Source organism: Lytechinus variegatus, chromosome 1 (genome assembly GCF_018143015.1).
Source record: "Lytechinus variegatus isolate NC3 chromosome 1, Lvar_3.0, whole genome shotgun sequence".
Lineage (NCBI taxonomy): Eukaryota > Metazoa > Echinodermata > Echinoidea > Temnopleuroida > Toxopneustidae > Lytechinus > Lytechinus variegatus.
The window spans coordinates 53074285-53318189 of NC_054740.1; the positions used below are offsets into that span (position 1 = coordinate 53074285).

General features: G+C 36.1%; 4 protein-coding genes and 2 long non-coding RNA genes across 23 annotated transcripts; 3 read left to right on the plus strand and 3 right to left on the minus strand.

Annotated features, from left to right (window-relative positions):
• Positions 1 to 3352: 3352 nt before the first annotated feature.
• Positions 3353 to 165025, minus strand: LOC121416499 (protein scribble homolog). 16 transcript variants are annotated; one of them, XM_041610030.1, is made up of 41 exons: positions 164657 to 165025; positions 139195 to 139312; positions 116567 to 116645; positions 103465 to 103554; positions 89260 to 89455; positions 87852 to 87996; positions 79693 to 79765; positions 78542 to 78587; positions 75061 to 75144; positions 72163 to 72345; positions 69263 to 69365; positions 68231 to 68352; positions 64422 to 64535; positions 63500 to 63748; positions 62427 to 62588; positions 58441 to 58530; positions 56458 to 56535; positions 55427 to 55603; positions 50158 to 50271; positions 45851 to 45943; positions 45058 to 45138; positions 44056 to 44182; positions 43168 to 43349; positions 42625 to 42801; positions 41567 to 41683; positions 40807 to 40869; positions 37794 to 38042; positions 36262 to 36318; positions 33834 to 33845; positions 31464 to 31520; positions 27976 to 28176; positions 25346 to 25420; positions 22542 to 22670; positions 13811 to 13834; positions 12306 to 12408; positions 11791 to 11935; positions 11006 to 11113; positions 8666 to 8754; positions 7500 to 7543; positions 5850 to 5922; positions 3353 to 4624 (listed from the first exon to the last, which is right to left on the minus strand). In XM_041610030.1, exons 1-41 carry the CDS (start codon positions 164816 to 164818, stop codon positions 4620 to 4622), a joined length of 4596 nt encoding a protein of 1531 aa, XP_041465964.1. In that variant the 5' UTR covers positions 164819 to 165025; the 3' UTR covers positions 3353 to 4619. The 16 variants fall into 16 exon arrangements, with proteins under 16 accessions (XP_041465964.1, XP_041465927.1, XP_041465935.1 ...); XM_041609993.1 differs by having other exon boundaries at positions 62373 to 62588; XM_041610001.1 differs by having other exon boundaries at positions 5862 to 5922; positions 62373 to 62588; positions 164657 to 165024.
• On the minus strand, positions 151892 to 154199 carry LOC121416611. Its single transcript, XR_005970216.1, has 2 exons — positions 152680 to 154199; positions 151892 to 152070 (listed from the first exon to the last, which is right to left on the minus strand). It is a non-coding gene; the product is annotated as an uncharacterized LOC121416611 (long non-coding RNA).
• On the plus strand, positions 155480 to 156976 carry LOC121416620. Its single transcript, XR_005970221.1, has 2 exons — positions 155480 to 156188; positions 156798 to 156976. It is a non-coding gene; the product is annotated as an uncharacterized LOC121416620 (long non-coding RNA).
• Positions 165026 to 173447: 8422 nt separating the features above from the next.
• On the plus strand, positions 173448 to 184762 carry LOC121416629 (sialin-like). The gene is made up of 10 exons (XM_041610113.1): positions 173448 to 173638; positions 174565 to 174752; positions 175589 to 175822; positions 176475 to 176562; positions 177406 to 177501; positions 179883 to 180007; positions 181387 to 181536; positions 182270 to 182402; positions 183145 to 183386; positions 184301 to 184762. Exons 1-10 carry the CDS (start codon positions 173527 to 173529, stop codon positions 184550 to 184552), a joined length of 1620 nt encoding a protein of 539 aa, XP_041466047.1. The 5' UTR covers positions 173448 to 173526; the 3' UTR covers positions 184553 to 184762.
• Positions 184763 to 196031: 11269 nt separating this feature from the next.
• On the minus strand, positions 196032 to 228724 carry LOC121416641. Its single transcript, XM_041610122.1, is given in 21 exon segments — positions 196032 to 199915; positions 200445 to 200634; positions 200989 to 203467; positions 203873 to 204068; positions 204511 to 204610; positions 205255 to 205433; positions 205973 to 207187; positions 207596 to 207802; positions 210998 to 211042; positions 211277 to 211378; positions 212899 to 212937; positions 212940 to 212978; positions 215139 to 215213; positions 216119 to 216320; positions 217342 to 218012; positions 218532 to 218643; positions 219629 to 219802; positions 220493 to 220661; positions 221375 to 221526; positions 222536 to 223757; positions 228615 to 228724. Coding segments are annotated over 20 exon segments (7704 nt in total). The 5' UTR covers positions 223751 to 223757; positions 228615 to 228724; the 3' UTR covers positions 196032 to 199772.
• A 275-nt stretch (positions 228725 to 228999) lies between these two features.
• On the plus strand, positions 229000 to 237204 carry LOC121416651. 3 transcript variants are annotated; one of them, XM_041610141.1, is made up of 3 exons: positions 229000 to 229259; positions 231228 to 231231; positions 235222 to 237204. In XM_041610141.1, the coding sequence occupies exon 3, from the start codon at positions 235267 to 235269 to the stop codon at positions 235942 to 235944; it is 678 nt and encodes a 225-aa protein (XP_041466075.1). In that variant the 5' UTR covers positions 229000 to 229259; positions 231228 to 231231; positions 235222 to 235266; the 3' UTR covers positions 235945 to 237204. The 3 variants fall into 3 exon arrangements, with proteins under 3 accessions (XP_041466075.1, XP_041466079.1, XP_041466068.1); XM_041610145.1 differs by lacking the exon at positions 231228 to 231231 and adding an exon at positions 234705 to 234708; XM_041610134.1 differs by lacking the exon at positions 231228 to 231231 and having other exon boundaries at positions 235224 to 237204.
• Positions 237205 to 243905: the final 6701 nt, after the last annotated feature.

A 243905-nucleotide genomic window follows, 5' to 3' on the forward strand; every position in this document is an offset into this window, starting at 1 on the left:
TTAAATAACGTGATTAGCATGCGTCATTGAGATATCCCACGACTCTTTTTTCCTTCGATTTCACAGCCCTCCACTGTTACACTCACCAACTTGCAGCATAACCCATTACCCAACGTGACCAATGAGACAAAACTCGAGCCAAGAATTTGGTAATATTTCATATTTAATACTTCACAGATTTTGCATTTTCAGAATAAAATACAAAATATCGGCACACGCAGGAGGCTCATATTCTCCTCCGTCGCCCGTTAGAACTCTCTTTGTAAGTATGGAACACTATTATCACAACAATGTTAAAATACTCCATTCATAATATTCAAAATGCTTCTGTGGTGTTCACATACTACATGTAAATATAAAACAATAGCGGTTGGGCTAATAAATACAAGTGCAAATTACATGTGTACATAAAAATGGTCCTAATCTAATATATACTCTGGCTATAACTTAAATTTCCAATATTTATGCGATCACTAAAATGTCTTTCCAGGAACGAGGAGAGAATGAGAGTGTGGTCCTTCAAATGTTTGGATATAAGATGGGGGAATTGATCTCCAGCTTGCTTGAATGAAAATAAAATTTTAAAATGTGATGAAGCTGTATAAAGCTTGGCAAAATAAGCCACAGAAAATATTACTGCTCCAAATTAAAATCTAAAAATAGAAATATTCATAATTTGAAATAGCGTATAACTTATAGTGATAGTGATCGTGGATGATAAATGTGATTTGTCCATTAAGTTAAGGCTTTCTATGCTTAACATTAATCATGTGATCTATTAGAATGAAATGATCATAAGGAATGCCGAGTAGTGCCTATAGGTCATAAATGTCATATATGTAATATTAGAAAAGCCCAATATTCTGGGAATCCAGTTAAAACCATATACTGGCATTAAATGAACATAAATTAACTTGCATAATAATAGATCAAGCTCTTGTTCAGAGGTACATAACAAATGGAATATCATACATCAATATATTACATTCTCTGTTCCAAGAAAAACACAGGGAGAAGTTGTCATCTCAAGCAATGTATGATACAAAATAATATACATAAGTTGAAACTATTGGTTAACAAACTGTATAAGAGGTTAATACAATATCAATTACAACACAGAAGATGATTTGGGTATTATCATTGGAAGAGGGGGTATTGGGGAAAATGGAAACAGAAATAGTAGAAATCATAAAAAGCACAAAGTTAAAATAAATGAAAAAGAATATACTACATGAGCACCATAATGGTCTACAAATGTACATATCGTGAGAATACAAGATAGTTATGGAAAGAGGGAAAGTATGATAATAAATCTACAGAGAGAGAGAAATGGGATTTTACAGCATGTAAAGACATCTAAAGGAAATGTTTATTTACTTTAAAAAATGAATTCAGAGTATAAGGGGTAATAGAATTGTAAATAAAAATAATATTGTGTAATTTTAAATTCAGGTGCAAAAGAAAAGTGATGATAGATTATGCAAGCACTTATTAACATAAGCGGGAATTAGAGAGTAAAAAAGAAAAATTTGATTTAAAAACTTTGACTGCTGATGTAGGGCAGTTGTTTTTCTTAGATAACTGGATTGGCAAGTAAAAAAAAACAATAGCAAAAGGATATAAACATCCAAATTATACACTGTACAACACAAAAATACACATTACAGTTATCTCATAACATAAGGTTATGTCTTTCATTAGCTAGCATAATTTGGAGATCTTAAATATGTTACCTGTTTTATCATAAATATGCAAGTTAAAAGGAAAATGAATAGAGCGGTTCACATTGAACCATTTGACATATGCCCTGGTTAATTCTATTCTTTTCCTAATTATGTTATTATCATTATGGGGTAAAATCTGGATGTAAAAAGGCAAGCACTGTGAATGTAAATATCATGATCAAAGCTCATACTACGTTCAACATAAATTCATAACATCAAATAGTATGGTACGGAGTATTTTAATTATTGATTGAAAATTTGAAATGCTTGATCAATGTTTCTTATTGAATACTGTAAATTATGATACTCAAGCAGTCTATATGGTATCCAAATGCATCTTGAAAATAGAACATTTTTTTGTCATTATTTTAAGTACCCAAGATGATGAATGCGAGTGTGACATTCTATGCCATTATAAAACCCTAACAGCATGGTACGAGCACTATGAAAATGAGATGTTATGCACTGGTGTAAATGACACTTTTGACATCTTTGTGCAATGAATGTTTCTTGAAAGAATGGAATGGTTCACACTAAGCCATTCTCTCCTGAATGATCTCTAATACATGTAGGTGTTGCAAGTGTATGAGTTAAAATGGAGTCATCTATCGGTGAGAAAATAACCTGATAAAACAATACAATAACATGAGGAAGTACAAGCTAAAAATGGCAAAACCTTTTCTGTACAGATATACTATAAATTCTTAAAATGCCAAAGTTGCCAGTGGGCCCCTCATAATACACAAGCCCCACACAGCTGCGCTTTTTCTGGCATGTTAAGAATTCATTGACAATATGAATAAGGAGACCTCTTCCAATTAAGAATAATTCCTTCCTGTTAAAATATGAAATTCATTTCTTCCATCAATAGGCTAGTGTAAATATATATGCATTCCATTCATCAACACCTACCGGTACAGTTATGTAGGTTTCAAACATTCTTTGTTGATATACAAAAATATCTTCACAATCTGTACAGGAATCTAGTATGCGATATTAAAAACAATTTTACACCTACATGGCATCTACAAGACATTTGTAAAATTCTGGCTAAAAATTCAAAGTAAAAGCACAATGCATCTTATTGAGACATCGGCAACAGTGATTTGTTTGTACAATAAAATCAGTACATGTTTTTCTTTAAATATGAAAAGGCATCAGGTTCAAAAGATTTTAGAGATACAACAACATCAAAACGTCAGTTAGTATTCCCATGGAAAATTACTGTTTACTAAGATCAAAAGAAATAAATGATATTCTTTATAGAATTGCAAAAAGTATTACAATACATGACACATTATCAATCAATCACATTCAAGCTCTCTCCTTCAATTCATTTTACCTGACAATTCCTTCTCCTTTTTTCCCCAAATGCAGTTACATAATCAAAACAAGATATCAATATTGTTTTTTTTTGTTCACTGACATAAAATGTCACAATTCTGGTTAGGTGAGAGATTATGACACTTTTTTTTACTGCTTCACAATCACTGTCAACTTTGATTAAGTTTTAAGTAGTTTGACCGTTGAAGAAATGAAAACACAATATGTGACCACAGCATTGATTGAATAAATCTTTGTCCTTAAAAGCAATTCTGACTGGGAGTGAATACTTTTTTTTCGGGGGGGGGGGGGGGGAAGCTTCTTTATAATCATCCTCAAGATATACTTTATAAGAATCTTTTTTTTTACTGTCATATTTTCTGATCAAAGGCGGACGTCAATCGTGTATTTTCATACAATCACTGGGAGTATAAATGCGTTGTAGTTTCACCACTACTAGTCTTCTTCCAACTAATACATTTGATCAAATCATTAATTACATGCACACGAATTCCCCTCTAAATTCCAAAGACGATGAATTGGTCCCAAAATTTCACCCTCCCTGATCTTTGGAATTCAAAATACAGATCAGAGTTTACCACACTTGACCTGAGCACGCTCATCTTAACTTTTCGAGTGGAAAAAAGGAATAAATAATAATGAAAATGCATAATTCTTTTTTGTATATAAGAGTCTACACATAATATACATAAATCATCATTTTATAGGTGAATATCACTTCAAAATATCACTTAATTTAATAGAAAAGAAAACGAAATATGATCTCTTGGCAGTAATATTGGTGAATATTGTTTTCCATTTCAGAATTATTTACAACATTGTCATTATTAACGTCCGACTGGTGATCACATGGCAGGCAGTTTCAGTGACAAAAAATTAAGGTTTTTGGTTGTTTTTTCTTTCTTCATAGCTTCATTTTCTTGAAAGAAACCAAACCAATCAAAATCAGTCAGCAGTTGTACCTCGGCAATCTTGCAGACTGTGACAAAACACTCCCACAGTTGATCTCTGCTGATAAGAAATTTTGCAGATACACACAATATGGAGATCCATTCCATTAAAAAGTTGCTTAAAATATTTCAAATTGTTTAAAATAAATCCAGCAGATGAGATTAAAACGGCATATTGACGAAAATCGTTAAAAGCTTGGTGACGGTGAGCAACACTTCTGGCTTTCGTCTTGTCCAAGTTGATTGCCCATCATAGCACCAAGCAGAGAATTATCTCCTTTACTAGCACGCGACTTCTGCACGTCACAACCACGAGGGGGGCGCTCTCCATCCCAGCACCTTTGCAAGGCAATGTTTGCAATAAAAATGTTTTGTTGGGGAAAGATAAAAAGAGAGGCATTGGCCGATCACTGGCACCGATCCTAACACACACTTTCTTTCGACCAATCACAAAGGTTGTAAAATCGCTGTTTATATCGTAATGACAAGCTTTGACTTCTCACGGCCTCCGTTGTAATGATCAAGGTCCCGCTGAATCAGTGTCCATTTCACGACGTGTGAGACATATACAGATCACAGTAATCCCTGCATGAACTTCTCCCTAATCTGTTACCAAAAAAAAATAGTAACAATAATAAATAATGAAAGCATGCTTACATGAAATTCTACTTCAAACTACACCATGAGAGTACCTTGCTTTTTCGTAGCACTATCAAATCAAATTATCACAAAACGACCAGATAATCAAATTCACAACACTGAACATGCAGCACAACATAAAACAAAACAGCAAAAATACAATGAATGCACAAAATGCGGCACTTTTTGCTAAAATAGCCTTATTGAAAGTGGATACGAAGTTGAAAAATGTTGACGATTTTCGCTTTTTTTTTAAATTCTATAATCAAGACGAGTAACCATCCTCTCACAAATTACAAGAAATTTATCATGCATATCTGAAAGGTATTGTAATAACGTTAATTATTAAATATTTGATAGTTTTAAATTCATTCTTGTAATATCAATTCAAATTCTTTGCTAAAAACAAATGTTCTTGTAAAGAGACTCTAATACATTAACTACAATTAATTACAGTAGAATACATTTAGAGTTGTAAAAACCATGGTATCGGTTTTATTTCCAGGTCAGATCATGTTAACTCTTTGCATGCAAGGAGGGATTTATTCTACCATTGGGAAATCTTTGGCCTTTCTAGATAACATGCTTCTTAGCAGTTAGAAATACATCTCTGTTCAGTTAAGGATGCTAAATTTCCGTAAGAATTATTCTCCTCTCCTTTTTCATTCTATTTTTCCCCCCTTTTCTCCAAAACATTTTTTCCCCTCTGTAAATGAAACTTGTTTCAAGTGATTGGTAAAAAAAGATCTTAATACCGCAAGACCGAAAAAAAAGAATATTCCTTCAAAACGAATGATCACACACAAATCGATACAAAAACATGCAAAAATCAGAAAAAGATTTCTGGGGGTAAAATCTGAACAATTCTCGTGCCTGTATCATGCAAAAGGAAACTGGCCCGTCAAAACATGCATAATCACCATCAAGAAATTATCTCAAACCAGTGTTTGAGAAGGTGTGGTCTGGGAGTTGACACTCAAATGCAGACAAAATGCAGGATTTGGGGTGTTTTGTTTCGACATTTTTTTTCTTTGAGGGGGGGTCTAGTTTGGGGGTCGGATGGGGGTGTTAGTGTGTTCATTTAATCTAAAAGGGAGGCAGAAATGTCAGTAAATTGCTGGGGGTGGCGAGGGGGTGGGGGGCAAAGTTAAGAGTTGGCCTGGATCAAACCCACATCATGGTTTCTACGTACACACTGCTGTACCTTCGTCGCCTTCATCCATAAACTGGATCTCGTCGAGGCTATTAAGACCACCGGCCGATATCTGTGATTGGGGGAAGGGTGACGACGGGAGAAGACTTGAGGTCAAAGGTCAGAGGTCAATCGGTTAATATTGACTGGAGCAAGGAAAGCTCCAATGATGTTAGTGGAAGTGATTATTTTGATGACGGAGTTATGGTTAGGGCTGATGACGGTGACATGTTGTCAGTGAAGGGCAATGGAAATGTAAGTATTGTATCCTTTTCTAATTCACATAAACTTGTATCTGTTTGGTTCACCTTTTAAAAGCAATGCAGCCAGAGAGATCAAGAAGTGGGTCAATATGGAAGGAGAAACTTTAGCGGTGGCTTTGCTGAATAAAAGTTAAGCTTACAGGGACAAGAAATTATTTCTGAGGTAGTTTCTTTTTGTAGTAGTGTTCAAAGGGGGAAATGGTTAACTAGCTGTATACATGTATCATTTTCACGCTAACCAATTAGCAAAATAAAATAATTATATTTTATAATTATATTACTTTTCTTGTTGTGGGGAGGTTGTAATTTCATGCCAAATTCAAGGACGTATTTTTCCAATGCAAGAAAGGTGATGAGGGACATAAAAATTAAATGAAAGAAAATGTTTTGAGCAATGCATACTGAAAGAACTGAAAGTAAACCAAAAGATACCTTAGCAGGAAAGATGATGAAAATGAATAAATTTGCAAATTATCTTCAAAATAATTTAGCATAGTTAGCAAGCATGCTTAATGTCTGAAATATGTAAATATTATACAGATTTATAAATCAAATGAATGTGACAGTGGATAGATCTATCAATTAAAGAAAAATAAAATTATGAGCATGCAAAATGAAAAAAAAGCAAACATTTATTTTTATATAAAATTTACCAACAGTGCTTGAATGATAATAAAAAATAAAAGGAACACAAAAATCTTGTCTAATTCCAGTTATCTATATAAAAGGATGTGATTTTCCCATTTAATTAACAAAGAATTACTGAAATTGCATAACACATTTCTGGTACACATATGTGTGCCAAATTTCTGTGCAGGTTCATATGGTGTGCCCAATATCGACCTAAATTTGCTCCATATTTTTTTTTTTCTTGTATTGTGATTCCCTCTATCTTAAAAAAATAAACATCTACATTTTCAAACACTGTTGGTGTTTATTTATTAACTGAAATATTAGTGATAAGAAAAGGCTTGAATAATTGACATAGAACAGAAAACAGTAATACAAAAAATATACAAAATATCGATAACCAACGAAAATTCTGATAATAGAGTATTGACTCTACATTCACAGAAATCATATCATTACTAATCATAACTATATTGTACATAACAAAGACAACTTGACAAACGTTATAACCAACTGACAAAGTTTGTAATTACTTTTATTCTAACTCTTAAAGGGTCAAATCATTGTTGTTTTTTTTCTCTCTCTCTTTGTGTACATGTACATTAATACATCAACTAGATATGTCTCCATTCACTCATCACAGTACGATGCCTATATCCACACTTCCATCTTAAAATCATCAGATGTTTACATGAAATTCTCATTGCACATCATATTTACAGTTAAGGGATTGTAAATCGAAATAGTGTATTCCTACCGTTAACCCTGACTTGTTTTCACCATTTTCCTTAGGTTTTGATTCTGTAAAATATACATAGAGAGGGAGAAAGGAATTGATTCAGAATGCAAAATAAAATGAGCAAGATGAAAAACATAAAATACATAATAATAATCTATGTTCATCAATGAATACACCTTTTCATATTTAAGGGATGCTCCGGGCCGAGAATATTTATATCGTAATATATAGAGTAAAATTCACAGAGCAAAATGCTGAAATCTAATCAAAATTGGATAATAAAATTATTGGATTTCAAAGTTAAGCAATATTTTGTGAAAACAGTTATATTCACATTGTCAAGATTATTTATTAGGTGGGCTGATGTCACATCCCCACATTCCTTTTTCTTATGTTAGTGCATGAAATCATAATTGGTTTTTTTTTCATACATGTGTAAATGAAGTCTCCACTATGATGAAATAAGTTGCAGCAATAAATAACTAATGCATTTGATCAGTTGTCAATCCAATTGTTTTAGTTCTTGGTTGAACAATTTTGAATGAACATAATTTCACACATTAAAATGCAAAAGAACAAGTGGGGATATTGCATCATCAGCATCTAATGAATATTCATGCCTAGAACTGTTTCACCGGAAAAATGCAAATCTGTAGAATTCAGTAACTTCATTATTTGTCATCCGATTTCGATCAAATTTTCAGCATTTTGTTCTGCGGATAATCGTCATGGCAACCGCACAAACCCCCTCCAATGCGGTTGCGTTGGAAAAGGGTGACCTTGTGACCGCACCATGGCAATTATCTGCATTACTTTCGAAATGCGTTCATAAAGTCAAAATCTGGTCCCGATGCTGCTACTATGCGGATAATTGCAGCATCAAAATAATGCAGATAACTCTGGTCCTCCGATTTTACGACCAAATCATGCTGCTATTAGCCGCATAATTGGGTTTGTGAAAGGGATATAAAGTGCAGGAGATCCGACTCCTGGTAGAGATAAAAAGGTGATTTTATTTCAAACTGATAGTGATATAACCAGCAATAAGGTAATTTTAATTGGCTTATTAAAGGACATTGCTTAATCAGGATGCCGTTATATCAAGTATGTACTGCTCTAGAACAAACAAAAAACAAACAAACAAAACTAAAACTACTTGCAGAACGAACAGGAATTTTGCGTACCTGATTCTGGGGATTTCAGTTTGTTGATTTCTTGTGTTTTATGAAGCACCCTTTCAGCTTGTAATGCATCGTCTTCTAGCGCTTTTATCCTAGGGAAAATCAGACAGAGATAAGTAAAATAAAATGAAAAGTAGGGAAAAATGAGATGAGAAATTTGAACATGATCGGGGGGGGGATAAGACTTCTATGGAATGCTAAGATTCATGACCCATTTTCAATATTCATGTCAAAGATATTGGACCAAATAACCCATTGAAATATATGAATAACTGTTTATTCATTTTTTTTCTCTCTTTAAACCTCTTTCAAGGGACTTTATTTACATCTCTATAATACAATTTACAAATCACAAAGTATATACAGTAATCAAATTAATCAATCAATAAATGAGTTCCAGCAATATGTCAATTTCCTTTGTATTCTTATTTTTGGTAACATATTTTGAACTTAAATACCATCTTAGTTTCATTTTCAAATTCATCCATAATCTATTTACGTTAACAAAGTAATAGCCTTTTTTCATACTCGTTTCAATATAATTTCTGTAAATGGTGTATTGAGTAAAATTCAAAATGATATTAATTAACCAGTATTTCGGTTCCTGTATATTCCAACCTAAAATCACTATATTTTCATTAACACAGAGCTGTACTTTAGAAACAGAAAGAATTGTATCTTCTACCATTTTCCATAGAGGTTTCATATTCTCACATTTTATCAACAAATGCATAATTGTTCCCTTAAGTAAACAGAGATTACATTTATCATCATTTTTTAAACTCCATTTAAATAAATTTGATTGGGACAGAAGTATTTTATGCAGAAGCTTAAAATTAAATTCTCTAACCTCGTTATCTTTTATTTGTCTAAGTTTAAAATACAGGACTTTGTCCCAATTAATTTCTATCTGAAGTCCTAAATAATTTTCCCAAAACATAAAGAAAGATGCTTCTGTTTTGTTATGTTCTAAATAATAATGATAATAATGTCTAGCTTTCAAGATATTTACATCAATTATATCACCATTTGATATTTCAATAAGGTTAGGTATAATCGTTATTTCCTTTTGTTGTGCATTTGATCTATTTTCCAGCCATGTGTTGGGAAATGCTTTCTTCAACTTTTGTAGTTCAAAATTGTATAATAGTTTTCTGTTTTCAAAATCATCAAATACCGTATTGAGGTTTTTCCATTTCCCTTCTGTAACATGATTTACCAGCAATACACCAGATTTCCTCCATTTATTAAAACTTAGCGTTTCATTTTGTATTTTTATATTACTGTTATTCCATAAAACTTGTTTTGGAATATCAGTTATTTTAAAAAAATTCTGGTACCTCAAATTTGCCCAAACATATAGAAAATCGATATAAAAGGAGGGTAGATTATACCTTTTCCCTAAATTAACAATGTCTACACTATTACAATTATAATGTAAACATAATGGAAAACCACCGATCTTATTTGTCCAATAGGTAAAGAGTTTTCCATGCTCCCTTTATTTCATCCATATATTTATAAATCCATGCTAATCGGAGTGATGAAAATTTGGCTTTCATATCAACCATGTTTAACCCACCATCAATTTCTTTGTTTAAACATACATTTCTCTTAACTTTATTTTTTTTTTAATTCCATAAAAATGTATATAATTTTTTATTCAATTCCTTTGCAATATAATCTGGCACAGGAACTGCCGAAGCAACATAAACAAATTGTGATGCAATTAAAATCTTAATGACAGATATTTTCCCAAAGTAAGTCAGATTTCTCATTTTCCATAAATTAAGTATATTTTCGACTTTTCCAAGTCTCCCTTCCCAATTTCTTTTTTCTACATCAACATGGTTTTTACCAACATATATTCCAAGACATTTTACTGGATCGGCTGTGCGTTCTAGGTCATTTAACTTTATATTTTCATCTAACTTCATTATCTTAGATTTAGACGAGTTAACTCTCGGCCCTGCTATATTTCCAAATCTATTAATCTCAGTCATTATATTTTGTACAGAATTTGTTCCATTGGCGAATACTATAGTATCATCGGCGTACTGGGCTAGAGATATTTCTTTAGTTGGTACAGCTATACCTGTAATAAATGGATTTTGTTTAATTTTTTGAGCTAATTTTTCAGAAATTACCAAGAACAATAGAGCCGACAACGGGCATGTTTATTCATATCATCACTTCCTATCAATTTCATTAGAAAATTAAGCTTTGGACCAACTTTTCACACCAGGATTACAATCATTTTTACACAATTGATGTGAAAGCAACTGGCACCCCATAAAAGTGTGGTCAAGTTAATCCAGGATTAAGTTTGTTTCTTCAACTGACCTTGCAGCTCTTAACTTTGCTTTCTCGTCAGCTTCCCTTGACCTGAGCTCCGATGCTGATAATTCAGAGTTGTTATCTTTCTTTGCACCAATAGGACTAATTGATATACTGTATAGGAGAAAAGATTCATTCTATGATTATCATCATAAAAACACGATAAAAACACGATAACGATGGTCACCATCATCAGCTTTACCACCACCAAATGATCTTAATAACATTTGCCAACATCGTTATGACCATTGTCAACTTGGTTATCACTATCATCTTCCTCACCATCATCTCCATCTCCATCCCCATCATCATCATCATCTATTCATCACCATCAACATCACAATCACCATCATCACCATCATCATCATCATCAAATCATCACCATCACCATCATCATCAACATCACCATCACCATCAGCATCATCATCATCATCATCATCATCATCATCACCATCATCATCACCATAACCATTACCATCATCACCATCATCATCTATTCATCACCATCAGCATCATCACAATCATCATCATCACCATAACCATTATCATCACCATCATCATCATCACCATCACCATAACCATTACCATCATCACCATCATCATAATCATCATCATCACCACCACCACAGATCTCATCATCATCATCATCCATTCATCATCACCACCACCAACACCATCACCATCCCCATCACAAAAATCAACACCAAAGCATACACCAATGAATACACAATCATATAGATATAAAGAAAACACCTGATAATACACCTTGATACACCAATGGAAGCACCTACCTGGCATTGAATGTATTATTCTCATCTAAGCCACCCTGTGAGTAGTTGAGAAGATCATCAGGTGACATCGTTGACACCTTCTTCTGTTCATCTTCTTTGATCTTCTGAAGGTCTTGATCACTGACAAGAGATACTTTCTTTGTATCTGGATAAAAACAAGGCAACAATCATAAAGAAAGGTCACAATTAGAGATATCCCTGGAGATGAATAATACCCTCAATGCATCAGAACAGACACATGAGGTATTCAATTTATTTCTGCCATCCCATGACAAAAGGAAGCAACCCTGATTTTTTTTTAATTCTGTATATATTTCCACTTAATACAATGACACATTTTCCTCATTTACTAAGAAACTAATTCCACAAAAAATGTGTTGATGACATCTTCAAAGTCAAACTTTCGCCTCCATCTAATAAAATTGTGTGGTCCCAAGAAATTTTGACTCCAGCAGAGTCATCTGTAGACATCAACTCTGTGATGAGGAATGAATTCAGACTCTCGTTGAACTTACTTGTCTTAGGTGTAGAATGTGACTGCTCATCGATCTGTTGTTCAAACCGTTTCCACTTGTCTTTGAAGGCTAATTTTGAGGGCTCTGGACCATCCGACGCAAGCTATCAAGGGGAAATAAAAATGTGAAACAAAGCGTTACTCACTGTAAAGTTTTCATACTGATTCATATGATCGGGGGGGGGGGGCTAGCTGGCATGCATGAGTCCCAGTACTCTATGGCCGACATCGCTTTGATAAATCATGTACTCCCCAACTTTGGTTTACCAGTGTATTTAAGAGAACTTCAACTACTTCAAGTGAAAATCCAGATAACGGCATATAAGAAAGAAGTACATCAATTAATGAATAAGATGTACTGAGATATTTTACACAGCTCACGTTGAAGGTCCCACAAGCACAGTGCAGTGCCATTCAAAACCAAAGCTTGCATGTTTGTTGTGCCATATTATGCACACAGAATCTATGCAATATTACGATGAAGGCTATTGCATACGAGTAACTTACATTAATAATATACAATCAAAGAAAAGTTTAACTTGATGGCTCTTTGCATGAACCCTCCTTGCATTTTTATCATGATGCCAAATGATACATTTTAAATGCAGAGCAAATGCATATGGTGATTCATTCCTATCTTGATGCATGTAACAGCCGCTCTGAATAAGTGTGCACATCATACAAGTGAACCGCCAAGGCACTGCAGTTGTAATAACAGACTAGTACATGTAATTTGTGAAAAGATGATTGTGAAGATGATATTGGCAAGAGCATTGTGATGTGTGAGTGTCAACTACTATACATACATACGTACCACTCGTACAATTCAAAATGGTATGCAAGTGATTGTTTGTAACAATGTGAGGCTTTCTTAGTTCTAGGTGCATTCGATGAGAAAATCTTGCTTATAAATGCTCAGAGTAGCAGGACATGTGTAGCTATCAAATAATAAACTGGGCTCCGTATCATAATGCTTAGTGATTGATCGTAGTGCTGACTTTATGATTGAATGTATGCAATCAATTGTACAAATCAACTCTCACAAACAATCACTAAGCTTCCTGTTACAGAGATATGGTGACTCATGTGTAACTAGTTCTAAAGTGTAATAACGCATTTCTTGGGTTCTATTCTAGCCTCGACATACTCCTAAAATTCTCATGTCATACTGGTTCATCATTAAAAAAAATCCTTGCATGCAAAATGTTATTGAATTCAATGGTGAAAATAATGACAAAAAGATCTTTCACCTGTTTTATGTGTTGGATATAAATCAACTAGATGGACAGATTCAATAAGTTCTAAAAGGTAGTAACTCCAATATGCAAAATCATACTGGACTTCAGCAAATAGGGTAATAAAATACAAACTTTATTGACTCTTCTGCTCATACAAATTCTGGACAATTTTCTTACCCAATACATCTTTTTCAACTGAATAATTCCTTTTCCCAACAAACAAGTGAAAACCTGATTTTTTTTTTATATTTCTAAATGGCCATAGTACCTTTTCATCTTCTGGAGGTGTGGGCTTGTAAATCAAATTTTGACAAAGAAAGATCAATTCATTTCAAATGAAAATAAACAAAAGAAGTCACATGCTATACATCAAATGTAGCATACACTAACACACACAAAAGAATGTGATTTTTTAATGTATATATATTTTTTTTTATAGATATCAGGTTGAAATTATAGTTAAAGTCAAAATTATACAATTTAAATGATGTTGAATATTCACAAAAAAATTGAATACAAATAAAACCAGAATGTGTAATTTTTGAAAATACACCCTATTATAAAAAGACAAAAGTAGGATGAAGATATACAGTGCATATAAAAAGGGACAGATTTGAAAAGTCTATAAAATTTTTGATTCAAATTATGATCTCTATATTTTGGTGTCAATAGGTGCTCTGAAGTCTTGTCCTTCAAATGCCATTAAAATAATTCAAGTTTTGTTCATGCTTGAGTGAACAAGGGATGTTTTTGTCTGGGGTTTAAAAGGAGGCTTGCGCCAAAATGGCATGAAATGATAAATATGATGGTCGACTTCTTGCTAATCAGCAGACTTCCTCTTAACCTTTTCATTATCTTTGCCACAATTTTCTAATTATGCGGTCAAAATTCATTTCCAAATCCACTTATTTACTTGAATTGTTCTGTTGTTCCTTTAAATATGTACTCTTTAGCTTTAAATATTCCTACTCCAGGCAAGAACAATTTTTGTAACTGAAGTATGGGAGAGCGTGATTTTTCTTCAAATCCTTCATTGTGTGCTACAAAGGTTATGGTGCCTTTGAACAGTGGCATACTGATGGGTGGGGGCTTGGGGTGCTCCCCTCCCCCCATGAGAAAAAAAATCGTGACCAAGAAAAAAAGTGGAAAGGAAAATAACAGAAAAACATAGAAAGTGAAATATGACATCATTTCCTGAATATTATGTCGAAATCACAATATTTGATATTTTAATTTTAAAAAGTGGAAATTTTTGCTTGATGGCTTCACAACTTTTTAATACATTTAACCCGATCTGCCATATCTTGCTCCTTCAAAATTGACTCAATACACCATTGCCATTGAAAGACATGAATCCTTTCCTATTTGTCCTGTCAAGCACATAACTTAGTTAAGGAATCAATAACCCGTTGAAATTAGGATTCATGTCTTTTATAAAAGGTACCATAACATAATTTGTTTCACATAATAAAAGGATTTGAATAATTAAGAATTGTCCCGATTAATAATGCAAATCTTCTTATTTGGGTTGACAAAAAGTCTTCTTTTCTTACTTATGAGGGAAAATCCAAAGGTAAAAGAAGTTTAAATGAAAAAAAAATAATTCATGTAAATTAATAAATTTGTGAATGTAATTTGACAGCCTAATTAAAAAATTATGGCAAAGACAATGAAAAGATTAAGAGGAAGTCTGCTGATTAGCCAAAAGTCTAATCATCAATTTTCTCATTGCTGCCATTTTGGCGCAATCCTCTTTTTGACCCCCCCCCTTACAAAAACGTCCTGTGTTCACTCCAGCATGAGTTTAAAATATAGATATAATAATTTGAAACAAATTCTTTAATAGACTTTTCAAAACTGTCCCTTTTTTATACGCACTGTATTTCCGTATGTAACTAAAATCATGCTATCGCAATTCCACAATTCCACTTTCAAATATCCAGTGAAGAAGAGATTTGCTATACAATGACTTACAAATCAACAAGCTTTGATCAATTTCATGAATATTCATTCATCCTAGGAATTCAAAAGGAAGGTACATAGGTATCAAATAAAGGTAAAGATATGAACACAATTGACTGGATAGTACATTGTCACAGGAAAAAAATAATGAAAAGACTGTAGAAGTAAAACTTGGTATAAATGAACACAAGGATTAACACAAAAAGACTTTATATTACAAAGTCAAACTTAGTTCCATACACATCAAAAATTTTAGCAATCAATAAGCCAAGTTTGCACAAAGGAGATACAAGTGTATTGAAGAAAAATGCATTTAATTTTAATGAAATGTGTGTGATAAAACGTAAAGTACAATAAAATGAGAATTGATTGCATCATACTATGATACAACTGGTAATGCTCTCATCTATTTCAGCAAGCCGATAGCTATTATAGGATGCAAAATTGGGCAAATTCGAATTTTAAATCAGTCATGATTTTATAGTAAGGCTCACTGTAATCTCTTTTTTGGGTGGGGGGGTTAAAGTGACCTCTGTTGTGCAAATAAGGCCACTGCATCAAAAGAATTGGAAAGATGTAGAGGTAAAAGCCTAGAATATTACTTGTCACAAAATTCACTATGATTTATACTCAAATGAAATATCACATCAATTTGTGGGGAAAAAAGAAGAGACAAAGTTTGAGGTGCATACTAAAAAGTGAAAAGAGGGTTATTGAGAGGAGATACTGTCAAATCACTGGTAAAATATTCCATAGGTGTCATATTGGGTTTAATATAACAGTCTTCTTTATTAGAGTTACATATAATCACAAGTGTTCTGGGTTAAACCATACTGGGGTTTTAAAACCAGTGTCTTAGCGATCTGTAGCCAAAATGTCGTAAATTTGCCATTGTTTCTGGAATTCTGTAACAGACACAACCATTTATTTATATCCCAATTTGTTTTCATACTTTGAGCTTACAGGAACAATGATGAATTGAATAATACTGTAAGAAAATGATTTTGCCACATTTGGCTTTCCATAATTAAACCACTCATTTTTGAACCACGATGTGTCTTGAAATACCTTTGTGAATATAAGGTAGGGATGATATCATCACAGTTGTGCAGTTACTCCAGGGAAATTATGTGAAATGTGGCTTGTTCAACATAACCCTTGTCCCTTAATTTCATTTCAAAAGTAACAACAAATTCTTAGTAAAAAGCCACTAGATAAGGATCAGAATAACACCAACCAGTAAAAATTAATTTGCAATGTTCATCTTAATCTTGGATCACACAAATTTATTTCCTTAAATAAATTGTTGAACAGAACAAATTTCACTTAATTGCCCTTCGGAAAACTATGCAACACAATAAGGAATGAACAGAAAGGTGAAAAATGAAAAATGATGAAGGTGATGATAATGATGATAGGAATAGGGGTTATGATGATACAATGAAGGCTATCAACTAGTAATGAATAGAAATTAAAGTAATTCAATGAAACGGGAATGACACAATCTTGTCAAACAGGGGTGAGGTAGTAGTTACACTGAAGGTTATGAATGAACTAGTAATAAATAAAAATTTAAGATAATTCTGACAATGAAACAGAAATTACACAATCTTGTCAAACAAGGGTTAGGTAGAATTACTGCGATTGACAAATGTGATAAGGTAACTCAAGATCAGGTGCAGTCTACTAGCAATAAAGAAAGATAACTTAAATGAGTGAACTTGACATCAAAAGAGTGTGCTGGTATGACTTAAGAGGGAACTATCTTAGAAAAGTGAAAGAAAACTAAGAGGCAGTATGTGCTCATGATAACAAAAGTGCTGGTATAGAGTAAAAGGTCAGGGTATCATCTAATTGAAGTAGAAAGGCTTCCAGATATGTAATTTTCAAACAGAGTCAAAACCCTTTCAACTTCCAATATATGATTTAAAAATTAATTGCAGAAAACATATCAAAATGAAAATGAAATATCAATTGCTTTTGTGGAACCAAAACACCTCATTCAAAATGATTTGCACAAAAATGAAGGATGCCAAGGAAGGATTGTTAATTTTATGGATAATATCCAAGAATTTGAGTACTTGAAGATATCCCTGGTGTTGAGAGAACTTTCCATACATTGACTGAGGCATATTTGTTATCCACAGAAGCAGGAAATGAAAAGAACTGAACTATCAGAAGGGAAAGGTACTGCTTTGTTCACAAGGTCAAAATAATTTAACCAATTACATTCACATGTCACAACGAGATAGAAGATCAAATCATACAAGTTCAGACTATATGGTTCTATGGAAGAATGAAAAATAAAATGACAAATCTGTGAATGGGTGAACTGAAGATGTGGAGGAACTGAGCTGGGCCCATGGCTTGAGCACAAGAGCTACATAGAAGAGTCTGGATGATGATATCAAAAGCAAGCAAATACTGAGGATGAATAAAGGAGTCGGAGTGTAGGGTTACACTGAGAAGAGGAAAGGCATGATGCTGTCGAGACAAGACAAATACACACTGATGATGTCAATGTGGTCTCTGGATAGAAATAGGATACCTCAGGTGAGAGGGGAGACTTTACAGGGCTGAAGGAAGGCGGTGAGCTCGAGACGGGTGGCGGAGGTGATGTAACTTTGGCCTTTGAAACAACCTTCTGGGAAGACAGCAGCTGTGTCAGTGTTTTTGTCTTCACTTCAGGAGCAGTTGGCTTTTGCTGCTGCTGCTGCTGCTGAAAGAATGGATTGGCTTGGAAGCGGCTGGTGTCGCGACCCTTAACCCTATTAAATTTGAGGACTTCTGACCGGGCTTCTAAACTTGCTTTAGCCCTTGCTATTTCTTCATCATCTGAAGAATGTTCCGAACTAGGGGATTTCGGGGAAAGTGGACGAAGCTTGGGAGGAATGTCAGGGTACTGCTTCTGTTTTGGAGAAGTAACAGGACTTTTAATTGGAGAAGTGATTGGTTTGTACTTAGGTCGCGTGTCTGTATAGGAGACAGGACTAGTAGATTCCTTGAAAGGATTAGGCTTTTCAGAAGGATTAAGGAATGGGTTGGGCTTGTCAAAGGGGCCTGGTGATTTCACATGGTGAGGACTGGAACTTGCTTGTGTTTCCTCTTCTTTTGGATGAGGTTTTTCTATTCCTTGTGACTTAGGACCATGGTCTTTGGGATTTCCAGGATTGTGGTCTTTAGGGCTTCCAGGGCTGTGGCCTTTAGGGCTTCCGGGATTGTGGCCTTTGGGACTTCCGGGATTGTGGTCTTTGGGATTTCCAGGATTGTGGACTGTGGGACTTCCAGGATTGTGTTTCATCGGATTGTCAGGATTTTCAGGATTATGGCCAACTGGAGTTTGAGGAAGGTTGTCTTTAGGACTTCCAGGATTGTGACAGCTAGAATTTCCAGGATTATGTCTACTGGGATTGCCAGGGTTGTGGCCATCAGGGTTTCCAGGATTATGACTACTGGGATTTCCAGGGTTATGACCATCAGGATTTCCAGGATTATGACTGCTAGGATTTCTAGGACTATGGCCACTGGGATTTCCAGGATTGTGGCCACTGGGATTTCCAGGATTGTGGCCACTGGGATTTTCAGGATTGTGGCCACTGGGATTTCCAGGATTGTGGCCACTGGGATTTCCAGGATTGTGGCCACTGGGATTTCCAGGATTGTGGTCAGTGGGATTTCCAGGATTGTGGCCACTGGGATTTCCAGGATTGTGGTCACTGGGATTTCTAGGATTATGGCCACTGGGATTTTCAGGATTGTGGCCACTGGGATTTTCAGGATTGCAATCTTCATGACTGACTGGGTTATGCTGGACTTGGGGCAAAGGGTTCTGTTGCGGATGGGGATTTTCTTTTCCTGTCAAAGATCCTGACCCTTGAAGGAGATGCTCTGGACTGTCCTCAGGGGTACCAGGGTTTTGTCGACTTGGATTCTTAAGAGAAGGCCCAGGATTGTGGTAGGAAGGATGAGGGTTTCCTCCTATTTTCACAAGAGAGTTATCACTTTCATCCTCTTGATGCAACTTCTCTCTAAAAGGATTCGTTGCAAATGTTTCCAAAAGGGAATGATCATCACTAGTTCCTTTAGACATAGGACTACAGCTGACACCCTCTGTGAGTGTCTGAGAAATCCGAAATCTGCTTGTAATATAAGAACTTGGCTCCTTCTACAAGGAACCAGAAGGGGAGTTACAGGAAGCATTGTAAAGAGATGAGGTACCGGGGTTAAATGGAGATTGTCCATGGTAAAACCACCAGGTGGCAGATTTTACAAAAAGTTGTCAACATCATAAGATTAAGAGTCGGCCATTGAACCGGTTCAAGGGATGAAAAAATGGAGCCAAAAAGGGATGAAGAAAGGGAAGGAAAAGGGGAGAGAGGGAGAGAAATTAATCCATGAAATGTATTAGTGATGTTAAAAAATGATTCTACATACTTTAAGTTAATGCATAGAAAACCATGGTAACCAGTGACTCTAGTAAAGGAGAGTGTTATGCCAAAATGATAAAATATGAAATCTCTGGAGTTGAAAATTGTTAAAATGCAAAATGGACTTTCCAAAAGACAAATTCAGTTTTGAATTATGTCATTATTAAACAAACATCTAAAAATTTGATGTATATGCAGGAACATCTTAACAATGGCTGGTGAAGACATTGCATACATAAATATCCTTGGTTCATTTCAAAAAGTAATATCTAATGCTGGTAAAAATACATAACACTGACAGACATACGATACTGGGTACATGATACAACATCTCTCTTGATATTGTTAAAAAAAATTGTAGTTGCGACATAAAACTGCCACAACTCATTTCAAAACAAGGTATGACATCTAAAAAACATATTCTCACCCATCTCGGGTGATCCAGGTAAAGGGCCATAAACATGTTTAACAAACACTTCCCCACTGTCTATTGTAAATGATATAAACTGAGGAACCGGTCACGAGGATGATATATTGTCTTAATGTGACATTACAGCAGATGTTACAAGTAATTCAATACCTAAAAATGATATATTGTACAGCCCTGGGGGAGGGGGTGTTTCACAAAGATTTAAGTTTGACTTAAGTCACGCTTAAATGCCGACGCGTACATGATATGCAACGCGCGATCTTATTGATAGATTCACAGTAGTCCGCGTTCTCATGACACGAGCATCTGACGAATACAGTCAAGCCTCTCATACCATACCCAACTCGGTAATTAAGTGCGACTCTAAGTCAAACATAAATCTTTGTGAAACACCCCCCTGGTCATATCAACTATACAAATACACATCATTTGTAATAAGTTATAACTAAAAGATAAATAATCATAAAAAATATGGAAGAGGTTTACAGTTATTTATCCCCCCCCCCCCCCCTCTCTCTCTCTCTCTGTGCAGAAAATATAGAAAACAGCATTATTATACAGAATTAATATAAACTTTTAAATAGTTTTTGCCAAAACATTAAAAAAAAACCATTAGGCAGAAGTGGTTTGTGGTACACCATGTGCAAAGTCTTGGAAAAGAACAAAGAGAAAGTGAATTGAGGTAGAATTGAAATGGATAGGAAAGAAAGTGGAGTTTAGAAAGGAAAGTATCTTTTGGAATGGAATGTGGTCCTAAACCAGAAAGTGTAGTAAAGCTTGGGGAGTAAAAAAACCCCACTTGTTATGAAAACAAGGAACAACATCTATTCATTATGGGTGTAAATATTTCCAGTGTGTGTCCATGCAATGATGAAAATCAAATGCATTATTCATCATAAAAAAATTGAAAAAGTAGAAGGCAAACAGTGCATAAACTCAGTAATTATAATGATGTGTAATGATTATTACAGATTCTATTTATTTACATGATGATAACAACATTCTCAACTTTGTCATTCGACAGACTTTCATCAAACCTTCATAAATTTCTTTTCACTAATTTTTCTGGGTTTTTTTTTAAATGAAAACCAACTCTTTTTATTCTGATGAATTTCCACCAAACCTTCACCAATATTTTTCTTCCCCTCCCCGATTTTGAAATCGATAGGAGAAGATGAAAAAGGCATACAAATTCATGAATCACTCACTATCAGGAACATTAATATGCAAAGTGAAATTGCAAAAGTGTAGGGCAGGGTGCATGTAGGTTGGTCATTACCACAATGCAGGCAGGCAACATTCATGTATCCCAGCAAAATATTATGCAAACAGTGAAATGGATATCAAAAGAAACATGTTTCTACATATACCTAATTGATGACACATTACCCAATAAAGAAAATATTATTTTAGAAAATAATCTGGCAAATTTTGAATGTTTATACAAATTACAAAGGGAGGGAACCCATACTGGTACTTAAAGTGTGGGAGGATAACCATGCCAAATAATTTAATTCCACATTATCAGAATCATAAATCATATTTATTTAGTTTTATATAATTTTTGTAGTCTTTCAAGTTATAGATCGTATTAAAAATGAGAGAATTACATCATACTGAGTATTTCTTACATTTTTATTAGATGGTTCTAATTTAGAAAGGCTAGAAACTGCAAACATTAAAATTGACTACAAAGCTTTAAAAAAACATTTTAATAAAAATAAAGGTTAGCACCTCTAGAAAGTTTCAAACAAGGCCTAAAAACAAGTTAAACGTTTATGACTGCCATAGCTAAAAACCTCAATGTTAGAATATTACTGTGCGATTTCAAAATTTATTTACAAATATTTTCATTGTTATAGTTTAATTGGGCAATTCCACAGAAAATGACATTCAAATACATTTTAAGATTAATGTTAAAACTAATAGGAACATCAACAGATTTGTAAGGGCGAATATATGTTTCTGTTTCAATACAGTGAATAAGCTATAGGTTGCTATTAAGGTTAAATGCTCAACAAGCGCAATGACATGCAACATTCTGTGTTGAAATACAAAGTCAGGCATTTGAAATACACCACACAAAACAAAACACACGGGACCATGCCAGACAGAGTGTGGTGTACAGAGGGTGAAACTCAAGCTGCAAGGTTTAGAGGGGTGGGGGCGGGGTACTCTACCTCAGGAGACCCGGGCGGGGTTGAAACACTGGAGGATCGGGAGGCCGTGCTGCTCGTACTCGAGTTTCGAATGCCACGGAAGGCGTTTCGGGGCCTTGGGGCCACCGGGGGCGGCGCCTTTTTCCTTGGCTGCTTGGGAGATCGGTGGCAAGTTAAATGAGGAGGTTATCAGGGAGGCAGAATTCAAAGTAATTACGGGGAAGAAAAGGGGGTGGGGCTTCATCTATATTTATGCATGAATATATTTCTGTTCTAAGTTTGATGGGTAGTAACAGTTTGATTTGTTTACATGTATATTCATGCAGACACTGATTTAACAGCATGGCTTCATTGATTATAATAAGATATTTTAGATGTTCATTAAAGCTGATTTAGTTCATGTCTGATTATCTATTGAGAAAATTGAATGTCATTGGTCTGCAAAAAGTCATTCCCAATATATTATCTAAATATAAACATTGCTTTTGTTCTCTTTTTTAATCATCCTCCTTTTAACTTTCCTTTTCCAGTCTTTGTTTCTATAATGATCCTTTTCTAGAAAAATGATAATATCAACCTTATATTCCATACTTAAAAAAAAAAATTCTGTGACAAGGAATCTGAAAGCTGTTTTGATGGGGGTAGTTATAATTTACTTCATGCCAATTTAATTGGTTTCAAGAATTTGTTCATAATTAATATCCATGCAAATAATAGCTTGTTATAGCAAGAACACATTAAATATAGGATAATATCTAATATCTCGCAGCTATTCACTAAAAAGCACAGCAAAATTAAGAGATGAGAGCAAAGTAATGGCTAATTTTCATTCAATCAGCTGGACATGCACTACATGTAAATAGATGGGACATGCAAGTGTGAATATAAACATGACTATTCAAAACCAGTTTTAATGGTTGCTATTTTTATTTCAACCCCAAGTCTATTGTTATATATAATAACAATAACAATACTCCATTTATATAGCGCATTTTCTATGTGCATGTACTCAACTGCGCTTTGATACTTGGTATCATATTATTACCACGGTTGTAGCTAAGCCGCCATATTAATAGGCGCTAAAGCGTTCAAGGAATAAATCCTACCGGGTCTTTCAACATTTTTCAATCTTAATATTTTTCTCCATAAATAGGAAATACATGGGTCTCTATTGAATCTATGCCAAATATTTTGAATGAATGAGATGGGAAAAAACAGAAATGTGCTACCTCTGACAAATGACTAGATTTGTAGAAACGCAAACACATTCAAAATTCTACTGTGAAAACTTCAGCAGGAATCCAGAAAAGAAGCTCAAAATTTTGCTTGTTTAAAGGACAAGTCTACCCCAACAAAAAAGTTGATTTGAATAAAAAGAGAAAAATCCAACAAACATAACACTGAAAATTTCATCAAAATTGGATGTAAAATAAAAAAAGTTTAGACATATCAATGTTTTGCTTTATTTCGTAAAACAGTTATATGCACATCCTGGTCAGTATGCAAATGAGGAAACTGATGATGTAATCCACTCACTATTTCTTTTGTATTTTATTATATGAAATATTCTATTTTTCTCCTAATTGTCAGGTGAAACAACCATTAATTCTTCCCTAAACATGTGGAATTATCACTGTTTGATACTATATGGTTCAGTCAATTATGTCCTTATTGTCAAATCTGAAAAAAAGAAATATTGTATAATTCAAACAATAAAAAAACCCAAAAGAAATAGTGAGGGACATTATCGACTGTCTCATTTGCATGATACTGAGTTGAGCATATAATTGTGAAAAATAGCAAAACTTATAAATGTCATAACTTTCTTGTTTCACATCCGATTTTGATGAAAATTTCAGCATTATGCTAGTTTCGTTTTTCCCTATTTTATTCGAATCAACATATTTTTTCTGGGGTGGACTTGACCTTTAATACTGATGAACATACTTGAACTAAATAGGCAATGTATATGCAAAATGCTGTGAGATGAAAAGGGAAATCCTTTTTGCAATTAGGGATTTAAACTACACTACGAAAATGCTCAGCTCCCATTTTTCTCTAAAAAGCTTCAGATGTCTTTTTTTTATTTTCTTTATACTTATGCTCAAAATAAAATTGAAACTTGTGTGATGTGCTATGCCAAATTATAATAATAAATCCAGCTCGAAAGTGTTCATTGCAAACTAAATGACTTGATAGACTTTAGAGCAGAAAATAAAATTGATGGCTTGAATTTTCAGTCCAAATAAAAATAGAATGGCTGCGGCTGCTAATTTCTTACAAATGCATGTTGATATAGTGTACTGCCATTCTAGAAAATACTTTATCTATTCTAGGGCTTATCGTACCCATAAGGTGAACATAATTATACAATCATATAATCAAAAAGGTCACTTTATTATTCATTGAGTTGTAATCAGGATTCATGAATCAGTTTAAAACCAAAGCAGTAAACCTACGTACATAGGGTTCCATGTATCTACATGTACATGTAAACATATGCCTTAGAAAGTAGGGCTATGTCACTTACAAACTACATACATGTATGTGTTTGGGACTAAAAGGACCCCTTTTCACCAAACTTGTTACCAATGGCAACTGCTCAAATCTGCCCTAAGCCAGTCAACAAGTCTGTTTTCAACAGATCACAGTAAAAGCATATAACCTGTCTTTATCAAACACGACAGAGGGGACCCAAGAAAAACTTGTTGAAAATAAAAATTATAATTCATCTCCAAATATTTTCCCTCTAAAAGAGTGTATACTTTTGAAGATATATCTCAATCCACCTGGGAATGAGGGAACCCTTTTGGAGAATGTCCTACCTTTGCTTGTGGGAGAGGAAGATCATCATCATCATCTGCCGTTCCATTTTCTGTTGTTTGGGTTTGTTGCTTGGACTAAAATGAAGCAGGGCAAATATAAAAATATGAGTAAAAGCATGAAAAACAAAGGTTTGACAAAACTGAGGCATTAACAGAATTCTGTCAGTGAATACATTGTATAGAATGATGTAATAATTCACAAGCTAGCATCAATTGAAATTAGCATTAACTTAGTAAGAATTAATAATGCTAAATAATTCATTATATAAAAGAAGTAATTATGCCAATGTTCTGTCGAAATATATCAAAGAAAAGTTCCGCTAAATCAAAACAGGAATAGTGTAATGTTTAATTGCAAGGTATTTGTGCAAAACTCTAAATAGGAGTGTTCCAATAGTTGACCAACTTTCAAAAACAAAATTGATCGGGTGATGTATGAGTGGGCACACATTAAAGGCAAAATGGCAATTTTTAATCAAATTACCAAAATACATTAATCTCATTTTCTTTTTTTTTAATGGTGGATGTTGAATTGCTGTAGTAGCTTATCATTAATCCATAGATCCATCATATTTACTGACACTTTTTGATTTTTCAACGGGTTGATGAACTCAATTTTAGGGGGGAATCACTAATTTCTTTTTTTCTTCTTTTTTTTTTGACTGCTAAATATTTTCAACCTGTACTAAAACACACACTACCAGAGGTGCAGTCAAAGTGCTGCCAATCGTTGGATAAACGCGAAAGAGTAATTAATTGAGTGTACAGATGATAACAATTGCCCCAAAATGCTATAATTCACTCTTAACATGGTTTAAAAATATCTGCGATTATTGTGAAGTAATATTTTTGCCTCTATTGTGTGCGCATTCTTCCATGAATGGATCAATCATTTCAATTTTCATACAGAATTTACTAAAGAAGTGTAAGAACCACCATATTATTTTGCTCAAACATTTCCAAAATAAATTTACAATATTTTGATTTAGCAGGAACTTTCTTTAGTGTAATATTATGTTATTGTCATACGCTGTCTCTCACTTGTTGACCTATAATCCAGGACCCTGTTTCATAAAGAATTACAATTGTTGTAACTTTGCCATAATGGCAACTACCATGGTAACAGGGCTCAGCAGCCAATCAAAATCAAGGTTACCATAGTAGTTGCCTTAATGGCAAAGTTACAACAGTTGTAACTCTTCATGAAATGGGCCCCAGATCGATGACCTTTTTGTTCACAGTCTATTCTCATGATTGACATCAAACATTGACTCAACTTGGTCATTTGATTTATGTGCAGAGGACATGAAGAATTACATACTGGGTGCTGTAACACAAAGAGTAGTGACTGATCATATAACTGATATTTATGATTGATTGTACATTGTTGTCAATGCAAACAATCATAAAAATTTGTACTACAATCAATGGCTAAGTTTTATGTTAAAAGATACGGATGTGGATCAAGATTCCACTCACTGATACAGAAAAACACAAACAAGATCAGGGCCCCGTCTTACAAAGAGTTATGATTTATCCAATTAATCGTAACCCACAAGGGTCATAATTTTTTCTACAGGAAATTTGCACAATGTCCTTGGTAACCAAAGAGAAGCACTGTGAATTTTTCAAGAAAACAATGAATGCATGAATATTACATCATAGCTAGAAAATATTTTGAACAAACATGCATAATAGTTGCGATTGATCAGATCAATTGCAATGCTTTATAAGACGGGGCCCAGGTGGGTATTTCATAAAGCTGTAAACTACGAGCGACTTTATGAACGACTGGTGATCCTTTCTTGCAGTAACCTGATACACACCAGATTTATATGGGTAATTATTTCGTTCCAAAGAAAGGCTCACCAGTCGAATGTAAAGTTGCTCCTAGTTTACAAAAAGCTTAATGAAACACCCACCAGAATTCTAAACTAGATTGGTAGTGAGACCATGACGATCGAACAAGTATGTTTTGGTTCATATGGCAGAACACGAATGATAGAGCTAACATGTACAACACAGTATCTGACTAGATATTAGATTGAAAATGTGTTAAAGATGTTATAAAGTGAGAGTCAGTTCACATGCTATCCACACTCTAAACTCTATGAGACCATTCTATTAGATGAAGAATGAAGTTTGTTAGAAAGAGAGATTAAAAAGGGGTAAGTGATGTTTAATGGGAGATGAGAGTTAATTGTGATAATACACCAGGATAAATCTTATTTTTTGAAATATATATATCTCTTTTTTTAAGAAAACTTATCACCACAGAAAGACTATAATTATGCCACATCATTAAAAGAAATGTGAGTACTTCCCATTCCAACAAAAAGCATTATAAGAGATACAGAGATCAAAGGTAAGCATTCAAAATCTATTCATTTATCAATCTACTTTCCAGAAACATTAAACAGTTAACAATTTGTATTAAAGGTAAAGTGTTTGTAAACTCTATTAGTTGGAGAAAAACAGTATTGCACAAAGGAATCTTTGGGGAAATATTGTGGTTAATTTAGAGGAAAGGAATGTCACTGCAAACTGATGTCTCAAATTGAGCAAATTCTCTCTCTTGTTTTGGGTGGATTTTTGTCCCCCTCATTATTTTGTTTTCATATAAAACTCACACTGATTTCAATCTCTGTATCGACCCGCAGGGGAATCAACTCTTCTTTTATCAAATCTTCTTCCGAGTCCGGACTCCTGAGACGCGGCAAGGGCGTGTCCACCTCCTCGTCATCGGTCTCTTCTTCTTCCTGCTCCTGGGCAAAGGTTTTTTGCCGGGCAGGAGGGGTAACGTTTCTCCTAATTATCTTTTGGAAGTTTTCCTGATGACCGCGGGGACGGGGTAGTGTGGGGGGGAGAGGGGAGGGAGAGAGATGAAATGAAGATCTAAAGAGCAGGCAACATGCAAATGTAAAATGCCAGCGTGATGTCTGCTATTGACTATTTGAATTTCATAAATAGAAATACACTAAAAAAAATTCCCAATTTAAATTCTTATAGACATTTCTTTGTAATTATTTTCAGGGGGAGAGAAAGGGATTCAATTGCAATAAAAAAAGTTTATTTATGTCTCTAAATACCTAAAATATAAGCTTCCCAGACAGTCATAATTCTTCCCGCTGCTAATACAATCAAGCACAATTCAAACCAATTCTCACCTGTATAACTGATGGGTCAATGTTCATAAATTTGATTTTAAAAATAATCTTCTCACTGTACGTTAAAGGACTTGTATGTGTACCTGATATTTGTTGAATTTTGCCTCTTGAATTTTGAATATTTTCATAAAATCTGTTTTAACATAATCGTTTTCAGTTTGAATGAAGTCTTCTTCGCAAAGCTATTTCACTCAAAACGTGAACCCAAAAGTCAAGTATCAAAATTACTTCACACACTGCACACAATGTAATCTCATATAAACCCTTTTTAATAACTTATCTGATCTCATACACTCGTAATACACAATATTGTGATAGCAAGAAGTGGAAGCAGTACACTATAAAGTTCATTTTGAATCAAGCAAGTATTAGCCTCAAAGCCTGTAGCATACACATCACACTGGCATCATGATCATAAAAGTGCACAAATTCCACTGATACCGTAACCCCGTTCACACTTCAAAGATAATAGCATTTATAATTTGAAGGAAAAGGCAAATACTGCATTTACACTGACACTGAGAACCAACTAATGCTCAATTGCCGATTTGAGACTTTGATAAACTTTTAACTAGCCCCCCACCCAAAAAGAAAAAAAAAATATATATATATATATATATATAGGCCAAACATTACATTTGTAACAAATTTCCTTGAAGTTCTGAGCGGATGGGCATATTTTATTGGGAGACTTGAAAATTGAATTTTGTGATAGATTTTGACACACACAAAAAAAAACTATAAAAAAAAAATCACATTTCACCCACTTTTCTTGGCTATTCTTTTTTTTTTTTTTATTTCCCTTGGTCATAGAACTTTTTTAGCAGGGGCCAGGCAAAAATATATATTATTCATTACCAGGGGCTACTTTTCACAACTTACTGCCCCCTCTGTAACGTAAGACTAGCTTTATCATTGTAATGAATGGGGATTTTCACGGCTCCTTTTTTTTTAATTTCCAGGGCCCTTTTGAGCATTTCAGGGGCTAATTGGCCCCCAGCCCCCGTTTATTTTTTTTTTCGAGGTGGGGGCCCTCTCCCAAGTCCCCTTCCCCTTCTCTGTACACCAGTGACTTGAACTTGAACTTTGTTCCTTCTCCCGTGAATTCCGTTCAAGCTATGAGTGCTCTTTTACAGTGTGAAAGAGGTCTGTGACAAAGTACTTAAAGGTCAAGTCCACCCCAGAAAAATGTTGATTTGAATAAAGGAAAATCAAACTAGCATTACGCTGAAGATTTCATTCAAAATCGAATGTAAAATAAGAAATGACACTTTGAAGTTTCATTTATTTTTCACAAAAGAGCTATATGTATAACTCAGTGACATGCAAATGAGACAGTTGATGATGTCCCTTACTCATTACGGTATTTCTTTGGTTATTTTTATTGTTTACATGGTACAATGTTTCATTTCTTTACATATTTGACAATAAGGATCAACTTGAATGAACCATCTAGTATCAAAACAATGCTAATTCCACAGGTCAGGGAGGAATTAATCTTTGTTTCACTTAACAATGAGGAAAAATTTGAATATTTCATATAATTAAATACGAAAGAAAAAGTGAGTGGATGACGTCATAGGTCTCCTCATTTGCATACCGATCAGGATGTGCATATAACTGTTTTGTTAAGTTAAGCAAAATTTTAAATGTCATAACTTTCTTAGTTTACATCCGATTTTGATGAAATTTTCAATGTTATGCTTGTTGGATTTTTCTCTTTTTACTGAAATAAATTTTTTTATCCATTAAAACAGAAATCTTGATAAAAATTTAAATAAATGACAGACCACTCCAACATCTTGTATAATAATAATAAACAAAGCATTTTATGATATGTGCCATCTATCAGGTATTCCTGTTCCGAGACATATGTAAACATTTTTTTCTATATTCTATTTTTGTTTACAAATAGTATATTCAGATTTTGAAAATAAATATAAATGAAGGCAGTTCAATTGGATTATACAAATGTGTGTATATAATGGCAAATAACAATTGATGAATGATGAGATGTGGTTTAAAAGAATCATTAAGCATCAAATATAATGTTAGTTAATCCCATATAATATTCAATAACTGTAAATGTATCACTGTCATGAAATATATTCACCTCCACACAGCATTCAACCCCCTTTTTTTACATGAATACATAAAACTGTCTGTGGAACCCATTCTCAATAATGAAAATAGGACAGATGCGTATATGTAGTGCGCACTATATAATACAAGTTTGACTGGAATAAACATGCAGAGAAAGAGGTTAGTACACAAGCAATGGAAACAGGAACAAAAATATGCATATGAATCCATAACAAAAAAACAATATTCAGGTCTGAACATATTAAATAGATTACAAATTTTCTTGAATTTCATAAATAACATCTAAGATACACAAAACCTTTTTTTTACTGTAGGTGTACATGTACTTCTTATGAAATAATTGGGGGGGGCAATATGTAAAGATGTCTGTAGATTATGCAATAGTTTACGCCAGAATGGTGACCCTTTCCTGGGGTCACCATTTAATTCAAATTCTTCATAATTTGGATTCCCATCCACTAGCTACGGATGAAATTCCCTAACTGTTACATAGTTAAACTGAAGTGCCTATTCATGTGACGTCGGGAGATGGCGATATTCAGCAAAATGCTGGGTAGTAATTATAGGGGGAGCAGGTTATTAGACAAGAACTAGCACATCAAGTGGATGTATCTAGTTATTGACGTACATATTTGATTGGGATTTGAAGAAAATGTACACCCATTATACTAGAACAGGGAAACTTAAAGGTATTTTATATACAAGAAAGGGTCACAAGGAAACAGTAACGCTGTGCATAACGTACAAATAGCTTCATAAAACAGCCTCATGGCAATTTTTTTTTTCAGGTAGGTATAATCCTTTTAAAACTATCCATTAGACTTTTTTTCAGGTGGTTAGTTTCTTACCTCATTTTCCTCCGTTAATCTCCTTGTTTCTTCTTCTCGTTGTCTCCTCATCTCTTCCTAACAATGACAAATTCAAAATGGAAGAGATACATATGAGGAGGAATGGGGGAAGGGAGTAAAAAAAGGAAACAAATATGAAAGGAAAAAATTATAACAAGGTTATAGAAATATGGGTGCGACTGGTTAGAGAGAAAACACTAAGAACAGCACCAATATTGAAAACATACACTCAAAGAGACAGACAATATATCACGACTATTGCGTTAATGTACTCATGAACATTTCTAGAATATTTCAAACTTAATTAGTGTTCTTTTAATAATATTAATTCTAAAATTTTCTCCTCTCATCTTGTCATTCTACACACTTCTCATTGATATACTTCAATTTTGTTTAAAGTATTAGTCATATTTTCTTATCAGTCACTTTCAACTATGTTATCAAAATGTAAATACATGTATTCATTTATCTTTAATATTTCCTCTCATTTATTTAATGACAGAAATATTGTGGTAAGTCATCAAAAATATCAAATATGTGATTAATCTTAGTTGAATATTTTTACTAGCATTGCAAATGATATAGTGCTTTTCCTTTTCATTTTGCGGTCAGTATAAAAGTGTGAAGGTGATTGATTAAACACAGTGCTCCATAAAATAGTGACAGATTAGACAGGGATAGACACATTTGTAAAGAGTCATTAACGAAAATGAACACAACAAAGAGTAGGAAGTGGATGTGAACAAAATTATAAACAAAACACAAAGCAATTCAATGAGAAAACAAAGGTGTGGACTGTGGTATTAAAATTAAAGAATGAATAAACAAATAATTATAAGGTCATGGAGATATTTGGAGATGGTTTTCCCACATTGCCATTGAGTGAAATAAAAGCAAGTCTTAAAAACAAGTTTATACCTTGTCTAATGGATTTTAGCTAGTACGTGAATGATATTAAGCTTGGTGGATATAAATGATTTCAGATTACATAATTTAGGAATTATATTATCAATATGCAAAATTACAGAGCCTTGAACATAGCCTACATTGTATCTGTATATGTTTGAATGAAAAAAAAACAATGTTTAAAATATGCACCAATACAGTTTATTAATGTTCCCTTCCAATTCCCTTTTATTATCACCACCCCCCCCCCCCTAAAAATGATGTTTATAGAAAACAGGATTTGATTGTAAACCCTTCAATATACATTCCCATCAGGAGTGAAAAATATCAAAAAGATATTTTTCTCTTTTTGTTTTAGTTTGCACTATATAAAAATTGAGTATACATTGTTATCATTATTCTAACCCATATAGGAATCACCATTTTGTGCAATGTGCCATTTTACAGGAATAATTCTTAGTGCACTCTAAAGACAACAAAATATCAGACAGTTGTTTGTTGTATTTTTCCAAGTAAAATTTTCCTTCAGCAAGAAATTTATCGATACTGTGCTGTGCTGCACTCAACCCAGGTTATTGAGGAGCACAAGGTCCCTGTTTGAAATGCTTAATTGTGTAATAGCTCTTCTGCTACAGCCAGGGTAAATAAACTGCATTTATTTATTTACAGTGCATAAAATAAGTGATAAGGTATATGATAAGCAAGTAAAATAATGATCATCATTATTTCAAAGATGTCATTTTCATAATTGTTGATGTAGGTTCATGTAGGTCTTAGTTTGTTTTTTTTTGTTCAGAGGGTAAAATTGGTGCTGAATTTTGTGCTAATTTATAATTCTCTCTATACAAAATAATAAAATGATGATTAGATCAAAACCAAATTTAAATTATTCTTTTAACTTATATCATTATTTGAGTATGAATAGTGGTTGAAATTATATTTCATTAAAAATATTGCAGAGTAATGTTATAGTAAGAAATATGAAACTAAATGCATTTATTTACATTCTTATTCTTTTTAACACTGCCCAAACATAAAAAATTATTTATCTGTCTTAAATGACTCTATCTAAAGGTTTTTGTAATTTGATAATTACTGAAAAGTGTTCAGGATAGCAACATACTGTTATTTTAGAGGTTTATCTCGCTATAAGCAAATAACAAAATGGTTCCAGTATTACACAAAATACAAACCAGTAATAAACAGGGCAATTTCAATCCAATACTTTGTTACATCATACAAAAGTACATTATGGAGGAATAACAATGAATTAGCTGTCTAAAATACTTAGTTTCAATGGATTTTGATAATTAAAGATATTTTACGATGGCAACATACTACTGAAGTATAAAATACCTGTTGTAAGCAATAAACAAAATGTTTTAGTATTAAACAAAATCAAAACCAGTGAATAACATGACAATGTCAATCCAAGCTAATCTATGTGCTCTGATTGTGTTTTACCTCTCTTTGATCCTACAGAGGGAAGGGATGTAATAAAAATGAAAGTAAAATGAACAACAGATAAATAAAATGGTAAAATGATTGTTGATACATTGAGACGCTGAGGGAGGGGTGTGGTAGGTGAGTAAGGGGGAGGGGGTGAGAAGGTAATGGAGAAGGGGGAGTGGGGATGGGTGAGAAGGGGGAGGGGAGGCAGAGGGGAGGGGATAAGGGAGAATACATACATGTAAGTGCATGGGAAGGGGAAAGGGTGAGAAGGGGGTGGGTGAGAAGGAGTGGGGAGGGGTAAAACAGAGAATGGGAAGGGGAGAGAAGGGGAGGGGAATACACATAAATGGGGGTGGGGGAGAGGAAAATGGTAGCACTAATATTGGGCATGGGTATGAAGAATGGAAAGTATAATTTTCACTCTGCTAAACTGCTACATATATCAATTCACAATATAATATTGTAGTTTCTTTTAAAAGCACTTGTTACATCTGTTTAATTTTTGCTTCCTAACATTTTCTCACAGCATATTTTGAGCATATCCATCAAACCTCTTGAAAAAGTATGAGAAGATATATATATTTGTTATCACTCTGTATGTATACATTAAAAACACGAGTACTGAAAAGTAATTCAAGAAACTATATTTGGAAATTAAATGCACATGAATACAATAATAATACACAAGATAGAGATGCTTTTTTTTAATAGATCAATAGACTTAAATATCAGTAATATAATTAGCTGCTTCTGCTTCATACAGAAAGTAAATTATCAATGACTTGAAAATAACTCTTCATGGAATGAAGAATTTTAAAAACATTTTTCACTTTCCACATGCTGGAAGGCCCTCTTCAGCAGTACAACTGTTTGAATAATTTCTATGAAACCCTTAATATCAAACAGTAGCATTCTCTCTGAATGCATCATACATATCTCAAAATATATATTTCTTTCTGCTCTCATATGAAAGGAAATACTTGAAAAGTTACATTCAAAATCAGAATGGAACATTATGAAATGTAATGAACACAATGACAGGAAGTGGGACATTTTGGTGAAGGAAAGGACAAATGCTCATGCTCAAATATGCTCATAAGGCAGAATGCACCAATCATCATTTACATTTAAACAACAATGGTGCTGAAACCGCACCAGACAACCCGTGTCTACAGAGGACCACACGTACACTAAGCATTCTACACCCATGTTGGATTCATGGTGTTGTGTACTTTACACCCGTGGGTGTTAAACACATTATGTTTGTTATTTTAACACAGTGGTGTTATGTCCATATCCCATGGTGCATTTTTAACACTGAAATGTGTGGTCCTCCATGAACATTGACTGGTGTTGATTTTAACACCATAGCTTTTAAAGTGTAATTCTCATTACTTTGTCACAGGCATGCAATAAATCCATGCATACAGTCATTTAAGAAAAATATACCAGCATTTAACCCATTGAATACTACATTCTGTGTATTCTATAGGCTTTACACATACATGTGGACTAACCGGCTCTAAAAGGCAACGGCTTCATTATGTTAAAATTGGGGGAGAGTATATTACATCTATGTGATGAAAGGTGGGTTTCATAATATTATATATATGCTTTTAAACGTATTGAATTCAATGACAAGATTGACAATATTTGCACTGTTTTCTTGGGAATGTGAAATGTAGTCTATATGTTGCCCTATTCTAAAATATATATATATGAAATGTCTACTTGCGATTGATTTATTAAATTGATAGCAAGTTCTCAAATCCAGTGCAAATTTGTATTTAAAAAAAAAAAAGAAAAAAAATTGCACTGGATTTGAGAACTTGCCATCAATTCAATAAATCAATCGCAAGTAGACATTCCATATCCCCAAGCTGAGTAATTTGGTTTTGAATAACACATTTTAGAATAGGGTGAGATATAAATTAAATTCCACATTCCCAAGAAAACAAGGAAGTGAGAATCAACTCCAACAAGTTAACTTCATACACAAACTGGACACTTTTTTAATGAAGGGTATCAGCAATTTAGTTGATATGAGCACTGCAAGACAATCTTTTTTATGTAAGTAATATAGCAATCTTTTCTCTATTTTTTTTCTGTACAATTCACAAATATACATGTAGACATGAATGAACATGACAAACATTGACAATATACAAGCATGTGCTGTGTGAATACATATCACACAGGATGCTAAAAAAGGGTCCCAATATTCAATGATTTAGTGCAAAAATAGAAGATTTGTAAAAAGAAACAGAAAACACACTTATTATGATATGCTTTATTTCAAGTGTCACATGTCTCTGGGCATGATTGTTTTGGCAAAGGTTACAAATGATTTTGATCTTTGAGTTGGATAAGAGTTGTTTTTCTTGGGACACCCTGTATGGGATGTGAGACTACAATGTATTGGAATGGCGTAAAGGCTCACCAGTTTGGCTAATTCCTCTTCCTCAAATTCCTGGGCTTCTAACTGAAACTCAGCTTCCTAGAAGCCCACGGTGGAGTAAGGAGATAACACGCACACACAGACAGTGGAGAGTGGAGAGGAGGAAAGAAAAAGGTAAAGGGTGAAAACATACCAGAAAAAAAGGAGAATAAGAGGTGGTATTACTCCGAATCGTTTTTACTCTATAGGACTTTACAATTTTAGCACTACCAGCACTGCTGTGCAATCACATTAAAGAAGCTACCTCGAAATGTACTAGCATACCAGAATGATCAGAATTCTATATATGACTTGGATAAATCATACAAAAAAAAATAATAATTATCATGGCCATGAACATACATTTACTTAATTTCTTGGTTTTATAAACATCACACAAAATATTCAATGCACTAAATTAAAGGGTGTCATTTAAAATCAAGGAAACAAATCTATAAAATTCTGACAAAAGGTAACTTGTATAGGAGTTAAGTAATTATAATTCTGTTTATTATACATTCTAGACAGGAGTGTCAAAGAAATCGTCATATGTTTTCCTACCCTTTCCTCCAAAAATAATCATAATAAAACCAACTAAAATGGATAAAGAAAACAGAAGACTAAGCATATAATCTCTACAAATTTTACCATTTCCAAAACCAATAGTGTTTAATAAATTCTTTCTACTCTATATTTTCATACACCTAAATTCAACTTACGTTGTCTACTTTATATTATATGAACTTTTTCTTCTATTTCCTTTTTTTTTATTTCAGTTTCTAATTTCACATCTCCCTAAGATCAACTAAAGGGGAAAAATTACAATATGAATTACAATAATATTAATCAAATTTTGATGAAGAAATGGTAATAAGTGTTATCAGTGCAACTTCAGACAGAAAAGATTGTGCCTTTACTTGGATGGTTAGTATTCCCACACAACTCCTTAAAGATCACATCACAATTCATGGATATAATCATATAATTATCATCATTACTATCACTATTATCATCATCATCATAATATATGAATTTACTTCAAAGACTTCTGAACAATTCAACCAATAAGGAAGATTATCATCCAATGATCGAGGGGGGGGACCTAAAGGTAATCATTCGTGAGGTCTCTCTACCTTGCCTTCAGGGGCAGGGAGGGGAATTGTCTTTTGTACCAAATTATCAATTCAAATCAAATCTGCCATAAGAGTAAAGTTTTGAGGATTCTTGCAATCATGACATAATGATCATGTAACATGAAGGAGTTGCAACTGTTGTAACTTTGCCATTATGGCAACTACAATGGTAACTGGGGTCAGCAGCTAATCAAAATCAAGGTTTCCATGGTAGTTGCCATAATGGCAAACTTACAACAGTTGCAAGTCCTTTATGAAATGGGCCCCAGCTTATCTTTCGCGCCAAAAGGGGGTTATCTCTGCATAAAGTGTATCATTAACACCCTTCTGGCTTCCAACAAATGACATCCTCTACAAACTTTCAAATAGAGCATGCAGAGAGAGAGAGAGAGAGGTTCTTACCTGATTTAACCTGTTGAGCTCCTCGGTGGTCATGTCCCTATCGATGGAGGAGATGCTCTCCTGGCTGTTCCTCTTGCTGAGGTCCACCTGGGATAGGGGGTTGCCGGCGCACCCTGGCCTGGACTGCCAGTAGGCTACCTCACTGGGATCAAAGCCATCACATACTAGGATGCTGAGCATGTCTCCGCATCCCCGGAGGGCCATCACAGCCTCTCGGTGCCGGGAACCCAACATGCTCTGGCCGTTCACCTGGTGGTGGTGGTGGTAATGATGGTGATAATAATGGTGGTGGTGGTAGTGGTGGTGATGATGGTGGTGGTGGTGATGGTAGTAATGGTGGTGGTGATGATGGTAGTAATGGTGGTGGTGGCAGTGGTGGTGATGGTGGTAGTAATGATGGTGGTAATGGTGGTGATGGTGGTAGTAATGGTGGTGGTGGTAATGGTGGTGATGGTGGTGGTGGTGATGGTGGTAGTGGTGGTGGCAGTGATAGTGGTGGTCGTCGTCGTTATGGTGGAAGTAATAATTAGTGGGAGTGATGGTGGTGGTGGTGTTGAGGATGATGATGGTAGTGGTAGTGGTGATGGTGGTGGTTGTAGTAATTAGCGGCAGTGGTGAATGTGGTGGGGATGATGGAGATAGAGGTTTCATGTCAGTAGTGATTATGGTGGTAGGTAGTAGTAGGGGTAGTGGTGATGATGGTAGTAATGAATGGTAGTGGTTGTGATTGTTGTTGTGGTGGTGGTAATAAAGTGGGTGGTTGGTAATGTGATGATAATGAGAGGATGAGGTAGAAATAGTAGGGAATGGTTGCATTTGTTGTAGTTGTAGAAGTGGTGGTGTTAGTGGTGTCGGGGGTGGTGGTGGTGGACAAAAAAGGAATAAATGAAAATAAGGAAGGGTAAAGATGGCAGTGGAGGGGAAAATAAAAACAGATAAATGGATGTTGGAAGAGATAGATTTGAAGTACAGGGGGGGAGATATTTAGAGATGCGGGGGTTGGGTAAAGGCCAAGAGAACCAGAGTAGGCAAGACAGAATATTGAAAGGAAAAAGATCAAAGGAAATAGATCCAAGCAAAGAAATTGAAGGCAATGAGGGTTTTGTACATGAGAGTATTAGAATGCAGAAATGGTAATAATGAAGGAGCAAGACATTTATGTTAAGATAGACAAAGAAGAATCGTATGGAGGTCGGTTTCATTAAGGGATATAATCAAGGGTTCGTGACAGCGTGTGATGTAAGAATTAGACGGGTATTAAAAGGGAGGAGTTGAGAGAAGTAAAAGGAAGGAATAAGTGGATGTATTAGAATAAACATGGAAACATTTGAAATATGATATGAAAATGGAAACGCAAGGATACAGGGATATTCAGAAGATTGAAAAGATACGTTAAACAAAAAGACCAGAAGAAATGGAAAAGATTATACAGGTACAGCAAAACAAATAAAGAAGAGAAATACAAAAAAAGAGAAAGAAAACAAAAATTAAGATTGATAAACAAAAATAAATAGATAAAGAAACACAATCAAAGTTACTGTAGATAATGTCCATTTGGTTTGTGTTGACGAAGGAGAGGTAATGCATATCTTATATCTGCCAAAATCTTAACAGATCATGTAATCTGGGGATTCTGAAGCATACTATATTATTCATGTCAAACATGAAAATGCCCCAAAAATTAAAAGTGAAAGGGATTTAGTCAACACAAACCACTTGAAAATATCACATTAAAAAGGGGGAGAAATTAAAAAAAGAGATAATCGTATTTAACATGCAAGAAGCCAAAGAATGTCTATCCTGTCATGCTCAACCTGCATTGAATAAATTCTAGTTCCTCTCGTTAAAAGCAATTCAAATTTAAAAAGCAAAATATTCCAGCCACTTCTAATCAAGCAATACACTCGGAAATAAAAACTAAGTTGAAGCATATAAAAACCCAAGGAGAGTTTCAAAATCAAATTGAATGTGTATTCCATGGAAGCATCAAGTGCAACAAGCACAGATCCAAGATGCCCATTCACTAAATCTACTGACATGGTTGGACTGAAATGCATCGTCATGACGATGAGGTGGGGGGTCATGGGAATCTAAATGACCTTTGGATGATGGTCTATGAACACAGGAATACTGAAGGTCAAAGGTCGAGTGACAATTATGAGCACGGTGGATTTTTGTAGGTCAAAGGTCATTTTCAAATGGCTATGGGTACGGAAACGTTTTTATGTCAAAGGTCACTAGATGTCTCTCCAAGAGAATGAGGTAGGGGTTATGGAATATCAATGACCTCGAATGATAAATGAATATGGAGAATTTGGATAGGTCAAAGGTCATTTCCTGACCGATGGGTTGGGGAATGCTATGCGAGATTTTGTACAATACAAGAATGACAAGTGCTTGATGTAATGATAATGAAGTAGCTATATCTAGAGAACATTAACTATTTGAAACCAAACGTTCATTAATATGTGAATAATCATATTAATATTATATAGATATCTGAGTATTCATTAAAAATATCAACTTCATTGTAAAAAAAATCAAACAAACAACCCAACCACAAATTGATGCTAGTCACTCAAATCACACAAAAATTAGAAAATTGCCCCCTTTCCCCTTTTTTTCTACATCTATACCCAGAAAAAGATAATAAGATTGATTTAACTCTATGGGTGAAAATGCACACAAAAAAACATTAAAATATAGTATACAAAATTCTCTAAAATATTTATTTCATACAAGAGCATGATGGCATTTCTTTTAAACATCATCAAAAGAGTATGGTCATGCATTTAATCTGTGTATAAAATTTGAGTTTTATACACCTATTGCCAAATAAAAATTGTAGGAATGTGAGAGGAAGTGAGAGCTTCTGTTGGAGACTTTCACTAAATTATTTACTTGCAGCCAATCAGATGCAAGGATTTTCAGTAGCATATAACATCTGTCGGTAAAAATAAGTGACATTTATTTCATTTTTTATTCATGAAATGCTCCCATGTTTTCTCCTTACCTCTAATATCCTCTGTCCCACTCTTAACCTCCCGTCACGAGCTGCTGCACCAACTTCGTTGACCTGTGAATAAAAGACATCAAAATGAGCATAGAATTTGATGGAAATGAGGCTTTTTATGAAAATGAACTGATAAATGTAATGAATGGTGAAAAAAGTAATAATGATGATGCTAATGAAAATTTTCATTCATTTAAAAAACTTCATCACCATCTTCAAATTCCCTTTTTCATTCATCCATTTCTGACAGAAAAAATACAAAATTTAATACATAATTTATGTGTGACAGTATAGCAGAGAGTTAAGAGATAAACAAATTGTACATAGAGTAACAGCTTTTTTCTATAATTAAAAAGGTAATAATACTACTACTAATAAAAGAGAGATATGCAATATAACTAACACTATCATTATGAACTAAGCTATTGCTAGTCCCCAAGGTAATTGTCATCATCAAGAACATTCTTACTTCTAACATTAATATCTTCTTAATCATCATCATGATCTCAATCAGCATCATCATTGTTGTCGTCGTCATCATCTTCATTATCGTTGTCGTGGTCATCATCATCTTAACAACAATCATCATCCCCATCGTCATTGTCATCATCATCATCATAATCATAATCATCATCACCATCATCATCATGATTATCATCATCATCATGGTCATCGCCATCGTCATCATCATCGTCATCCCCATCATAAAAAACACCAACAAGAAACTATCATCATACTAGGATTACATGCAGAACTTTACCTTTGAGATGAAAATTCCCTCATCATTTCGATCGAGGGGGTTGCCTGGATGACCCTTGTTCCCTCCCCTAATGCTGATACCTAACTTTTCACCAGGAGCTTTGGGAACTTTGATTTCCTGAGAGAGAAAGATAAGACGACTCAACGTTAGAACATTTTGTCAATATCAGCCAACCATCAAGAGTATTCATCAAGAGTAAATTGTTATCAGTGTTGAAGGTGAGAAGTCTCACTTCCCACTGAAGTAATACGAACACAGTATACAAATTCATATTCCCTGGAAGTGAAAGTACATCCCATTGCCTAAAATTGATCATCACTATCATTAATTACTATCACTTTTTTCACACATAATTTTATGACTGTTACCTAATTATTCATACGTGTGTTCCTCCTTCCTTCCTCCTTGTATTTTTTCTTGTCATTCTTCTTTCACATCTTCTTTCACATCTCCTTCCTCTTCTTCCCCCTCTTCCTCATATTTTTTTCCTTTTCCTCTCCATTCCCCTCTCCCTTTTCTTCATCTTCTTTTCCTTTCTTTTATCCTTTTCCACTTGCTCTTCCCTCCTTACACTTATGTCTTACTCTTTTCCCTCCTTCTCCTTCACTTCAACATTGTGAAAATCATATTTTTCTTAATCATCATCATCCCCATCATCATCATCATCATCATCACCACCATCACTACTACTGCTATCACTGCTAACACCATATTTTATTATTTCAGCAACAAAACCTACATACTCTCTTTGTTCTGCAGCTGCTCCTTCCTACGTCATTCCAAAATCCAGAAAACAGGCCACTTTCAACTCTTTTTCAATCTCTTGCCCCCCCCCCCCCCCCCCGGTCGTCTTTGGAATAGACTCCCTCCATCTCTCCGAAACCTTTCTCCTCTTGACCTCTTCAAAGAAATAGCTCAAAACACGCTTATATAACCATAAACCTTAGCTTGTCTTATGCCATCAACAGCGCGTTGTATCCTCTGAAAAAAGCGCTATATAAATCCAATATTATCATTATTATTTTATTATCACTTTTGATAAGACTCCAAATACTTACTATGAGTCCCTTGGGAGGAGGATCATGCCTGACTACTAAGTGAATGTGTTGTGAGTTTGAGAGGAGTGTATTGACAGCATACTGGTGGGTAGCATCCTTCATCTCCTTGCCGTTTACCATGAGAAGACGATCACCCACCCTCAGATTGGTACTGGCCGCTGAACCATTCGGGACAATCTGTACAGCGATTACGGGATACACGTAACAGTATTACTCTGATAAGCAGATAAATAAGCCAAATCTACATCTTTACGCTCCCAAAACTCAGCATTTCTCTACATGGGCGAAAGAGCTTTTGTTCATGCGGGCCTTCACTCTGGAATTCAAGTCCTTCCCGGGACAAATTTTTGATATCAACTCCATTGAAAATTTAAAAATGGTTATCAATAACAATGTACAAGCTCTTGCACAAAGCAAATAAAATCATGCTATCTTGTTGGCTCAGAGCAAATTTGCCATAGAATTTTGGGCACTGTGACTGAAATCCAGCTCCATGAAAAAGTACTCTACTATATTTCTTTTGAAGTCAAAATTCCATCTCACCTTTGAGATGAAGATGCCCGGCTCGTCGCCTCCAAACGGATGACTTGAGTGATCTATACCACCGACTATACTAAGACCGAGAGGGCCCCGCGTCCTCTTGAGTAAGACCTCCTCCGTCTCAAGCTCCTCTGCAGGTCCGTTGGGACCGTTCATGCGGTATCTGAATTCTGGAGGATCATGTTCTAGGAAGAGATAGCAAAAAGAAGTCAGAAAGTGTTGGGACTGCTTGGTCAAATTGGTAAATATTATTACACTAATCTACAAACGTGGGAATAGAACTATATTGCCCATGGGGAAATTCCCAACTGCCATGTATATTTTTCTCCCCACATCTTATGATCTGCTTATTAATACCACCATCTAACAATTACGTGACATCTGACAATTAAAAGTGGAAAAAAAATAAAAAACAAGGTTCATTTCCACTATAAATTTCATACACTGGGTATTCATTTGAAAAAAATATTTTCTACAGGATTTTTGACATCAATATCTAATGCATTAAATCAGTTGTCAATCCAATTTTTTTTAATCCATGATGAACAAAATTTTAATAAATATGATTTCATAAAATAATTTAGAAAAGAATAAGTTAGGAAATTACATCATCAGATTGCTCATAGCATATTAACGAAGACATGCATGGAATTTTTTCAAAGTAATGACAAACTTTTTAATACGTCATGACTTTGCCATTCCATGTCAGATTTTGATGGAATTTTCAGAGTTTTATTGCCTGATTTTACTTCATCTGTTCATTCAATATCATTTTCAGCTTGGAGTAACCCTCTAAGCATGACTCTAAGTCTATGTGAACCCCCCCCCCCCATCCCTGGAGTTGGTTTCACAAATGAACAGTGATGCTAAATAAAGATACCATTGACTTACTGACTAATGGTTCATGATGCTCAATCTCCATGGTTTCCCTTAGAACAACCAGGTCAATCTCTTTGCTCTTTGTTAACAGTGCTACTGCCATCTCGTGTCTTGCCTCTGCCATTTCTACATTGTTTATCTGTCAATAAAAACACAAGAAATATTCTGAGCATGAATTTAGAAAAGTGGTTTCTAAAACTCATCAATCAGGCAAAAAGAGTTATTGAAATTGGTCATTCATTCCCATTCCTAGTTTTTAAAACTTGATTAAGAGGCTGAGTACTTATACATCTGTTTGAAGATGTCTTTGACAGAGCCTTGGGACTTGTTCTTGAAACATCATATTCTTCTTCCTATTCTTCATCATCATCATTGTCATAACCAACATCACCATCATCACAATCATCATTATGATATGATCATTAACGTTGGAGCGTTGTGGCCCAGTGGATTAGTCTCCGGACTTTGAAACAGAGGGTCGTGGGTTCAAATCCCAGCCATGGCGTAGTTTCCTTCAGCAAGAAATTTATCCACATTGTGCTGCACTCAACCCAGGTGAGGTAAATGGGTACCTGGCAGGAATTTATTCCTTGAAATGCCAGCACGCTGTAAAAGGCTGCGAGGCTAAAGCCAGGGTAATAATATCCAAGTCCTTTGGAAGCGCATAGAGACGTTATTTATAATGTGTTATGCGCTATACAAGAACTGTCTATTATTATTATTATTATTATCATCACCATCATCATCATCGTCAAAACTAACACCATCATCATCATCATCATTTCCAACAGCACCACCACCACCATCCTCCTCATTATAATCAATATCACCATCATTGCCACCTTCATCATAATTAACACCATCATCATCTTCATCATCGTCAAATCATCATTATCATCTTATTCTTCAATTCTTCATCATCCTTCTAATCTCAATCATCATCGATGCTCTCATCACCACATTCATCATCTACAAAAAGATCCTACATTTGCACATCAAGATGTTGAATAATACCTTTAAGACCTTGTCACCAACTTGCAAGGCACCCGTCCTGTCGGCAGCACCACCTTCTGATATCCTGGAGATGAATATTGACTGAAAAGAAAAACAGCAATAGAGGGAAACTTAAAATCAGTTGATAAATACACAGGGGCTGTGGGTAATTTCACCCCAACAGTGCTAAAAGAGCCCTGAAAAATTCCAACTCACTACAATGTCAAAACTTATCCCATGTTGCAGATTTAGGCAGGGTAAGTAGTTAAAAATCCTGCTTACAATCACTCACTTTACGTTTAGTATGATTGCTTGATAGAGCACAATAAACCAATTGAATACAAATCTGCTGTCAATCAAGGCCTCTGAATTTTGAAATAACTTCCAATATTTTCTTTCCATCGATATGGTTGTTGATATAGGACCAGACTAGGAGTCAAAATTTTTTCGATCTGAAGAGTCTCTAAGTCTGTATATGCTTCTCATTTTCAGGTTAAAATCATTGTCAGGCTTTTCTTTATGCTTAGTTCAAAACTAGGTTGCAACGTCCTTTCTCATTCTAATTCTGACACCAATATTTAATGCCAACCGCAAACATAATAAAAAGGTGTGTTTACGATAGGCAATTCTCCGTAGAGACGGCTTCAGGGAATGCATGAAAGGAGCATAAATTCTAAGCAAGTTTAAATGATGTCACGATTATGAACATGTTTTCGCCTCTCGTATAAACGGTGCTTTGAAACATTGGTCGAAAGTGCTTGATACATGTAGGTAAAATAGAATTCTCTTATCAAAAGACAAGTCCAATACTTACATCGTCAGTTCCTTTAAAGGGAGGTGAACCTTTTCCCCCTGCGATGCTGAAGCCAAGACCATTGCTATCCTTCACTAACCGAAGGGTTATTCTCTGCAGATGAGATAATCAAAATGGTTACATAAATAATAGTCATTCTTTTATTTTAGACATTACAGCCCATATTGTGAATTTAAAAAAAAAATGTAAACCATGAATGAAATGTGTGGTGTAACAATCAGATGAGTAGTCTAAAATGTATTTGTTTTTAAGGTTATGTATTATCCATGCTCTCACAGTTGGGGGAGGGGGAGGGGTTCAACAAGATTTAAGTTTGACTTCTCATTTGCATTTGATGTTGACAATGGTTTGATCAAGATTGCATCAAAACTACATTTTTTTACTAAATAGGTTCATTATTGCGGATTGAAATAATCGCTAGAGGGTATTCATTTGTCTCGCAATCTACTATGGTCAACAAGGAAATTCGTGATCACTCTCGCCAAAAGTGTTCACTAGCTTACAAGTTCACGAGCTTTCGAGTGCTGCTGCAACTCTTTATCAAGTCACTTGATAAAGAGTTGCAGCAGCACTCGAAAGCTCGTGAACTTGTAAGCTAGTGAACACTTTTGGCGAGAGTGATCACGAATTTCCTTGTTGACCATAGTAGATTGCGAGACAAATGAATACCCTCTAGCGATTACATTTTTTTTTTATGTTGACGAAGGGGGGGGGTGCATTTCATTGAGATTTTAGTTTGACTTAAGATCCCAGCATTGTCATCTGGAAGGTATGGCCATTTAACAGAGTAGATGTTGATAAAAGTTGTAGTCAAATTTTTAAAAAATGCGATAAAATCATACAAGTTGGCAGATCTGGTAGCCCCCTCCAGATACTTATTTTGGCTTCCAAAATTTTAAATTGCTGTTCAAAACATGAGGTAACAAACCTATACAAAGTGAACAGTATGTTATTGAATAAGGTCAAGGATAATACAGTATAATTCAACAGCTTCATTATTTTTAAGTTTTCAATTGGCAAGAACTGTCACATTAAGAATATGCACGTACTAGAAATGAAAAAGTAAGGATTGTGTTCAACAAGCACCTGTCCAATACTTTTTTTTATCTTTAACAGAAAATAATCGAGAGTCACCATTTGTGACTCAAAACATGCATTATTTTCATTTTCTACATTCATGCGTCCATCTTCAACAAGAGAGTCACTGCCTTTTATGTTCTTTCATGCTTTAGCGAAACCAACTATATTCAAATACAGATGTATGAAAACCATGCAACAGTAAGTGAAGGTGAGCAAAGAAGAAGAAATAAAAACATGCCGCTGTCCATGAAACAAAACAATTATAAGTAACTTTGCCAATAATGGATATTATGTTGCCAACACTACTAATGAGTCATGAAGCCAATGATGATATCTACTAATGGTTCACTGTTGAGAAATTACATATTTCAACAATTTTTTTTTTTTTCCGTATAGGATGAATAATATATGTAGGTTGGTTTATATCATAAGACACGTGAAAGTAAAAAAATTCTTATTCACTCTCAAGAAATATGTTCAAGATTAGGGGATTCTTTCAATAGGCTTATGCAATATTGGGGAGCCTTTCGTGAGAGTGACTTTTCACATACAATCTGTTATAAGCTAATAAAACCCTTGCATCTGATTGGCTCAGAGGAAATTTGTCTGTGAGAATTGCTGAAACACTCCCCTGGTATTCTTCCCATGGCTCAGAAACATGGAGCACATTTTACAACACATGTAATGAGAATGGAATACCAACAACCAACATGCACACATATCACATGCATTACACATATTTTAACCCCCCCCCCCCCCTTTCATCGATACACTAGTCATGTGTGAAAATCCTGCTCTAGAATTTGTCATCATTACAATGTCATCAGGAATGTAAGAAAATTTATAGATTTTAATTTCAAAAAACAAAGTCGGGCTTGTGGTATCATAGACACAACATATTTTCACTGCTTTTCTTACCCCCCCCCCATTTCTTTCACTTCTTTTTCATGAATACCATAGTATAATAATATTAACAACAATTCCAGGGTTTAGCTTTATCTGACATGAGACTATCAGAAAAGTAGACCAACTGCTTGTAACAATAGAACTAATAATTTAATTCAAAGTTTAATATGATCATCGGCAGTATTTTTTCCGGGGGGGGGGGGAACTTGACAGCAATGTCAGGAGGCATATTTGCATTTTCTAAAGCAAAATTGAAGGATTTTGTGCACACTATTTGTGAATTTTGTAGAAAATTTTCAACCAAAAAATTAAGTTTTCAAAATGTTGGCGGGGGGGGGGGGTAACTGAACTTGCTCCCGCCCTGGATACGGCCATGTATTTAGGCAGGAGATGACTTTTTGACCACGAGAGCATGAACATCACGTGCTAAAGTGATCTATTTCATGAAGTCTTGCACGCTTGTACTACAAAAAAAATGCTGCATTAGTTTACTTCTTGCATTGGAACCATAAAATTGTTAAATCTAAAGATGAAATATTAATGAATGTGGAAAATGAATAAGCTTATGACTAGCAATGAATGTCATCAAATGAAATGGTCAATTAGTACGATGAAAGGTTTATTAGTACACATATTAATCTGAATTTAACTCTGTAGGTATATGTCAAGGGATAACCTACAATGTATTTGGCCATTTCAACAACTCTAGTATACAAAATAATCTTATAGAATTATATTTATGATTTTTTTTAAGAAACACTGGCAAATCTACAACAAAGATATTGATATGACAAATATCAAATTGACTGGAAAACATCGAAAGAGATAGATTAGATTAGATAGATAGATAGATAGATGGAGAGAGAATAAATGAGTGACAAAAAGGCATACGGTCGCATGAATCTATTTTCAGATAAATAAGTCACTTAAAAGTCACAAAATTGTTTAGTACAAAGTCTGTAAACTTGTACAAATTACTGGATAAACTTTGCCCAAAGCATGCATACCAGACATACCACTGGTTTATCAATAACTAACTTTTGTATGAAAATACAGAAAAGGGGACAAATCTAAGAAATTTAAAACAGAGGGAAAAGAAAAGGTAAAGGAAAAGTAAAAGATTAACAAGGGAATATTGACATAAAATTGAGCAATATGAAATTAATAAAAGATATTTACTAAGAAAGGGGAGAGAGACATATGAGTAAGAAAAAGATAGTGAGATATAGAATGAGAGAGCTCAATGGAATCTGAAGGACAAATATACAGAATATGTAGAGACATTAAAGATAGAAAATGGAAGAGGAAAAATACAGATATTCAATTGGTCAGTGAGATCAGAATGTGTTACAGGTCACTTTTCTGGAACAAAACAAAAACTAAACATACAGAAAATTACTACACAATTACATTAAGAACCAATTTTTTTTTACTGACAGCAATCAAAGATGCACGACTTCGACATACAACCATATCACACTTTATTCATAATACAGACAAGCAGTACACACGTGAGCAGCAGAGATGTTAAGAGCATCTATTTCTTCTTTTCTTTTTTACACTCATAACAGCATATCTTGGTGTTCTATCAGCACAAACATTTAAATTTATGACTGAATTTCAAAAGGTGACACAGTGATGATCAATGTTTATTGTAAAATACAGTCAAACAGCTTTAATTTTAGGTTATTTAACTTTCTTTATTTTGTGAGGTATATTATTCTTTCTAATATTTTCAATAATTCAAAATTTTAGTGGCATCATTTGATCCTCAATATGCAAACTGCTGGGGTTGTATGATGAAATAATGTAGTTTTGAAGATATTACATAAATAAAGCAAAAACCAGTCTTGTAAAATAACACACCCCAATAACCAATCTATTAATTTGGTACCACCCTATATGCTTTTTTTTAAATGTCAGTAGATATACAGTTCATCCCAATGTTCTAGTAAATATGTGGTATTATCTCCCATATCGACTGTATTATACATTGTGCGTTGAATCACCATGGGTGCAGAGAGAAACAACGAAAGCACAGCGAGACAAAAATCGGGGGCCTGTTTCATAAAAAGTTACTGTATAACTGTTGTAACTTTGCTATTATGACAACTACCATGGTAACCTTGATTTTGATTGGCTGCTGAGCCCTGTTGCCATGGTATTTGCCATAATGGCAAAGTTACAACAGTTGTAAGACAATTATGAAACGGGCCCCAGGACACAAAAACCAACAATGGCAAAACACCGAAGAGACAAGAAGAAAAGGACAGGTATTAGAAGAAGAAGAATGCTGACTTGGCATCCAACGGCCAACTGACCTCTGTAAGATGATGGAATTTAGGCTCAGGGGCAAACTTGACTCCCGAGCGCTCGGCAGCTGAGTCATCGCTGGGATTCTCCTGGGTAGAGGGCGGCTGTGTCGATGTATTCAGCTGGTAAGTACATGGGAGGGGGGACATGGAATAGATGGTAACCACTCATTACTTACAATACGAATACCAGTTGTAGAAACAATCTAAAAATGGGTGGTTTCAAGTTGAGTGTTGACCTTTTGTGTGGGTGTTAGATCAATATTTACATGATTACAACACCAAACATAAAATAGAGATGGTCCCAAAAAGTCATTAACTAGTTGTTGAGATGTCAACAATGTGATCTGGATCAGTTTTACAAACTCTAAAAAAGTTTTGGAGCTAGGGGAGGCAATCCAAATTTCAACACTAACACCAAGGCCAACACTGGACTTGAAGTCCCCAGATAAGTGTGAATAGAACCTAATAAAATAACAAGGAAACCGTTCACATAAATCAATAAAAAATTAACAATATGTGCCAAGTGATTCGGGGAGAAAATGTGTATTTGCTGAGCAATGGTCTCCTACATAGAGTTACCAAGTGTAAATTTGAAAAGTATATCCAGTCTATCTGCATACTTGTACATGTAGCAAAAAATGAACCCTGGCAATACATACCCTAATTATTGTCATTAAGTAATGAAGGAAACTTGTTAAAAGGCTGTTTCATGCTGTGATATACCAGATGGGATAATATAATTTACACAGAAGCAAGCATACACGAATGAATTATATACAGGTTAAAGGATATACAAGTTACCAATGCATGAAGACCGAATGTGTAAAGAGTGAATGATTAGATGCGTTTTGATACAGATGCGAATTGCGAAAAGAGAAAAAATGTATATGAAAACTCTGTGAGCCCACAAAATAAGTGTAGAAATCATTCTTTATGGATATTCAAATGGGCATTATAATATTATCACAGTAATCCCTGACTTTTCAGAATCTAGATAAAAGCAATGACTGTACATCAAAAACAAGATCAAACAAATGATTGACCATTGTGTAACCCTGATATCCTTTGTTTATCACATAGGGGATAGTGAAAGGATCATGCCTTATAACAACCCCAGCTTGTATAGTTGGTATACACAAGTATTTATTAACAAAATAAATAAACCCCTCAAAAAAAGTTTGGAAATCTGACTTTGATCGATAATCCCTCCTCGGTTGTAGTGAATATTAATGTGTGATTGATACCAATGAATATATCATTTAATTCTCTTTAAAACGATACCCTACATGATATGAATATAGCTCACATGGAGGTGCAGTGCCAGGAAACATGGTGCAAGGTCAAAATTCAAAAGTTGCAAAATGACACTATTGAAAGTCGCTGTTCTTTTCGTTTGTGTTGATAAGTGAGTTTCTCAGCAGTTTCTTTTGTTTTCATGAACCTTAACATCAACATTAACATGGAGATCTGTGAGATGATATAGATAACATAATTTGAGTCATGGTCTGAAATACCCATGCATGTTTGTTTGTTTGTTATGTGTTTGCATGTGCAGAGGTGTGTTTGATTCCATGTTAATGTTGATGTTAACATGCATAAAAACAAAAGAAACCGCTGAGAAACTCACTCATCACCACCGGAAAAATAACAATGACTTTCAATATTGCAACTTTTGAATTTTGACCTTGCCCCACATTTCAAGGCCCTGCACCTCCATGTGAACCATAACTACATCATGTAGAATATCATTTTAAAGACAATTAAATTATTTGCGAATGATATCAAATATTCATTGCGTAAAATTGGGATTCGGGAAAAATCAATGGCCAAACTAAGATTTCCAAAAAAAATTGAGGAGTGTATATACACAATATATGGTGTAACTGAATATTCTACTACCTAGCAACTTACACTTTGATCAATCGTTAAGATTTGCATTACATATCCTTACATTAAACCTATGATATGCATGAGATGTTGTCGCTGATAACTTTGTATAATTGAGCAAGCATATAGGCCCATATTTCAAATTCTGGTCCAATTGTGGTTTGATTATGGATGGCCAATTGTGACATAAATCTCTCAGAGTGCAGGTATGATTTATCAGCTCACCTGTCACCCAGATCATTCATAACTGCCTGGGAATAACAACTAAATTGATTTTCTCCGCCATGACAGCATGCGCACAGAGAACATTAGATACAATGGCCCGTATTCTGAAGTCAGGTTTAATTTAAACTCTAGTTTAAAGTTTTGGTTTAACTACGGATAGCCAATAGTCGCATAAATCTCTAACAGTATAATTTCAATTGTTTTGGAAGGACAAATAAGATTTCTTCACCATTCATGAGTTAGGAGAGAGCACAGTAGACGTACGAAACATACATTGCAAAGACACTTTTAACATTTTTGGCTTTCCATAGTTTTAGCACAGAGTTATACCATAAACCTGACTTTGGAATATGGGCCCATGTTTGCACATTTTCAGCTTCCAATGATTTTGTCACAGACTTTATGGACCATTATCTCAGACTTAAGAATACGGGCCAAAGTGTGCAGGAAAATTAGAAATTAAATAGAGGAATTACCGACACATCACACAGACAAGGGAAATACGCCACAGCATAAGAGAGACAATTACAACACCAACATAAATCTCACACAATCCAATGAAAAACAAGCATCCTGAAAACTGGTTTTCATTTTGTCCAATGCAACATAAAAAGAACAATTACAAGAAAAACATTGCTCGTTGTGTAAGAATTTTTTTTTTACTCACAGGCTATCCCCATTCAAAAAAAAATAGTTCACACTTCATTTCAATTTTTTAAACCCCATCAAATATATCAGGACCCCGTCTTACAAAGAGTTACGATTGATCCGATCAAACACAACTATGGATGGCCAGCAACATCAACACCTAAAATGCATGTTTGTTCAAAATACATTCTAGATGTGATGCATAATCATACAATCATTGTTTTCTTGAAAATTCACTGTGCTTCTCTTTGTTTACAAAGGTCAATTTCCTAGAGGAAAAAAAAATATGCCACTGTTGGATTTCCATATAGTTTAAGATGATCATAAAGGAATTGCAACTGTTGTAACTGTGCCGTTATGGCAACTACCATCGTAATCTTGATTCTGATTGACTGCTGAGCCCTGTTACCATGGTAGTTGCCATAATGGCAAAGTTACAACAGTTGGAAGTCCTTTATGAAACGGGTCCCAGATCAATCACAACTCTTTGTAAGACAGGGCCCTGATTTTTTTTTAATAGAAGGTAAAATTGCACATTTTTTTCCTATTTTCTTGAAGATTCTATTTGGTTTTATATATTTTGGAGAAAGATCAATAAATGAAAATAAATAAGTGAGCCTTCTCTCCGTTACTTTCTCTCACAGATAACCCCTATTGATTTGCGATATATGTTTCTGTAACATAGTCCCAATAAAAAAAGTCAACTGTTATCAGTGGTTTCTCTGACAGAAGATAATTTCCAAATGGCTGTTGTCGGATTTGCACGCTATTTCACAGACAAGAGGTGTGAGCCAAGCATCTAGAAGTGACACATCATGCCCTAAAAGTCCATGCGTATTGCACTGCGTACAACACCAAACCATGCATTTCAGGCTGAGAACAATGAAGAGTTTCTTGTTCTTAATGTAAAGGTGTAAAGAAATGGGATAGAATAACCCAGGCTGACTCCCCATTTTTATACAGAATTTGTTTGTCTCATACTTGTTGTTTTACCCCCAGTTATTTCACATTCTGTTTAGATTTTGATACTCATATTTCCACCTCTCCCTATATCTTAGAACAGGTTGTATTCATTTTAAAAAAATCCTGCCTTTAAATCAAGTGTAAGTATAAAACATCCTCCTAAAATACTAACTTATTTAAAACCTCTCGAAACCAAGGTGCACAATTGATCATTTATCATGCAAAACCAATCCAAGGACTTTCCATGAGTTTGACCGCATACAAAGCACTAAACTGGGTTGCACATGCAGACAAAATATTCATTCAAAGTATTACTTTCATCAATCATTCCTTTTCTTCATTTGTCTTCTGACAAAATGTATGTTACAATTATTGTCTTGCCAAACTATTTTTGCTTCTGTTCACCTAAAATGTAATCACCCAAGAAGGCTGTTTCATGGGTGATCTTTTATGTATGTCTTTTATGTATGTCTTTTATGACATACATGCACCAAAATTGACCCTGGCGATCTACAAAGATTACATAAATTCTCAATCCTTATAAAAAGTTTAGAAAAAAATTCAATATTTCCAGATACTATTTATTTTAACCTTTAGCTTCTGCCATCAGTTTTGCTTTTTAAAGCTGCAAGAGGAATTATATCATCAAGTATCAAGTATCAGTGAGGTACAAAAAGTATGGTTCCTACCAAAAGTGGCGATAACATGTGAAGAACATGATCACCACCGGTAATTGATAGCGCAATCCATGACCAGCTATCAAACAGTCTGAAGTCTTGCCTATAAAGTCTGATGCCTTGCCTAACATATCTTCTAGCATGATATAGTCATGCCTAAAATGTGGCTTAAAATACAAGCAAAAAGTCGTAAAAATGGGAAGTATACTTAAAGGTCAAGTCCACCTCAGAAAAATGTTGATTTGAATCAATAGAGAAAAATTCAACAAGCATACCACTGAAAATTTCAGCAAAATCGGATTTAAAATAAGAAAGTTATGACATTTCAAAATTTCGCTTCATTTCACAAAACAGTTATATGAACGAGCCAGCTACATCCAAATGAGAGAGTCGATGATGTCATTCACTCACTATTTTTTTTGTTTTTTATTGTTTGAAATATGAAATATTTTTATTTTCTCGTCATTGTCATGTGAAATGAAGTTTCATACCTCCCTGAACATGTGGAATTCCATTATTTTAACATTTTGTGCTTCAGGCAAGGAGGTCCTAATCGTCAAATTCGTAAAAATTGAAATATTGTATAATTCAAACAATAAAAAACAAAAGAAATAGTGAGTGAATGACATCATCGACTCTCTCATTTGGATGTAGCTGGCTCATTCATATAACTATTTTGTGAAATGAAGCGAAATTTTGAAATGTCATAACTTTCTTATTTTACATCCGATTTTGATGAAATTTTCAGTGTTATGCTTGTTGAATTTTTCTCTTTTTATTAAAATCAAGGTTTTGTTGGGGTGGACTTGTCCTTTAAAGTTGAATGCACTGACACTTGCGCACTTTTGCGATTGAAAGGCAGTGCACATACTCACCCCGTGTTCATCTAAGGAAGGTTCCATTGTCTGAGAGGAGGGTTGTTTTTCCTGAGCTTTGTTTTCAGAGGATACGAGCACCTCCCTGGTGACCACCATGTGGATGCTGTTACCTGCAGCCTTCAGCGCTTCTACCGCTTCCAGATGATCTGCGTTCTCCAAGTTGGTGCTATTTACCTGAAATAGGTCAAATATTAAACGCAGATTATTGGGGGAAATTTGACATCGTTCGGATATGTATCACCCAGAGTAGATTGACACCTTGAAATGAATGGATCAAGAATATCATTTTTCGCTAACAATCCTAGTCGGAGTTTCACAGAGATGTTGTTAATAAGTCACATCAAGTAAAGTCAAGGCATTAATCCAAACTTTGCCACTCTAGACCCAGGTGCTAAATGGGTACCCAGTAGGATGCGAAAGATATTGTATGTTTGAATTTGCCAGTGCCATAATGATAAGGCTGCGATGAATGCAAGCAATGCTCCCCAGGGAGTGGAAATTGTGCACTTTTCGTGCGGGATTGAAATGAATCCGATGACCGGGGTAATAAAAATGCTGTAAAGCGCTTTGAGCCATTCTGGGGAAATGAGCTATATAAAAATTGGCTATTATTATTATTATCATTACAAAATCAACCATACAAGTGACTGGAACATGTTCTGAGGTGCAAAGTTAGCTACATAGGGACACATCATTTGCCACGAGATAGGGTCACCTGTCCTATGTTAGGTCATGGTATGAATTGCTTTATGAGACGGCCCCCGCATGTATACTATTTCATTTTTTAAATTTTTCTATTATTTGTTTGGCATCACCTGTGTCTGGGAGGCAAAAAGTAAAATGAATCACATTGACCCACAGTTCTCTCCTCCGGATATAACTGATTGGGGGAGTGCAGGTGGACCACTTACCCAGGGGGTTCCCCCTACTTTTATATGAAAAGTGCAGTGGGATTTTAATATGCAAAGGTGTGCAAAGGGGCACAATGGCAAAATAAATGGCTTTAACAAATTAAGAAAATTACTCACTGCTAGAATTTTGTCGCCTAGTGCGAGACCATTTTTGGCTGCTACTCCTCCTTCTACTACCCTGGAAATGAAGATACCCTGCAAAATAAATAAAAGAAGAAAACAAAATCAGGAACAATATTAGGCACAAATGAACATCGGTGATTTTAAATATCATACCAATATATTAGCAAATTATAATTTAATGTATGCCATCCTCCACTCCCTGGAGAATAAAAAAAAAACATTTACATTGTAAATTTCTAATGTTAAATATGCTCATTCATCATCCTTAAATAGTGAAGAAAACTGTGTAAGATACTTCTTCCAGAAAGTTCTCAATCATTTGAGTGTCAATTGAGATGAAGCACCATGGTGTAGCGATTCTGACTCTCGCCTTATAATCAGAGGGCCGTGTGTTCGAATCCCACCATGGCCTAGCGTCCTTTGGCAAGGCGTCAATCCACACTTTGCCACTCTCACCCAGGTGCTAATTGGGTACCGGTAGGAAACAACCGTCATTGTAGTTGGTTTAGCAAGTGTGCGCCTTACAGACTGCTTGAAATGCTATGAATCCAGTGACTGGGTAATGATTATTGTGAAGCGCTTTGAGCAGTTGTAAATAGATCAAGGGCTATACAAATGCCAATTATTATTATCGTCATAAATTGACCTGTACCATTCTAGATTTATCGCAATAGACCAGTTCGTAGTAACTTATGGACAATTTTTGGTCAAATGACCTTTTATTTCTTTCATTATGATAGGCAGATTTCAAAGCAAGATATTACGGAAGCTTGCCTTACATAGCAGGATGAAGAAATTGAATAGACCCGTGACTAGAATAGCACACCAATGAACACTTATGAAGGTATTTGTTGAATTCCTACTTTGAATGCATATCATAGCATATTACACAATGTACTTGGCAAACAGTGAAATACCAGTCGTTCGTGAACGCATTGTTGTTTTTTATTGATGTAAATGAATATCACTATTCAAAAGAATATATGGATAATCAAGACATATGAATAATCAAGAATATATGAATAATCAAGACAAAGTTGGTGCTTATCTCATTAGATTTTAACCCTAAAAAGACTGGGGGGGCTGATTCAGCCCCCCCTCTCGACATTTTTCGCGATAAATCTGCCGTGCAAATTTTTTTGACCGCGTCGCTCGCTGACTTTTTACTTTCAAGTCTCGCGCAACTTTTGAGACCACAATTGTGACCCCTGGGTACGCAGTTCCAAAATTACGCAACATTTCGTAAGCGCGTGCAGACCCAAAATTACTCAAAAACGTGAATTTGTATACAAATCCAATGTAAATAGTGTTCTTAGCCAAAATTCATAAATGTATCATTATTTTTCCTTTTACTGCTTGAAATCAATTAATTTTTTCTTTTTTTTGGTCATAATAAAGTCCCCGACAATTTCCATTGAAAAAACAATAAAAAACAAAAAGTCGAAAAACAAGGAAATACATAAGAAATTTAGAAAACAATAGATACATAAGAAAATAAATGCGATTTTGAATTTTTTTAAAATCAATTTGATCAGATGCCTATCTAGAGTATGTGAAACAAGAATTAGCATTTCAGGGGCATTATTTTATTAATTAGAGCAAACTTATGATTTTACGCATAAATTAGCATAATTAATGAGACATGAGATTTTTTGCAGAATTTGATGTGATAGTTTTGTAGATAATGCCATGGATAACGCGTGTGCCAATTTTTGTCGCAATCGCGCGATCGACGGCCAAGATCATAAGGGGGGGGCTGAATCAGCCCCCTCCCGCCAGTCTTCTTAGGCGTTGAAATAGCCCAGTCTATTTAGGGTTAAACCACCATGTCACTTTAGTACAAACGACCTTCCTCTGATCATGCGTAGAATCTTTTGATCATGCGCAGAAAGGAACTACGAACTGGCTTATTTGGCTGTCCATAGTCATAAACTTGACATCAGAATACAGGCCAGTGGTTAACAATTCTTTCTTTACCTCATCATTTCCCTTGTAAGGTGTGGAGCCTTTCCCACCAGCTATACTAATACCAAGACCACTGCCATCACGGTTGAAGTTTATCACCATCTGAAAATAAAGCAAATAATCACACATGATTACATAGGCATTCTACCCTCAAACATGAAAAAAAAGAGACAATTGAACATCAAGCATGGCATATTGAAAGTGGTAGTCTAAGCCAAGCCTTTCCAAAAGATCCTCACATAATAAGGAGTCCAAAAGAACCTAATTTTTCTCTTCCTTGTTTTGCTCCTCCAAGAAAAAACAGGTCTACATGTATAAATGAAAACGAAACCAATCTTGGTGTTGTTGTGACCGGCTAATTTACACTCTTGTTTTACAATTGTTTTTAGTTTCTTATTGATCAATACGAAAGCTGTAATGCACAGACTTCAAGGGACAGGTACTGTACATGCACATGGTAAACTGCGCTGACTAAATTAGCCCAACAAAATTTCTATGGCATAGATTGCAAATAGAAGTAGCCTCAATCATGCACAATAAAATATGCAGTTTTCTCGTCAAATTGCCCCGGCAGTATAACTAGTACAATAAATTTATATTCATTTAATTCATGTGACTACTTTTGTAAAGTTAACAGACTGTATCAATATTTTATTTTCATTTAATTCTGATTTTTTTTTATGTAGGCCTACATAATCTTTTCATAAAAATGAATGATTGCATAAGTTAATAGCTGTACACGCCATCCATTCTAGGCATTCAAGAAAATACGATGTTGTGAGTTTGGTGCATTGTTTGCATAAAGTGCTTTCATGCAGCCCACTTTCTTGACTAAGGACAAGTTCACAAAACAATTGATCAGTACCATGTCATGCACTCTTCTAATCCTGATTGGGATTTGTAAAGGGATATACTGAATAATTACCTGAATGAGGCATTTTGGAGACATGATATAAACGCGTATTTTGTCTGTCTAACTGATTAACTCAACATAAACTACGTCACAATGGCTCGGTCAGCGATCAGCTGAATGACGAGTGACCATAATATTCGTACACCCCTCCTCCCTGAAAAGAGTAATTTTCCTACTGCACCTACGTACAATAATTAGCGGTCCATAATATCCGTATTCCGAGCTCATCAATCCCCAGCGCATTTGTGGATGCGTATAAAGAGATACGCTTCATAAGGATCCGCGCACCAACAATATACGTCATAATAAAGACAACGCTGGATCCGAGCGCTTGTAAGTACGTCATAATGGTAAAGTGCAGAATTGACACTAGAGGCTTGACCAAGGTAAGTCCAACAATTTAGTTATATAATCTATCAATATGTTAATTTAATGTACCAGAAAGAGTTGAACAGGTAATAATAATAATATTGACTGGCGTTACTTTCGGGAGATACCAAAAATATTTCCCTCACTAGACCCATATTGCCCTCGTCTTCGACTCGGGGCAATATGAGACTAGTTTGGGAAATATATTTGGTATCTCCCTCAAGGCCAGTCAATATTATATAAATATCATGAAACTGGATTGTGAGACAAAGTGAGAAAGTGAAAGAGTGTGTGTAATAAGAATTCTGAGTAAAAAATACAAGTAATCATACAATTGTTTGTTTCGCCTCCTAAGGATAAGGGGGGGTCAGAGCAAATTTGCCTCCAAAATATTCAATAATTCCCTGGAAAACTCAATTAAAAAAAATATGGATGAAATTCACATATGGTCCAATGCAGCCTGTACTACAGTATAGCAAATTTTGGTTGGTGAGCTAAAAAGTATCCCTTTTCACTTTTGTTCATCAGTAACAATGAGTAACTACAATCCCTGTTTTGTAATGTACCAGATACCACACATCTTTGCAAAATATTGCAACATATGCATATCTTATCTAATTCACCAATTATTTTTTTTTTAAGTTTTAATGAGGAAGAAATTTCATGCAACATTGCTTTGGGAGGGAGTAACTGATTTTTTCAATTCAAATATAAAGCATAATACCCAGGCGAACAATAAACTAACTATTGACTATGAAGTTCTTTCATTCATTAAATGAAAACCATTTGTATAACTGCGTAAAAATATTTCAAATGTGTAAGCTTGAAAAGTTTTGACTTGAATTATTCTGAAGGATACATGAAAGTCCCACAAAAAAATTACATTTTTTCTTCTCAAAATGATTTCAGGTATTGTGAGCATGCTTGAGAATTTCTGACCACCAACAACGAGTGAAATACACCTAGGTTGTGAAATACACAAAGGCCCCTTAACAAAAAGCATAGCTATTGATCGTAGGTCTGATTTACTAATTGTTAACATTGGTCATTATATGCAATCATTCACACAAATCATCTTTAAGAGCAATCACTAGCCATCGTGTCACGATATCCAGGAAGCCTCTTTCAACTGATGATAAAAAGGAGGAAATTCATTTCAAAAGGGGCTCTGCTGGACACAACAAGTTATTTTTAAGGCCCGAAATTTATTTTAAAAAGGCAGAATTCTTTCATTTATCTCAAAAGTGGGATCCTTGATTCTATTGCCCTGTGACACCAAGCTTTGCGATGAATTGTGAGGTTGAATTCTATGATTGATTGCATTGATTGTGTATGATCGATCACAAAAAAAGCCCCACGATCGATCGCTAAGTTTTATGTAATGGGGCCCCATGTGTTTGTTCCCCTGTTGGTGCAGCACAATAAACATGAATCTACCTCTCTCATGCTTCTACTACCAAACTTTAATCTGGTTCTGTTGGTACGCTGAGCGGCTATGTAACGTTTGGAATGTTTTAAAATAGAGATTGGCTACGGAAACGTGATGCATGAAAAAGAAGTAAACAAAAAATCATAAAGCACATTACGTAAATAAGCATCATTAAACAGGTTGATAGTTACAACATTAAACAATCATACATACGAAGTAGGAAGGCAACTGAAACAAATGTAAGCAGAAAAGCAAAGCGTGCATGTATTTCATCACATCTTACTATTTCAAATCTTCAATTTTGATGTTAAAGGAAGAAACCATATGTTCAAATTGGGAAGTTTAAGAGCATAAATAGGTGTTTTCATTTCACAGTCACCTTCTAATCTTCACATCTTCGGCATCCATGCCCAACGGTCAAATGAATTCCCTATACCCTCCCTTAGATATTCTTGAGATGCGATGATTTCAATCATCTCAAGTTTTTACATTCTACAATTTTCTTACCTCCAAGTTGTATATTTCCTTCTTTTTATTGTCGATGAATCCATCTTTCATCCCTCCTATTGAGTGGCCATGCCTACACAAGTTCTCAGAGTTCCTACCTATTACATTCTCTTGCCATAATCCTTTTTCTATTCCTCTTTCCATCACCTCTAATGTTTCTCCATTTATCCTTCCATCTTTCATTCTCCTATTTGCAAAACTTTTCTTCTTGTTTATCCGTGCCCAAACGAGACCACAGAATTCCTATCCATGACTTTCCCTGGCCATAAGAATCTCTCTCCATCCTCACTCATTCGCCTCTATCACCAACTCCCTCAATTTATATTCCCATATTTCAACCCCCTTCCTTCCAAACTTCTTGCATATCCATACCAAACAAATCTACTGAATTCCTACTTATAACATAATAATAATTATAATAATGTAGGTATTTACCCAGGGAAGCGGCTTCAGTTCTGAAAACCGTTCTCATTGCGGGCCCTGCTATTATTATTATCCCGGCTTTCTCAGCCATCACAATTTCTCTCCTTCCTCACTCATTCATCTCCATCCTCACCTCCTCCATTATCTTTCCATCTTTCATTCTACAACCTTCTAACCTTTATTCTTTGATGTCCATGCCAAACATGTCTACTCGATTCCTACTTACGACATTCCCTCCTTCCTTCCTCACTCATCCATCCCAATCATAAACTCCCTCCTTCGATCTTCCACCCATCTTCTCACCTTCTCTTCCTGGGTGTCCATGCCCACCGAACTCACTGAATTCCTAGCAATCACCTTCTCTAACAGCGCCGTTGTCTCCGCGTCGGGCTCCCCGACCATGTCTACCCGTTTGTTCTTGAGATAGTGCGGCGTGTCTCGCCGATGTAACCTGATGTCTTCCGACGTCAGCTGGTCTTCTACGTCACTCGCAAACCCCACGTGCCTGTCCCCATCGTTCTACAAGATAAAAAATTGCGAGTGACATCTTGAAACTACCTTTTCTCATCATTGTACACTGCAAATTGTACATGAAGACTACCTTTAGGAGGAGGCGCTTTATTCGCAGGCTGATTACATTTTTCCATAGAGATAATTATCAAAATGTGTGGTCCTTTTAAAGATGGGTGGTGAAAAGTACAGGGAAGCGTTTCATGAAAGGACTTGTTGGACATTTATCTGACAAGTCCTGTTTTATGCCACAGTTACCACAATATTAGTGCATTTCAGCCAATCAAAATCTATGAAAGTTGTCAGATCTGACTTGTTGGACAAAAATGTTGATGAGAGGCTCTCCAGGTGTCTGAATGTTACTGCGGTAAATGTCGGATAATGACAACTTGTCACTCCTGATAACTTTTGTGAAAGTGCTCCAAGTTCTTCATTCATGTTTATTTCCATTAGATTCTCCCTGTTTTAATATTCCAGCTAAGTTTATTGATATCAAGCTTTTCAGAATGGGTTAATTCACTAACAACTCAAACTTCATGATCCATGGTGGGTGTTTCGTAAGTTAAGAGGGACTTTAAGAACAACTGGTGGATGTAGTGTCTCAGAAAGGTTCGCCAATCATTCGTAAAGTCGCTCATGAAATAAAATAGCTTTAAGGCAATTCTATAAAATGTGTACATCCGATCCCCTGTATGTGGGGCCTTCAGGAAATTTTCTGTCTCTGATATCTTGTTCTTTTGACAGTCAGTAATGTTCTCAAGGGTCCATGACTTGGTCAGTTTATGAAGTGAAGTAAGACTTGAGAAAAATGGGGGTCGGACGTAAAATTATTTTTTTGGAATTGCCCTTTATGAAACACCCATTAGTTCATAAGCTATGGGAATTGAAACACTGAGGAATGGATTTGCAATGTTACTTACATCTGAGTCTTCGGGTGTGAGACCTCCTGTCCTACCATCCACAGAGAGCTTATCCTCTAGCCCATCTACCAGATCTGACCTGCCTCCTGTCTCCGCATCAGGGGCAGAGCACGTCGTCACGGCGATGGTGGGTGCAACGTTGCTGTCGAACGAGACCCCCCTGCCCTCGGCGACAGGCGAGACGTACTGCTGCTGGACCTCGACGTGGGGGCTCACTGTGTGTCCATTCTCTAAGACTACCCCACCATTCTGTCCCGATGAATAATAAAGAAAGGAAGTGCTCAAATTAATCCACCTTCACATAAACATCTAGGAATGGAGTGGGACATCTTTACGAAAAACAAATATCTGTCGGGCGTTGTGATTTAGTGGTTATGACTCCTTGGTTTATGTAGATCTCCTGTATAAACTCCGCTTATTTTACCACGTATATTAAATAGCGTCCAATGCTGATGTGCGCTATTGTCGCACACAATGCGCCAAATTGACGCCTGTTGCCATGGTTAAGTACACTATTTTATTCATGAGTCCACTGTTTTGAATTAATGAGTCCACTCTTCAAACAGTGGACTCATGAATAAAATAGCGTATCTAACCATGGTAACAGGTGTCAATTTGGCGCACTGTGACATAAGTGCGCATCAGCATTGGAAATTTGTTTATACATGTGCCCTATACGCATAATTTACACAGGAAATCTGCATAAACCATGGATTCAACAGTGGGTTTTCAAAACCGCCTTTGTGAATTCAATCTCAGAGGGCAAAAGGTTAGAGTTATGATTGCAATAGAGCTTTTAGTTCAGCACAATTTAAATATAAAGGATGGAGTTTATTCGGTTTTGGAGGTTGGCTTTTATGTTTGGCTTAAAATGTGGATTTTCCATCGGAACCAATGTCCTGGAGCCCTGTAATCTACATACCTCTGTCGGTTCGGCTTCATCTTCTGACTTGCCACCCTCTTTAACCTGGAAGTACTTGGGATGTCTGGACTTGAGATCCTTGGGGTGGGGTGTGTCTTGTCTTGAGAACGGGGTCTGTAGAAAATAACATGTGAAAAGTGATTACATAGTCTACAAGAACAGACCGTAATTGGAATTGATCAACACATGGTTGATTACTTAAACAGATGACACTTTTTGTCCCGGTGCTCCCCCCAAAAAAAAAAAAAAAATCATAAACTTGTTATAATAACATATTTGCAATACTAGTTTAAAGCTACTGAAATCCTTCAATTTGATTGGCTGATGGTAAACTTGTCACAGAAATTGTGCATTTGTTATTACAAGACTTAAGTTTACAGGATACTAATTTGACATACTACCCAATACATCCATCAGTCTCTGGTACAGCTAGGTTTGAATTTCAGACAATGTTAAATGTTTTTGACATCGTTATTTACTCCTTAAAGGTTAAGTCCACCCGAGTAAAATGTTGTTTTGAATAAATAGTGAAAAATCAAACTAGCATAACGCTGAAAATTTCATCAAAATCAGATGTAAAATAGGAAAGTTATGACATTTCAAAGTTCCGTTAATTTTCACAAAACAGTGATATACACAACTCGGTATCATGAAAATGAGAAGGGCGATGATGTCCCTCACTCAATTTTTCTTTTGTTTTCTATTGTTTGAATTAAACAATATTTCGTTTTTTACATATTTAAGAATAAGGACCAACTTGACTGAAGCATACAGTATTAAACAATGCTAATTCCAAATGTTCAAGGAGGAAATACCAGTTGTTTCACTTGACAATAAGGAAGAAAATTAGAATATTTCATTTAATAAAATACAAAAGAAAGAGTGAGTGGATGACATCATCAGTCTCCTCATTTGCATACCAACCAGGATGTGAACTATTTCATGAAATTAAGTGAAACTTTAAAATGTTTCTTATTTAACATCTGATTTTGATAAAATTTTCAGTGTTATGCTGGTTGGATTTTTCTCATTTTATTCAAATCAACTTTTTATTGGGGTGGACTTGTCCTTTAAGAAATGAACGTGCAAATAAAATTGAAGTTGAATAATATATAAATACACACTCGAAGCAACAACAAAAAGCAAAACTGGTTTAAATTACTTTTTACAAATTGTCCACAAATTGCATAATATTAGCATAAACTGTTGATGACAATTCCATTATGATTGTGGATGTATTACAGAATAAACCACTATCTGTTGTGAGTCAATATATAAGTAATATCAATTTATTTTGTTTCGTACACACCCATTTGCATGTTCATTTCTTAAGGAATTGTATCTCATCCGTTTCTTAGCTTAATTCCCAAATGATACTTTGGGAAGCATTCAAAATAATATGTAAACATGTCTGATAAGTAATATCCTTTAGTCTATATTTTATTCCATAATTTCATTGCCTATTTCCAGCTTTGCTCAAATAATCAGACATCAAAACTACTATATTTGTACAGCTGGGAATGGAAAACAGTACAGCCATGACCTATATCATACCCTCATAAACAAAGAGACACAAATAGCTTGCATCTATGACATCACCATAATGGGTACGACAATACTAAATCGCTTTACATCAGCAAATTGACTCAACCTAGTGTACGTGTGTGTGTACACAAAGCCAGACACAGTAAATCAGGACTTTCATTTGAGGAAGAGGGGGGTTTTAATGATTATCTTCCACGTCAAACAACTTGTTGCTTGGAATTTATAGGAGGCATGTGGCGGACATCGTCAATCAGTATCCTGTGAGTCACAGGCGAACGTCGGTCGTGTACACACAGGGATCATTCGTCTGCTGATCAAACTCTCTCTCTCTCAGCTATAACACCACACATAAAGTAAAATTCTTCCCTCCCTATGTATTCCCCTCTACCTCGTCCTACTCTTTCTTTACTTCACTTCTACCAATTCTTTCGTTTTCTTTTTCTGTCTCTCTGTGTTGCTCTTTCTGTCTTTCTATCTATCTACATGTATCTATCTATCTAAGAATATTTCTCCTACATGTATATCGCTCCATCTATCTCACTCTCAGCTTTACTACACATGAAGTGAAGTTCTTCCCTCATGTAATTCCCTCTACAACGTTATGCTCCTCTTTCTTTTTCACTTGACAACTTCTTTCTTTCTTTCTCTCTCTCTCTCGTCTTTCTGTCCATTTGTCTCTCTTTCATTCTAATTCCCACTCTCACACTATGTCTCTAACTCTCAGCTTTACTACACACAAAGTAAAATTCCCCCTTCCCATGTATTCAACCCCCCCCCCCCCCCTCCTCCTCATCCTCCTTCTACTACTTTTTTTGCACTTTTCCTCCTCTTCTTTCTGTCTTTAAACAAAATAATATACACCCTTTGCATATCGTTTCATAACTGGATTACAGGAAGAAGAAGTACATGTATTATAGCAAACCACAAAGAACGTTTCTCTTTCTATATCACTCTCACTCTATTTCATTCTCTCTTGTTTCTATATCTATCTACCTCTCTTTGTCTCTGTCATGCTCTTTACACTTTCATCCTTCTCTTCTTCTCCTTTGACCTATCACTCACTCTCTCTCTCTCTCTCTTCTCATTCGTCCTCCTCCTCCCCTTCTGTCTCATTCTCTTTCTATGTTCCTTCAACTTCACTCAAGGGTGTGTGTCTGCTTATGCGCTTCTCCACCTGATACTGCAATAAAGTATGGATTCTAAAAATAGGTCCCAACAACAAAGAGCTGACTGTGTATATCACAAAATATAGCATGCATTGGCAACAAACCTATTTACTACAGGTATGAATCATTTGAAAAATATGAATCATTCTTGTTCTTTTTGTACCATAATATATTTTCTCTTGGTATTAAAAGTAATGAAAATTGAACAAATTTGGAAATAATGACATCTACTATCATAGTATCTTCTAAAATATCTTGAGGAGGTTATCAAAAAGTTTAAAATGAATTGTCTAATTTAGCAATCCATCAACACACTACATACATTGGTCAAATACTACAAAGAAATTCCCTTTTTTAGCTCTCTCAAATAATTCAACACTAAGAAATAAAATAAGAGGGCAAAACATATATTTTCAACATTAATTACAATTTCAGGTGAGCATTTCATGAAAGGATTTGTTAGATGTCTTATTTGACAGTTACTACAATAGGATTGCTCCTCAACCAATTTCGTTCAAGAAAATCTGACAACTTGTCGAATGGGACACTCCCCTGGAGACCATATCATCAACGTTATCATCTGACAAGCTGTCAGATCTGTAACATTTCCTTGAATATGATTGGTTGAGAAGCACTCTTACTACAGTGACTGTCAGACAAAACAGGACTTGTCAGATCAAACGTCTGACAAGTCATTTCATGAAATCCTACCCTGGTCGATGATGTATGTAAAACCACATATTTCAAATCATTTCCTCCTGACCTTGACATATGTGAATTATATTTTCCCATGACATATGTTATGCCCAGATGGAGGCAAGAAGCAATTTGAAAGATAATGGGGAAAATCTGAAAAACTGTGTACAAAACAAATGGAGAGTTGTCCACAAAATCAGCCATTTTGAAGCATGTTTGCCAATTTGAGGATAGAAAGTACAAGACCTTTTAAACGTCCATATCTGGCTTATTTCACAACCAATTTTCATGAAACTTGTTTTAAATTGTTCCTCTTGTTTTACTCTTTCCAATAAGATCGTTTCTCTTCTTGGGTTTTGGTTTCCTTTAATTCCATGAATATTCCTATTTTTTTTCACTTACTGATTTTCCTTCGTTATCGACGACTCCGTCAGCAAACATGGCCATCCTGGCTCTACCCTCTAGGTTGACTGCATCTGTGTCCAGGGCACCGATGTTCAAGTTGTCATAATCTGTCAAAACATCTGAGTTTAAAGGACAAGAAAATGATCATTATACTAGCCTGTTTTTATACAGTGCACATCGCATAAATATTGCTACATGTACATTCACATGCACTTAAGAATACAAAGAGAAGATTTGTTACTGAGTTCATTTTGTTGAATAGAGATACATTTTGGATAAGAAAGTTTGAACAGCAGCTTTGAATCTGTCTACTGTATCAATAGTTTCAAGGAAATTTGTTCCATAAAACAGGGGTTGCATAAGCAACTGGACATTCACCAAATATTTTAGTTGATATTAGAGAATTGATTGATAAATTCTTATTGTGTGAACGAAGATAATAGGTTGGCTTATAGACATTTAACTAAAGCATTTTAAGTTTGAAGGAGCTCGTCCGTAAAAACAATGCTATACTAGTAACGATATCTCAAATTAGATTCATAACTGTGATAGTGATAGTGGATCCCATCAATATATTTTTTAAAAGGGGAAATAAATATGCATGCTTACCGGCAAAGCCTGATCACTTTACATGTACAATGTACGATGTCTTATCTTGGTTGATTACTATTACACGCAAGTTTTATAAAATAGGAACTTACACTTTCAAAATTATCTTGAAAGTTCTAAATCTTTTAAATTTTGGTCTATTTCACTCCTGGGTTAGGAGAGCAGAGCTGCCAACCTCCGATGACCAAAACACATACTGATCCATAATTGAAATTATGTTTTGAAGGGGGAAAAAATATATTTTGGTACAAAAATGATAAAGTACACGTATGAAGCATGCCAATCAAATTTAACAAAAACATATTTTGCAATGAAAAATAATATTTTTTATCACTATTGATTATGAAAAAACATATTAAATATTGTTAAAACATATTCGTTGGCAGCTTTGGGAGAGGCATGATGAGATAGAATGCTTACCCATTCCCTCTGATGGTCCCTTCTGTGGTAGAAGAAAACATGTTAAGACTTTCAGCCTCTGTGGTCCTATTTCTTCTGTCTGGAAATTCAGCATAGGTTGGGACTACAACACCAAAGACAACAAAAATGTTTTAAAGAAAATGAAAAAGGGACGAGGTACATAAAAATCGACATTCCTCGGATAAATTTTGCTGCTAAGATTGCATTGAAAGTAAAAGAAATCTTGTTGGATTTGAAATTTTCATTCAGTTCTTTAATACAGAACAAAGATTTGTGATTCGTACCTTAATCATTTGGAGGTTTGGGAAGATAGAAAATGACAGAAAAGATGAACATATTTTGTTTTTCAATAGAATGGGTGAGATACAAGAAAAACAATGTTCCTCAGATAAATTTTGCTGTTACAATTAAATTGAGAGTAAAAAAATCTTGGTAAATTTCTACAAAATTTCTGCATTTCTAACATGACCCCTAAAAGAGATATATCTATTAAATAATAGTTATGTAATATGATGAAATCACAAAAATGAATGTGGTACAGAAAAAAACCCACTTAGCCCATTGACATGACTTTATAAGAAAAGGCTAATAAAAATTGAATATGATAACAAAAATAGAAAAGAATTAGTTATACAGTATGTGTAGAAAGATATTGTCAGTTATCAATTTTGTTAAATCACTGTTTTTATCCAATCACCATTTGGTCTAATGACCAATTGGACCAGCTGTCATATTTTCTAATGACTGACTGGATTTTGACCAGTTTGTTTACTCAGATAGCATAACTGGAAATAGGTCGCAATTAGACCAAATGGCAATATATATACCGGTATATATGAACTTGTTGTACACGCAACTGCATATTAAAGACCAAATGGCACAAGGCATTGGGCAAAGCGTGATATTAAAGACCAAGTGACATTTCACATTGCCTGCCACCGTCGCAGACTAATCATGACAGTAATTAATCTCAGGTCATTCTGTGGTGGCAACCCAGGAAATGAGAGTTAATTAAAAGGATTTATATTTCACAGGATGCAATGGTAGTAGTAATACCCCTTACACATACACAGACATGTATGCAGACGGTCAGGTATATACATGGTGTGTTTGTTTCGGTCATGCAAATGCACTATAGATGACCTTCTGAGTGATTAGCATAGCTTTGAGAAGATAACAAACAGACAAACATGTACATATTGAAAGGTACATAATACACATTGAAATGTACATTTAACAACCACATAATTGAAAATTATTGTTCATTGAGGTATACTGAGGAATATTTAGAACTGGTAATTCTTAGTTTGCATTTTCAATGGCTTGCCAATGGTCTAGTTACGCTCAATCAAGATTTTTTTCTTTGTTTTTTGTAGAGAAGTGAAACATCCCTGGCAGATGCGTCTGCATTATGCAATGCAATATAGCAGAAATGTTAACATTGTGAAATTTGCATATTGATTTTCTTGTTCTCTTTTGTTTTTAATTCACCCTTTGGATAAACAAGTCAATAATCCAAGGCCATGAAGGGGCAATGTTATTGGAGCTCTCTTGATTGCCCTTGAGCCCCCTTATATTGTGCCCCTTTTTAAATTTTTGGCGGCTTTTTATTTTCCCTGTTTGTGTTGTAATATAAAAAAATGTGTCCTACAGCAAAATGGTACTGTGGCCAGGAAATACTGAAATTTTCAATAATTATTCTTGTGAAAACAAGCACCTAACATCATACACATACAGTCACCTTATCATCATACACATGCATTATGAGTTTTAGGGGTAAAAAAGTTATTAATAATTGATTTTGTCTGTTTATGTACTGTTTTCTACATTGTTATGATATATTGTGTTCTTCATCTGTACACTGTATGTACATGTATACTTGTTTGAAACCAAATTTCTTTGTAGGTATACATTGACCATCAAAGAAACTTGAACCTTGAACATACTTAACCCTATCTAGGCCGGGGGGGGGGGCCTCGGAGGCCCCCCCCCTCTACGAATCGCGCGATATTTTCGCCGTGCGAATTTTTTTGACCGCGCCGCTCGCTGAATTTTTACTTTCAAGTCTTGCGCAACTTTTGAGACCAATTTTGCGTCACCCGGGTACGTGGTTCCGAAATTACGCAACATTATGTAAGTGCATGTCAGACCGAAAATTGCTCAAAAACGTGATTTTGTGTACAAAGTCAATGCAAATTGTGTTTTCAAACAAAATTCATAAATGTATGATTATTTTTAGTTTTGCTGGTCTAAATGTATTCATTTTATGTTTTTTATGATCACAGAAGAGTCCCAAACAAATTTCATTGAAAAAACAATGAAAACAAAAGGTCTAAAAAACAAAAAAATACATAAGAAATTGCAAAAAACAATATAATACATAAGAAAATGATTTGATATCACAATTTTTTTCATGTGCACTTGCTAAGGACACCACAAAGAGTTTCTATACCAAAAATTAGTATGTTTGGAGCATTATTTAGGGAGTTAGAGGAAATAGTATGATTTCGCATACTAATTATGCACAAATTAGCATAATCACTTAATAGCGATTTGCATGAAATAAATTACTATACAATCTTGTAGATTATGTCCCAGGCAACCCGCGTGCCAATTTTCGGCGCGATCACGCGGTCGACGGCCGAGATCTTAGGGGGGGGCCTGGGAGGCCCCCCCCCGGCCCCCCCCCCCCCCCGGCCATAGGAACTCCCAAAATACCCCGGCCTAGATAGGGTTAAAGCATTTTTTTTTGGGGGGGGGGGGAGAAATTGCCTTAGAACCAATGAAGTCTGATGCAAATAGAGAATTTTGAGGGCAGCATGGCAGTCGAGGTGGGCAACGAGGGCAATCAACTTCACTACTTCATGTGAACGAAAGCCCTGCAAATAAGCGGAACCTACCTGGTTTTCTGAGAGCCAGAGAGCTTTTAGGTTGCAATTTGCCAGCTGGATGGGTAACCAGTCCAGCCGATTACCACATACATCCAGAACGTGAAGCTCTCGTAGTTGACCCAGCTCGGGCGGGAGACGAAGAAGTCTGTTGTCTCGGAGGGATAGGACGCCGAGACGTGTGCATTTCCCGATCTGGGTTACGAGAAATATATACAGTATATTATATATAATTTCATTGCAAAGCACTTTGAAACAAAGTATTAATATCAGTATCATAAAAATATAAATGCAACTATTATTATCATAGGTATATTAATTTCAAAGATCTCTCGAAAAATGTTATATTTTTCTTCCTATAATCTGACAATACATCTCTTTTTATTTATTCATCTATTCATTCTTTTGTCAAGTCTCAAATGGAGAGGACACCAAGTCATGTGCATTTCCCAATCTGGAGTATCAGAAATATATAGGTATTGCTTGTTAATCAAAGAGGTTATACATGTATTCCCTCTCTAATCTGATTACATGTATGTATCTATTCATCTATTCATTCTTTTGTCAAGTCTTTTATCTTGGAGGGAGAGAACACCAAGAAATGTGCATTTTCCAATCTGGGGAGGTGGTGAAACAAAGTGATATACATACTACAGAGATGCCAACTTTTGGAAATCAGAATTAGGGAGGATTTGCAACCGCCACCAAATTATGTGCGCGTAGCGCACATCTCGAGCGCGGAGCGCTCGACCCTTGTGGCCGGGGTCCAGGGCCCGCCTTAGGGCCCTGGAAGCTCTGGGTTTCTAGATGCTCTCTGGTGCAATCTGACCCTTATTTTGGGGCATTTCACATGTTTTGAAATAAACATTGTTCCCACTTTTTTAACATTAAAAATATCAAATATGCATTTTCACATGAAAATAAAAAATGAGGGGACAAAAGAAGTACCTGTTCACCAACAATAATAAGGATGAATTATCACTATCAGCTATAGGCAGGTTATGTTCCACTATAAATCCAGTAAAGAAAAGCTCAGCACTGGTCCCTTGCTTGGTGAAATAAAGACAACAGGGTACTAGTGGAGCTCGAAGATCTTGTCATCGCAATGTCCGTAGGCCTACATGTATGCCGTTTGCTCCCGAACGAAAATGCTTCCGAATTATCATCACGACCTCCCTGCTAAACTGAAATGTCCACGCTGCAAATTGCGCAAAATGCATGGTAAATTCCTCTTTCCGACTTCCGAACACACAGGTACTGGAGACTGTATTCAGTCTTATACTTCTGAGACCATTTCTTGGTCTTTTGTTGATTTTCCGCCATTTCGTGTCAATATCAACCCATCAATACGCCGAAATCACACACCGATACTCCACCGCACGACTCGACAAATCCAGTGGCCGCGAGCGCACACGCCTCGCGAAGCTAGCCGGGCCTACCGGCCTGGTGCACAGTGGATTCCTGTTGGGCATATCACATGCACCAGCTTTTCGCTGCTCCTTATTTGTCTACTTTTCACACACAATTTAGTAGCAGCGAACGTAATGGAGTTACTACATGCTAAAGTTAGCAGACGATACATGTCCTTCCAATCCAATTTGATCAATGGAAAAAAATCGTAATTTCGGGAGGATAAGGATGGTAATCGTAAGGGCGGGAGTTGGGATGAATTTTCGGGAGCCTCCCGATGAAATCGGGAGGGTTGGCATCTCTGATACTATTATTAATTGATTATGTTTTTACTAAAAGGTTTACCAATGACTTATAATTATTCGACTTATGTTAAATTCAAAAATCAATTTTAACTTTTATGTTACAGGACCCTACAGAATGGTAAATATAGGTACTGCCAGTTAATTATCTCTCTATTAAGGAAATGCTATTCCTTCTCAAATCTGACAAATGATCTCTTTATTCAATTTATCGAGTGAATTAATTCAATTATAGCCTTAAAGGCATTAATATTGATAATGAACATTGATTTGAGCTGCAAGGTAGCATTAGTTCCCTGTGTCTGTGATATTAACCCCTGAAAACAATACACCCATATATCATTATTCAGTAATTCAAAAAAAGTGAAAAGAAATATGACCGGAAACATCAACTCAATCTAGTACATAAACTAACTGGTGTCACATTAATCTCCCTGGGATTTAATTTAAATCATATTTTCAGTCACGGATAACTTGAAAATATCTTTACAATTTATTTTTATTTTTTGTGTATCCATATGAATATTAAATACAACACACATCAAAGTTCAAGAGTTTAAAAGACCTTTTTACTGATAAAGATTGTCTTAAAGTAATCGCTTCATACATATATTCATTCTTTCTCTTTCCTTTCAACTTCACTTTAATACATGTAATCTTGCATCTAAATATCAATACTTTGTGTGTATAATTTCTCTGTAATAACCCTGGCATTATTGTTTTTCAGACGGAAAATGAGGTTATCACATAGATCTCCTATCCAACAAGAGAATATACCAATGTAAATCCCAAATGAGATCCATTTGTATGAAATTTCCTCCCTGGAAGTAAGTTTGGGTCATTCCTTCCTTTGTGTGTATATATATGACAGCACGTCACAATAGAAGGAAGCTGCCTCAAAAATGTCAAATGGAAACAATTTAAAGAGAAATCCCAATAAAACTAATGATATATGATTGCTGATGTACCTAGCAAGCATTAGCTTTTTGGATGAATAACTTTAAAAACGTTATTTATTATGATAATCATATATGTGCCAACATTTCTGTTAACATGGGTTCATTTTTTATTCATTTGCGATAATGTACGATCATCAATGCATACCATGTTTTAATTGAATTGAATTGAATATATTTCTATAATATTACTGCCAACCAACTTTATATTGTCGGAATGAACTTCCCCTTTAAGTACTAACCTGAGCTGGGAGCTGGGTTAATCTGTTTCGGTCTACGTTGAAGTTGTTAAGATGTCTCAAGGAACCGACCGTTGGTGGAACTTCCTGCAGGGGTCAAACAAGGTCACAGAAAAGACAAATTAAATGACAGAAACAATATTGGCATGCAGGCAAACAAATATTTATTTTTTTTTTGGGGGGTGGCTACTTTTCTTAACTTACTGCCTAAATATGCAACATTGGATAAGCTTTAACAATGCAGTGGATAGAAATATTCTGGGCTTCTTAAAATTTAATTACCAGGCATATTCTGGGGGAGAGGGAATGTCCCAAAACCCCTGTGTCATTTTATTCCCTGCCATGATGCAGGCAAAGTGTTTTTAAAAAATGGGGAGGGGGCTAGCTTTTGAGCTCATCAGCAAAAATTTGCTTCATTATACTAGTTTTTATTATTGGTGGAATTTTCAGGGTTCTTTTTTGTTGTTGTTGTTTTCAAGGGCTCTTGTGGGCATTATTATGGGGGCAAAATTGCCCCCAAGCCCTGTTATATTTTGATGGATTTGAAGGGAAAGAATTATCTATAAAATCTATTTAACTACTGGTAAACATGCATTAGACAGACGTCTGTGTCTAGATTCTTAGATAAGTGCCTCCCAGCTACATGCTTTGGTATTCAATAGACAAAAATAGATGATAATTGAAGAACATCACAATTACAGCCCCCTCCCCCTTCTGTAAAAGGGAAAGAAAATAATGAAAGTTTATTTCATTTCATATCAAAACAATCTGTACAGTAGGATAAGAGAGCATACATGTACCTTGCCCTTACTACATACAGTGTAATTTACTAAAAAAATGGATAATATCAACACTGAACCTGACATCTTTAAATGTAACATAATGAAATGTTTAGCAGCAAGTGGAGTAGTTTTCTTTTGTTGTTGTTTTTTTTATTTGATATTTTTTTACATGTACGTATGAGGCAATGATACAGTCTTTTTTTTCTGCCATAGCTGTGCACATAAACACTTGCCTTTTATCCACTGCGATATGTGTGTATGTGCGTGTTTTTCCTCATCAGTAATCTATCAAACAATTGGGCTTAGGTAATACATGTATATTAACACAACCAGGGGAGCTTTTCATGAAAGAAATAGTGCTTTTGATGGAAACTGTTATATGCTACTGAAATCCTTTCATCTGATTGGCTCAGAGCAAGTTAATCATTGAAAAATAACTGACAATTTGCTTCATGTCACACTCCCCAGGTGACGATAGAATGTCACCTCCACCTAAAAAGACAATGTACAAGTCAACTCAAGGGTGAATGAAGATTTACGGGCAAATGAGTGACTGAAGGCTCTCGTAAAATTGCAATAAAGTTCAATTTCCACAGAGAGGGAGAAATCAAAATGAGAATTTCAAATGTCGGAGTTCAAGGCAAGAACTCTGGAGGTAACAACCTTGAGATCTTTCATCAATGCTAACAATGAAGAAATGGTTTATAAACCACTTTGGATCAACACATTTTTTCTATTGTTCATTCCAGAAGGGATTTCCTGTTGAGAGATGCCTTTTTAATGATCACTTTCTTCTTCATCCAATATCAAGCCTGTTTTTGTCATAGCTAGTGGTAAATGCTTACACTTAAAACATAAGAAAACTTCAAGAGAGGGGGGGGGCCGATTACACAAAAGGGTCCTTCCAAAAACTGCCTTTCGTATCACCGATTTATTATTATGCACTGTACAAGGTACCTTTTACAATCTCTGCTTCTATCTGGTCCCAAACCTTTAATGCTCATCATTTTTCTGTTAAACTATGTAATATGTCTCTTGTTTGATTGGTTTAAATAAACTTGAACTTGAAATAACCTGCAAACATATTCTATTTGTCAATTAAAGTGAACATAAGTCGTTTTTAATAAATGATTTTGTACGGAGATGAAATTTATGTAAAACTCAGTTTAAATGTGAGCAAAATAATATCAATAGAGAAAAACAAATAACGAATTAGTATTAAAAATGTACCTCATAGCATAATAATAATAAAAAAAGCTGGATTTATAAAGCGCTTTTTGCCAGAGGATACAAAGCGCTGCTATTATTACCCCGGCTTTAGCTCGAGCTACCATCACCGGCGCTCAGTGCATGCAAGGAATTACTCATACCGGGTACCCTTTCACCTCACCTGGGTCGAGTGCAGCACAGTGTGGATAAATTTTTCTTTCTAGAGACCTGTAGGTGTTATGCGTATGAAGAACTGTACTATTATTATTATTATCATTATTATCAATTGGGGGTATTGCTAGGATATAATTTCATTGAAAGCGGGTGTATGACATGTTTTCTCTTGTTTTGCTACTTGGTAACATAATTAGTGCGATCTGAATGTATTGAGTAATGAATTAGTATATTATCATTCAAGTGAGCCTATAATGCAAGACTACACAGCTCAGAATGCTGCATTATGCTGGGCCGGGGATGTGTTTCATGAAAGGACTTGTCAGACGTTTCATCCGACAAGTCCCATTTTATCCGACAGTTACCATAGTAACAGTGCTTCTCAGCCAATAAACATCAAGGAAAGTTGTCAGATCCGACAACCTGTCAGACGAAAATGTTGATAAAACGCTCCCCAGGGGCCCGTCTTACAAAGAGTTGCGATTGATCCAATCAATCACATCTATGGAAAACCAGCAAAGTCAACATATAAAATACATGTTTGTTCAAAAAAAAAATTCTAGATATGAATGTATATCCATAAATTCCTTTATTTCTTGACAATTTGGTGTGTTCTCCTTTGTTTACAGAGGACTTTTTGCAAATTTCCTGTAGAATTTTTTTTTATGAGACTGATGGATTTCAATAGAGTTACTATTGATTGGATCAATCGTAACTCTTTGTAAGACGGGGCCCTGATGTGAGTAGTTTAAGACTTGAGGTGGCGTTATTAAGGCTGCCGGTTTCTTTTCTCTTTTGAAAGCAACCTGTTTATAAAGACTGATTTTCTTGTCTCCCTTGGGGGTCTTTATGTACAGGTATACTTGAATTATCCACTGAAACCTCATATCTCATTCCTGTAATTGCAATCAATGTCAATGATAACATCATATGGCTTTCAGATAGTCCTATCGGCCTAGACACCCTTTCCTGTGTCGGCCAAAGTATCACCAAAGACACGTGAAGTGATTTAAAAGCAGAAACAGCTGCTCTTTGTTTTGTCCTCTTTGACAGTGAATGTCATGACCCTCAATACAGACTTTGGACTCCCAAAAAGCTAGATATGTCAGACCATATTGGAATTACTTATAGGTATACCTGGGCCTCCTAACAAAAACTAAGCATTTGATTGTAAACTTGTTTTTTATGATTGATTGTATTAGCTATAATGCACAATAAATAACAAAAGTGTAATATTCAGCCACTGACATCAAAATAAGGGTGAAATATACGCGCATGTATTTTGCAACACACAAATTGATATTGTGTAATAAACTCACCTGTAATAAGTTTTCTGTCAGGATAAGCTCTTGCATGTTTTCACAGCTGTAAAGTAATGAATAAAACAATACTGACATGATCTTAGAAAAAAAAGAAACACCACCATTATGACTACTTTAGAGCAATATAGATACCAAGAATGAAGAAAAATTCTTGTATAATCATTGTAGCTTGTCCAGCAAACAGAAGCGCTGGAATACTCCCCCGGAATGAAGTCCTGATTGAATATGATGACCAGGCTAATAATAAATCCATAAGGCCTTAGATATCTATATTGTATGCCTTAAGTCCTTTACAAACACAGAGATTATCACTATATTCAATAACATATCAGAGTTGAACTACATTCAACTATGAGATATGTTTTCTGCATGCAATATCAATCACACACTGTGGTCTATTTTTATAACCCTTATAGAACCAGTTTATTTGGACACATCTCGTAAGACTATGCAATCCTGTATTAATATCAGTGAATTTTTTTTTTTAATGTAACTAGAAGTGATAGATTGAAATTAAGAATGATAAAAAGATAGGGTTTTACATTACAAAGACTTCATTAAATCAATGCTATCTAGATAGCGAACCACTGAAATGTATCCAGATGTTTACAAGAGCTTATTTACAAGTGAATCCACTGTAACCTTTCAAATATTTTTCATGTCACGCATGGAAATCGCAAAGATGAAATACTAGCACATTAGGAGATAAGCTGGAGAACATAAGAGTATTTGTGGTGAAATTTTTTTTCAACAAAATATTTCAATTTTCTATTTCAGGGATTAAGTAGGACAAACCTTGGACACAACATGATTTATAAAAAAAGAGACAGAAACATTTCTTTGTATATAAAACAAACTTCAGATTGTTATCATTATTATCATTCATATTAACATTATTTATCATTATCTTATTTATCATCATTATCATTATAAATAAATGAATTAAGTACTAAGTAGGTACATAATACATGAAATAAAATATATGAAAATATAAAAGTGATTTCATTTTATTTAAATATAGAATCAAATAGAAGGAAAATAACATATCTGTTTCAAACATGCAACATTATAAGCCAAATTATGATGGAAAAAAACCCATTTTGAACAATACAAGTCTCACTTTTTAAAATAATCTTTATAAGACTTACCTCCCAATTGCTGGTGTAAGGGTAATTAGTCTATTCTGGTCTATTTTGAGGATGCTCAGCTCTTTCAATTTACCTATAGGGGGGGATGTAAATACAGATATGGAATGTTGGGTCAATGTACTATCACAGAAAGATTCTACTGGCACATTATTCATTACTAGTCTGAAGGCACAGACCCTGATTGAAACTTTGATCAACAAGTGTGCCTCCACGAGGGCCTTCAGTGCAACAAGGCATGAGTAGGCTGCCATTCAGACCCTTTACTCGAGTGAAGGGTTTGCACAGCAGTCTAATTCATTACATACACAGTAGCAGTAAACACTTGACAAACTCTGTAAAATCAAGGTTCATTGTCACTTTATCATCCTACATGTAGATCTAGCTCTGGTACTTTCAGTTGCTTAAATTGAATTTGAAATCATGAAATCTATGGTGAAATACAAATGCATGATCACACTGAATACATGTATGTGGGACAGTGTATTGTTATTGTTTGGAAAAAGACCAGACATTGCAACGGGATGTCATGCTAATTTTGCTAATTCCTCAGCAATTAACACAATTTCTTCCTGAATCCTTTGGCACATATTTTTCTTTATTTATACATGTATACAGACACTTACTTGGATTCTGTTTAAATCAAAATTTATCTTGAACAAATGATTCATAATTTATTCATGCTTGAACAGTTGGCACGAATGCAATTCATTGCCCTTCCTGTACTTTCTACAGGCAGCTTGAAAAAGAGGGTGGAGAATATTACAAATTTTTGTAGTATTAATGTGATACATGTAAGTATGCGACTATTGACAGATGCCTTAGAATGTTTTCTCTACACATAAAAAGTGATAGAAAATGCACTTCTTCATTATTAACAATTTAACATCATCCTCATAACCACCATCAACAACAAAAACATCATCATCGTCATTAATATCATCAACATTATCATCATTCTCCTCCTCCTCCTTATCATCTTCATCATCATGAGCAACAGCAGCACCATCATCATTAGCATCATCAACAGTAAAATCACTGTCAAAATCATCACCACAAGCAATCGTTATCTATTGGGTCAATTACAAAGACAAAATTTGAGAGGCAATGCAATTCAATTTGAATAAACAAATTAACAACAACTCCCAAGTTAACAGATTGTAATGCAATATCAGGTCAATGTCTACCATTTCATAAAAAATAATTGCTTTTGATTTCATAAATAGGGAAATACACTCTATGTGTGATTTCTATTAACAGAATATAACCATTCATTTTCACTCCGAGAATCACTTTCCATTTCTATATTTATCTACAGCATGAAACCAGGTGTAGAATATTACAATGCATTGATGACCAAAGACAAATTTTATTTCCAAATAAACTAGCACCATGCAACAAAAGCATACAACTCTTTCTCAAAACATGCGCTGAATTATGATTTATGCATGAAATCTGCATAAACAATTACTTCAGCTGACAGAATCTAATCCACATTTGTGAATTCAGACCAGCGTCATCAATAACTCAAGACAATAATGATTTTATTCAATCTTAGGGCTACTGGGAGTATAACAATACAAGAAGGGAAAAAATGGAAACTTCCGCAGATATGATTACCAAGTTCAAAACAAGGAAATACAAACATTCTGTCCATAAAAAGAAAGAAATAATCCTAGCACGATCCATACATGTACTTCAACCATTCCCTGATTGCCTGAAGCTCTCGTTCTTTATTCACTATTCACAGAAGAAAAGCTTAAGCCGCCTTCTTAGTATTCTTCTAAATCTCAGAGGTATTTTCATATCTTCGATGTCGAGGTACATCTCAATATTCTACTTGGTATTTGATGAGTATGTCCCAATTTCACACTTTATTTCTCCCCAATACTCTGCTGATCCCTTTCCAGGAGATGTAATGCCAAATGCAGCCTGGGGTGTTATCGAAATAAACAAACCACCAGGCCTTACTGAATGGAGAAAGGTAGGGGGATTGATTTTGATAATACTGCCTCGGAGTATTTTCACATGTAGCAAGGAGATATTTAAAATTAGGCATACCTGCCATAGCAGCCATTTTATATTTCTTGTGTCTTTATAACAACATGTTTGTACAAAGACTCTATTTTAATTTTTCAAATATTTTTTTTTATTACATGTATACAAATTAATTCTAAATGTGTATAAATACTGTATTGAGTTGCCTTCCTACATTCAGCGATAAATCTAAATGATAAAATTCTACATTCCCATGGAATTATTTGTGTCTATATTTTTCCCAAATATAAAGTTCTATTAGAGAAAAGGTCACTTATTCAATTCTCTATTTTATATTAAAAAAATGACCAAAACAAGCTGTTTTTAAATAAACTTTCAGTAACTATTTCAAGCAATTTTGATTTGTTGTGCCATTCACATACAAAGGTAAAGTTCACCTTGATATAAAGTTAGATTTAACTTTTAAAAAAGCAGGAAAAAATTTGGTGAAGGTTTGATGCAATTAAAAAGACAATGACAATGTGGATTATAAAAATTTTATTTTAATTTTTGATGTCATAAGTGAGCAGCTCCACAAAATAGCATTTAATACAAATTCTATAAAATCCACTCTTTGAATGAAACATTTTTTTTTCAAAAGGGTATGAAATGATTTGTCTGACAATGTATCCCTTGTCCAAACAAATTACTTTTGTTTGAAGAAAATTGCATTTTGAGGAATCTATACGATATGACAAAGAATATGGAGGAGCTGCTCCTGTGACAAAAAAATCAACAAAAAAATATTGACAAACTTTTGTCAAATCCTTACAAATATTTTTCTCAATTTTTTTACCGCTTTTATCAAATACAAATTACTGTCAGGGTGAATTTTCCTTTCAAAGCCAGCTTTTCATGCGGTGGGACACAACCTATAGAGCTTTCCAGGAAATATAAAATGCCTACCTGATTAGGGAATCCCTATGGCACATTATTAATAACATTTTAAGGCCAACTCTCTCCCTAATGAAGCTCTCAGACAAAAAAAAAGACATGAAAGAATATGGATAATTGATATGGCAATGGTCATTGTAGACTTAAGACACATCAACAGGTCTACAAATATTTATTGCAAAATATAGACAGCGTACTCATTTCTGTATTAAAAAAAATATATGAAAAGACAATCTTTGGCTGTATGTCCAATTTAAAGGGGAATGAAACCCTTGGAACAAGTAGGCTTGTGTCAAAACAAAAAAATAAAAAAATAAGAACAAAGAAAGTTTGAGAAAAATCAGCCAAATAATGAGAAAGTTATGAGCATTGAATATTGCAATCACTAATGCAATAGATACCCTCCCATTGGCAATGCAACAAGAATGTGTGATGTCACATGCGATCAACTTTCCCTTTGATGGACTAGAAACTACACCCAAAATGTCTCATTAGGTGGTCTGTCTACGACAGATCACCTATTGATTTCGTCAGAATTTTCTTTATTTCTTTCTTTCTTTATTTCTTTATTCTTGGCACCTATGTTTGTCGCCAACTTTTCTCGAAATTGGCTGAATCAATTTTGCTGATTTTTTCGTCATATATAGAATCTATCATAGAGACGGCAAACTAAGCTTTTCAAGGTCATATGGTAATGATGACGTCATCTATGCGCCATTTTGTAAAATTCTTCATTTGATCATATCTTCACTATCAATTATCAAAAATTAACAATATTTACATGACATTAACTTCATGTCAAGGGTCAACTGTCAATGTCATCAAAGGTCATGTAAAGGTCATGACGCGCGCGTACGCGCGCGTCAAAGGTAAAAAAATCGTCCAAATGACCTATAAAGATTTTTGGGTACGGTTCAGGTCATTTTAAGCATTTCAAAAATTTGCGCGCGCGCGTTTCCGCGCGTTACACCTTAACGCAACGCAGAAAAACCGTTTCTTTTAATATCATTGCATTGCTAATAAAATTCTGAGCAATTTGATACCTTGATCAACCTTCTACAACCATTAATATAGAAATTAACACCCATTAAAGTTTGCAGCACGTGTGCGCGCGAGCTCTCACTATAGGCCATATATGGGCAAAAACATGCCTATTGTAAATTCACTGTAGCTCTTTAAAAAGTCCGTTGACCCCCAATTTTTTTTTCATATATCGATAGAGTATTAGTTGTAGATTTGATTTCATGTCACCATTGTCCCTAAATTATATCGTGACGTCATCAAATAGGCGCCCAAACTAAAAATTTCATTTTTTTCAAAAATGACGTCATCAAATTTATGCAAATTTGGCTGTAACTTCTCGAATATAGATCATTTTTCGCCCAGATTTCAATATGTTGTAGTTTATAATGTACTCTTTCTCCTCAGTTAACATGAATCTTCGTTTTGAGAAACGCATCATTGCGTAAAACAGCGATGAAAAGAGGCCTGTCATTTTTCCTCATTTTGCGTGTAATCTCTATGGGACATGATTTTTTCTCAAAACTAGATTCGACATTCCTCTATTTCGTGAGCCATATCTCCATTTTTTCTTGTCAGCTTTCCTTGAGCTTTTTCCATGTTGTAGCTGAGATTCTGGGCTATCGGAAGTGTGCCCTTCATTTTTTGATCAGATGCCGGGATCATGCCCGTATTTCACTTGCAAAATTGGAATTGTAATTCTCAAAATTGCTTACGTGTAATCTCTATGGGGAATATCGTGGCTCAATGGATAACGCATTTGACTTGCTTTCTCGAGGGCGGAGGTTCGATTCCTGGGGTAGAAAAGATGATTTTTTTTCATTTTTTTTTTCTTTTTGCCACCTCTTACATGATCCTTTATGATAATTAAAAGGTATGAAAGTTAAAATTTAGCAAGATAAAACAGATTATAATTGGTTTTTTTCATATCACATGTATTTTGTGTGTAATCTCTATGGGGCATGACTTTTTCTCAAAGCTAGATTCGACATTCCTCTATTTCGTGAGCCATATCTCCATTTCTTCTTGTCAGTTTTGCCGGAGCTTTTAATATGTTATAGCTGAGATTCTGGGCTTTCGGCAATGTGCCCTCCACTTTTTGATCAGATGCCGGGATCATGCCCGTTTTTCACTTGCAATATTGGAATTGTAATTCTCAAAATTGCTTACGTGCAAAGTCTATGGGAAACATTAATAATCACATTGAGCAATGGTCAAAATTTATTCTTAGGATGTCTAGAATCAAGATTATCAATCATATCTAAATTATTCATTTTATACATTAGCCGACTCTGAATGAAAAATCATGACAGACCACCTAATTCGTCCGCATGACGAATTAAATTCTAGTTTTGCTTTTTCTTATGGTGATTCAAACTCTTTATCCATGATGTATTCTTTAAAAATCTGTATTACACGCCCTCCTATAGAAAGAACACATGATCTACTGATAGATGTGATAACAGAGGCAATTTAAGTGAAATATGTACTAAAGTAATGGGGAGAGTTGTTCACAAGTGACATCACACATCTTTGTTGCATTGCCAATATGAGGATCTCCATAGCATTAGTGATCGCAATATTCAAATGCTCATAACTTTCTCATTATTTGTTCGATTTTTCTCAAACTTTTGTTGATCTGTTTCTTTGATTTTTCTGTTTTCACACAAGCTATCTTGTTCCAAATGTTTCATTCTCGTTTAAGTGTTGTTTTAGTTTTTTATCTCAATGGTGTTAATCAATTGGAAAATGATTATGTCCCATGTATTTTTTTAAATTTTATATGTAGTCTCTTGAGTAATAATTTATCTGAAAGTGCTCGATAAAAATACTTTTCTTATTATCATTATCATAACATACATTATTATTATAGTGCCATTTCATATGCAAAAAACTATATATCTATATTGCAAAATTCAAATTTTTGTTTTGTTTTTCCTTCTTAAATGTGCATTTTGTAATATTGTGGGGCCAGGCTCGATTAGCACTTGTGCTATTTTCTGGTCCCATTTACCATCATATTTTTATACATGTGTAACTGTTATGCAATTTGCTTCATAACCTGTAAACATGTGAATATTGTTGGTAAATAAAGAAATCAAATCAAATAATTATGATTAAAATTCTACAAATCTGTCAAGATAAAATTTGTTCTTTGCATATGAAATGGCACTATTTTAGGAGAAGTTCACCTGCCATTGATATGCTATTTTATGAAACAGGAACCAGGATCCTGTAACACAGAACTTAGCAATTGATTATAGGGCTAATTTCTACGATTGATGTCATTGATTATTGTGTGTAAATCAAACATAAAAATGAGCCCAACAATCAAATGCTAAACTTTGTGTTACAGGAACCCGGTTAATTTTATCAAAAGATCTGTGTCTTTACCTAAAACTGAATAGGTGTACCATGCACCAACATGGATTGTTTAGGAGAGTTTGATATGTTGTGAAAGGAAATGGCGAGTCCGTAAAACTTTCAATTGCGTACAGAAAGCTCTGTGTATATCTATCATCAACCTTACAATCACTGGTTCACAAGAGGAGTGGGTGCTTTGAAATCTTGGTGTTGCTAAACTTAATGCTTCCCAGCAGGAAATTTTGAAGGTAGTTCTGAGAGATAAAGTCATCCTCAATTCCTGGACAGTTCCTCTAAGCAATTCCAATGCAAGCATTTATTGGCAATTCTATTTGTATTGGATCCTTTAAAATTGTCTGTGCATCTGACATCCATCTTAAGGCGCTGTCACACCTTGGCGTTTTAGACAGCGTATGCCCGACGTATCTAAATTTCTCTAAAACGTCGGCATACGCTGAACTTTGTTGTTGTTTTTTTCAACTCTGGGCGTATACTTAGCGTATTCATAACGAGTTGGACGTATACATAACGTATTAGTAACTTATATCGAACGCTTCGTTAACTTATAAGTAACGTATTCCAACGAATGCTTAGCGTATTGCTGGCGTACACAACTTATGCCCTACGATAGCCTAACTTACGCATAGCGCGGCAGCGTATCGCTGACGAACACGTGTCGTAGCCTATAAAAAGGCTGCCGCTCGACTATTCAAATCATAACCGCACGATACATCACCGTATCAACACCACCGCCATGCCAAAGAAAACTCCTGTGAACCCCACCTTTATATACCAATTCCTATAAACGTTGTCAATACGCCATTATACGGTAGCTGTAAGTTATAAACACGTTCAGTAAGTTTTGTGGTCGTCCGAGCACGTCTTCATACGTCAATATACGTTGGAGTTAAGTTACACATACGTTCAAAGCACGTTACTCATAGGTTAGAAGTTTTAGGGTACGCTGGACATTATCTCGACGTACATCGACTTATGAGTAACTTACGAGTAACGTGTGTCAACGATCGCGTAACTTGCCTACAACTTATGACCCGCGTATGCGGGACGTATGAGCCATACGCTGGCATACGTCGAAAAATTTTGTGCTTGCACAAAATTTTTCGACGACCTCGCCGTATGACGACGTATACCAGCGTGTTTTAGCGTACTCTTAACGTATGCAAAACTTACCCGTAACGTATTCGACGTACGCCAGCGTATTCGCCAAATTCCTCATACGTCGGGCATACGCTGTCTAAAACGCCAAGGTGTGACAGCGCCTTTAGAACTCCTCTGAGTTATTTTTATACCTGAATTCTTTTTTTCATGATATTGAGATTCTTTGCCTTCCAGGTTTAGATATTTCCTAGATAAAGCTACATCTTGGTAAATCCAGGAAAAATATATTGAAAGATGTTCATTGAAAGAATAAACAAAAATATAGTTCCCTTGAAATATGCCTAAAGTCCGACCTCTCTTATCTGGCTTCCCCTTATCTGGATCTCTTTATTATCCAGACGCACACTTGCCAAGAATTTTTTTTTTAGGACTAGATCAAATTCATCTTCCTTGCTGCTTGCCAAATCCTTCAGGCAACTTTTCTAGGCAGTTCTATGACAAGGTTAGGTCTGTGAGACTCTAGGCCCATTTCATAAAGGACTTGCAACTGTTGTAACTTTGCCGCTGCCATGGTAGTTGCCATAATGGCAAAGTTACAATAGTTGTAACTCTTTATGGAAACGTGCCCCTGAAGACCTCCTGTTTATCTAGTAAACACTGCAGGTTGTTCTCTGATACATTTAAACATGTGTGAGGTAACCTAGGCTTCCAATCTCCTTGTTACTTACCAATTCCTTCAGGTAACTTTTCTAGGCAGTTCTGTGACAAGGTGAGATCTGTGAGACTCTGAAGACCTCCTATTTCATCTGGTAAACACTGCAGGTTGTTCTCTGATACATCTAAACATGTGAGGTTACCTAGGTTTCCGATCTCCTGCAAGATGAACCAAGGGATAAGGGAATCATCAGAACATGAAGAGGTGTTGTGGCTAGGAGGATAAATCTCTGGACTTTGAACCACAGGGTTCAAGGTTCAAATCCCATGACAGCACTCACATCTTTTGGCAAGGCATTTATCAACATTTATCACCCCAAGTCCAGGTGCTGTGTTGTGATAAATATCAGAACATGATCTGTATAACATCTTTGTTTTCATTATTTCAATCATAAAGAATTGAGCCATATCACCACACAACACACAAAAGAGTTGCACGAGGATAGTTACTTGATACTTGAAAAAGGGTAAAGCAAGTAACTTATGTTCAATCGAAAATCAAGCTTAAGTTTAAAATTCAGACAAGATTGGCTGTTGCATGAAAGTTGTGTTGCGATTGAATGCAACTCAACCAGCAAATATGAGTTAAATAAAAGGAATAGGCCTAATTGCGCTTGATTTGATATTGAAGTTGAGTTTCTTGCTTTTTCTTCCTTCTATTACACAATGCCCTGCAGTTTGAAAATAATAATAATAATCCGCTTTACATAGCGCTTAATACATCGGAATGACATGCCTAAGTGCTTTACAGATACATGTATATCATTACCCTGGTCATCGGATTCAATCAGTCATTCCCGGACACAATGTGTGCACATCCTCCACTACCTTGGGAGTATTTCAGTCAGTCGCCGGTGAGGCGCACACAATACTGGACAAGCTACAATGACTTTCACATCCCACCTGGCACCTGGGTCGAGAGCGGCAAAGTGTAGATTAACGCCTTGCCAAAGGATGCCAGACCGTGGTGGGATTGGAACACAAGACCCTCTGTTTACAAGGCAAGAGTCAGAACCCCTCCACCATGGCTCCCCCACGATACCCTCCAATTGATCATGAGAATGACTGTAAACATTTTAAGTCACAGGGCACTGGTAAAAATCCCAATCCTCATCAAAATTCTCATCCTATCATTAAATCCCAATCTAACATATCATTGGGCTGTAAAAACTACCTGAATCAAAATCAAAATTTGTTGAGAACCACTCAGAAAAAGTTCTGTTTCAGAGCATGACACAAGCGGCAACCTTCTTTTGCTTACAAAGGTTTCAATACCTGAATAAGGAAACATAATTGTCATTCTTCTGAAATACTTTTTTTTCTGAGATATCCTTATCATATTTTTTAGATACAAGGTATTAACAGTGCAGCGACAATCAATATTTTGCATGAATGATATCTAGGATTGGTTCAAGAACTCACCGGTGGGAGGATGGTGAGTTGATTGCAGTCCAGCCAGAGCTCTGAGAGGTTAGGTAGAGCTCCGAGGGTCTCTGGGAGTTCCTCCAGCTCGTTGCTTCCTAGATCCAGCGTCTCCAGCTTGACCAGGAACGAGAGGGAGTCAGGGAGCACCTTCAGCAGGTTCTCCCTCAGCTCCATGGCTACCAGGTTGGACATACTGAAAAGAGACAAGCAGAAGGTCTGTTAAAATATTGCTGGTTGTGGTTTCGACTTCAAAATGTGTTCACAATTGGCTATCCATACTTAAAACACAACTTTGAACCCGAGTTGAAGTTAAACCCGACTTCAGAATATGGGCTATAGAATCCAATGAAATGACCATCCTAGTGCCATGTTTGCATTTATCATGTGCCAAAAGATTCTGAATAGAAAAGAAGATTAATTGCTGAGAAATTAGCACAATAGGCATGGGAGTCAAATGTCTGGTATCTTTTAAAGCAATTATAATACACTGTTCCACATGCGCTCATCTGTGTTGGTGGCAATGTAAAGGGTAATCGTTTTTTGCTTAGATTTTAGAATTTCACAAAGTTCAGTTTATGTAACTCTACCAGATCTAGATCATATAGTGACAAGTAATCTTAGTTTCATTGACCTTCTCGTGAAAATTGGTGTTTACTGCAACTGCTATCAATTATCTTTCAGTAAAACTGCTTTGGAAATGATAAAGAAATTCTTTCACAATATGATCAATTCTGTCTATTTTTTGTTCTGTCTGTTACTGCTTGCAGTTTGTTTGTAATTGACTCATTGTAGATTTGACTGTTAGTTTTCATTTAATGATTCACTATGTTTGTATATTTTCACTGCTTGGCAAGCCATAGGTTTTTAATGTGATGGCCCAACCACATTGTATCGTATTAATTTCATAAAATACAAGTTTTATGAAATGAATAAATTCTTAAAGACCACCGAAGGGAAACAAGAAAAGTGGTCTTATTCGAGCAGGTGGTCCTTATGAACAAGTACCATTATTGCATGTTTCTCTGCGGAAAATTATATATAGTATAAGGAATACCAACTAGTGGTCTTTACAGAGAGGTGGTCCTTCTAAATGTATATGCAGGTGGTTAAAAAGTAGTCTGCAGGCACAGGCCCTGATTGAAACTTTGATCAACAAGTGTGTCTCCACGCAAAAACTAGCACATACAGAACTTGCTGTTTCGATTCAATTCCTGAGCGAGCGGCCTTCAGTACACAAGGCATGAGTAGGCTGCACATTCAGACCCTTAACTCCAGTGACGGGTTTGCACAGCAGACTAGTCACAAAGCAGATTTCACTGTGTATTTATATGCTAGGAGAAATCCCTCTGGAACTACTTTTCAAATTGTTAAAAGTTGGTCAAATGAACAATGCCGATTGACTTTTAAGTTTAAACAGGTTTGATGTATGCAAGGCTAAAAAATATTTGTCCACCCTGATACAATACAACAAAAAGTCACTAGTTAGATAGTTCAGAATAAAAAAGAGTAAAATAGCAAACTTGTGGTGAGGTACTGTATCCGATGAAAACATCAAGAATGTACATTCTCACCAGAAAACACTTTCTGTCACACTGATCAAATCCCTATTTCTCTTGATCTATTCCTTTTTGCCACCCCCACATCCCACCACTCTCTTCTTCACATTTCTGTCATGTGTCTTTGCATCTTCCTTCACTGTTCCCAAATAAGAAGAAAATTCTCTGCACCTCTTCCCCGGCCAAAACCACTCCACACTCCCTCTCAATCAAATCCAACCCGAAAGACTAGACTGATTGCAGGAGAATGAAGCATTTCCCATCGTTCTCTGTCACTTCTAAAACCCAATTGGCACCGTCTTTCTCCTTCCACCATGCTTTTCTCCCATCAGGTGTCTTCTCCCTCTGACAAAGCACAGTAATTAATGTGACATTCAACGCAAGGATTAGAATGTCACCGCTATATATTTTTTTTCTGACAAATATGTGATTTCAGTGTCATCCAGGAGCTCTTTAATCCCTGGGAAATGGGGAAAGCCTGGTGACTTAAGCCTAATGTGGCAAGCTCTTTAAAAACATGCTCTGGAAAATTGACAACCAGGAAAACATTGCAATGGAAAATGGCGATATACTAGCACATAAATTAGGCTGCAGCAAGTGTACACAACAGGCCTTGAAGCTTACATCTACATAGTTATGAAATACTTCAAATGTCTTATTATTGCTGCATCGTTTTCAACACATGGATTTTCATTATATTATATTCTCCATTGCTTTGAAACTCAAATATCCAGTGTTATCTGAAAAACAAGTAAAAACACCCAACTGGTGTGTTGGTTCAGTTGGTCCGTCTCGTAACTGGGAGGTCGGTAGTTCAAGCCTTGGCCACGTCAGACCAAAAGAGGTTGAAAAATTAGGCCTGCACGGTTGTTTCAGGGCCCATGATCAATTGGGCAAAATGAATTTTTCACAGTAACTCTTTTTCATATTTCTATTTCGAACAATGAAATATGGATTTCCATTTATATTCTAATCATGGAGGTTTACCTTCATGGAATTCAATGGAATAGCGAAGCAGCAACTTGATCAATAATATTTGCCTCGTCATACGAAGACCAGGGCCCTAGGATTACTGCATTGATTATTGTGAATGATCAATCGTAAAAATTAACGCTAAAATCAATCGCTACGCTTCAGGGCCCTGGTGCAAACCAGGAAATAATTAACAATCAGGGTCCCGTTACACAAAGCTTTAGCGATTAATGGTATGCTTGATTTTCACAATTGATTGTACATTGTAGTCTATGCAATCAATCATAGAAAAATGTTCTATGATCATTGCTAACCTTTGTGTTACGGGCCCCTGAACAGGTATGACACTCGTACTTGGAGTGAAGACATGTTCTATGATTTCTGTGACGTGTATATATTATGAAATTATGTCCTTGTTGTGAAAAAATCATAAGTTAAATAATTCCACATAATTTTGCTTGTAGAAGATGAAAATAGAATACACTGAAGCAGCATAAATGCATCATCAAAAGACTGTTTCAAACTGTTTTGTAGAATGATAATGTGAAATGGTTGAATTTACTGTGGAACTGAAATATCAGATCTAATCATGTACTGCATGAGCCCTGAAAAACATGAATGGCAATACTAACCTTATTGAAAATAAAATAAAGTGAGCAAATTCCAGTGATTGTGATTCAGAATCCAATTCACAATTACACTTTTTTCTCCCCTTTTTTTAATGAGTTAAAACAATTTAAAAACATAACTTTCTTTTTTCTAAACTGAATTTGAGAATGAAGTATTCCATGAATAAGTGACTTCTTGGCGTAAAGGCCTACTAAGCTCTGACCATTCCTGCCTGACCAAAAGGATTACAATATTAATCGTATTATCAGCAGAAGCAGTTATTTTTTATTTTGAATCCTGGAAAAAGTTGCTAGCCCCTTCATCATAATAATAATAATAATATATAGCATTTATGAGGCGCCGATCTATCTAGTTGCCTATTCAGTGGCGCACTATATATTACCCTGGCTGTAGCTCCAGCTGCTAAAGGCGCTTGGTGCATTCAAGGAATTAATCCTGCTGGGTACCCATTTACCTCACCTGGGTCGAGTGCAGCACAGTGTGGATAAATTTCTTGCTGAAGGAAAACACGCCATGGCTAGGATTCGAACACACGACCCTCTGTTTGAAAGGCGAGAGTCAGAACCACTAGACCACGATGCGCCACTTTAACTTATTAACATTAACTTATTAATCTTTTAATCAAATCCATAAATAAATCTATGCAAAATGCTCCTCAATAATCAAACTCCCATCTGAGTTTTATTTTTACAACAAAATAAAAAGCCTCAGTGTTCATCCATGCTTATCATTCTCACTTGCATGAAAAATACTTCTTTAATTGAATTTTCCAGTGTACCAGACTTGTGAGGGAATTTCCCATATTTATATGTACCTTACAGAAAGATATTCCAGAAGGAATACTTAAATCAGCAATCTGAAACTAAAAATTGCTTCTAAAAATACAGCAATTACTCCCACAGCAACATGGCAACATTTGCTCTGCTTAAGCAACCTACGCAGAGCCGACATTTGCTTCTATCAAGCGACAATTGCTACACCGACTTTTCCTCCATTGACATTTGCTACACTGATAAAGAATTGTATTCTAAAGGCCATATGACAACAAGACTTGATGGGTATTAGACCAACTGGCCATGATAGCAGTGGACTAAATGACACTTTGTTGAATTATATTGATATATTACACAAACTGAAAACAGCATGGGCCTGTAATAAAGACGTAACCCATTAATGTTTCATTTAGATTTTGTAATTTTCCACAGCGCAAAACAGACTGGCTTTGTTCAAAACTCGGGCTGATGAAGCCAGGTCTGACGGTGTGCATGTACGTGTGCATTGCATAAAACAAAACTAATAGACATTCATTAATGCATCTCCCAAGGGTCTGTTTCGGCTACACATCACAGATCCTTCTCATTATAGGGATGATTGATGAATACGTGACCAGACTTTAAATCCAGAGAGAGAGATTGTCATTCTGACATGTATCCATCTTTTGACCAGTGCTACATAAAAAAGTCAGATGTAATGAGATGATCTACCAGATGACTGCATTTAAAGAAAACAAATAGTTGTTGAACCTTTTTACAATGACCTTCTTTCTCAGGGACACTTGTCTCTGTAATACAGTTTCCTTTACCTTGGGTGGCAAAACTTTCAGTTCCTGGTTTCAACATAGATCTTTATATGGGAAAATTATATTTTGCACATACATCTGAATATAAAAAAAATCATGATTCAAAGTTTAATATTATGTTGATTGTTAAGAGGCTTTCATCCTTAAAGGACAAGTCCACCCCAACAAAAACTTGATTTGAATAAAAAGAGAAAAATCCAACAAGCATAACACTGAAAATTTCATCAAAATCGGATGTAAAATAAGAAAGTTATGGCATTTTAAAGTTTCGCTTATTTTCAACAAAACAGTTATATGAACGAGCCAGTTACATCCAAATGAGAGAGTTGACATCACTCACTCACTATTTCTTTTGTATTTTATTATATGAAATATGAAATATTTTTATTTTCTCGTCATTGTCATGTGAAATGAAGTTTTATTCCTCCCTGAACACATGGAATTCCATTATTTTAACATTTTGTGCTTCAGGCAAGGAGGTCCTAATCGTCAATTTCGTAAAAATTGAAATATTGCATAATTCAAACAATAAAAAACAAAAGAAATAGTGAGTGAGTGACATCATCGAAACTCTCATTTGGATGTAACTGGCTCGTTCATATAACTATTTTGTTGAAAATAAGCGAAAGTTTGAAATGTCTTAACTTTCTTATTTTACATCCGATTTTGATGAAATTTTCAGCATTGTGCTTGTCTGATTTTTCTCTCTTTATTTAAATCAACATTTTTCTGAGGTGGACTTGACCTTTAAAGAGAAAAAAAGTATATTGACAATGAGGGTCTACGACCTGGAAAACCCAACCAGATGTACATGTAGATGTACATGTAGTACCACCTCCCAATTTCTATGTTATCATGAACCTGAATTTGGAATGCTGTGAAATGTGTGATGAGTTAATGAGGGAAATGACCCAGAAATATACCAGTCAGCCATATGGTGTGTTACTCAAAATTATACCACACAGACAGACCATCAACCATTGCAATAGATATCTACACTGCCACTTCAAAGTCAAATATCAGTATTTTATTTTATTTTCTGTTTAAATTGGCCATAAGTGTAAGTGTAGGCTTACATGTATATTACCAGATGAATTATACTTCTTAAGAAAATATTTTGGACAAAGTTATTTTAAAGAGAGAGGTAAATTAACATAACAAATAGCATGGATTACAAAGAAAGCCCCCGCCCCCTTTACTGAATAAAGTAGATGAATCTCGTATTGCCTTCAATTAAACAAAAAAAAAAGTTTCCTGATTGTTTAATCATCACCAGTCCATTGGCCCAGACATCAAATAATATCCACTTACTATAAATAAACGGGGCAGAAACTTTTTCTGGTTTAAAAGTGCATTCACCCCATTAGGGTTCAAGGAACTGTTGATGGTGACAACAACACAGGAGGAAGAGATACATTTTGCAAGCTGCCATGACCTGATATCTTGACAGGCTGCTAATTAGGTTAGCACTTTCCTGACCTTTTGACCTCCGGGAGTTTAAAAGCGGAATTCAGTGCCTTTGACATCGAGCTATGTCGGAAGTGGATAGGGATAATTCTACCAGCGCTCCATCAATTCATATTATCGTATTGAACATGTCTGTGGATTTCCGAGAGCTCTTCAATTATGCATTGTCATTATAGTGACATTACTGAAATATATTCACCAGTCCCAGGGATTAGAGCTTTAGAGTAATGTGGAGTTGAGTGTTACTCACTTTCTAATTTGCACATACTTTTCAAAACAGCCACTGGTAAAATTCTTCCTCTGTTTTCTGGTGTTTTTTTTTTTACATCAACATTACTTTATATCTAAGGTGAGCTTTAGGTTTTTCACAAAAATCCTAGGACCTGTGAATTGACGAAAACTTGTTATTCCTACATCTATGCTGAGACATCTTCTCTAAATATTTCCAGTGTCTATTCATTTTCAATTATAGTTTGGCTAATTCACTGTCTTCTCAAATCTACAACACCCCCAGCACTTTCCCTGTATACATAGGCCTATATTACAGGTAGGAATACATATTTATAGGTTTCTAAATTACTTTTTTTCTTCATGAGGTCATGGGAATATTCAACAAGTCTTTTCATCATCAATAGAGGTTATACTTAAAATACGGAGGGATATTGTTATGCCATGAAAAATATGTGGGCAAAACTTTCATTTTTGTATCTATTGTCTGAATATACAGTGCGTATCAAAAAAAAGTTTACACTTTGAAAAAGCCCTGGGAATTAATAAATATACAACATGTGGGTAATTTTTTCACATATAATTATGGGTTTGGGTCTCATCTATCCAATGAAGGTAAAAGTTTTGACAGAATGTTACACTTGAGTGAGCACTGTCCATTTTTGTAAAGCTCGCAGAAATCTGTTTGCGCAGAAATGCTTGTTTTCACGCTGTGTCAAGGGGAAAGGGCGAAATCAAACTTACCCTGCGAAGCATTTCTAATAAATTTCCCTAGCACTTTTAGCCAATTGAAATAAAACGGATACATTCAAGCATTTTGTAACAATTTTGCCTCCCAAATTTGAAATTTCAACACTTAGTAAGCACAACCTTTACCCTTTTTGTGCCAGCTGGATCTGAGGACATAACTGAATCTGAACAAAAGTTTATATCAGACATCTCCAGCATTTTCCACTAATTTTTTATCATTTAAAGTTGGTTTACATTTCATTTTCATTTAATACTTGTTTCTCCACACTTTTCCCAAGCTTGGCAATGATTAACAAAATGAAAATCAAGCCTAGGCCATTTCATGTAAATCACAGCTCAGTGTAAAGCAAATATCGTCACGATGGACTCGGTGTGTGGGGGAGTGAGATGAGGCGCAATGCACTCTTCGAAGTGTTTTGGGCAAGGAAACAAGTTTAAAAAGGTAAAAGATATCTTCATATCAATTTTACTTGCTAATTTCCACGTGTTCTTCATGATTAAGGTCTACTTTTATTCGCATAACTATTCCAAAGTTCTGCGCAAATCATTTTTCACCAACTTTTCAAAAGTAAGTGGTGCTCACTCAAGCGGAAATATTTTTCGACAGTTATATCGTCATTTGCTTAAATGGATCTGTACCAATGCTAAAATGTGGAAAAATCGTCAGGATATTACAAATATATAATTTTACAGGATCTTTTCTAAGTGTAAACTTTTTTTTGATACGCACTGTAGAAGATAAAAAAATTGAAATAATTGACAAATAGAGAATAATAAGTACTTAAAAAATGCAATTATAAAACACTCAAGTATTATGCAATGACATGCACATTAATTTTTATTTGAATTATTTTCACCAACAAAGAAAAGGAGAAATGAATAGACTATGACTGTACACACAGTACAGTTCAAACCAGTTGAAACAAGAAACCTCAACAAACATCATGAATAATAATCTGCATTCATCCATGAAGTATTGTAAAGCATTTTAAGAGCCTGACTGAATATCATTATTATGCATTTCCTCGGAAACTGGAAATTTCAAGTAATACATTTTCATTTTCAATTAATCACTGGGTAAATAAATAAAACATTCCTACATAATAGCACACATGCCAGTCATTCATATTGACCTACAAATGTAATTCAATTTTCTACCAAATTAACAATCAACATTTCAGTAACTTTCAAAAGATTAGCCATTATCATCTAGAAGTTCATGTACATGTACAGGATGAATGAAAGGGAAAAGAAATATAGTCACATACGTGTGTATTCTGAAGTCGGGTTTAACTTAAACTCAGGTTTACAGTTGTGCTTTAAGTATGAATAGCCAATTGTTACATAAATCACTAACAGTAGAGATATCATATTTCAGCACATTTGGCTCTTAAATCATTCATAATTGTATAAATAGATGATTGTCATCACCACTGAAGAATCAGGAAAGAGCACAGTAAATATAATAAACATACAACTTAAAAATGTTGACACTTTTAGCTTCCCATAATTTTAGCACAGAGTTAGACCATGGTCTAAGTTAAACCTGACTTCAGAATAGGGGCAATAGTATTGCAAGAAAACCACTTATACCCCTTTCATAAACCCATCCTCCAATTATCCGCCTAAGAGTAATGCAGATAATTCGATATAAATTGCATTCACATACTCCGAAAATAATTCACACTATTTTGTTATGAGCGCCCGACCTGAAAAATGTGGATAATTGTCATGGCAACTGCACACGCCCCCTCCGATGGGGTTGTGTTGCAAAAGGGTGACCTTGTGACCACACCATGGCAATTACACGCATTACTTTGGAAATGCGTTCATAAAGTAAAAATCTGGTCCCGATGCTGCTATTATGCGGATAATTGCAGCATCGAAATAATGCGGATAACTCTGGTCCTCCTCCGATTCTACGACCAAATTATGCTGCTATTATCCACGTAATTGGGTTTATGAAAGGGGTATCAATTTCAAACAAAGCCTGACAGTGTTTCAGCAAGAGAACAGATCAATATCAGACTGAGAATACATAATTCCCCCCAAAAAAAAAAAACATAACCCTATCATTGCAAAGGAATATTTAGTGACCCCTGTATCCTAAATATGATGTGAATTATGAATAACTCCTAAGCTTTTATCTGAATTCAATCAACAACAATATTTGTAATTATGAGAAAATTGTGAGGAATAAGTCAATTTATAGATCAAATCACGAGTAGAAAAGCTAGAAATCTGCATCAAAATCATTGGGGACTCTCTTTCATAAAACTTCAGTACTAATGGCAAGTAGAGAAATTATTGTAACAATGAATGCCTTTTATGCTAATGAAAGTTTGCCATTTTGTAAGCTGCTTACAGCACATTTTTCACAAAATTCTTGCATTTCTTATTGGAAGCAAGTCTTACTAGTCCCTAGTGAAGACATTTTCCAACGGTCTTTCAGGCAACAAATGTAATTGCAGTCACTCTAGGACTGACATGAATTTTCAAATTTACCTAAATGGTTTCACTCCCTAACTGGAATTGGAGTAAAAAAAGGGACAGTGTTACAAGAAAGACAAACTGAATGCTCAAACAAACTCTCACTAATTGGACGCCGGTGGAAGCTCTTTGACTGAAGGGGAAAATGAGGAGGAAGAAAAAAGTCAAATCACTTGGTTCAATGAGTGTCAATACACTTGAAATTATTGCTGTGTCTTTATGCTGCTGTGGGCATGTAGACATTAATTTATTGAAATCAAAAGGAATAAACAACAGCGGCATTAACTCTACAAACTAAAAAGAACAGAGAACTAAAAGTCAAGAAAATCTACACTATCAAAGTTGTAATTGAAGCAGATTTAGCAGATAATTTTACACTACCTTTAATCATTTTGCAGATAAATATATCTTATGCTGCTAATCATTGACATGGGCTTTACATGTACATGTAAAAAAAAATATGAAATTTAAGAAAGAACTTTTATGATGATAAATATACAAATGATCAATCATACTTTCTAGCAGCACAACCTGGTTTTCATTCACTTCTAGATAAATTAGAAATTCCTGCATAAAATGAGGATGACCTTTTCAACAAATTTCCATTTTGTTGTTATCTATTTCAACTCACCATCCACCTCACAAATCCAATGCACTTAGACCTGGAATTTCATCTTCCTTCTCATGTTTCGACACACTTCTACCCTCTTTTCATCTCTCCTAGAGCTTTCTTTCACATTGGACAGGTCCGCATTCATTGTTTCCCTATCCCTTAGTAACTTGCCTCGTTTCGAACATTTTCAAAACGGTGCACCATCATTATCCTTTTAGAAAAATTAGTTTGTTTATCAAATTATTAAAGCTGTGTGCACCGGAATCAGTAGACTAGGAGAGCCTTGAGTATCTAACAAGGTGGATCTCACACGTGCTATACAAATCTTTTATCATTCATATTACTTTATTTATAACAATAATGATGATAATAATATGCAAAATTATATAGCACTTAAAAGCACTGCATATTATTTAGCATGGCTACCTCATCAGGCACTGGAACATTTAAGGAATTTCTTTCTATACTAGATACCCATTTACTTCACCTGGGTGGAGATCGGCAAATGTACAGAGAAATGACTTGCCTAAGGATTTGAGCACTGCAGTGGGGTTTGAACCCCAGACCTACAGTCATTCATTCATCCGTATTAAAATGCAAAAGTTGTAATTAACCAAAGCTCAAATTTTCTCTACATGTGTGTACTTCTAATAATGTTTTGCTCAGGCGCGGATCCAGGGGGGGGTGGCGGAAGGTGCAGTCACACCCTGTAAAATAAGTGATGAACTTTCTTTTCTTCTTTTTTATTTGCTTTTTGAGAGAAGAAATATAGGTCATTTTGGACTGATGACCTTTTTTCTCTCGTCAACTTTCTCAGACAAATTTGCACCCTGTAAAAGTCAGAATCTGCGCCTGTTGCCGTCAGGTATTATTCTTTCCTCACACATTGGTATGCTTCTACTACAAGTACAATTCAAGATTTGGAGGCAGACTCTTTACATGAACATTGTTTGGTTGGCACACATCAAGTTTGACTTCCCTGACCTAGGGCTTGGCTGACATGTCACATCTACTGAGTTTGATGGAGTCACGTTACCGTGTCATCTCCATGATATTATCATAAGGATGCATTAATATGATTTCAGCATGTATCACATCAAGGGGTGTAACACAGAAAGATAAATAGATATTGATCATAACTTGTGTACATGGTTCGCTATGGATATGCAAGTTGTGCTTGATTGTACGATTGATTCCTTTATTTCGTGAAACAGGGTCCCCATGCTCCTGGATGTCTGGAAGAGCTTGAAGAAGATCAAGACGATACTTCCAATGTGGTGTCAAATCCCCTCCCATGAATACTGCCCACCGACATGTATATCCCATCCTGGTATGCATTTGTATGTATCACTTGTATATCTCACTAACTCAATATAGGACACAAATATGACCTTCACATATCGTTCGAACTAGGCAACCAAAGTGTTGCATTGCTTCTTATTCATTGGCTCAAGTAAATTTTAATATTTATTCTCTTTCATTCATCCTTTTCTATTTTTGACCCATCGCACCAATTTCGCCTCTGACAAATGCATTTTTTTTTTCTTTTAAGTGGATCTCTTAAAAGATATTAAGTAGTGGGAGAAGTGGCACTGAATAATATCAAAGTTTGATCATTAATTACTTCATAGCATAACTTATTAATGATTCCCTGGAGCAATTACATTGCTTCGGAATTGGCTAAAATATGTATAGAGTCTAAAGTGGGTCAGGAACAAAGCCAAACCTATGAAGAACCCATGAGATTTCTCTTCCTGCAAGTAATATGTGACTGCAATCCCAGTGCTTATTACGCGCAGAAAGTTCCTAACAGAAACGATTGGAACATTGCATGGAGCTGTGACAGTAGATTATGTGAAATTTGAAATTTTGAATTATCTGACTTAAAAGTCACCCAAATACTGATACTGAGAGGGATGTTATATGATGTCTAACATGGATGAGCCATAGAATTCTGATAATATGAGACCACCTTTTTTGTCATAACCTTCAACAATCATCACTTCAGTATTTACTACAATAAACATCAAATACTGATTTGTTTTTCTGATGTAGGAGAAAACAAAATGGAAGGCAGAAAAGCTTGTGCAAAATTTAAGCTAGCCTATTACAACCAAACAGCAGAAGAAATAGAAGCTTCCAGTTCCAAATGTGAAAGATCCCAAGGCTATTTGCGATATGCAGCCAGTCATGAATTTTGATGGGATGGTTATAAAAATAACGCCAAGTTCAGGCAGTACGAACCAGTTTCCCATAACAATGTGCCACTGCCTGGTCAGACATGAAATCATATCAATTCCAATTCATTACATTCTGTAAGTTATCTTTTGGTATGAATAAATATCGAGCATTAGAAGAACCCTTTCTCCACGTTTCGCTAACATTTACCATAGCAGGGCTCCGTTACACAAAGATTAGCCATCAATCGCTAAATCTACTGACCAATCAAGATCGATGTTACATGCGCATTTGGTTCAAAACATTGACCAGGAACCAATCAGACGTGTTCTTTCATATTTGCAATTCATCTCTTAGCTTTGTGTTTCATCCAGTCCTCTCATCTTTCAGCTGTGTTATTGTGTTGTTATTGTTTGGTATATGCGTGTGTTTGTTTTGTCTCATTTTTGTTTTGTTTTGTTTGTGGAGTAGTATTTCTTCTTTCCACTATGAGTACATTTTGGTACATATACACATATTTTGAATGTAAATTCATTAATTTTTCAATTACATACTGCAAACTTTGCATAAAATCTCACAATTTTATTTTCAATACATAATGTTAGCCCATCCACATCTAATACAATTCCACCTGGATTCTATAAGCAGGAAATTATACATGAAATTATGTGTGAACTTAACCTACTGTGAATATGGATATCACAGCCGGCGGAGTGCAATAGGAATTATGCATGGAACAATCAATTCTCGCCTGCATGAAAAGGGGGGGAGAAACTACATGATACAGCAGTAAATAATGTATGATTGGTATCTCAATCGAAGGGGTCAGTTTCACAAATAAATCATCATCAACGTTTCATATTATTCCTGGCAAAGCCATAAACACTGACGTTAATGTATTTTACACACTTTTAGGGATGTCCAATCATGAACTTGGTGATATGACTGTGCTTTTGTTTTTCTCTGTTTATTTAACAGCCCCCCCCCCCACACACACACATTGATATCATCTCAAAACCAGTAGGCCTATTCCATATAGGAGACCGATGGTTTATGTTTTGTAAATGATTGATACTTATGCCATCACTGTTTCTAGTTAATCTAGATAATTCCACGAACACGTCGGCAAGACCAAATCCAGACCAACCAAATTTGTAACAGTTTTATTCTCATGACATGATACCATCCGCCATTTTGAAGTCGGTTTGACAGTAGTATAACTGAACTTAAAGGAGAATGAAACCTTTGGAACAAGATAGCTTGTGTGAAAACAGACAAATTAAAGAATCAGATCAACAAAAATTTGAAAAAAATAAGACAAATGAGAAAGTTATGAGCATTTGAATATTGCAATCACTAATGCTATGGAGATCCTCCTGTTGGCAATGCGACGAAGATGTGTAATGTCACTTGTGAACAACTCTCCCCATTACCTTAGTATATATTTCACTTAAACTGCCTCTTTTATCACATCAATCAGGAGATCATGTGTTCTTTCTATAGGAGAGCATGTAATGCAGATTCATACAGAATACATCACAGATGAAGAGTTTGTATTACCATAAAAAAAAGTAAGAGACATTTTTGGGGTATTTTATAGTCGATCAAAGGGAAAGTTGTTCGTACGAACCTGTGCCCATTTCTTCTCTTCAAATAATTCTTCTCAGAAGCAACTGATACTTTATATTCAAGATTCTTTTTCATGTCTTTTTTCATTAAGAATTATAGATGCGTGTTACCTTCCGATATCCTGTGGTAGACTCTCCAGGGAGACATCATTCAGTGTGAGGTGTCTGAGATCGTGGAGTTGTGTGAAGCCGGGTGGTAGTCTGAGAATAGAAGAACAACATATCGGAACTTATTAGAGAAAATATGGGAGAGGAATGGAAAGAGATTTAAATGGGATGATTATTTTATTTCCATGCAACAATTGAACATAAAACCAATTTATTATAATATTTCAAGGTAGAATAGTAAATGCGGAGTGGAGCATTGTGGCCCAGTGGATTAGTCTTCGGACTTTGAAACAGAGGGTTGTGGGTTCGAATCCAACCCATGGCATAATTTCCTTCAGCAATAAATTTATCCATATTGTGCTGCACTCAACCCAGGTGAGGTGAATGGGTACCCGGCAGAATTAATTCCTTGAATGCATGAGCGCTGAAAGGCAGCTTAAGCTAAGGCCGGGGTAATAATAATAACGCGCCTCGGAATAGAATATTTCTAGATAGATGGCGCTATGTAAATGCCTATTATTATTATCATCATTAATGCCATTGCATGAGAGGGGAGTCATAAGCATGATAGCTTGAACAAGGACGCCCATCAAAAAAGACTATAACCCCAAATGGTGGAAAAGATGGATATCAAACTACTTTATAGTCAAAAGGAATAAAAAAGGTTGACCAGAAAAAAAATAATAATTGCATTACCTACAAACACGTTTCCTCAAGAAGGATTGCACTTTCTGCATCAATTTCATGTCTCCAGATAGTGTATATTTTTGTCATTCATTTCGTACATTAGACTGTAAATATTCTCCCTGATTCCATCACTGATAGTATCGACAAACACCATTATTTCTATTGCTATTTCATTAAGATTTGAAAATAATATCTTTCTACGTCATGATCAAATGTACACAAAACATTTCATCAATGCCATGTGTGCTTACGTATAGGGAACATATCCCCTGTGAGGAAGGATATACAGAGAGGGAAGGAGTGAGAGAGAAAAAAAAGAGAGAAGGAAAGAGACAGAAAAAGAAGGAAAAAGGCAGAGAGAAAAGGAGAGAGAGGGGGGGAGCAGCGAGAAGATCTTGAGAGATATAAAGGGGAAACAGAGACAAAATACAGTGAGAGAGAGAGAAAACAGGGATCTAACATTGATCAATATCTTTGAGGAGGAAATTAGAGTTTGCGTCAGAACAGGTTTTCAGATACGCATGCACCTATTGCCAATGGAAATATCCTTCAATACACATATGTATGTCATCCCACAGTCACTGTGCAGAAATTGATATTCTAGCCAGATCTATACGCCTTGCACAGCAAGCGACTGCTTACTAATACACAAGCTCTATGAACGCTAATGAATGGCCTGCCTTTTGCAATTTAGGCCTAATTTAAAAGCAAGGATAAAATGGGGGCATCATCTCCTAATGAAGCCAACGTTACAAGAATCAGAGTATGTTCAGAAAACATGTACAAGTAGAATTTCAACAGCAAAACTGAATATTGGATTTGTGATTATAATCAACATACTGATATTTACTTTTGTTTATGAGTGTCATGGTATTCCTGGAAATGAAATCAAATAAAGTAAATATAGCTCTATAAAAACTACATATACTCAGCGCACGGCATTGGCACTGGTCCGACAGTCCCAGACCAGTAAAAATTGCTGTCGGGCCAGTAACTTATTAGAAATAGCTAGATTTACTGGTCCGACATGACCAGTAAAAAATATCAAACTGATACAAATGACAAAGGGATTTTCTCCTCTTTTGTGATCTAAAAAATGGCTCTGTTATCTTAAAGAATGTTAAAGAATGGCTCTCCACAACTGAATAATGGCACTTGTGAAATATATCGTGTGAGTGTACTTTTGTTGCATTTTTTTTTTGGGGGGGGGAATAAAATTAGGACAGCAAAACAAACTCAAGTGTTTTTATGTTTTTCTTTATTTTGGGGGACCAGTAGGCCTATATTTTAGGTTTGGACCAGTAAAAATGGAAAAACTGGGTATCTACTGGTCCAGTATGAACTGGTTGGACCAGTAGACAGAAAAGGATTAGTGTGGAGCCCTGATTACAGACATGTTATTAGATATGCAAATAAATTCACATATATATTGTCATTGAACACTCATAATTCATTAACAGGGTAAATCAAACCACTATGCAACATAATGAAGAACAAGAAGGCCAATTTGTATCTACTGATCCAGTTCTAAATTATTTGAAAGGGTTGGGGGAGGGGATGAGAAGGAGGAATCCAAGCACATTCTTGTTTTATTGAAAAAAGCATTTCGTAGATTTGTTATCTTTTCTACACATCTCAATTTTGCAGTATTGATATCATTATCACAATAGATATCATCTGCCCCTGACAAGCATATTAATCATTCATGACTTGATATTCACTACAAATATCCTAGAAGTTTCAATATGACCAATACGACGAGGAAAGGAATTATCAATTCAATTTCTAGAGTGAGGTCCCAAAGAACTTGCAGTAGCAATCAAGTTCAGATTTTTGTAACAAGCTCCACTTCAAATGCGTCAATAATAATTGTAAACCCTTCTGGGAATTTATTCCAAATATCACAGCAAGATTTACATCAGTACATGTACACCTATATACAGTACCTGAGTTTTTTTTTTATAAATCATAAAGGCATTTTCTATTCAACAGGCATCTTCATAAGATAAATGCGTGTACATTTCTTATCCCATTTGACTATTTCCAAACATTTGGGTAGAAATGATCTAAAATGGGAATGCTTCTCCCACTCAGGCTCAATACAAAATGAAAGTATATTAAATATATATTTCATACTTCACAACTTATACTCTCACTAAATACATGACTAATACGCTCCATGTTAATCAATTGGAATCTCACAAAACAGTACCTACATGTACTACCTTTTACCCCTTCACGAAACATATTTTAAAGAATGTACTATTTTAGCGTGACACCGTTCTCACTACTGTCCTAAAACTAGTTTACTGGAATCTAGTTCCAACGTGTAATAAGAACGGTCGAAGCGGTCTTGGAAGCCATCTTCCAAACTGGTTCAGAAAACCACCTCGCGATGTAGTTTTGAAGATCGCTTTGCCTAGTTAAAGTGGTTTTTAGTGGGTTTTTTTCTTCGGGAAGCGATCTTCACACATTTCGTGTGCGCTACTCCACACACTGTACATTGAATGCCTATGCTGCGGTTTCAAATTTTACGCAAAACATGTAACCCCACTGAGAGTTTTCACACAGCAACAAGACCGCTTTACGTGAAGTGGTTTTGAAAACGACTTTCAAGTGATCAAATGGGAACGCTGGCAAAGCAATCTTGGTTTGATATAAGAATGGAACAGGTATTGCTATTTTAACATTAAAAAAAAATTGTTTAGCAATGTTCAGTAACTAACATTACATATATATACATTCATTTTGGGTATAAAGACTGTAATGCAAAAATAGCATTCTTCATGTACTATCAGTACACACACACACACAAACAAATTTAAGCATTTGTCTCTTCAAGATGCAGCATATAAAGCTTCCAAATGCTATCAGTGTATTCCTTCGCTCCAGGTGATTTGTTCATTTATTCGCTATTTAAATTCTCTTTCTTTTCAATAAGATGGATGGCTTCCGAGGTCAGTAGAAATTGAATTTGTTGTCTCCCTCCACCGACAAAATTTGATTATTTCTTGAAAATTATCAAGCATGAGCAACAGCAAAGTGGCCCACTAGAGATCTGCAGAATTAAATTCCAAATTATATATCAATCAGTTTTAAGATTGTTTGTTTAAAAAACATGTATCTGTATCAGTCAAAGAGAAATAACTACAATACATTCACATTACAATAAGATTTATGAATTTAACAATTTCATCCATTGTTAACAAAACAAAATCCTAAAGAAACTCAATTTCAACCTCCTCTCCATTTCCCCCTTTAGTGTTGTTCAATAAATACAGTGCGTCCCAGAAAAAAAAGGAAAATTGGTTTCCAAAATCTTTTTTCTTCAAAGGTAAAATTAATTATGATCACTTTAATTCAATTATCCTCTACATTTTAATACCTAATATGTGACAAATACTTTATGCATTAATGAACAAGACAAGCTTGAAATTTTAATGTCAAAACCAGGTTGCACAAAAAATGGACAAGATTCGTTTGTGATATGACAACCATGCTTATTCGACGATTGGCTCATTAGCATTTCTTTTGTATTTTTGTTAGGTTTCTCTCACTGACAGATTAACACATGAGTTCTGCGCAAATTTTTTCTGATAGACCACAATATTTATTCTATGTTATCTGCCATACGTGAACAATTTCCTACGCTGTTAGTCTCAAATTAAAGATGAGAGTCCACTCTTTAGTATCAAATTCACAGTAAAATAAAAATAATTTTGAAATATATCTCTAAAAACTGGTTTTCTTTTTTGTGGGGCGCACTGTATATCAATATGCATCAAAAACATATCACTGACTGATATCCATAAGACCACAACCAAGGCTCGACATTAGCGTTGGCCCGGGGCCACCAGAAATTTACCTCGGGCAACCATTATTGAAACAAGTGGAATGCCTCTGGCCGTCTCACCTGCATCACGCGGTTCAATATAGCAGCAGTGCTGACTTTGAATACTACTCTAACTCGCACAAGATGTTCAGTGATACATGGTTACTCTTATGTCCACTTTTTATGAACTAGACCAATAAACTTACAGAGATATGATGGTTATTCACCAAAAAACCCCAACATGGCCAAAGTTCATTGACCTTACATGACCTTTGACCATGATCATGTGACGTGAAACTCAAACAGGATATTCAGTGATACTTGATTACTCTTATGTACAAGTTTCATGAATCAGATCCATAAACTTTCAAAGTTATGATGGTAATTCAACAGATACACCCAATTCGGCCAAAGTTCATTGACCTTTGACCTTGGTCATGTGACCTGAAATGTGCACAGGATGTTCAGTGATACTTGATTACTCTAATGTCCAAGTTTAATGAACTAGCCCAATAAACTTCCAAAGTTATGATGGTAATTCAACAGATACCCCCGATTCGGCCAAAGTTCATTGACCCTAATGACCTTTGACCTTAATCATGAGACCTGAAACTTGCACAAAATTTTCAGTGATGCTTGATTACTATTATGTCCAAGTTTCATGAATCAGATCCATAAATTTTCAAAGTTATGATGGGAATTCAACAGATATCTCCAATTCGGCCAAAGTTCATTGACCCTAAATGACCTTTGACCTTGGTCATGTGACGTGAAACTCATGCAGGATGTTCAGTGATACTTGATTAACCTTATGTCCAAGTTTCATGAACTAGGTCCATATATTTTCTAAGTTATGATGACATTTCAAAAACTTAACCACAGGTTAAGATTTCGATGTTGATTCCTCCAACATGGTCTAAGTTCATTGACCCTAAATGACCTTTGACCTTGGTCATGTGACATGAAACTCTAATAGGATGTTCAGTAATACTTGATTAACCTTATGGCCAAGTTTCATGAACTAGGTCCATATACTTTCTAAGTTATGATGTCATTTCAAAAACTTAACCTCAGGTTAAGATTTGATGTTGACGCCGCCGCCGCCGCCGCCGCCGCCGCCGTCGCCGCCGCCGTCGGAAAAGCGGCGCCTATAGTCTCACTTTGCTTCGCAGGTGAGACAAAAATGATAAGTTTTGGTTGCCCGAATCAGACAACCAATAATTTTCAAAGTAGCGCAAATTTTCTCCTAATTTTGCACGCATTTATCAATTTTTCTACAATTCAATTTCAAGCAAATTTGTCATTTGCCCTTTTTGTTAATCTTCACACAAATATTGCATAGTCATGAGGCCTACCGCTATAGCATACAGTAACTATTATCCAGCCGGCCGTCTGGCGTGAGCTTTGCATGCATGAAACCACTGTAACTAGCTGTGATGTGCGCTAGCAGACTTTTCAGACCTTGGGAGCTGCGATACGAAATGTTGCTGCTAAGAAATCTTCCACATAACTTTGAAAATCTATGTCAAAGTCACATTTTACACCAATGAAATGCCCTTCTACAGTTCATATTACTAAAATTTGGTGTAACCTGTTTATTTGCAAACCTTAAAAGAAGAATTATTACCTCTCTTTTGACTCGAAAGAACCGATTTCCAAATGCATTAATACACATAAAACACATAGGCAAGTACATCACAGTCCCGCGTGTGCATTTGTATGTATGTTGATACTTGGTTTCTTTCGAAGCTGTGTCTTTTCTAGCCAAAAATATACAGACAGTTTCTTTCTTTCTTGTTTAAAAATGACTTCTTAAACCACTCTTGAGGAAGTAAATACTTTGGGAAGGCATTTCAATGGTATGAAATTTTTCCAGCATTTTGGCAAATATAGGGAAGGACTTTTCTCAAACTATTTTTCCATATATAACTTTTGCCGTTTTTTTTTCTTTCATTTTTTTTATAGTGGTTAACCATTTATACCCCTTCCCATTGAATATTCCTGACTAAAGAATATATTTCTACTGAAAAATAATAGTAATAATAATAATAATTTTCCCCATTTTTTTCATTTTTTTTAATTCAATTTTCTTTCATTTTCTTTTTTTTTCTCGACAATTTTTCTTTTCTTTTTTTCTGTTCTATTTTTTTTTCTTTCTCCATTTTCTTTCTTTTGTTTTATTCACTTACTTATTTTATTATTTTTGTTTTCTTTTTTCAATATACTATTCTAAAACTTATTTTTGTTTGTTTCCCCTTTTTATGCATTGATCTGTTTTTGCAGCATATTTTTCTGTGATTTTCTCCTGCTATTATATGCTGGAAAAGAGAAAATAAACTGGATTTGGGGCCTGCATAATCTACATGTAGGTTTTAGGATTAAAAACGGAAGAAGGGAAAATCATTGTTTTGTACATCTGAGATTGCTATGCACTATTTACTTTACTATGTGAGTGTGTGTATATACAGCGATCTAAAAAGAAGTCCACACAACCTGGGAACAATGCAATTCTTTTATTCTCTTTCAATCATTTCATATTTACAATGATAGAACAATTTATATATTACCACAAATCAATTAGCAAGGTAAAATAACAGCAAACAAGATTTACATACAAGATGTACAATATGAAAGTAACTTATGCCCTTTTTACACAGGATTTTCTTAACCCCGGACTATCGCTAACCCCGTACTATCCTTAACCCCGTACTACTTTTTTTTCCTTTTTACACATGCCAAATTGTTATTGCTAACCCCGATAAGGAATGCTTGCTTTTCACACACGAAACTCGCTAACCCCGGACTATGTGGTTTTTGTCGATCATTCGTAGTACAAGTACTTCACTCGTACACTTTTTACACACGCTACAATTTCCTTAACCCTGTACTATAGGTGGGGCCAAATTGCCATTTAGCCCCACCTATAGTACGGGGTTAAGCTTAGCCCACTTTCGTTTTACATGCGATCTTAACCCCGTACTATTGCTCTTAGCACCGCAATTGGTGGGATAACCCTGCTTTTTTGCAGGGCCAAATAATCCCGTACTATAGGTGGGGTTAGCCCACTTTGCAAAAACGCTGTGTAAAACGAAAGTGGGCTAAGCTTAACCCCGTACTATAGGTGGGGCTAAATTGCCATTTAGCCCCACCAATAGTACGGGGTTAAGGAAATTTCAGCCTGTCTAAAAAGGGTATTAATGGTATTGGCTGCAGAATTAATATTTCAGAAGTTTGTTTTATTCTTTTTAATTAATGTTTTTCTTTATATTTTTCGAGCCACCAAACTTCAATATCGGCCATCAAAAAAAATTATTTGAGGGTTTTGGTGGCCCAAATGGGCCACTGCCACCCAAAAAAGTTAATGTGGAGCCTTGCCACAAACATAATCTATGTATGTTTATTGACCATAAAACCCAATCAGTTCCATACTCGATTCATTTGTGTCTGTTAAACTTTGAATATATTTAAAAAAAAACATATCTGACTCCCAAACAAGCTGAACTTTCTAAAATGTTGCAATAGTTGGCATGGTATACCACAACAAGTGGAATGCCTCTGGCCGTCTCACCTGCATCACGCGGTTCAATATAGCAGCAGTGCTGACTTTGAATACTACTCTAACTCGCACAAGATGTTCAGTGATACATGGTTACTCTTATGTCCACTTTTTATGAACTAGACCAATAAACTTACAGAGATATGATGGTTATTCAACAAAAAACCCCAACATGGCCAAAGTTCATTGACCTTACATGACCTTTGACCCTGATCATGTGACCTGAAACTCGCACAGGATGTTCAGTGATACTTGATTACTCTTATGTACAAGTTTCATGAATCAGATCCATAAACTTTCAAAGTTTTGATGGTAATTCAACTGATACACCCACTTCGGCCACAGTTCATTGACCTTTGACCTTGGTCATGTGACCTGAAACGCGCACAGGATGTTCAGTGATATTTGATTACTCATATGTCCAAGTTTAATGAACTAGACTAATAAACTTTCAAAGTTATGATGGTAATTCAACAGATACCCCCGATTTGGCCAAAGTTCATTGACCCTAAATGACCTTTGACCTTTATCATGAGACCTGAAACTTGCACAAAATATTCAGTGATGCTTGATTACTATTATGTTCAAGTTTCATGAATCAGATCCATAAACTTTCAAAGTTATGATGGGAATTCAACAGATATCCCCAATTCGGCAAAAGTTCATTGACCCTAAATGACCTTTGACCTTGGTCATGTGACGTGAAACTCATGCAGGATGTTCAGTGATACTTTATTAACCTTATGTCCAAGTTTCATGAACTAGGTCCATATATTTTCTAAGTTATGATGACATTTCAAAAACTTAACCTCAGGTTAAGATTTCAATGTTGATTCCTCCAACATGGTCTAAGTTCATTGACCCTAAATGACCTTTGACCTTGGTCATGTGACATGAAACTTTAATAGGATGTTCAGTAATATTTGATTAACCTTATGGCCAAGTTTCATGAACTAGGTCCATATACTTTCTAAGTTATGATGTCATTTCAAAAACTTAACCTCAGGTTAAGATTTGATGTTGACGCCGCCGCCGCCGCCGCCGCCGCCGCCGCCGCCGCCGCCGCCGCCGCCGTCGCCGCCGCCGTCGGAAAAGCGGCGCCTATAGTCTCACTCTGCTTCGCAGGTGAGACAAAAAGTCAACCAAGAAATGAAATTAAATTCCCACTCAAATATTCTTCTTATGGACTGATGAACTTCAAAATGTTGCAAAAAAATAAGTGGAAAAACAAATATCAAGTAAACGAGACATCACTTTACATTTAATGAATATAATGTAATTATATCTCTGATTTCCAAATGTGATTGTTTTTGCATCTTCTCACTTTTTGTTTTATCTAACATTTTCCTCAAGGGCATAGGTGGACTACAAAATATGAACCATGATGTTTGTATTAATGGGAGTAGAACTATTGTCTCCTTGGTGTTTTACATTACTTCATTTATATTCATGCCACAGGATCGGTTTCTCTCATCTCCATATTAAAAGGAGAAACAAAAACGCTTTCACACGGCCAGTGAAAATGTTGTACTCTCTCAAAGCATAAGGGCATTTTCACAGTAACTGACGTTACACGGCACAATTTTTAAGCAAACTCCCATCTTTGTTGTTTTAGAGATAATCATACACACAATTGAAAAGTGTGTAAAATTGTGCTGTGTAACGTCAGTTACGGTGAAAATGCCCATAAGACCAATATCTAGTCCCAAATCACATTCTTTTTTGAGTGATACTATATGGATCAATCCTTTTGGAGTGAAATATATATCCTGAAAGAGTGCATAGTAGCTCCTTCTGGAATGAAATGTGCATCTTTTTAAGACATGTTTGTACTCCAAAAAGAGGTTAAATGCATTCTCTGAGATGCAAAGCTCAATCAAACATGAGTGAGATTGTCTTAATCTGAGAGGAGTTAAGTGAGGACCACAGCTCTTTTGCATTATTTTTGGAGAGTATACAGACAAGTGCAGTTGAAATCTAAGCCCAGTTTAAGTCAAGCGACTCGCGTTTGTAGCTATTTAAATCCCATTATACATGCACTAGAGTCAAGGACCATTCACAACATGTTGCTGAATTGCACTTTCAGTGTTGCATCACTGGCAGAAAACCATCCCAGAAATGACACCTTCCCTCATGGTTACTTTTATTTTCAGTTTCACGCAAATGAAAGTCCTGTGATTTTATGCAAACGGTACCTCTACAAAATTATGCTACAAAATACTCGTCTGAACAAATTCAATCACGTTTCCCCCCCACACTATCAAGTCAAGAAAACTATCAATTTCTGGATATAACTTTCCAATCAAATAGTGTTGCACAAAATCATGCAAAAGACCCCTAGGCAAAAACGATTCTTACAAATCAATTAGAGAAGTTTTCCACACATCCTCTCCATAACACAAGTTTGCCCACATGCTACTCCTATACTTTGTTTCAAAATTGAATGTAAGTGTTAAGGATATAGAAATAAATCTGTCTCTTTCAATTAATATATTGTCATAAAGTGATGCTATTTATCAGTTATGGAGTCATTAGAGTGAGGACTGTATCTATGGCTTATAAAATATGAAAGTGAAATCAATGAAATTGATTGGCTATATTTGAGAGGTATAGTTGGAAGGGTGGCTTGATCGCACTGACGGCGCGGACGCAATCAATAATCATCATCATGTTTCAGTTTAGGTAGAAGAGGATCATATTGGGCAGAGGTATTAATGACGTCTAAAAGCTTTGCTTAGGTGTATATTGCAGTACAGTGTATGTAACGCCAATGTTTGGTAATGAGCAATTGATATTTTTGACCACAGGACCTCTCATGGGGTGCTTCGTCATATAGTATAGACTGAATTGAACAGGATTTATCTCTTCCTTCAAAGGCTGTCAAGGTTTTGTGATAAGTTTTTATGTATACATCGACTGACAAGATTTTAATAATTTGAAATGGTTATTATTTGAAATGGCTCTAATTCATGAGTATATGTGGAGTGAAATAATTGACAGGTAATGTCCTTTCAGGCAGGAGATTGTAAAAAGTAACCCCCCAAATAGAAAATTATTTTCTTTTCTGTTTGGTAGCACTATCCATCCAAGACATAATAAACTTAAGTCTAAAGCCACCCAAAGTTCAAGAACACAAGTTACAAATTTTTGGAGTCCAAAGTTTGGCTCCAGAAACTCATAAACTTACAAGAATTTCATCCACTTATCAGATAAAGTATTTTAATTTTGTCCCAATGGGACCCTTTATTGTTTAAAGTGGAAGAGCATTAGATTCATATGAGCAAGGTTAAGCTAATGCAGTACAATACAGTATAATGTGGTAAAACGAACTTTAATCTAAAAACAACTAGTTGTTTTTAATTCGTTCTTTTTTATCAATTTCTTTTTTTTTTGTTAATTAAATGAAAAATCTAATAAATGTTCCATTTCACATATTTAAACACACAACTCATTTTACTGATCCTTGATAAAACAATGAGTACATTACTAATTGACAACCCTAAATCTGATCATTGTATTGATTCATCGAATCCATATAAACGTGTGCAATCATACTTCGAGAGACATTGTTGCCTCAGCAATCAATGTATAAACAGCGAATACTCTCAATCTCAACTTTAGAGTTACTTAATGGCAGTGGCGGACCCAAGTAAGGGCACATCCAGCCCATGCTCCCCCCTCCTCCACCCTTTAATAGCCATAACAAATATTTTTTAGGGGAATATGTCGTGCATATGCAATTAATGACCTTTTTCTTTTGCTTGTCAAATTTTTCCTGACATAAATCACTATGAATTGGGAGCAAAGACCCATTTTTGGGGGGGGCTTGTTAATTTTTCCCTGAATAAAAATGCCCCCCTCCCCTTGGAAAATCCTGGATCTGCCCTTGCACCAATAAATTTTAGTCTTTATAATATTTTAATTGGCTTATCAAAGGGTATAAAATCAAATTAAAGTGATAAGTTTCAAAAGTTTCACAATTAGATTTTGAACAGTAGAGAGTGTGTAATACAAACATCATAATACTGCAACCAAGGTTATTAAAACCTTGTCTATTCAAACTCACAAGGGTGCTGTTTACTTGGCGTCAACAATGCTTTTATTATTAGGATGACCTAATGAAAGGTCATCGAATCAACAAAGAACTTCAAGGGACGGATCAACTTTGGTTTAAAAGGTAGAAAAACTTGCTTCTGACAGAATATCACTTTATGAATAATACCTAACTTTTTAGATGAAATGGAAGTCATTATCTAAAAATGCGACAGATTATTGATATCCCTATTTTCAGAGAATTCACCCTCAAATAGTCTTAAAGAGAAATACCAGTAGCTGCAGTAAACACTGATTTCATGATAAAGTCTGTAAAACCAGGCTTAATTGTCAGAATGTCATCGAGGATCTAGATCTGGCACAGTCACATAAACTGAACTTTGTGAAATCTTGAAATCTACGCTGAAAAACGTTCACACTTAAGATCACCAACACAGATAGGCACACGTGGGGCAGTGTATTATTATTGCTGGAATAAAGACCCGACGGAAGTGACCAAATCCGCGCTTATTTTGCTTATTTCTCAGCAATCACACAATTTCTCCCAGAATCATTTGGCACATATTTTTCATTCATACAAACAGACACTTGGGTGGTCATTATATTAGATTCTGTAAAAAGTCATTTTGAGATCGTTACCAAAACTGGAATTTATCTTTATTCTAGGTCAGAATAATGTGGCTCAGCTAAAATTGTGTTCATGAATTTTGTAGTCCACACTGTTTCTTACCAGAGCAGCAAGGAAATAGTGTGGCTTACCATCATATACCCCGTTCTCAGTATATTTTCTTGAACCGGTTTCCCTTGAACTGGATTCCCTTAAACCGGTTAAGGAAACCAGCTTTAGAAGATCGCTTCACTCGCATCACCATCTCCTGAATTGGTTTCTACAACCACCGATCCATGACAATGTACTTTACAATTACAATGAAAAGTCATGGAAACCAAAACAGCATAATAATTTATAATTTTTTTACCTTGATAATGGGTTTCCACTGAAATCAACAACGGTCAGAGCCTTGCAAAATTTGATGTTATCCGGTATTTCCATGATATCTGAAACAGGAATTTAAAGAAAAAGAAAAGAAAAAATATATTATACAACGAAGAACAAAGATACAAATACTCTTGACAACAAATGTATGTTTTTCTATATCATTTCTCGAAGTGTCAAACAGCAAAAGGTATAGGCCTATCCTGGCTAACAATGTCTGAGTTTACACCTAACCATGAATGATAAATAAATCAAATCATTCATTACCATTTAATATCAATATTATGTTTGAAAAAAATCAGGCTTTTAAAAATGATGCCCTTTAGAGAAATAAAAAATGAAATATATAGGCCTAATTTATCATCAAGGGCAAAGTTTAACTTTATATAAGCTTAGATCCATTTGTCGCACAATTCGTGTGCACATTTTTCTTTAAAGGGATGGTCCAGGCTGTAAGTATGTATAGCTTAAAGGTATTGTTTAACTTTGTGAGCAGCCGATTTAAAAATTATCACACCAAGATGAAACATGTGTACAAGTGCATGTATTAGAACTAATAAACCCTGAAAACAACCATTATTGAGAATGAAAAGCTAAAACTACAAGGCAAACCCCGATTTTGTAAATAGGCGTCTTATAGACACCTAAATAGTACACATAAGTGTATGGGATGAAATTAAGATGGTGTTTCTGGTAGCTTTATATTTCAATTTTTAAAGTACTTAAAGAGAAATTCCAGTAGTTGCAGTAAACACTGATTTCATGAGAAAGTCTGTAAAATAAGGCTTAATTGTCAGTATATCATCGAGGATCTAGATCTGGTACAGTTACATTAACTGAACTTGTGAAATCTTGAAATCTACGCTGAAAAATGTTCACACCGAAGATCCCCAACACAGAAAAGCGCACGTGGGACAATGTATAATTATTGCTTAGAGCGTCGGGCCCGACGCCCTACTCGAATCCTGTGCTTATTTGCTGATTTCTCAGCAATTACACAATTTCTTCCAGAATCCTTTAGCACATGTATGCGTTTTAATATACAAACAGACATTTTGGTGGTCATTTCATTGGATTCTGTACAAACTCATTTTGATAACGTTACCAAAACTAGCATTTACCTTTAATCATTATTTTCGAATGCAATTTTTTCTGGGCTTCATTTTTGTAACATATCACAGACACAGGTGATAAGTGTGACCTTCTAGCTTAGATTTTTTAAAAGTCAAACCAATGTTAACCAATCACTTTAATAAAGAGAGTAGAATTCACTGTGCAAAATGCTGAAAATTTCATCAAAATCGGATATTAAACAAATAACAAAGTTACTGCATTTTAAAGTTTAGCAATATTATGTGAAAACAGTCATCATGAATATTCATTAGGTGGGCTGATAATGTCACGTCCTCACTTGTTTTGTATTTTATAATATGAAATGAGGCTTATTCAATTTTTTTTCTCAAAGAACTATAAAAATTGGATTGACAACTGAATAGTGCATTTATTGCTGAAACTTATTTCATTATAAGGGAGACATATTATTCACATCAGTATGAAATAATGAAAAAATAATGATTTTATGTAATAACATAAGAAAACGGAAAGTGGAGATGTGACATCATCAGCCCATCTAATGAATATTCATGACGAATGTTTTCACAAAATATTGCTAAACTTTAAGCTTCAATAACTTTTTTATTTGTTATCCGATTTTGAAGAAATTTTTCGGCATTTTGCTCAGTGAATTCTACTTTATGTATTAAGATGTAAATATTTTCAGCCCGGACCATCACTTTAATTATCTATTCTTACAAAAATAAAATATCCATGAGTTTGGTTTCGTGATTTCAGGGTTGTTTCAATGCATTCTATCTACATCTGCATCTCATACTTCAGTTATAATTTAGTATAAAAATCACCATGAAACTAATTTAATTAGAGTTTGGAAGTGAGACTACAATCCTGGTGTGTATGGCATTCCAGAGGTGTGAGGTCATCTGTGTTTACACACAGCCTTCCACTCATGTCAACACACCATTGCTCAGACCTTGTCCAGACATTGACATCCAACATAAATTGACATTGCATGCTTGAGACAATTATGGATTGCATTTTTTTATTCCGATTCGAAGAAACGAGTTATGAATCAATCATAAAAAAGAACTATTATGGGTTTTGTAATACTAAAACAAACATGGTGATCACTCAATGGACTTTATTCCCAAGATACAAGGTTTCCTGAAATATGCATTTGTGAAATTTCTGTCATGAGAAATAATAGAAACAAACTGCCAAACAGGGAACATGTTCAAACTGGTAACTCTTGCACTATTTTGTTACTTTTTTCTTTTACTAAATTTTTTTTACACTCATTGGATCTAATCATACCCAACAGCTGCAGTTCTCATTTGATTACACACAAACACACCCCAGGTGCATTTACACCTGCATATCACTGAATTTGTACACAATACCAATGGGACAAATTTCTCCCGTATATGCAAGTGAAGAAACATTATCAATATAATTACATGTGCCTGCATTTGTTGGGGGAGCCACCCCCCCCCCCCCCCCATTTTTTACAGTGGCACAGAGGACTCCCTTTCATTTAGATTTTTTTTTTCTTTTTGGGGGGGGTAGTGAACTTGTGATATGAATAAATATTTGCCCCCCCTCCTATTATCCTCTGAAGAATTAAAAGTCCTAAGCGGTGTTTCACAAAGATTTAAGAATGACTTAGAGTGGCACTTAAATGCAGACGCATACATGATATGCAATGCACAATCTTATTGATCAATTTGTAGCAGTGCACGTTCTCTTGGCAAGATCTGACCAAAGCAGCCATGTATTTTATACCACACTAACTATTAGCATGTTTAGTGTGACTTATTAAAGTCATACTTTCACCTCCGTGAAACCCCCCCCCTGGTGAGTGTTGTTTCACAAAGTTGTTCGTAAGTTAGAAGTGACTTTACGAGTGACAACTTGTGCCCCTTTCTTGTAAGGTTTTTCATACATGTGGGTGTGGATATAGCTCCTAAAAAAAGGGTCATTGGACATTTGTAAATTCGCTTGTAACTTGAACTGTCAGCTTTATGAAACACCCACCTGGGGGGTGTTTCACAAAGATTTAAGTATGACTTAGGTAGCACTTAAATACCTACGCATACAAGATATGCAATGCGCAATCTTATTGATCAATACATAGTAGAGCGTGTCCTCTTCGCATGATCTGACCAATGCGTCCATGCCTTTTATACCGCACTCAACAAGGCGTTGTGGCGTGCGCCTGTAATTCTAGCTGTGGGGAAGTTACAAATTGATGCAGAGGTTCGAGCCCTGGTCTTTCGGATGGTGACGTTAAAGGTCGGTCCCAGACGTAAATAATAATTTCTGATTGATACACGTCTGACAAAACTCAAACACACACATTTAAGTGCGACTCTAAGTCATACTTAAATCTTTGTGAAACACCCCCAGAATCCACAGCCGACTATACCTAGACTGATTGGAAGATAAAAGGAGTGAAAGGACAGAATACCAATGTTTACTACACAAGCTGAGGAGCGCACCTGACCCATGGTCAAAAGTGCAATTCCATTGACATACAGCTCTGTCAACTTTGCCTCAGGCTTCATGTAAATGGACAAGAGGTCACCTGACAACTCCATGTACTTCTAATCAAGATCTCTACCAGGGATCAGTGCACCTTTGACAACCAGGTTGCAGGAGATCTAAATGTAGGCCAAGTTACAGGCTACTACGGGTGATTGTACATGTACCTATAAGAGTCCGAATCGCTACTCAGAAACGGCTAACAAATATGTAAAATACAAATACTGTGATTGACTTGTGCACAAGTAAGCATGGTACAAACTACAAAGAACGACTTGGTGTAGAACCAATGGGATTTCTGCTCATGTGAAAAATGTGTGTCACCCATGTGCACTTTCTATGCAGGGAGCTGCTAGCAGAAATGAGTAGAGTATTGCACTATATTCTGAATTATGTGATCAAAATAATTTTTTTTGCTTAAAGCCATCAGATAATATGAGAAGAATATTTAATGCCCTACCTAAAAAAAAATTCATGTAATTTAGACTACACGGGATCATGTGCAATCATTTTTTACACCGATTCTGGCCTATCCCTCAACTCCCACCACTTTTTTTGTAATGAAAGACCTCTGGTGGGTGTTTCATAAAGCTTTTTGTAAGGTGAGAGCGACTATAAGAACAACTAATGATCCTTTCATGTGGTAAATGGTATATTCATTGGGGATGGTTTATCACGTAAGAAAGGTTCACCAGTCGTTCCTAAAGTCGCCTTTAACTTACGAGCAGTGCAACGGCCCCCAGAATGCTAAGACTTCATTAATGTGCATTGTCAAAGGGGGGCTTTCCCTTCTGCTAGACATGGACAACAACTGATACCCGAGTATTAAAGTTTGTTTATAATACACAAGCATGGATATAGGGATGACATAAATGTTTCTGTTTCATTCCATATATTAATAATTCAGAGACGAAATATAAAAGGAATGAATCAGGGTTTAGGCCTACAAAGTGTGAGATATATATTAGGTATGTTGATCCTGTTTAATTCTTGAACATATGCATTAAAAGGGGCAATAAATTTTGTAATCCATGAAACACCAAAGGTGTTGGTGAATAACCCTTACATGTATATTTCTGTCAAAAGCTGCAGTCATAAAACAGGCAAACCTGTAGAATTCTACACCCCCTAAAAAATAAAATAAATGAATAAAATAAGATATAATATTTTTTTTTTCTTTTTTTTATTCAATTAATAACAGGAACATTTTAAGGATCACTACAACTTACAAGCATGTAAAATGGAGCTTTATATCATGCACTCATTTATGGACAACAATTTCCCACTTTAAAGACACATGTTCTTGTCCCACTCCCCCCCCCCCCTTCCAATTTCATTTTCCTGTAGAAGGATATAAACTCATGGACACACAAGTCCCAACTAGTAGACATTGCGAGATGCTTTGCAAGTAAAGTCACAACACCCACCCCTCCCTTACCTCCCCAATGTCCATCCCCTCCCACCCCCCCCCCCCCCCACCTCCAACAAAATTAGAATAAAAGCCAGAGGGAAATGAATTTTCATTGTGCATAGGGAGATAACTGCATGTTGAGTGATGCTCAACATTACCCCTAACACAGGCACTGGGGCCTGTATGAAATTGATCTCCGTCTCCAATTTACTAGAGGCACAAGCCTCTTCAGGAGAGGAGAGGTCGTTCTTCAGTCAAATTTTATATGGCTTGTCTACAAATGGAGATCAATTCTACCATCACATTCAACCGTGCAGCGTTTGATGAATTTGATACAGGTACAAGTGGAAAATAGCTCTCACAATAATTTACAGCAAACGATAAAAGTCAAACGATAAAAGACGAAGATGAAGGCAATGGAAGGTTGGACAGAATGTACGGTATGAGTGTGGAGAAGTCATTTTTGGGGGCAAAGGAATAAGGATCACTCCATCAAATTCATTGCGTAGTCAATTTCAATGAAATGATCTTGTTTACATGTAGATATGCTTGCAAATAGAATTTTACTTCATTCTATGATATGATTATTTCAAGGTAAAAGACATTTAAACAAATGCTGCATCTCTTCATTTCTTTATTTATTTTCATTAATAATTAAAAATCAATAAGTCATCCAAGTCTTTCATGTGCATCCTGTCTCTTCAATCCAATCCATTGAGAGTGAATTTCTTCTTGCCCTTATCAAAGCAGCGCACAAGTACATCCTACATGTATACAGGCCTACTTGGAATGATAACGATCCCTTCAAAAATGAGATTCCATGCTGTGTGTTATGATACATTTTGATAACACTTTACACATTCTGACATGAAAATAAAAGACTATATTCTTGAATGATGTTGATCCTTATATAGTGCCAGAACAGGAACAAAAAACTTAAGGCTTACTTGAATCAATAAAAGATCCCATACAATTGGATATGAAACAAGGCAAAAGCAATTTTGTGTCTCGCCCACTTATGAAAATAACCAGAAATATCGTGATTTGCGAGGGCACGCAAGAGAATTATATCGAAACTTTATAGTGAAATGACTGGGATGGAATAACACTTGTCGTAAGAGCCTTGCACGTTAACTTCAATGTTGACCTGAAAATGACCTTTGACCTTACCATGTGACCTCCGACTGCAGCATAACATGCAGGTCGCCGAAGTACATCTACCATCCAAGTTTTGTTGAAGAGTAACTTACGGTTGCAGAGTTAGGTGTCATAAGAGAGTCTTGCATTTAAACTTTAACGTTGAACTCAAAATGACCTTTGACCTAACCATGGGACCTCCAACTGCAGCATAACATGCAGGTCCTCCAAGTCCATCTACCATCCAAGTTTGGTTGAAAAGTGACTTACAGTTGCGGAGTTGGGTGTCATAAAGAGAGTCTTGCATGTAAACTTTAATGTTGACATGAAATTACCTTTGACCTTACCATGTGACCTCTGACTGCAGCATAACATGCACGTCCCATAAGTCTATCTAACATCCAAGTTTGGTTGAAAAGTGACTTACGGTTGCGGAGTTAGGTGTCATAAGAGAGTCTTGCATGTAAACTTTAACGTTGACCTGAAAACGACCTTTGACCTTACCATGTGACCTCTGACTGCAGCATAACATGCACGTCCCCGAAGTCCATCTACCGTTTAAGTTTGGTTGAAAAGCAACTTACGGTTGCAGAGTTAGGTGTCATAAGAGAGTCTTGCATGTAAACTTTAACGTTGGCCTGAAAATGACCTTTGACCTTACCATGTGACCTCTGACTGCAGCATAACATGCAGGTCCCCCAAGTCCATCTACCATCCAAGTTTGGTTGAAAAGCGACATACGGTTGTGGGGTTAGGTGTCATAAGAGAGTCTTGCATGTAAACTTTAACATTGACCTGAAAATGACCTTTAACCTTACCATGTGACCTCAGACTGTAGCATAACATGCGGGTCCCCCAAGTCCATCTACCATCCAAGTTTGGTTGTAAAGGACTTACGGTTGTGGAGTTATGTGTCATTACAAGTTTGTGACGGACGGACGACGGACGACATTTGGATCCCTAAGTCTCGCCTTCACCCCTGGTGGGCAAGACAAAAAAATAGAACCTTTTCGTACAGGACAGGAACATAACAGAAAAAAACAAAGATAACAACATAAGGATGGAACTGCCCAAAAATATCTCTATTTACTATTTATGACTATCCTTTAACAATACATCATCCAGTCTTGGTGGAAAAGCTGTATTGATATTAAAGTGATTGAGAACTCATATAGCAATAGCACTTTAGTTTTCACCCCCTATTTCATGGAGAGCCAATGCATCCAAGAGGGAATAAAATGATCTCTCTGAATAAGACTGATTGCATGCTCAATGGAGGATCACTAAATTAATGAAGTATATTAACTGAAAGTATACCCCACCGACACCTCTCCCCACTCCCAATGATACGAGAGTACGATGAGACCTGCTATTTACGGACAGTGTGTTGATATAATCCGAAGCGACGATTACGACACGCATCCACGACTCAGAAAAACAACAGGCAATCAAGGGTGAAAAGCGCGCAGTTGGCGCCTGCAACTTTTCTCCCGAGCAACCACGTCAGTCCCCCCACGGTGATGGAGACAAATCAACAAACCAGGGCGATATTGCGTGCCGTGGAGCAAGTCAGAAGGGGTAATTCGACCTTTTACCTGGGAAAGGTGGGTGTGAGGAAGTAGCTTTGCCTAAAAATTAAGATGCAGGTGTACATGTACTTGGAAACAGGAGTTTTATGCAGCAATACTGATTATTTCAAAATGTTGATTTTTTCCCCCATAATACTTGTGGTATGTCTTGTTACACAATGATAGGTAGCGGTTTCAAATTGGGTTTATAATGCAACTTACTGAGCATTTCAAAATGTTGATCTTTCCTATTTTACCAAATTATTTGTGGTATCATAATGTCTTTAATGACTGGTCTAAGTGTCAAAAGGCTAATTCTAATATTTAACTGATCTCTTCAATAAAAAGAAAATGCTTCATCATTACATGTATGTCACTGTCATGAATCTTGTTATCTCAGAGCTTCTGTGAATATGCATCCTCATATTATGAAATCTTTAAAAATTCAATAAATTTAACTAACACCAAACCATAAAACAAACAACCACAATCTTCATCAATTCACGCATCAAAATACAAGTGCATTCAAATCTAACAAACAAGGAATTTATACAATATACAAATAGCAATAGAAATGGTACATTTCACTATGAGAGTGAAAATACATCAACCACGTACAGCAAAATGAACTGATCGATTCAAAACTATTTTTCCAGCATCTTTAAGCAGCTGTGGCAAATTGCATCAGTAGCATAATCTGTCAATATTTGAAGAGCTCTTCAGCTCCTCCATAAGGTCAATTTGATTTTGAGATAGTGGTAATAAAGACAGATTTTTGCAGTGTTTATACTATGACCCAATAATGCTTGATAATCTTCTAAAATTGATATTGATAATCCATATCTTGAATATGCGAGTGGTATAGTTTGGATGCTCTATATATATACATTTTTTTTGTTCCAGTGCATCATAAATTCTTTTATATAATTTTTGTTTCTCTTTACAAACTGCTACAACACAATGACATGCAATGCTAGGACAGGTGTACTAGCTCCCAACCCCCCCCCCACTCAAAACAATGAGCTATTTGTTTGTTTTTTATATAGAAACAGAATGAAGGCCTGTACATGCAAAGGATATGGGGAGTGGGGTTATTTACCTGTCATTCTAATACAGTGATAATAATAATAATAATAATGTGTAACATTTTAAAAAGCGCTTGATACAATGTTTCTAAAGCACTGTATATAAATTATCTACAAATATTTCCATAGCTCTTTGAGAGAACTGTGATAGGCAATGTTTCAACAACAAAAAGGTCTTTCTAGTCCTGTACAGACTACAAGTACATGTACATTTGTGTGGCACACATTCCTAATGCTATCTTCATAAGATATGGACCTACTCCAAATAGGGCACAACACTGTACAACAATTGATTATCAATCATTATGAGTGATATTTTTGGCTTAATTTGGGCATCAAAATATGTGAAAACCCTTGCAATATCATCCTATGTGCACCAATGTAGCGATAGCACACTAAAATTACATTGGCTGAGTTGAAATGGGTTTCATCTCTATGTAGCTGCATTTCAATTATACGAAAGACAAAAAGGACTATATATTTCATAATGCCGCACTTTTAAGTTGAACTAGTACTAAAGAGTTATCTGCACAAATACCTATTCGCCGAGGGTTACAAATGAATTAGTGTGCTTTATTGTATTTGCAGTTCGCTGTGAAAATGTTCATGCATAAATACCTAGCATGAATGCTACATGTACTGTGGGTAAAAAGCAAAACAGGATGTGCGAATTTTATGTCACATCTCAATTATATTGACCTCATATACGTGTATGTGTGTATAGCATATTCGCAATGCTATCTACATAAGATGTGGACCTACTCCGACTTCATGTGACCTCTAGAACCCATTAAGCTGTCAATGTATTGTTATCTACTATTGCGAGGGTCTGATTTAATGTAATTAGCAACTTGTTAAGCTTCCGAGAGATATATAGATTCATGTAGTTTGGTTGACAGAGGCTGGTTATTCATATATATGCAGTGACACGGACCGACATGTACAGGTACACTCCTGCGACATTTGCTCCGGTCGTGATGTCTCAGAGGCCATAGGGTTTCAGTTCAAATTGTAATAATGTTTTGTCCAGAATAATGCAAACATAAGGATTAGGGTTTAATTGGTCTTTGGATGTTAGGTTTTAGGTTTGTCTTAACGTGCAGATTTTCCAATCGGAGCAATTGTCGCTGGAGCAAATTTTAAGGAACCAAAGATAATAGCAAGATTATAATCTAATGACTTTGAATCCATACCTTCTGGTGCGCGCTTCTTAATCCCATCATGGATTCAAACATGGCTTAGCCTGATAGCTTGAAAATTTAAAAATTGTTTCCAATTAATTCAGATTTCAACTCTAATCAACATAAAGTTACCCGATAGTACAAAATTTGTTATCATTTTTTTTTGCACAAGAAAATGATGACCTTTGAATATCATACATGTATATAAAGGCAAGAAGTCTGCTTGGGCCACAAGCCTCTTTTTACTAAAGGAAAGGGGTGATCTTGAAATGACATCGCTGTCCACACAAAAGCACAAATGACAAGCACCAAAAATAGAGGTCTTTTATTATCCAATGAGCTGGGACACAGTGCATTCTCTTATCCCCAGTGTGGCCAGCCCCCCCCCCCCCCTCCGTGACCGCCACTGTGGGCAGAAATAAAATATAAGCAACATAAAAAGACAATTCAACAAGTTTCTAAATATTTATCCAAAGATGGGGCATGCTGGGAAAAGTGTATTTTCTCTGAGACTAGGTGATGAGCAATTTCTTCTAGCTGTGTTCACTGCAATTATTTCCCTAGGGGCACTCAGCTGTGAACAGGTAATCTTGCCAGCAAGTTGAGGAGCGAAATAGGGCATCCGTCCGGTTCATATCCAATGCAAGAATTGTGCATAATACCCACAGTTCAATCATTCCCATCAATACAAAAGTAAATATCATACAAATAATGAATGTTTATGAGTGCAATGGACAGAATACGTCATTATTTTTTGTGGTTTTCTGCTCGTGTAGGCCAGCATGTATTTAAAAAGTAAATTGTACAATTATGAAGATAACAATTGTCAGTTTGCAATGTTCCAAAAGAGCTCTATTATGTAACAAACTGTCAACTTTGACCTCCATGAATACCATTATTTCCATTAATATCAGGCACAGGTTCCCATACACAGTGCAAAGTGATGTGTAGAACCACAAATACATGTACCATTGAAAAATGCTATCCATTATAGGGTCTGAGAACGAAGACTACAGCATGCAGGGGGCTTGATAGAATGAGATGCCGGGGACTGGGCGAAATCAATCCAGCTTTTCGGTTAACATAATTATGTTGCCACTGTCCTCCGGATCTAGGTGAATTGAACAACCTGAATCTATTCCGCGGTCACCATTTCAACAGCAGTTACCAAAGCATTTTTGCAGTATTTTCGGTGATCAGCTTTGATTTGTTTCTGGAAAGAATCATCAGAATAAACAACTAAAGACTAACTGATTGGTCATATTTTTGCAGTTGTCACTGTAATTCATCTCAATATAATATCCATCCTTATCACATACACATGGTTTCCTTTGATTTTGAGCCAGGGAACTGTTTCAAAACAACATGTTACATATAACAACAAAGTCACAATTTCTATGACAAGTTCACCATCAGCCAATCAAATTGAATGATTTCAGTAGCTTAAAACTGTTATTGCACATTTATATGATAAAATGTTTTATGAAATGGGGTCCATGCAGATGGGAAGTTCCTGGGGATTTACTTGATATCAGTGATGCATTATCTGCACCACTGTACTTACATGTAGACGTACAATTTGTCGCCTCGGTAGCACAAAGGCGTTAGGATCTGTACACTTGTATCAATTTCCCTTCCTTTTTGCCAGGCAGAAGGACATTAACTCTAACACACAATGTACATATACATTTCGCATCGCACGCAAGAGCTACGAACACCCTTATACCAGCTGCACAGGAACTGACAAGCACTGGCACGCACAATCTACCACCCTTTTGCAAACCATGCGAGAATGTGGTAAAATTGATAAGTTGAGTTTTTTTCCGAGCACTGACTTGCAAATTTTACAAAAATAACCATTATAGTATACATGTAAAATGTATCACCTTTTATGTATTCAAGTACTGCCCTGTAAAAAACAAAATCATTATTGCACTTAATGTAAACTTCAGGGTCCCGTTGCATAAAAGTTATTCTCGATTATAATCGAGAATAACTTTTGCCATCCAATGCTAACTACCATGAAAACGCTAATCAACAGCCAATCGTAATTATGGATTCTATTGCATGAAAAAATTCTATAAAACAGGGCACTAGTAAAATCGTTTTTTGTCAAAATCTCTCCTTTTATGTCTCATCTTTTTGCATTAAATCATTATGTAGCACCCTTCCCAGCTTTGTAAGCATATTTCCAAAAATCAAAAGCACATCTTTCTTGCAGGAATCATGTCATTTTAATGACTGACCAAAAATTGCTTTAATAATAATAATAATGCACTTAATAAAGAGGTTTCATAAGGCTCAATTTTCATACTATCAATTAACTACAGAGATTTTAAAAGCAAAAGTGTATGATCAATACATCAAGAAATTACCAATTTATCTCAAAATAGAAACAGAATAAAAAACAAAATGAAACGAAGATGTGATATAGACCAACCAACAACTGGATACAACTTTGGTTTAAATTACAAATAAATGTCTTTAAAAAACACGTATTTCTACAGAAAAAAAATGTTAAGATTGAACCCAGCATGCTGTCAAGCCAACACGGTGGAATGTCATCGCCATCATACTGTATACCAATATCTATTTTCTTAGAAATCTCTATCAACCTTCAAGCAAATAAGCTAAACAAATTGCATGCACTACCCAGCCTACACTGCGATATAAAACAAGATGTACATGTAGAGAGTAGTTATTTATGATTCATGTCAGGATTGATTGAAGATGAAAACAGTTTCATGTACATCTAATAAAGGAAAGCCATGCCATACAGACTGACTGCCCATATTCTGAAGTCAGGTTTAACTTAGACCCTGGTCTGTGCTAAAATTATGGAAAGCCAAAAATGTCAAAATTGTCCTTACATTGTATGTTTCTTGTTTACTGTGTTCTTTCCTAACTCGTGAATGGTAAAGAAAGCCATCTTATGTAATCTTTCAGAAACAGTTAAGAATGATTTGAGAGAAAAGGGAGCTGATACATTGAAATTCTGCTGTTAAAGATTTATGCCACTATTGGCCATCCATACCTAAACCACAAATGTAAACCAGAGTTTAAATTAAACTTGACTTCAGAATACAGGGCACTGTGTTCAATACAGTGTACAATGCTGATTTTAAGTTAAACCAAATACTTTTCATACTGTATTAGCAGAAAAAAAAAATTCTACATTGCCAGAGAATCATCATGGGGGTGCACAAGGGCCAGGGGGAAAAATTACAGAAAAAAAGACTTTCGGAGACTAATTTTTAGCTAACCAGCCAATTACAATTCATACATTGGCCCAAGCCCCATGTATATTTTCCCCCTTAAAGGGTAAAAAGGCAATTCATGGTCCCTTAAAATGTTCAAAATAGTCCTTGTCAATTTCAAAAAGCCATTTTTGATTGCTACTGAGTTAAAGGCAATCTGTCACTTAACTTAGCACAGTCATTACTAGAAACATGCACGATATTTTGTCTTATTATACCAAGCAATTAATCCAACAAAAAGTCATGTGAATGCATTGCATCAAGAAATACATGTATATGGGTATTTAAGCAGCTAAGCAAGTTCATCAAGCAATTGGGCACATCCAAAAAGCAAACCATTTAAAGAAAATAAAAGAAAGGTTTGTTTTTTCTTAACTGAGACTTGGATATTTACTTGAAAAACGCTTATCCAAAACTTCAAATTTCTATGTAAATCATCAATGTTCGTCCACACTGTATTTTGTTCCAGAGTAATGATACTGATTTTTTGGGGGGGGAATTACAAAAATTCAAAGACGAAGTTCAATTCAACGTCTAATAAACTCTGTTAAATCTTTTCTAGTGTTCAGAGATACAATATTTAAATACATACAGTTTACGTATTAAAATAATGTATAATTTTTTACTTAAAAATGCAATTTCCCCTGAACCTGCACTGCAGCATCATTATAAATGATGTCGCATTTTTTCATTTCAAAGGGCTTTTCTTTTTTTAATAAGGAGTTAAGGACACACCCTCATTCTGATATACTACTCTGAGACGACTTTACATAACCTTTCAACAAACATAGGCTACATGTAACTTCTATTGCTGATCTATCGTATTCAAGATTTGCTTCAATGTTTTTCGTTTCCCTCCTGCGAAATCAATATAAGCTCAAAATGCAGAAAGTTATACTTGTAAGGCGTTTACTGTCTAGGTTTCATGAATCATTCATTAAGGATTATTAGCCTAACTTGGCACACAATCAAGTACTAAACTCTTTCACATGTAAGTAGGCTGGAAGTCATAACATCATGTAGAAAACCCAGCATGCCAGCATAAATACAAAAATTTACAAAATACTGTAAAGATTATTCCAAACATGTCCTCCTTTTACTGTAATTCTCCTTTTCTATTTCTAAATCATTCAGCCATTTACCTTTAAGCCATTTAATCCTAAAATATGATTCAACAAGTTTCAGTTTTTCACCTTAGTGTACAATTTTTGACAGACTATATAAGAATATTTTTTTAACGGAATTCAGGGACCGAGTCCAACATAATACCATTATACATGTATGAAGAATAAGACAAAAACATCAGATTATTTACATCAATAGTATTTTTGCAAGCTCCTCTCCTTATCTCAGTAAGATTCTCAACCATTATAATTGACATGCAGACTACAGTTCGTGCTGTATAAATACTAACAAACCGGGCAGGTCTTCGTGTAATCTACCCCCATTGGATCATGGGTAATTAAACTTGATGGATCTACTATTACAAGAGAAATGTTAATAGAGAGCTCTATGTAATACTGCCAACTCCCCTGACCGCCAATCCTCTCTATTACATGCACGCACACAACATGAAATGTAGGCCTACGTGCAAGGGGGGGTCTTCAGCACCCCTCCCCCATTTCTTACAATAAACATGTATAAAACACCATCATATGACCATCGGATTGTGTTCTTTTTTTACATGGTCAGCCCCCCCCCCCCTTCAAGACCGTTCTGCTGCCCCTGAACTGTTAAAATTTCAGAATATTCAAAACAATGAAAAATGAATAGAGATTTCTTCCACAGACTGAATTTAATATTAATGAAAATTGATTACTTAAATGTACATGTCCGTATGTATTAACAACTTACAAGAAAATTTCTTATTTTTAATAATATCATAAAATATCATTAAAAAGAGACAGCTTTTTCTCTATGGAAACTGATACAAGACAATTCTTGTTACATGTACATACATGTAGACATAAAGGTAGAACAAATGGTACCTTTTGAGTGTAATACTGTAATTTTGTTTTAGTTGCAATATTTAGTATACATATGTACATGTAATGTACATGTATAGTGGACAGAGACTAAGATATTCTTGAATTGCTCAAGAGAGAATCTCAAATGTAGATATCATTTGCTTTGCTTATAAATATTTTAACTATTTAATAAAAATACTTCCCATTGCTGTAAATGTACATGAGAATTTCAGGTTGTATTTCAAAACTGCAATGGATATGTTTATTTTCAAGTAACTATGGTGTCTTTTACAGACAAAAGACAACAAAAAAGTATTAACCAATAACTTTAAGTTGCAGTTTTGTATGTTTGCAGCCTGGCAGTAGCAATATACACACCTTCAGTGACTTTTACTTGCATCCAACTCCAAGTACATGTACTGTAGCGTTGGTTACAGAAAAAAAATTCACTCTCATGCATGTCGGGAAGGTGAGGAATAAATTTGTAGCATGAATTTCCACTTGACCCCTAACCTTTCTCAATCACAAGAATGTCATGAACGTGACAGTTCACAATGGAATGCTCAAAATCATTTTCCATTATTCCACCTACAAATAAAGAAGGCATTCATGGTATATGGAAAGCAACAACAAAGTAACGAAAAAAACTTTGTTCATATTTTTCACAAAATAATCAGACGTGAAAATAACATCACGGGAGTGGGACAAATAGAAATGTTTTGCACAAAAAGAAATATTATTGAATTTTGATGCATAATGGCCTAAAAATAACTTAAAGTTAAGTTACGAATGCCTATATGTCCATTCCTTACACTGCAGCAATAGCACACGTGTTTGTATCAAAAGTTGTTCTTGATGGAGACATTCAACTTTTTAGTTAATTGATTGTACAGTGTGTGGTATCTTCGACTATCACAACTAGAAAAGAATATTAAAAGAGTAAAGGAAAGTGAAATGAAAAACATTGGGGGATATAACATAAATGAATATCCAGTAATGAAATGACTGAATGGATTTTTGTAATAATAACAAAATAAATATCAAAATGGCCATTAAAAATTCAATATTCCCAGCAGGATGAATGCTTTTAGGAGGCAATCTTTTACATCAGTTAATTGCTTTCGAAATCCAACAGCACTTTCAAAAGAGCAAGAAAACAGGATGGAAATCGCAAGTGACGCAATGGGAGCACAAGCATAGACACTATGAAATCCAAAGCTTTCATCTTTATTACATGGCTAATGCAATTTGGGAATTCAATTATGGGTTTTCCTTTCCTTACTGAAGACGTGATGTCAACATCCCCACGGGATTCTGTGCACAGGTATCATTGCATGAACTACTGTAACAACATAGCAATATGTGTGCTCCCTCAGTCCCGCATGTGCATGTTCATGTATGGATCTTTCAAATTATTTCACTTTGCTGTTCAGGGAAGATATTCTCAGCACTGTAATTCGGTGTAATGGAAGGCAAAGCTTAGAGAAAGGCACTTTTACGTCAACTATTGTCCAGACTAGACATATAAGTACCTTGGGAAATTTCCTCTTTCACATTTCAATGTCACCCTTTCCTCTTTAAAACTTAAGTTTCAGTTCTAACAATAATTCATACTTTAAATTTTTTTCAAATATCTGAAACTATAAAATAAAACTGTAACATGTGCAACAAAGACCCATGTAACAGTTTAAAACCCATTTCCAACCCTTGATAGTAACACCAGCAACCTTGTTTTAGAGTTTCCCTCAGCCATATTTATGATGTTCCTGTATGTAGGACTGCCAAAGTCTGCTTGTTAAAGTGCATGATCTTGTTATTTACTTGATACATGTATGTAACATTCACTTGAACAGGAAGCACCTCCTACACAATGTTTCTCTGAATCAACTTTCTGAAGACAAATCAAAAGTATTCTACTTTAAAAGGTACATTAGCTGCCAAGTCATGCGTCACACAACATTCAGTGTCGTTATAGGCACATCAAAATACTCCCCCTCCACCCACCCCACAAAAAAAATTGGACAGAATTCATATTTTTTAAGCTTTTAAAATGTGGGCAATCCCACACACTTGGATTATTAATAAATAATAATGAAATTAAGTATTTTGACATCTTGAATCACTTTTCGCTATTAGAGCATAACTTGAAAATGAATTGCAAAATAAAAAAAGTTCTGTCCAAAAATTATGATCATTGATTCATAATGTACCGATATATCAAACACGTGGGCATTATTGTATATTTTTTTTTACTGGTGACTGCTCAGGTTTTCCATGAAGACCATTTGACCGCTAAAATAAAGAATAAGAAATTCAGTGTCACCAAAGAGAACCACTTAGAATCATAGTTTTCTTTAATATCCTGATCTACAAAACTTTATAAGATACCTGAACTTTTAATCAATGAAATAGAACTATACAAAGAAAATAATAGTACCAGACAGGATTCCTCCAATTTTGCACTTTGAATTCATCAGCCCATAACGTTATAATCCTGATGCTTGAGGGCTGCCATATTGATTTCTTTCTTTGTGACTCTTCACTACTCCACTGCAGAAAAGTAGATTATGATGACAGTTAAAACCCAAATAAAAAACAAACTCTGGAAAATGGAAATAGATGGTTTTGGATGTAAAGATGTGAAATGTGATATTCAACCAACTTTGGGGGAAGGTTTTTTACCCCCCCCCCCTCCCCAGTTCATCTTAATCGCCCATTTCTGAATATCATCAATTTTTTTCAAGAACTCAGGCATAGTGAATGACATGCGATGTACATAATACCAGAATGAAAACAATCCACTCTATGAGATAAGGCCTACATGACATATACATGTACATATATCCCTGGTAAAAGAATCAGAATTCCTCATCAATCCTACATGTATGAAAGATGGAAGAGAAGGGATGGAAAGGGGATCAAAACAATTAAAGATTGATGCACTGGGTGTATTTAATCAGAACAAGTGCAGCTCATATGGGAAAAAGCAGAGCGAGGGTAGGATATAGTCTTCAGGCAAAACTTTGGCAGTTTTACATGTATATGCAGCGCCATGTGTATTAAAAAGTGTAATTAAAATGTATGATTACGACAAATATTTTCAAGACATATACATTCAGATGTTACAACCAAGGGCCACTGGCCAATTACAGTACATGTACAGCAATCTATTAAAACTGCAGTTCTATGGGAAAATCAGGTACAAAAGGCTGTATTTTGTTAAAAGTAGAAAAAAAAGCAATACCATTATCATATTACTAATTGTGTCTCTTTATTAAACAGGAGCATACAGTCATATGTCCACTGATTTTAAAGGAATGATGATAACTCATACTTTTCCTTCCATCTATCCATAGAGCTATTTCTGTAATAGCTCTATGATCTATCTATAGGTCATACAATACTGAATTATCAATTCGCTGGGTTTCAACCCAGATTAGTCACTGAACTATTGTACAGCGTACAATGGGTTTGGTTCAGGAAGGTTTCACAGTAATCCCAGGAGAGAGACGGAAATAGCACAGAGTATGTAAATCATGGTAGCGCTGCTTTCAGGTCAATCTCTTTATAACGGCAAAGAGCTATAGGCCCTATTGATAGCTTGTAAGTTTCTTTTAAGTTGAATACTTTCAATTCAAACCTACATGTACATGTACAGTGGCATAAAAAGAAAGCTATAATGCGACTATTGATAATATCAAATTGTCTAAAGGGGGGGTGTGAATTCAGTCTAAAATGCCTATTAAAGAATCCTGGATAAAGTCAGCCCATTTTAAAAAGGCTACTTTCTATCTTTCTAACCCAAAACAGCTACATGTACCATGTACATGTACAACTTAACACAATTCATACATGTACGTCTACATGTACATTGAGTGAGAAAAATTTCAGAATGGAGATAACTTAACTTTTCACTCAGTCTGTATCAAACTATCTTTTTTCCATTCTCATTTCTGCATTTGATTTGTAACCTTTCTCCTCTATGAAAAAAAATAGAGGGAACACTATTCTACAGAATTATAGGCCTGCATGTACAAGTCATTTACAAGAAATATCAAGATCCACATCAACTGTACATCCAGTAACTGGCCCCGGTTTTGTTTTAAAGTCCCCTTCAGCCGCTCCCCCGTGCTGCCAGGATCCGGAAATTCAATGTTTACGCGCAACGAATGTGGCTTTTTAGGGAGGAAACTGATAGTCTTGTTTACACTTGCAGTTCTAGCAGGGAGGAGGCGAGAACCCTGTTTACACACACATGCCAGGATCGATTCTGGTGATAACTGGCAAACCTCATCCTGTCCCCACGCTTCCTCTTTCCTCGGAGTGGTGCATCCCAGAATGCCCAAACGTCACTCTGAGTTTCGGTGGGCTGTCAGCCTGTCACTGCAATGCACTGGCAAATCTCTATGAAAGGGACTACTGACAAGTGACCATAGAAAATTAGAAGATAATAAAGTTTTATTTATGATTATGCCATGAAGGAGCTTCCTTGGAGAGGTCACAGAGGTGCATCCCAAAATGCCCAAACGTCGCTTTAAAGTTTCAGCGTGCTATCACTATCTGTATAATTCAACTGTACAGCCAAATCTCCATTTAAAGGGGACTTCAGACAAGTGACCATAGCTTATAAAGATAATAAAACAGCTTTATTTTATGATAATCCCAAGATGGGGGTTCCAAGGAAAGGTGCATCCCAGAATGTCCAAACCTGTCAGTCGAAAGTTTCAGTGGGCTGTCACTGTAACGGAATGGTAAATCTCTATTAAAGGGATGCCCTACAAGCGAAAAAATAAAAACAGTCTTATGAATCATCAAATGAATGAAAGATGGTGTCACTCCCCCCCCCCCCCCCCTCCCTCCAAAGAAAAAAAAAACCTTTGGAATAGGGCCTATAAAAAAAACAAGAATTATTACAATTTTCTGCTCCAAGTGAAATGTGAAATACATGTTGTATTAACACTGATTAGGCAACAAGATCATTATTACTGTATCTTATTTCATTCATTTTCATTTTTTCTATGTAAGGCAAAAATTTCCAATCCTGGATATTTGAAAAGATTGTTTGTAGAGCGCGATTTTGCTGTTATCAAATTCCAAGGGAGAATTGATAGACTTTCTATTTCTTTTACACTTTGATTTTGAAATCTTAACTTTGATTGTACCTACATGTAATTCCTAGATGTACAGTAGATGTCTTCTCTTCATGATTACTCTCTATATCAAAAAGATGATTAAGCATGACATATACATGTAGAAATACACTCCTGTGCTTAAAAAAACAAAATAACAGGAAGCCATTTAATTTCGCCGTGATCATTTTAATTTCCTGAAAAATATCTAACTTTTCCTTTTCTATATTCGTCACACACAGAACACTGCTTTCGAGATTTTTCAAGTAGAAGGAATACTTTTATGTGAAAAACAAAAGTAACAAAAAAATGAAACTGTCAAAGCCATCTCATAAATCATCATTCCTTTTTGAATACCAATAACCCAATGTTGTTTTTCATAAGTTGCTGGTGGGTTTATATCACGTAATTTTATTATTATTCAAAAATTATCAAAAACAAGTAGAACGCCTCTGGCAGTCTCGCCTGGATTACGCAATTTGATATAGCAGCAGTGCTTTCTTTGAAAACAGCCCATGAATAATTATTCACAGAAGATTATGATAATAAAATATTATATCCATTGATCCCAAAATGACCTTTGACCAAGAACATGTGACCGAAGATATGTGCAAAAGAACCATTCATACTTGATTACCCTTATGTCGATGTTTCATGAGCTAGATCCATAACTTCTTAAGTGGTGGTGCCAATTCAACACATACTCCTAATACAGCCAGAGTTCATTGACCTTGAAATGACCTTTGATCTTGGCCATGTTCCAGTAACGCACACAGGGTATTCAGGGATACATTGCTGCTCTTACATACATGTCCAAGTTTCATGAACTAGATCCATAGACTTATAAAGTTATGACAATTCCACAAATACCCCCAACATTACCAAAGTTTGTTGACCCTAAATGACCTTTGACCTTGGTCATGTGACCTGAAACTAGCACAGGATGTTCAAGGATACTTGATTGCTCTTATGTCCAAGTTTCATGAACTAGATCCATAAAAATTCAAACTTACGATGACAATTCTTCAAATTCCCTGAATATGACCAAAGTTCGTTGACCCTAAGTGACCTTTGACCTTACTCATGTGACCTGAAACTCACGTAGGATCTTCAACTATACACTATTACCATTATGTCTAACTTTTATGAACTAGGTCCATATACTTTCAAAGTTATGACAACATTTCAAAAACTTAACCTTGGTTAAGATTTCGATATTGATTCCCCCAACATGGTCTAAGTTCATTGACCCTAAATGACCTTTGACCTTAGTCATGTGACCTGAAACTCAGGCAGGATGTTAAGTAATACTTGATTACCCTTATGTACAAGTTTCAGGAACTAGGTCTATATACTTTCTAAGTTATGATGACATTTCACAAACTTAACCTTGGTTAAGATTTCAATGTTGACAACGCCGCCGTCGTAAAAGCGGCGCCTATAGTCTCGCTCTGCTATGCAGGCAAGACAATAATTCTTTGATAAGAATTTGCAGAGAGCCAGAGAATGTATAAACTATAGAGAAGATGCCAGTGTATATGGTGGTTTGTTTTACAGACTCACAACTTGAGGGTTCAAGGTTCAAATCCCAATCGGACACTTGTGTGGTTTCTTTTTATTTTTCAGGGGGGGTCTTATGAAACATGTTTTTTTTTATTTGACATCAGGGAAATAAACATATCAATTGAATCACTTTGTAAATCAATTAATTATTAAAAGAGAGGGAAAAATATTTCTGACATGTTGTATAGAGGAGACAGATTAGAACAACAGTGACAGATGAGTTGCTGGTATAAAATGCAATTAATATTTATCACTTGGAGCCAATTGGTGATAGCTCCCAAGTTGATTCAAGAACTTCCCCCATTTGAGCTTTCAGACAGGGTCGTCAAGACACCTGACTGACTCAGTCAACAATCAATATTGACGCAGTAATATTATAACCATGTCTAAAAATAAAGTAAATATGTTTTTGTCATATCCTTCATTCACTCTGCACTTTGTACATCCTGTCCTTGATACAGTAATTCGTTATGCTGATGAAAGAATTTTAATTACTTTAAAAGTTTGTAGTTCCCATAATACTTTTCCTGGAATCATGCATCACTACGTCTGCAACTCATCTTTTTGCACGTTAAAATAGATCCCCATGATTTACAATTATTAATCATCGTCCATGATTTATTCTATGTGAAAATAATAAGCCTTGCCCTTCCCCTCCATATCAACCCATGTTGTCATAGTTTTCCCCTGTAACTTACCATTGCGGCTCACATCTAGCTCCAAGAGATTCATGAAATTGCCTATCTCCGCTGGCAGTCTCTCCAATTCATTATCACTTAGTCCAAGATGACGGAGATTGGTTAAGCGAAAGAAGTGCTGCAAGATAGAAATAAACAAAAAATAATTAGTATTTCTAGATTAAAGTTCAATAAAATTGAATTCACTATTTGACTGGGACATTGTGCATGAATTCAGCATTTTGTCAGCTTCCACAAAGATCTATATGCCTTTTGCCTTGAAACAGAATCCCACAGAGATCTAGCGTCCTTTGGCAAAGCGTTAATCCATACTTTGCCACTCTCAACCAAGGTGCTAAATGGGTACCCAGTAGGATGAGAAAGCCTGTGTAGTATGCCCAGAAAATGAGTCTTGGAACTCTTGTTGGAACGCTCCCCAGGGAGTGGAGACTGTGCATACATTGTATGCAGGCATGCAAGGATCTGATGACTGGAGTAATAATATGCTGTAAAGTGCTTTGGGTCATTATGGCAAACGTGCTAAATAAAAAATGGCTACTACACTTCTGAGTTTCATGAACTAGAACTATTAACTTTCAAAGTTATGACCCTAAATGACCTTTGACCTTGGCATGTGACCTGAAATTTGCACAGAATGTTTGCGGATACTTGATTGCTTTAACATGTATATCCAAGTTTCATTAACTATTAAAATACATAAACTTTTAGTTATGATTGAAATTCAATATATGCCCCCACATGGCCCAAAGTTTGTTGACCTAAGATGACCTTTGACCTTGGTCATGTGTTTTTAAGACGATGGATGAATTATGATGCGGACGATGTTGATGATGATGATAGTGATGGCGATGATGACGATGACAATGACAATGATGACAATGATGATGATGAAGAACCATTCAATGGCATTAGCTCCCACAATATTAATGACACAATGATTATGTATCATCACAAAGTTTCTGGAGAAGATACATGTAGGTCCTAAGTTCAGATACCAAGTTCAGATACCGGTATACATATTTGAAGGTCTCAAACACTGACTTTCATTCTTCTTTGTAATCTATAAATGTGTTTGTGATCTACAAGGTTGAGGAATACAATACCGATAACATTGTTTTATAGTTGAAGGCATATAATTCTTCTTCATTATGTCTTGGGTCGTTCACATCAAGATGAATGATCATCAGTAATAGGAGCTCCACGCCACCTGGCGCCCTCACGGTAAATCTCATCATTGCCGAGCCACTTCACCTATCAACCATATCAATTCTCACGCCTCAATGGGCCGTAATACCCTGCCATCTTTTTCTCATAATCGCCCAAATTTAATATCAAGCGTATTCCGAGCCACCATACTGTACCCACAAGATGCAGAGGCACAAAACAGGCACCACATGAAATGTTTCTTCCCATCTGTACTACAGATGCTATTGATATTCTAATTACATGAGATAATCTGTAGGCTTCAAAATTACAAGTTTTCATTATACATGTAGGTAATCAAATTGTCTTTAATAGCCGTTTGTTTCTTTACAAATGAATCCTTTTTTAAATGGAACCTAATTGAACCCCCACCCCCCCCCCACCAAAAAGACTTGATTTTATAAATTTTGGGACAATTGCAGGCCAACATGTACATGTAAATCCATTTTGTAATACACAAGATATTCCTTGCACTATAAATTTGTAGGCCTACATACATGTACATGTAGATTGCCCTGTACTGATATCTACATGTACAATCAGCTGTATATTGAAGCTTGCAAAATTTAAAAGTTTAGAACCCTTGGCTATTGAAAATTGAACTTGAAGCCATGTGTCACAGATACTGACAGAATAGTGAGTTATGCACTGCAATGATGTTCCCCCAATGAGTTGGCAGTGAATTTGATTGAAATACCAGTATTTCTTTACCTTTGAGTTGTTCAAGCCCCAATCCAATATTCAACACTTTAAATTGACCTTCATGATTGAATCCAAACTGTACATGGAATGTATAGGCAAGTAGTTGAAATAGTTTTAAAAGCAGTGAAATTCATAAATCATATTTAATCATGTACACTACATACATGTACATGTATCTCTTTTCAAAATGTGTGTCCTTTACTGCTGCAGTTGTTTAATAATTAATACTAAGCAACTAGGACATAACATTTTGCATGACTCAATGCAGGCCCAGACGCAAACCTATTGATGCACATTTGCTTTTATAATTTACTTAGATTTCGTAAAATAGCCTTTAATAAAAATGGACATACATATAATGTATTTATGTCCATTTTTAAGGTTTATATTTTATGATATTGCAGTACAATACAGTTGCTTTTTGGGGGGGTTGTGTTTTGGGGGTTGGGGAAAGAGTTTTAGATTTTCTGATTTTGTTTTGTTATTTTGCTTTTTTTGTAGTTTTGTGGGGAGTTTTAGGGGGGGGGGGTAATTGTTCGATTGCTTATTTTAGGGGGGTGAGGTCAATTTGCAATGGCATACTACATGTAGTTGCAGTACAGTATAAAGATAAGGATGTACACGTGTATGTAAGCCTACATGCATATGTGTCTTCCCTACATTTACAGGTTTATTTCCAATCGTCTAATGCCAATTGCCAACTCGTCTACTATCATTTGGTCTACCATCAGTTCATCCACTCACCACATGGTCTACTTTCATTCAGTCTAATAACCAGTTGGTCCAATAGCCATTTAGCCAATATACCATTTGGTCTAATTACATTTAAGTGTTAATTGTGCAAAATGAATGAAAAGAAAATTTGGTATAAGACCAACTGGTTTAGATGAAATGGTAATAGATAAAGTGGTGATTAGATAAAGTGATGATTGGACTAAATGGTTATTGGACCACATGGTTGTTAGACGAAATATTGATGTACATGTACGGAATAGCATCAGACTATGAAGAAAGACCATGTGGTGAGTGGACGAATTGGCAATTTACTGTACAATTAGGGCTAAATTCCACAGGTTGGTCCAAATCATGTAACGTGAGTAACCGACACATTCCAATGATTTGCCAGGAGCATAATAGAATTTCCCAAGTTTTGTTTTTATACAAAGGATAGTCAGACTGTGTACTTTGTTGTGATAAGGAGATGTTTAGTTCCTATCAATAATAATGGAGTTACAGCTCCAAGTATGAGTCAAGGTGTCTCCAAATGTAACGTGAGTAACCGTGGAATAGGCCCAATGTACAATTAGGTCTAAATGTATACAGGTGGTTCAATTACCGCAGTGCTTGAGTCTGTATGCACTGACACAACCGCAGGCAGTTTACATGTACACTGATCACAGTTTACTTCCAATGTGTACACAGAAATAGCATAGTAAACAATCAGGTTGACTTGGAGAAATGACATTTTCAAAGTCCTTCCCCATTCCTGAGTATTGTTTGGGGTCACTTCTGTGGAAGAATGCACACCCAAGGATTTGAAAGACGGGCAGCAGCGGAAACACAAAACCGGTGTCAGGGGGTCAATGTTTATCATTGCACAACTGCAATGATAATTTGTATACCTGTAGGCCCATAAAGTTTACATTTACATGTAGACCTATATCAGCCAACCATCACAAAACTTTTGCTTCTACATGGACTAAAATCAAATTGCCAAAGCTAATTCTAAATCAAATTTTCATGAAATTCTATTATTCACTTGCAATATTTTCATTTTTGTCTGGAACGAAAGAGGAGATTCATTCTCACTGGATATTAAAGGCAAATGATAGTTGTGCCCCTGCAGAAATTTAAGCGTGCCGCTTGCTAGTACAACTAGCATGCGACTAGCAGGGCGCTCGCTTAATAAGCGAGTGCCTGCTAGCGAACAGTCCCTGCTCGCTAAAAGATCGCTTAACTATTACTCTGCACGCATATCACATGCTTATTAAGCTAGCCGCATGCTAGTTACTAGCATGCCGCAAGCTTGCGCAAGCTAGTCGCACGCTTCCCGCAAGCTTGGAAATTTCTGCTAGTTGTGGTAACAATATCAAAATGAGTTCGTACAAAATCCAATGAAATGACCACCAAAGTGTCTGTTTGTATAGATAAAACATATGTGGCAAAAAATTCTGGAAAAAATTGTGTAATTGCTGAGAAATCAGCAAATAAGCACAGGATTCGGGTCAAGCGTCAGGCCCGACATTCAAAGCAATAATTATGCACTGTCCCAGGTGCGCTTATCTGTGTTGGTGATCTTCAGTCTGAACATTTTTCAGCGTAGATTTCAAGATTTCACAAAGTTCAGTTTATGTAACTGTACCAGATCTAGATCCTCGATGATATACTGACAATTAAGCCTTGTTTTACAGACTTTCTCATGAAATCAGTGTTTACTGCAAGTTTGCAACTACTGGAATTTCTCTTTAAAAGAGATGAAGAAGATGGCATCTATAGTTCCACAGGTCTGTATAAATCTCCTATGAATCTCCAAACAATTTCTTTAATTGAATACACATCCAGGCCTGTCGTGAATCCCTAGAGAGAAAACAGGTTGCTTGTTTTTTTTCCAAACCAGTGAGGTACATGTCCCAAATAGCACAGCAATTGCAGCGACAGTCGAAAGGCAAAAAGTGTAGAGTACATGTTTAAACCGATGAGGACAACCTGGACATGATCATACTATGATTTGATTTCCCTTGGATTGCAACCAATAGGGATAATGGTAGTCTGAAAGCACAGACTCGTACTCTAACCAATTATACCATGTTTGGAGTGAAGACTAGATGCCAAACTCTGTCTGTGTCAAATACATGTACAAGCCAGCCACAGTACATAGTGAATCTAGTCTCATTACTTCAGACTCCGCATTATGCAACATGGGAATTGCTAAAACCCAGGGTCTGTGACTGCAGACTACAGGGATGGTGTGTCAGGCAAGCATGAAACTCCAATCAAATTAAACGGTTCCAGGGTATGTTGGTTGGTTGGGAGGTATGGGGATCATGCATGCATGTACATGTAGGCTACTTCAGCTCAGATGCCTACAGGATTTTAAAATCATACAGGCCAGTTTAAATCGTAAGCTGAACGCCCAAGTTGCAGCATTATAAAAGCCAGGTACATGTATGTAGGGACAGTGATATTCCGTTTCAAAAAATTTCCGTTTTCACATTGAATAGCAAAATTACACGTAGATCTACACTCGCACTGGTCAAAATTGTATCTGCTACTGTACCAACAACACAACAGAATCCATTTTAATCGGATCTATGCGGGTGTATATAATATTTTTACAAAGATATTTAGCATGCATACATCCTCACCTTTCACATTATTAGCATTATTTCACAGTGAAATGATATTTCATCGATAATTTTGGGGTTTTTTTGACATCGTTATCATCAGTCAACGGCGTTTGCCAATCCGCCATCTTGGATTTTAAGACCATGATATCGTGCTATTACATCTTCAAACGTAGTGGGCAGCAAAACATGACCGTGTAGTTAGAACGATATGATATGTGTACAGTGCAGTGCAGCCCAACCCGGCCGGCCGGGTACGGGCGCGGGGTACAATCGAGTGTGCTGATGTCGAAGTTCTTTTGTATTTTATTATATGAAATTAGGTTTATTCAAAAATTTTCCACCAAGAACGAAAACAATTGGATTGATAGCTAATTATTAATAAAGTGTTTTAGTTAATTAATGCTGCAACTTATTTCATCATAATGGAGACACATCATTTATACAAATGTATAAAAAAATGAAACAAGTTTTATTTCATGTAATAAAATAAGAAAAAGGAATGTGGAGATCATCAGCCTACATGTACCTAATATTCATGACAACGTGCATATATAACTGTTTTCACAAAATATTGCTAAACTTTAATATTAAATAACTGTTATTTGTTATCTGATTTTGTGAATTTTACTCTATTTATTTAGGTATTTCTCAGTCCGGGGCATTCCTTTAATTCCTCCCTGAACATGTACAATTAGCATTGTTTATTATGTTTCAGTCAGGTTGGTCCTTATTGACAAATTTGTAAAAAATGAAATAATGTATAATTCAAACAATAAAAAAAAAGAAATAGTGAGGGACACCATCGACTGTCACATTTGCATGTCATGGAGTTACTTGTGCATACATGTATGTATCACTGTTTTGTGAAAAATAAGCAAAATTTTAAATGTCTTAACTTCTTCATTTTACATGTGTACATGTATCCGAGTTTGATGAAATTTTCAGCATGCTCGTTTGATTTTTCTCTATTCATTCAAATCAACATTTTTCTTACACATAGGTGGACTTGATCTTTAAAGAGTGTGAAAAAGTAGCATAAACTCGTATAGGACATCCAGGTAGGGCTGCTGTACATACATATAGAGACATTATATTGTTCCTACATTGTACCATGTTCTAATAGGATCCATGATTTTACTTATGAACTGTAGAAGAACAACTGTACTTTCAATTTATTACTGAGTATATTTTCCTACATTGTACCATGTTCTAATAGGATCCATGATTTTACTTATGAACTGGAGAAGTACACCTGTACTTTCAATTTTATTACTGAGTGTATAAGTATCCTTTCTCAACCCACTCAAGTATCATTTTTCTACACAGAGTGAGTGATGTGTGAGTCACATCAAGGAGATATCAAAAGGTAATATCTCCTTGGTCACATCAAATCATCATCTCAGGTAACAGTACTAAACATGTAGGCCTACATCAATACATACATTGTACTGTACATGTACATCGGTGCATCCACCCACGTACAGCACCCTAATCCAAAATACACTCGCATAATGTTGATTGTAATACAAATACCGGCACCCATCTGTTTTATTCTGCATTATGAATGCATCACAATTTTGTATGGCAGCATGAAAATGGAGCAAACAACATACTATACACGCATTTTAGATGATAGGAAAGATAAATCTGTATTGTTTACTTGCTACATGTACATGTAGTTGCTCGTCACAATACATTTATGAACATTTCCATTTGAATCCATTATGTTATGTAGAAAAGGTGAAATGTATTGCTGTAGAATGGAGAAATTATTATTTGTAATGTACATGTACATGTATGTGTACGCATGTTGAGTACCGGTACATGTACATGTAGCAATACTTGGAAAAAGCATGCAAAATTAGTAGGGGCTAGGCGATGTCCCATCCCTCCTGAGTCATTTCCTGATGATGAAGCTGCGTGTGATTGATGAAATAATGTTTTTAATACGACTACAGTGCTTTTTCCTGTCTTGAACTATACGTGAACAAGTAAGTCCCTGCTCAAGACAGCCTTATGTACATGTACATGTACAATGTAATAACTTGTATTGAGTGATCACTTCAAATATACATGTACAGTACATGTAATTAACTGGGGGGTTTTAACATATTATTTCTTTAATTAATAAAATCTAAACTTACACGTTCTTTGCATCAATATTTTGCATCATATTTTGCATCAATCATCACTGACTTTGTAGGTCCATCAGCAAGCCATTCATTGCAAGGAAGAATAATCTACATGTATCTACAATGTTACATGTACATACAGACATATAAAAAGCAGGCCTACATGTACAATTGTATACATGTGTATTGTATAAAATTTATGATTACGGTAACTCTGACTTTTACATCTTAAAACCTAACTTAAGGCTACAATAATGATAGATACATATAGGGTAATTAAGTACATGTACATGTATGAATAGAGACTTCAATAAAAATTGAAATTCTTATCTGGAATTGTTTGTACATGTAGCCGACTCCTTGGCACCACTTCTCATTGTTCAGATTAACATTTATCATTCAGCACATGCTCAGAACACAGAGGCATTTTCTTCCTGTCAAATGCTTGTATCCCACCAACTCTGAGTTTTTTTCAGCTACATGTACACGTACTTAACAGCATGAAATTACATATAGTCTCTGTGCATGTGAAAGACCGGAAGGGGGGGCAGTCAAGTATATAGCTGTACATATGTGTGACCCAAAAACTTTTTTATGGGGTGTTTTTTTTTTCAACTTTGGATGCGGGCAGCGCATACACTCGTTAATAAGGGTATCAAAAACACTGATTTAAAAAAAAGGTGGTCTTGAAATAATGGACAATGGTCAAACGCAGGTTCAAACATATTTAGGGGATGTTTCTTTTTCCAAAGCTTTTTTTTTTAAGACTAGCCAAACGTGTTTAGGGTATGTTTTTTCCCTCAGCTTTTTACCCTGGGCTTTTTAAATTATTACCTGATGAATTTTGGATGACACTTAGACACCATTCTCACTAGACTACCTTCCTAAAACTACATGTAGTTTACTTGAAGCTAGTTTTAATAGTGGAAACTAGTTTGACGTGTAATGAGAACAGTTGAAGCAATCTTCTAAACCGGTTCACAAAACCACCTCGCGATGTACAATGTAGTTTTCAAGATCGCTTTGCCTCGTTAAACTGGTTTTAGCGTGAAGACATAACCGTTCTTCAGAAAGCGATCTTCCACACTTTGAGCACGCTACTCCACACGACAGGTGTAGAATTCATGCCTATGCTGTGGTTTCATAATTCGTGCAAAACGTGTCACCCCACTGACAGCATTTTTATAGCAACAAGATCGCTTTACATGAAGTGATTTTTAAAACCACTTTCATTGGAACGCCAGAAAAGCTATCTTCCAAACTGGTTTCCTGAATCGGCTTCCAGTAAACTACATGTAGTTAAGAGAGCGCGATGAGAACGTCCTCATATTTACAGAGTTAACATTGTACCGGTATTCCTTTATTTGTGGTATATTAACCCTACATGTACATGTAACTGCACTGGGACATGCAATACCAATAGTTCTGTCTATTTAAGCTTATTGTTAGCAAGTAAACATAACTTGTTTAGGGGTCACATTCTGGCAACATTTTGTATAGGGGCCAAAATGTGTAAATGAAGCCTTCAAAAACTTTAGGGGTTATTTTGCACACAGAGAGGGGGTGTTTGGAAATAACTTGGTCACGCATGTTAACAGCAATACATTTGACTGCCCCCCCCCCCTTGGGTGGAAAATTTGTATAGGGCTAAGTGCTTTTTATTCAAAGTTGTTTTTAACATACATATATATATTGAATCTATAAATATAAATTACTGTATATGTATGCAGAAATGTACATGTAATGCTCATGGTTGCGTACTTGTATGTACATGTACAATGCCTTTTTTGCACTTTTGAATTAGAAGTCCCTTCAAATTCAAACTCAAGTAGAAGTTCAAATGGGCTCTACATAGAAGGCAAAGGCTATTTGAACATAATAATTGGGTGGTTGTGTGCGAAAGACAAATTCGTCCCCAGTGTAAAAAAAAATGAACACAGTACAAATTGAACTCAAACACAAATCAGCACACACCATTATCTCATCATGCATGTACATGTACTTTTAACAGGTTCTGGATAGCCTGCTGTGCAAACCCTTTATTCGAGTTAAGGGTCTGAAATGCAGCCTACTCACGCCTTGTGTACTCGAGGCCCTCTCACTCAGAATTAAAGGTATTGTTTAACTTTGTGAGCAGCCGATTTAAAAAATTCTCAAACCGAGATGAAACATGTGTACAAGTGCATGTACATGTATTAGAACTAATAAACCCTGAAAACAACCATTTTTGAGAATGAAAAGCGAAAACTACAAGGAAAACCCCAATTTTGTAAAATAGGCGTCTCATAAATAGTACACATAAGTGTATGGGATGAAATTAAGATGATGTTTCCGGTTACTTTATACTGTAAAAGCTGTTATTTTCGCGTACAGAATTTTTCGCGAATCGCGGGGGTCCCGACATTTTCGCGGGTTGTTAAATTCGCGATCGGAAGATGTACGATACATTTCCACAGCATTTCAAAGAAGCAAAACGAGTGCAATTTATGTGCAAATCTACACTCCTCAAAGTCACCATGCTGATATGTCTTTTGTACATAAATATGTCCCTGTAAAAACAGTTACAAATTATGGAAAAAGTGGCTTAAATTTCACTTTTTTAACCTTTAGATCTAAAAATTCATCATGCCACAGGATCTATAGGGTTAAGCAATCTTTGGAATTTGTGTTTGGTTCGATTCATTTTTCAAAAAGTTGGTAAAAAGTGCAAAATTGTGGAATTTTGTGAACAGAATGTTCACCTTCAAAATTCTGGTCATGTGACTTATGAATATTAATGAGTATGCAAATAGCTGGGTCATTCCACGGGGTTGGGGCAACAGCACTTTTTTGTGTTCCTTATGAACTGTTAGCTTTATCCTGAAAATGTGTTTGGTGTTTTGATGTTGCAATGTGGTTTTGTTGGAAGGCAGTTATGTAAGCAATTACTTGATGCAGAAATAAAAATGTTGAACTGCAAGTATTATTGATGGTGAGACTTTAAATGATGATGTCCAGACTCTTTTTTGGGGTACCAAGTGTGACATCCAAAATGGTCATTTTCAGTTGAAGATATCTAATCAAAAGATAGACTTAGTCAAATTCAAATGGCCATGATTGATAAAGCAACATTTGTTTAATAACAAAACAGTAATGGGATAGCAAATGAAAAGAGACTTCATATCATAAATCATTCCTACAAATCGGCATACCACCGTTACATGCGATGTCCTCGTTTATTTTTTTCTGTAACGGCGGTAATGTGGTTAATATCTAAAAATCAGAAATCATTTTTTCCAAAATTATGTGTCAGAAATAAAGGGCAGGCAGTAAGCAACTGTTAATCAAAAGATTAGCTTTGAAAACCTATGGTAATGTCATCTAAATTAATCGAGAGTCGCCGATGTTTTGGGCGATGTCCGGGCCAAATTTGTAACGGTGGATCACATTTCATCGCGTATGTAAGAAGGAGACACCGGAGAAGAGACCGTCGTTGTATCAGACGGACGGGTTGTTAGCCGAAATCCACATGCACATGAACAGCTATGATAGCGGGCGTTTTGAAGCATTGCAATTGGGAATATTCCTGCAATGTCTTTGTAACGGTGGATTGGATATCCACGATGTTTTCCCTTTCAAAGCGACGTAAGTACGGAGATTTATCCCGATACTCGTATTTTGAAACTAGTTAAACCTTATCTTTAAAATGTGGAACTGTATTACCATGCAGAAAGTGTTTTTAAGTTTGAAAAATCTCGCTAATTTTCCATCATCTTTCACTTCGGTCCCACATGTAGCTTCTCGTGTAAGTGAAATATGTGATTGAGACATTGCCGTGTTTGTTCCAGATTTGCTGAATGGTTCCAAAGAAAATAATGCTTTTATTAATGTGATTCCGTGCAAACATGTTTTGAATGGTAGCTGACATGATTCAATCGTAATTTAGTTGATTTTTTTTACACAAAAATATGTTGATTCAATAGGCCAATGGATACTCAGAAACAGCTCTTTCACTGATGATCATGACGGTGACATCTCAAATTTGGTACAAAATTTCTCCTTGTTTAAATTGGCTCCTACTGATTCTAGGTAATATGGGTATCAAAGACCTGATGATCAAATTTGAATTTTCCAAAAAAAAAATGAGAATTTCGAACCAGTGGCGGCGCCAGGGGGAGGCAGACCCCCCCCCCCCCAAAAAAAAAAAAAAAAAAAAATTTTTTTTTTTTTTTTTGCTTGTCAGCTGATCCCAGCCCGAAAGGAGGGGGGAGGGGCAAAATAATTTTTCTGTTACTACCCCCCCCCCCTACACATAGTAGATGGGCTTTGTGTATGATGAAGCATGGGAATAATTCAATTACTAGTAATTCTTAGCTATAGGCTTAACCTTCCCCAAACTTTTCATCTTGTTGAATGTTGGTATACTTTTCAGCACTCATTCTTTTTCCCTCATTTCTTTCTCCGTTTTTTCAATTGTATTTTTTTATTTCTATATATTCAGTTAAGGATTTTTTCAATCTTATTTTAATTTATATTTATTCAATTGTTAGGAGAGGGGGTGGGTATTTGTTTTATCAGAAAGCAAGAGCCTTTGTGATTGTTTTCAATGTGATTTTTTTTATTGCAATATAACGACATTTTAAAAACATGTACAAGCGAAGAAAAGAAAAAGTGACACAATCGAGTTTGTTTCACAAGAGTTTATTTGCTGTACATTATCAGAAGGTAAATTGCACATTTGAATTCCATTAATTCATTTAATTCCAATAAAACAAATATATCATGTAATTGCTTGAACAATTAAACTTCATAGTTGAAAATTAAATAGGATGGTCATACAAAACTAAATGGAATTGTCGAGATAACCACCCTAGATTATAATGCAGAATAAAATTAGATTAAATTCATCCATTGAGAAACGAAATTAAAGTAAAGATAATTTATGAAAAGGTACTGGTAATGGGCAAGTAATTGTATTGTGAAAACAAAGTAGAACACAAGAAAGCAAATACAAAAACCTTGTATAAAACATAACTTTATATTTAATTTATGAACTAGGAAATGATGAATTCTAATTGCTATGAAAAAAATACAAAGTGAGGGTGTATTTTGCAAGAACAGATCAGATTCCTTGTCATTGCCCTAGTAATCCACCCCCCTTACTTTAATGAGAAAATGTCAAGACATGTACATGAGTAAATGATTTCATATAATAATATAAAATATCGTGGAAACAATCCAGCAAGTTTTGTTGATTAAAATGTAATAATTTGAATTGTGTAAAAAAATAGTCAAACTTCCAAATACTATTTTTCTCAAATAACTACAGGTAGCCTCTGTTGAAGGTAAAAATGTATATCTTCAGTACATGAAGTGTCAATCTGGTGACCTGTACTCCTGGCCTGATGGCGAGGCACAATTCTACCTCTATCTATTTTGTGACATTGACAGAGTCCTCTTCCACACAGTTGTCATTGGGTCACCGATCATCTTGAAGTTCATAAACTTGTAACCTGAATGCAGAGAGAAATATTGCATGTTATTTCTTATTGTCAGGTTTAGTGTACAGTGTAATACTTTTTTTGCATTTGCCAGTAAGAAGTTTACCATAGAGTTTTTAACCAAAGGAAAAGATTGTAGTTTGCAGTGTTATTCTTGAACATTTATTAGAATAGCTTAGTAGAAATAGTACATTTTACTTTCTTGTTCACGACTCTATGTTCAAACAACAGATGTAAGTTTTTTTTATTCAATTTGTCCACTAAGTACTTTACAATTGTCCTTTTGGCATGCTGGAACTTACTGTTTTATCCAATGCATTTATTCCAGTGATGACATGATTATATTTTAATTAATGTCACTTAGAACTACATTACCATGTACATGTAACTGAGGTAAAATAAGTTAGAGTAAACAAATTGAACAAGTTATATGTGTAAGTATTAATGCATTGTCCATGAATTGCATGCCAATTTTGTGTTGTTTTGTCTTGAAAAACCATACATGTAGCTTAGAAGAACTAAACTAGTACCTTTTCCCTACATCTTTTTCACCCGAGTATTGTATCAAAGGTATCAAAATTATAATCGTGTACATGTATGAATAAAAAAAAAACATTTTACCTGTTCATTGATGCATTTTAGAAGCTTGCCTGTAGATGTTGTATTTCTACACTTGAGTAAGATGAGTTAACTCGCATTAGTGTGTTGATACTAAAAGAATGGCAAGTACATGTAATACTATTCAATATGATCATTACAAGGACATGATGTCCATGTAACGGAGGTATGTACATTTGAAAGTAATATCGTGAAGGAGATATTTTAAAGTAATAAAGATTTGGAGATCATAAGCTAGCACTCTTTTTTTTTCCCCTTTAGACAGAAACATTTGTTTCCAGAGATAGACGGAAGTGGAACCTTGAGGATTACCTTAGTATTATTTTAAATATTAATTTATCAATAATTTTGTACATTTTTCCTTGTTTAAACTCTAATTTAAATTGCTTTTATTTGCAAAGAATTTGACATGAAAAATGTTTTTTAGTATAATCAATTGATCTTGTGCAAATATTCTAAGGCGTGAAGTGGAATTTGGTGTTTAATGGCCATTAATGGACCTTAACTTAGCAATGCTTCAAAGTATACCTCTGTTACTGAGACATGATGTCCATGTAACGGTGGTATGTACATTTGAAAGTAATATCTTGAAGGAGTTATTTTAAAGTAAAAAGAATTGGAGATCATAAGATAGCACTGTTTTGTTTTTTCCCTTTAGGCAGAAACGTAAATGTTTCCAGAGGTAGACGGAAGTGGAAACTTGAGGATTATCGTAGTATGATTTTAAATATAATTTGTCAATAATTTTGTACATTTTTCCTTGTTTAAACTCTAATTTAATTTGCTTTTATTTGCAAAGAATTTGACATGCAAAATGTTTTTCTTTAGTGTAATCAATTGATCTTGTGCAAATATTCTAAGGCATGAAGTGGAATTTGGTGTGTAATGGCCATTAATGGACATTAACTTAACATTGCTTCTAAGTATACCTCTGTTACTGAGACATGATGTCCATGTAACGGTGGTAACACTAAAAATAGAAGGTTATGCCAGAAAGAGTAGTTTAGTTTTTCCAAAGAGAATATTCCATTCTGTTGAGGCATGACTTCTCTCAACTATTTAGTTCTACATGCCATCATAAATTCAATTTTCTAGACTGGTGAGAAAAAAGAACGACACAGAACATGGCACTGGTATACACACAGAGCATCAAGTTCCATTTATTGATGCTAAATCTTTCAAAATATATATGCCATGTTGAAAAGTGTGGAATAAAGTGACTAACAATGTTGTTAGCAAAATATTTATCAAGAGTAATGGAGATCAACCCCTTTATTTTGACAGTGGGAGAGCATAGTCTTAGTAAGGATGATAAATGATGTCCATGTAACGGTGGTATTTTGTCAAATCTTATTTCTCAGTTTACTCCAATATGCAGGGTGGTATGAAATGCCTGTAAGTGGATTTAGCTGAAGGATTGTCCCATGAAACATATAAGAAATAAAACATTTCATTTATTACATTTCTATTTTTTGACCCTGATGTCACAATTTTTGCCCCAACCCCATGGAATGACCCAGCTACCAATACGTGTGTATAGAGTCAATCAGATGACAATAATATCAAATTGTTTCATGGAAAATACATTTTAATATTACAGTGAGTGTATAAATATTGATAAAATAATGTTAGAAAATAGTTTAGGCCCTGAATTTTGGATGAGAAATAAAAAAAAGTGAAATTCTAGCTATCTTTTTGAATCACTAACTGTACTTTCTTAACCTATTTTTTGTACATATAGAGGTGCATATCTCCATTATCAATATGCAGGATGTTTTCAATAGCAAAGCTTTGCTGTTGGGGGCATTGGCACTGACTAAGAAATGTGTCAATATTTTCGCGTGTTGTTAAATTCGCGGCCGATCGGCAATTCGCGAAATCCGCGAAAATAAAACCCCCGCGAAAATAACAGCTCCTACAGTATTTCAATATTTGAAGCACTAAATAATTATTTTCGAACACAATTTTTTCTGGGCTTCATTTATATAAGGGTCATTCCATGGGGTTGGGGCAAAAATTGTGACATCAGGGTCAAAAAATAGAAATGTAATAAATGAAATGTTTTATTTCTTATATGTTTCATGGACAATCCTTCAACTAAATCCACTTACAGGCATTTCATACCAACCTGCATATTGGAGTAAACTGAGAAATAAGATTTGACAAAATACCACCGTTACATGGACATCATTTATCATCCTTACTAAGACTATGCTCTCCCACTGTCAAAATAAAGGGGTTGATCTCCATTACTCTTGATAAATATTTTGCTAACAACATTGTTAGTCATTTTATTCCACACTTTTCAACATGGCATATATATTTTGAAAGATTTAGCATCAATAAATGGAACTTGATGCTCTGTGTGTATACCAGTGCCATGTTCTGTGTCGTTCTTTTTTCTCACCAGTCTAGAAAATTGAATTTATGATGGCATGTAGAACTAAATAGTTGAGAGAAGTCATGCCTCAACAGAATGGAATATTCTCTTTGGAAAAAATAAACTACTCTTTCTGGCATAACCTTCTATTTTTGGTGTTACCACCGTTACATGGACATCATGTCTCAGTAACAGAGGTATACTTAGAAGCAATGTTAAGTTAATGTCCATTAATGGCCATTACACACCAAATTCCACTTCATGCCTTAGAATATTTGCACAAGATCAATTGATTACACTAAAGAAAAACATTTTGCATGTCAAATTCTTTGCAAATAAAAGCAAATTAAATTAGAGTTTAAACAAGGAAAAATGTACAAAATTATTGACAAATTATATTTAAAATCATACTACATGTACGATAATCCTCAAGTTTCCACTTCCGTCTACCTCTGGAAACATTTACGTTTCTGCCTAAATGGAAAAAACAAAACAGTGCTATCTTATGATCTCCAATTCTTTTTACTTTAAAATAACTCCTTCAAGATATTACTTTCAAATGTACATATCACCGTTACATGGACATCATGTCTCAGTAACAGAGGTATACTTTGAAGCATTGCTAAGTTAAGGTCCATTAATGGCCATTAAACACCAAATTCCACTTCATGCCTTAGAATATTTGCACAAGATCAATTGATTATACTAAAAAACATTTTTCATGTCAAATTCTTTGCAAATAAAAGCAATTTAAATTAGAGTTTAAACAAGGAAAAATGTACAAAATTATTGATAAATTTATGTTTAAAATAATACTAAGGTAATCCTCAAGGTTCCACTTCCGTCTATCTCTGGAAACAAATGTTTCTGTCTAAAGCGGAAAAAAACAAAAGAGTGCTAGCTTATGATCTCCAAATCTTTATTACTTTAAAATATCTCCTTCACGGTATTACTTTCAAAAGTACATACCTCCGTTACATGGACATCATGTCCTTGTAATGATCATATTGAATAGTATTACATGTACTTGCCATTCTTTTAGTATCAACACACTAATGCGAGTTAACTCATCTTACTCAAGTGTAGAAATACAACATCTACAGGCAAGCTTCTAAAATGCATCAATGAACAGGTAAAATGTTTTTTTTTATTCATACATGTACACGATTATAATTTTGATACCTTTGATACAATACTCGGGTGAAAAAGATGTAGGGAAAAGGTACTAGTTTAGTTCTTCTAAGCTACATGTATGGTTTTTCAAGACAAAACAACACAAAGTTGGCATGCAATTCATGGACAATGCATTAATACCTTACACATATAACTTGTTCAATTTGTTTACTCTACATGTAACTTATTTTACCTCAGTTACATGGTAATGTAGTTCTAAGTGACATTAATTAAAATATAATCATGTCTTCACTGGAATAAATGCATTGGATAAAACAGTAAGTTCCAGCATGCCAAAAGGACAATTGTAAAGTACTTAGTGGACAAATTGAATAAAAAAACTTACACCTGTTGTTTGAACATAGAGTTGTGAACAAGAAAGTAAAATGTATTATTTCTACTAAGCTATTCTAATAAATGTTCAAGAATAACACTGCAAACTACAATCTTTTCCTTTGGTTAAAAACTCTATGGTAAACTTCTTACTGGCAAATGCAAAAAAAAGTATTACACTGTACACTAAACCTGACAATAAGAAATAACATGCAATATTTCTCTCTGCATTCAGGTTACAAGTTTATGAACTTCAAGATGATCGGTGACCCAATGACAACTGTGTGGAAGAGGACTCTGTCAATGTCACAAAATAGATAGAGGTAGAATTGTGCCTCGCCATCAGGCCAGGAGTACAGGTCACCAGATTGACACTTCATGTACTGAAGATATACATTTTTACCTTCAACAGAGGCTACCTGTAGTTATTTGAGAAAAATAGTATTTGGAAGTTTGACTATTTTTTTACACAATTCAAATTATTACATTTTAATCAACAAAACTTGCTGGATTGTTTCCACGATATTTTATATTATTATATGAAATCATTTACTCATGTACATGTCTTGACATTTTCTCATTAAAGTAAGGGGGTGGATTACTAGGGCAATGACAAGGAATCTGATCTGTTCTTGCAAAATACACCCTCACTTTGTATTTTTTTCATAGCAATTAGAATTCATCATTTCCTAGTTCATAAATTAAATATAAAGTTGTTTTATACAAGGTTTTTGCATTTGCTTTCTTGTGTTCTACTTTGTTTTCACAATACAATTACTTGCCCATTACCGGTACCTTTTCATAAATTATCTTTACTTTAATTTCGTTTCTCAATGGATGAATTTAATCTAATTTTATTCTGCATTATAATCAAGGGTGGTTATCTCGACAATTCCATTTAGTTTTGTATGACCATCCTATTTAATTTTCAACTATGAAGTTTAATTGTTCAAGCAATTACATAATATATTTATGTTTTATTGGAATTAAATGAATTAATGGAATTCAAATCTGCAATTTACCTTCTGATACAGCAAATAAACTCTTGTGAAACAAACTCGATTGTGTCACTTTTTCTTTTCTTCGCTTGTACATGTTTTTAAAATGTCGTTATATTGCAATAAAAAAAATCACATTGAAAACAATCACAAAGGCTTTTGCTTTCTGATAAAACAAATACCCACCCCCTCTCCTAACAATTGAATAAATATAAATTAAAATACGGTTGAAAAAAAATCCTTAACAACTGAATATATAGAAATAAAAAAATACAATTGAAAAAACGGAGAAAGAACTGAGCCTCTGAGGGAAAAAGAATGAGTGCTGAAAAGTATACCAACATTCAACAAGATGAAAAGTTTTGGGAAGGTTAAGCCTATAGCTAAGAATTACTAGTAATTGAATTATTCCCATGCTTCATCATACACAAAGCCCATCTACTATGTGTAGGGGGGGGGTACATGTAGTAACAGAAAAAATTATTTTTTTTTGGGGGGGGGGGGTCTGCCTCCCCGTGGCGCCGCCACTGGTTCTAAATTCTCATTTTTTTTGCAAATTCAAATTTGATCATCAGGTCTTTGATACCCATATTACCTAGAATCAGTAGGAGCCAATTTAAACAAGGAGAAAATTTGTACCAAATTTGAGATGTCACCGTCATGATCATCAGTGAAAGAGCTGTTTCTGAGTATCCATTGGCCTATTGAATCAACATATTTTTGTGTAAAAAAAATCAACTAAATTACGATTGAATCATGTCAGCTACCATTCAAAACATGTTTGCACGGAATCACAGTAATAAAAGCATTATTTTCTTTGGAACCATTCAGCAAATCTGGAACAAACACGGCAATGTCTCAATCACATATTTCACTTACACGAGAAGCTACATGTGGGACCGAAGTGAAAGATGATGGAAAATTAGCGAGATTTTTCAAACTTAAAAACACTTTCTGCATGGTAATACAGTTCCATATTTTAAAGATATGGCTTAACTAGTTTCAAAATACGAGTATCGGGATAAATCTCCGTACTTACGTCGCTTTGAAAGGGAAAACATCGTGGATATCCAATCCACCGTTACACAGACATTGCAGGAATATTCCCAATTGCAATGCTTCAAAACACCCGCTATCATAGCTGTTCATGTGCATGTGGATTTCGGCTAACAACCCGTCCGTCTGATACAACGACGGTCTCTTCTCCGGTGTCTCCTTCTTACATACGCGATGAAATGTGATCCACCGTTACAAATTTGGCCCGGACATCGCCCAAAACATCGGCGACTCTCGATTAATTTAGATGACATTACCATAGGTTTTCAAAGCTACATGTAATCTTTTGATTAACAGTTGCTTACTTCCTGCCCTTTATTTCTGACACATAATTTTGGAAAAAATGATTTCTGATTTTTAGATATAAACCACATTACCGCCGTTACAGAAAAAATAAACGAGGACATCGCATGTAACGGTGGTATGCCGATTTGTAGGAATGATTTATGATATGAAGTCTCTTTTCATTTGCTATCCCATTACTGTTTTGTTATTAAACAAATGTTGCTTTATCAATTATGGCCATTTGAATTTGACTAAGTCTGTCTTTTGATTAGATATCTTCAACTGAAAATGACCATTTTGGATGTCACACTTGGTACCCCAAAAAAGAGTCTGGACATCATCATTTAAAGTCTCACCATCAATAATACTTGCAGTTCAACATTTTTATTTCTGCATCAAGTAATTGCTTACATAACTGCCTTCCAACAAAACCACATTGCAACATCAAAACACCAAACACATTTTCAGGATAAAGCTAACAATTCATAAGGAACACAAAGAGTGCTGTTGCCCCAACCCCGTGGAATGACCCATAACATATCACAGACACAGGTGACAAGTGTGACCTTCTAGCTCAGATTTTTTAAAAGTCAAACCAATGTTAACCAATCAATTTAAAACAGGAAGTTTTGTATATATGCTACATGTAGTCTTTGCACGGAGACACACTTGTTGATCAAAGTTTCAATCAGGGTCTGTGCCTGCAGACTAGGTTCTGGATTGCCTTGTTGAAATTCTCACTTGAATGAATGCCTGATTTACAACTAAATGGGTATTCAAGCCAAAAAATATGAAATTAATGTGATTTGAACAAAGAGTACAATTTAACAAGCAAAGCAATGAACATTTCAATGGAATAAAAATATATAGTTACTTTATGCAGTGTGCACAAGGCCTCTTTGGTGAAAGTGAAACAGATACACTGTAGAACTACATATACATGTACATAATAAATACACTGTCTTCTAAACCAAGTTCTACATGTACATGTACATTATTATGTTTCCCAAACCATATCAGCTCATGGGTCTGTTAACTAGAAAACATCCCTCATGTTACATGTACCTCCATGATGCACATGTAGGTAGGAACTAGATACTACTTCAGGCTAAGTGCTTAAAATGTAGATTTGGTCTGATACAGATGTATCCTCGGGGTTTTTAAGATACATATTAGAAGTAGGATGAAAATTAACATACAGTAGAGCAATTCAAATGTACATGTAGTGTGCATTCAAAAGCAGATGGAACATCAAAATTCAAATCACAACAGAACAGAACAGTAGTTTGGGCCTCTGTATTTACACATACATATTAAATTATAAATCAATCCATAATCTGGAGTCCCCCAAAGGAAGTGTGCACAAGGCCAATCCTTAACACACTGCAGTATAGTACACATTAATGAATGTGTAGACAGTCATTGAAATTCATGTTACTTCGAGACAGACAAGATTCAACATACATGTGCCTTCTACATGTAGCTATGTCCTCTCCTAGTTCTTATGATACCTAACAGGAACTTGATGCTAATTCAATTACGCATCCATCAAAGGGCAAGTCGATTTGACTCTAGTCTGCTTGCTTTGCTTATTCAGACATGTACATACACTTCATACATGTACATACCCTTTTTAATCAATCATACTGCATCTTACATACTGTAAAACTTGGAATACTACTCTTGCTGATCTGACACTTCCAATACAGAATTACAAATGATTTGTTCATGAGTATAATGACAGACGTTACTGTACAATTTACATGATACCAACCTCTTTCAAAAGCTGGCCTTTTCACCCTATTTGACTACATTAATAAGTAATGTTATTATATTGATGATAGAAGATCATGTTAGAAGTTTATACACGTAAGTGATAATACATATACTTGAGGCTTAACAATGGTTTTTATAAATCATGTTTACACCTATTTTCATATGATTTCTTTTACATCAGTCTATATTAAAGGCATTTATCAACACTGTGCAGAAAATACATGTACTGTGTTTTTCAAATTATGGGGAGTACAATAAAAGGAAAGACCCAGCCCTGATTGAAACATATCCTGTAAAAAAAAAATAAAATCATTAAATAACTTACCTATCATATTATAGCCTACATGTAGGTCTATGTTAATTTCTAAAATATTTTTCTTACCTAAAGTATGATTGCAATCACAAGGTGCATAGTGATTGCAAACAACATCTGAGAGTAAGAAGAGAGACAAGTCAGGTGACCTGTCAACATCACTCACTAACTACATGTAATTCTTTTGTATTTTATTACATGAAATATGGAATATTCTAATTTTCTCCTCATAGCCCTGTTAAACAAAGTTTTATTTCTCCCTGAACATGTAGGAGCATTTATGACAGTTACTGGATTAACCATAACACATGATTTAATTACCTACATGTACCTATTACCAGATACTGTACATTGTATTGGAAAAATGCAGAGATCTGCAGTCAAGTTTCCAGGTCTAGCTTTCACCCAAGCTCTATCTTCCTCCACAAAGTTTAAAAAAAACAAGCACAATTAAACTGGAAATTCTCTGTGTTGAACGAAGAAAAAAAATCAAACTTATCTATTGCATCCATTTTCCTAAAAATTTTGCTCTCTTTTGGGTAATTTTGTAATATTTTAGTGCATTTCTGCTGTCAATCTTATCTTGTCTTGATGTTGATGTCCCCAATGATCAAAGTGTTATATATTTATGGCAAAGTTGAATAAATTTGACTTGACCTTGTCTGGATCCGCCCCTGCCTTAAAGGGGAAGTTCACCCTGAAGAAAACTTTGTTGTAAAAATATTTAAAAATATTGGTGGAGGTTTGAGGAAAATCCGTTAAAGAGAAAGAAAGTTATTAGAGCTCAAATTTTTGGATTTAAGATGTGATAAACGAGCAGCTGCCCCATGTGTTATGTAATATACAATGCATGAATTTCAAATTTTATATGTTTCCTGATGACTTAATTTTGTTTTCTATTCATGATCGGGTGTGAAATGATTTGTCTATTGATATACAAAAGTTTTAGTAAAAACCATTTTCAATTTTCTGAGAAAATGACATTTCATTGATTTTTTACCATTCGCTATGTAGGAATTCTGCTCGCATATGACGTCACAAATCATATTTATAATTGAAATTCTAATAACTTTTTTAAATTATTCGATGAATTTTTCTCAAACCTTCGGCAATATTTTTTATCATTTTTTCTGTTATTTTTACAATAAACTTTTTGTCAGGGTGAATTTCCCCTTTAAGTCACAACTACAATGTACAATGCTGCAATTGCATACAAAGCCTTCTGTCTTTGGAGGACTAAGTCTAAGAATTGTTCTAGAGTGAGAGGGTTCAAAATTTCAAAACAGAATTAAGAACAGAAAAAAAATGGAATGGATTATGGCAGTGAGATGCCTGGAGCCTGGGCTGGCCCTGGCAATGCCATTGCCCAAGTGGCAAGTGTGCCTTTTGACAATTTGACTTTTGTCCGAGCTCAGACCCTCTCGCATGCGATGTTTTGAAATCGGCAGTGAATTATTTATACGTGTGAGGAACTCCATGCTGGCTCTAAATCACCGAGTGAAACTTTGTATAAACTGTAAAGTAAGAATATTAGTTTTAATTCTTTTTAAAGATCTTGATGTTGCATGAATTTAATATTTTCCCACCTTTTTCACTCTGAGTCTGAGTATCAGATTCAGAGCGAATTTTGGGTCTCAATGTTCGGGTAGGTAGTGTATAGCGGAAGTGAAGTGGAGTGGATCCTGCACGAACATCACTTGAGGTAGCCTAACACTAACAATAACATGACCTCCTTTTAGTGCTGCAAATCAGGCGGCATGTTCGGGTTCGGTTCGGCGGAGCTCGGCAATAAATGCCAAATTAAATTTATCACATAAAGAAAAAAAGTTCACCGACCCACGAAAAATTAAATAGTTGAATGATCTGTCATATACTTGTAATAAATTTTGTTTCTAAAAAGAATAGTTATGAAAATTGTTGCATAACTTTCGTTTGTTTTAATCTTTAAACAAAAATATGAGTCATTTCTACTTTCATTTTTAAAATGAAAAAAAATCAAAAGAAAAAATATTCATAATCAGAGAATCAGGACATTATCAGAATTACAATGATCAGAATTTTTTTTTTCATGATTATTTCATGCACCTAAGATCATGATCGATTACAATGTCATTGCCAACGCAGCTTCTCTAATTCTAAAGTGTTGATCGGGAATGTCGAAATAGTAGACAAACAACCTCCACTAAACTGTTATTATACTGGTAAAATTCACATTCCAAAGGATATGAAATGTTTTAGAAAGTCCCTATTTTCCGAAAAGTGGTTAAATCTGGTCAATAAACTACTTTAAAAGGATAAAATATCAGTCCATTCTTGGTCCAGAAAGATCGATGCTACGTGACTTCAAACATATTTCCAACACGAAAATTAGTACATGGGACTGTACCCTGTATTTTAGTGTTATGAAATCACTCGGCGATGATGGAACTGATAATTTATCATTTAATTTTCAGTAATTGACCAGATTAAACCACTTTTTAGAAAATATTGACAACAGAAAAACGTTTCAAGTTCGGAATACGAATTTTACCTGTATAATAGCAACTGAGAGCAGGTTGTTTGGACTTCCTGTTTCAACTTTCCTTACCAACCATTTCCAGAACATTGATCAGGGAACATGCGTTGATTTGGTTTGAATTTTTATCTTTTCTGTTTTTTTCAACCTCATTCCTTCATCTCTTATTTATCTTTTATATTAATATGGAAATTTCAGAAGGTTGAATATATGTACTTTACCATTACTTTGTCAGTCACAAGGAATTAATTTATGTCTTGTCTTTTTCTTTTTTAAATACAAAACAATTAAATGTACGTCCGATTAGAGCAATACGTAATTCAACTACACTTTTCAACCGAGTTAAGCTTAAAATTTCCCTAAGTTTTATGAAGAAAAAAATAAATTCATGTTTATAAAAAATATTGAAAATGATAAAAATTTAATCAAACACGAGACAGAAGCTGTCATACTTTGTCATTTACGAGGAATGAATTTATGTCTGGTTCTTTTTCTTTATTAAATACAAAATGATTAGGTCCGATTACGATCACGATCGATTACGGCAATACATAATTACACCACACTTTTATACCGAGTTTAGCTTCAAAATGTCCCCTCATTTTATCAAGAAAAAATATATTCATGTTAATAAAATATTCTTAAGTTGATAACAGTTCAATCAAAGACGAGATGGGAGCTATCATAATAGATTTTAAAAATATATTGAGTGGAATTCTTTTTGTTTACAATCGCTAACCAATATATATATTTTTTTAATTTTATACTTAAATCTGTGTAGATCTAGTCATTGTACTCATGAATTGCAAATTAACATCCTTTTTTTTTTTTTACCGAACCAGGCCTTTGTGTTCGGTTCGGTCCGGTTCGGAAGTGCCAAGTTTAGCGAACTTCCGTTCGGTTCGGCAGTTCGGCTACAGCACTACCCCCTTCTAAGTTAATTCAAATATTTTTTTTTTTTTTACGTGTTGTTACTGGTAGAACATTTTTTTTTGTGTTAAAAAAAAAATCAACTGGAATGACTCAAACTCAAACTTCAATTCAAAGTCAAACATAAACATTTGATTATCAAACATTCGTAATCTTTCAACACAATAGTTTTCAATGTCAATGTGCTTAATTAATGTGAGGAAACAGGGCCAGATTCTTACTCTTGGTAAATCTCTGATTTGATTAGCGTCCAACCGCAGCTCTTCCAGTGTGCGTGCATAGCGATACACATCGTCCGGTACTCCCGGCAGGTTGCAATGTCTCTTGTCGATGTATTCGACGTGCCTGTTGCAGGCCCGAAATAGCGGAATACACTTGAACATAGTGGTCTAAAATCCTCCTTCGTCCAGACGTATAATCCGAGGACGAAGCCAGCATGTGGATAATGTCCAAAAATGAGAAAAATCCACGACTGCAAAGAGAAATGAAACTTTGGCTTTTGCTTAAATTCCGTAGTTTTCCCAAATATGCGGCAGCCCAAAATCGCCTTTGCAAAGCAAAGATGTCCGCCCAAGTGACGTCACTACGAGTTCGAGTTAATCACCGAATTTGTATACGATACAAACTGGAGATTGTTTCTCCGAGATAGAGAGCATATAAATTTACGTCGCCATCTTGCTTCACCCATAAGTCACGAAAGACAGTACAATCCGAGGTACAATCTATATAAAAACAAGTGAAAAAACGTTTATAATTGGTTTTTATTTCATTGTGTAACCATGTGGTATTATCTTACTTGTGCATGTAAAGTTAGGTAGGCTAATATACACTCTAAATCCAGATCGGCTGTTTTAAACCTTGTAGGCATCTATATAGTCTATAGATAAGTATAAATTTAAAAAAACTTGAATTTACATATTTTGAGATTTGAAAGTTAATCATAAATATTTAAAATAAATCCAACACTGGAATGGTCACTATCCACAGCCGATTTGGATTTATTTTAAATCCTTGGAATTTCAAGTGCATGTATAGGCCAACTTAATTAAAGGAGAATGTCAAAACCATTGGAAGAAGATGGCTTGTGTGAAAACAGAAAAATCAAATCAAAATCAAAAAATCATTTTGAGGGTATTTTGTAGTCCACCAAAGGGAAAGTTGTTCATCAGTGACATCACACATCCTTGTCGCATTCCCAATGTGAGGATTTCCATAGCATTAGTGATTGCAATATTCAAATGCTCGTAACTTTCTCACTTGTCCGATTTTTCTCAAACTTTCTTTATTCTTATTCTTTGATTTGTCTGTTTCTACACAAGCCTACTGCCACGGAGGCCAGCCGCGGGTTGAATTTGCAAGTAATAGCCCGCCGTATATGGATTAAATATTTTACCCTTTCTTTGATCTTATTTGCTTCTGACAGCATGCATATCAAAAATGAGAATTATGATAATCCATTATAAGATTATAGTACTGCATTCATTGTCAATTTCCAAGTTCCTTAGTGATTTTATCGGGTCCTTTGGGGAGCCTGTACACTCCAGGATAATTATATACAGAATGATAAAAAACACGGCCTATATACCTATCAGCATCAGACACAATCTTGATCAAATACACCAAACCATTGGGCCCATAAATGAAACGGGATATAGAAGAAAGGGTGCGCAATTCTATTCCCATATTGTTAGTCTAGCTTCGAGATTGAGGAGGTTCAACTATTTTTTTATTCTGGTTTAGACAATGAGTTTAGACAGACTCAACTCAACGGGATCGGACTGATGATGGAATTGTGAGCCTAGGTGCCCTATCTACCAGCCTACCCCCCCCCCTCGGTATAGTGGGATTGATTCAATTAATTTCAAAGGACAAGTCCACTCCCAACAATTAAGTTGGATTTTAATTTTAAAAGAAATCCACATTAATCAAACTCCGGTTAAGTTTCGCTTAATATTCAGAAACAATAATTCTGCATGTTCGATATTATGAGGGGACTGATGACGTCAACCACTCACTTGTGTATTCTATTTTTTAATGTAAAATATTCATTTTAATTTTATTCTTAGTGTCATGTGAAACAGATTTATATTTTCTGAACATTGTGGCATTACCTTTTGAAAATTTGATGGGTCGGTCTGAAGTCTATTCTTTTTTTTCTATTGTTGTTGTGTTTTGTGTTTATTGTCCTTGATTCAGCGTGCCATGAGCACCGAAAGGTGGACCTGTGCGCTGTATGTAGCCACCATTATTAATGTTTTCAGATCTGTGAGAATTGAAATAAAAACAAAATTTGCAATATAAAACAAAGAAGTACATCATCAACTCTCTCATTTGCATGTCACTGAGTTTATTTGTGACAAATATCGCAAAACATTGCAATTTCATAATTTACATCTTGCACCTTGAAGAAGTACTCTTCCAACCGATTTTGATGAGGTTTTTCGTCGTTATGTGCTATTTGATTTCTCTATCTTTTTTGGGGGGAGGGGTGTACTTGACCTTAAACCATATAGAAAGCTAACATACACCATTTGCCTATAACTGGCCCGAAAATCCCGTTTAACTCAAACCATGTGTGGTCTAACGGTGAGGAAATTATGGGAAGCCCAAAATTTAAAAATCTTGTTTATGTTTAGCGTTTTTCTTCCTCCTGCTTTAATGATGAAGAAATCTATATTAGTTATGTACAGTTTGTGAATGATTTTAGTGCCAAACAACTTTTATTTGAACATAGATTGTTGTGGATTTGTGCCGTGATTGGCTATTCATAATTATTAAGCCACCAGAATGAGAATACGGGTATACCCCGGGGGGGGGGCACTTCCGTTGACGAGTGGATACCATGCGCGACCATGGGGTGTTGTATTCTGAAAATTAACCCCTTTTTGGCGTGTGAAACCCCACCCTTAACAAGTATTGGAAACAAAACGATACTCTTGACAAATAAATATTCCCTGAAACGAACCCCTAAACAAGCGATATTTTATTATCACGGACGTCGGTTTTACCCTTACCTACATCAGGGTTTTGCACGGCCCCACCTCCCACATCTCGCGCAAGTCGGACTCGTATAGTGTTGACTGTTGAGGCAAAAAGAACATCCTTTATTTTTTAGTCTTTTAACCCTCACAAATTTGACCCTACACTAGCTTTCCTACCGAAATAGATACCCTTTTTTCATTCAGTTAGTGTTTTTGACAGTTACGTTACGTACGTACCGTCCGGGCGTAACGTGCCCCCCCCCCCCTTTTTTTAAGACATCCTTTTTATACATGTTTTTTTTTGTCGTGCATGGTATTCACTCGTCAATGTAAGTGCCCCCCCCCCGGTTTTTTCTTTAAAAAAATCGATGCACACTCAGACTGATGGAGCAAACAATCAGTGTTAACAGCTGTAAAGCATGACCTCTAAATAATACGGACATAGACATACCATAGCTGGGATTGACTGATTAATCGCATTTCAATGAAAGTTTCAATAAAGAAGGGTCCAGACCACTCAACTATTTCCTGGTGAGCATGAGCCAGACCTGGCAAACCAATATGGCCGATCGCCGTGTTTTGCGACTCACAATCCATCATCCAGAGATGCTCTACTCGATGAAACCACTGATCAGTGGATGAAACCGATGTTAAACATCTTCTAATTTCCAGCACTAGAGGGAGACATAACAAAATTATGAAAAACGATGACAGTGACAGATCAAGTTGTAGATAGATTATGGCAAGAAAATTAAACCAAAGTAAGTACGGAGCCGGAGGTATATGGCTCTATTTAAGCAGAATTTCAATAAAAATATTCCCTATATTTCATGCCATCCGTCTCTCTCTTCTCTCAAGTTCTGTGTGATTTCGTTTTATCTTTCAGATGAGATCTATAACTTGTTATTGCTGAACGTATATTTTAGATATAACCACTAAATTTATGTAGATCTTGAAAAGTCTATATCTCGACATTAATTTATCAATTAATAAATCAAATCCAGACATTTTCACATTAATTTGTTTGTTTTTAAAGGCAAGTCTATCAAACAAGAAAACATAAAAAATTAACAAATATAGCAATAAAAATGTAAACAAAATCGGATGTTAAATACGATACTAAGTTATGGCTTTTATATCAATTAAATTCACAAAAGTTATCGCCAATCCTTGGCAGTAAGAAATTTGGGAACTGATGACATCACACACTCACTATTTCTATTTCATATATGAATGAAAAATATTCCCCAAGACGCTTGATGCCTCTTAAATCATGATGATCGCCATTGTTGCAATTAACTATATTGTTATTATTTTTCCTATCAGCCAAAAGACAATTAAATATTTATTTCATTCATTTCATTTCGTTTATTTCTATTCCCAAAGATTACAATGTAATGTTTTGTTTTGTACATCTTAATAGAAGCAATAAAACAGCATCTTTTTATGTATAGTATGGATTGTCAAATTTCTCCTATACCAGTTGGGGATAAAGGAGGCTGCAGATTTTATAGGCTAGCCCCCCCCCAAAAAAAAAAAAAACGCATGAGAATCAAAACAACTTTATGTAACGCCCTATATCTACTGAAAATAATGAAATAAATACAGTATTTTAAAATATGATAACATAATTTTGACTGGCCCATACGTGTGTGTACATATATATATATATATATACATGTATATATATTTATATATATATATATATATACACACATATATATATATATATATACATTATACATATATATATATATATATATATATATACATATATATATATATATATATATATATATATATATATATATATATATATATATATATATATATATATATATATATATATATATATATATATTAAGAAAAATGGATGAAGAGAACAAAGGTAGGCGTAGCTTAAATCAAGGTTCCCCAGATCGAGCTATCTACCCTTTTGGAAAAATTGGTGATGCCGTAAAAATGTCTCTGCCGGGAATCGAACCCGGGCCCCCAGCTTTGAACACTGGTGCCTTAACCACTAGACCAGAGAGATGGGTTAGTGGCTAGGGTGACCCCGATCCGATTGACCGTCAGATAGACAGATTTTCGACACCATACCAATTATAATTTCCTTTTGTCGGAAATTATATATATATATATATATATATATATATGTATGTATATATATATATATATATATATATATTAAGTGACAGAAATGGATGAAGAGAACAAAGGTAGGCGTAGCTTAAATCAAGGTTCCCCAGATCGAGCTATCTACCCTTTTGGAAAAATTGGTGATGCCGTAAAAATGTCTCTGCCGGGAATCAAACCCGGGCCCCCAGCTTTGAACACCGGTGCCTTAACCACTAGACCACAGAGATGGGTTAGTGGCTTCCCAGGACCAAAATCCAATTGAAACCAGTTGGATTTCCAACTGGTTTCAATTGGTTTCAATTGGTTTCAACTGGTTTCAATTGGTTTTAACTGGAATTTAACAATTTCCAGTTGAAACCAATTGAAACCAGTTGGGCAACTGGAAATCGTAACTGGAACCAGTTGGGTAACTGGATATGACTTCCAACTGGAAATGATTTCTAACTGGATCCAATTGGGTAACTGGAAATCCTAACTGGAACCAGTTGGGCAACTGGAAATCCTAACTGGAACCAGTTGGGCAACTGGAAATCCTAACTGGAACCAGATGGGCAACTGGAAATCCTAACTGGAACCAGTTGGGCAACTGGAAATCCTAACTGGAACCAGTTGGGCAACTGGAAATCCTAATTGGAACCAGTTGGGCAACTGGAAATCCTAACTGGAACCAGTTGGGTAACTGGATATGACTTCCAACTGGAAATGATTTCTAACTGGATCAGTTGGGTAACTGGAAATCCTAACTGGAACCAGTTGGGCAACTGGAAATCCTAACTGGAACCAGTTGGGTAACTGGAAATAACTTCCATCTGGAAATGATTTCTAAATGGAACCAGTTGGGTAACTGGAAATCCTAGATCACCAATTGGGTAACTGGAGATGATTTCTAACTGGAAAGATGGGTAACTGGAAATGAATTCTAATTGGAACCAGTTGGGTAACTGGAAATCCTAACTGGATCCAGTTGGGTAACTGGAAATGATTTCCAATTGGTTTCCAATTGGAAATTTTCCAGTTGCCCAACTGGATCCAATTGAAACCAGTTAATTTGCATATTTCTGCCAGTGTGCACGGATTAATGTTTTATGAGATTCATCATAATTTACAATGTATCTATTTATTTTTTTTCAATTTGAAGTACCACACTTTTTTCAGATAAGTGTTTAGAATACTTAGCAGTGAAGGCCATGTTCATAAATTTTATAGATTATAATTAAAACAGATTCAAAGATAATTAGTACACCATTAACTGTTACCAAATTACATCAAATAAAAATACATATATTTGAAGATCTCCCATATAAATATATACATATGAAAGTCTCTATGTTATCAATGCCCTTTACATTGGTATTAATAGACAAATAACACCGCTTCTGTGTTGGCATGAGCAATAGTTAGTGCAAATGCTAATTAATTTGTAACTAATTAAGTTCATTCCAACTGGAAGTTCCAATTGGATCCAGTTGGAAACCAATTGGTTTCAACTGGTTCCATTTGAAACCAGTTGCCTCCAATTGGTTTCAATAGGGAAATTGGAACAACTGGAACCAATTGAAAACCAATTGCCAACTGGTTCCAGTTGCCCAATTGGTTTTAACTGGAACCAATTGGCAACTGGTTTTCAATTGGAACCAGTTGTTCCAATTTCCCTATTGAAACCAGTTGGCCAACTGGTTTCAATTGGTTTTGCTCTAATTGGTTTTAACTGGATTTTGGTCCTGGGTAGGGTGACCCCGATCCGATTGACCGTCAGATAGACAGATTTTCGACACCATACCAATTATAATTTCCTTTTGTCGGGTGAAGTTAGGTCTTGAACAATGATAAGCCGCCATGCCTCAGCTGGATTAAAGCTATTGCTTTGATACAGTACACGTATGGGAGAAAGTATGCAAATGTGTGAAGTTATACACGTACTACAGCTTTATTGGCAACTCTTTTTATTTAAATAATGTGTGACAGAAATTGATATATATATATATATACATATTATATATATATATATATGTATATATATGTATATATATATATATATATATATATATATATATATATATATATATATATATATATATATATATATATATATATTGAGGCCAAAAGTTTACATACACCCATGAAATTCAGTGAAATTTGTTCGCTTGCCAAACATCGTAAAATTTACTAAATCTTCAAATATACTTCCATGACGAATTTGGTATCAAATAAAAGAGTGTATTAAGATCCTTCACATCATTTGGATGCTGTTTGGATTTAAGTATTCTTCAGATGGGATTTTCTTTGAAGAAAAAAAGTAATATCCGTGCCAAATGTATTCTGTTTTTTTTTGTTAACATCGTTTCACAGAAATATCTAGATGTCAAATCTATGACTTATATTACACTTTTTATCACATGTCACCACTGAACAAAAAATTGTAATCTGAAATGATTGTGTATTTGTGTTACTAGCACAATTATTGGATGTTTTGTCAAATTTCATTTTCAATTTGTCTAAAATATGAAGATTTTTTCGGGGAAAATGACACCTAAATATTTGTCAGCTCCTGATAACAAAGCTATGTGATGACGGGTGCATGACATAATACTCTTTGGTTTGATATCGTCATGATAGCACAAATATTTTATAAGATACAATAAGTTTTGCACGTGCCAACTTTTCTTTGAATTTCCTGGGTGTATAAATATATAGTATCGAAAATCTGTTTATCTGATGGTCAGTCGGATCGGGGTCGCCAGTGGCGGACCATGACCCGGGGGAGACAATGGAATGAAGGGGCACACTGTATTGTTTGTGAACAATGCTGTGCCCCTCCAATGCTTTGTCTCTTCCGGCGTCGGCCGGTCCGCCACTGCCATGGGAGTCGCCCTTGCCACTAACCATGCGCAGTCTCTGTGGTCAAAGCTTGGGGCCCGGGTTCAATTCCCGGCAGAGACATTTTTTCAGCATCACCAATTTTTCCAAAGGGCAGATATAGCTCTGGGGAACCCTGATTTAAGCTTTGCCTATTGTTTTCTTCATCAACTTCTTTCACAAAATGTTTAAATAAAAGATAAGCGCGAATAGTTGCAATTTTCTTCTTAGTAAAAAAAAAAAAAAAATCGATTTTCATGAAACTCCAGCACTCTTGTTTGATTTCTCTTTATATTTTTTCAGATCGACCTTAATATTTTGTTGAGGACGTGATTGACACTAACCATAATGGACAAGGGGATTAGTTTAGTTTGGTTTATTAGTATTTTAATTGACTATACCTTGCAGAAGTATATTGTGCTTCCAAATTAAGCTTTTATAGGTTAAACACCAAAGCTCAAAATTGCACTTTATATAATCAACCCCCCCCCAAAAAAAAAAAAAAAAACTTGAAGGAGCTAGAACAAAATGCAAATCAAAAATAACTATACCGGTTGATATTCAATAGCAAAAATAATGAAATGAAAAAGGGGTATTTATGTAGAAAATACAAAATAAAGAAAAAAGACAAGATTTAATAAATAAAGGATTTCCGCGGATCCGCCCCTGGGAAAGGGGAGGGGGTGCGTCCTACATGTAATTCGGAAAGATTACGACGTTCATTGTCAGATCACATGATATTGAATCCGTTGTAAACAAGGCTGAAGTTATTGACCATTTCTTTTTAACATGTATTGTACGTTATCGTCATAAGGTGTAAATCGGGTGTAAATTGTAAATGCAACTTGGCATTTTGCGAAATGAAAAAGACTATTAAAATTTTTATGGTATTTTGTAATTATGCTTACTATTTATTTTTGCTTTCTGCTTTTGCGGATGGCCTTCACCAAATTATTATTTTTTTTTTATCTCGTTCGCACCCGATGATCTCACTGTATACAGTATACCGTACCGTACACAGAGGCTAAATTTATGTTTTGGAATTTCAGTCTGAGTCGATCGATCAGCTGACTTGTGTCTACTCTCGACTAGTTTCTAGAGGAAAGCTCTTCAAGATGTCTGGGAATATTTGTGAAAATGATGCCGGCTTGCACGACTCTCACGAACAACGTCCTCTTATAAAAGAAGAAAGGAAAAAGAAAGAAGATTTTCTTGTCGCTCCGAAAGGTAACACGAAACATAAGCCTAACAACGTTAAGTCATAGCGGCGCGGCGCTGGTGCAGAGCAGACACTCACTGACTCAGCTCCCATGGCTCCGGCTCGCCTTCGCGGGCCGGAGCCCGGCCCAATCCATAGATAGTAGCCAGTAGAATTGAGGACGCAATGATGAAGACTTTAAAATCCTTTTTACTTCTTCATCATTGACGTCTTGAACAGGCCTTCATAGACATGTAAGAGAATGGAGTAAACAAATGAAAGATGGATTTCCCTAGGAAATCCATCTTTTCACAGGATCGTGCGAAATACGTTTATTTCATTAATTTCTACACCTTCCTACGCCTAATGCATAGGAAGGTTTTAAAAAATGTTAAATAAAAATGTAAAAAAAAGGAAGGTTTCTTACCTAACTGACGCCGCGTAGACCCCTCGATCCACATGTAAATAATGGAAATACAATAGCGTCGACCCTTGAACCGCTTAAGTATGACGTACTTCCGGCTAACGATGCCGTTTTGAAAAACCATTTAAAGATAAAAATGATTATTTACAAAGACTAAAATATATTACATAATTATAAATAAGTTTTAGTATTAAAGCAATTATATATTATTACCATAAAAAACACTCCTCCATTTTACTCCCTTTTTTTAATTTTTGGGCTGAAATTTATATTTTTCCGTCTAAAAAAGTACTTTTTGTTTCAAAGTCGAAAACAATATGGTTGAGCAAAGGGTTAGGTAATGGGTCATCAATACATGACACCACCACAATGTCTGACTCATTCACTATTGGCCTGGGGGTGGTGGCTCAACTTGCCCCTATGCTCAATTTACCCCGCCTTCCCCTATATTGGACATGATATGATCTGTCTTTACACTTTCCATTACAAAAAAAATAACCATCATTGATATCTCCCAATTTTTAATCCTAGTGCCTGGTCTTATATCTGCCCGTCATATGCTTGCATTCCTGGGGTTCTTGGGATTCATCAATGTCTATGCTATGAGAGTAAACCTCAGTGTTGCCTTAGCAGACATGGTGAACAGTACGACTGAATTCAACAGCACCCAGATCAGCTGCCCAGTCAATGACTCGCTACCAGCAAACTCAACAAAGAAGGTAGGATCTAGAACCCGGGGGAGGGCACTTCCATTGACGAGTGGATGCCATGCATGACCAAAAACACCTATAAATAAGATCTTAGTGGAAGAAATGCCCCCCCCCCATCTAGAATTCTTTTAAGCCACCCCCTGTTCTGCGGAAAAGTCTACATTTTATATAGATTTTAAGCCAGATAAAAATATTTTTACAAGAACATTGAAAATTCTTGATTCTGTGTGCTTTGATTTTTACCTCTTTCACTGTTCTCTATCTTCATTTTCTTCTATCCCACTTGCTTATTTCTCTTTTCTTTTTCTTCCGCATCCTCTCCCTCTCCTAATCATTTCCCTCTTTCTCTCCCTCTCCCCCTCCTCTCCTGTTCAAACTGCTTTCTAATCCCTTTACCACTCCTTATCTTTGAACTCATCATCTTTTATTTTCTGTTAACATATCATTTTACCGCTACTTATCTTTGAGCTAATCTTTTGCCTACTCATTGCTTGTTTGGCCCTACTTTACTACTACTTATCTCTGTGCTTATATTCTTATGTATTCTCTTTTCTTCTCCCTTTACAATTACTTATATTTGAGCTTATATCCTAATGTTTACTCTTTACTCCTCCCTTTACTACACTGTACTTACACTGTCTCTGACTTCATCTCTTTTTTGTCTTCTGTCTGCTCTTCCCTTGACCACTTCTTATCTTCGAGCTCATCCCCACTTTTTTTAATGTTTGCTTGTCCCTTAAACATTACTTATCTTTGAGCTCATCCCCACTTGTTCTTTGTTTGCTCCTCCCTTTACCACTTCTTATCTTTGAGCTCACTCCTATCTCCATGTTTCTTTGTGACAGGAAGGAGAGTTTAATTGGGATTCAAACACAAAAGAGCAGATCCTTGCTTCTTTCTTCTATGGCTACATCCTGACCCAGATACCCGGGGGTTTCTTGGCCGATCTGATGGGGGCCAAGTGGCTCTTCGGGTCGGGAGTGCTCTGTACGGCCGTGTTTACTCTCCTGACCCCTGTTGCTGCCAGGGCTGGTCTGGCTTGGCTCATCGTTGTCAGGGTCATTGCAGGCATAGGAGAGGTAAGGCCAAAGTTTTTAGTTCAGGGGAGCGTTTCATGAAAGGACTTGTCAAACCTTTATTCGAAAAGTCCTATTTTATCCAACAAGTCCCATTTTATAGTAATAATCCAATCAAGGATAGTTGTCAGATTCGAAGACTGCAACAGAAACGGGGATGAAATACTCCCCAGTGTTGATGATGATGATGATAATAGAGGAAGGAAACAAAAAAAAGAGAGTTTAAAAGAAGAATAAAAGGAAGAGGAAGAGGGAGAAGAATAGACCCAAAAATGTCCCTGTTATCAAGATAGAAAGGCCAATGATTTTGAAATTTAATAAGCTATCCCAGTGAGTTTTGAAGTGGTAAAGAGGCATGTTTGTGCGAGTCTCATCTTTGTTTCTGTTCATTCAGCTGAGCTTATGTTTCAGAATTTGTATATTGTGATATGTAATGTAAATTGTAGTTTTGTGTATATTGTGTTTGTCATTTCTCGCCCCATTTTACAAGTGTAAATTTCGATCGTCAATGACCTTTGAACTTATGACTCATCAACACTTTTGGACAACATACAGTACTAGAAATTATCTTGTATCTTGTGCTTTCCATCACATGCAAGTCATTTTGTACTCCCCAAGAGATTGATCCAAATATTCTCTCAATTTAACTTTTTAGGGTGTCACATTCCCAGCCATGAATGCTATGTGGGCTCACTGGGCTCCGCCTGTTGAGAGGAGTCGTCTTCTGACATTCACATATGCAGGTAAGATTTGATTTTTTAAAAACATTTGAAAAAAGAGTTCATGTTATTAAGCCAGTTTCAGTCAAATCCTGTTTAGAATCATTGATTTTCATTAACATTTTTATGATTTCTTCATAAATCTAATCCAGGGGCCTATCGCAGAAAGAGTGTGTTTAAACGCAAGTCAACATATCAAGCGCAAATCCCGAATACGGGTGCCTCATTGGCTGAAAATCAAGTTGCATAAGATTTTTTGAATTGCGTTTGATGGCAACTCTTCCTGCAACAGGCCCCTAAAGGACTATGTTGATTTACTGGAAAGGTAAGTCAGTTGTTGATTTTATGCATAAAAAGAGTTAATACCACTGACTCTGGGAGAAAAAGAAGTGCTAAAGTTTTACAAACAAGACAAGGAATATATTATTTTTTAAAAAAGGAAAAACAAAGCACACTACTAATTGAATGAAATGAAATAATATGATGGGAATGAACATGTAACTTTTCTGCCAAACCATTTTCTGTCAAAGGTTTAAGTGAAATTTGACCCCATTGATGATAATGCCTGTAGACCCAGATAAGCAAATTACAGGTCAGTTCTTTTTCAGCAAAGAAAATGTACTCAAAATGGTTTCAATAGACAACCTTTATTGTTGCATATTCAAGTGACAAAATTCTCTTTCTTTTCATGATTCTCCCAGATCAGTTTAATCTGTTCATAAATTTTGCATGTATGTAGCTCTAATCAAATTTTGTCATTGTGTGTTGATCTGAAAATACTTCAAAAGACATCTTTTATCCTCATTCATTAACCTATTTTACTGACAGCTATAAAATTATGTTGTTTTGTGTTGTGTTGGATTACAGGTTCGCATTTTGGTACAGTTTTAGCATTGCCGATCTCTGGCGTTCTTTGTAAATCCGAATTCCTTGGTGGCTGGCCATCAGTCTTCTATGTCTTTGGTAAGAATATTTTGGAGGAAGATAAAAGGGATGGGTAAAGTGAACAGACCCCCCCCTAAAAAAGACATGATATTTTGCAAGTTGGAAAAGTCTGAAAATAGTCTTGCAAAGTCCCACTTTGAATATAATTAGGAACACTGGCGGACCCAGGGGGGGGGGCTCAGCTGGCCCATGCCCCCCCCTTTGAGAAGGAAAATGAAAATTTGAAATGAAAAATGCTGTCAAAACAGAAGTTTTTTTTTACTTGTCAAATTATCCTCAATTTTTGGTTAAACACTTTTTTTCTAGCTGGTCAAATTTTTCCTCTGAAAAATGTGCCCCCCCCCCCCCCCCCCCGTTTTGAAAATTCCTGGATCCGCCCCTGATCAAGAAATACAACTTATGATAAATGTGTAACATACGCAGTATACCATGAAATGACAGCAGTTGGTAGTCAACTACAGCGCGTCCCAAAAAAAACTATACACTTTTGAAATGGCCGCCAAATAAAAAATCTAGCACTTTGGGGAAAAAGACTCACATATATGGAAAGCCAATGAAGTCAACTTTCAAATGACACCAAAAAGTTGGAAAACTATTAATGCTTGAGCGAGCACTGCCCACTGAAACAAAGGGTATGAAAATTAGGGTGGGCTGGAATTAGCCTTCCAATTTATTTCAGTTGTTGAGAGGCAAATCATTTCGAACTTGCAAAGTTAAGGGCGTTGTGATAAATTAATGATCAACCTTGATCAGTTTTGATAGCTTAAGCAAAGTTATTAAATTGAACTTTTATGCATGAGTGAACACAAATTACACTTTTGGAGCAGCATTTCAACTTTAACATGGGGATCTCAGCAATGTGTTCATGGGAGTCGGCCAGTCGGGAGAATAGGGGGTGAGAATCGTGAGATAGGGCTTAAGTGGGAGAAGTAGGTTGATGAAATAAGGGTCAACAGAACATTCAGCCCCTGCCCCCCCCCTCTTTCCCACCCTCCCCTCCTGTTGAGAGACTGATGGCTATTCTTATGTACGCGTGAAGTCCAGAGCAGAATGTTGGTTTAATGATTAATTCTGAATTAGGGCATCAACTTTTTCCTATCAATCATTCAATCAACAATTTATCAGTAAATCAACTCATTCAATGTGCAATGTGATCAATAAAACATTCATTTTTTTCCAATAAATTATTTCATTAATCATCATAATCATTAATTTTTTTTGGTAATCATTCAAACTGACCATCAGCCACCGGTCACTTGGCAGTTAAGTTTTGAAAAGGCTACAATCCAGGAGATGAGACAGAGAGAGAGAGGGGGGGGGGGGCTGGAAAATGGAGGTGAAGAGGGGAGGGTACCTATGACTTTTAATTTGTAAAAGGACAAAAAGAAGAGGAATGCCCTTTTAACCAAGTCTTAGCATACCTCGCCCTCTTGCTTGTAACAGGTACATGTACCATCACATTACTCTGACTCTCATGAACACACTTCTGATGTCCACAAGATGAATATGCTACACTAAAATTACAATTCCTGTTCATTCATGCAGTACATTTCAATTTAGTAATTCATGAAATTTGCCTATTAAAACCAAAACTTATCTCACTCATGAATAGCAGAACACCCTTAGCTTTGTAAGTTCCAATTAAAGGACTAACCTCTCAAAAAACTGTAAGGCTAATTCCTGCCCAGCCTAGCCAAGGTTCGTCTTTCAGGAGGAGAGAAGTGGGGGAGGGGGTAGAGATGGAGGGAGGGGTTGCCAAATGTTCTGTTGACCTTAAGCCCATCAACTTACTTCACCTACCTAAGTCATATTACCCCCTCTTCTCCTGACTGTCATGAACACATTGTTGAGATCCACATGATCCACATGATAAAGCTGCACTAAAAATTGCAATTCATGATCACTCATGCATTAATTTCAATTTGATAACGTATGAAATTTTCACAAAAAACAAACTGATCACATCTGATCTTCAACTCACCAAATAACCTTCAACTTTGCAACTACCAAACAAAAATCTGAAAGAAATTGGAAGGCTAATTCCAGCCCACCCTAATTTGCATACCCTCTGTTTCAGTGGGCAGTGCTCGCTCAAGCATGAATAATTTTCCAACTTTTTGGTGTCATTTGAAAGTTGACTTTATTGGCTTTCCATATCTATAAGTCTTTTCCCCCAAAGTGCTATATTTTTAATTTGGCAGCCATTTCAAAAGTGTATAGTTTTTTTTGGGACGCACTGTATTCATATTTGTCCATGTATCTAGCACTCAGAAACAATGCGTATTGAAATTTTATGAATATTGTATATTATTTTATATTGTTATAATTTCTATTGTATTTCAGGATGATCTTAATGCTATTATATGTTTACACCAGTTATATTTCTTCTTGTATTCCAGGTGTCTTTGGAGTTGTATGGTTTATTTTCTGGATTGCACTAGTGCATGATACACCGGATAAACACCCTCGAATCTCACCCGAAGAACGCTTCTTCCTTCAGAAAGCAATCAAGCCCAAAGATAAGGTATGCCTGTAACCAGCGATGGTGAAAGAATAATACTGATGATAGTAGTAATAGTAGTAGTAGCAGCAGCAGCATAAGTATTTGAAAATGTCTAAACCAAAATGTAGAGGTGTTCTGACTCAATGGATAAGTCTTTGGACTTTGAACCACAAGGTCTGCGGTTCAAATCCCACCGCAGCACTAGCGTCCTTTGGCAAGGCGTTTATCTACATTTGCCACTCTCGACCCAGGTGTTGTAAATGGGTACCCGGTAGGAAGGAATTCCTTGAATGCTCGATGTGCCTGATCAGGGTAGCCGTGCTAAAGCCCGGGTAATAGTATGCAGCACTTAAAAATATTTGTATTAAGCGCTATATAAATGTTGCATATTATTATTATTATTATGAAAATAATGGTGCAGATTATGATGGTGACGGGAATAGCATTGACAACAAACTTGATGGTTGTATGGGCATTAGGTGAAGTAGAAGTAATGATAGCAGCAACAGTTGCAACAGCAGCAGTGCAGAAGCAGTGATGGCTATGATGTTGATAATAGTGATGGTGATGACGATGATTGTAATGGTAGTGATAACAATGGGTGATTTCAAGTACAGTGTTAGCCTTGGTGTTGGTGTTGAAATTTGGATTGCTTCCCCTAGCTCCAAAACTTACTCAGAATTTGTAGCACTGACCCAGATCACATTATTGACATCTCAACAACTAGTGAGTGACTTTTCAGGACCATCTTCATTTTATGTTTAGCGTTATAATCATGTAGAAATTGACCTAACACAACACCAAAAGGTCAACACTGATTTCAAAATCACCCAATGGCAAAAAATGATAAGATTATGGAGATTATTATTTTCTACAACTTATACTACTTCTACAAGTACTTCTATTACTACTACTACTACTACTACTACTACTACTACTACTACTACTACTACTACTACTACTACTACTACTACTACTACTACTACTACTACTACTACTATTACTACTACTACTACTGCTACTACTGCTACTACTACTACTGCTACTACTGCTACTACTGCTACTACTACTACTACTACTACTACTACTACTACTACTACTACTGCTACTTCTGCTACTACTGCTACTACTACTACTACTACTACTACTACTACTACTACTACTACTACTACTACTGATACTATTACTTCATATACTACTTCTTTACCACCATCTGTCCTACTGTGTCATTGAAGATAGTGACTACTATTACCGGTACTTCAATAGTATTATAGCTATAGCAGTTCTCTTTTGATACCATTCTTACAACTTCCACTGATGATAATGATATTCTGATATTGTCATAGAAAGATTCTAATGCCTGAATTTTGCTAATTGTGTCATTTGTCATTCATAATCAGAACTTGAAGGTGCCATGGCTCCAGATGTTGACATCAGTGAGACTATTAGCAATCAGCTTATCCCATTTTTCAAACAATTTTGGTTTCTACACATTGCTGACCAATCTACCTTCCTACTTGAAATTTGGACTTGGCTTCGATATATCACAAGTAAGTTTAAAAAAAATTCTTGATGAAAGCAAATCAGTCTTTATAACCTCATGATTTGTTGCCTCACTGTAGGAGCATTATCAGTGACGTCAGTTAAAAACTGTTTTAAGCTACTGAAATCCTTGCACATGATTGGCTGAGATACTTCATGAATGCTCCCCCTGTTTTCTTTACCAATTACTGGTAACAGTAAAAAAAAACATATGAGATTTGATTCTGATGGTAATGGTTTATTTGAAAATTCACTCGGAGCCAAAGGCTGAATTTTAGAATCTTTTACAAAACTAGTACTTTGATATATCACGTACAATAATATATAATAATAATTTGCATAATGACAACAATGCTTAAGAAATTGAAACATCATACTAGTTCTATAAACAAACTTGCCTAAATAGATGGATACGTTTTTTTTTTAATCATGCATTATTCAAATGAATACAGACAGTTGGTTTTATCATATACCGGTATAATATGAAAATATTCATTTGAAATGCACATGTCCCAATTCTATTAGGTTGTAACATCTATTCACATGTATATAGACTCCTTCATTGTTCACTCACAACTATGAATATTGATTCGATATGAAGAGTATTGGACATTGAAATTAATGCTATGGAAAAAATGCCATCAATTTTCTTCTATCAACTTTAGAAATTGCTAATCTTAATCTTATCATTTTATGCAAGATATATAATTTATTCATTTAATTTACTTTCTCTCTTTTCAGAGTGGATTTTTAGCTGCTGTGCCTTATTTAGTTATGTGGATCATGATCAATGCTGGGGGTCAGGTAGCAGACTTCCTTCGTGGACGCTATATACTATCGACAACTAATACAAGGAAACTATTGAATACTCTAGGTAAGAGGTGTATGAAACAGACATTGTGTTTAAAATTAAAGGAGCTGTACTGAATACAACAGGTTAAGGTACATGTACCTTGTCAAAAGTCTTGTCTTTTGGGGGGAATCCCACTAATGGACTTTCATTACCAATTCTTACATTTCTTAATAGATTTTTTTTAAAATGTGGAAATCATGAAAATCGCTGTGAAAAAGATGCATAGTGCCTTTTAACAGGATTCCTGCCAAAAAACGCAGACTTTTGCAAGATACGTGAGTGAAGTTTAGGTGTTTTATTTCAAATTCAATTGGATGAAAGATGTTTCCTGTATGGAGTCTTATGTGAATGACATTGCTTTTTTCGTTAAAGTATAGTATACTCTCCCTTGTAATGATAATAGTATTGGACATTTTGTTGCAGTGAAACTATAAATACTTTATCACAGCTTTTGCAAACCTGGCTATATCCTTAATAGAGACAGTGATTTTCTGTAAAGAAAAATGGTCTTTACCATTTCTAACAATCGGTAATTCCGTTGCAACTTGATCTAAAAATGGAAATTCCATTTTGTCACTGAAAATGTAGACAGCAAAAAACTGAATTCCATTTGCATAGGTGATTTTTATGAATTTTTGCATGAAAAGTATAAGAACCAAACAGAATTTCCCTTTATTTACCGGCAAAATGGAAAATCACTGTCCCTACCTTGATTCATAATTAATTTGACCAGTCTTTAGACCATTTTATTTCTTTGTTGCAGGTCTTGTATTACCAGCCCTGTTCCTAGTAGTTACCGGGTACATTGGCTGCAACCATGTTTTGGCTGTGGCGTTCCTAACCCTGGCCGTGGGAACAGGGGGGTTGGCTATGTCCGGCTTCAATGTCAATCATCTGGACATCGCACCGGCCTATGGGGGTGTTCTCATGGGCATTACCAACACCATCGGGACCATCCCAGGAATTCTAGGCCCTTCTCTGGTCGGGCTCTACGTCACCAATGAGGTAATTTTTTTTGTTTTTTAACTTGTGCACACGTTTGTGTCAATAATGTATAAAAGCCTTTTCATTAGTATGATGCAAGATAAAAAGAAATGTAGATAGAAATGCCTGTGTCGAACCCCGGACTTTCATAGTGTAGTTGGCCACCCTTGACCACTTGGCCTCAGCACCTCGCCCAATGAGGTAATTAACATTTGCATGGAGGGTATCAGGGATGTTGTCAAGGCGAGCCTTGAGGCCACAATTTGCGGGCCTCGGCCTTGGCCCTTGTCATGTGTACAAAGTCTATGAGAATTTTTTTTCTCTCCAGCGGTCTCATCACTCAGAACTACCAGCTTCGGTTACATCCCGGAAAGTTACAACTTGAATTTTGGAGACTGGCTCAAACATGGCCCGAATGGAGTGGACTCCAAGCTTGGTTATAAAATTGATGTGTGTGATATTAGAAAAAAGGAGAGGGGTTGGGCTTCACAGTGACTGAGCTTGCCTGTGCCTATTCTGGTTTAATTATCTATGTACTTGTAATAAAGAGATAAATAAACTCTAGGGCCCGTATTCCGAAGTTGGGTTTAACTTAGATCATGGTCTAACTCTTTGCTAAAATCATAGGAAGCCAAAAGTGTCAAAAAGTTGTATATTTCTTATGTTTACTGTGCTCTTTCCTGATTCATCGATGGTGAAGACAATCATCATCAAATGCAAAACCTAATCTCCAAAACTAAATAAACCATAATCCTTAAATTTACATCATTCTGAACCAAAAATCTATTACAATGTCATTACTTGATCTAACCTTATGCCCTCTGAGTGGTCAATGTCACAGGACGATACATTGTATCACCCTGAAGTACATCTAGATTTCCCTTGGAAATGAGTAAATATTTGCATTCATATTGCCTTCTTATTTCCTTTTGCAGTACGACATCTCTCAATGGCAGATTGCATTCTGGGTCTGTTTTGGTGTTTACATGTTTGGCGCCATCACCTACCTCTTCATGGGCACCGGCGAGCTTCAACCCTGGGCCGACCCAGAGCTCCAGACCAAGCCCGACCGACCTCCCGGTGGTGATAAAGACACCGATGGCCTTCCATACTGCCAGTACGACAAATGTAATAGTATTAACAGTGGATTATCACACACTGGGAACAGTGGTGTAGTGATGTCTTAATCATACAGTAATGATAATCATGTCAGTTTTTTATTAAATGATGGTGCAATATTAAATGTGATTGTAAGACAAAAATCCCTCCAAATAATAAGACATATTCCAAAAGCAGTGGATAGAATACTTGAATACACTCTATGATAAGTACTTGTATTATATGATGGATTTGGAATGGAAGCAACTTACTGTAAACCGGTAATTTTCGTGCGATTTAATTTTCGTGGATTTAATTTTTGTGCAATTTAATTTTCGCGTGATTGAATTTTCACGCCACACAACACTAAAAACATATTCCCGGGATGTTGCTTTCGCGCATGAGAAATATCTGTCAATGGCTGTCATGTCACCGCATGTAAAGTGCATGTGTCGCATGGCAGCGGTGTCAAATGATCGTGTCTGGAAGGTTTTTAAATGCCTGTGCAAAATTGTGTCACAATACTCAACAGCGCACCTGTTCAGTGCTGGGGTGGAGTGTTTGTTTGGGATGATTATGTGAATAAATTTATGTATTCACTGATACAGCCGGTTTTTCACCAGTCTCCAAATACTTGTAGATTTAATATCCCATGCAGCTCCAGCAAAGCAAATATACAGTATATTCCAAGATAAATCCACGAAAGTTCCAAAATGTATCCAATAAATTGTCCAAATGGTAAACAAGTTCACAAAAAGCTAGTTCGTGAAGTCCAACATATTCACAAAGTTACATGTGTCCGATATGCTCCAAGGAGTAAACAAGTTTACAGAAAGTTAGTTCATGAATTTCAAAATATTTACATATTTACAAAGCGTGTTCATGAGTTTGGTTAACTCCCAATCACCATCCTCAGTATCACTGTCGTCAAATGCTGGAACTGTCTCTTTCCTTGTATTCTCATAGTATTCTTTCGCTATTCCAGTTTTATTAAATCCCTGTTTGATGAGCTCGGTTTCATGATTGATAGCATCTTGAACTCGATTCAGCCACTGAGCATGTACCGGCTAGATGTTGCTGGTGCGTAGATCCACAGATTTTGTGATCTCTTTGATTTCTTTGCCTTCTTCAAGACCACTGGTAATTTTCTGATAGTACCACTCTTGAAATTAACCACGCATTAGGTCCTTGTACTTGCCGTTGGCTGTCGCGTCAAGTGGCTGCAACTGATCTGCCCATTTAGCGGGGACGTACATGGACAATGCACCCGATTTTTTCCATCTTCTTGCGCACGTCTTGTTCTGTGAGCACATAAGACGTCAATTATCAGCAGTGGTTTTGCTGTGATGTTAAGCTGCTCCTTGGAATGCTTCGCGTATGGAATTATTATCTTGTTTAAATACTGTCCCATAGTCTCAGAATTGCTCCAATGTGAAGCTGTATGTGTAACATCCCAGTCCTCCAGAAAGGCAATATTTGGGTGACATCTGTCAGTTGTGCCTTGGTAGATAATCTGAGGTGGTAGCATTTTTCCTGACACGGTGCAGGTGAGCAGCGCTGAATACTGACGTTTGTCGTTTGCCTTTCACATCAATTTGTTCGTCACCCCGTTGGTTCAGTGTCCAATTTCTTTTTGGTACTTCTTTGACTGCTGTTTGGTCCCAGTAGGTTGAGTGTCCAATTTCTTCTAGGTACAACTTCGACTGCTATTTGGTCCCAGTTTATTATCAACTCTTTCGGGATTTGGTATTTTTTTAACAAACAATACAGCGATGAAATTTGCCTTCGATGATATCGAAATCTTCTAGCAGTTGCTTGGCGGATTAGGTTCCTTTTCTTTTGACATAGTTCATGCGCTGAAGAATGCTGCGATACCACGATTTCTCAAGTTTTAATTGGCCTCCATATTCTGCCGATGTAGGAGGATTGGATTTAATAGAGTTGGTTGATCAGTTGTCTCGCGAAGCGGTTGAAACTGTAAGAGAGTTCAAGACGACGCGTTGGCTGCTGCTCAACTTTGTCAAGTGATGGAGACTTCGGTGCGAGGGCGAAGGTTATAGCGAGTACGCGGACGTCGGAGGCAGTAGCGGACCGTGACCCAGAGGAGACAAAGCATTGGGGGGCACTGCATTGTCTGTGAACAATGCTGTGCCCCCCAATGCTTTTTCTCCTCCAGGTCACGGTCCGCCACTGGTCGGAGGGATCCGGCCGAAAGTGCGGGCGGTTGCCATACGTCGGTGAGTGTGTTGAGATGCAGACGTGGGTGACAGCTCGGTGTTGGTGTTGCCGGCGGTGGTTGTTGTTGGTCGGTTGAGGGCATTCTGCTGTGGTGTCGTCTGATACAGCGCATCCATGATTCGGCGATTTCGAAGCCTACGTCTCGATTGAGTGTGTTAGAATGTAGTCGAATCTGGATGGCTTCCTTCCCATGTCTGGTATGCCAATGCTGTGCAGAGTCGATGCATCTGACGCCAGACCAATCGGGTTGGTGTTGTTGTTCCCATGCATGTTCTGCTACCGCCGAGAGTACAGTGTTCCGCTACCTGACGTCTCTCTGATGTTCGGATAGCCTCTGCTTTACTGGTCTGTCTGTCTCTCCGATATATGAGAAGTTGCAGTCCTTGCATGTTATCTGGTAAACAACACTGTCTTTCATGTGAGTTGGTACTGGATCTTTTGCTCTGACGAGTTGGTTTCTAAGAGTGGACTTGATTAGGATTGGATTTCTTAAACAAACCTTTCACTGAAGCAATCACAACCCTATTTGAAACTACACCTCCAGATTCACGAATACTCCCGATAAATTGCTTCACCTGTTGATTAGCCTCTTGCGTTTCCTCTGGTGCAGATCCTTTCACTTTTCATACCTCTCACACTTTTTTAGAAGCTGCGATAACACCATTTTGCATACTTTCCATTTTCAGCCATAATTTCAGCAGTGTAGTGGGTATATTCACCTCGCTTTCGCTTTTGACTGCGTGCTCCATTACTGGTACTAGGCTCTTTTGCTGCATTTACCATGGCGCTGTCAATCTCCGATTCAGTCAGCTTTTTGTTGTCAGGCTTTCGTAGACCCAGCTGCAAACTGATTTACTGACAGGTTTGAAATAGCGATATATCTTGGTTTCCTACGAAAACACAAAATTGAAATTGTGCTGCACTAAAACTGTGAAGCGTGGAATTCAGAATTGCAGTGACGGGTTTTGCTATCACCTTTGTTTTTTAAGCAGGTCGGAGGTCACTGCCTAGTAAATCAAATGGAATCCCCATTGAAGCGTTCATGAATCGGACTTCCTAAAAATAGCACGTTGTTGACAAGGTGTGAAATCAATGCGTGTGATTTTGAATTGGTGGTGATGTTTAATTCGCGCTTGCTGTGAGCTGCACGAAAATAAAAGGTACACGAAAATTACCGGCTTTACAGTAATTGGACAACTGAAATTGTACATGCTTTCAATATTTTCCACTGAAGAAAAACTAACAAGGCCCGAGGCTAAAGTTTGTAAGCAGCTAAGGACAATTCTTGTCCTGTTGACTTGAAATCGTTCTACCATCATTTTGAGACAATAAGTCTTTCGTATTAAACTCTATGCAATGTCTTATCTTATTTTTATATTACAAAGTTTAACCGATGTGTTACTATTTTTTCCCCCTTTTATTGATTCCAGAGGATTGATGCAAATGTCACAGAGTGACCATAGGTACATAGTTGACTTAACAAAATAGACTTTCTTTATCAAGGACTGCATTAAAAAAACAAAATGTCACAATAACTCTGCTATCCAAATAGTATCCTCCATAGAATCTTAAATTGTCTTGGCTGCTGACCCTTGGTACCTTGGCGGTTATTATACAACCCCTACTTAGCTACAAACATTTGTACCGTTGCACACGTACCATCCAAAATGTACAATTGCATGGTCTTGAGGTCCAAGTACGATTCACTTCATTGTGCTTTGTATAAATGCTGATGCAATACACATAGGGCTTTACTGGCTAAATGCCCGCTGCTTCTGCAGATCAGATGCACGTCTAAAAGATTTTGCGTTTTGCTTTCAACATTTCTTTCTCATTTTTATGGATGAACATAGGAAAAAAATTGATTATTATTCGTATTTTTGCCAATTCCTGAGGCATTTTACAACACGAAATGGTGAATATTCTTATTTGTGCAATGGTGCAACATTTTGCATTTGGTGAAAGAAAGAGACACTTTATTCAAATCGGCTCCTCTTTCTTTCACCTCATGGGAAATCTTGTACCAATCACAATCATGCCTATTCGCTATTTGTCTACCTTTTAATTGAAAGGTTATTATAATGTAATGGTATACAGATAGCAAACAGGCGTGAGTGGGTTGGTGTGAAAGAAACATGCTTTATTCAACGAGGCATAGCCGAGTTGAATAGAGTGTCACCTTCTTTCACTGAATAATCGCTTTTCTTGTTGTACAACTTCTTGGAAGTTAGCGAAAATTCGAACAATGATCAATTGTTTCCTACGCTAATCTACGAGAATGAGGAAAGAATACAAAAGTAAAAAGTAAAATCACTCAATTGGGCAGATCTGCTGCAGCAGTGTGCATTTAGTCAGTAGGCTCTGCGTGTATTGCACCTGCATCTACTCACTATCAAAGCGCAAGAATTTGTATTGTGTCGTCACCTAAGCCGTGCAGTGGGACATTTTGGATGGTATGTATGCAGCGGTACGGACGTTCGCACATTCATCCTCCCATTTTGCTTGTGTACAACAAGCTAAGTAGGCGTTTTACAATATTTTTTATTCAACATTTCCTATCAACCTGCATGCCGACAAGCTTAATGCATGATTTTACTCATTCAAATCCCTGAATGGATTTGCCGCCTTCATTTGCAATTTGAAATCAAATGTTTCCACTACTTCATTGTAAGATAAGTGATGTAAGATGACCTCCCCAAAGGGCTGATACACCTGAAATATTTAGACAGTGCATGTTGATGCATGTATGGAATGCCATTTGACCATTTACCAGTAGTCCTATTTCTTGGTATGAAGAAATAAATTTTTGATGTTGAGAACTGCCATTCGTTAAAAGCACAAAATGAATTCTTGGAATCAAAACGTAGGATTGAATGACGTATGTATTCTATTCTATTTAATTTTATGTAATGATTTTGTTATTGTATTTTAAAGTGCCGAATGAATAAGTAAATGACTAAAAACCCGCAATAAATGAATAAAATGGCTTGCCATATGTACATGCCCATACACATGCTAAATCATCCAGGGTAGGCAAAAATTTACATTTTCATATTTGCCTAAATCTGCTACATTGAATAAACATCATGGTCTTGTGATCATGACTCTTGTCTTTCAATCTGAGGGATGTGGGTTCAATTCCAAGCCATAGCATGTTTTACTTCAGCAAGAAATTTACCCACATTGTGCTGCACTCACCCCAGGTGAGGTGAATGGGTAACTGGTAGGAATTTATTCCTTGAAACTCAGTGCACACAACAGGTGCTCTGATACTGCATTACTATAGAGTGCTTAGAGACTTTCGATAAAGTAAGAGTTAAGCGCTTGTTGCATGATTGTTATTAAATTTCAGTATCGTATTTCAGTAGCATCCTTTTCCCTTGTAATCTTTCCCGATTCCCAGAGGTCAGTATAGATGTGAAGAAGATTTGGTTTTTGTACTTTTTAAAAATCAACTTATTGTTTTAGCGTAGACTTTTGATATTCTGTCTGCACCTTTTTAGATAGAAACTTCTTTTAATTGGTCAATAGGTATTGTCCCGGGAGGGGAGGGGGGCACTCACATATATTGGTGGTATGGGGACTTTGCCGTGTTGATGACCTCCTTTTTCAGACCTAATTTTCAGTTCCCTAGATACATACTCTGAATGACAAAAGTTTCGTTCAGAAGCTGCCCTGCCCCTCTCGCAAGACCCCTTTTACGTGTGGGGTCCCCAGCCCTGCCAAAATTGTCCAGCGCGAGCACTGCATGCAAGAGCTGCACGCACGGCTTCACAACTCCCCCTTAAGTTGCCGCTAGCAGCTCCATGCATTGCTAGTGCCCACATATACATGCAGAGCCCTTGTACCTACGTTACTGCAATCCCGTTAGACCCTGTTTTTAAAACCGCCCCGCGCCCGGTATATATTTAGTTCCCAAGACCATATGTTTTATGCTTGTAGTCAGTTCCTTAGCCCCCCATTTTAGGATTTCGTCATCAAAATATAATTTGAGTGCCCCCCCCCTCTCCGGGTATTATATACACCCCTGCGTATAATACATTCATAATGTCCTGTATAGATCACATAATTGTGTGGTGATATTGCATTTTTATTTTCTGTGCACATATGATAGACAATTCTAATGATAAATCAAGAATCTACAGTCTGTGTATTTCATTCCAATCTTGTATATTCTGTAGTGAATTTATGTTTTTTAAATGTTGCAATAGCAAAATATTTTATACCAAATACCGAAAATTCTATGCGAACAATTTACAACATTTCCAAGTTTTAATCCTTTGAATATATTTAAAGGATGAATAATAATAATGTATTTCACTGATCATGGATACCAAAGTGGCATTATAAATCCTCTAAAAAAATCCCATCATTCGTATTATGTTTATGAAATGCTCTTTTGCATGCTCCAGCTAAGGAACTGCATGGGATAAGAAATAATGAACTGCAATATATATATATATATACTGCATATGAATAGTGTTTTATTAATCACACGCATTTGAATACATGAATTAATAAGAGATATTGATGAAAGGTATTGTTTGAGAGTACAAATGGTTGATGAAGGTACATGTACATTGAAAGGCACCCAGATAAGCATGAATGGGATGATAATCAAATTGTCAGCCTAATAAGTTTCAGCTGTGTTATATATATATATATATGAGGGGATTGAATCAATCCTTACAATGGATAGCTAATTTTTTCCCCGTATTTTCCCTAAATATCATGGAAAGAAACCTATACGGAACACACACACAAATGTTTATGTTAATTCTTCTTGCAGTTTTCATTTATATTTGATTAGACCTGATATTTCTGTAGTAGTTGGAAAACCCTGAAAAACCATAGATATTTAGCAATTTAAGTAATTGTCTATATAATAGTACAAGACATGTATATATGCATATTGTTTTCTTGGGTTACGGCTGTGGACAGGAGGTTAATTGGCACTGCGATTTAGATTTTACACAGGACTAATTGGAAAAAAAGGCAGCATGACATTTTGCACAATTTTCCCTATCTTTGCAGTTTGTCTTCAAACATCGCTATGTATGAAAATTCACAAAGATCAACTATTTTTCTACACAATGTTAAATACATGTTTGAAATACCCTTGTTATTTAAACTAATCATGTACATGCTTTGATAATTATACATATACTTTACTTGCTATATATTTGTTAAATTGTACTATATAAATCAAATTACTATTTATAATTGTTTAAAATCATAGATGTTTTATATATAAATATACTCTACAATTATGGGAAGCTAAACATCTCCCCCCAAAAAAAAAAATAAAAAAAATTTAGTTTCAAACTTTTCAAACCATTCAAGGAAAAAGGAGGTGTGTACCCTTCACCATTGAAGAACCATTACTCCGTGATCCTTGACAATTGTAATGCAAGCAAGGTGTCTAATTACAGCTGACAAGTTACTTCATATTCAAAGGATAAGTCCACCCCAACAAAAAGTTGATTTGAATAAAAAGAGAAAAATCCAACAAGCATAACACTGAAAATTTCATCAAAATTGGATGTAAAATAAGAAAGTTATGACAAATATTGTATAATTCAAACAATAAAAAAAAAAATAGTGAGTGATTGACATCATTGACTTTCTCATTTGAGTTGTACATGTACTGTTTTGTGAAAAATAACCAAAAAATTTAAAAGTGTGATAACTTTCTTATTTTACATCCGATTTTGATGAAATTTTCAGTGTTTTGCTAGTCTGATTTTTCTTTATTTATTCAAATCAACATTTTTCTGGGGTGGACTTGACCTTTAAGTAAAGAAATCACAAGAATAAACCATATATCCTTGATATAGCCAACCTTTGAATGTTGCCTATTATTTTCATAAGAAATACTCTGCATATTCACAAGTAGTAGTATATTCAGCATACATGTATTTATAACTCATTGTATCGTAAGTTTATAGGGGGCTTGATAAAGAATGGGGAATTTTTCAAGTTAGTGTTAATTTTGTTTTGGTATACGTTATTAGATTTGCATTTATCTGAATCATGGTACTGGTACTTTTTAAATAGGAATTCATTCATTGTTATTTTATCTTATATTTAGAACAAAAAGAAGTTATTGAATTGTGGAGAGGGTTATATACGAATCTGCATGTTTTTAATTTTTTAAATCAATTCTCAAGTTTCGACCATTCATAAATCACAATGAATCACCTGTGAATCTACTACTATGTTAAAGAAATGAAAATACATTGTGCCTTGTACCAGTGTATTCACTAATAGCTACAGTGTGCAATTTGGGTATTGGTATTGCGTTTTTGAATAGGTACTTCGTAAATTCTCCATAGTATATCTATGGCAATTACTTCAACTTGGGCAATCCATATTATACAACTCCCAAGAATGTTTTGTAATCTGATTGGTCCAAATCAGATCACATGATATCTAGCAAATTGCACTATAGCATCCAAAATGCACTATCCTACTCTCTGACGTCATACCAAATGCACTATCCTGCACTTATCCTGCACTCTGACGTCAGAGTGCAGGATAGTGCGAGGTCTGCACTAAATTCTAGATCTAGAATTTAGATCAAATATAGCATTCAGGGCAACTCAGTTTACTGATACCATTTACTGATAATGCTTCATTGGATTTCTTTGAACAATTGAAATAGCATTTTTAACAATGATTCTGTTAATCGCAGTATTAGTGTAGGACTTGATTAAAAGGCCACGATTGAATTATTTTCATAAAACTGCAGTTTCCATGTAGTTTTCATTATCAGTGTAAAGGTTATGCTCGAGTACGTTGGGGGGGGGTGACATGGCACGACTTGCTCCTGCGACATTTGCTGCGGTCTTGACGTAGCAGAGGGCATCGTGTTAGAGTTCGGATTGTAATAAGAGTTTTTGCTTCAGAATGTTAAGATAAGGATTAGGTTATTGAGTTGTTTTTTTTTTTTAGTTTTTGAGTTAAGGATTTATGTTTGGCTTAATTATAACAGGCAGATTTTCCATCGGAGCAATTGTCGCCAGAGCAAATGCCATGGAACTGCTGGGGGAGGAGGTTGGTTGGGGTGAAGAAAGAGGTCGCTGTTTCATACAATTAAAAAAAGATAGCGCTTGCTTTAATTAGCTACGTTCCAAAAATTTAGAACCTGGTGGGTGTTTCATAAAGCTGTTCGTAAGATAAGAACGACTGGTGATCCTTTCTTTTGGTATAAATGGTGTACATATAGGCGATGGTTTAGCGCGTAAGAAAGGATCACCAGTCATTCGTAAAGTCGCTCTTAACTTACGAACAGCTTTATGAAACGGCCCCCAGGCCAATAATACGTTGAATTGGGGCCAGTTATGTATTCATGAGGTCATATCTTGGGGGCCCCATGGACCGATTCCCACCATATTTTTGGTTGTGTGGGTTTTTCATTATGCTCCACCGAAATATGGTATCAAAAATGTTGAAAAAAAATTGGGACGTCATCACTTTGGTACTCCTACTAATGTTCACAGCTTAGCAAATTTTCATCATGTGCATACCGATTTCACTAAAATTTATACCATAGATAGGATACATGTATGTTTGGTCACATGCCCGAATACCACCCTGGGGGGGGGCTTCTTACATTGACGAGTGGATGCCATGCACAGCCCAAAAAACATGTAAAAAGGATGTCTTTTCCAAGATTGGCACATTACGTACGTAACGTAATAAGGGTGTCAAAAACAAAATAACGAAAAAAAATTTTTTTCGCTAGGAAGGCTACGTGTTAAGGGTTAAATTTGCGAGGGTATAAATAAGTAAGAGTAAATTGCGCCCCAAAATACGTGTTTAGTAGGTGTGGGAGGTGGGGCTCTACGGGCTGTACTAAACCCAATGATGTAGATAAAGGCAAGACTGACAACCGACGTCTGTGACATAATTGAAATATTGCAGTACTTGTTTAAGGGTTCAATTCAGGGAATACTTGACAATTGTATCGATTTGTTTCCAATACGTGTTATAGTTAAGGATGGGGTTTCACACGCCAATCCTTGTAAAGGGTTGCATTTTCAGAATATGGAAAATATGTGTTTAGGATGCTTTTTGAGACCCCATGGTCGTGCATGGTATCCACTCGTCAAAGGAAGTGCCCCCCCCCCCCTCCGGGCTCACATGATGCTATTTGAACCGATCAATCACTGTACAAGCTTTGGGATATAATAAAGAATAACCTGATTTTTGCTTTCTTCTGAATGATGATCTGTAGATAATATTAGTCAACAGCCAATATTTGAATAGATATAAGAGTGGAATTTGCACCCTCCCTCTGCAGCATAGAGAAATAGCCCAGACTGTTAAGGAATAATATAACACTTCTCTGTAATATGAACTATCATACAGATACATGCCTCCAACTACAAAACACAAAACAATGAACTTAAAAAAAACAAAGGACAATTTTTTTTGTTTCGTTTCACATATTTTTTTTAAATCACAAATGTCAATAGAACTTCTTTTGCAATACATTGACAATGGAGCTGTAATGCACATAATATGAAAGGCAAATTCAATGATTTATATCACATGGTACATGTATAGCTTTCAGAAACTGTATATCATGCAATGCAGTAAAATGTTTTTTTCTGATAAAAACTGAGAAAAAAAATAGCACATACAGAATGCTTCTCCAATGATTTAATGGAACATAATTTTCTGATTAATCGATGGTAAAATAAACCAACATGAAATTGTCTCAAAAGTTAAGAGGAGTATTATTTAATTTTATTTTAAATAGACATGACAGCTAATAGAGCAGTGGTCTTGGAATTCAGGTGATGCAGTTGTGGTACCAAGTCTGTGTGCTAGTGCCCTACATGGTCCCTCGGAGAGGACCTTACACCTTCAGTACTCTGGTTACGACTAAGCATTCATGCTTTCTTATAGGCACTAACCATTCTACCAATATGACAGAAGCCAATCAGGAGCTGTCTTTCATAGGACCAATCAGCAGCCATCTTTAACAAAGGCTTTACACATACATATTAATAACAGACAATGCAGAGCGGGAGACATCATCGTTTTGATTGGTAAATTATTATAAATTTGTGCCCAAGCAATGAGCGATGGTAAATTGAAATGAGATTTTACAAAAATGATAAAAGATTATCATTGCAAGATCACATTACTAATTGTAGCATGAGCTATTATACTTAGCACAGTGAAAGAGTATAATGGCGAATATCACATATTTCTAGTGTATGCCAATAACTGACATGCTTATTTATCAATCTTGTGTACAGGCAAACAAATTAATGTTCATTCCAAGTAAAAACATGACCAAACTCAAATTAAGAGAACATGTATGATGTCATACATATCTAAACTACACATGTGCATGTAAGTGTATGGTGTGATAATCATAAATTGACACAATAGGATCAGTACAAGCTTAAAATTATGCAGTGTTTTTTTATATTTGCTAATTTCACAAGTCAAACATACAAAATGGCAACTTCTATACAGATCATCGCTGCACTTGGTAACAAAAATGAAATCCAAATACGACACCTCATGAAAATGCAGGCCCAGAAAGAAATGGTATCTCTTTAAAGTTGAGAAATGTATTTGCACTCCACAAGCCGGGTATAGTGCATCTCACAATGAGCAGTGTGTAAGACAGTTTGGTTTCCTCTGATAGCTGGATATAAGCCAGGGAAAATAGATATATATTTTTTTTATTTGGGCTAATTTTCTGACTCCCATTCATTACAAATTACCTTTAGCAATGTCATCAATTTACAAAAAGCCTGCAGAAACCAGAAGGCAAAAGCTGGCCAGGTAACAACGAAATTGATTGTGAAAAGATGAAAGTCTATTTATGTATTTATTCATAGATGTTTCTTTTTACATGCAAATATTTAGTGGCAAATCGACATTAGCATCTGAGTATTTTCTTCCTGAATATAAGTCATACACGTATAGCAATATTAGATTAAAAGAATGAAACTTGTCAAAGAGTGTCCAATTTACGTAAATCTAGAAAAACGAAATGATGTTTGTGCGTGTCCAATGAAGATGTTTTTCCAATCATTTTGGGCACTTTTGAGAGAAATTCCTGGATAGACATTTCACATTAGATATGCTCATGTGTATAAGCAACATTATCCCAAGTTTAACTCAATTTGATGATGCGATTCATATATTCTTATAATCAACTTCTTTCCATGCTCAAACATGGTCAGATACCATAGACTAAATATTATGCATGTACGTACATACGTAAATGGACATTACTAATGTGAATATAGAGGGTGTTAATGCTGTCTTGCATCACTTTATTGAACAGAATACAATAATGTAACGAACAGTAGGGCTTATATAAAAATAACAATTCAGAATTTCAGGTACATTTTATTCATGGAATCAAACAGAGAACCCAGAACAAGGTCGCATACAACTGACACAGGCAGGGCATATTCAACATAACGGCCCGTGTTCTGAACTCAGGTTGAAATTAAACCCTGGTTTAAAGTTGTGATTTATAGCTATGGAGTGCCAATTGGGGCACAAATCCCTAACAGTACACATCCACTTTATTCATTCATATGACACCCAAATTGTTCATAGTTGTCTGGGAACGATAACGGAAGTATTTTGAACTATTTTTTCTCTTCATTACGAGAGCAAATGGAAACAAGATAGCAAACAATAAGAAATACACAATATAAGTCGATTTTGGAATTTTTGACTCCCCATGATTTTAGCACAGAGTTAGATCATGGCCTAAGTTAAACCTGGCTTCAGAATATGGAGCAAAGTATTAAAAAGGAACATAAAGTACCAGAGGAGTTACTGAAAAGAAAATATATTATAATCAACTGAAGTGACTCAAGATGGAAAATTGGATGAAAGTTTAATCTTAATACAGGTGAATGTTTCCTTGTCAAATCTCTGAGGAACACAAAAATGTGTTCAACTTGGGTAAAATTCAACTTATAGAAGGCCAGTCTATGCAGACTTAAAGTGATATGTGTGTCAGTAGAATGAGATTTATGACCAGCAGCCATTTTGTAATGTCACTGAAAATTGCCTTATGGTTAAGTCGTTCTACCACTGGCCTGACAGTTGCTGGAGGCAAAGCCGAACTTGGCCAAAGAATTCATCGCTTGTACATCAAGTTTGTTTTCTCCCAAAGAAATCCCTGTAACAGGTATTTCCATTGCTTTTCACCAAGTCTGGGTCAGTGATTAATAATCCACTCCCAAATAAAGCTGACACCTTTACTTCTTTAACTGTATATACATTGTAAATACTGCATGGTTTTGCCAATTATATTGCTTTTGTTAACAAACATCAAATGGGGTCCATATATGATTTAATCACCATTGACAATGCCTATAACATAGGGAAGGCACATAGAGCACATTCAACAGCTTCTACATCTTGCCACATTTCAACATACATCTACTGCATATTTACATAGTCTATGTACATGTCTATTTACATCTGTATGTACAATAATATATATGTATATACAACATGGGTCAGATTACTGCCAATTCCGAAATTAAAAAAAAATACCAATAAAATCATGCTAACGTTTTTAAAAGGAAAAAAAGGGAAATGGAAATACATGTACACAATTCAAAATTTCAGTACTTTTTATTCTTAAGGATAATCACAATTTATCTAATAAGAATTCAATGAATCTAATCTCTTTCCATTTTACCTGCATTTGTACTTGGAAATTCCTAGCCTGCAGAAAAAAGGAAAAAAATAATCCCCTTGCAAAAGTTTAGACTGGTCGATGAATTTCAATAAAATTCAATCAAAGTAGTGATTTTTTTTTTATTGAAGAAGAGTATTATTTGATTTTAAATACAGTAAATGTAAGCCAGAGTGATTAATCAAATGATTATGAAGTGCTATATGAACTAGAAAAAAAACACTAATATCATCATTATACTTATTTCAAATGTTGAATTGTCATAATTTTTGCATGTTAATCAATGCCTTCCTTCTTCTGAAATGACATCATGGATGATATACATTTATAATAAGATGTTTTTTTCCCCTGAAAATAAATATAATTTTCTGAATACATAGTTTAACTCATGTTCGTACTCATCTAAAAGACAAACTTTTGGAAGTGTCATTTATGTTGGGTTCAGATTTGTCGTCAGAGACTGTAAAAGAGGAAGAATTTTTACTTTCAAATCTCCCTCGACACTTGACTATGATAAATATAGGCAATGAATAATCAGTCAAAATACCCCCCCACCCCCATAAGCTGGGGTCTGTTTCACAAAACTTATGACAAAATGTTCACCGATATTCCTAGTTGCATGGGGTGTATAACGCATCAACTCACTGCTCAGATCACGCTCCGGGGAATGCACACTATTGCGAAGTCGTCAATGAGATTATGCCTTGCATACCATATGAACATTTGACGTTTAAGCGTGACTTTAAGTCGCACTTAAATGTTCATTTGCGTCCGTATAAAAAGCATCACCGCATTAGTCAAATAATGCTAAAAGGACGCACACTACTTCATATTAATTAATAAGATTGCGCGCTACATACCATGTGCGAGTCAGCACTAAGCATGACTTTTTAAAGTCACACTGAATTCTTTGTGAAACTCTCCCCCTGGTTTCCATGTTGATGGAATATAACAAAAACAGATCAAATGAATACAGGCAAATATAGTTTCTCATGAAGCCAGGGCTATCAGCCAACTAAGTTCTACCACAGGTCATGAAAATGAGAAATTAGCACAATCTATTCAAGCTATTGAACATCGATATCAATACATTTTACATGGATAGGGCTACAATGTGCTCGTTTGAAGCCAAAAAGGTCAAAAATTCAAGCGTACACAAAGTTTCACATTGTTTTCTATTACTTGTCTGCGTGTGCATTGTGTTGGTATGTCCTATATACTATTAATTGTGTCCTTGGAGTATTTTTCATTTGCCTCATGGTCGTGCTTGCAGCAGTGCAAGGCAAGCCCCATCAAGCTTATGAATAGCCATGCTCTATGAGGACCAAGGAAAAGGTGGTAAATCAGAAAACGGAGACTGGTAACCTATCTTTTCACAATGCTACAATGTTATTGATACGTTCCAAGTCGCCAAGAAGGGTTTGCATCTTGGTCTTGAGGAAAGTGTCGTTCATGGTAGCTAGACCTCGGATGTCAGGGCTCAGACCCGGTAGCTCTGCAAACTGCTGCTCAAGAGCTGAAAGGAAGATAGATACAAATCAAATTTATGAGTGATTCCAATATTGTATAGCATGGTCATCAACGATTCTCAAATCATCATCCCCAATGCCATTTTCCTAAAATATTTCACCCATTCTCTTCCTGTTATTTTGTTCATCATCATCATTATCATCACCGCCGCCGTTGTCATCATCATCATCCACAATCATCAACAAATAAAATTTAATAGTGATTCAAATATTGTATAGCATGGTCTTCAACAATAATTCCCATTACATCATCCCCAATGCCATTTTCCTTAAGTACTTCACCCATTCTCTTCCTGTTATTTTGGTCATCATCATCATCACCGCCGCCATTGTCATCATCATCACCACCATCATCATCATCACCACCATCATAATCATAATAATCATCATCATCACCACCATCATCATCATCACCATCATCATCATCATCATCATCACCACCATCATCATCACCATCATTATCATCTTCATCATCATCACCCCCCCACCACCACCACCTCCCTACCAACCACTTACCATTTGCCTCTTCTTCTATGATATCCATCCTCTTCTCCAGCTCGGCTTCTAAGTATTCAATGTGTTCCCTCAGGTTCTTCTTGCATACACTCAGCGGTACCTTGATGATTTTCAGTGACCCCTTAATCTCGATCTCCTCTTTAACAGGACTTTCCTCTTTGGTGGCTGGTACTGGGACATCTGACACATTCTATAAAAAAAATGTAAGAAAGTTGCAACACAGGGGTCAGATTAACTTTTCATTGAATTCTGATGAAACTGATGAATAAGCTTCAGCATTTCCTGTTTCTACATGCACACATGCAACAGATCATTTGTACCTTACTGGATGAAGTTCTTAGAATGCTTAAGTGGCAGTATGCTCAGGTTAAATATTAATAATAAGCCAAGATATTAAAAGTCTTCACCTTGTATATTCAGGAAGAAGACCTTAAAGCCAGTTATATCCCAATTACTGGCCTAATTTCAAGCATGTTTCCATTCACATTACACTGAAAGTGTTTGAGAAATTTTTGCTGGGGTAAAGAACAATACAAAATCTTACCTGGACAGATGTCCATACACCACTCCCACCCGAAATCGCTTCAGGGTTGATTGATTGGTTGGAGTAGCCCGACGTTGATGGTTGGTCTTCGACTTCCATGGGAACAGGAGGGGCCACTCTGCTCATCCCCAATGGACCAAGGGCTCGGACATCGGGTGTGACAAATGCTTGGTTATCACCACCAGGCCCAACTACATTTGGCAAGAGCAATCCTCCAGGATCAACACCAGATGCCGTGGCCATCTCCTTGTTAGCAGGATCCAATGACATGGTTGGGGCATCTACTGTCCCAAAAGCACTGGTGTCAGGAGTGGGATGCAGCGATTCTGAAGGTACTGAAGGACCAACAAGAGTCGCACTATCACCCGCTGCTAGATTTTCTGCTGTATTTGCTTGAACTCCCTCCATATTGGAAGATGCAACACATGGGTTGGTGTTTGGTGGAACACCCGTTTCCACGCAAGAGTCAGCAGGGATAGCGTCAGTGTCATCTTGCGCTTCGGGCAACGAATCTTTACTCTTCTGTATATCTGCATATGATTTTTTCTGGTTTGTGTCTTCAGGTTTGGCATTATTATTTGTCTGTACTTCTGGGTCCATCACCTCAGGATTTGGAAAGTCCTGATTAGAAGGATCTTCTACTGCCTTGGTATCTTCTACTGCAGGTTGGACATCACTCACACTATCAAGAGTCACTCCTTCAGGTGCTTTAACATCTCTTATTTGTTCACTGTCAGGTCGTGTGATGCAATCCTTCTTTTCAGTTTCCTTGTCACTTTCTGAACTAGCAACATTCACGTTCAATGGACTGGCCCCTTCCTTCTGACTTTGTTCATTTGTAACATTTACATCTGGAGAAACTTCAGTTACTTTTGATATACGAACAACAGTTCCTTCAGGCTTCGATGTGGCAGCAACAGCACCGTCGTCTACACTAGCATCAGCTGATACTGATTCTGGAGTAGCCTCAGTTTCAGTTGACTGCCCTTCCACAATTACTGCTGATGTTGGTGGTGCAGCAATGGAGTCATCAGCACCTACTTGATCTCGAGCTATTACCGATTCTGCAGAAGCCTCACTTAATGCTGACTCCGCTACTAGGGTTCCTTCATGTTCTACAATTGGAGCTACCGAGTCACCATTAACTTGTTCTTCAGTCACAACTAAATTTGAAGAAGGCTCACTTGTTGTTGGTTGACTCTCTGAGGTTCCTTCAGGTTTTGTTGTTGGAGCAACTGAGCCATCATCTACTTGAGCATCAGCCACTGCCGATTCTGGTGTAGCCTCATCTTTTGTTGATTGATGAGCAACAGTTTCTTTGGATTTTGATTCTGGAGCAACTGATTCAGTTGATCCAAGATCTCTAGCATCTACTACTTCTGGGATGGTATTCACTTCAGTAGTCATCAAAGGAGGCTCCTTGACAGGAACAGTGTCCAATTGAGATCCAGACTCAGAAGATGATGGACCACTTTCAGGTACTTCTGAAATGTCCATACTCTCATCCTCCTCCTTTGTTTCTGTTCCCGAAGTCCGACGTAACACTTCTTTGCATTTCTCGGGCTTTGCATCTGCTTCATCCAAATCCATTGAACTCTCTGTATCAAGACTGCTTTCATCTTGGGGTAAGGGGCTCCGTCTGTGTGTTTCTTCTCTCCTGTCATTGTGAGTAAGTGGCTGAAACCGCATCATACCAGCTGCCTCTAACTGTTCCTGGCTGGGGCCAGCAGATGTTGACGGGATGTCACTGATGTCCACAATCGCTGGCTCTTTTGCTGACGACCTGTCCGCACCTGATGACATCACAAATTTGACTGAGGGAGGCTCAAAATCTTCACTCTGGCTCTGCTGAATCACTGGTGTCTTTGGAATGTTAGCCGAAGAAACCTCACCAACATCACCAGCATTGAATGATGAAGATGATGAAGATGCTCCATCTATTCCTGGTGTCATAACAGCAGAAGGATCCATTCTTGGTGCCATAACAGCTGAAGCATCCATTCCGAGAGTATGTCCTGGTGCATTCTTGACCTCCATTCCACCCACAACGTTTCCAAGCGCTCCCATCCCGACATCTACCACTTCCCCCTGCGCGACGCTAGTCAGTCCACCCATCTCCACATCCCCTAGATTCTGGTCTTCCTTCAAGAGGCTTCCGTCAATCATGGATGATGCAGACGAGTCAAGTCCAACCTCACAAGGCAAAGCCAAGTTTGCCAACGTGGCCATTTCCAGGTCACCACTCATGGCCATGATTCTTGCGATCTGCTCCGTCTCTTGCGGCGTCAAGCTCGCCTCTGGGTCCAAGCTCCCATCAATACTCAGGGAGTCTTTGAACTCGGACAAGGCAGGATCCAGGGTGGGACTCAAGCTGGATTCTAGACCTGGATTGGCAAGAGGGTCTGGCTTTGGTGTCTCTGGTACCTTGGGTTTTAACCAGGATCTAGCCCACAGTTTCATGGCAGGATGGTCATCAGTTCTGTGGAAGAAAGGAAAAAATGGTCAAACAAAATCAAACGAACATTACTTAAGTGTGTACACTCAACTGAGGTGATTCTTTCCTGTCAGATTTTGAAATTAAAACAAAAAGAAAAGCAGGAGAAACCACATGGCTCTGTATCTTCTAGATTGCCCAACTACCATTTCTTCAGAGTCTCCAGGGTGTTTTTTCATGTATATTCATTTTAAAAAATGCCCTGACTTTCCAGAAATGTCCCATCCAGTATGATAATCCAACTAATGTGTCCAGACTCCAGGACAAATTTATGCGTCTATGTGTAATAGACACTAATCTCCATATGACCTTAAGGCAAATCCACAATCGCTTTAAATGGGAGGGGGAGGGATTGAGGTTTATGAAAAGAAAACTTAGTGATTGACTCACTGAAGAATATGGAGCTTCTCCCGGAGTCCTCTCAGGACCTCGTTGATGACGTGCATCTCGCCGATGAGACGGTTGGTGGCTGCAAGGTTGTGAGACGCCTCCTTCATATGTTCCTTGGGAGCGAAGGAAAAGGATGCCAAGTCCCCATCATCCAGCCATTTCTGGCCATAGCGGTACTTGGCACTCACTCTCTGGTCTGAAGAACAGATAAAGAAGATTCAAGATTCATTAAAACACATGAATGCAGCTGAACAGCTGAATCGACAAATGTATTACAATACAGAGTAAAAAATACCCATGAAATCAACAAGTAAACAAAATTACCCCCCCAAAAAAAAAAAAGAAAGAGCATAATTAATTGCAAATATAGATTCAAAATATGGTATCATCATAGTGCATAAGTAATATTTTTGTAAAGCTATGATGACATGTATATGTTTTGGAAAAATCATTAACTTCTAGATTTAATAGAGTAAATTTGAATGGTACTTCAATAAGAAATTATAGTGATAATGATAAAGAGGGAGTTGATATAATGTCATGTTCAAGACAAGAAAGATAAGAAAGCTGTGACATTTTATGCAGTTTCGCTAATTCACAAAACAGTTATTACATATGATATAAAACTGATTTCTCACCTCTTGGATTGAAGCAGATGAGACAGACATACTGATCAGGAACAGTGGATTTGGTTAGTCCCACACAGCTACTATGCTGCCAGCAAAGACAACGTTCACACTAAGAAAAAAAAGAAGAATATTGTTATGAGGTGGGAGTCTTCAGAGCTGGCCCTGTACCACAAAGCTTAGTGCTTGATCTTTGGGCTGATTTTAATGCTTAATTACATTGATCATCATGTGCATCAATGTACGATCAATCACTAAGCTTTGTGTAAAAGGCTCCTGATGTGCTTAGGAAACGTCAATTCAAATTAATATAATATAAATATCATACGAACGTTTGAAATTAAGTTTCATGTAATTGATTGTTGAAAAAAATTAATGGCTGCATTTACTGCAAATTACAACCATGTCTGTCTTAAAATACAAAAGTAATTTTTTGTAGTTGCATCAAAGAGAGAAATTTTTCTTGAGAGGGAAGACAGGAATAAAAATAAAACAACCACCATCATCAACATCATCATGATGATCATCATCATCACCATCATCACTACCACCACCACCACCATGATCATCGTCGTCATCATCATCGTCATCATCATCATGAAAATCATAATGATGATGATATGACTTATCTAAGTGCCAAACACACTCCATAGAATGCGTAAGTCACATAAAGACCCGAGAATTAAATAGAAAGGTGTCGAGACTTTAAGACATAGAGAATGAAAAAGATTAAAAACATAATAATTCTAAACCAACCTGTATCATGAAGCCCTCTTCTGTCTTTCGGTAGCAGATACACCTGACGATCTCCCCCTCACCGCTCCCTCTGCCATGACCAGGATCCGATCTCTCAACACTCCTCAGGAGCTGGGACTTCAAGATCGGGGCAGGGTGCCGAGAATAGTTCTCCTTGAACTGGGAAACAGGAAGAGGCACTGAAACAAAAGAATACAAATAAATAATTTTGGATGACTTGGTCTCTTTTGGTAAATACCGTGGCACGCATCCGTTTTAAGAGTTGGGACTTCGAGACCAAGGATGGTGCCAAGAATAGTTCTCCTGGAATTGGGAAACAGGATAGGGCACTGAAACAAAATAGAAAGAACTGAATGGCTATGATCTCTCCTGATGGAAGGGTTGATGAAATCTAAATTTTGGGATGAATTAACACTTATACAGTGTGAGTCAGATATTTTTTTTATTACCCATTGTTTAAAGAGGATAATCAATTTTGTTATTAATCTTGCAGGTAGAGTACATGCACTCCTGTTTCTTTTGATACCAAATTTGTTGGGATCCTTTTAATGGTTGACTGAACAGGATCGAGTTAAGCTGAATGGTTTGTCCCAACTCCAAACAAGTTTCTTGACTTCATATTCGCACTGCACCTGCAAGCTAACTTATTCAATTTGGTTTTTGAAATATTTTGTTAGTGATTCCGTTATAAATACCATCATAATCCAGTCTTACTTACTTTCAAATTGGAATTCCTTCTTCTTTTTCTCCAGGATGTATTCATCAATGTCCTTGTACTTTTGGCTCTTCAGGATACCCATCTTCCCTCCATCCTTCTGCCGCTTCTTCTTTTTCTTTTTCTTCTCCTTTTCCTTCTTCTTCTTTTTTTTCTTCTTCTTGTCTTTGTGCTTTTTGTGCTTGTCCTTGTGTTTCTTGTGTTTGAGTTTGTCCAACTTTGACATGCCTTCTCGCTTTGTGAATCCTCCCGCCTCGGCCTTGGATGAGTCCTTCCGTATCAATGGAATGATTGACGGAATGATGGTGCTGCCTGATTTGGAAGTCTTTTCAGTCTTTTTAGTAACGTCACTTGTTGCCAACAGGCCTGCCTTTTTAGATGAATCCTTCTTAACTGTTTCTCCACCACCTTCACTTGAAGACCCCTTCTTTTCCTTAGAACTTTTGTCAGACTTGCTTTTGTCGGATTTGCTCTCGTGTCTCACCCTACCAGTTGCTGACAGAGACTCATTGACTTCCTCTTTCTTAATCCTTTTCTCTGTCTTTGTAGATGGATGGGACTTTGATGGCTTAGTGGATACATTCTCTTTTGGTGATTTAGTCGACAAGTTTTCCTTTGATGGTTTTGTTGTAGTCATTTCCTTTGGCGACTTCACTGATTCTTCAGCCGATTTAACAGCTGAAGTCACTTCTTTTGTTAATTTAGCTGCAGTTGTTTCCTTTGGGGATTTGGTTAATGTGGTTTCCTTTGGTGATTTGGGTTCCTTCAATGGTTTTGGCTCCTGAGGCGGCTTGGTGTCTTTGACAGTACCGGAGGGTGGTGTCCCAGATGGAGACTTGGGCACCTTGGATACCTGCGGCGGTGGACTCTTAGGTGACTTTATCGGCTGCGGCGGCGGAGGAGACTTGGGCGACTTCATCAGCTGCGGAGGAGGAGGAGACTTAGGCGACTTCATCAGCTGTGCAGGAGGACTCTTTGGCGACTTCGACGGCTGGGCTGGAGGAGACCTTGGGCTTCTGATTGGAGGTGGGGATCTAGGAGACTTCATGACGGGAGCCTCTGGTTTCTTTGTCCCTTGGGTGGGAGAGGAGATTGTGTCCGGTGCTGATGATCGCTTGGCAACCAGTCTAGCCGGAGGGGAGGATGGGGAGGTTGAACCAGCAGCTGGACCAGAAGTATCTGAATCCCTTCGAATCCTTGATGACGATGTCTGAGTAGCTGTGGAAAGGTAGAAAAACAAAATACATATTGAACAATGTCATCAACAAATACAAAATTTGAACAAACTGATTGTATCATCATGCAAATAAATATTCACACTGACCAAGAAAACAAATTTGCAGATGATAATAATACATAGTAGAAACAAATGTAAATATTTCCTCCTGGGTCTAATGAACCAAGAAAATGCTTCTTAAAAATTAAACAAGACATGTGTAGAACCAAATGCACCTATAGTCAACCGATTGTCTCCTTTTTAACTCAACTACATCATCTGCTCAAGCCTGGCAGCAATGACAATTTGGAGCTTTACAACTTTTCAAACAAACTGAAAAACAGACACAAATAATGTTGCATGCAATTCAATTTCCCTATGATTCGAGACTTAGGAAAACAAAAACCAACCTGAATAATTCCTTTTCCTTGGCCTCGAGGACGGCTTGTCCTTATCCTTGTCTTGGGGTGGACCAGATTCGGCGCCTGGCTCTGCGTGGTAGTACTTCATATGGGACTCAAGTAGACTGGCCTTCCTGAATGACTTGGTACATCCAGGGACCTCGCACTTGAACTTGTTGTGGTCCAGGTCCACGATCAACTCCTTAGGTGCAATGACTGTAAGTCAAAGCCAAGAGAAAAAAAGTAGCAGTTAGGCTTTGGGTTTAATCATACCCAAACAATGTTTAATGACTTCACAAATGAGAATGATAATATATGTTACTCAAGCCCAGCGCACACTATGCAATTTGATAGGCCACATTTTCAAAAAATAAATCGCATTTCGCATTAAATGTGAAAGTTCCAAGAAGTGAAAGTATTTTATATGAAGTTCGGCATTACGTTAGGAATAATAATACCATAATTATTTACTTTGCTGCAAGCCCAAAACGACTTCAAGTGACAGTTGATGATGACATCGTTATGATTTGAAAATGAATTTGTTTTTATTTCTACAGGGAGGCTCAAACTGGTCTGAATTTTAATTTCAGTAGTCCTAACACTAAGGGCCCGAATTCACAAACATGGTTTTTAAAACCATTGGTGGAATCCATGGTTTATGCTTATCTCCTGTATAAATAACGCTTATTTACCGCGTATATTGTCACAGTGCGCCGAATTGATGCCTGTTGCAGTGGTTATCCACCCTATTTTATTCACGAGTCCACTGTATTGAATTTATGAGTCCACTCATCAAACATTGGATTCCTGAATAAAATAGCACAATTAGCCATGGCGACAGGCATCAATTTGGCACACTGACAAAAGCGCATATCAGCATTGGGCATATTTTAATAAACATGGTGAATAAGCGTAATTTATACAGGAAATCTGCATAAGCCATGGGTTCAACCGATGGTTTGAAAAACCACCTTTGTGAATTGGGGCCTAAGATTTTATTGGTTGGACTGTCCATACCAAATGTTATTTACAGTTTCTTTGAAATTTGGATTGCAACAAATCATTTAGTGTGCACTGGGCTTAACCCTAAATAGATTGGGCTATTTCGACGCCTAAGACGGGGGGGGGGCTGATTCAGCCCCCCTTATGATATCTCGGCCGTCGATCGCAACGTAAAATTGGCATTCCCGTTACCCATGGCATAATCTACACAAGTGGAATGCCTCTGGCCGTCTCACCTGCATCACGCGGTTCAATATAGCAGCAGTGCTGACTTTGAATACTACTCTAACTCGCACAAGATGTTCAGTGATACATGGTTACTCTTATGTCCACTTTTTATGAACTAGACCAATAAACTTACAGAGATATGATGGTTATTCACCAAAAAACCCCAACATGGCCAAAGTTCATTGACCTTACATGACCTTTGACCATGATCATGTGACGTGAAACTCAAACAGGATATTCAGTGATACTTGATTACTCTTATGTACAAGTTTCATGAATCAGATCCATAAACTTTCAAAGTTATGATGGTAATTCAACAGATACACCCAATTCGGCCAAAGTTCATTGACCTTTGACCTTGGTCATGTGACCTGAAATGTGCACAGGATGTTCAGTGATACTTGATTACTCTAATGTCCAAGTTTAATGAACTAGCCCAATAAACTTCCAAAGTTATGATGGTAATTCAACAGATACCCCCGATTCGGCCAAAGTTCATTGACCCTAATGACCTTTGACCTTAATCATGAGACCTGAAACTTGCACAAAATTTTCAGTGATGCTTGATTACTATTATGTCCAAGTTTCATGAATCAGATCCATAAATTTTCAAAGTTATGATGGGAATTCAACAGATATCTCCAATTCGGCCAAAGTTCATTGACCCTAAATGACCTTTGACCTTGGTCATGTGACGTGAAACTCATGCAGGATGTTCAGTGATACTTGATTAACCTTATGTCCAAGTTTCATGAACTAGGTCCATATATTTTCTAAGTTATGATGACATTTCAAAAACTTAACCACAGGTTAAGATTTCGATGTTGATTCCTCCAACATGGTCTAAGTTCATTGACCCTAAATGACCTCTGACCTTGGTCATGTGACATGAAACTCTAATAGGATGTTCAGTAATACTTGATTAACCTTATGGCCAAGTTTCATGAACTAGGTCCATATACTTTCTAAGTTATGATGTCATTTCAAAAACTTAACCTCAGGTTAAGATTTGATGTTGACGCCGCCGCCGCCGTCGCCGCCGCCGCCGCCGCCGTCGCCGCCGCCGTCGGAAAAGCGGCGCCTATAGTCTCACTTTGCTTCGCAGGTGAGACAAAAACTATGATATCAATTTCTGCGAAAAATCTCATTGCTCATTAATTATGCTAATTTATACGTAAAATCATAAGTTTGCTCTAATTAATAAAATAATGCCCCTAAAATGCTAATTTTTGTTTCACATACTCTAGATAGGCATCTGATAAAATTTATATTTCAAAAATTTCAAAAAAACATGCATTTTCTTATGTATTCTATTGTTTTCTAAATTTCTTATGTATTTCTTTTTTTTTCGACCTTTTGTTTTTTATTGTTTTTTCGATGGATATTGTCCGGGACTTTATTTTGACCATAAGCAAGATAAAATTAATTGATTTTTAGCAGTGAAAGGAAAAATAATGATACATTTATGAATTTTGGCTAAAAACACTATTTGCATTGGATTTGTACACAAATTCACGTTTTTGAGTAACTTTGGGTCTGCATGCACTTACGAAATGTTGCATAATTTCGGAACCGCGTACCCGGGGGTCACAATTTTGGTCTCAAAAGTTGTGCGAGACTTGAAAGTCAAAAGTCAGTGAGCGACGCAGTCAAAAAATTTCGAGCGGCGGATTCGATTTCGAGCCCCCCCCCAGACTTTTTAGGGTTAAGATTAATTTCATATCTGCCTAGTATTCCTGCCTATTATGGACAATAAATCCAAGCCAAAAGAAAAAGGGTAGCAGTCAAGATTTGGGTCTCGTACTCTAGCAGTCAAGTAACTCTTGTGCTTATCATACCCAAAAAGTGTTTGATAACGTTATAAACCACCAATGACAATAAATCTGTTATCGTCGCTGAGATTAATTTCACATCTGCAAAGTATTCCAAAATATTTCATTATTGGACTATAAATCGAGACTACAATTTGGAATATAACCGTTAAAAGCTTTGAAAGCATGTCTGTAATCAGGACAAACAAATTGAAAACATGCACAGCATGATATACTACCTTCCAGGTAATGTCAGAAATTATATGAAGGAAACATTTAGTTGCAAGGGGGGGTGTCATAATAAAGTAACCAAAATAATAAGTATGAAAAAATAATTAACAAATGTCAAAAAACAGATGCTTTTACTTACATTTTGTTGGATCCTTCAAGTGTCCAATATGAGTATTGGCAAACACTGCAAAAAGAACAAAAAAAAAATGATTATTTATAAATAGGCTCCATAAGCATTTTCACCACCACTACCATCACCATCACCCAAAACACCACCACCTTCATCACAATCACCCTCATCATCATCACCACAACCATCACCATCATCATCATCATCATCACAATCACCATCATCATCATCATCATCATCATCACCATCACCATCATCACCATTGCCATCACTATCATCATTACTTACAAGGTTCTTTTGTAGCGATAGCTCGTAGTTTTTCCAGGTTCTTAGCGACCTCCAGACGTTCGTCCATTGAGATGTGCTCCACCACAGGGATAATCACATGCCCTGGAAAATAAGAAAATTAATTCAAAAGGAGAACATGACAAAAACATCTCTCTTTGCCTGCAAAAAAAACCACACAAAAATCGAGGAACACAGCTTAGGCACTTACAGTAGAGCCCCTACTGCCCATTCCTGTTTGGAATGTTTAGCATGTTTGTCATCTTTAACTGCACCAAAACTTTTTTTCAAAGGTTGTCACTATATCATTTTTTATTTCTAATCATAAGTACATCTCACCGAAGAATACAAAGTTTGATAATTAGAATACCCAAAATCTTTTAGGTTTAAAATTTTATCTTTTTTAAACTTAAGAGCCAATGAACATAAACGTTCATAAATCAGTGGTCACAAGAGATATGAATATTGAGATTGTTGATTTACAGTATAACAAGTGGAATGCCTCTGGCCGTCTCACCTGCATCACACGTTTCAATATAGCAGCAGTGCTGACTTTGAATACTACTCTAACTCGCACAAGATGTTCAGTGATACATGGTTACTCTTATGTCCACTTTTTATGAACTAGACCAATAAACTTACAGAGATATGATGGTTATTCAACAAAAAACCCCAACATGGCCAAAGTTCATTGACCTTACATGACCTTTGACCTTGATCATGTGACCTGAAACGCGCACAGGATGTTCAGTGATACTTGATTACTCTAATGTCCAAGTTTAATGAACTAGACCAATAAACTTTCAAAGTTATGATGGTAATTCAACAGATACCCCCGATTCGGCAAAAGTTCATTGACCCTAAATGACCTTTGACCTTAATCATGAGACCTGAAACTTGCACAAAATTTTCAGTGATGCTTGATTACTATTGTGTCCAAGTTTCATGAATCAGATCCATAAACTTTCAAAGTTATGATGGGAATTCAACAGATATCCCCAATTCGGCCAAAGTTCATTGACCCTAAATGACCTTTGACCTTGGTCATGTGACGTGAAACTCATGTAGGATGTTCAGTGATACTTGATTAACCTAATGTCCAAGTTTCATGAACTAGGTCCATATATTTTCTAAGTTATGATGACATTTCAAAAACTTAACCTCAGGTTAAGATTTCGATGTTGATTCCTCCAACATGGTCTAAGTTCATTGACCCTAAATGACCTTTGACCTTGGTCATGTGACATGAAACTCTAATAGGATGTTCAGTAATACTTGATTAACCTTATGGCCAAGTTTTATTAAATAGGTCCATATACTTTCTAAGTTATGACGTCATTTCAAAAACTTAACCTCAGGTTAAGATTTGATGTTGACGCCGCCGCCGTCGGAAAAGCGGCGCCTATAGTCTCACTCTGCTAAGCAAGGTGAGACAAAAACATGAAATTTGGTCTGTGTCATATATTGGTACTGCACAAGTAATAATTGTGTGTAGAACCAATGAGATATATCTTTCTGCGAGTGTGTATTTGTGATGGATGGGAAAGAAATGCTCCAGTATGCTATATTTTGGAAATAAATGATTGTTTAAACAGTAAACAATGAACGATTGTACAATTCTTTACCTGGTCTTGCTCTCGGTGTCGAGGTAGGAGTGGCTCCGCAGCAGATGAAGTAACAGGCGCTGGAGATTTACCTGTTGAGGCTAAACATAAAATCGGTACGAATAAGGTAAATTATCAATTCAAATAAATACATATCCACGAAACTAGTCTCAATAAATATTAAAAACATTAAACACAACAAATCTTTGATACTCATACAATCAGCGCCGTGGTGTAGCGGTTCCGACTCTTGCCTTGTAATCAGAGGGTCGTGTGTTTGAATCCCACCATGGCCTAGCGTCCTTTGGCAAGGCGTCAATCCACACTTTGCCACTCTCATCCAGGTGCTAATTGGGTACCAGTAGGAAACAACTGTTATTGTGGTTGATTTAGCAAGTGTGCGCCTAACAGGCTGCTTGAAATGCTATGAATCCAGTGACCGGGTAATAATAATTGTGAAGCGCTTTGAGCAGCCGTAGATTGATAAAGCGCTATATAAATGCTAATTATTATTATTATCATACAAATTTTTAAATCAAGTCCTTTCCTGTATAATACAGAAAACTTGTGGGTTCTTCACACAAGGCTCATCTTCATAATTTATGAAGTAGTTACAGTAATATTACCAGAAAAAAATGCTATTTCATTTTTTTATGTGTTCAAAAAAAAAAAAGAGAATAGATAATTGGAACTAAGTGACAATGAAACAAATAACATCGGCAAAGTCAAGGGAACTTGGCCCATCAGAAAACATTATCAAGAAGAGTTTATCAAATGGAGTGTTCCAAGAAAAAATATTAATGTGCAATTTGGTGACAAATAGTACAAGCTATAGTGACCAAGTGTGTGTTTTTTTTATTTAAAAAATACATGAATACCAAACTAGCTTTCCTTTTCTGACATGCAAAATAAATCATTTGCAAAAATTAATGCAAACTTAAGAAATAAAGCACTATTTTTTTTCATAAGTATCATAAAATTCATAGGGAAATGCACATTCAATGAAATATTAAAGAGAGAACATATAATACAAAAAAAAGGTGCAAAAATGGACAATTCGCAACAAAACACAATAGCTTGCAGAATGCTTTTCACATAATTTATGTAAGTTGAAGGAAGTGTATCACTCTTGTCATGCAATGCCAACTGGACACTTGCAAATTAATTTTTCACTTTTCTAGGCAGAGTCAGAGGAATATCTCCCATCTCACTTTGTGACTTGCATGTTACGCATATGCAGGAAGTGAATTTCTGAAGTAGCCATATTGAAAAGAAATGGATGCTGTATTACACTTAACTCTCTACCAAAATGTGTAACAAAATATTACAACCAACTGTAAATATCAACTTATCAAGCATAGCTCTTTATTTTGCTTGAACCCCAGAAAAAGTGAAACCATATACATTATCAGACCTCTCTTCCAATTGCCAGACAAGCATTATTATCCCCTTCTTGGAAACATGGTTTTAAGATATTAGATTATTGTTCTAACACTATTTAAAATATTAATCCATTTCTCGATGACTGCAATGAGTTACCCATTTAAAACGACGTAAAATATTCAACTAGGCCTGGGACAAATGTCAATTTTACCATTCGATTATTTCCGGAAAAAAATGGAATCATAAAAGATATGTTGGGAATCACATCTTCTAAGCAAATAGTTGACCTACTTATGAAGACCCCCCAAATTATTGTCTGTTCCTCAATTGTTATTGTTGTATCTTGTCATTTTGTTACTATTTCTTGAGTATTCGAGAGATCCCAAGTGTCTAATTGAAATCTGCCGAACATCTGAACAGTGTATATTTTACTAATCGATTAGCAATCGGCGGCAAGCCATTCGAACAATTGATGTTTACTCCCAGGCCTAACATTTACCTAGTGTTGCTCAGAACAAAAGTTAGTGAACCCTGCCAGATAATGAATGTATCTAAAGTCTTACAATTCTGCCATTTGTTAGATATTTAATTGTGAAGTCAGGTGATAAAATATTACATTTAGTAAAACTTGTTCCTCTGCAACAAATTCTGGTTGTCCTTAAACATTCAATGTACAACATTTTTCTGTTATGATTTAAAAAAAAAATACAAATACTACCAGGGAAATAAAATACATGCAAACTTGATATTGGAAACAATATGCCAAATAATAAAGAACAAGCAGGTCAGGAGTTAGGGTTAACACAAGGACAATAAATTGAACTCAACACCTATGCAAGGGTCAACTACCATGACCCCTGCTTATTTCATCCACATACTTGTGTCTGGAATTGGACTGTCACCCTCGACAGGTACTTGAGAGACAGTTCTCGATCTTTCTTGCACACTAGGAGCTAAAGAGTTTGGGTAAAGAGACTGCATCATGCCTTTGTTTCTTTTTCAAAAAATTGAAGGATTTATTTTATTTCAACCATACTTTGAATTGATATCTGAACCTAGATTTACATACTTGAACGAGACAAAAAAATAAGCTGCTTTATCAGCGACAGATCAGGATTTCAAAATAGAAGGGACGCAAAGAACAAATTTGAAAATAGAAGTGGCATTGCCGACAATTCTCTTACATTTATGTTTTTTTCATGCGAAGGTTATCAAAATGTAAAGGGGCGCTCACCCCCTGAAGCCACCACTGGCTTTACTCTCAAACAGACTATATCATTTGATATTGTTCAGCTCTACAAAGTATTGTTTCTCATTTTTAAGTCTAAAATATACCAAGTGACACTGATTAAATCATATTTGTTCAGGGTAATTAACATTCATCACCTTTAAAATAAGCAAATTTTTTTCCCTCACAAATCCTTCACTCTAGGTTAGGAAGAAATATGCTGATTTTTTTTCACATGGTGGCAGACAGTGGCTGAAATCAGAAAGGGAACAATTATCCCCCATACCTTAGAAATAGCCCAATCCTTTTAAGATGAGGAAGGATATGAGAGTTAAATTGACTTTCCTACTACACAATCATTGTCATTATGTAGCAGAAGAAAAGAGTAAATAATTCTACAAAAAATTTTCTATAAAGTTATAGGGCTTTATTGTTATTACATCGGTATCAGCCAAATAGCAATATCAAAGTTGGTTGGCCAAGAGTCTGTTTCATAAAACAATAACAGTTAAAAGCTAGTGAAATTCTTCAATCTGATTGGCTGATAGTAAATTTGATATAGAATTTTCCATTTGTTATTCTAACTCGTCTATACGAAACAGGACCATGCCGTAAAGAAATTTGTTTTACCCTGAGTGGTGGAAGCGGTGGCTGATCGCAGTTCTTTCCCCTGAACGTTGCCTACAGAACGCAGCTCCTTCCCTGGAAGATTGCTGGCGGACCGTGCTTCTTTCCTCTGAAGACTACTACCCGGGGGCCTACCGACGGGCCTCCCGGTGGGCCTACCCACAAACCTAGGCCTGGAAACTGTGGTGTGCTTGGTCAAGGCAAGCTGTCAGCATCAAATCATGAATTAAAAGTATAGATTGAAATAAATCATTACAGAAATAAGAAATGCATTGCTTTTAGAAAAAAAAAGAGAAAAAGGCTACAAAATGGGGATTTGCTCATTGTAACGTAAAAAAAGGCGAATACATGTATATAAGTACTGTATAAATCCAGCCTAATTATAGTCTGTTGATTCCGCTTCTTCATGGAAAAATTAAAATAGGGGGTAATGCAGGATTCAATATAAAAAATTATCATTAGACAACTGGATCCTACAAAGTTGAATAACAATATTCATTGGGTTATATTCACTGGGTATACAAGCAGGTGGTATACTTCTAAGATAATCTAGTACCTCATGGGCTAAACTAATTTGTTCTTCTATCATTTTGGTCTAACTGCCATTTGGTCTAACTGCCATTTGGTCTACACAAAACTAGTCTAATACCCACTCAGTCGAAGTCGTCTAATACCCAGATTGTTTAATTTCTTTTTCGTCTACTACTTTTGGGGTACTTTTTCAAGCAAAAAAATGATTCATAAAGAGTGCATCTAACCATATAAACTGAATGGTTTAAGACCATGTGGATAATAGATGAATTTGGACATTAGACAGGATGATGAATGGGTGAAATGACAATGAGACCACATGTAGTGAGTAGACAAACTGGTTGTAGACAAACTAGGTTGTAGACCATGTGGGATTGGACCAAGTGGCAATTAATTCAATTTAATTAACCAAATGGCTATTAGATGGATGAGGATTAGACCATGTGGGAATAGACCAAATGAAATGTAGACAAAGTGTGTGTGGACCAAGTGGCATTTAATTCAATTGAATTTACCAAATGGCTAGTAGATGGATGAGGATTAGACCATGTGGGAATAGACCGAATGGAATGTAGACAAAGTGGCAATTAATTCAATTGAATTTACCAAATAGCTAGTAATTGAACTAAGATTAGACCAAATGGAATGTAGACAAAGATAGTGTAGACCAAGTGGCATTTTACAGGTTCACTGACCTTAACACCGGTTCCTTCCTTCTTAACCTCCTTCTTCTTAAGACTTCCTCCTCCCATCAGAAAGTGTCCTCCTTTTCTAGTTGGCTCGGGCGGATGCACGCCTCCTGAGAATCTGCCAAACTTTGATCTTTTTCGCTCTACTTCCTCAGCCGTGGGCGATTCAACCTCCTCTGTGCTGCTTCTCAACTTCAGACCCTCTCCACTTGCAAATCTTGACCTGCGACCCTCCTCGCTGGAGGATCTCGACCTGCGACTTAGATCGACTTCAGCAGCCTTTGGTGACCTGACCTCTTCTGTACTACTCCTAGACCTCCCACTTTCTCCACTCAGATGTCTCATCCTTCGACCCTCCTCACCGAGATTTGACCTTCGACCCTCTTCGCTAAGATTCCTTGATCTCCTACCCTCCTCACTAGCATATCTTGACCTGCGACTTGGATCGGTTTCTGCAGCCTTGGGCGATTTGACCTCCTCTGTACTTCTTCTAGATTTCCTGCTTTCTTGGCTCAGATTTCTTGACCTTTTGACCTCTTCACTTGACCTTTCAACCTGCTCTGTGCTGGACCTTGACTTCTTGATCTTTGCACCTATGGGAGTAGAAGGGGCGGGTGAGGAAGTTGACAGTTTCCTTTTGCGCTCTTCTGGAGGACTAGATCCCGTGCTGGATGAAGCTGTAAGATAGATAATGAATATCAAAGGGATGAATCAACTTTGTGGAAATTAGAAAAATCTGCTTCTTACATAATGAGAGTATACTGTATCTCTTCCTAGTGTATGATGAGCAATGCCAGACAAAATTGAAAATCATTAAATTTCGGAATAGACGAAAACTAATTCTCCCAATAGCATTCAGCCGATATCAAGCAATATATCTACTTATCGCTTTTGATTTCGGATATACACTTCCGGTTTTATGGCGCTGTGCAAAATCACTTATGCAAAAAACATCACTTCAAACCTTGCAAAATTCATATTAGTACCATTTCTTATACAAGCTAAAATGTATCAACAGGATGATCAGTTTTGGAGAACGTCTGTTTTGTGATAAAGCGAGTTTGTCAGTGAAAGAAATGTTCTTTCAACCGATAAAAACAAAGAAATGAACTTAAAAAGCTATCAGCTGAATAGCCACAAATGTTTACTTCGTCAGACCTCCAGAAAGTATTCGAATCTGACCTTTAACCTCTTACCTGGAGATAAAGGTTGTAATTTCTTGGCTTCATACTTCTGTCTGTTGGCTTTCCTCTGTGCAGCATTGCGCTCTGCTCTCTCTATCTGAGCCTGAAGATTACTGAAGAAATCCTGATGAAAGGGAATGAGAGAGGGAATCTTGCATTTATACCCGTCACTTTATAATGCAGCAATCTTAATAAGGAGACAAATTATCATTTCAAACCTTGGGATCTAATTTCCACACAATGTAAGGAAATCTCAAAATGCTTTAAAAAATATTATACAACTCCCAAGAATGTTCTGTAATCTGATTGGTCCAAATTGGATCACATGATATTCAGCGAATTGCACTTTTGCATCCAAAATGCACTATCCTGCGCTCTGACGTCAGAGTGCAGGATAGTGCGAGGTCTGGAATTATCTAGAATTTAGATCAAACATAGCATTCGGGGCAACTCAGTAAACTGGGGAAGGGGGTGTATAAAACAAACAATGCACGCATTCTTGTGCATAGAGGACCTAAATAATGAATCAATGTGCTCGACTCCCCAAATGGATATAGCGCACTCGGTCCTGAGGACCTCTTTGCGGTATATCCATTGGCCCTTCTCACACATCGTTCATTATTTGGCCCTGCATGGAAGCACTAATGTACATTATTTGTATGATGTCATGAATGGAAATTTATGCTACAAGATAATAAATAACAAACACCCGGAGAGTGGTATTGCCAGAATAAGTATCAATCTAGGAATATCATTAGAACCAAATGCAGCACTTGGTGCTCAAAAGTTAGGGAACCCCACACAAGAAAATGAACAGATTTTATGTGTTCAAGTTCTGCCATGTTTTAGATGTTTCATTGTGGAGTCAGGTGATAAAATGTTGCATTCAATAAAATTTGTTTTTCTAGGCTTGCTGAACATTGTAGTGTTGTAATCTATATTTACATTCAACACTCAGCATGAAGGAGTGCATCTTGTGTTGAGTCCACTAACTTTTGAGCATGGCTGTACCTATAGTTTGAGCTACAACTAAAGTTGGGTAAGTCTCTCAACTTCTAATACCATGGGTGTCGTGGAAGCACAAGATGCTCGTAAAAAGGGAATCTTACTTGTTTCTTGAGTTCTTCTGGCATATCTCTGACGTTCATACCCTGGACGTTTTTCTCAATTCCATCGTAAAAGATAATCCGATAACTTCCGGATGTATTGACGCCGACAATCTTGCCCGGGTAGTAGCGACAGTCGGACCAACGTGCCAAAACTTCATCACCAATTTTGTGATTCTAAAAACATGAAATATACAAGAATTTTATTTTTTAGAGTTCCAAACTATTCCCAAACAGAAACACTTTTGGTAATATTTCATTTTGTTCAATACATGCCTTCTACATGTACCGCTTTGTAACTGCAATCAGTGAATACATTAATTTCAGTACAAATTTAAATGAAAGAATTTATAAAACCATGAATAATTGAAATCAACTATCAATCAAAGGCAAGTAAATGATATAAATGAAATAATTGATTATTAATGTATTTAAACAAATGAATAAACGAATAATCATAACAAGTAAAGGATTTGAAATCATGTAAATTTGAGAGGATACTAGGTACATAATATCTAGGGCTATTTCATGAAGATTTATTATTTAATATAAGCCAAGCGAAGCGCCAGCACATTACAGTATTCATTACATAACCTAATTGAACGATACATGCTCATGCGCATCTCCAACGCATTATCTGACCAATGCGTTGATGCTTTATATACTGCATGCGATTGGTTATTCAAGTGCGATTTTTAGTCAGACTAAAATCTTTGTGTAACTACACCCCCCCATGAGTCTGTCAAATTCACTGTTCTCAGCCACTCCAAGAACGTGTGTTATTTCAAAACATGTTGAGATGTGATCACCCATGAACTTGAAATCCTAATGGTTTAGTTAAAACTGCCCCCTGTTACATTATCTTACCCCTTCAGGAACCTCTTTTAATCCCTCCTTGCGATTGGACATCCTGACCAGTGGGCGGAGCTTAGGTGAGTTGTAATGGATCCACTGGTCGTAGCGGGAGTTCCAGCCTTCAAAATGAATCTGTATCTGATGGCGTGACTCGTCGATCTGCAGTATCTTTGCAGGATACCTACGTTAGTCACGGAAAATAAACAAAATTACTGCATTTTCTTCTCTTTTTTGTTCATACAGATGTTGAAAAGACAATGGAGCGAAATAAAGACTATGTATAAAGTGTTTGTGTCACCATCAGAAAGAACAAAAAGAGACATTGGGGGTATTTTATAGTCCATCACAGAAAAAGTTGTTCACATGTGACATCACACATATTTGTCGCATTGCCAATGAGAGAATCTCCATAGTATTGGTGATCGCAATATTTAAATGCTCATAACTTTCTCATTATTTGTCAAATATTTCTCAAACTTTCTTTGATCATGTCCTTTGATCATGTCCTTTTATCTCTTTCTACACAAGCCCACTCGTTCCAATGGTTTTATTCCCCTTTAATAATAGAAGTAAATCCTAATTTTTAAGTCTGGTTTTGTCCCCGTGAACGGGGGTGACTGGATTCACCTCACACTCGCAGCAATTGCCTTTAGCCTCCCCTCCACTTTGCCTGATTCACTGCATCCTCTACCCAACCCTCCTACTCTCCTTCTCCACTTGCCTCTTTCATGTATTAATAGGCTATCGCCTCTTCCTCATACCACCCACTTTAAACTCAAAATCCCATCTGAAAACATGCCTGTCATCCCTCCTCGGCATGTGCCCATACCAACATGCCCCATTTGCCAAACCAGCCCACTGCTCACAACCTAAGAAATAAGAAGAGTGACCTACCAATTATTCAAATAGTCCATCGCCTCTAGCTTGAATCCGGGTAAAAAGTCAAAGCCGACCCTGGTCATCCTACCTCTCGTTTTGGGCGGCAAGGGCTCAGGCTCCGGGGGAACACCTTTTGGATGACTAAGCCTCCTCTTGTCAACATTAGACTGTAAAATGAATAAACAAAACAGCCTAGAAATGATAAAGGTTACAATCGCTGCATATTGGATTACGATAGACTATGCATATTAAATGAACCTCCGTAAGTCAAATTTCAACTTAGTCAAACACATTTCTGTGGTCCAAAAGACTTGACTTTATAGGCAAAGTTGCCTGTAGGCATATTCTGAAGAGTTTTCCCCCTCTCAGTTTGAAAGAGATTTACAGTAAAATAATTTTTTTTTTTTTTAATCCATATAATACTAATTATAGAAATCTCCATTATTTTCATGTCCTTAAAAAGAGAAATAAAAGTTTTTGGAAAGATGGACATAGTCATTGTGATCTATGATATCCTTTCATAATTTAGCATATTATGAAAAAAATAATTCCTCAAAGGATTACTTTTTGAATATTGTCATACAAATATGATGAATAGCAGTACACCATGTCAAGCTAACAATGGGTGTAGTCCCATCATGGGACTCCCATGCATGCCTAAAATGTGACCTTCCAAAGAGCTGAATCAATCAAGAAAAATTAGCAATAACAGTTACAAGCTGCTGATATTATTCTACATGTATCTGATAGGCTGATGGTAAATTTGTTATAGAAATTGTGCTCATACTAATAATAGCTGGATTTATAAAGCACTTTTTGCCTGAGGATACAATGCGCTGCTATTATTATTCTGGCTTTAGCTCTAGCTACCATCACCGGCGCTCAGTGCATTCAAGGAAATAATCCTACTGGGTACCCATTCACCTCATCTTGGTCGAGTGCAGCACATTGTGGATAAATTTCTTACTGAAAGAAAACATGCCACGGCCTTGATTTGAACCCACGACCCTCTGCTTGAAAGGCGAGAGTCAGAACCACCAGACCAGGCGCGCCCACAGTCTTTATGAAGCAAGACCCAGTCCTTAGGTGCATTATAAAAAGCTTTTTAAAATCACTTTGAGAGGCTTTTTCCTCCATTAATTAGAATTCAAAACTAAATTTGACCTTCAGACTCACCTTACTCCTACTGAGCTCTCTACTCTTCTCACCCTTGGACAGTTTCTCCTGCCTCTCGCGCTCCTCCCTGTTCTCTCTTCGTTCTCTAGTTGAGTTGCGCATGGCACGCAGCTTACTGCTATTAGCAGAATCCCCTACACTCTTTCCGCTTCCGTCGAAGCTCCCCGTGGTGCTGCTACGACTGGAAAGTGTCCCTGGTGTTGATGGTTTGTAATCACTGGAGAAAGGGGATGACGGGGGTCTGATGCTAGACTTGTTTTCACTTGATCGGGTGGAAGTTGGCGATGGCAGCTGTCTCATGGCACGGTCACCCGCCTCCAATTCTGTAGTCATCATCTTCTGACTGTCTTTGTCAAATGACGGAGTGCCCACACGATCTTCCTCCGGTTTCTGGGCAGATTCTTCCCTCTCAGTTACTGCTTCAATTTCTTTGATTGAAGCACTGCTACAAGGTGCAGCTTCTTCCTTCGCTTCAATGCCCTCTTTGCTTGATTCTCCTTTAGCAGGTTTGGCATTTGCTGGACTTCCTCTATCGCTCGCCTGATCATCCTTCCTGGTGTAACTCTTACTAACCGGTTCATGGGTGATCTCAAAACCCTCAAAGTCACCACCACCTACTCTGGTAATCTTTACCTTATATTGCAAATCACTCTCATCAGGAACCTCCATGTTACTTTCACCATCTTTGGAATTATCCCCCAGCTTCTCTGGGACTTCAACTATTGAGCAACCATCTTTCTCTAAACTCTCTTCAACCGAAGAACCCTCTCTGTCCATGCTTTCACCCATTACACCATCTGTGTCATCGTCACTCGAATCAGAATCATCTGCAATGAGCAACATATCCATGTCGTCACTTGATTGCGACCCATCCGATCCCTCTCCATCATCATCCATCTTTTCTGCAACGTCTACAGTAGGTTCAATGTCGCCAGAAGAGTCTATGCTATCCTCCACCTTCTTACTATCCTCAACCACGGAAGGCCCTTCTTCCTCCTCATCTTCAAGAACAACTACTTCCATGTGACCAGAGTTGCCATCTGGAGGTTCATCAAGTTCAGGACTCAATACCACGACAGGACTAGAGGATCTCTCTGGGTCTGGACGTCCTTTATCAGGAGGAACAGCAATCTCTTCCTTGGGGACAGTATCACTTTCCTCAGTTTCATCTTCTTCAGTTAGATCAATTTGGAGGACTTGTTCTTCATCTGCCATCTTAGCACTGCTGAAAGAATAAACAAGTAAAAAATAGAGCTGTGAATTGAAGGGGAAAAACACACTATAAAGTTCTACAGTTCTGGGTTTTTGTTTAAATATCCCAGGCATGTTGAGAAACTATTTTACGTGTGATTTAGTGCAAATGGAAACCAGGTTTCATGGACAGTAGAATCACAACTTTTATTCAATAGAAGTTACCAAGATACTAGTTCAGTATTGTAAATGTAAAGGGAAGGCAACAGTGAGTAGAAACTACACTTAAAGGAGAATGAAACCATTGGAACAAGATAGCTTGTGTGAATACAGAAAAATCAAAGAAACAGATCAACAAAAGTTTGAGAAAAATCGGACAAACAATGAGAAAGTTATGAGCATTTGAATATTGCGATCACTAATGCTATGGAGATAGCAAATTGGCAAAGCGACAAAGATGTGTGATGTCATTTGTGAACAACTCTCCCCATTACTTTAGTATATATTTCACTTGAATTACCTCTTTTATCACATCTATCCATAGATCATGTGTTCTTTCTACATGAGGGCATGTAATACATATTTTTTAGAATATATCATGGATAGAGAGTTTGTATCATCATAAGAAAAAGCAAAAAGAGACATTTTGAGGGATTTTATAGTCCATCAAAGGGAAAGTTGTTCATCAGTGACATCACACATCCTTGTCGCATTGCCAATGGGAGGATCTCCATAGCATTAGTGATTGCAATATTCAAATGCTCATAACTTTATCATTATTTGTCCGATTTTTCTCAAACTTTCTTTATTCTGATTCTTTGATTTTTCTGTTTCTACACAAGCCTATTTGTTCCAAAGGTTTCATTCCCCTTTAAGCACTGATCTTTAGTAATATTATTATTGGACTCAAATATATCTAATACCTCGGTCACATTTGCTCTACAGGTGGCCATACGGCGAGTCGAAAACAGCGGTTTTATTCATTTTTATTCAAACCACCTATACGTAGCTGGTACAAATAATGTTAGAACGGCTGTTTTCGACCCACCATACAGCCGCCATAGAGCAAATGTGACCGAGGTAAGGTGTTAGTGTTTCTGTTTATTAATTTCAAAATATTAAGTTATAAATTACCATCCCCTCCCATGGGGGAAGGTAATTCATGTTTCAGAGCCATTCAAACAACCACTTTGACAATATTTATGAAAGAAAAACACCTTTCCAAACATTGCTGAAAATTTGCAATTCAAATCTTTACATCCATGAAATTACTATCTATTGCCCAAATCACATTGAAAGCTTTACACCGGTAAGAATTTACACAAATATTCCCTCTTTACATGACCTTACAGATTGAAGTCAGTGGATGTCACATTAGATCATATTATCATAACTTAGATAATGTCTGATATCATGATCATGTACAAACAAAGAGACAATAAAAATTAAGCAGCATATCATTAAAACATAAATAAATGCAGACGAAAGTGATAAAGTATTATTGCCAAATCATTGAAACAATATAAAAAGACAAAAGATAAATGAATGGGGACACAGGATTGCACTAAAAAAGCCAGGAGAAAATCAACGTCATTCATAAAAACTTACAAAATAATACAATTTACAATGTCAACGCCAATAGATGATCTAATAAGCTTTTGACTTTGAGTCATTGATATTGAACTTATTTATGTTTTGGGTTCCTTTTCTTTAGTAATAATTGTATCAGAGAATCGAGATGGAGTCAGACAAAAGGTACGTATGTAAATCAATATTGTTGCTTTAATACCCATAATGCTCTAGGCTACAAACCTGTTTTGGAGTTTGTTTTTTTTCAAATTGAAAAAAAAGAATCTAAATCATGCACAAAAGAGCACATTCATAAATGTGACATTGCAGCAATTTTGGAAAAGATTCTGTTTTTTTTTTGTAGATCTGTACATAGGTATGGCGAGAATCCAGGCAACGTTGTGGCTGGCCTGGCCATTTATCAACATGAGTGCATATCTTGTCATTATGACAAGATAAAATATCTCAACATCTTGCCATTGATCTACTACAACTTTCCAAAACTCACAAGTAAACCTACACTTGGCAAGATAAAAGCCACAATAGATTTATCTGTCATATTAACTAATCTTTTGTGCACCATGATAATGCCAATATTGGTGAAATATTAATGAGTACGACATGTCTGGTATCAACATGGCAACATAAATTATCTTTATACTTTTATACCCTTATATACCGCATCTACTGGAAAAATACAGTTGTGTCTGCAGTCAAGTTTCCAGGTCTATCTTGTACTGTACTTTGTCTTCCTAGCTTGGATAAATCGCTATCTCTGCTATTTGTCCTTTGCTGTGCCAATGCAGTGACTAGTACTAATCCCATGCATGAGCATAGTGCCATGCAGACCAAAACTTGTCTAGTTTTGTTTTGAAGTGATTGACTGTTGATGCTGTGACTACTTCAGCAGGCAAAGAATTCCAGTCGCTCACCACTAACGGTGTTTTGCCTCACACTCAACCTAATCCTTTTCAGAAAAAGCTTGTAAGGATGACCACGGGTTGCTTGAGTGGAAGCTGATGTGAAGAACAGGGGCCCGTTGCAGAAAGAGTTGCAATCAATCGCAACTCTAAAAATCATGCGCAACTTGATTTTCAACCAATCAACAGCGCGCATTTGGGACTTGCGATTGAATTTTTTACTTGCGTTTAAACGCAACTCTTTCTGCAACGGGCCCCAGGTCTCTATTCACATCATCAATGCTGTGGATTATCTTATAGACTTGAATCATGTCACCTCTTCACAGTCTGTACTTGATGGAAGGTAATTTCATTGCACGTAGCCTTCTGCCATAGTCCATTTCCTTCAGGGTTGGTACTAGCTTGGTTGCTCGTCGCTGGACTTTCTCAATAGCCTTCAGGTCAGAGGTATATCTTGGGTACCATATCCCATTTGCATATTCCAGAATTGGTCTCACAAGTGACTTGTATAACCTCTTGATGTTGTCTTTGTCTCTATGCACAAAGGTTAGTCGGTTTGCTTTCAAGACTGCACTGGCTACTTGGGAGAGGAATTTCAGTTGAGAGTCCATGATGACTCCCAAGTCTCTTTCCTCTGAAACTTCCTCCAGCATATCTCCATCTAGATGATACTGATGATGGGAATTTTGATGACCATTTCTTGCCGTTTCTTCAAGTCCATCCATGTTTTTAAAGACTTTACATTAAAGCTCCTTCCTCCACTTCTCCCGAATTCAGTTAATTTCAGGAAATTTTTTACTTTTTCCAAGAAAGGTTAGAAAATGAAAAAATTCCAGAAAAATTCCTTCCTGGAAATACAAAAATTACAATTAGAGTCTAGTCTAGATCTAAAGTTAAAATTCAAAATTAAATTAAAGTTCAAACATCGCAACTTTCAACATTCATGCTATGTTTTATATTTTTTGACTTATTGCATACATAGTCATTGATCTAGTTCAAAATTTCTGTTCATTCATGTTCCAGGACCACGCTCGCATTTTCATGATTTTGCATTTTTGTAACGTTGCGTTGTTTAGTAATGTTAGTTGAGCAATTAATTGTCTTCGTGTGTGAACAAAAAATTGGTTTGGGCCAAATTTAGGCTTGGCGACTGCTGTATTAGCTTAGTATTATTGTCTTGATTTTTTTTCAAAAATCAAATTTGAAAATTCCAGGAAATGCCTAGAGGTCTATACGATCTCTGGACTTCTAGTATGAATTTTGGAAAACTTGAGATTCAGTTTCGCATTTCGGAAATTAACTCACGTTACTCACGTATTGTATTACCGGACACTATCATATTTCCGGACGTGCATATACTGCGTAGGAAATAAATTTTGTACCGTAAGACTTCCGCGGTTCAATATCACAGATCAATTCAAAGAACGAGATTGCAAAAACAAGGCAAAAATCAAACTTTTACCTTATTTTTCTCTAAAAATTACAGAAAATGCTTGAAATATCATATAATACAGTTTTGGCATTAACAATTAATCCAACTGATCTAATTTCTAATGGAAATACGGACCTGATTTGCCGAATTTCAATCTCATACACTCCATCGATTAAATCGTCGAACAGCTAGTTCTCAAGGTACCCGGTACCCCGGCCATGCCCGAGCGCGAGGTTTACCGTGATAGAGAGCCGTCAACGATCGACAGCGCATCAATAGAATTACATTACTGAGTGTTACGATATGAACGAGCATTAACACTTGGATTGGAAGTGCAATATCAAATGCGCAATTAACAAAAAAGGAAATTAGTTAGCAAATACAAATTTATTACAAAGATCTGCTCAGAATCGATATAACTAAGAAAACAAACAAGAACTTAGAATTTAGTTTTACTCATGAAATGATATATCCTGAAAAAAATCACACCAATTCTTCTTACATCATTATAATCAAGAATATTTTTACCCGTCAGGAATTACAATGTAATTTGTCACGCACGAAAATAATTGTTTTCGCGGAGGGGTACGCGGCAAGTGCGGTGCAAAGAAAACGGTTGGATGGAAAATATAAAATAATACCATCATATTCATAATTTTCAGAATATTTGGAATAGCAAGTGATAATTTTTCTTGATTGTATTTCCTCTAGTTGTCATTTTTACAGCAATGAAATATAAGTGTCCGGCAATAAATTAGGAATAGCAATGAATAGGATAGACCTCTACACTGCCATACCTGTATATGTGTGGAAACACCGACATGAGTGAATGCGTCACAAGCAGACTCTCGAGTCTCGTTCTATAGACTTATGTAACAAAAATTAAGGCTCATTTTCCACACTTTCATCATCATAAAATAATTCACTCCGATTACATCTCACCCTGTATGACTTAGTAGCTACAAACCAGTAATCAAATGTTCAAAATGCAGCTTTTCATTCACAATGTCGTGGTCCATTGCTACAGTGGTCAAGACTTCCAATTATTAACCTCCATGATATTTTGTACACATGTGTACTGTAGTGGACTATTCCATTATCAAATATGAATTACTTTACTCTGTGTTCAAAATATTATGAAATTAATGAACAAATATAGCCTTAGTTGATTAATAATTATTACATAATTTCACTCAATTATTCAAAATATAATTCTCATTCAAGATTACAAAACTTCTACTGGCATTCATTTACTTTCTGAAATTGTAAACACCCCTTTCAAATAATAAGATTATCAATAGCGCGCCAAAGCGACGGGTGTTTGGTACATAGTATATAGCTCGCGCTAGCTCTAGCTCTGTTTATGTTTTCATCAGACTTCATGATCAACGTGAAGCTAGGTCATGCAGCTAGCGTAGTGTTAATGTTAGCAGCATACCTGTACAAATACTGGCTTTTCTTTGCCTGGGTCGACACATACAACATACTGTTCTGCACAGGTGATGAATGATGGGAATGCAGAGCCACTCTGAAAAGAAAAACTCATCCTTCCAACATTGCAACAGAGAAACAAGTCTGGATCTGCTATAAATTAAGTAGGCCCTAAGCTAAGGTAAGCTAAGTAAGCCCAAGTCAAGACTGAGTAACAAACAAACAGGTGTGGTAGTGGTACTAGTAGATCTAAAAAGTATTTTAGACAAGATTAAACGACGCCAAATAAACTTTGAAGACTGTCTTATCTAGGCCGCCTAGGGCCTAAACTGGTTTGGCAACTTGGAATTTGTTATTTTTCTTTTCTGTATCTGTCCATTGACGTACAATCACCAGCATCTGGTTGTCGCGTACAATCACCAACATCTGGTTGTCATGTACTTTTGATTCGATGATGAAAGTATTGACTTGTTGTTACTGTGTAGTTATCATTATGATCAAGTTTTAACATTTAGATTTTGTTACGAATACATGTAATAGAAATAAAATGATAATAGGCCTAATGTTTTGATATTATCCCCTTAACTTAATGAAGATTGATGTCAATGAATGAATAAGACAAAAAGAAGAACCATGTTCATTGTACGGTTAATGTAGACAGCTGGCAGCCGTCTGTTTCGAGGAGTTATTAACATTTTTTTTTTTTAATTTCTCCTCGTACACAGACGGCTCGCTATTGTGCAGCCACCATTAGGGGACTTAATCCCCCCGTCGGGGCTCTTCAATTTTCGTCTTTAATGATTCAAAATTTAGAAAATAAACACGACAGAAATGCAAATTAATATTCCCTCTTTGCATTAATTGCCCCAAAACGGGGAAAAATCAATTTAAAAGGAACAAAAACAGTGACTTACCTCGGCTCTTGCGCAACTTCACTTCCTGTTTTATCTGAACTTAACATACATAAACATATGGCCATAGAGTCCCCTGTACAGATCGTGCTAAAACTTCGGTCTCTGTATTTGGTGAATGAAGCCAACGGAGTTCAGGGGGGCGTTTCATGAAAGACTTGTCAGACGTTTTATCCGACAAGTCCCATTTTATCCGACAGTTACCATAGGAACAGTGCCTCTCAGCCAATCAGAATCATTGAAAGATATCAGATCTGACAACTTGTTGGATGAAAATATTGATGAAATGCTCCCCAGCTGAACAACCAACATAATAGAGACCGAAGCTTTTGATCTACGGTTAATGTTGCCTGAAGTGATGACTGATTTCGCGCAGGCTCCACTCCACTTCACTACTGCTACACTAGTCACTACACCTACCAGAGCCTCAAGGTCCAAAACGCGATCGCTCTGCTCCGAGTGGCAAAGGTGGGGAAAAATGCATATTTTTTGTAATATACGTCGAAACAGCATGAAAAAAAATAAAAGCTTAATTTCTTATTTTACACCCCAATTTTACTCCATATCCATCCCCCGTTTAGCCTCAAAATTGGTGATTTAGAGCCAACATTGCGTTCCTTACACGTGTAAATAATTTGCTACCGATTTCCAAACATTTCATGTGCGAGGGTCGTAGACGGGACGTACATGTATTATGTTATCACGCTCGGTGTCCGTTCGTCTGTCCGTTTACTTTTCCTTGTAAATATGATAACTTCAGTTTGACTCAACCTAGGCTCATATAATTTGGTGTGTATGATCATGGTCCTATTACAAATGGACATTCAACAATTCCCCTCCTTTCGGCCAAAGACCGTCACCGCATCTGGTCGAAAGCGGGCCAGAGATCGGGTGGTGACTGCAATGTCCAAGAAGGGGTCGAGTAAACAACCGCCCTGCGCGCTCGTCGTAAAAAAAGCGCAAAGAGAAAGTTAACTGTGAGACAGCAATTTTGACAACTGGAAACAGGTGGTGGCCATAAAATACTCTTGTTGAATGTCCATTCGTAATAGGTCCATGGTATGCTACTAGCATGGATCCCAGGAAACTCATTGATTTTGAGGACAAAAGGTCAAGGTCACAGTGACATATTTTCATCTTACCCTTCTGCAGTCCTTGTAAACATGATTAACTTCAGTTTAACCTAATCCAGGCTCATATAATTTGGTATGTATGATACTAGCACGGATCCCAGGAAGCCTATTGATTTTCAGGTCAAAGGTCAATGTCACACTGACATGTTTTTATCTTACCCTTCAGAAGTCCCTGTAAACACATTAATTTTATTTTGACTTAACCTAGGCTCATATACAATGTAATTGGGTGTATGATACTAGCATGGATCCCTGGGGCCCGTTTCTCAACACCCGGACAAGTTAGTCATATCTTTATCCACAAACCATGGAGTTAGTTCCAATCTTACTAAACCTGTTTCACGAAAGGCTTCCTAACTAAAATACCTTGATATTGATACTATCGGTAAAGAGAGCAGACGAGACGTAGCCTTAGTCACAAAATAGCATAATTTCAAAAAGAAAAATTATGACAAAATTGCAAATATTGTGATGAATTGGGGATTACATCTTTTAAAAATAATAGCACAGGTAAATTATGCATCATACATACTTAGACCATGAAGACTGGGTCATTCAATTGCTGAAAAATTGAATTATGAATAATTTATTTCACGACTAAAAAAATCACATGTGGACGTTGAGATGGGTACCCCAGGGATATCCAATTTTAATAGTTTACGAAAGTAAACCATAACGGTTTTATTTGTAAAATTATGATAATTATACAATGTCTTACAATTCCAAACATCATCGAAAAATAGTTAAACATTTTTTTTATAAATCTTTGATACCGATCTTATACGATTTGACAAATTCTATGCATAAATTAGAGATTAGAATTTATCCAAATGTCAATAGGGTCTGAAAACGACAAATTACAAGTCCAGTTATGGATGGCCTGACGTGGTAGAATTTTTATCGATTAAATTATTTTACTATTTCAAAATGAATGATTTTGTGGCGTTGTACCAACAGTTTTCATAGTTACTTTGTATTACAATGATCATTGAATGCATTATCCCACTTGTTTTGGTATTTAATTTCAACCTCTATGGTTGATAACGTAAGATTATAATTTTAAAATTTCTCGGCATTTTTGCATGTCATAGTCTACCCACGTGATGCCATACGTCATTAAGAAAGAAGTTATGACAGGTTCGGAGGTGTCATAAATATTTAGTGAGGTTGTTGTACCCGATCTTGGTAAAGAGGGCTTCGTGAAACGGTTAGCGGACAAGTAGCTCACTATCTCCGATTTAGTCAAGAAGTTAGACTTATGACGGTGTTGAGAAACGGGCCCCAGGAAGCCTATTGATTTTGTGGTCAAAAGGTCAAAGTTCAAGATCTCAGTGACATGTTTCAATCTTACCCTTCTGAAGTCATTGTCAACGTGATAATTTTAGTTGAACTTAACCTAGGCTCATATAATTTGGTGTGTATACTGATAATCTGAGCCTACTATCCTGTATAAAGATAAAATAGATTCCAGCAATTCCAATAATTTTTAGGTCAGAAGGTCAAAGGTGAAGTTGCCACCTGCCACTTTTCTTGCTTGACCAATAACTTGATTTTCCGTGTACAGACGGGCGTATTATGTGCTCGCCTTAGCGACACTCTCGTTTTTGAAGCGGTCACTCATCATTCCTATTTCAATCACCTTAATAGTGAAAATCAGCATTTTGATAAATCCATCACTTGTTTACTAGACTGCATAGCAGAAGCGAGACATTTTTAGGGCAGCAGTGATGTTGGCAAAGGTTCCTATCACTTAAAATACAGGATAATCAAGATTTATCCATCTTACTAATGAGTACATGTATGAATTCACATACATGGTCAAGGGAAAGTATCTTTTAGATTTCGGGTCAATGGTATTGTAGTGAAATAAACGGGGCACAAAATAATGATGTAGGTATAGAGATCAGAAAATTCGCTTTTATAAATCACTTTTTTTCTCCTCTCCTCCATATCTCAGTTCAGTTTTTAACTCCAATAGTCTTCAGACTTCACAAAAACCAAGTTCAAATACAACTACATGTACAAGGTTGAAGAGTCAACTGTCAGCATGGTCAGGTTGCATGGTACATGTTCTCTACTCTCTCAATACGTATCAATGGTCCTGTTCAGGACACACCCTTAAGGCATGGTCACACCGCCCGAGCGTTGTTGGAGTGGTCGTGGAGCGGAGAGAAAAAAATCATCACCGCTCGCTATCGTTCACCATTTTTTATTTCGTTTTTTTTTTTTAATTTATGTTTTCGATTTTTTCCCCAATTTTGTGAGCGAAATTCGGCCCTCTTTCCCTACCGCTCCACGACCGCTCCAACAACGCTCGGGCAGTGTCGGTGTGACCATGCCTTAAAAACCAACACAAAAATTGTTTCTATTCATTAAACACCTTGCCTGGTGCAGGCATAACAATTCAGGCTGACCTGTATTGTACATAACTTTCTATCATTCACTTCAGGCTCTATGCCCAAGAGTTATGCTTGCACCTTTTACAATTTTACATGACTTTCTTTCATTCATTCAGGCTCTATGCCCAAGGCAAGAGTTAAAGAGAAATTCCAGTAGTTGCAGTAAACACTGATTTCATGAGAAAGTCTGTAAAACCGTAAGGCTTAATTGTCAGTATATCATCAAGGATCTAGATCTGGTACAGTTACATTAACTGAACTTTGTGAAATATTGAAATCTACTGAAAAATGTTCACACCGAAGATCCCCAACACAGATAAGAGCATGTGGGACAATGTATAATTATTGCTTAGGGCGTCGGGGCCCGACGCTCTATCCGAATCCTGCGCTTATTTGCTGATTTCTCAGCAATTACACAATTTCTTCCAGAATCCTTTGGCACATGCGTTTTATTTATACAAACAGACACTTTGGTGGTCATTTCATTGGATTCTGAATGAACTCATTTTGATATCGTTACCAAAACTAGCATTTACCTTTAAACTTGCACCTGTGATTCATATCACTACAATTGTATCAGGATTCTGACAATTTACACGATTCTAGTACTCTAGACACAGAGGCAGCCCAGCAGACATGTTATCATGTTGAGAAACTAACTGGCCAACTCCCAGTTTTTCATCACTCAAAGCCTTTAGCATTCTGGGCAACATTCCATGCAAAGTAAGAGTTAAGGCACATTAATATTCATATAAATGCAAATTTATGTTACAATGTATAACTGAATATTCAAATATACAAACAGAAGATATTCAAACTATATGCAAATGATCATCTAAGCTTCACTGCATCTATTAAACATCAGAAGTGAATGTATAAAAGTATATTTTATTAACCGTATCAAACATCTGAGCAGGGCAATTTTAATACATTATAGCTTGCTTATGACTGGGATCAAATGAATGGTCAATAAGGTTCCAATTATTTAACCATGGACCCAATTTATTGGCCGACTAGGAAAGTCAATGAGAAATTGTGTGGAAATATAGCGGGCAATAAGGCAGAGCTAACATCCGGGTATTCTACCCGCTCGTGTACGCGTCCTTGAATCGTGCAGTGCTATATGTCACAATGTGTACATATAATGCCCATGTATACATGCACAGCCCAAGCATGCACCATACCTACTGTACCGCGATCCTGTTCCATAGACCCTGTTTTTCACACCCCTCAGTATATATTTAGTTCCCAAGACCTTGTATTTTACCCTTGTGGTCAGTTCCTTAGACACCCATTTCAGTGTTCCATGAGGCACACCCCCATCCAAATAGAATTTGAGTGCCCCCCCCCCCCCCCGGGTAAATGGGTTGAAGTATTTTTAAAAATTTCTGATGATCCGGGAATCTCAACTGTTCAAAGTATTTGATTGTTTTTACCCTGGCGAACAATTGGATGGCAAAAGGAGTATTTGTCCCAAGCCTAAATATTAGTCATGCTTTTAGATCTAAATTGTGAATTTCAAGTTTTATGTTTAGCAAGAAGATATTATTTTCACATTTTTCAAAGGACAATTATCCTTTGAATGAAAATATGATTTGTTTTGGCATTTTCAGGATATAATGAGTCCTTTCCAAACTGTACGTTTGAAAAAGAACTTTCTAATATTTCAGAATTTCCCTCTCTCTGTGCTCCCTGTTCACAGGTGATCAGAAAACGGCTGAGCTGTGGAGTCAAGTTTGAGGAATATGGATTTAGATGCTGCACTCAATGAACTGGGCATGCTCAGTATAGTAACGGAGAGCAGGAAAGAGTATTTGAAAGAGCGGGTGTCGCAAAACGAAAACAATATGAACAATGCTGCTTCGTCGTCACAGGCCCCAAGCTTCCACATAGTCAAAATGAACACCCAGTTTGTCACGTGTGTCGGTTCCGTCTTGGCCAAACACGGGCGTCCAGTCGTGACATCTAGTAGCAGCAGTGCAGAGAACGGTGTAGTTGAAGCAGAGAAGAGCACCAGTGCATCCCGACCGTATCCTTCTTTCCTTGTCAACGAACATCGTGTCGTAAGGACTCACAGACCTCCAAGGCGGTGTCAGAAGAAGCCGTATGCGCTTCCTCACTCGCACAGATCAAAGGCGTCGAGTTCACGGAAGGGTAGACCATACCTGTCAACCAGTTTCGAGGACGATGTGTTTTTAGAAGACCCACAGGTAGATTGCAATGGTAATGGTCAGAAACATCGGCGTCCTAGTAGTGAGGTGGCGAGTAAAGGATCCCTGACTGTTCCAGAGATCCACCTTCACCGGTCAAAGTCTCTGGACGATATTCACTTAGAACGTCTTCGTATCGATGATGGACTCAGTCGACATCGAAGCGATGTTGAGCTAGCCTCAAAGCTCATTAGCAACCTCAAAGTTTCTTGAGTCTAGTTTCACCTGTTGAGATTCTAGTTTCTTAAATAATATTACATGTAACACATGCAGCCATGCAGGCTGGCTTTGCTTATCAGTATGCCCAGTCTTCAGTATAAAATGAATTTTTGTTTTGAAGTTTGAACCCCAGGTTATTTTGCATTCCATTGCTTGAGTCAAAACCAAACCAAAAATGTTTAATGTGTCTTAATTTCATTCGTGTTTTTTTTTTTGGGGGGGGGCTCAATAGATGTGCAATGGCTTTTCTGATGTTTCTTTTTTTAAACAAACTTTTATCGTGTTTAGAAAGAAAGATGATTTGCTGAAATATTTTTTTACAATCTTTGTACCGAAAGCTGTGCAGATATACCTTGACACTCAATGGTTGACTTTTTAGTTTTTGTTTTTTTAAAGAAAATTGCTGCAAAAGTGTATAATTAGATTTCTTTTGAAACATCAAGATTGGGTGGTCCTTTTCAGGACCAACCCTTGCCCAAGAAAGGTACATGGTGTACCGTGAAGCCTACTACACTATCTTTGTATTTTGTCAAGTTTGGGTGCGGTTGAAAAGTAATACATGTAGCAGCCTTTAATGCTTCACAGTGTAGTTTGAGAATTATATTATACATGTATGTCCTTGAATGCTGCTTTCTAATAGATAAGCATCTGCTTATTCAGAATACATTTGAATTTAGATTGTCAAAATTGAATAAGGACAAAGAGAAAGACCTTCACTGGTTTCAAGTACACAGTGACATTTATTAAGCTCTCTTAATTCTGTGGTTAATTCACCCCAAATATCTTGGTCGCTAGACTCACTACTCTGCATTTGTATGCATTTTCTTTATATGAATGTCTACCGGTATTTTCACAAATTATTTTGTGTTTGACAATAATGTGTATCAATTGAGAAATAAGATATTGGGTTTTATGTAATTTTACAACTTGCAAGAATAATTTGGACAAGAATCCTGATGAAATGCACACATTACACTTTAAATTTGCAATGCAATGACAAACAACAAAGTTGTTCGCGTGATTATATAGGCCTATTTAGAATGCAAATTGGCAATTATTTGTCACAATTTTGTTTGTTGCCAATTTAATGACAATTGGCAAATTGATTTGATTTTATGGGTTAAGTAATTTGAGTGGAATAGCGAATTCATAATGCAAGGCTCAACACTAACCTTTTTTAAGCTCATCCGGCCCGAAGGGCAAGATGAGCTTATGCCGTGGCGTGGCGTCCGTCCACAATTTCAAAATGCTACTACTTCGCCATTTCAAGTCCGATTTCAATTCTGTTCATAAATTCTACACAGAATTTCGAAATTCATAAAATATGCTAATTCATTCATAAATTTTCAAAACTCCCCAAAATTACTTATTTATTTGTTGATTGACTTTGTTTATTTTTGTTCCATCTGAGAGCAACATTAGGTTCACCAAGGTTCTACACAGAGTTAAGAAACTTTGACTAGATAATTATTAATACTTAATTCATATGAAATTTATTCATAGATCACAAACAAATGCTTCTATGTCATTTCTTCATCAATTTCAATTCTATATCCTCAATTTATGTCACCAATATAATTCACTACAGTGTCAACTGGGCTGAAATTAAAATTGTGTTAAATTTTGTTGCGAGATGCCGGATGAGCTCCACATCATTGATGTGCTAGTCTTGGTGGCCCAATTGGTCCACCAAAATCATCAATTTCATAATTTTTGTGGCCCTAAAACAATAGAAAACATTACAATTTATCCAAACTTTTGTAGCCCGACTGGGACACCAAGTGTGGACTTTTACAGAATTTTGGTGGCCCGGCTCTCAATTTAGGTTGCCCCGGGCCACTGCTAATGTCAAGCCCTTCATGATGATATAAAGTCCAATTTTACAAGCCACCTACATGTACATGAAACTGTATTTTTGTAGTTGAATACTGTTAATTTGTTTATGCAGTTCTTGATGTGACATATGGAATTATGCTTGGAAAGAGAATACATATCTACACTACCCTTTAGTTTCATAGCATCAGATAAAAGGTGTGATTTATTAATGGCACTCTAGGGATCGCTAATCCTCAGAAGTTTTGGCTTTCTCTTTGGTATACTTAAATGTTTTTTGTTTTTTTGGGCGGGAATTTCATTGTTTTCCCCCTCCCACATCACTGATGTCCCCAAACTGTTTTTTGATGGTTAATGAGCTTTTATATTTGTAGTTAAATGGTGATTTAGACTTATAAATTCAAGTGAGTACTAAGGTGATGTGTGACAAAAAAAATGTCCGTCAAAACTTTGTAAACATTTTTGTGCCTTATTTTCAATTGAATTTCTAGATTGATTTTTTTTAAATTTAGCACTCTAATATGGTTTGCAACACTTGTCGGATAGTTTGATGAATCAAGACACGAGAATTGTATTTCTCACTCTAAAGTATACATCTTATATATCTTTGGTCAACAAGTGATCACTAATTATAGTTCCGGGTGGGAGGGGGACTTTTTTCGATGCAGTCTCTATTATGTCTGTCTAAAGTTCACAAGTATTTCATACACTGTACTGACTGTAGGATATTTGTCCAAAGTTGCAGTTATTTTTTTTATTTCTTTTTTGCTATTATTTATCATTCCACTGCATTTTTTTAAATAGTTTTGTCCAGTCAGGGTTACAATCAGAATGTCTTTGCATCATGTTTCACCTTATATCCCATGAAAGCAAACTTTTGTTGTTTTCTTCAAATCTGAACAAGCTTCTGGCACCGTGTCCCTTCATATTGATATAGATATGCTTAGTACTGGGAAGGTTTCACTAGTTGTTTACAAATGTCTGGTTATCAGGCTCAAGCATCATAAAAGTACAAAGCATCTTATCTTGCTAAGTGATATGCTTTAAATATTCAACAGTAGAATCTCAAGTTTTATTATTTTTTTTTACATTTTTTTTGGGGGGGGCATGGGGGTTTGTTTTTTATTCATGTAGTACATGTACTCCACATGATTCAAAGTATTTTATTGGAGCCTGGAGATTTGAGAAAAGTTGATTGAGATGAATTTGGGGGTTACATTTATGACCAGGCCAGTAATGGCACATGTCTAAGTGTCAAACCTATACAAAATTGAATGTACATGTATTTCATAGAATATTGGAGATGGGTTCATTTTAGGAGGGGGTGGGTGGGTTTGTTGAAAAACGTTAAATTGGGTTACGGCCAGGCCAGTAAGAACATGCCTTACCGAGTGGTGGTAATTAGCGCTTCCTGTGTTCCGTCTTGTATGCTTGTCAATGATTGCTGGTACAGTCAGCCCACACAGTTGTCAAGCAATTGTCCTTAAAGGGGCTGTAGGTGGTGATTGGTGGTAGAAGAAAAAGAAATGAGATAGGAGGGCAAGTTGAAGCCAACATTGAGCATGTGCAGTGAGCCAAAAGTTCAATAGAAAGTCAAGTTCAAAACAGTTATCATACCATTATAATTTTTACATTGGCTAAGTATAACCAAACCTTGTGAGATAATGAAATCGGGGAGTCCTTTTCACAAAGACCTGCGATCATAGTAACTTTACAATGATGGTAACTACTATGGAAACCTTGATTGTGATTGGCTGCTGAGCCCTTTGGTAGTTTCTGTAATTAGAAATCTTTTGTGAAACAGGCTCCAAGACTAAAACCTGAGAAATTTGTTGGTGGGAGGGGGGGGGGTGGTTCTAGAATTGTAAACTGTTAATGATGCAATTTACTCAAAATCAACAAAAATGCAAGCTTTCCTTCATTGCTTTATCATTAATGGATACATAATTTTCATTGAACACAGCTGGTTCAGAAAATACTCAATATAGCCGGAAGCGCACCCCCCTCCCCTGCTGTCTCAAAAGGGTGTGTTTATTACTCCTGACCCTCAACCCACCCTTTCGAGGACCCCCCCCCCCCCCGGTTGTCTTGAAGGGTGTGGCTACCCCCAACTCCACCTCTGCTCCTTGAACACAGATGCTTGCCACAAGCCCATTTAAAAAAAAAAAGACATGGTGGGTTCTTGTGGAAGTGGAGTTAAATGATCTGAAAATTAAATTGACTGATAATTTCAAACCAAAAAAATAAACATATTTTTAAGGAGACTTAGATGCCTGTCTTCCCATTATTTTAGGGCATGTGCAATATTTTTTTTCTTCATTGTATTGTCCTTATCGTTGGCAGATTAACTTCTTTTTTATTTCATACAAAGCAAAAAAAATTGGATAAACTATCTACCAAGCAGTTGTTTATTTTGATTAGAAATTACTACTTAATGAAATTCAAAGATTGTATTTGTATTACAGGAATAAAGAACTTACAATAATATTCATTTTTGAGATAATACAGAGGCAATGTTATTTTCATTTGGAAATGTAGTGTGTGTGTTTCTTTGATGAGAATGTTATGTGACTTCCACTTTTTTTTCAGATCAATATTGCATCGCCTCTACTGTCTCTCTATTATGACACAGATGTTGTATTCTTATAATTTTTGTAATAAATTAGGAAATGTGAAATTAAAAACACTGAAGATTGAAATTGTAAACGAGTTTGGTGTTTGGTGTTCAATTTTTTTTAAAGAAAACACTGGATAATAGAATGAAGAGATAATGATGGATACTCCAGCCCCCCCCCCTTCTTACAAAGAGTTTTGATTGATCCAATCAACCTCAGCTCTATGGAAATCCATCAATGTCATAATTTCTACTTCAAGATATTTGCACAATCTCCTTTGTAAATAAAGAGAAGCACACTGAATTTTCAAGAGAACAATGAATGTATGAATATTCATCATATCTGGAAAACATTTTGAACAACATGCAGTTTAGATATTGACGTTGCTGGCTTTCCATAGTTGTGGTTGATCGGATCGATCATAACTCTTGTAAGACGGGGCCCAGGCCTCAAATACTATTTTGATAGATGGATTAAAAGAGAGAGAGAGAAGAGCAAAACACTGGACATTTTTATAAAAGATTTTATTTGATGAAATAACCCAGGGGGAGGGGCCACTTACATTGACGAGTGGATACCATGCGCGACCAAAAAACACGTAAAAAGGATGTCGTTTTCACGATAAGGCACGTTACGTACTTAACGTGATAAGGGTGTCAAAAACACAAAAATAATGAAAAAAGGGTATCTATTTCGCGACGAATGCTATGTGTTTAGGGTCAAATTTGCGGGGATGATGAAACAAAATTTCAATGTTTTATAAAGGATGTCCTTTATGCCCCATTACTACGTGTTTATAGTCCAATCTGCGCGAGGTGTGGAAGGTCGGGCCGTACTAAACCAAATGATGTGTAATGTAACGCGAGACCCCCTCAAAATAGGGGGGTTTCCTTCACAGTAATATAAAGGTAAAACCGACGACTGATGGACCCGTGACATAACTCGTACTCCCGGGGGGGGCACTCAGTATATAATGCATAGTGGGTATGTGCCGCGGAGGGGACCCCCATTTTCACACTCAAATTTCCGTTCCAAGGCATAGCATTTTTGCCTTGTTGAGAAAAAGAACAAAGAAAGCCGCTCCAAGGCATAGCATTTTCTTCTTATCGAGAAAAAAGAAGAGAAATCCGCTCCAAATTAAGCTTCGCATATTTTTCGTTACGCCGCTCCGATCGCATTGAATGAGCCGCAATTTTGGTGAAAAGCGGCCGCAGAGCTCCCCCGGCGGAGGCCGCGCTAGCTGCATCATGCACACATGACCGTTCCATAGGGATGCATACGCACTCACACGCTGGCGATCCGTTCCAGGGACCCCCATTTTCACAAAAAATTGTCGTTCCGAAGCCCGTTCCGAGGACCCTCCTTTTTACAATAAGCCCGCTCCAAGGCCCCCGTTTTTTGTCTCGCCCGCGGCACACCCCCACCACATTTTTGGTCGAGTGTACTTGTTTAGGGGTCTCATTTCAGGGAATACTTGCCAAGGGAATCGTTTTGTTTCCAATTCTTGTTAAGGGTAGGGTTTCACACGCCAATACTTGTTAAGGGGTGCATTTTCAGAATATGGAAAATACATGTTTAGGGTGCTTTTCGAGACCCCATCATGGTCACGCATTGTATCCACTTATCAATGGAAGTCCCCCCCCCCAGATTTTTGTATTTTATATAAACCCCTCAAAAAAAGTTCTGCAACTCAAGTTTGAGTGCTAATAAATTTATTATTTTGCCATCATCATATGTAAAAGTTGTACCATTGGAAAGTATGATTATTCCTCTTTACATTCATGTGTCATTTGTAATGCTAGTGTTATCATGAAATGCACAGACATGATAAATATGCAGCAATGTAAAAAATGAAATGTTGCGAAATTCGTTGCCATCTCATGTTTAATTGAGTTCTGCAACTCAAACTGCAAGTTTGAGTGCCAATAAATTTCTTAATGTGCCATCATCATGTGTAAAAGTTATATCATTAGAAAGCATGATTATTCATCTTTACAATCATGTGTCATTTGTAATGCTAGTGTTATCATGAAATACACAGACATGATTATACGCAGCAATGTTAGAAATGAAATGTTGCAAAATGAGTCGTTTCCAATAGCGAATTTCCAATTGTTTCGAGGATGGACCGAGTGCATTCACTGTCACCTGCATGGTGGAAATTCTATAGAAATGGAGACTCTTGTTAGAAATCAATGCACTTTGCAACATTTCACTTCTGACTTTTCTCAATGTTCATGGTGACTGCATATTCCATGATTACATAATCATGGCAAATGGCATGTCATTGTAAAGAAGAATAAGTCAGCATTCCAATGATACCAGTTTCATCTTTTATACTTCATTAACCAACATTGGCGGCGGAAGCCAAAAATTTTAGGGACAACCCAAATTTTTTTGACAAGCCAAAAAAAAAAAAAAAAAAGTTCTCAACCCAAACATTTTAGGGGGGACGTAGGAAAATAAATTGACAAGCAAAAAAAAAAAAAAAAAAGGTCATCAACAACAACTTTAGGGGGGACACATCTTCCCGCTTCCGCCGCCTATGTTAACCAAACAGATATCATCCCCCAAAACTGAGTTGCAAAAATTTTTTGAGGGGTTTATATTAGATATTTGGTAAGAGCTGCATATGGGAAATAATTCAAAAAAATGGAAGAATGGAAGAGAGAGATGGGAAGAAATAGAAGGGAAATGGAGAAGGAAATAAAAGGCGAAATGACAAGTAGGTATTTTAAAATTGAGTAAGATGTAAACTGATATTTGAGTGAAGATGAACTTCCATTGCTGAACTTTTCAATAACATTTCAAAAACAGTCCACCCGGCCCATACAAAAATTCTGATTGAATAGTATGAAAAGACATCAAACACCGAACCTTCACAACTGGAAATTTTCTTCAAAATCTGAAATAAGAAAAAAAAAGTCATGAAGTGAAAAAAGATATATTTATTTTCACAAAACAGTAGTATACAATACTGTGATCTGCAGATGATAAATTTAGTAATGTCATCCACTGTTTATCTCGTGTTGAATAATTATTTTTTTAATTCTTTTTTCAGATTTTATACAATAAGTAAACTTAGCCAAATTCCAATAATTTCCAATAATAGCAATTATACCGTATATGATCAGGGAGCTCAATAATATAACCAAAATCTGTTTTACATACATGTACTATAATGAGAAATAAAATATAAAAACATATATATAGTGAAGAAATAGTGAATGTTTGACGTCATATAAGTTCCCTTTGAACTAAAAACACATTTTTTGAAATCAAATGAATGTATGAACAGTCATAATTTTCTTATTTTATACCTAATAATATTTACTGTTATTTTTATTCAAATCATTTTTTTTTGTTCAGATGGACTTCCCCTTTAAAATTTTAGTTCAACACAAATTTATGGGGTGGGGTTGGGTATAAAAAAATTACCCCCCCCGCCCTGCGTAAGCTGCTGGCTCTAATAATCTTTACAATTTGGAAAAGAATAACAGTTAAACT

What these genes read in the sequence shown, in the direction of transcription:
- LOC121416651 (XM_041610141.1), top strand. Translation starts at nt 235,267, where the DNA reads ATGGATTTAGATGCTGCACTCAATGAACTGGGCATGCTCAGTATAGTA.
- LOC121416629 (XM_041610113.1), top strand. Translation starts at nt 173,527, where the DNA reads ATGTCTGGGAATATTTGTGAAAATGATGCCGGCTTGCACGACTCTCAC. An exon ending in CAGCAAACTCAACAAAGAAG is followed by an intron (nt 174,753 to 175,588) that starts GTAGGATCTAGA and finishes TCTTTGTGACAG; the next exon opens with GAAGGAGAGTTTAATTGGGA. An exon ending in GAAACTATTGAATACTCTAG is followed by an intron (nt 182,403 to 183,144) that starts GTAAGAGGTGTA and finishes TCTTTGTTGCAG; the next exon opens with GTCTTGTATTACCAGCCCTG.
- LOC121416499 (XM_041609993.1), bottom strand. Translation starts at nt 164,818, where the DNA reads ATGTTCAAGTGTATTCCGCTATTTCGGGCCTGCAACAGGCACGTCGAA. An exon ending in CCTTTAAAGGAACTGACGAT is followed by an intron (nt 45,139 to 45,850) that starts GTAAGTATTGGA and finishes TTTTCTTTTCAG; the next exon opens with TCAATATTCATCTCCAGGAT. An exon ending in CCCCGCCCGGGTCTCCTGAG is followed by an intron (nt 13,835 to 22,541) that starts GTAGAGTACCCC and finishes TTGATTTACAAG; the next exon opens with CCCACACCTCCAGAAGATGA.